Source organism: Leucoraja erinacea, chromosome 43 (assembly GCF_028641065.1).
Source record: "Leucoraja erinacea ecotype New England chromosome 43, Leri_hhj_1, whole genome shotgun sequence".
In the NCBI taxonomy this organism is placed as follows: domain Eukaryota; kingdom Metazoa; phylum Chordata; class Chondrichthyes; order Rajiformes; family Rajidae; genus Leucoraja; species Leucoraja erinaceus.
Genome location: NC_073419.1, coordinates 1,621,109 through 1,872,918, shown reverse-complemented (window position 1 = coordinate 1,872,918; position 251,810 = coordinate 1,621,109). Strand labels below are relative to the sequence as shown.

General features: G+C 47.4%; 5 protein-coding genes across 18 annotated transcripts in view; 2 read left to right on the top strand and 3 right to left on the bottom strand.

The window, feature by feature from the left end:
• Positions 1-8,843: 8,843 nt before the first annotated feature.
• On the top strand, positions 8,844-120,636 carry LOC129714858 (ALS2 C-terminal-like protein). Its single transcript, XM_055664685.1, has 27 exons — positions 8,844-8,998; positions 23,634-23,866; positions 27,276-27,381; positions 29,985-30,171; positions 31,986-32,051; positions 35,471-35,627; positions 41,939-42,067; positions 55,867-55,977; positions 58,014-58,084; positions 60,577-60,643; positions 65,974-66,176; positions 69,058-69,123; positions 70,247-70,342; positions 79,008-79,169; positions 83,278-83,389; positions 87,347-87,424; positions 90,761-90,891; positions 91,184-91,411; positions 95,632-95,716; positions 98,053-98,210; positions 102,181-102,237; positions 103,409-103,585; positions 106,739-106,781; positions 112,835-112,896; positions 114,790-114,939; positions 116,478-116,574; positions 119,491-120,636. Exons 2-27 carry the CDS (start codon positions 23,720-23,722, stop codon positions 119,545-119,547), a joined length of 3,003 nt encoding a protein of 1,000 aa, XP_055520660.1. The 5' UTR covers positions 8,844-8,998; positions 23,634-23,719; the 3' UTR covers positions 119,548-120,636.
• LOC129714860 (uncharacterized) lies at positions 58,095-70,731 on the bottom strand. The gene is made up of 2 exons (XM_055664694.1): positions 70,599-70,731; positions 58,095-59,587 (listed from the first exon to the last, which is right to left on the bottom strand). The coding sequence occupies exon 2, from the start codon at positions 59,083-59,085 to the stop codon at positions 58,177-58,179; it is 909 nt and encodes a 302-aa protein (XP_055520669.1). The 5' UTR covers positions 59,086-59,587; positions 70,599-70,731; the 3' UTR covers positions 58,095-58,176.
• On the bottom strand, positions 113,679-151,404 carry jmjd4 (jumonji domain containing 4). 9 transcript variants are annotated; one of them, XR_008726428.1, is made up of 9 exons: positions 149,940-150,202; positions 148,888-149,045; positions 143,642-143,988; positions 138,589-138,754; positions 135,884-136,009; positions 132,492-132,759; positions 129,765-129,911; positions 127,359-127,781; positions 113,679-114,194 (listed from the first exon to the last, which is right to left on the bottom strand). XR_008726428.1 is itself a non-coding variant. In XM_055664688.1 (8 exons), exons 3-8 carry the CDS (start codon positions 143,895-143,897, stop codon positions 127,482-127,484), a joined length of 1,263 nt encoding a protein of 420 aa, XP_055520663.1. In that variant the 5' UTR covers positions 143,898-143,988; positions 148,888-149,045; positions 151,335-151,368; the 3' UTR covers positions 127,347-127,481. The 9 variants fall into 9 exon arrangements, 7 of the variants coding, with proteins under 7 accessions (XP_055520663.1, XP_055520665.1, XP_055520661.1 ...); XR_008726427.1 differs by lacking the exon at positions 113,679-114,194 and adding an exon at positions 120,615-121,701; XM_055664688.1 differs by lacking the exons at positions 113,679-114,194; positions 149,940-150,202 and adding an exon at positions 151,335-151,368 and having other exon boundaries at positions 127,347-127,781.
• A 2,473-nt stretch (positions 151,405-153,877) lies between these two features.
• The window catches only part of LOC129714873 (transmembrane protein 241), a 116,819-nt gene continuing 18,886 nt past the window's right edge, over positions 153,878-251,810 (top strand). The window contains exons 1-14 of one of the 5 annotated variants that reach the window (XM_055664718.1): positions 153,927-154,098; positions 158,451-158,497; positions 158,975-159,055; positions 161,192-161,273; positions 166,441-166,518; positions 172,909-172,934; positions 174,774-174,825; positions 189,222-189,270; positions 206,078-206,120; positions 208,896-208,931; positions 213,266-213,300; positions 214,284-214,353; positions 226,098-226,191; positions 251,066-251,130. In XM_055664718.1, coding sequence (XP_055520693.1) covers positions 154,051-154,098; positions 158,451-158,497; positions 158,975-159,055; positions 161,192-161,273; positions 166,441-166,518; positions 172,909-172,934; positions 174,774-174,825; positions 189,222-189,270; positions 206,078-206,120; positions 208,896-208,931; positions 213,266-213,300; positions 214,284-214,353; positions 226,098-226,191; positions 251,066-251,130 — 806 coding nt within the window. In that variant the 5' untranslated portion in view covers positions 153,927-154,050. Of the gene's footprint in view, positions 154,099-154,163; positions 154,275-158,450; positions 158,498-158,974; positions 159,056-161,191; positions 161,274-166,440; positions 166,519-172,908; positions 172,935-174,773; positions 174,826-189,221; positions 189,271-206,077; positions 206,121-208,895; positions 208,932-213,265; positions 213,301-214,283; positions 214,354-226,097; positions 226,192-251,065; positions 251,131-251,810 lie in introns of those variants that run through there. The other 4 variants (XM_055664717.1, XM_055664715.1, XM_055664720.1 and 1 more) reach the window with 4 other exon arrangements.
• cables1 (Cdk5 and Abl enzyme substrate 1) overlaps positions 165,396-251,810 on the bottom strand; it is a 234,206-nt gene continuing 147,791 nt past the window's right edge. For both annotated transcript variants that reach the window (XR_008726430.1, XR_008726431.1), the window contains one exon: positions 165,396-165,407. The gene's annotated coding sequence lies outside the window, so the exon portion shown is untranslated. The remainder of the gene's footprint in view (positions 165,408-251,810) is intronic.

The window sequence follows — 251,810 nt, the reverse complement described above, 5'->3', positions numbered from 1 at the left end:
CTTTCTTAAACAAAAAGTATTCACTTGTACTTTAGCAAGTGAGCAGCATGGTGGCGCAGCGGTAGAGTTGCCGCCTCACAGCGCCGGAGACCCGGGTTTGATCCAGACTACGGCTGCTGTCTGTACGGAGTTTGCATGTTCTTCCTGTGACATGCGTGGGTTTCCTCCCACATTCTAAAGGCGTACAGGTTTGTAGGTTAATTTGCTTGATATGAATGTAAAATTGTCCCCAGTGTGCGTAGGATAGTGTTCATGGTGTGAGTAGGATATTGAGGGGGGATCTTATAGAAATGTACAAAATTCTTAACGGGTTGGACAGGCTAGATGCAGGAAGATTGTTCCCGATGTTGGGGAAGTCCAGAACAAGGGGTCACAGTTTATGGATAAGAGGGAAATCTTTTAGGACCAAGATGATAAAATCATTTTTCACACAGAGAATGGTGAATCTCTGGAATTCTCTGCCACAGAAGGTAGTTGAGGTCAGTTCATTGGCTATATTTAAGATGTGGCCCTTGTGACTAAAGGGATCAGGGGGGATGGAGAGAAGGCAGGGATGGGATACTGAGTTGGATGATCAGCCATGATCATATTGAATGGCGGTGCAGGCTCGAAGGGCCGAATGGCCTACTCCTGCACCTATTGTCTATTGTCTATGTTTCTAATGTGCGGGGATCGCTGGATGTCGCGGACCCGGTGGGCCGAAGGGCCTGATTCCGTGCTGTATCTCTAAACTAAACTAAACTAAACAAGTCCCCATTGATGGCCCAACTAACCAAAATCCACGGGATCAAAGAAGAGTGACAAATTAGATTCAGACACTGAAGAAGGGTCTCGACCCGAAACGTCACCTATCCATGTTCTCCACAGATGCTGCCTGACCCGCTAAGTTACTCCAGCACTCTGTGAAACGTCACCTATCCATGTTCTCCACAGATGCTGCCTGACCCGCTGAGTTACTCCAGCACTCTGTGAAACGTCACCTATCCATGTTCTCCACAGAAGCTGCCTCACGCGCTTAGTTACTCCAGCACTCTGTGAAACGTCACCTATCCATGTTCTCCACAGATGCTGCCTGACCCGCTGAGTTACTCCAGCACTCTGTGCCACGTCACCTATCCCTGTTCTCCACAGATGCTGCCTGACCCGCTGACTTACTCCAGCACTGTGTGTCCGTCTTCGGTTCTAACTATGATCCTACACCGCCATCTAGAGGGTATGTAATACGTGAAATACAGTTTACAGTCAGGGACAATTTCTTCCCAAAGATAGACACAACATGCTGGAGTAACTCAGCGGGACAGGCAGCATCTCTGGAGGCATGGATTAGGTGATGATTCGAGTCTGAAGAAGGGTCTTGACCCAAACATCACCCATTGCTTCTGTCTAGAGTTGCTGCCAGACCTGCTGAGTTACTCCAGCTTTTTGTGTCTATCTTCGGTGTAAACCGGCATCTGCAGTTCCTTCCTGCACAATTTCTTCCCAGCTGTTATCAGGCAACTGAACTGTCTTACCAGCAATAGGAGAGCAGTCCTGAACTACTATCTACCTCATTGGTGACCCTCGGACTATCTTTTATCAGACTATTCCCGGGATGGCGGGACTGTCATATGCTGAGAGAATGGAGCAGCTGGGCTTGTACACTCTGGAGTTCAGAAGGATGAGAGGGTATCTCATTGAAACATATAAGATTGTTCAGGGCTTGGACAAGGCAGGAAACATGTTCCTGATGTTGAGGGAGTCCAGAACCAGGGGCCACAGTTTAAGAATAAGGGGTAAGCCATTTAGAACGGAGACGAGGAAACACTTTTTCACACAGATAGTTGTGAGTCTGTAGAATTCTCTGCCTCAGAGGTCGGTGGAGGCCGGTTCTCTGGATGTTTTCAAGAGAGAGTTCGATAGGGCTCTTAAAGATAGCGGAGTCAGAGGAGTGGAGAGGAGAGGAGAGGAGAGGAGTGGAGTGGAGAGGAGAAGTGAGAGGGGAGGAGTGGAGAGGAGAGAGACCTGGGTTCACAGCGCCAGAGACCTGGGTTCCATCCCGACATCAGGTGCTGCCTGTGTGGAGTTTGCATGTTCTCCCTGTGACCGGGTGGGTTTCATCCAGGTGCTCTGGTTTACAAAGGCTTTGTAGGTTAATTGTCCCTCTGTAAATTGCCCCTTAGTGTGTAGGGAGTGGATGAGAAAGTGGGATAACATGGAACTAGTGTGAACGGGTGATCGATGGTTGGCGTGGACTTGTTGGGCTGAAGGGCCTGTACAGTATCTCTAAACACTAAACTATGGTCAATGGTGGGGAGTGTGGTGTGTGTGGGACTGGGCTACATCTACAATGGTGGGGAGTGTGGTGTGCGTGGGACTGGGCTACATCTACAATGGTGGGGAGTGTGGTGTGTGTGGGACTGGGCTACATCTACAATGGTGGGGAGTGTGGTGTGTGTGGGACTGGGCTACATCTACAATGGTGGGGAGTGTGGTGTGTGTGATGGACTGGGCTACATCTACAATGGTGGGGAGTGTGGTGTGTGTGGGACTGGGCTACATCTACAACACTGTGCAGTTTTGTGTGGTCTCTTGAGCAAGCTGTGATGCAACTAGACAGCAAGGCGATACAGGTTCTGAGAAAGGCCCGTGACTGGGTGAGACATCTGGCATTAGGCAAGCATAGGAGCGTGAAAACAGGCCCTTCGGCCCAACTTGCCCATGCCGACAACATGCCCCATTGGGCCAAAGGTACAGAAGTGTGAAAACCCACACCACTAGATTGTCTTCCCAGCTGTTATCAGGCAACTGAACCATCCTACCACAACCAGAGAGCAGTGCTGAACTACTATCTACCTCATTGGTGACCCTCGTACTATCCTTGATCGGACTTTGCTGGCTTTACCTTGCACTAAACGTTATTCCCTTATCGTGTATCTGTACACTGCTAACGGCTCGATTGTAATCATGTGTTGTATTTCCGCTGGCTGGTTAGCATGCAACAAAAGCTTTTCACTGTACCTCGGTACACGTGACAATAAACAAAACTGAATTGGACCCACCTGCCTGCGTTTGGCCTATATCCCTCTGTACATTTTCTATCTAACAAACTAAGCTCAAACTATCCAAAGATAGATACAAAAAGCTGGAGGAACTCAGCAGGTCAGGCTGCATCTCTGGAGGAAAGGAATAGATGACATTTTGGGTTGAGACCCTTCTTCAGACTATCCAAATGTTTTTTAAACGTTGCAATCAAAGATCCTATAGGGTGATTTCACGAAAGGTCACTGGAGCGTAGATCCGCACCCACGTGACCGAAAATCTCAAGTGGAGGACATGCTATACATCCGGTACATGTTAGTGGATGGGAAAACACGCACTTTCCCACCCGTTAAAAACATCGAAAACGGCCAGTTTTTGAGCTGCAGTTTATTGTGCCAGTCGGGGTGACCGTGAGGCACAGCTACCTAGATTTTCAGTCCAAAAAAAAAATAGAAACTAAGGTAAATTAAAGAGGGAGCTGAAGGTGCCAATCCAGCGGAAGTGAACAGCGGACATTTGCCGTGGAGATTTAAAGGTCCAAAATATCGGGAATTATCGCGTTTGCTCGCTGAATTTCATCAATAAAGATAAAAAAGTCAATAATGCCTTACTTTTGATGAAATGCAGCGAGCAAACGCGATAATTCCCGATATTTTGGATCTTTAAATCTGCACGGCAAATGACAGGCAGCATCTCTGGAGGCATGGATTGGGTGATGATTCGAGTCTGAAGAAGGGTCTTGACCAAAACATCACCCATTGCTTCTGTCTAGAGTTGCTGCCAGACCTGCTGAGTTACTCCAGCTTTTTGTGTCTATCTTCGGTGTAAACCGGCATCTGCAGTTCCTTCCTGCACAATTTCTTCCCAGCTGTTATCAGGCAACTGAACTGTCTTACCAGCAATAGGAGAGCAGTCCTGAACTACTATCTACCTCATTGGTGACCCTCGGACTATCTTTAATCAGACTATTCCCGGGATGGCGGGACTGTCATATGCTGAGAGAATGGAGCAGCTGGGCTTGCACACACTGGAGTTTAGAAGGATGAGAGGGCATCTCATTGAAACATATAAGATTGTTCAGGGCTTGGACAAGGCAGGACACATGTTCCCAATGTTGGGGGTAGTCCAGAACCAGGTGAGGAGTGGAGAGGAGAGAGACCTGGGTTCACAGCGCCAGAGACCTGGCTTCCATCCCGACATCAGGTGCTGCCTGTGTGGAGTTTGCATGTTCTCCCTGTGACCAGGTGGGTTTCATCCGGGTGCTCTGGTTTACAAAGACTTTGTAGGTTAATTGTCCCTCTGTAAATTGCCCCCCTAGTGTGTAGGGAGTGGATGAGAAAGTGGGATAACGTTGAACTAGTGTGAACGGGTGATCGATGGTTGGCGTGGACTTGGTGGGCTGAAGGGCCTGTACAGTATCTCTAAACACTAAACTATGGTCAATGGTGGGGAGTGTGGTGTGTGTGGGACTGGGCTACATCTACAATGGTGGGGAGTGTGGTGTGTGTGGGACTGGGCTACATCTACAATGGTGGGGAGTGTGGTGTGTGTGGGACTGGGCTACATCTACAATGGTGGGGAGTGTGGTGTGTGTGGGACTGGGCTACATCTACAATGGTGGGGAGTGTGGTGTGTGTGATGGACTGGGCTACATCTACAATGGTGGGGAGTGTGGTGTGTGTGGGACTGGGCTACATCTACAATGGTGGGGAGTGTGGTGTGTGTGGGACTGGGCTACATCTACAATGGTGGGGAGTGTGGTTTGTGTGATGGACTGGGCTACATCTACAATGGTGGGGAGTGTGGTGTGTGTGGGACTGGGCTACATCTACAATGATGGGGAGTGTGGTGTGTGTGGGACTGGGCTACATCTACAATGGTGGGGAGTGTGGTGTGTGTGATGGACTGGGCTACATCTACAATGGTGGGGAGTGTGGTGTGTGTGATGGACTGGGCTACATCTACAACACTGTGCAGTTTTGTGTGGTCTCTTGAGCAAGCTGTGATGCAACTAGACAGCAAGGCGATATAGGTTCTGAGAAAGGTCAGTGACTGGGTGAGACATCTGGCATTAGGCAAGCATAGGAGCGTGAAAACTGGCCCTTCGGCCCAACTTGCCCATGCCGACAACATGCCCCATTGGGCCAAAGGTACAGAAGTGTGAAAACCCACACCACTAGATTGTCTTCCCAGCTGTTATCAGGCAACTGAACCATCCTACCACAACCAGAGAGCAGTGTTGAACTACTATCTACCTCATTGGTGACCCTCGTACTATCCTTGATCGGACTTTGCTGGCTTTACCTTGCACTAAACGTTATTCCCTTATCGTGTATCTGTACACTGCTAACGGCTCGATTGTAATCATGTATTGTCTTTCCGCTGGCTGGTTAGCACGCAACAAAAGCTTTTCACTGTACCTCGGTACACGTGACAATAAACAAAACTGAATTGGACCCACCTGCCTGCGTTTGGCCTATATCCCTCTGTACATTTTCTATCTAACAAACTAAGCTCAAACTATCCAAAGATAGACACAAAAAGCTGGAGGAACTCAGCAGGTCAGGCTGCATCTCTGGAGGAAAGGAATAGATGACACTTTGGGTCGAGACCCTTCTTCAGACTATCCAAATGTTTTTTAAACGTTGCAATCAAAGATCCTATAGGGTGATTTCACGAAAGGTCACTGGAGCGTAGATCCGCACCCACGTGACCGAAAATCTCAAGTGGAGGACATGCTATACATCCGGTACATGTTAGTGAATGGGAAAACACGCACTTTCCCACCCGTTAAAAACATCGAAAACGGCCAGTTTTTGAGCTGCAATTTACTGTGCCAGTCGGGGTGACCGTGAGGCACAGCTACCTAGATTTTCAGTCCAAAAAAAAGATAGAAACTAAGGTAAATTAAAGAGGGAGCTGAAGGTGCCAATCCAGCGGAAGAGAACAGCGGACATTTGCCGTGGAGATTTAAAGGTCCAAAATATCGGGAATTATCGCGTTTGCTCGCTGCATTTCATCAATAAAGATAAAAAAGTCAATAATGCCTTACTTTTGATGAAATTCAACGAGCAAACGCGATAATTCCCGATATTTTGGATCTTTAAATCTCCACGGCAAATGTCCGATAAGCATTTCCGGTCACGTGGGTGCGGATCTACGTTCCAGTGACCTTTCGTGAAATCACCCTATAGCAGAGCAAGATAGTCCACTCCTGCTAAATGCAAGGGGCTGACATGACGTACGCAACAGAGCGGATCGTGAGCCTTTTTTTCATCCATTTCAGTAACCCGACCCGACCCGACCCGACCCGACCCGACCCGACCCGACCCGACCCGACCCGACCCGACCCACAGTGTAATCAACGTTACGGGGGAACAGTTTGTGTTAATAACTTAAAATTCTGAAAATGATGAGAAGATTTTTACCAAATAACTTTTATTTTTACGAGGATGTTTCCGTAACCGGCTTCCTAAGGGATCTTTGGTGCTGAAACAGAAGCCGGTTACGGAAATGGGGCCTTAAATTACCCATGAATCTGAATAAGGGACAAAAGGGCAAAATACGGGACAGGTTCCCGACGGCAATTCTTTGACCGACTCGGCCGTGGCTGGGCGAATGATGAGTTGGCCCCGGGTGCTGGACTGTACAGGAGAGGAGAGGAGAGTGGAGGAGAGTTGAGGAAAGTGGAGGAGAGGGGAGGAAGTGAGAGGAGAGGAGAGGAGGAGGAGAGGAGAGGAGGAGGAGAAGAGAGAAGACGGGTAGAGAGGACAGGAGAGAGGAGTGAGAGGAGAGGAGAGGAGAGGGGAGAGAAGAGGGGAGGGGAGAGAAGAGTGGAGAGGAGAGAAGAGTGAAGAGGAGGGGCAAGAGGAGAGGGGAGGAGGAGAGGAGAGGAGAGGGGAGGAGAGGAGAGGAGAGGAGAGGAAGAGAGGAGAGGGGAGGAGAGGAGAGGAGAGGAGAGAGGGGAGGAGGATAAGAGGGGAGGAGAGGAGAGGAGAGAGAGAGAAGAGAAGAGAAGAGAAGAGAGGGAGTTCACGGGCTGGGGGAGCGAGAGAGAGGAGAGGAGAGGAGAGGGGAGGGGAGGAGAGGGGAGAAGAGGGGAGGAGAGGAGAGGGGAGGGGAGGAGAGGAGAGGAGAGGAGAGGAGGGAGGAGAGAGAGGGGAGGAGGAGGAGAGGGACGTCGGTTCGCAGGAACTACTCTAGTACGTTGAGTGAGCGAGGGGGCCGACTGGACTTTGTGGACTTTGAATAATGGAGCCAAAACAAGTCGGTTCCCTGATGTGTAATATATGCAGTTGCACATTTGATAAATAAGCATCACTGGACCATTAGAGGCCTCCAGCACAAAACTGGCCATTCGGCCCATCTCATCCGCGCTGAACAAGATGCTCCATCTAAGCTAATTACATTTCCCCGTGTTAGTGCGGCACGGTGGTGCAGCGGTAGAGTTGCTGCCTCACAGCGCCGGAGACCTGGGTTCAATCCTGACCTCGGGTGCTGTCTGTACGGAGTTTGTACGTTCTCCCCGTGACCTGCGTGGGTTTTCTCCGGGTGCTCCGGTTTCCTCCCACACTCCAAAGACGTGCAGGTTTGTAGGTTGTGTAAGAAGGAACTGCAGGGGCTGGTTTAAACCGAAGATACACCCAAAACGCTGGAGCAACTCAATTTCACACAGAGAGTTGTGAGTCTGTGGTGAGTCTGTGGATTCTGAGAGAATGGAGCAGCTGGGCTTGTATACCCTGGAGTTTAGAAGGATGAGAGGGGATCTTATTGAAACAGATAAGATTATTAAGGATTTGGACCCGCTAGAGGCAGGAACCATGTTCCCGATGTTGGAGGAGTCCAGAACCAGGGGCCACAGTTTACAAATAAGGGATAGGCTATTTAGAACGGAGACGAGGAACAGTGGTGAGTCTGTGGAATTCTCTGCCTCAGAGGGCGGTGGAGACTGGTTATCTGGATACTTTCAAGAGAGGGTTCTTAAAGATAGCAGAGTCAGGGGGTATGGGGAGAAGGCAGGAATGGGGTACTGATTGGGGATGATCAGCCATGATCACATTGAATGGCCGTGCTGGCTCGAAGGGCCGAATGGCTTACTCCTGCACCTATTGTCTATTGTCTATTGTGTAATCCCGACCGGAAACACCACCCATTCCTCCTCTCCAGAGATGCTGCCTGTCCCGCTGAGTGACTCCGGCATTTTGTGTCTATCTGCGATTCCTATTAAATCTCTGGCCCCCTTCACCTTCATCCAAGTCAAGTCAAGCCAAGTTTATTTGTCACATACACATACGAGACTACAAACAAACTACACACAGAATGGAACATAGAAACATAGAAACATAGAAAATAGGTGCAGGAGTAGGCCATTCGGCCCTTCGAGCCTGCACCGCCATTCAATATGATCATAGCTGCTCATCCAACTCAGTATCCTGTACCTGCCTTCGCTCCATACCCCCTGATCCCTTTAGCTACAAGGGCCACATCTAACTCCCTCTTAAATATAGCCAATGAACTGTGGCCTCAACTACCTTCTGTGGCAGAGAATTCCAGAGATTCACCGCTCTCTGTGTGAAAAAAAAATGTTTTCCTCATCTCGGTCCTAAAAGATTTCCCCCTTATCCTTGTCACAGTTTCCCTTGTTGTGGAACAGAATCACATATTCACATATTACATATTTGTGGCAGGGAAGAGTCCCAGGTTTTATTAGCGCTGCTTATTCAACTTTCAAGGTTAACTGGCAAAGAGGGAGGTGGTGAATGTGGGAAGGTGTCCCGGCCATTGCTATGGCAACTTGGAATGTATGCAAAGCAATATGGGAGAGGAGGGGTTTGCCTGACGGAGTGTACTTCCTCATCGAGGCAGTCGACACCAAAGGGGAAGCAAGCATCTGTGTAATCCACACACACACACACACCCACACCCTCGCTGTGCCAAGCCTCGATCACCAATCCAGCCAGCATCACCACTTCAGCAGAAGGTAAGACAGCAGGACTCTAAAGCACGCTGCCTGCAAAATAAATCTCCTGGTCTCTCAAGAGCACGCTTCCTGCCAGAACTTTGTTTGTGCAGTTTTGGGAAAAAAAACCCAAAATGACTGGATTATTTCTTGTGGAAATGTAACTCCGTTTTGGCAGATGTTTGATTGAGGAAAATTCCACCTAGTGTTGAGGCAGCCTGGCGTGTATTGGCAAGTGCTGTTGTGTTCTCCAGAGCCCTGCCTTTCCAACTGCTCGGGTTGTCTATCAGTGGCAAACTCACCGTGAATCAGTTCTGCTGCTGAATCAGCCTCTTGGATTCTACTTCTGGTTCCCTCTCTAATCTGCCCCTGAAATAGTCAAGCCGAGATCGCCAAGGTTTTTTTAGCAAATTAAATCAGTGCTGTCTCCTCCACTTGGCGTACAGTCTTTCCACTGACTGGCTGGCAGGCAACAAAAAGCTTTTCACTGTACCTCCGTGGGTACACATGACATTAGCCTGAAGCTGAACTGAACTCCAGACACAAACATGCTGGAGTAGCTCAGCGGGCAGACAGGCAGCATCTCTGGAGAGAAGGCTTCGGCTGGAGTGACCTTTCTCGAGTCGAGACCCTTCTTCAGACTGAGAGTCGGCGGAGAGGGAGACACGGAGATAAGGAAGGGTGAGGTGTGAAAACAAAGAAAGAAAAAAAGGGGGATGGAGTTCAAGGGAAATATGGAATACTGAATGTGGAATTCTCTGCCTCAGAGGGCGGTGGAGGCCCGTTCTCTGGATATTTTCAAGAGAGAGCTAGATAAGGCTCTTAAAGATAGCGGAGTCAGGGGATATGGGGAGAAGGCAGGAACGGGGTACTGATTGGGGATGATCAGCCATGATCACATTGAATGGCGGTGCTGGCTCGAAGGGCCGAATGGCCTCCTCCTGTACCTATTGTCTATTGTCTACAGATTATTGTTAGCTGGGGGGAAGGTGCATACAAAGGTAAAATGTGACTACAGATGACCGTGGGTTTAAACTAGAGCAGGTGGGGGTTAAGATAAGTGCATCAGCGATAGGAGCAGAATTAGGCCATTCGGCCCATCAAGTCTACTCCGCCATTCAATCATGGCTGATCTATCTCTCCCTCCTAGCCCCATTCTCCTGCCTTTGTTCTCCCCATAACCCCTGACACCCGTACTAATCAAACATCTATCTATCTCAGCCTGTTGGGGGAGTCCAGAACCAGGGGCCACACACACAGTTTAAGAATAAGGGGTAAGCCATTTAGAACAGAGACGAGGAAACACTTTTTCTCACAGAGAGTGGAATTCTCTGCCTCAGAGGGCGGTGGAGGCCGGTTCTCTGGATACTTTCAAGAGAGAGCTAGATAGGGCTCTTGAAGATAGTGGAGTCGGGGATATGGGGAGAAGGCAGGAACAGGGTCTATTAAAAATATCCATTGAAGTATGGGCACTGTATCCACGTTAATCTTCATGTTATATTTAACTCTCTCTACAATCCGTGCAAACCAGCCTTCAGCTATTTGACCTTTTTTGTATGAAATATGCAGAGCTGTGATGCAGACATAATTCATCACGGAGGCAAGAATCTGAACTCAGCCCAACAGTAATAGAGTCGTGGGTGTGTGCGTTTTAAATAATCATACAAGATCATAAGTCGTAGGAGCAGAATTAGGCCATTCAGCCCATAGATACTGCCCCTCACCAGCTGAGTTTCTCTAGCATTTACGACAATAGACAATAGGTGCAGGAGTAGGCCATTCGGCCCCTTCGAGCCAGCACCGCTATTCAATGTGATCATGGCTGACCATCCACAATCAGTACCCCGTTCCTGCCTTCTCCCCATATCCCCTGACTCTGCTATCTTTAAGAGCCCTATCTAGCTCTCTCTTGAAAGTATCCAGAGAACTGGCCTCCACCTGAGGCAGAGAATTCCACAGACTCACCACTCTCTGTGTGAAAAAGTGTTTCCTCGTCTCCGTTCAAAATGGTTTATACCTTATTCTTAAACTGTGTGGCCCCTGGTTCTGGACCCCCCCAACATCGTGAACATGTTTCCTGCCTCTAGCGTGTCCAAACCTTTAATAATCTTAGATGTTTCAATAAGATGCCCTCTCATCCTTCTAAACTCCAGAGTGTACAAGCCCAGCCGCAATGAGGTTTCAATGAGGTCCAACATTATCTACTGACACAATGAACTTAGCGCATAAAACAGTACAGCACAGGAACAGGCCCTTCGGCCCACAATGTACGTGCTGAACATGGCGCCAAGTTAAACTAATCTCCTCTGCCTGTACGTGATCTATCCCCTTCCATTCCATGCATTTCCATGTAAAAGTCTCTTAAACCAGAGAGCCAGGTTCCATCCCGACTACGGGCGCTGTCTGTACGGAGTTTGTACCTTCTCCCCATGACCTGCGTGGGTTTTCTCCGAGGTCTTCGGTTTCCTCCCACACTCCAAAGACGTACAGGTTTGTAGGCGAATTGGCTTGGTGTGTGTGTAAATTGTCCCTAGTGCGTGTAGGATAGTGTTAACGTGCGGAGATCGCTGGCCGGCGCGGACTTGGTGGGCCGAAGGGCCTGTTTCTGTGCTGTATCTCTAAACAAAATTAAATTAAACTAAACCAGAAAAATATGTTCAGTGTGTGTGCATATACTGTGTATAAATATACATATGTACATATGTACACACCACATATTTATATATATATATATCCCTCCTCCACATACCCCCCCATCTCCCTCTACCACCCCACTCCCCACCCTATCTCCCTCCTCCTCATTCCCCTCATCCTCCTCCCCTCACTTCCATTCCCTGCCCCAGGATCTACCCAGGTTGTAGAGCAGCGCCAGGGCATGGAACTGGGCCTAGTTCTCCTACTGGGCCCGGCCCTGGCTGTAGACTCCAGCCGTCAGCTCGGCCGCTGACTGGGCTCCGGTGCAGGCCCCGACTTCATCTCCGAGCTCGCCCCTGACCACAGGCCGCAGGCTCGTCCTTGGTTCCAGCGATGACTTCTAATCTCGGCCCCGGTTACGGCCCCATCCCAAGCCCCGGGCTCGGCCCTCACTCCGGCTCCAGCACCACCCTCCCCACCAGGCCTCGAGAGTCGGCAGCCGCCGCCACTCCTCGTTCACCGCGAGCGCAGGAGTGCCCCCCTCCCTCGTGGAGTGTCCCGTCCTGCCTTGCGAGTGCATTGTGACGTCACTTGGGGTTTTTTTTTTAACGAAATGTGTCAGTTTTCAGGCTGTTTTTAAAACTTTAAACAATTAATAACTTCGGAAATATAGGCGGGAATGCGACGGGAAGATGTTTATTGCCGCGACGGGAAAAATGTGAGTAGGATGTGTGAAAATGGGAAGGCTGTGGCCTAGCGTTTGGAAGAAGATAGGATTTAACCAGATTGAGTGACACACACACACACGCACAAACAAGCCAAAGACTTTTAGTTATACAGAGATATATAAATTATGGTAGAATAAGGGGAAAGTTGGATTAGATTAGTGTAAAATAAGTAGTTGATAATCAGGGCGGACTTGATGGGCCAAAGGGCCAGTTTCCATGCTGAAGAAGGGTCTCGACCCGAAACATCACCCATTCCTTTTCCCCAGAGATGCTGCCTGTCCTGCTGAGTTACTCCAGTGCTTTGTGCTTGTCATTAGTTTAAAACAGCACCTGCAGTTCCTCACTGCACTCTCCATGCTGTATCTCTCTCTCTCTTTCTTTAAATCCACGTGGATCCACGTGTCGGAAGGAACTGCAGATGTTGGTTTAAACCGAAGATAGACACAAAAAGCTGGAGTAACACATCTCTGGAGAGAAGGAATGGGTGACGTTTGTGTGTGTCTCCGTTATTAGGATCGTTTCAATAAAAACCACGGCAAACGCCACAAATAAGCATATTACGCATTCATTTCCCACAGTCCAAGCAACCAGTATGCAATCACTCAGTACAACTTCTGATTTTTTTCACCAATTGCAAAAGACAGTGGCGCAGCGGTAGAGTTGCTGCCTTATAGCGCTTGCAGCGCCGGACACCCGGGTTCCATCCTGACTACGGGTGCTGTCTGTACGGAGTTTGTACGTTCTCCCCGTGACCTGCGTGGGTTTTTCTCCGAGATCTTCGGTTTCCTCCCACACTCCAAAGACGTACAGGTTTGTAAGTGAATCGGCTTGGTGTAAATATAAATTGTCCCTAGTGGGTGTAGGATAGTGTTAGTGTGCGGGGATCGCTGGTCGGCACGGACCCGCTGGGCCGAAGGGCCTGTTTCAGCGCTGTATCTCTAAACTAAACTAAACTAAATCCCTTTTTTCAGTTCAGGCTGAATCATGCAATTGACCTGGACTGGGTTCAGAGAATGTGCTTCAATACTCCACAGATTGTGTTTCATATCATTCATTGCCCAGATTCCCAATATTGCCTGTTCAACCTTTCTGGTTGTGAATAAGTAGAACATAAAGATTTCAGCAAGAGGGTGGCACGGTGGTGCAGCGGGTAGGGCTGCTGCCTCACAGCGCCAGAGACCCGGGTTCCATCCTGACTACGGGTGCTGTCTGTACGGAGTTTGTACCTTCTCCCCGTGACCTGCGTGGGTTTTCTCCGGGTGCTCCGGTTTCCTCCACACTCCAAAGATACACAGGGAGGCGGCGGAGGGCTCTACCCGGGCCAGCTGCCTGCCCCTTTTCCAGGGTTACGTCCGTGCCCGGGTGGGATTAGAAAGGGAATACGCCCTGTCTGTGGGCACCCTGAGGGAGTTCCGGGACCGCTGGGCTCCGCAGGGTGTTGAATGTATCCTCAATAAGGATTGTATCATAGTTGTATAGTGGTTTATTATGGATATATGTTTGTATTGTATTATGGTGGTGGGTTCTGGCTTGTTTTATTGTAGTGTATATATTATTTTTTAATAATTGAATACATTTTTTGATTTAAAAAAAAAAAAATACACAGATTTGTCGGTCAATTGGCTTGGGTAAAGATTGTAAATTGTCCCCAGTGTGTGTGTGTGTGTAGGATAGTGTTAATGTGCGGGGATCGCTGGTCGGTATAGACTCGGTGGGCCGAAGGGCCTGTTAATCCATTGTATCACTAAACTAAACTGAACTAAACTGCGTCCTTCTGCCCACAATGTCCATGCTGGACATGATGCCAAGACCCTCTGCCTGCACGTGATCCGTTTCCCTTCCTTCCCTGCATATCCACGTGCCTGTCTATAAGCCTCTTGAACACCACTATCGTATCTGCCTCCACCACCCACCCCTGGCAGCGCGTTCCTGGCACCCACCACCCTCTGTGTCTCAAAGTTGCTAGTAATATCTTTAAACTTTGTGATACAATAGTGGTGTTTAAGAGACCTTTAGATAGGCTCATGGATATGCAGGGAATAGAGGGATACCGATCACGGGGAGATTAGAGATCAGAGGAGATTAGTTTAACTTGGTGTCATGGTGGGCATGGACATTGTGGGCTGAAGGGCCTGTTCCTGTGCTGTACTGTTCTATGGTTTATACGTACACGGCTATCACAGCTAATTTCGGACTTTGCTGGCTTTACCTTGCACTAAACGTTATTCCCTTATCATGTATCTATACATTGTGAACGGCTCGATTGTAATCATGTATTACATAGAAACATAGAAATTAGGTGCAGGAGTGGCCATTCGGCCCTTCGAGCCTGCACCGCCATTCGATATGATCATGGCTGATCATCCAACTCAGTATCCCTGAACCTGCCTTCTCTCCATACCCCCTGATCCCTTTAGCCACAATGGCCACATCTAACTCCCTCTTAAATATAGCCAATGAACTGTGGCCTCAACTACCTTCTGTGGCAGATAATTCCAGAGATTCACCACTCTCTGTGTAAAAAATGATTTTCTCATCTCGGTCCTAAAAGATTTCCCTCTTATCCTTAAACTGTGACCCCTAGTTCTGGACTTCCCCAACATCGGGAACAATCTTCCTGCATCTGGCCTGTCCAACCTCCTTAAGAATTTTGTAAGTTTCTATAAGATCCCCCCTCAATCTTCTAAATTCTAGCAAGTACAAGCCGAGTGTTGTCTTTCTGCTGGCTGGTTAGCACGCAACAAAAGCTTTTCACTGTACCTCAGTACATGTAACAGTGGTTGACGGCACTGGGCCTGTACTCGCTGGAGTTTAGAAGGATGAGGGGGAACCTCATTGAAACATACAGAATAGTGAAAGGCCTGGATAGAGTGGATGTGGAGAGGATGCTTCCACTAGTGGGAGAGTCTAGGACTAGAGGTCACAGCCTCAGAATTAAAGGACATATAAAGGAGATGAGGAGGAATTTCTTCAGTCAGAGGGTGGTGAATCTGTGGAATTCGTTGCCACAGACGGCTGTGGAGGCCACAAGTCAATGGATATTTTTAAGGCAGAGATAGATAGAGTACGGGTGTCGGGGTTATGGGGAGAAGGCAGGAGATTGGGGTTAGGAGGGAGAGATAAAACAGCCATGATTAGATGATAGTAGATGATGGGCCGAATGGCCTAATTCTACCAATCACTTGTGAACTTATGACGTGAAAATAAACTAAACTGAAACTCAAAACTAATTTCCCAATTTGTCCTTTTTGAGCTCCTGATAAAAACTTAATGCCATGCCCCTGTAATAGTCGGACATGCTATAGGGAGGAAACATGTTCCCGATGTTGGGGGAGCCCAGAACCAGGGGCCACAGTTTAAGAATAAGGGGTAAGCCATTTAGAACGGAGACGAGGAAACACTTTTTCACACAGAGAGCTGTGAGTCTGTGGAATTCACTGCCTCAGAGGGCGGTGGAGGCCGGTTCTCTGGATGCTTTCAAGAGAGAGCTAGAAAGGGCTCTTAAAGATAGCGGAGTCAGGGGATGTGGGGAGAAGGCAGGAACGGGGTACTGATTGTGGATGATCAGCCATGATCACATTGAATGGCGGTGCTGGCTCGAAGGGCCGAATGGCCTACTACTGCACCTATTGTCTATAATCCACTATTTTGGAGAAACACAATATCTTTCTCTATCATCTGTTGTCACTATTGTTTCATGAAGTCAGATAGAATGTATTTCAATTTAACTTTTCACCATTTTTCCATGAATTCGATGTTGTTTCCTGATGAATGGCTCCCATCCCTTCCTGTCCCATTCTCGTTATCGTGAGCGAGGTTGTATTTAAGTCCCACTATTTCATTTTCAACTCAAGTTTGGTGTCGGCTTAATAATAATAATAATAATACATTTTATTTATGGGCGCCTTTCAAGAGTCTCAAGGACACCTTACAAAAATTTAGCAGGTAGAGGAAAAACATGTAAGAGGAGTGAAATAAATAGTAGAGACATGACTAGTACACAAAGTAAATACAGAATTCAATTCAAAACACAATATGAGGCAATTCAAGCACAGATGAAAAGGGAGGGGGACGTGGGGCTAAGGATAGGCAGAGGTGAAGAGATGGGTCTTGAGGCGGGACTGGAAGATGGTGAGGGACACGGAATTGCGGATCAGTTGGGGGAGGGAGTTCCAGAGCCTGGGAGCTGCCCTGGAGAAGGCTCTGTCCCCAAAACTGCGGAGGTTGGACTTGTGGATGGAGAGGAGACCGGCTGATGTGGATCTGAGGGACCGTGAGGGTTGGTAGGGGGAGAGGAGGTCAGTGAGATATGGGGGGGGGAAGATGGTGGAGGGCTTTGTAGGTGAGGACCAGGATTTTGTAAGTGATCCGTGGGGGAGATGGGAAGCCAGTGAAGTTGTTTGAAGACTGGAGTGATGTGATGCCAGGATTTGGTGTGGGTGATGAGTCGGGCGGCTGCGTTCTGGACCAGTTGGAGTCGGTTGATGTAGGTGGAGCTGATGCCAAGGAGAAGTGAGTTGCAATAGTCCAGTCGGGAGGAGATGAAGGCATGGATGAGTCTTTCAGCAGCGGGCGGTGTGAGAGAGGGTCTGAGTTTGGCGATGTTGCGGAGATGAAAGAAGGAGGTTTTAATGACATGGCGGATGTGAGGCTCAAGGGAGAGGGTGGAATCAAAGATCACGCCAAGGTTGCGGGCCTGGGGAGATGGGGAGACAGTGGTGCCGTCGATGGTGAGAGTGGTAATATTGACACTTGTACCGAAACACAGTGATAAAGTTTATTTCCGATCAAATCAGGTATTACCATAAATGGAAAAGATACGCACCATGTTAGAAACAGAAACATAGAAAATAGGTGTAGGAGTAGGCCATTCGGCCCTTCCAGCCAGCGCTAACCACTAGGGTTGCCAACTTTCTTACTCCCAAATAAGGGACAAAAGGTCAAAATACGGAACATATTCCCGACGGCAATTCGTTGACCGACTGGGCCGTGTCTGGGTGAATGATGAGTTGGCCCCGGGTGCTGGACTGCACACAAAGCCCAGCCGGCGGGCCAGCTGAGGAGTTTTGGCCCGGGGGGCGCGCAAAGTCCGGCGCCCCATCCAACTCATGAACCGATGATGTCCCGGCTAATACGGGACTGTTGGCATTCCTACCATTCAATATGATCATGGTTGATCATCCAAAATCAGTACCCCTTTCCAGCTTTCTCCCCATATCCCTTGATTCCATTAGCCCTAAGGGCTATTGGAACCGTTGGAAAGGGTGCAGCGATGTTGCCAGGACTCAAGGGACTGAGCTACAGGGAGAGGTTGAGCAGACTAGGACTCTATTCCTTGGAGCGCAGGAGGATGAGGGGCGATCTTATAGAGGTTTAGTTTAGTTTTGTTTAGAGATACAGTGCGGAAACAGGCCCTTCGGCCCATCGAGTCGATGCCGACCAACGATCCCCGCACACTAACACTGGGGGCAATTTAGCAATTTTACCAAGCCAATTAATCTACAAACCTGTGTGTCTTTGGAGTGTGGAAGGAAACCAGAGCACCCGGAGAAAACCCACGCAGGTCACGGAGAGAATGGGCAAACTGTATAAGGTGTACAAAAGTGTATGTTAATGAGGGGAATAGACTGGTTAAAGCACTTCTCTTACCCAGAGTAGGGGAATCAATAACCATGGGACAGAGGTTTAAGGTGAGAGGGGGAAGATTTAATAGGAACCTGAGGGGCAACTTTTTCACTCCGAGGGCAGTGGGTGTATGGAACAAGATGCCAGAGGAGGTAGTTGAGGCTGGGACTATTACAACATTTAAAATACATCTGGACAGGTGCATGTAGAGGGACATGGGCCAAACGCGGGCAGATGGGACTAGTTTAGATGGGGCATCTAGAACGGCATAGACAAGTTGGGCCGAATGGCCTGTTTCTTGCTGTATGAGTACAATCCAGCCAAACACAAGTACAATAGGTTGAAACATAGACAATAGACAACAGGTGCAGGAGTAGGCCATTCAGCCCTTCGAGCCAGCACCACCACTCAATATGATCATGGCTGATCATCCCCAATCAGTACCCCGATCCTGCCTTCTCCCCATATCCCCTGACTCCACTATCTTTAAGAGCTCGATCTAGTATCCAGAGAACCGGCCTCCATCGCCCTCTGAGGCAGAGAATTCCACAGACTCACAACTCTCTGTGAGAAAAAGTGTTTCCTCATCTCCGTTCTAAATGGCTTACTCCTTATTCTTAAACTACGACCCCTGTTTCTGGGCTCCCCCAACATCGGGAACATGTTTCCTGCCTCTAGCATGTCCAAACCCTTAATAATCTTACATGTTTCAATAAGATATCCTCTCATCCTTCTAAATTCCCGAGTGTACAAGCCCAGCCGCTCCATTCTCTCAGCATATGACAGTCTCGCCATCCCGGGAATTAAACTTGTGAACCTATGCTGCACTCCCTCAATAGCGAGAATATTCTTATTCAAATTTGCAGACCAAAACTGCACACAATAGTCCAGGTGTGGTCTCACTAGGGCCCTGTACAATTGCAGAAAGACCTCTTTGCTTCTATTGTTAACTCAACTCCTCTTGTTATGAAGGCCAACATGCCATTTGCTTTCTTCACTGCCTGCTGTACCTGCATGCTTACTTTTATTGACTGATGAACAAGGACCCCGTTGTACTTCCCCTTTTCCCCAATAGGTAGAATGATAGAAACATGGAAAATAGATGCAGTAGTAGGCCATTCGGCCCTTCGAACCATTCAATATGATCATGGCTGATCATCCAAAATCAGTACCCTGTTCCTGCTTTCTCCCCATATGCCTTGATTCCGTTAGCCCTAAGAGCTACATCGAACTCTCTCTAGAGAACATCGCAAAGCTGGAACAAAGGGGAAAATGCCAGAGTGATTGTTAGTGCAGATGGGAAGTTGCACTAGATGTATATGTGGTAAATCTAGTAACATCTAGTAAAAAGGTCAGAATCTTTCCTCTTTCTTTTAACCAGCATCTGCAGTTCCTTCCTACACTATAAAAAGCTCTCTCTTTCCTGTTTTTGAGAATCGGTTTTCCACCCAGATGCTGATGTGTTTACCCCACCCCACCGTAACAGTGGCTCCGCTTTCAAACCAGCGAGTTGAAGTTGGTGCTGGAAGGAACTGCAGATGTTGGTTTAAACCCAAGATAGACACACAATGCTGGAGTAACTCAGCGGGACAGGCAGCATCTCTGGAGAGAAGGAATGGGTGACGTTTCGGGTCGAGACCCTTCCTTCAGACTTCTTCACACAGTTAGTGTTCTGGAACATGTTATGAACTGAAAGAATGCCTCACCAGTGAAACTACATTTAGAAAATAGAATACGGAACCATGCAACTCAGGCCCTTCGGCCCACAATGACCATGATAGGAGTAGAATTAGACCATTCGGCCCATCTAGTCTACTCTGCCATTCAATCATGGCTAATCTATCTCTCCCTCCCAACCGCATTCTCCTGCCTTCTCCCCATAACCCCTGACGCCCGTACTGATCAAGAATCTATCTACTTCTGCCTTAAAAATATCCACTGACTTGACCTCCACAGCCTTCTGTGGGAATGAATTCCACAGATTCACCACCCTCTGACTAAAGACATTCCTCCTCATCTCCTTCCTAAAAGAACGTCCTTTAATTCTGAGGCCGTGACCTCTGGTCCTAGAATCTCCCACTAGTGGAAACATCCTCACCACATCCACTCTATCCAGGCCTTTCATTATTCTGTACGTTTCAATGAGGTTCCCCCCTCATTCCCAGCCATTCAATGGGATCATGGCTGATCATCCCCAATCAGTACCCCGTTCCTGCCTTCTCCCCATATCCCTTGACTCCACTATTTTTAAGAGCCCTATCTAACTCTCTCTTGAAAGCATCCAGAGAACCGGCCTCCACCGCCCTCTGAGGCGGAGAATTCCACAGACTCACAACTCCCTGTGAGGAAAAGTGTTTCCTCGTCTCCGTTCTAAATGGCTTACACCTTATTCTTAAACTGCGTGTGTGGCCCCTGGTTCTGGACCTGATTCTGACCCTGATTCACCACCCTCTGACTAAAGAAGTTCCTCCTCATCTCCTTCCTAAAATAACTTTTGTTGCGTGCTAACCAGTCAGCGGAAAGACTATACATGGTTACAATTGAGCCGTCCACAGTATGCAGTGGATACAGTGTGAAGGGAACAACATTTAATGCAAGATAAAGTCCAATTATAAATATCCTGCGGGTCTTCAATGAAGTAGATAGTAACAGGACCATTCTCTAGTTGGTTATACGATGGTTCAGTTGTTTGTGGTTTAGTTTAGTTGGGAGATGTAGCGTGGAAATAGGCCCTTCGGCCCATCAAACCCGCACTGTATATTGATCACCCATTCATCCTAGTTCTATCCCACGCACTAGGGACAACTTACCAAAGCCAATTAGCCTGCAAACCTGCACGTCTTTGGAGTGCGGGAGGATCTCGGAGAAAACCCACGCGGGTCACGGGGAGAAGGTACAAATTCCGTACAGACAGCGCCCATAGTCGGGATGGAACCCGGGTCTCTGGCGTTGTGAGGAGGCAACTCTACCGCTGCGCCACCGTGCCGCCCTATCCGAGCCACTTCTGCAGCAATGAATCACACGGATTCGCCGCCCTCTGACGCCAGTTAACGCACGACAATAGACTGGATATTAACACACGTTGCATTTTATTTTGACGGGGCAGTATAAAGGAGAAGTTGTGTTCCTCTTGGTGCAGCTGCATCACGCTCTGCACTGTGCAAGTCGGGTCTAAAGTCAGTCAATGTACAGGAATCACATAAAACTCAAACACTTCCAATTGCTGCATGCCTGAAACAACGGCAGAAAGTAGTGGAAACACTCAGTCGGTCCGGCGGCCTCTGTGGAAAGAAATGCAAAGTTAATATTCCGGGTTCAAAACTCTTACAACTGGGAAAAGGCACAGGGAAGATCTTTGATCGGACTCTGCTGGCTTTACCTTGAACTAAACGCTATTCCCACATCATGTATCTGTACTTTAAGAAGGAACTGCAGATGCTGGAAAATCGAAGGTAGACAAAAGTGCTGGAGAAACTCAGCGGGTGCAGCAGCATCTATGGAGCGAAGGCTGACCCCACCCTACATCAGTCTGAAGAAGGGTTTCGACCCGAAACGTTGCCTATTCCCTTCGCTCCATAGATGCTGCTGCGCCCGCTGAGTTTCTCCAGCACTTTTGTCAACCTTCATGTATCTGTACACTGTGGACGGCTGGATTGTAATCATATATTGTCTTTCCGCTGACTGGTTAGCACGCAACAAAAGCTTTTCACTGTACCTCAGTACACATGACAATAAACTAAACTGAACTAAACTGATACTGGAAAGTAGATAAAGGGTCTCGAAGAAGGGTCTCGACCCGAAACGTCACCTATCCCTTCGTTCCATAGATGCTGCCTCACCCGCTGAGTTTCCCCAGCATTTGTGTCTACCCTCGATTTTTCCAGCATCTGCAGTTCCTTCTTGAACTGAAACTGGTGTTTGTAGAGTCCAGGGTCATGAACTAACTATTGGTCTGGCTACGGTTTCTAAAACCTAGTGTTGCCCTCATTGTCAGCTGAGTGTGATTGGGATTTTATGCGTTGTCACTTCCCATATTTTTCAACAGAGAATGACCAGTTGAATCACGGTTCACCCATTGTATTTTTGTGCAATAAAAATAGAATGTCAGAAACTCATTTGTACCAAAGATAGACACATAATTCTTATCTAACGATTAAGTCATGGGCTGATGGAGTCTTAGAGCCATTGAAGCAGAGAGTTGTGGAGTTGCAGAAACATGGGGCACTGCTCGGTTTGGGAACAGCTCCATCCAGGATTGGTAGACATTGCAGCAAATTGTGGGCACAGCCCAGACCATCATACAAACCCCCCCCTTCTATTGAATCCTTTTGTATCTCTACGCTGCCTCAGCAATAATATTGCCGTCTGTCCTGAATTAGCCAGGACATTCCGTATGTTTTTCACCCAGAGAGCTGTGAGTCTGTGGAATTCTCTGCCCCAGAGGGCGGTGGAGGCCGGTTCTCTGGATATTTTCAAGAGAGAGAGGGCTCTTAAAGATAGCGGAGTCAGGGGATATGGGGAGAAGGCAGGAACTGATTGGGGATGATCAGCCATGATCGCATTGAATGGCGGTGCTGGCGTGAAGGGCCGAATGGCCTACTCCTGCACCTATTGTCCATTGTCTATTGAGCTACTCGGGAGAGTTTGGATAGGCTGGGGCTTATCTCTATGGAGCATAGGAGGCTGAGGGGTGATATTGAGATGACCATGAGGGGCGTGGATAAAGTGGATAACACCCACAGTCTTTGTCCCCAGAGTAGAGGATTCTAATACTAGAGGGCACAGGCAGAGGAGAGAGATTTAAGAGGGACCTCACGGGGCAACCTTTGCACTCCGAGTGAAGTCTGGATTTGGAACAACTTGCCAGAGGAAGCTGGAGAAGCAGTCATGGTGGCGCAGTGGTAGAGTTGCTGCCTTACAGCGAATGCAGCGCCGGAGACCCGGGTTCCATCCCGACAACGGGCGCCGTCTGCACGGACTTTGCACGTTCTCCCCGTGACCTGCGTGGGTTTTCTCTGAGATCTTCAGTTTCCACCCACACTCCAAAGACGTTCGGATTTGTAGGTTAATTGGTTTGGTTTAAATGTAGAAAATTGTCCCTAGTGGGTGCAGGATTCTTTAGACTGAAGAATCTGCAGAGTCTGAAGAAGGGTCTCGACCCGAAACGTCACCCATTCCTTCTCTCCAGAGACGCCGCCTGTCCTGCTGAGTTACTGTTTTGATATCTGTCTGCTTATAAAATAAGTAAACTAGTATACATAATATACAGAGAAAGATGGCTGCACACACACTCGTGTTGGAATCAAAAACAGGAATGATTTATTTCCAAGTCAAAGGTCACTGACTGATCTACTGAGCATTTACTGATGATCAGCCATGAAGGGCCAAATGGCCTACCCCTGCACCTATTTTTCTATGTTTCTATGTTTCTATTTGAAGTTAGAGAAGTCAATGTGCATACCGCTGGGGTGTAAACTGCCCAAGAGAAATATGAGGTGCTGTTTCTCCCAATTTGTGCTGGGCCTCACTCTGACATTGGAGGAGGCCCAGGACAGAAAGGTCAGTGTGGGAATGGGAGGGGGAGTTAAAGTGCTGAGCCACCGTTTGCTGTCCGGTTCTACGTTGCACGGCCATGATTCTGACCATTCACACCGTGTGTTCGTGTACAGAGCAGCAGCAGCAGCAGCAGCCGGCGGGAGGTGAGGCTGAGGGCGGCCTGCTGAACAAGATGGAGGAGCGGAAGGCGAGGTGAGGCATGATCATGGAGCCTGGTGGTCGCAGGCAGAGGGCAGAGTCCAACCTCCGGCCCCACCTCTCCAGGTTCACCGCCGGGAGGATGCCCCCTTGCTCCAAACCATTGTCCAGCTCCAGGCCAGCTGTGCGCCCAGGGCCAGATGTGAAGGTAAGACACAGAAACATCGAAAGTAGGTGTCAGTGTAGGCCATTCGGCCCTTCGAGCCACCACCACCACCATCCAATGTGACCAATGTGTTCCTGCCTACTTCCCTTATCCCCTGATTCCATTAGCCATAAGAGCTAAATCTAACTCTAACTCTTCCGCTGAGTTACTGCGGCCTTTTGTGTCTCACTATCTATGAGAGACATAGACAGGGTAACTGGAGTATTGTGCGCGGTTTTGGTCCCCTAATTTGAGGAAGGACATTCTTGCTATTGAGGGAGTGCAGCGTAGGTTTACAAGGTTAATTCCCGGGATGGCGGGACTGTCGTATGCTGAGAGAATGGAGCGGCTGGGCTTGTATACTCTGGAATTTAGAAGGATGAGAGGGCATCTCATTGAAACATATAAGATTATTAAGGGTTTGGACACGCTAGAGGCAGGAAACATGTTCCCGATGTTGGGGGAGTCCAGAACCAGGAGCCACAGTTTAAGAACAAGGGGTAAGCTATTTAGAACAGAGATGAGGAAATACTTTTTCACATAGAGAGTGGTGATTCTGTGGAATTCTCTGCCTCAGAGGGCGGTGGAGGCAGGTTCTCTGGATGCTTTCAAGAGAGAGCTAGATAGGGCTCTTAAAAATAGCGGAGTCAGGGGATATGGGGAGAAGGCAGGAATGGGGTACTGATTGGGGATGATCAGCCATGATCACATTGAATGGCGGTGCTGGCTCGAAGGGCCGAATGGCCTCCTCCTGCACCTATTGTCTATTGTCTATCAGTGTAGGCCATTCTATCCTTCGAGCACCATCACCATCCAATGTGATCATGGCTGATCATGCACAATCAGTACCCCGTTCCTGCCTTCTCCCCATATCCCCTGACTCCGTTAGCCCTAAGAGGTAAATCTAACTCTAACTCTTCCGCTGAGTTACTCCGACATTTTGTGTGTATCTATGAGAGACATAGACAGGGTAGACACTCAGCACCTTTTTCCCCCAGGGTGTAAATGTCAAGGATTAGAGGACATATCTTTCAGGTGAGAGGGGGAAAGTTTGAAGCTGTACCCTGGGGTAAAGGCACGTGGCCACAGGGGTATCTGATACACTCTAATCCCGGCATCGTTCTGGTAAACCTCCTCTGCACCGTCTCCAAAGCCCCCACAACCTCTCTGTAATGGAAGGGACCAGAACTGCCCGCAATACGCCAAATGCGTCCTGACCAAATCACGGCAAGCCGCATGATGACCTCCTGACCCTTGAACTCAATGCCCCGACTAATGACGGCACAGTAGTTATAAGGTCATAAGGTCATAGGTGACAGGAGTAGAATCAGGCCATTTGGCCCATCAAGTCTACTCCGCCATTCAATCATGGCCGATCTATCTCCCCCTCCTAACGCCATTCTCCTGCCTACTCCCCATAACCTCCGACAACAGTTCTTCCAACATCCGTCAGGCTCTTGAACACAACACAACACAACACAACACAACACAACACAACACAACACAACACAACACAACACAACACAAACACAACACAACACAACACAACACAACACAACACAACACAACACAACACAACACAACACAACACAACACAACACAACACAACACAACACAACACAACACAACACAACACAACACAACACAACACAACACAACACAACACAACACACCACAACACAACACAACACAACACAACACAACACAACACAACACAACACAACACAACACAACACAACACAACACAACACACAACACAACACAACACAACACAACACAACACAACACAACACAACACAACACAACACAACACAACAACACAACACAACACAACACAACACAACACAACACAACACAACACAACACAACACAACACAACACTGACCTCAGCTGCGAACTCTGGACTTTCTTTGTTTGCGCCTGGCAATTCCTTTTATTTTGCATTAGTATTGTGCCTATTAATTTATTGAAACATAGAAACATAGAAAATAGGTGCAGGAGTAGAGGCCATTCGGCCCTTCGAGCCTGCACCGCCATTCGATATGATCATGGCTGATCATACAACTCAGTATCCCATCCCTGCCTTCTCTCCATACCCCCTGATCCCTTTAGCCACAAAGGGCCACATCTAACTCCCTCATAAATATAGCCGATGAACTGGCCTCAACTACCTGCTGTGGCAGAGAATTCCAGAGATTCACCACTCTCTGTGCAAAAAATGTTTTCCCCATCTCGGTCCTAAACGATTTCCCCCTTATCCTTAAACTGTGACCCCTTGTTCTGGATTTCCCCAACATCGGGAACAATCTTCCTGCATCTAGCCTGTCCAACAACCCCTTAAGAATTATGTAAGTTTCTATAAGATCCCCCCTCAATCTTCTAAATTCTAGTGAGTACAAGCCGAGTCTATCCAGTCTTTCTTCATATTAAAGTCCTGACATCCCAGGAATCAGACTGGTGAACCTTCTCTGTACTCCCTCTATGGGAGGAATGTCCTTCCTCAGATTAGGAGACCAAAACTGTACGCAATACTCCAGGTGTGGTCTCACCAAGACCCTGTACAACTGCAGTAGAACTTCCCTGCTCCTATACTCAAATCTTTTGCTATGACATTTTTGTTTCTTATATATTTTATTATTTATTATCTTAGTTTAGTTTAGTTTGGAGGTACAGCGTAAAACAAGCCCATCGGCCCACCGAGTCCACACCGACCAGCGATCACCCATTCATACTGGCACTATCCTACACACTGGGAACAATATACAGAAGCCAATAAACTTACAAACCTGTACGTCTTTGGAGTGTGGGAGGAAACCGGAGCACCCGGAGAAAACCCACGCAGGTCACGGAGAGAACATACAAACTCCGTAAAGACAGCACCCGTAGTCAGGATCGAACCCGGGTCTCTGGCGCTGTGAGGCAGCAACTCTACCGCTGCGCCACCGTGCCGCCCCATGTACTGTACATTTATGTTCCCGATGTCGGGCTCACAGCTTAAGAACAAGGGGTCGGCCATTTAGGGCTGAGATGAGGAAAAACCTTTTCACCCAGAGAGTTGTGAATCTGTGGAATTCTCTGCAACAGAAGGCAGTGGAGGCCAATTCACTGGATGTTTTCAAGAGAGAGTTAGATTTAGCTCTTAGGGCTGAAGGAATCAAGGGATATGGGGAGAAGGCAGGAACGGGGTACTGATTGTGGATGATCAGCCATGATCATATTGAATGGCGGTGCTGGCTCGAAGGGCCGAATGGCCTACTCCTGCACCTATTGTCTGCGTTTCTATGTTTCCATGTAACATGTGTTGCGTCTACTTGCATGTTAAGATGCTGCAGCTTGGAGTTTATTGTTCCGTGGTCGGTACATAAGACAATTAAACACTCTCTTCTCTCTCCTCATCTTTGTCTCATCAAAGGAGAAATGCCAACGAGAAGCTGCCTACCTCTTCAAGTTGGAGCAGGCCTTCAAGAATCAGTTGTCAGACATTAAAGCCCAGATTCTGCAGCCACTGGTCAAAGCTGGTGAGTGAGTGACTGTTCGATATCACATTACCTTATAACCTCAGGGATGGTTCATAACTTCATGTTCATCGGTGATAGGAACAGAATTGGGCCATTCGGCCCATCGAGTCCACTCCCCCATGCAATCATGGCTGATCTATCCCTCACCCTCAACCCCATTCTCCTGCCTTCTCCCCATAACCCGACGCCCGCACTTAGGGTGGCCAACTTCCTCACTCCCAAATAAGGGACAAAAAGGTCAAAATATGGGACAAATTCCTGACGGCAATTCGTGGACCGACTCTGCCATGGCTGGGTGAATGATGAGATGGCCCCGGGTGCTGGACTGCATACAAAGTCCAGCCGGCGGGCGGGCCAGCTGAGGAGTTTTGGCCCGGGGGCCGTGCGATATTGCACGCAAAGTCCGGCGCCCCGTCCAACTCAAGAACCGATGATCGGCCGTGAGAAGAAGTGGTGGTCATGTCGGCGGTAAGCGAAGGTCCAAAGGTCGGACAACTGGCCGGGCTGACGGGGCCATGGGCGAGGCGCTGCCGCTGCTGCTGCACTCCACGGGCTGCACTACGTCGGGACGGGTGAGGCGGGCTCGACCCGACAGTCCCCTCGACATGAGTAGTAGCGGTCAAATACGGGACAAGGGCGGTCCCGCGCGGAACAAACCAATTTAGCCCAATATACGGGATGTCCCGGCTAATACGGGACAGTTGGCGACCCTACCCGTACGAGTCAAGAATCTATCTATCTCTGCCTTAAAATTACCCATTGACTTGGCCTCCACACCCTTCTGTGGCAAAGAATTCCACAGATTCACCACCCTCTGACTAAAGAGTTCGAGTAAAGGTTCAGTGGGGCAGGACTTGAGTTGAAGTTGATGTAGTCACGTTGGAAAGGGTGCAGAGAGATTTACGAGAATGTTGCCTGGACTCGAGGGCATGAGCTACAGGGAGAGGTTGAGCAGGCTAGGACTCCATTCCTTGGAGAAAAGGAGGATGAGGGGTGAACTTAATATAGAATGTATAAAATTATGAGAGGAATAGGTCGGGTGAAAGCATATTTTCCCAATTATTAGTGGTGAAATTAATATAAATAGTAGAGGATAACTCCCATTCTCCTGCCTTCTCCCCATAACCTCTGACACCCGCACTAATCACCAATCTGTGAATCTTCACTGACTGTTGTTCTGGTGCGAGCATCTTGTGTTAATGTCTGCTGATTTGATAATGTGGACTAACTACATCAGGATGCATCACAGCTCGGTTTGGGACCAGCGCCATCCAAGACCCGTAAGAAATCGCAGCGAATTGTGGACGCAGCCCAGACCATCGCACAAACCCACCTCCATTCCATCGCCTCCATCTACACCTCACGCTGCCTCGGCAAGGCCAGCAGCATCATCAAGGACCAGTCGCACCCCAGCCACTCCCTCTTCTCCCCGCTCCCATCGGGCAAGAGGTACAGAAGTGTGAAAACGCACACACCTCCAGATTCAGGGGCAGTTTCTTCCCAGCTGTTATCAGGCATCTGAATCATCCCACCACAACCAGAGAGCAGCCCTGAACTACTATCTACCTCAGTGGGATCCTCCTTGACCTTGCTGGCTTTACTTTGCACTAAACGTTATTCCCTTCATCATGTATCTGTACACTCGAATCATGGCTCGATTGTAATCATGCATTGTCTTTCCGCTGACTGGTTAGCGCGCAACAAAAGCTTTTCACTGTACCTCGGTACACGTGACAATAAACTCAACTGAACTGCCCTCCAGGTAGGAAGGTGTGAGGTTACCCAGAGAGTGTTGCCTCCCCCAGGGGTCACAGCTCCAGAGACAGTCAGATCATTGGACCATCATATACATGTTTACCTCCATCCCGAGAGGGTGACTGACTCTGGGATTCTCCCCCTCATCCCATCAGGACTTCCCAATGCTTGGATGAGTCCCAGAGCATAGTGGACACTGGGAGATATGTGACTAGGACACCATATCACTGGGGTAGCTGGGATAACTCAGCGGGTCAGGCAGCATGTGTGGAGAACATGGATAGGTGACGTTTCACAGAGTGCTGGAGTAACTCAGCGGGTCAGGCAGCATCTGTGGAGAACATGGATAGGTGACGTTTCACAGAGTGCTGGAGTAACTCAGTGGGTCAGGCAGCATCTGTGGAGAACATGGATAGGTGACGTTTCACAGAGTGCTGGAGTAACTCAGCGGGTCAGGCAGCATCTGTGGAGAACATGGATAGGTGACGTTTCACAGAGTGCTGGAGTAACTCAGCGGGTCAGGCAGCATCTGTGGAGAACATGGATAGGTGACGTTTCACAGAGTGCTGGAGTAACTCAGCGGGTCAGGCAGCATCTGTGGAGAACATGGATAGGTGACGTTTCACAGAGTGCTGGAGTAACTCAGCGGGTCAGGCAGCATGTCTGGAGAACATGGATAGGTGATGTTTCACAGAGTGCTGGAGTAATTCACAGCACCAGGGACCCGGGTTCGATCCGAACATTGGGTGCCGCAAGTGTGGAGTTTGCATGTTCTCCCTGTGACTGCGTGGGTTTCCTCTGGGTGCTCTGGTCTCTGACAACCTTCCACGTTGATTTCCTTTCCATAGACGCTGCTGATCTGAAGTCACGGGCTCACCTGAAGGAGCACCTGTCTGCATTGGAGACGACTTTAGATGTTCTGTGTGATCGGGCAGAGGACCACTGCTCGCACCTGAATGAAAGCCGCCGTTCTTCAACCCACAGAGATCTCTACCTGGTCAAAGACGCTCAACACCTGAAGGAGGTTTACATCACGTAAGTCAGCGTGGTTAGAAGAGAAGGTGGACAAAAATGCTGGGGAAACTCAGCGGGTGAGGCAGCATCTATGGAGCGAAGGAATAGGTGACGTTTCGGGTCGAGACCCTTCTTCAGACTGATGTGGGGGGGGGGGAGGGGCAGGGGAAGAAGAAAGGAAGAGGCGGAGACAGTGGGCTGTGGGAGATCTGGGAAGGGGAGGGGAAGGAGGGAGAAAGCAGGGACTACCTGAAATTGGAGAAGTCAATGTTCATACTGCTGGGGTGTAAACTACCCAAGCGAAATATGAGGTGCTGCTCCTCCAATTTGCGGTGGGACTCACTTTGGCCATGGAGGAGGCCCAGGACAGGAAGGTCGGATTGGGAATGGGAGGGGGAGTTGAAGTGCTGAGCCACCGGGAGATCAGGTTGGTTAATGCGAACTGAGCGGAGGTGTTGGGCGGGGAACTTTCCCCAGACGACAATGTCTTTATGTGTGGGGAAAATGGGGTCTAGAAAATGTAGTTTTTTTAGATTTTAATTTAGTTTTGTTTAGATTTACAGCGCAGAAACAGGCCCTTCGGCCCACTGAGTCTGTGCCGACCAGCGACCCCCTCACATTAACACTATCCTACACACACACACGCGCACACACACGTACGCACACACACGTACGCACACACACACACACACACGCACGCACACACGTACACACACACGCACACACACTCACACGCACACACACACACACACACACGCGCACACACACACGCACGCACGCACGCACACACACACACACACACACACACACACACACACACACACACACACACACACACACGTACACACACGCATGCACACACACACACACACACGCACACAAACACGTACACACGCACACACACGCACGCACACACACACGCGCACACACACGCACACACACACACGCACACACATACACACGCACACACACACACATAAACACGCACATACGCACACACACATACACACACACACACACACACACGCACACACACACACACACACACACACACACACACACACACACACACACACAGACACACGCACTCACACATACACACACACACACACAGCCACACACACACACACACACACACACACACACACACACACACACACACACACACACACACACACACACACACACACACACACACACACACACACACACACACACACACACACACACACACACACACACACACACACACACACACACACACGGGACAATTTACATTCACACCAAGCCTATAAACCTGTACGTTTTTGAAATGTGAGAGGAAACCAGAGATCCCGGAGAAAACCCACGCGGTTTTTAAGAGCCCTATCTAGCTCTCTCGTGAAAGTATCCAGAGAACCGGCCTCCACCGCCCTCTGAGGCAGAGAATTCCACAGACTCACCACTCTGTGTGAGAAAAAGTGTTTCCTCGTCTCCGTTCTAAATGGCTTACCCCTTATTCTTAAACTGTGTGGCCCCTGGTTCTGGACGCCCCCAACATCGGGAACATGTTTCCTGCCTCTAGCGTGTCCAAACCCTTAGTAATCTTACATGTTTCAATAAGATCAAGAATGAATGAATGAATAAGTTTATTGGCCAAGTATTCACATACAAGGAATTTGCCTTGGTGCTCCGCCCGCAGATGACAACATGACATACAGTGACAGTTAGGAATGACACATGATGTAAACTAAACTAGTGTAATTTTCCCACCAAGCCCTCTCTTCCCTCTGTTCTGTCCCAAATGACTGTATGTGTAGGCTGGCTCAGTGCATGTTTGTCTTTCTCTCTTCCAGATACTTCACGACGTTCACAAACTATGCTGTTCTCAGTGGCTTCGAGCACATTGCCAAACAAACCAGGTATGTCAGAGACGGGAGAGGGCCACGCCTCGCAACGACCTGTTTCTCTCGAACTAAAACTAAACACAGTAGAGAAAACTCAGTGGGTCAGGCAGCATCTGTGGAGAACATGGATAGGTGACGTTTCACAGAGTGCTGGAGTAACTCAGCGGGTCAGGCAGCATCTGTGGAGAACATGGATAGGTGACGTTTCACAGAGTGCTGGAGTAACTCAGCGGGTCAGGCAGCATCTGTGGAGAACATGGATAGGTGACGTTTCACAGAGTGCTGGAGTAACTCAGCGGGTCAGGCAGCATCTGTGGAGAACATGGATAGGTGACGTTTCACAGAGTAATTGTCCCTAGTGTGTGCAGGACAGTGTTAGTGTGCGGGGATCACTGGACTGTTTCTGCGCTGTGTCTCTAAACCAAATTAAGATGACAACATCAGCATGACAATTACGCAGCCTCACTCTGTGTCGCCATGTTGAGTTGCTCCATAATCGGACTGGGGTGAAGTTGATTTTCCTGTTTGGCCCAGTCTCCAGTGTAAGGTGAAGGGAGGGGCTCCACTCGTGGAGAATGTTCACAGCCCGTTTTGCCGGGACCTGCGAGCTGCAACAAGTGTGGACAGGAGCAGCGCCCTACATAGCCAGAGGGTGGTGAATCTGTGGAATTAACTCTCTGCCACTGCCACATCCCTCCAGAGATGCTGCCTGCCCTGCTGAGTTACTCCAGCATTGTGTGAAAAACAGTGTCCTATCCATGTCCTTGTCCAAGTGTCTATGATCACTGTACTGCAGTTGTACAGGGTCTTGGTGAGACCACACCTGGAGTATTGCGTACAGTTTTGGTCTCCTAATCTGAGGAAAGACATTCTTGCCCTAGAGGGAGTACAGAGAAGGTTCACCAGACTGATTCCTGGGATGTCTGGACTTTCATATGAAGAAAGACTGGATAGACTCGGCTTGTACTCACTAGAATTTAGAAGGTTGAGGGGGGATCTTATAGAAACGTACAAAATTCTTAAGGGGTTGGACAGGCTAGATGCAGGAAGATTGGTCCCGATGTTGGGGAAGTCCAGAACCAGGGGTCACAGTTTAAGGATAAGGGGAAAATCTTTTAGGACCGAGATGAGGAAAACTTTTTTCACACAGAGAGTGGTGAATCTGTGGAATTCTCTGCCACAGAAGGTAGTTGAGGCCACAGTTCATTGACTATATTTAAGAGGGAGTTAGATGTGGCCCTTGGGGCTAAAGGGATCAGGGGGTATGGAGAGAAGGCAGGTACAGGATACTGAGTTGGATGATCAGCCATGATCATATTGAATGGCGGTGCAGGCTCGAAGGGCCGAATGGCCTACTCCTGTACCTATTTTCTATGTTTCTATGTTTCTATCACCCGATCACACTAGTTATCCCACTATTTAATTACCCATTCGGGAACTCGCGACCCTCTGTGCGACAAAAAACTTGCCCCGCACGTCTCCATTTTAACGTTGACCCTCTCAACTTAAAGCTATTCTCTCTCGTCTTTGACACTTCCAGCCAGGTGGAAACTTTCAGACTGTCCGACCGACCTATGCCTCTCATAATTGTATGACTGGGCTTGGATGGACATGCAGGAGGATGGAGGGATATGGATCATTGCAGGAAGAGGAGATTAGTTTAGTTTGGCATCATGTTAGACAATAGACAACAGGTGCAGGAGTAGGCCATTCGGCCCTTCTAGCCAGCACCGTCATTCAATGTGATCGTGGCTGATCATCCACAATCAGTACCCCGTTCCTGCCTTCTCCCCCATATCCCCAGACTCCGCTATCTTTAAGAGCCCTATCTAGCTCTCTCTTGAAAGTATACAGAGAACCGGCCTCCACCGTCCTCTGAGGCAGAGAATTCCACAGACTCACAACTCTCTGTGTGAAAAAGTGTTTCCTCGTCTCTGCTCTAAATGGCTTACCCCTTATTCTTAAACTGTGGTGGCCCCTGGTTCTGTTCTATCAGGTCTCCACTCAACCTCCGGCACTCCAGAGAAAAAAAAGCCTGAAGAAGGGTCTCGACCCGAAAGGTTGCCCATTCCTTCTCTCCAGAGATGCTGCCTGTCCTGCTGAGCTACTCCAGCATTCTGTGTCTCAAATAGTCTGATTGTTATAGAGAAGGCAAAAAGAGAGTTCCTCATGATTTCCTGGAGAGGTACTTGGACATGGAAAGTCTATTGGAGCAATGTTGGCATGTGGGACTAGTGTAGATGGGCTACCTTGGTTGGCATGGACAGGTTGGGCTGAAGGGCCTGTTTCCATGCTGTTTGACTCTATGCCCCTACGAGCTGGACTCTGTTGTCAAGCTGGAAAGAGTACAGAGAAGATTTACAAGCATGTTGCCAGGGCTAGAGGGTCTGAGCTATAGGGGAGGGTGAGTATTCCTTGGAAAGCAGGAGGATGAGGGGGGATCTTATAGAGGTGTATAAAATCATGAGAGGAATAGATCGGGTAGATGCACAGAGTCTCTTGCCCAGAGTAGGGGAATCGAGGACCAGAGGACATAGGTTCAAGGTGAAGGGGAAAAGATTTAATAGGAATCTGAGGGGTAACTTTTTCACACAGAGGGTGGTGGGTGTATGGAACAAGCTGCCAGAGGTGGTAGTTGAGGCTGGGACTATCCCAATGTTTAAGAAACAGTGAATGGCTGTGCTGGCTCGAAGGGTCGAATGGCCTACTCCTGCACCTATTGCCTATTACGCAGGTACCTTTTCACCATTTAAGAAGCAGTTAGGCAGGTACATGGATTGGACAGGTTTAGAGGGATATGGACCAAGTCAAGTCAAGTCAAGTCAAGCCACTTTTATTTCTATAGCACATTTAAAAAACAACTCTCGTTGTCCAAAGTGCTTTACATTGGTGGAGGTACTAACGTTATACAACATTGGTTCATAGATGAAGTACATACATAAATACATACATGTAGCCCTCCCTCAGAGGACGTCAAGAAAGGCTTGAGAGTAAAGATGAGTTTTAAGTCTCGACTTATAGGAGTCGATGGAGGGGGAAGTTCTGGGGGAAGAGGGGGTGCTGTTCCACAGTCTAGGAGCTGCAACCGCAAAGCCTTGGTCGCCCCTAAAGCTTATGCCTAGACCGCGGGATGTTCGGCCGATCTGAGGGACCTGGAGGTGGTGCGGTGGGTGACTTTTGATGTGGGCGAGAGCAAGAGGCTTTGTAGACATAAAGAAGGATCTTGAAATTTATTCAGACCAAACGCAGGCAGGCGAGACCAGTGTGGCTGGGACATTGTTGGCTGGTGTGGACAGAAAGGGCCTGTTTCCACACTGTATCACTCTGTGACTAATGTAGAACCCTGAAATTGCTGCTAAACTTTGTACTGAAAACTCAGCGATTCGTGAAGATGCCAATGTCGTCGCATTCTAATGACGTAACGATATTTGCAGTGACCACTGGAAGAGGAACAAGAACACGCTGAAACATTACCACAAGGATTCATCTTCTATCTCTATGAGTTTGCACCGTATCCTCCACGAGCCCGTGCGTTTACAGGTGCAGAAGTACATCGATATCCTCAGGAAACTCAGCTGGGGCTTGGAAAAGGTCAGTCCACTGAGCGCCATTTCACTTCAGATCCGTTCTATTTGTCATAAGTGGGTTAACACAGGGTCAACGGTACAATGAAATATGTTTGACAAGACAACAGGCCACCTCAGCAATGATATTACAAGGATAAAAATAAGTAAGTAATTAAGTAAGTAAGTTTATTGGCCAAGTATTCACATACAAGGAATTTGCCTTGGTGCTCCGCCCGCAAGTAACAACATTCAGATTCAGATTCAGATTCAGATTCAATTTTAATTGTCATTGTCAGTGTACAGTACAGAGACAACAAAATGCATTTAGCATCTCCCCTGAAGAGCGACATAGCAAACGATTTGAATAAATAATAATAAGTGTCGGGGGGGGGGGGGGGTGGTGGTGATTGGCAGTCACCGAGGTACGTTGTTGAGTAGAGTGACAGCCGCCTTAAGAAGCTGTTCCTCGACCTGCTGGTTCGGCAACGGAGAGACCTGTAGCGCCTCCCGGATGGTAGGAGGGTAAACAGTCCATGGTTGGGGTGAGAGCAGTCCTTGGCGATGCTGAGCGCCCTCCGCAGACAGCGGCAGTTATCAATGACTCAGAAAACACTAAACATTACTAATAATAAAACATTAATGATAAAACACCATTGGTCAAGCATGTGAAACAACAAAATACCAGAGCACAAGGAGGCTACAGATTTTGGGTTATTGAGTAGAGCTACTACCCGTGGATAAAAACTGTTTTTATGTCTGGCTGTGGCAGCTTTGACAGTCCGGAGTCGCCTTCCAGAGGGAAGTGATTCAAAGAGTTTGGGGCCAGGGTGAGAGGGGTCAGAGGTGATCTTGCCCGCTCGCTTCCTGGCCTTTGCAGTGTACAGTTCATCAATGGAGGGAAGGTTGCAACCTTAAGATTAAAAAAAGATAAGATAAAAGTGGCATTGGTTGATAAAAGACAATAATAAATAAAAAATCAAATAATAAACATATATGAGTCCAATAGACAATACACAATAGGTGCAGGAGTAGGCCATTCGGCCCTTTGAGCCGGCACCGCCATTCAATGTGATCATGGCTGATCATCCACAATCAGTACCCCGTTCCTGCCTTCTCCCCATATCCCCTGACTCTGCTATTTTTAAGAGCCCTATCTAGCTCTCTCTTGAAAGCATCCAGAGAACCGGCCTCCACCGCCTACTGAGGCAGAGAATTCCTCACACTCACCACTCTCTGTGAGAAATGATGTGTTTATGAGTTTCAACTTACAAACTCGATGACCATGTAACACAACCAACTGCAGATGCTGGTCCATACCTAAGAGAGATACGTAAGCTCATAGGTTCATTAGTGATGTGAGCAGAATTAGGCCATTCGGCCCATCTTGTCTACCACGCCATTCAATCATGGCTGATCTATCTCTCCCTCCAAACCCCATTCTCCTGCCTTCTCCCCATAATCCCTGACACCCGCACTAATCAACAATCTATCTTCTTCTTCTTTCGTGTGGCGTGCACAGCCTAAAGTTGTTCTATTTGATCTTCCGTTTGTGCACGTCGAGTTGATTGCAATAGTCGAAACAGGGCAGACCATGTGAAGGTTGCAATGTTCCACCTCAAGAATCTGTCAATCTCTGCTTTAAAAATAGGTGACGTTTCACAGAGTGCTGGAGTAACTCAGCGGGTCAGGCAGCATAGAAACATAGAAACATAGGAAATAGGTGCAGGAGTAGGCCATTCGGCCCTTCGAGCCTGCACCGCCATTCGATATGATCATGGCTGATCATCCAACTCAGTATCCCATCCCTGCCTTCTCTCCATACCCCCTGATCCCTTTAGCCACAAGGGCCACATCTAACTCCCTCTTAAATATAGCCAATGAACTGGCCTCAACTACCTTCTGTGGCAGAGAATTCCACAGATTCACCACTCTCTGTGTGTGAAAAATGATTTTCTCATCTCGGGCCTAAAATTCTTCCCTCTTATCCTTAAACTGTGACCCCTTGTTCTGGACTTCCCCAACATCGGGAACAATCTTCCTGCATCTAGCCTGTCCAACCCCTTAAGTTTCTATAAGATACCCCCCCTCAATCTTCTGAATTCTAGCGTGTACAAACAGAGTCAATCCAGTCTTTCTTTATATGAAAGTCCTGCCATCCCAGGTATCAGACTGGTGAACCTTCTCTGTACTCCCTCTATGGCAAGATTGTCTTTCCTCAGATTAGGAGACCAAAACTGTACGCAATACTCCAGGTGTGGTCTCACCAAGACCCTGTACAACTGCAGTAGAGCCTCCCTGCTCTTATACTCAAATCCTTTTCCTATGAATGCTAACATACCATTTGCTTTCTTCACTGCCTGCTGCACCTGCATTCCTACTTTCAATGACTGGTGTACCATGATACCCAGGTCTCGTTGCATCTCCCCTTTTCCTAATTGGCCACCATTCAGATAATAGTCTAGTTTCCTGTTTTTGCCACCAAAGTGGATAACCTCACATTTATCCACATTATACTGCATCTGCCATGCATTTGCCCACTCACCAAGCCTATCCAAGTCACCTTGCAGCCTCCTAGCATCCTCCTCACAGCTAATACGGCCCCCCAGCTTCGTGTCATCCGCAAACTTGGAGATGTTGCATTCAATTCCCTCATCCAGATCATTAATATATATTGTAAATAGCTGGGGTCCCAGCACTGAGCCTTGCGGTACCCCACTAGTCACTGCCTGCCATTCTGAAAAGGACCCGTTTACTCTTTGCTTCCTGTCTGCCAGCCAGTTCTCTAATCCACCCCCATCAAAGTTTGTACTGAACCATATAACCATATAACCATATAAATTACAGCATGGAAACAGGCCATCTCGGCCCTACAAGTCCGTGCCGAACAACTTTTTTCCCTATCCCACTAATCCATAACCCTCCATTCCCTTCTCATCCATATGGATCCAATTTATTTTTAAATGAAAGCCTTCCTCCAAAGTCCAGAAGCTCATAACACACCGCTCCACCCTGGAGTAAAGAGGTTCCCCCTCATGTTACCCCCCTAAACACTGTTCCTACTAGTTACATCCCCTCGAAAAAAGCTTCTATATCAACTCTGATATCCCTCAGACATTTTAAAGACCTCTATCAAGTCCCCCCTTAACCTTCTGCGTCCAAAAATAAGCTGACTTTGTCCAATGATTCTGAAAGTCCACTTTTCAAATCCACTGCTGCTATCCCATCTTTAATAACCTACTCGTCAGAATTTTTACCTTTCATAAATCCATGCGACTTTGTCCAATGAATTCAGCACTTTCCAAATGTGCTGCTATCCCATCTTTAATAACTGACTCCAGAATTTTCCCCACTACCGATGTAAGACTAACTGGTCTGCAATTCCCCGTTTTCTCTCTCCCTTTTAAAAAGTGGGGTTGCATTAGCTACCGTCCAGTCCTCAGGAACTACTCCAGAATCTAAAGAGTTTTGAAAGATTATCACTAATTCATCCACTATTTCTGCGGCTACTTCCTTAAGTACTCTGGGATGCAACTTGGCCCTGGGGATTTATCGGCCTTTAATCCATTCAATTTACCTAACACCACTTCCCGGCTAACCTGGATTTCACTCAGTTCCTCCATCTCATTTAACCCCCGGTCCCTTGCTATTTCCAGCAGATTATTTATGTCTTCCTTAGTGAAGACAGAACCAAAGTAGTTATTCAATTGGTCTGCCATGTCCTTGTTCCCCAAGATCAATTCGCCTGTTTCTGACTGCAAGGGACCTACATTTGTTTTAACTAATCTTTTCCTCTTCACATATCTATAAAAACTTTTGCAGTCAGTTTTTATGTTCCTTGCCAGTTTTATTTCATAATCTATTTTCCCTTTCCTAATTAAGCCTTTTGTCCTCCTCTGCTGGACTCTGAATTTCTCCCAGTCCTCTGGTAGGCTGCTTGTTCTAGCTAATTTGTACGCTTCATCTTTTGTTTTGATACTATCCCTGATTTCCCTTGTTATCCACGGATGCACTACCTTCCCTGATTTATTCTTTTGCCAAACTGGGATGAACACTTGTTGTAGTTCATCCCTGCAGTTTTTAAATGCCTTCCATTGCATATCTACCGTCAACCCTTTAAGAATCATTTGCCAGTCTATCTTGGCCAATTCACGTCTCATACCCTCAAAGTCACCTTTCTTTAAGTTCAGGACCCTTGTTTCTGAATTAACAATGTCACTCTCCATCCTAATGAAGAACTCAACCATATTATGGTCACAAATAAGCTGGCCACGTTTTCTGCCCCTTAGTGTTCGCAGCTCAACCCATATCGATTCCACATCCTCCAAGCTAATGTCCTTCCTTTCTATTGCGTTAATCTGTGGAGAACATGGATAGGTGACGTTTCACAGTGTGCTGGAGTAACTCAGTGGGTCAGGCAGCATCTGTGGAGAACAACGATACGTGACGTTTCCCAGAGTGCTGGAGTAACTGGGTCAGGCAGCATCTGTGGAGAACATGGATAGGTGACGTTTCACAGAGTGCTGGAGTAACTCAGCGGGTCAGGCAGCATCTGTGGAGAACATGGATAGGTGACGTTTCACAGAGTGCTGGAGTAACTCAGTGGGTCAGGCAGCATCTGTGGAGAACATGGATAGGTGACGTTTTGAGTTTAAGATTCATAGAAACATAGAATAGTTCTATGTTTTCCTAAGACTCTTTAGACTCGAAATGTTGCCTAACCAAGTTCACAACCTAAATCATAAGAAGGGTCTTGACCTGAAACGTCTCCCATTCCATCTCTCCAGAGATGCTGCCTGACCCACTGAGTTAGTCCAGCATCTTGTATCGGCCATGATATATTAATATGCATGAACATTGGACAGTACACCACAGGAACTGGCCCTTCGGCCCACAATGTCAGTGCCAAACCTGTTGCCAAGATCTGCATTGAATTCATATCCCTGTCCAAACTCTCCCTGAAGCTAACATCCCCTGGTCCAGGCATCGTTCTGGTGAACCCCCTCTACACCCTCCCCAAAGCCTCCACATCCTTCCTGTAAACCAGGGGTCAGAAAGCTACGGCCCCCGGGCCGAAAGCAGCCCATCACCCAAAATAAACCGGCCCGCAGACTTCCGTCATCTCCGGTACCTCCCGGGCCCGAGGCGCGGTGACGCAAGGAGGCCTGCGCTCGCGGCCACCATGGCGGATCGGGGCCGAGCGGCGAGCTGTGGCTGTACCGCATCCTGCGCAAAGCCGCTAGCACGGCCATGCACCTCCCGTGTCTGGGCTTCACTGTCGGGATCGGGGTTGTCAATGGGCCGGGGACGAGTGAATGTGAGTATTTGAGCCACCGCCTTCAGGACAGAGCCAAGGCAATGGCCCGTCGATACACCATGTTGGTGAGCGCCCGTAACTAGGGACGCCATGTTGGTGAAGCGCCCGTAACTAGGGACGCCATGTTGGTGAAGGCCCGTGACTAGGGGCGCCATGTTGGTGAGCGCCCGTAACTAGGGACGCCATGTTGGTAAGCGCCCGTTCAATTTTCCAGCATCTGCAGTTTCTTCTTAAACTCCTTCTGTAATACTCGTACAGGCACTTTTAAGGAGTTACAGATTTGGACTCCAAGATTCCTCTAAACTTAGTCGAATAGTTATACAGCACGGATACAGGCCCTTCGGCCCAACTCATCCATGTCGACCATGTTAGCTACCAGAGAAATCTCCATTTGCCTGCTTTGGCAAACAGGCCCATCGGCCAACCGAGTCCACACTGACCAGTGATCACCCGTACACTAGTTCTATCCTGCACACACGAAGGGCAATAGACACAAACCAATTAACCTACAAACCTGCACGTCTTCGGAGTGTGGGAGGAAACCGGAGCACCCGGAGAAAACCCACACAGGTCCAGGGAGAACGTACAAACAGCACCCGTATTCAGGATGGAACATGTTCCCGATGTTGGGGGAGTCCAGAACCAGGGGCCACAGAGACGAGGAAACACTTTTTCTCACAGAGAGTGGTGAGTCTGTGGAATTCTCTGCCTCAGAGGGCGGTGGAGGCCGGTTCTCTGGATACTTTCAAGAGAGAGCTAGATATGGCTCTTAAAGATAGCGGAGTCAGGGGGTATGGGGAGAAGGCAGGAACGGGGTACTGATTGGGGATGATCAGCCATTATCACATTGAATGGCGGTGCTGGCTCGAAGGGCCGAATGGCCTACTCCTGCACCTATTATCTATTGTCTATTGGAACGCGGGTCTCTGGCAGAGTGAGGCAGCAACTCTATCGCTGCGCCACTGTGCCGCCCCAAACATTCAGTTCAAGTGTTTAGGATTCCTCGTCTCTATCATCTGCAGAGCCCGGAGGTCAAACCTATCGCAGAAGCACTGGTGACTTTCATCGATCTCGACAAGTGGATCCAGCAGTCTCTGGATGTGGCCACCTCCACCAAAACTCTCTGGAACTCACTCGGAAGTAAACTAACTGTGAGTAGCAAACACACTCTGTTCAACATTATCAATGTCGCTGTCAATTCTGCATTTGTTTAGCTCATCTTTGTCACGTGTACCGAGGTACGGTGAAAAGCGTTTTGTTGCGTGCTATCCAGTCAGCGGAAAGACAATCCACGATTACAATCGAGGCGTCCACAGTGTACAGATACATGATAAGGGAATAATGTTTAGACCAAGGTAAAGTCCGATTAAAGACATTACAATATGCTTTGCAGCCAATTACCGACATGTTTAAAATATTATGTGTAAGAAGGAACTATAAGGAAGATAGACCAAGTGCTGGAGTAACTCAGCGGGTCAGGCAGCATCTGTGGAGAACATGGATAGGTGACGTTTCATAGAGTGCTGGAGTAACTCAGCGGGTCAGGCAGCATCTGTGGAGAACATGGATAGGTGACGTTTCACAGAGTGCTGGAGTAACTCAGCGGGTCAGGCAGCATCTGTGGAGAACATGGATAGGTGACGTTTCACAGAGTGCTGGAGTAACTCAGCGGGTCAGGCAGCATCTGTGGAGAACATGGATAGGTGACGTTTCACACAGTGCTGGAGTAACTCAGCGGGTCAGGCAGCATCTGTGGAGAACATGGATAGGTGACGTTTCACACAGTGCTGGAGTAACTCAGCGGGTCAGGCAGCATCTGTGGAGAACATGGATAGGTGACGTTTCACAGAGTGCTGGAGTAACTCAGCGGGTCAGGCAGCATCTGTGGAGAACATGGATAGGTGACGTTTCACAGAGTGCTGGAGTAACTCAGCGGGTCAGGCAGCATCTGTGGAGAACATGGATAGGTGACGTTTCACAGAGTGCTGGAGTAACTCAGCGGGTCAGGCAGCATCTGTGGAGAACATGGATAGGTGACGTTTCACAGAGTGCTGGAGTAACTCAGCGGGTCAGGCAGCTGGTGGAAGTAAGGAATAGGGGTCTAGACACTTCCTCTGGACATCCATAGTAAAGATGAAGGAACGGGGACCTGACCCACTGAATAACTCCGGCTTTTTGTGTCTATCCTTTAAACTGTTAGTTTAGTTTATTGTCACATGTACCGAGGTACAGTGAAAAGCTTTTCGTCACTTGCTAACCAGTCAGTGTATAGACAATACACGATTACAATCGTGCCGTCCACAGTGTACAGATACATCATTAAGGGAATAATGTTTTGTGCAAGATAAAGTCCGATCAAGGATAGTCCGAGGGTCACCAATGAGGTAGATAGTAGTTCAGGACTGCTCTCTGGTTGTGATGGGATGGTTCAGTTGCCTGATAACAGCCGGGAAGAAACTGTCCCTGAATCTGGAGGTGTGTGTTTTCACACTTCTGTACCTCTTGCCCGATGGGAGAGGGGAGAAGAGGGAGTGGCCGGGGTGCGACTGGTCCTTGATGATGCTGCTGGCCTTGCCGAGGCAGCGTGACGTGTAGATGGAGTCAATGGAAGGGAGGTTGGTTTATGCGATGGTCTGGGCCATGTTTACAGGCAAAGGGTCCTGATCCGAAACGTCACACAGATAGTTGTGAGTCTGTGGAATTCTCTGCCTCAGAGGGCGGTGGAGGCCGGTTCTCTGGATACTTCCAAGAGAGAGCTAGATAGGGCTCTTAAAGATAGCGGAGTCAGGGAATATGGGGAGAAGGCAGGAACGGGGAACTGATTGGGGATGATCAGCCATGATCACATTGAATGGTGGTGCTGGCTCGAAGGGCTGAATGGCCTACTCCTGCACCTATTGTCTATTGTCTGTTGTCACCCAACCATATTCGTGTTCATAGGTTATCGGGGCAGAAGGAGGTCATTTGGCCCATGGAGTTCACTGTGTGTCTACATGATGTGTGAGGGGGGGGAGCTGTGGGCTACCTTAAATCAGGAACCAGAAGCGCCACATGATGACTTTAGCGTCGGAAAAAAACACCAGCCCGTCTTTCTCACTTCCCAATCTCTGTGCAGCCAGCTTACCCCATTGCTGTAACTTGCTAATAATGCAAATCATGCATCACAAAGTTATTTTCTCCCTCAGTCATAAGGTCATGCAATCTCAGGAGTCACAGAGTCATAGAGTGATTCAGCGTAGAAACGGGCCCTGCAGCCCAACTTGCCCACACCGGCCAACAATATCCCAGCTACACTAGGCCCACCTGCCCGCGTTTGGCCCCATATCCCTCCAAGTATCCCCGGCATCCCCGGGCGCGTGCTCAGGGCCTGTGCTGCGCAGCTGACAGACGTCTGGACTGACATCTTCAACCTGTCACTTGCCCAAGCAGTTGTCCCCACTTGCCTTAAAGCCACCTCCATCGTGCCAGTGCCAAAACACTCCACTGCGGCAAGCCTCAACGACTTCCGCCCAGTTGCACTTACCCCCATCATCACCAAGTGCTTCGAGAGGCTGGTCCTGGCACACCTCAAAAGCTGCCTACCCCCCACACTGGATCCCTATCAGTTTGCCTATCGCAAGAACAGGAGTACGGAGGATGCCATCTCAACGGCACTTCACTCCGCCCTCTCCCACCTTGACAACAGAGACACTTATGTAAGAATGCTGTTCATCGATTACAGCTCAGCATTCAACACCATTATTCCATCAAAACTGATCACCAAACTCGGTAACCTGGGCATCGACCCCTCCCTCTGCAACTGGATACTGGACTTTCTAACCAACAGACCCCAGTCTGTGAGGTTAGACAAGCACACCTCTTCAACCCTCACCCTGAACACCGGCGTTCCTCAGGGCTGTGTGCTGAGCCCCCTCCTCTACTCCCTCTTCACCTATGACTGCACACCTGTACATGGTACTAACACCATCATCAAGTATGCAGATGATACAACGGTGATTGGCCTCATCAGCAACAACGATGAACTGGCCTACAGGGAGGAGGTCCAGCACTTAGCAGCATGGTGCGCTGACAACAACCTGGCCCTTAACTCCAAGAAGACCAAGGAGCTCATTGTAGACTTCAGGAAGTCCAGAGGCGGCACGCACACCCCCATCCACATTAACGGGACGGAGGTGGAACGTGTTTCTAGCTTCAGGTTCCTGGGAGTCAACATCTCCGATGACCTCTCTTGGACCCACAATACCTCTACTCTGATCAAGAAGGCTCATCAGCGTCTCTTCTTCCTGAGGAGACTGAAGAAGGTCCATCCGTCTCCTCAGATCCTGGTGAACTTCTACCGCTGCACCATCGAGAGCATCCTTACCAACTGCATCACAGTATGGTATGGCAACTGCTCTGTCTCCGACCGGAAGGCACTGCAGAGGCTGGTGAAAATTGCCCAACGCATCACCGGTTCCACGCTCCCCTCCATTGAGTCTGTCCAAAGCAAGCGCTGTCTGCGGAGGGCGCTCAGCATCGCCAAGGACTGCTCTCACCCCAACCATGGACTGTTTACCCTCCTACCATCCGGGAGGCGCTACAGGTCTCTCCGTTGCCGAACCAGCAGGTCGAGGAACAGCTTCTTTCCGGCGGCTGTCACTCTACTAAACAACGTACCTCGGTGACTGCCAATCACCCCCCCCCCCCCGGACACTTATTATTTATTTTTTATTCAAATCGTTTGCTATGTCGCTCTTCAAGGGAGATGCTAAATGCATTTTGTTGTCTCTGTACTGTACACTGACAATGACAATTAAAATTGAATCTGAATCTGAATCTGAATCTGAATCGGTATAAGGAATAAAGTGGATGAGCTTGAGGCTCCGTTAGAAACTGGCAAGTATGATGTTGTGGGAATTACAGAGACATGGCTGCAAGAGGGCCAGGGCTGGGAACTGAATATTCAGGGGGTACACAGCCTATCGAAAAGACAGACAGGGGGGGGGGGCAGAGGGGGTGGGGTTACTCTGTTGGTGAGGAATGAAATTCAGTCCCTTGCGAGGGGTGACGTTGAAACAGGAGATGTGGAGTCAGTATGGATAAAACTAAGGAATTGCAAGGGTAAAAAGACCCTAATGGGACTAATCTACAGGCCCCCAAACAGTAGCCTGGATATAGGGCGCAAGTTGAATCAGGAGTTAAAATTGGCATGTAGCAAAAGTAATGCTGTGGTTGTTATGGGAGATTTCAACATGCAGGTAGACTGGGAAAATCAGGTTGGTACTGGACCCCAGGAAAGGGACTTTGTAGAGTGCCTTTGTGATGGATTCTTAGAACAGCTTGTATTGGAGCCTACCAGGGAGAAGGCAATTCTGGGTTTAGTGTTGTGTAATGAACCGGATTTGATAAAGGACCTCAAGGTTAATGAGCCATTAGGAGGTAGTGGCCATAACATGGTCAGGTTTAATCTACAATTGGAGAGGGAGAAGGGTAGATCGGAGGTGTCGGTGTGTTCAACTTTGTTCAAGGGGACTATGGGGCCATGAGGGAGGAGCTGGACAAAGTTGACTGGAAAGATACACTGGCAGGGATGACAGTGGACCAAAAATGGCAGGTGTTTCTAGGAATAATACATAGAAACATAGAAATTAGGTGCAGGAGTAGGCCATTCGGCCCTTCGAGCCTGCACCGCCATTCAATATGATCATGGCTGATCATCCAACTCAGTATCCTGTACCTGCCTTCTCTCCATACCACCTGATCCTTTTAGCCACAAGGGCCACATCTAACTCCCTCTTAAATATAGCCAATGAACTGGCCTCAACTACCTTCTGTGGCAGAGAATTCCACAGATTCACCACTCTCTGTGTGAAAAATGTTTTCCTCATCTCGGTCTTAAACGATTTCCCCCTTATCCTTAAACTGTGACCCCTTGTTCTGGACTTCCCCAACATCGGGAACAATCTTCCTGCATCTAGCCTGTCCAACCCCTTAAGAATTTTGTAAGTTTCTATAAGATCCCCCTCAATCTTCTAAATTCTACCGAGTACAAGCCGAGTCTATCCAGTCTTTCTTCATATGAAAGTCCTGACATCCCAGGAATCAGTCTGGTGAACCTTTTCTGTACTCGCTCTATGGCAAGAATGTCTTTCCTCAGATTAGGAGACCAAAACTGTACGCAATACGCCAGGTGTCGTCTAACCAAGACCCTGTACAACTGCAGTTGGACCTCCCTGCTCCTATACTCAAATCCTTTTGCTATGAATGCTAACATACCATTCGCTTTCTTCACTGCCTGCTGCACCTACATGCCTACTGAGGCCATGCGCCAACTCTCGGACACTGAGGCCACGCGCCAACTCTCGGACACCTCCTCCTACCTACCCCGGGACCATGACCCCACTGACAAGCACCAGGCCACCATCTCCAGCACCATCACCGACTTCATCAACTCCCAATGCCCTACCCTCATTGTTCCCCAGCCCTGCACGGCCCGATTTTACCTTCTCCCAAAAATCCACAAACCTGATTATCCTGATAGACCCATTGTCTCTGCCTGTTCGTGCCCCACCGAACTCATTTCCAAATACCTTGACTCCATCCTATCCCCCTTGGTCAAATCCCTCCCTACCTATGTTCTAGGCACCTCAGACACTCTCCGTCGTCTCCGCACATTCCATTCTCTAGGCCCTCACCCCCTCATCTTCACCATGGACGTCCAGTGACTCTTTACCTCCATCCCCCACCAGGATGGTCTCAAAGCCCTCTGGTTCTTCCCCGACCAGAGGGGCAACCTATACCCAGCCACTGACACTCTCCTCCGCCTAGCGGAGTTGGTCCTCACCCTCAACAACTTTACGTTTGACTCCTCCCATTTCCTCCAAACACAAGGCGTAGCTATGGGCACACGCATGGGCCCCAGCTACGCCTGCCTCTTTGTCGGGTACATTGAACAATCCTTGTTCAGTACGTACCAGGGCCCCATCCCCAACCTCTACCTCCGCTACATCGACGGCTGCTTTGGTGCCACCTCCTGCACCCGCACACAACTGACTGACTTCATCCACTTCACCACTAATTTCCATCCGGCACTGAAATACACCTGGACCATTTCCGACACTTCCCTACCATTCCTTGACCTCACTATCTCCATTGCAGGTGATAGACTTCTGACCGACATACACTATAAACCCACTGACTCCCATGGCTATCTGGACTACACTTCTTCCCAACCTGCTTCCTGTAAGGACTCCATCCCCTACTCCCAATTCCTCCGTCTACGCCACATCTGCTCCACGGATGAGGCGTTCCACACCAGGACATCTGAAATGTCCTCATTATTCAGGGAACAGGGGTCCCCCTCCTCCACCATAAATGAGGCTCGCACCAGGGTCTCTTCCATACCCCGCAACACTGCTCTCTCTCCCCATCCCCCCACTCGCAACAAGGGCAGAGTCCCCCTAGTCCTCACCTTTCACCGCACCAGCCGTCACATACAAAAAGTAATCCTACGTCAGTTTCGCCACCTCCAACGTGACCCCACCACTCGCCACATCTTCCCATCTCCCCCCATGTCTGCCTTCCGCAAAGACCGCTCCCTCCATAACTCCCTTGTCAATTCTTCCCTTCCCTCCCGTACCACCCCCTCCCCGGGCACTTTCCCTTGCAACCGCAAGAAATGCAACACCTGTCCCTTCACCTCCCCCCTCGACTCCATTCAAGGACCCAAGCAGTCGTTCCAGGTGCGACAGAGGTTTACCTGCATCTCCTCCAACCTCATCTATTGCATCCGCTGCTCTAGATGTCAGCTGATATACATCGGTGAGACCAAGCGGAGGTTGGGCGATCGTTTTGCCGAACACCTCCGCTCAGTCCGCAAGAACCTACCTGACCTCCCGGTGGCTCATCACTTCAACTCCCCCTCCCATTCCGAATCCGACCTCTCTGTCCTGGGCCTCCTCCATGGCCAGAGTGAGCAACACCGGAAATTGGAGAAACAAGCACCTCATATTCCGCTTGGAGAGTCTGCATCCTGCGGGCATGAACATTGAATTCTCCCAATTTTGTTAGTCCTTGCTGTCTCCTCCCTTTCCTCAGCCCTCGAGCTGTCTCCTCCCATCCCCCAGCCTCCGGGCTCCTCCTCCTTTTTCCTTTCTTCTCCCCCCCCCTCCCCCCGATCAGTCTGAAGAAGGGTTTCGGCCCGAAACTTTGCCTTTTTCCTTCGCTCCATAGATGCTGCTGCACCTGCTGAGTTTCTCCAGCTTTTTTGTGTATCTACCTACTTTCAATGACTGGTATACCATGATACCCAGGTCTCGTTGCATCTCCCCTTTTCCTAATCGGCCACCATTCAGATAATAGTCTACTTTCCTGTTTTTGCCACCAAAGTGGATAACCTCACATTTATACTGCATCTGCCATGCATTTGCCCACTCACCCAGCATATCCAAGTCACCTTGCAGCCTCCTAGCATCCTCCTCACAGCTAACACTGCCCCCCAGCTTCGTGTCATCCGCAAACTTGGAGATGTTGCATTCAATTCCCTCGTCCAAATCATTAATATATATTGTAAATAGCTGGGGTCCCAGCACTGAGCCTTACGATACCCCACTAGTAACTGCCTGCCATTGTGAAAAGGACCCGTTTACTCCTACTCTTTGCTTCCTGTCTGCCAGCCAGTTCTCTATCCACATCAATACTGAACCCCCAATACTGTGTGCTTTAAGTTCGTATACTAATGTATACTCTTATGTGGGACCTTGTCGAAAGCTTTCTGAAAGTCCAGATATAACACATCCACTGGTTCTCCCTTATCCACTCTACTAGTTACATCCTCGAAAAATTCTATAAGATTCGTCAGACATGATTTACCTTTCATAAATCCATGCTGACTTTGTCCAATGATTTCACCACTTTCCAAATGTGCTGCTATCCCATCTTTAATAACTGACTCTAGCAGTTTCCCCACTACTGATGTTAGACTAATTGGTCTGTAATTCCCCGTTTTCTCTCTCCCTCCCTTTTTAAAACGTGGGGTTACATTAGCTACCCTCCAATCCTCAGGAACTACTGCAGAATCGAAAGAGTTTTGAAAAATTATCACTAATGCATCCACTATTTCTGCGGCTACTTCTTTAAGTACTCTGGGATGCAGCCTATCTGGCCCTGGGGATTTATCGTCCTTTAATCCATTCAATTTACCTAACACCACTTCCCGGCTAACCTGGATTTCACTCAGTTCCTCAATCTCATTTGACCCCCGGTCCCCTGCTGTTCCTGGCAGATTATTTATGTCTTCCTTAGTGAATACAGAACCAAAGTAGTTATTCAATTGGTCTGCCATGTTCCCCATGATCAATTCACCTGTTTCTGACTGCAAGGGACCTACATTTGTTTTAAATAATCTTTTATTCTTCACATATCTATAAAAACTTTTGCAGTCAGTTTTTATGTTTCCTGCCAGTTTTCTTTCATAATCTATTTTCCCTTTCCTAATTAAGCTCTTTGTCCTCCTCTGCTGGACTCTGAATTTCTCCCAGTCCTCTGGTAGGCTGCTTTTTCTGGCTAATATGTATGCTTCATCTTTTGTTTTGACACTATCCCTGATTTCCCTTGTTATCCATGGATGCACTACCTTCCCTGATTTATTCTTTTGCCAAACTGGGATGAACAATTGTTGTAGTTCATCCATGCAGTCTTTAAATGCCTTCCATTGCATATCCACCGTCAATCCTTTAAGAATCAATCGCCAGTCTATCTTGGTCAATTCATGTCTCATACCCTCAAAGTTACCTTTCTTTAAGTTCAGGACCCTTGTTTCTGAAGTAACAATGTCACTCTCCATCCTAATGAAGAACTCAACCATATTATGGTCACTCTTGCCCAAGGGGCCACGCACAACAAGACTGCTAACTAACCCTTCCTCATTACTCAATACCCAATCTAGAATAGTCTGCTCTCTTGTTGGTTCCTCTACATGTTGGTTTAGAAAACTATCCCGCATACATTCCAAGAAATCCTCTTCCTCAGCACCCTTGCCAATTTGATTCACCCAATCTATATGTAGATTGAAGTCACCCATTATAACTGTTTTACCTTTGTTGCACGCATTTCTAATTTCCTGTTTGATGCCATCCCCATCTCCACTACTACTGTTAGGTGGCCTGTACACAACTCCAACTAGCGTTATCTGCCCCTTAGTGTTTTGCAGCTCTACCCATATCGATTCCACATCCTCCAAGCTAATGTCCTTCCTTTCTATTGCGTTAATCTCCTCTCTAACCAGCAACGCTACCCCACCTCCTTTTCCTTTCTGTCTATCCCGCCTAAATATTGAATATCCCTGGATGTTCAGCTCCCAGCCTAGAAGGTACAGTTCCTCCTCAGTTCATTCCTAGGAGGAAGAAAGATTCCGAGGGGAGTGAGGGGCGGCCGTGGCTGACAAGGGACCTCAGGGACAGTATTAAAAAAGTACAACGTAGCAAAGATGAGCGGGAAGCAAGAGGATTGGGTAACGTTTAAAGAGCAACAGAAGATAACTAAAAATACATTACGAGGTGAAAAGATGAGGTACGAAGGAAGGTAAGCTAGCCAAGAATATAAAGCAGGATAGTAAAAGCTTCTTTAGGTATGTGAAGAGGAAAAAATCAGTTAAGACCAAAGTTGGACCCTTGAGGACCGAAAAAGGTGAATTTATTATGGGGAACAAGGAAATGGCAGACGAGTTGAACAGGTACTTTGGATCTGTCTTCACTAAGGAGGACACAAACAATCTTCCTGATCTACTGGTGGCCAGAGGATCTGGGGTGATGGAGGAACTGAAGGAAATCCACATTAGGCAGGAAATGGTGTTGAGTAAACTGATGGGACTGAAGGCTGATAAATCCCCAGGGCCTGATGGTCTGTATCCCAGGGTACTTAAGGAAGTGCCTCTAGAAATCGTGGATGCATTGGTGATAATTTTCCAATGTTCTATAGATTCAGGATCAGTTCCTGTGGATTGGAGGGTAGCTAATGTTATCCCACTTTTTAAGAAAGGCGGGGGAGAGAAAACGGAATTATAGACCAGTTAGCCTGACATCGGTGGTGGGGAAGATGCTGGAGTCAATTATAAAAGATGAAATAGCCGCACATTTGGATAGCAGTAACAGGATCGGCCCGAGTCAGCATGGATTTACGAGGGGGAAATCATGCTTGACTAACCTTATGGAATTGTTTGAGGATGTAACTAGGAAAATGGACAAGGGAGAGCCAGTGGATGTAGTGTAACTGGACTTTCAGAAAGCATTTGATAAGGTCCCACATAGGAGATTAGTGGGCAAAATTAGGGCACATGGTATTGGGGGTAGAGTGCTGACATGGATAGAGAAGAGGTTGGTAGACCGCTACCACTCTCTGAGTAAAGAAGTTCCCCCTCATGTTACCCCTAAACTTCTGTCCCTTAATTCTCAAGTCATGTCCTCTTGTTTGAATCTTCCCTATTCTCAAAGGGAAAAGCTTATCCACGTCAACTCTGTCTATCCCTCTCATCATTTTAAAGACCTCTATCAAGTCCCCCCTTAACCTTATGCGCTCCAGAGAATAAAGACCTAACTTATTCAACCTATCTCTGTAACTTAGTTGTTAAAACCCAGGCAAAATTCTAGTAAATCTCCTCTGTACTCTCTCTATTTTGTTGACATCCTTCCTATAATTGGGCGACCAAAATTGTACACCATACTCCAGAATTGGTCTCACCAATGCCTTGTACAATATTAACATTACATCCCAACTTCTACATCAATTATTTGGATGAAGGGATGCAAAGTAACATTAGCAAATTTGCAGATGACACAAAGCTGGGTGGCAGTGTGAACTGTGAGGAGGATGCTATGAGAATGCAGGGTGACTTGGACAGGTTGGGGGAGTGGGCAGATGCATGGCAGATGAGGTTTAATGCGGATAAATGTGAGGTTATCCACTTTGGTATCAAAAACAGGAAGGCAGATTACTATGTAAATGGCATCAAGTTGGGAAAAGGGGAAGTACAACGGGATGTGGGGGTCCTTGTTCATCAGTCTATGAAAGTAAGCATGCAGGTACAGCAGGCAGTGAAGAAAGCGATTGCCTTGTTGGCCTTTATAACACGAGGAGTCGAGTATAGGAGCAAAGAGGTCCTTCTGCAGTTGTACAGGGCCCTAGTGAGACCACACCTGGAGTATTGTGTGCAGTTTTGGTCCCCTAATTTGAGGAAGGACATTCTTGCTATTGAGGGAGTGCAGCATAGGTTTACAAGGTTAATTGCTGGGAAGGCGGGACTGTCATATGCTGGGAGAATGGAGCGGCTGGGCTTGTACACTCTGGAGTTTAGAAGGATGAGAGGATATCTTATCGAAACATATAAGATTGTTAAAGGGTTTGGACACGCTAGAGGCAGGTAACATGTTCCTGATGTTGGGGGAGTCCAGAACCAGGGTCCACAGTTTAAGAATAAGGGGTAAGCTATTTAGAACGGAGATGAGGAAACACATTTTCTCACAGAGATTTGGTGAGTCTGTGGAATTCTCTGCCTCAGAGGGCGGTGGAGGCCGGTTCTCTGGATGCTTTCAAGAGAGAGCTAGATAGAGCTCTTAAAGAGAGCGGAACCAGGGGATATGGGGAGAAGGCAGGAACGGGGTACTGATTGGGGATGATCAGCTATGGCGGGCTGGCTTGAAGGGCTGAATGGCCTACTCCTGCACCTATTGTCTATTGTCCAATGTCAAACCTGTCCTATCCATGTACCTGTCTAGCTGTTGGTAAGATGGCGGATGTGCGGGAGTGGGCGCCGTCTGTGTATGGCAGCCTGCCCGCAGTCCGTCTGCACACCTTTTTTTAAATTAAATTTTATTTTAAGTCGTGTTAAAAAATGTTAGTGGAGGTTTTCTACGTGGGTGGTGGGGGTGGGGAAGGGGGAAACTTTATTTCTTAGTCCTCTACCTAGTCGGAGAGGCAGCATCCCTCCAAGCTGCTTCTTTGCCCCGTCCTCGCGGCCTACCATCGAGAGTGGAGCGGCGTTTCCTGTCGGGACCGGCCGGGACTACAGCTTCAGCGGCGGTGGCGCAGCGCTGGGCGCAGCGCTGGGATACCAACACGGAGCGGGCGATGCCTTACCGGGTCGCCGTGTGGTAAGCTCCGGAGCGCTTTGGCTGCCGACTCCCAACATCGCGGAGCTGGGGCTGCGGGCGTCCGGCCGCGGGCGGCGCTGGATTTGGAGCGCCGCGGAGCCAGGGATCGAGTTCGCCGGGGTCAGAGCTCCAACCGGCGCGGCCTGAGGTCTACGAGTGCCCCGGTCTCCGGTCTCCGGGGAGGAGGCAGCCGCTCCAGACTTTTCCAAGCCGCTGAGGAATGTTTCACCCGACGCCGATGTTCCATCTTCACGGCAAGAGGGCCCTGAAAATCATCGGACTGGCTGCACGGCCACAAATGGGCCCCGACCTCGGGTGTTTCACAGAGGAAGAGGACTTAACTTTCTGGTGCCTTTCCCCACAGTGGAAATGTTTTGATTCTGCTGTGGGGGGACGTTTGTGTTGAACTCTATAATGTGTTGTGTCCATTTTATTCTTTTTTGTTAACCTTTTTCTATGGTTTGTAATGGAACTTATTATTTAATTTATGTAAAGCACTTTGGTGTCAATGCGAGTTGACTTAAAACGTGCTATATAAATAACTTACTTACTTTCTTAAATGGTGAAATGGTACCTGCAGAATAGACAACAGGTGCAGGAGTAGGCCATTCGGCCCTTCGAGCCAGCATAACCATTCACTGTGATCATGGCTGATCATCCACAATCAATACTCTGTTCCTGCCTTCTCCCCATATCCCCTGACTCTGCTATTTTCAAGAGCTCTATCTAACTCCACTATCTTTAAGAGCTCTATTTGAAAATGGCAAAATTAATGTAATTAAGGCAAGTATAATGCCTTAGATCCTTAACTAACCTTAGATTAGGTTTCATCTGGAGATGATAGTGTAGATGGGGCATGTTGGTCGGCCTGGGCAAGTTGGGCCGAATGGCCTGTTTCCACACTGGAAATATGCACAAAATGCTGCAGTAACTCAGCGGGTCATGCAACAACTTTATCGAATAGGAAGAGGTGACATTTCGAGTCGAGACCCTTCAGACTGAGAGTCAGGGGAGAGGGAAACCTTTATGACTCTATGATGTTAGGGTTCTAAATGTTTCCTAATGCACCACTGCAAGATATTACGAGTAATGTTTTCCATTTGAACCCAATTTCAAGTTGGGGCGAAAGGCTTCTTTCTACACTCTATTGCTGATGTATCCCTGCAACATAACCCTGCTCCTGTTTCCATTTTGAAAGTGATTGCTATTGAGGGGGTTCAGAGTCGGTTCACCAGGTTAATTCCCGGGATGGCGGGACTGACATCTGATGAAAGAATGGGTCGACTGGGCTTGTATTCGCTGGAATTTAGAAGGTTGAGAGGGGATCTTACAGAAACATATAAAAGTCATAAGGGATTGGACACGCTAGAGGCAGGAAACATGTTCCCGATGTTAGGGGAGTCCAGAACCATGGGTCACACAGTTTAAGAATAAGGGGTAGGCCATTTAGGACTGAGACGAGAAAAAACTTTTCCACACAGTGTGTTGTGAATCCGTGGAATTCTCTGCCTCAGAAGGCAATGGAGGCAAATTCACTGTATGTTTTCAAGAGAGTGTTAGATTTAGCTCTTAGGGCTAACGGAATCAAGGGATATGGGGAGAAAGAAGGAACGGGGTACTGATTCTGGATGATCAGCCATGATCACATTGAATGGCGGTGCTAGCTCGAAGGGCCGGATGGCCTACTCCTGCGCCTATTGTCTACGTTTCTATTTCAAGTTGGGGTGAAGGGCCTATTCCCACGTTGCGTGACACTAAGACTGACGTATCACTGCAAGATAACGCCGCTCCTGTGTCCGTTTGAAACTTATTTCTTCTCTCTCCAGGACATCTTGTTTCTACCGGGCCGCCGGCTGTGGGAGGATAGCAACAACTTGCCAGCGACCTGCGGTGACTCAAGACTCCTGCTGTTCGAAGACAGCCTGGTGATCGTCCAGGTAAGACTGGATAGACTTGGTTTATACTCTCTAGAATTTAGAAGATTGAGAGGGGATCTTATAGAAACTTACAAAATTCTTAAGGGGTTGGACAGGCTAGATGCAGGAAGATTGTTCCCGATGTTAGGGAAGTCCAGGACAAGGGGTCACAGCTTAAGGATAAAGGGGAAATCCTTTAAAACCGAGATGAGAAGAACTTTTTTCACACAGAGAGTGGTGAATCTGTGGAAGTCTCTGCCACAGAGGGCAGTTGAGGCCAGTTCATTGGCTATATTTAAGAGGGAGTTAGATGTGGCCCTTGTGGCTAAGGGGATCAGGGGGTATGGAGAGAAGGCAGGTACGGGATACTGAGTTGGATGATCAGCCATGATCATATTGAATGGCGGTGCAGGCTCGAAGGGCCGAATGGCCTACTCCTGCACCTAATTTCTATGTTTCTATGTTTCTATGTAAACCTTGCTCAATGTGTACGAAGGAACTGCGGATGCTGGTTCAAACCGGAGATGGACACAAAAAACTCAACAGGCCAGGCAGCATCTGTGGAGAACATGGATAGGTGACGTTTCACAGAGTGCTGGAGTAACTCAGCGGGTCAGGCAGCATCTGTGGAGAACACGGATAGGTGACGTTTCATAGAGTGCTGGAGTAACTCAGCGGGTCAGGCAGCATCTGTGGAGAACATGGATAGGTGACGTTTCGGGTTGACCCGAAATGTCACCCATTCCTTCTCTCCATAGATCACTCAATGGTGGCCAATGGTTTTATTCAATTTTAGTCTAGTTTAATTTAGAGATTCTGCACGAAAACAGGCCCTTCGGCCCACCGAGTCCGTGCCGACCAGCGATACCCGCACAGTAACACTAACCGACACACACATGGGACAATTTTTACATTTACACCAGGACAATTAACCTACAAAACTGCACGTCTTTGGAGTGTGGGAGGACACCGAAAATCTCGGAGAAAACCCATGCCGGTCACGGGGAGAACGTGCAAACTCCGTACAGACAGCACCCGTAGTCGGTCCAACTGTCAAACTTCCAACGACTTGGCCTCCACAGCCGTCTCTAGCAATGAATCCCACAGATTCACCACCCTCTGACTAAAGAACTTACTCCTCACTTTCCGTGCTTCATGACTCTCTGAGACTCTATGAGTGGACGTGAGGTTCTGGAACGGATGGGTTGAGGCAAGGTTTACCTCGGGGAAGTTGCACAGGTGTGTACACCTGTTGGCAAGAAGGTACTTACACCGGTAAAGAACTCCAACCCTTTCTCGGCCTCAGATATCTCTCCTGCTATTACCTCTCTTTAGTTTAGTTTAGAGATACAGTGCGGAAACAGGCCCTTCGGCCCACCGGCTCCGTGCCGACCAGCGATCCCCGCACGCTAACACCATCCTACACCCACTCGGGACAATTTTTACATTTTTATACCCAAGCCAATTAAGCTACAAACCTGCACGTCTTTGGAGTGTGGGAGGAAACCGGAGCACCCGGAGAAAACCCATGCAGGTCAATGGGGGGGAGCGTACAAACTCCGTACAGACAGCACCTGTAGTCGGGATGGAACCCGGGTCCCCGGCGCGGCATTCGCTGTAAGGCGGCGACTCTACCGCTGCGCGCATGGTCTCCTTTCACTGAATTTCTTCAACAACAGAATGGTTGAACACAAATTTAAAACTGTGGTGGGTGAGTGGGGTGGGGGCGAAGGACAATGGGGCATATCTCCATTTTCTCTTTTTTTTCCTCGCACTTCTTTGGTAGTTCAGGGGTCTTTTCTCTCTCTCTCCCTTTTGCATTTTTCATCTTTTTCTTCGTTCTTTCCTTTTTTCTCTTTTTTTATGTTAATTTATAAAATGTTAAAAAATGCTGCACGAAAATTGTAGAACTCTCTCTCATGCCGATTGATTTATTCTTGTACAATTGCTTCTAATAAATTTATTTAAAAAATAAATTTTTAATAAATTTAAAAAACCCCCCCAAAAAAATTCTATCGCTGTGCCACCATGACCGCCCGAACTTTTCTTTCTGCCAGGGTTCAGAAGCGAAGAGCTACAAGCTGAACGTGGTCTGGATAGAACGACTAGTGGACACCAGCACTGAAAGGTGAGGAACAACTAACAGACGTGGACATATCTCAGTGTGACATTAGTCGGTACTTTGGAAAGGGTGCTGGCACAATTCACCTGGGACTTGAGTTACAGGGAGAGGTTGGGCTGGCTGGGGCTAATTTCTTTGGAGCGTAGGTGGCCGTGGGCGAGACGTATCACACCTTGGTTTGGGAGGAGCTCCAACCAAGTCCGCAAGAAATCGCAGAGAATTGTGGACATTCTTGCTATTGAGGGAGTACTGCGTAGGTTTACTAAGTTAATTCCCGGGATGGCGGGATTGTCAAATGCTGAGAGAATGGAGCAGCTGGGCTTATACACTCTGGAGTTTAGAAGGATGAGAGGCGATCTTATTGTTCGAAGGATGAGAGGGGATCTTATTGTTAGAAGGATGAGAGGCGATCTTATTGTTAGAAGGATGAGAGGGAATCTTATTGTTAGAAGGATGAGAGGGCATCTTATTGTTAGAAGGATGAGAGGGGATCTTATTGTTAGAAGGATGAGAGGGGATCTTATTGTTAGAAGGATGAGAGGCGATCTTATTGTTAGAAGGATGAGAGGGAATCTTATTGTTAGAAGGATGAGAGGGCATCTTATTGTTAGAAGGATGAGAGGTGATCTTATTGTTAGAAGGATGAGAGGGTATCTTATTGTTAGAAGGATGAGAGGGCATCTTATTGTTAGAAGGATGAGAGGGCATCTTATTGTTAGAAGGATGAGAGGTGATCTTATTGTTAGAAGGATGAGAGGGGATCTTATTGTTAGAAGGATGAGAGGCGATCTTATTGTTAGAAGGATGAGAGGAGATCTTATTGTTAGAAGGATGAGAGGGTATCTTACTGTTAGAAGGATGAGAGGGCATCTTATTGTTAGAAGGATGAGAGGTGATCTTATTGTTAGAAGGATGAGAGGATATCTTATTGTTAGAAGGATGAGAGGCGATCTTATTGAAACATATAAGATTATTAAGGGTTTGGACACGCTAGAGGCGGGAAACATGTTCCCGATGTTGGGGGAGTCCAGAACCAGGGGCCACAGTTTAAGAATAAGGGGTAAACCATTTATAACGGAGACAAGGAAACGCTTTTTCACACACAGAGTTGTGAGTCTGTGGAATTCTCTGCCTCAGAGGGCGGTGGAGGCCGGTTCTCTGGATGCTTTCAAGAGAGAGCTAGATAGGGCTCTTAAAGATAGCGGAGTCAGGGGATATGGGGAGAGGCAGGAACGGGGTACTGATTGGGGATGATCAGCCGTGATCACATTGAATGGCGGTGTTGGCTCGAAGGGCCGAATGGCCGACTCCTGCACCTATTGTCTATTGTCTATTGTCAGCCCAGACCATCACATACACAAACCAGCCTCCCTTCCATTGACTCCATCTACACCTCACGCTGCCTCGGCAAGGCCAGCAGCATCATCAAGGACCAGTCGCACCCCGGCCACTCCCTCTTCTCCCCTCTCCCATCGGGCAAGAGGTACAGAAGTGTGAAAACGCACACACCTCCAGATTCAGGGACAGTTTCTTCCCGACTGTTATCAGGCAACTGAATCATCCTACCACCATCTATAGACCGGTCCTGACCTCCCATCTACCTCATTTTGGAGACCTTGGACTCTATTTGTTCAGACTTTATTGGACATTATCTTGCACTAAACGTTAAAACCTTTATCCTTTTACCCAATGTATGGGAACCAAGAACCAGAGGAGAGGTTTAAAGGTGAGAGGGGAAAGGTTTATTTGAAACCTAAGGAGCAACCATTTCACCCAGATGGGTATATGGAACGAGCTGCCGGAGGATGTTGTTGAGGCAGGGACTATACCAACATTTAAAATATACTTGGACAGATATATGGATAGGACAGGTATGGAGGGGTATGGGCCAAATGCAGGCAGATGGGACTAGTGTGGATGGGCCATCTGTGCGGTGGATAGAAGGGTCTGTTTCCATACTGTATGATTCCACTACTCTAACTACTATCCACCTCATTGGTGACAATAGACAATAGGTGCAGGAGTAGGCCATTCGGCCCTTCCAGCCAGCACCGCCATTCAATGCGATCATGGCTGATCATCCCCAATCAGTGCCCCGTTCCTGCCTTCTCCCCATATCCCTCAACTCCGCTATCCCTAAGAGCCCTATCTAGCTCTCTCTTGAAAATATCCAGAGAACCGGCCTCCACCGCCCTCTAAGGCAGAGAATTCCACAGACTCACCACTCTCTGTGAGAAAATGTTTTCCCCTCATCTCCGTTGTAAATGGCTTACCCCTTATTCTTAAACTGTGGTTCTGGACCCTTGGACTATCCTTGATCGGACTTGGCCGGGTTTACCTTGCACTAAACGTTATTCCCTTATCATGTATCTGTACACTGTGGACGGCTCGATTGTAATCATGTATTGTCTTTCCGCTGACTGGTTAGCACGCAACAAAAAAGCTTTTCACTGTACCTCGGTACACGTTACACTAAAATGTGTTTGTGTTTCGTTCAGGAATCGGTTGAAGATCATTGTTCCAGACGAAAACTTTATTTACAACATGCGGGACTCCAAGAGTCTGGTAAGCATTCGGTTTAGAATCTGCAGCATATCGGGGTGAGATAGGGTCTTTCAATCTGAGATTGTACACTCTGGAGTTTAGAAGGATGAGAGAGGATCTTATTGAAACATGCAAGATTATTAAGGGTTTGGACACGCTAGAGGCAGGAAACATGTTCCCGATGTTGGGGGAGTCCAGAACCAGGGGCCATAGTTTAAGAATAAGGGGTAAGCCATTTAGAACGTAGATGAGGAAATACTTTTTCACACAGAGAGTTGTGAGTCTGTGGAATTCTCTGCCTCAGAGGGCGGTGGAGGCCGGCTCTCTGGATACTTTCACGAGAGAGCTAGATAGGGCTCTTAAAGATAGTGGAGTCGGGGGATATGGGGAGAAGGCAGGAACGGGGTACTGATTGGGGATGATCAGCCATGATCACATTGAATGGCGGTGCTGGCTCGAAGGGCCGAATGGCCTACTCCTGCACCTATTGTCTATTGTCTATTGAGATCAATCAAAATGCAATCCATCCATCAGAAGAATAAGGGGGGACCTCATTGAAACGTACAGAACAGTGAACGGCCTGGACAGAGTGGGTGTAGAGAGGATGTTTCCACTAGTGGGAGAGTCTAGAACTAGAGGGCACAGCCTCAGAATTAAAGGACGTTCTTTTAGAAAGGAGATGAGGAGGAATTTCTTTAGTCAGAGGGTGGTGGAATTCTTTGCCACAGACGGCTGTGGAAGCCAAATCAGTGGATATTTTTAAGGATAATTTTTAAGATAGATTCTTGATTAGTACGGGTGTCAGGGGTTATGGGGAGAAGGCAGGAGAATGGGGTTAGGAGGGAGAGATAGATCAGCCATGATTAAATGGCGGGGTAGACTTGATGGGCCGAATGGCCTAATTCTACTGCTATCACTTATGACCTTCATGGTCTGAATGGTTTTGAGTAATGTGTGATATGCATCCCCTATTCTGGCTGCAATCACAGTAGGATTTAAGAATAAGATCAATGTTTACATTTTACCCTTTTAAACTTTAGAAATACAGTGCGGATACAAGCTCTTCCGACCAACATGCCCCATCTACACTAGTCCCACCCCGACCAACATGCCCCATCTACACTAGTCCCACCCCGACCAACATGCCCCATCTACACTAGTCCCACCCCCCCGACCAACATGCCCCATCTACACTAGTCCCACCCCGACCAACATGCCCCATCTACAGTAGTCCCACCCTAGACCAACATGCCCCATCTACACTAGTCCCACCCCGACCAACATGCCCCATCTACACTAGTCCCACCCCGACCAACATGCCCCGTCTACACTAGTCGCACCCCGACCAACATGCCCCATCTACACTAGTCCCACCCCGACCAACATGTCCCATCTACACTAGTCCCACCCCGACCAACATGCCCCATCTACACTAGTCCCACCCCGACCAACATGCCCCATCTACACTAGTCCCACCCCGACCAACATGCCCCATCTACACTAGTCCCACCCCGACCAACATGCCCCATCTACACTAGTCCCACCCCGACCAACATGCCCCATCTACACTAGTCCCACCCCGACCAACATGCCCCATCTACACTAGTCCCACCCCGACCAACATGCCCCATCTACACTAGTCCCACCCCGACCAACATGTCCCATCTACACTAGTCCCACCCCGACCAACATGCCCCATCTACACTAGTCCCACCCCGACCAACATGCCCCATCTACACTAGTCCCACCCCCGACCACATCCCACCCCGACCAACCCCCATACACTAGTCCCACCCCGACCAACATGCCCCATCTACACTAGTCCCACCCCGACCAACATGCCCCATCTACACTAGTCCCACCCCGACCAACATGCCCCATCTACACTAGTCCCACCCCGACCTACATGCGCCATCAACACTAGTCCCACCCCGACCCACATGCCCCATCTACACTAGTCCCACCCCGACTAACATGTCCCATCTACACTAGTCCCACCCCGACCAACATGCCCCATCTACACTAGTCCCACCCCGACCAACATGCCCCATCTACACTAGTCCCACCCCGACCAACATGCCCCATCTACACTAGTCCCACCCCGACCAACATGCCCCATCTACACTAGTCCCACCCCGACCAACATGCCCCATCTACACTAGTCCCACCCCGACCAACATGTCCCCATCTACACTAGTCCCACCCCGACCAACATGCCCCATCTACACTAGTCCCACCCCGACCAACATGCCCCATCTACACTAGTCCCACCCCGACCAACATGCCCCATCTACACTAGTCCCACCCCGACCAACATGCCCCATCTACACTAGTCCCACCCCGACCAACATGCCCCATCTACACTAGTCCCACCCCGACCAACATGCCCCATCTACACTAGTCCCACCCCGACCAACATGCCCACACTAGTCCCACCCCGACCAACATGCCCCATCTACACTAGTCCCACCCCGACCAACATGCCCCATCTACACTAGTCCAACATGTCCCGACCAACATGCCCCATCTACACTAGTCCCACCCCGACCAACATGCCCCATCTACACTAGTCCCACCCCGACCAACATGCCCCATCTACACTAGTCCCACCGCGACCAACATGCCCCATCTTCACTAGTCCCTCACCGCCCAACAAGCCTCATCTACACTAGCCCCACACCGACCAACACGCCATCTACACTAGTCTCACCCCGACCAACATGCCCATCTACACTAGTCCACCCCGACCAACATGCCCCATCTACACTAGTCCCACCCCGACCAACATGCCCCATCTACACTAGTCCCACCCCGACCAACATGCCCCATCTACACTAGTCCCACCCCGACCAACATGCCCCATCTACACTAGTCCCACCCCGACCAACATGCCCCATCTACACTAGTCCCACCCCGACCAACATGCCCCATCTACACTAGTCCCACCCCCCGACCAACATGTCCCATCTACACTAGTCCCACCCCGACCAACATGCCCCATCTACACTAGTCCCACCCCGACCAACATGCCCCATCTACACTAGTCCCACCCCGACCAACATGCCCCATCTACACTAGTCCCACCCCCGACCAACATGCCCCCATCTACACTAGTCCCACCCCCGACCAACATGCCCCATCTACACTAGTCCCACCCCGACCAACATGCCCCATCTACACTAGTCCCACCCCGACCAACATGCCCCATCTACACTAGTCCCACCCCGACCAACATGCCCCATCTACACCAGTCCCACCCCGACCAACATGCCCCATCTACACTAGTCCCACCCCCCCGCCAAACATCTATCTACACTAGTCCCACCCCGACCCACCCCGACCAACATGCCCCATCTACACTAGTCCCACCCCGACCAACATGCCCCATCTACACTAGTCCCACCCCGACCAACATGCCCCATCTACACTAGTCCCACCCCGACCAACATGCCCCATCTACACTAGTCCCACCCCGACCAACATGCCCCATCTACACTAGTCCCACCCCGACCAACATGCCCCATCTACACTAGTCCCACCCCGACCAACATGCCCCATCTACACTAGTCCCACCCCGACCAACATGCCCCATCTACACTAGTCCCACCCCGACCAACATGCCCCATCTACACTAGTCCCACCCCGACCAACATGCCCCATCTACACTAGTCCCACACTAGTCCCATCTACACCCACCCGACCAACATGCCCCATCTACACTAGTCCCACCCCGACCAACATGCCCCATCTACACTAGTCCCACCTGCCCGACCAACATGCGTCATCTACACCAGTCCCACCTGCCCGACTAACATGCGCCATCTACAGCAGTCCCACCCCGACCAACATGCCCCATCTACACTAGTCCCACCCCGACCAACATGCCCCATCTACACTAGTCCCACCCCGACCAACATGCCCCATCTACACTAGTCCCACCCCGACCAACATGCCCCATCTACACTAGTCCCACCCCGACCAACATGCCCCATCTACACTAGTCCCACCCCGACCAACATGCCCCATCTACACTAGTCCCACCCCGACCAACATGCCCCATCTACCCCATAGTCCCACCCCCACCAACATTACCCAACTACACTAGTCCCACCCCGACCAACATGCCCCATCTACACTAGTCCCACCCCGACCAACATGCCCCATCTACACTAGTCCCACCCCGACCAACATGCCCCATCTACACTAGTAGTCCCACCCCCCCATCTACACTACCCACCTGCCGAACATGCCCCATCTACACTAGTCCCACCCCGACCAACATGCCCCATCTACACTAGTCCCACCCCGACCAACATGCCCCATCTACACTAGTCCCACCCCGACCAACATGTCCCATCTACACTAGTCCCACCCCGACCAACATGCCCCATCTACACTAGTCCCACCCCGACCAACATGCCCCATCTACACTAGTCCCACCCCGACCAACATGCCCCGTCTACACTAGTCCAACCCCGACCATCATGCCCCATCTACACTAGTCCCACCCCGACCAACATGCCCCATCTACACTAGTCCCACCCCGACCAACATGCCCCATCTACACTAGTCCCACCCCGACCACCATGCCCCATCTACACTAGTCCCACCCCGACCAACATGCCCCATCTACACTAGTCCCACCCCGACCAACATGCCCCATCTACACTAGTCCCACCCCGACCAACATGCCCCATCTACACTAGTCCCACCCCGACCAACATGCCCCATCTACACCAGTCCCACCCCGCCCAACATGCCCCATCTACACTAGTCCCACCCCGACCAACATGCCCCATCTACACTAGTCCCATCCGGACCAACATGCCCCATCTACACTAGTCCCATCCGCCTGCGTTTGGCCCATACCCCTCCAAACCCGTCCTATCCATGTACCTGTCTAAATGCTTTTTAAACATTGGGATAGTCCCAGCCTCAACTACCTCCTCCGGCTGCTCGTTCCATACACCCACCACACTCTGAAGACAAAAGTTGCCCCTCGTGTTTCTATTATAAACCAGCCCTGGTTTCCCTCTCCCCTGACTTTCAGTCTGAAGAAGGATCTCGACCCGAAACGTCACCTATCCATGTTCTCCACAGATGTTGCCTGACCCGCTGAGTTACTCCAGCACTCTGTGAAACGTCACCTATCCATGTTCTCCACAGATGCTGCCTGACCCGCTGAGTTACTCCAGCACTCTGTGAAACGTCACCTATCCATGTTCTCCCCCAGATGCTGCCTGACCCGCTGAGTTACTCCGGCACTCTGTGTCTATTTTTGGTTTAAACAGCATCTGCAGCTCCTTCCTACACGTTGACGTGGGGTCCTGTTCTGCTCTTCTGGTTGACAGATGGTGTGGCTTTGGAAGCTGAAGCAAGCGATCAGGCAGTGCTTGGGGGGCAAGCTGGACTACCCGCTGTGGGGCGAGGGCTGTACGGAGAAAACCTGCACGGTGCCAGCTCGACGCTTTGCCACCTACACCTTCGTCAGCCATCCTCGATTTACCGATGCCACCTACGAAGGGGACTGGCACACGGGCAAACCTCAGGGCAGGTACACCTCACGTCAGAACTTAACCTTCTTGCTCAAGGCCCGGCAGAAAAATACTGAGCAGCAAAATGGACTGAAAGATGAATGTTTAGCTTAGTTTTGTTTTATTTCATTTAGTTTAATCTTGTTTAGTCAAGTCTAGTCTGGTCTAGTCTAGCCCCAAGAACTAAATCTAACTCTCTCATGAAAGCATCCAGAGAACCTGCCTCCACCGCCCTCTGAGGCAGAGAATTCCACAGACTCACCACTCTCTGTGAGATAAAGTGTTTCCTGGTCTCCGTTGTAAATATTTAGTCTTGTTTAGTTTAGTTTAGTTTAGTCTGGTCTGGTCTGGTTTAGTTTAATCTTGTTTTAGTTTAGTTAAGAGTTTCAGTGGGGAAACATGCCCTTCGGCCCTCCGAGTCCGCGCCAACCAGCGATCCCCGCACACTAACACTATCCCACGCACACCGGGGACAGTTTTTACTTTTCTACCATTAACCTAAAAACCTGTACGTCTTTGGAGTGTGGGAGGAAACCGAAATTCTCAGAGAAAACTCACGCCAGTGGGTACAGACAGCGCCCGTAGCCGGGATCGAACCCGGGTCTCTGGCACGGTGAGGCAGCAACTCTACCGCTGCGCTGGGTAAAATTGACGCTTGTTACCGACTGGCACCCACCAATCTATGCCGTAACAAGGCGCAAGGGGTGGCAGGGTGACCAGAGAGAAGTCCTGAACTACTATCTACCTCATTGGAGACACTCGGACTATCCTTGATCGGACTTAATTCCCTTTGTCCTGTATCTGTACACTGTGGACGGCTCGATTGAAATCACGTATTGTCTTTCCGCTGAACGAATAGCACGCAACAAAAAAGCTTTTCACTGTACCCCGGGTACACGTGACAATACACTAAACTACTGTCTTTAACGTTATTAGATTTTGTTCAGTTACGGAGGCGAGGAGGAACTTCTTTAGTCACCAATGCCCTGTACAAATGGCCCGAGTGTAGACGTTGGGAGGTCATGTTGCAGTTGTATAAGACGTTGGTGGGACCTCATTTAGAATATTGTGTTCAGTTCTGGGCAACACGTTATAGGGATGATATTGTCAAACTTGAAAACATCCAGTGAATTGGCCTCCACTGCCTCCTGTTGCAGAGAATTCCACAGATTCACAACTCTCTGGGTGAAAATGTCCTAAATGGCCTACACCTTATTCTTAAACTGTTACACTTGTTTCTGGACTCCCCCAACATTGCGAACATTTTTCCTCTATGTAGTCTGTCCAATCCTTCAAGAATTTTATATGTTTCTATAAGATTCCCATTCATCCTAGATTCTGGTGAATACAAGCCCAGTCGACCCATTCTTTCATCATATGTCAGTCATAGAAACATAGAAAATAGGTTCAGGAGGAGGCCATTCGGCCCTTCGAGCCAGCACCGCCATTCATTGTGATCATGGCTGATCGTCCCCTGTCAATAACCCGTGCCTGCCTTCTCCCCATATCCCTTGACTCCACTAGCCCCTAGAGCTCTATCTAACTCTCTCTTAAATCCATCCAGTGATTTGGCCTCCACTCCCCTCTGTGTCAGGGAATTCCATAAATTCACAACTCTCTGGATGAAAAAGTCTTTCCTCACCTCAGTCTTAAATGGCCTCCCCTTTATTCTAAGACTGAGGCCCCTGGTTCTGGACTCACCCAACATTGGGAACATTTTTCCTGCATCTAGCTTGTCCAGTGATTTTATAATTTTATATGTTTCTATAAGACCCTCCCTCATCCTTCTAAACTCCAGTGAATACAAGCCTAGTCTTTTCAATATTTCCCCATATGACAGTCCCTCCATCCCAGGGATCAATCTCGTGAACCTACGCTGCACTGCCTCATATTCCTCGTATGTTGCAAAATAAAGTATTGGCTAATAAAGTATGATTATGGAGAAGCTTGTGTGGACCTGAGATCCTGAGAGCGATGCCGTCTGGAGCTATGCTCCTGGTAGGGCCACCCATGGCGGTAAAGTCGAGGGGGAGGTCTCTGACAAAGAGCCAATCCAACCAAGACCTCAATGGTGGAACAGGCGGAGGACGATGGCTGACCTTAGTGGAGCGTCACAACGGCTGGGAAGGCGGATGAAGGCTGCAGCAGAAAAGGGGTCTCCGGTCGTCTTGGACTCCATGCCACTGGATCCTGACCCAGATCTGTCAAGGACCGTGGGGTGGCTGTCTGTGCACCAGTCTCCCCACGTTAAACAAAGTCACGCACAGGCAGGCGTCCTCCAACCCTGGAGACACCCATGGTCAGCCATGACTGAAAGGGGGGGGGGCTAAGAAGATAAGAAGATATTGCAGGGGGAATTGTGGGGGAAGGAACAAAGGAGGACCTGGTGTGGGGGGGACGTCTACCATGAGGGAGGGGGAGGGGGAGGGAGGAAGAACAAAGGGGGACCTGGCGAGGGAGTACTTTGTAAATTTGTCAGCCCCCTTTATGTAGCGGCTATTCGCATACCTTGAGTATGCTAGTAAAGAATTTCACTTTGACTTGTATTCATTCATTCATTCATTCATTCATTCATTCATACATTCATTCATCTATTCATTCATTCACTCAGTCATTCATCCATCCATTCACTCAGTCATCCATTCATTCATTCAAATCATTCATTCTTCATCATTCAATCATTCATTCATTCATTCAAATCATTCATTCTTCATCATCATTCATTCATTCTTCATTCATCATTCATTCATTCTTCATTCATTCTTCATTCATTCATTCATTCTTCATTCATACATTCATTCATTCATTCAATCATTCAGTAATTCAATAATTCATTCATTCATTCATTCATTCATTCATTCATTCATCTTTCTTTTATTTACATATTTCTTCTTGTTCCAGTGGAATCATGAAGTGGCCAGATGGACGAAACTATGCCGGCCAATATGAAGGAGGTCAGGAGCATGGGTGAGCAATACCTAAACCACCTTCCCACACTCAGAGAAAGATCGATTCTTGATCAGTACGGGTGTCAGGGGTTGTGGGGAGAAGGCAGGAGAATGGGGTTAGGACGGAGAGATAGATCAGTCTTGACTGAATGGCGGAGTAGACTTGATGGGCTAATTCTGCTCCTATCACTTATGACCTTATGATCCTGGAGAGAAAGAATTCTTCAAAGGTCTCGACCCGAAACGTCGCCCATTCCTTCTCTCCAGAATTGCTGCCAGTCCTGCTCAGTTACTCCAGCACCTTGTGTCTATCTTCAGTGTAGACCAGCATCTGCAGTTCCTTTCTACACATCTACACCTCATATTGTCAAGCGGTCCATCCTCTGACTGCCTCTCGTCGCAGTGAGAAACTGTGCTGGAATTATATGCAGAAATTCTGCTCCTATCACTTAAGAACTTATATGTAGGAATAACTGCAGATGCTGGTTTAAATTGAAGGTAGACACAAAATGCTGGAGTAACTCAGCGGGACAGGCAGCATCTCTGGAGAGAAGGAACAGGTGACGTTTCGGGTCGAGACCCTTCTTCAGACTGATGTGGGGGTGGGGGGGGGGGGGGGGGGGAAGAAGAAAGGAAGAGGCGGAGACAGTGGGCTGTGGGGGAGCTGGGAAGGGGAGGGGAAGGAGGGAGAAAGCAGGGACTACCTGAAATTGGAGAAGTCAATGTTCATACCGCTGGGGTGTAAACTACCCAAGCGAAATATGAGGTGCTGCTCCTCCAATTTGAGGTGGGACTCACTCTGGCCATGGAGGAGGCCCAGGACAGAAAGGTTGGATTCGGATTCGGAATGGGAGGGGGAGTTGAAGTGCTGAGCCACCGGGAGATCAGGTTGGTTATTGCGAACTGTGCGGAGATGTTGGGCGAAACGATCGCCAAGCCTGCGCTTGGTCTCACCGATGTAGATCAGCTGACATCTAGAGCAGCGGATGCAATAGATGAGGTTGGAGGAGATGCAGGTGAACCTCTGCCTCACCTGGAAAGACTGCTTGGGTCCTTGGATGGAGTCGAGGGGGGAGGTAAAGCGACAAGTGTAGCATTTCAAGGGGAAGCTGTGAGACTGTCTAATTGTCTCTTTGCCCCAGGTTCGGTGTACACGTTGCGCCCGGAACTCCAGAGAGCTTCGACTGCTACAAATGCCACTGGAAAATGGGAAAGATGTGTGGATACGGCATCTGTGAGTAAGTACAACTGATAACCTCAGAAAATCATGTTGCCATGGACACACAGCTCCATCCAAGACCGCAAGAAACCGCAGCGAATTGTGGACGCAGCCCAGACCATCACACAAACCCACCTCCCTTCCATTGCCTCCATCTACACCTCACGCTGCCTCGGCAAGGCCAGCAGCATCATCAAGGACCAGTCGCACCCCGGCCATTCCCTCTTCTCCCCTCTCCCATCAGGCAAAAGGTACAGAAGTGTGAAAACGCACACCTCCAGATTCAGGGACAGTTTTTTCCCAGCTGTTATCAGGCAACTGAATCATCCTACCCCAACCAGAGAGCGGTCCTGAACTACTATCGACCTCATTGGTGACCCTCGGACTATCCTTGATCAGACTTTACTGGCTTTACTTTGCACTAAACGTTATTCCCTTATCATGTATCGATACACTGTAAACGGCTCATCATGTATTGTCTTTCCACTGACTGGTTAGCATGAAACAAAGGAACAAGAACGCACTTGAACCCCCCCCCCCCAGAAGTTCACCCGAAAATGTGTCCCCTAGGCCGGGTGGGGTGACCCATCTTGACTTCATTGGGGCTCCGTCAGCTGATGGGCGGGTGGGATCTGCTCACTGAGGCCGGGGCTTTGGATCCGTCCCCATCGCCGACTTCCGTGGCCGACTTTGCGGTGACGGTATCTCGGCCCCCCGGCAACGTTCTGGTACCGCTTGACTCCGACCTCTGCTGGTCCGGCAACACGGATAATCCGGCAAGGCTCAGGAACCACGGGGGCCGGGGAATCGGCAGTGGACATTCTCGCTATTGAGGGAGTGCAGCGTAGGTTTACAAGGTTAATTCCCGGGATGGCGGGACTGTCATATGCTGAGAGAATGGAGCGGCTGGGCTTGTACACTCTGGAGTTTAGAAGGATGAGAGGGAATCTCATTGAAACATATAAGATTATTAAGGGTTTGGACACGCTAGAGGCAGGAAACATGTTCCCGATGTTGGGGGAGTCCAGAACCAGGGGCCACAGTTTAAGAATAAGGGGTAAGCCGTTTAGAACGGAGATGAGGAAACACTTTTTCACACAGAGAGTTGTGAATCTGTGGAATTCTCTGCCTCAGAGGGCGGTGGAGGCTGGTTCTCTGGATGCTTTCAAGAGAGAGCTAGATAGGGCTCTTAAAGATAGTGGAGTCAGGGGATGTAGGGAGAAGGCAGGAACTGATTGGGGATGATCAGCCATGATCACATTGAATGGTGGTGCTGGCTCGAAGGGCCGAATGGCCTACTCCTGCACCCATTGTCTATTGTCTATTGACCTGTAGAGTTCAAGGGCATAGTACAGGACAGGTTTGGGTGGCAAGGTGGCGCAGCGGTAGAGTTGCTGCCTTACAGCGAAAGCAGCGCCGGAGACCCGGGTTCGATCCCGACTACGGGCGCTGTCTGTACGGAGTTTGCACGTTCTCCCCATGACCTGCGTGGGTTTTCTCCAAGTCCTTCGGTTTCCTCCCACACTCCAAAGACGTACAGGTTTGCAGGTTAATTGGCTGGGTGTAAATGTAAAAAGTGTCCCTGGTGTGTGTAGGATAGTGTTAATGTGCGGGGATCGCTGGTCGGCACGGACCTGGTGGGCTGAAGGGCCTGTTTCCGTGCTGTATCTCTAAGCTAAACTAAACTAAATATAAGAGTATAAAGGACTATCTGAAAGCTCACACTCCAGCAACTTGTATAAACTGCCTTTGTTAAATACACATTCTTAAATTCCGCACCAATTATATGCCCAAGTTTAGAAGCATAAATGTACTCTCAGCTGAATTAAATAAACTGTTCCATGGTTGCTTAGTTTTCCACCCCCATCTTCCTCTCTTATTCCGATACCCACGCCAGAGGCAGGAAAACTGTTCCTGATGTTGGGGGAGTCCAGAACCAGGGGCCACAGTTTAAGAATAACGAGTAAGCCATTTAGAACGGAGACGAGGAAACACTTTTTCACACAGAGAGTTGTGAGGCTGTGGAATTCTCTGCCTCAGAGGGCGGTGGAGGCCGGTTCTCTGGATACTTTCAAGAGAGAGCTAGATAGGGCTCTTAAAGATAGCGGAGTCAGGGGATATGAGGAGAAGGCAGGAACGGGGTACTGATTGGGGATGATCAGCCATGATCACATTGAATGGTGGTGCTGGCTCGAAGGGCCGAATGGCCTACTCCTGCACCTATTGTTTATTGTCTATCATTCAAATTCAGTACCCCGTTCCTGCTTTCTCCCCATATCCCTTGATTCCTTTTGCCCCAAGAGCTAAATCTAACTTTCTCTTGAAAACATCCAGTGAATTAGTCTCCACTGCCTTCTGTGGCAGCGAATTCCACAGATTCACAACTCTCTGGGTGAAAAAGTGCTTCCTCATCTCAGTCCTAAATGGCCTACCCCTTGTTCCTAAACCTGTGATTGTTGCTTAACTTCCTCCTTTATTGTGAAGAAATATCCCCCGTCGAGCTTTAATGAGCTTATTCCTAAATTTAGAACGTAGAACAGGAACACTCCTTTCAGTCCATAAAGTCTGTGAGGAACACAATGTCAAAACCACCCCCCTCTGCCTGCATGTGATCCGTATCCCTCCATTCCCTGTATATCCATGTGCCTGTCTAAAAGCCTCTAAAACACCACTATCACATCTGCCTCCACCCCCCACCCCCATCCCTGGCAGCGCGTTCCAGGCACCCACCACCCTCTGTGTAAAAAAACCTGCCCCGCACATCTCCTTTGAACTTTGCCCCTCTCACCTTAAAGCTGCGCCCTCTAGTATTTTAATTTTTCCATCCTGGGAAAAAGGTTCTGACTGTCTACCCTATCTACACCTCTCATAGTTTTATAAACTTCTATCAGGGCTAGGGTTGCCAACTTTCTCAGTCCCAAATAAGGGACAAAAGGTCAAAATAAAGGACAAATTCCCCATGGCAATTCGTCGACCGACTGGGCCGTGTCTGGGTGAATGATGAGTTGTCCCGGGTGCTGGACTGCACACAAAGCCCAGCCGGCGGGCCAGCTGAGGAGTTTTGTCCCGGGGGCCGCGCGACGTCGCGCGCAAAGTCAACTCATGAACCGATGATCGGCCGTGAGAAGGAACGGGCGGTTGGTGGTGTCGGCGGTAAGCGAAGGTCCGAAGGTCGGACAACTGGCCCACAACTGGGCCAGTTTAACATCCATTCGATGTTGTCATTAAATTTGCGTGACCTGATGTCTGCCACTGTATTTAGCTTACCTGGCAGGTAAGTTGCTGATAGCCAAATATGTCTTTCGACACACCATTGCCAAATTGTGTTGATCAATTTGTTGCATGATATCGATTTTTTGCCGCCCATATGGTTAATGTAGGCCACCACCGTAGTATTGTCTATTTGTAACCGTACATGCAAGTGATGCATATTCGATGCATATGCTTTTAAAACCATAAAAGGCACCCAACATCTCTAGATAGTTAATGCCCAGTGTATGTAGGAATGATGACTCTAGGTTAGTCCATCTACCACCTGTGCTGGATATGGAGTTAGTTGCTCCTCAGCCTTGAGTACTGGCATCTGTTTGGATAGCTAAAGTAGGGTTAATGATGATAGGGCTGAAACTATGCCAAATGTTTTCTGCCCACCACTGTAGTTCTGATATTGCTTCAGTGGGTTATTTCATGATCTGGTCATGACCTGTGTGTCATTTTAGTGCCTGTACCTTTGCTCTTTGTAAGTTTTGACAGTGCAAAGGTCCAAATTGTGTAGCCGGAAATGCTGCTACCATTTCCCCAATTACTCTTGCTACTTGTCGAATAGTTGGTCGCTCGTTGACCATTTAATTGTTGCATGATTGTGCCAATTCAACTGTTTTGTCTCTTGGCAAAGTCACAGACATGTGGGCTGAGTTAATTGTGAAGCCCAAGTAGTCCATGGTTGTGGATGGCTTCAACTTAGATTTATCTGGATGTAAGACAAATCCCAAGGTTTCGAACAACTGTGTGTAGCTCACACAGCTGACATGCCAATTCCATGGTCTTGCCTACTATTAAGATATCATCAAGATATGCCATGACCATATGTTTTTAGTGATTAGTCTCACCAGTTCAGCTTGTCCCTCTCGTTTCTCTTTAACTGAGAGGGAAAAGACCCTCTGGGGTGAATGTTGAACTGGTGGCAATTTTTCTAGAATAAATTGTATTTTGTATTCACTAATGCTATTGAGTATATACTTGTCACTCGTGATAGACTCCCATGCTTCCTTAAACAGGTGTAATCTGTTAGTGCCTTATGCACTGGCCATCGCTTCCTCCTTACCCGAGGGTAGCGTGTAATGACCCCCTGTTAGTATTGCGCCCCTACTTTCTATATGCTGGTAGGAACCAGACCCACCTACCTCCATGGTTATGGGTGTTTCTTGTCTGACGTGGCGGTGATGTTGGGGGGTGGCGCATTTTCCATGGGGTCCGCTCTGGGCCTTGGTCTAAAAAAGACTTTGGGTGATAAAATGCGGACCCCGAGCTTTCACCAGTCCCATATGGTAGACGTTGACTGGTGGACGCGATGGGGTGCTGCCGCTTGGGTATTGTTGTTTTGGGTTTGCTCGTCCCGGGGCCTGCCCTCATGAGACCGAACGTTTTAGAGGCCTCTTCCATATTTTTTACTTTTTTCGTGAGGTTTTTGCCAAAGAGCAGTGTGTCTGGTTCAGTGGCTGGGGTTTTGCACAACCCCGCAAATTTTGGATTTAGGGCAGGTCTTATGATTTATTTACGGAGGTTATTTATCTCGAACTGCGTGTTTGTACAACAGAGCGAGAGTGTCTTGTTGGTTTGTGGTCATCTCCGTATTGTCCTCAGAACGAGCAATGATGTGATGGCTGACGTCAGGAGCCTGAGGATCCGCTGCAGTTTCAGCTCCTGGTTCTGAATATTTGTCCCGACGTGCCCCCAGATTTGGCTGTTGACAGCCGGCACTTTGAGGGACTCACAATTTTCTGGAGCTGTGTACATTTTTAAGGCCTCATTAACCACCTGCTCCTGTAGGGGCCTGTTGGAGAGGTGGTTGATGCTGGCCGCTAGTTTAGGCTCTAATGGCCTTCCTGCACGTGGGGCTGCCACGTAGCGGTCCACCACACCCAGCAGCTCTTCCTGTTCCTGCACCCCTTGCATACTCCCGACATCTTCAGCCAGCGTACCCTCTTCTTGACCAGCCCAGTCCTGGTCACCAAAGCTACCCTCGGGTAAGGAGGAAGCAATGGACAGTGCACAAGACACTGTGGAGGGAGTGCCTGAACTCCCCCTGAGAGAGCGCCCCTCACGAAGCGCGTCTTGCTGGAGCTCCTGCTCCAGGAGCCGCTCCATGCGGCTCAAGCGGCTGTCTCCCCTCCCCGTGCGGGTGGAGAGACGTCCCCGTCCGACAAGTCGGAAGCCACCGGCCGGACGCTTCTTCGGTAGCTTTACATCCAGCCCGCTGCTCAGGCGCTAGCGGGCTGGGCTCGGCACGGTGTCGGGGATGGCGGAGCGCCCGGTAAGCGGTCCTACCGCTTTGTTGCTGCCCCCCCCCAGATGGAACGCTCCTCCGTGGAGTCGAGCGGGGGACAGGTTTGTCCAAGAGCCTTTGTTCTCTGCCTGTGAAACAAAGCAGAAGGCTCCCTGTGAAAGAAACTCCGACCTCAGGGTACTTACCTGACGGTCCGTTCTTTCACCCTGTAGCGGGAGCGCCTGACTCCCGATGCGGCCGCTGTTGCACTGCTGAACGCTATGACCGCGCATGCGTGCTGAGCGGGCTCTTCACGTAGTCACTCACGTGACTCCGAAGTAAAATTCTAAGACTGTGACCTCTAGTCCTAGATCCTCCCACTAGTGGAAACATCTTCTCCACATCCACTCTATCCAAGCCGTTCGCTATTCTGTACGTTTCAATCAGGTCCCCCCTCATTCTTCTAAACTCCAGCGAGTACAGGCCCAGTGCCGTCAAACGCTCATCATATGTTAACCCACTCATTGTTGTAAACCTCCTCTGGACCCTCTGCAAAGCCAGCACATCCTTCCTCAGATATAGTGCCTGATTCTTGCTCACAATGCTCCCGACCGATGGAGGTGAGCGGTCTATGTATGCCACACCATATGATCAGGGGCATCATGTTCACTATTCACCCTACCTCGATACTCTTGCCAATATAATAAACTGATCTGTGCACACAGGAGACACAGCCTGACCTCCGGAAAGTGAAATTGGAAAAGTACCCCCTGTTAACGCAGTGAAAACTTTCCATAACTGATCAACGCAGCGGGTAGAGCTGCTGCCTCTCAGCGCCAGAGACCCGGGTTCGATCCTGACTGCGGGTGCTGTCTGTAAGGAGTTTGCACGTTCTCCCCGTGACCTGCGTGGGTTTTCTCCGGGTGCTCCGGTTTTCTCCCACGCTCCAAAGACGTGCAGGTTTGTAGGTCAATTGGCTTCTGTAAATTGTCCCTAGTGTGTTGGATAGAGTGATACAGTGAGGAAACAGGCCCTTCGGCCCAACTTGCCCACACCAGCCAACAATGTCCCAGCTACATTAGTCCCACCTGCCCAGCGTTTGGTCCGTATCCCTCCAAACCTGTCCTATCCATGTACCTGTCTAACTGTTTCTTAATCGATGGGATAGTCCCAGCCTCAACTACCTCCTCTGGCAGCTTGTTCCATACACCCATCACCCTCTGTGTGGAAAGTGTATGGGTGATCATCGGTTGGCATGGACTGAGTGGGTCGAAGGGCCTGTTTCCACGGTGTATCTCTGAAGTCTAAAGAGCTTTCTATGTTCCCACTAATTGCTGACACCCAGAATACACACACCACCCATCTGACGTCTCATCCCAATGAGTCATGGTTGGACCAACGCCCACAACATTCCATGGTGTCTCTCTGAGAGGGAGGAACAACGAGCAAACTACAGCCTGTGCACATTCTTTGCGTAGCCTCGTTTGTTAGCACAGGCCCGAACTTTGTCAGGACAGGTTCATGGCTCATCGGGGATTTTTATTTTAGTCTAGTCTAGAGATACAGCACGAAAACAGGCCCTTCAGCCCATCGAGTCCCCGCCGACCAGCGATCCCCGCACACTAACACCATCCTACACACACTAAGGACAATTTACAATCTTCACTGAAGCCAATTAACTTGCAAATGTCTTTGGAGTGTGGGAGGAAACCGGAGCACCCGGAGAAAACCCACGCGGTCACGGGGAGAACGTGCAAACTCCGTACAGACAGCGCCCGTAGTCAGGATCAAACCCGGGGCTCTGGCGCTGTGAGGCAGCAACTCTACCGCTGCGCCACCTTTAAATGGTGTGTATATCGTAACATCTTGCACCTCAATGCGAAACAGCACTTTAAAGTTCTCCAGTTTCCTTCTCCTCTGACTCTCAGTCTGATGAAGGATCTCGACCCGAAACGTCACCGATTCCTTTTCTCCACAGGTGCTGCCTGACCCACTGAGTTACTCCAGCACTCTGTGAAACGTCACCTATCCATGTTCTCCACAGAAGCTGCATGAGCCGCTGAGTTACTCCAGCACTCTATGAAACGTCACCTATCCATGTTAATAATAATAATAATCCAGCACTCTGTGAAACGCCACCTATCCATGTTAATAATAATAATAATAAATTTTATTTGTGGGCGCCTTTCAAGTCTCAAGGACACCTTACAGAATTTAACAAGCGTAAAAAACATATAGTCGGAGTAAAATAAATAATAAAGACATCACCAATACACAAATTAAAGACAGAATTCGATCCAAAGACAAAAAAAATCAAAAACACAATGTGAAGAGAGAGCAGCGGCAGCTAAACCGCGCCAGCGCCCACTCTCCCTTCCGACAGCCATCTTGGACACAAACTAAAATAATCACTTACACACAAAAATCATCCCCCCACAATGGTTACCACTGTGGGGGAAGGCACAATGTCCAGTCCCCATCCCTAGTTCACCCAAAGTCGGGCCTATTGAGGCCACCGCTATTGCCTCTACGGAGGCCCGATGTTCCTGGCCGTTCTCACCGGGTGGTGTTGCCCCGGCGTCGGGAGAGTCCTCTCAGCGGCTGGGCCACCTGGAACGGCCACTTCCCTACTGGAGACCGTGGCTTCCGGAGCCGACAAGGCCGCGCCGTTTTGGAGCTCCCAGGCTCCCGATGTTAAAGTCGGCGCTGCCCGCTCCGTTCCGCAGACCCGCAGCCCGGAGGTGTTGAACTCGGCGGTCACAGCTCACCGGAGCTCCAACGCGTCGATCCAGCGCGGCGACCCAGGCAAGGCATCGCCCGCTCCGCTCCGCGATAGCGCTCCAGCGCTGTGCCGCCACCGAGGCCGAGGTGCTGGGCGGTCCCCGCCAGGAAACGGCGCTCCATGCCCGCTGGTAGGCCACGAGGACGGGTCGACGGGGCAGCCCGGAGAAAAAGCTGCCTCACCGACCAGGTAGGGACCTAGAAATATAGTTACCCCCTTCCCCCCACATTAAAAAGTCCATATCTCCCACAAACAAAACACAGGACTCACTAGAACTGGTTAGCAGCCGTTCCCCAAGATGGCTCCTCCTCCTCCACAGGTGTGTTCTCCACAGATGCTGCCTGACCCGTTGAGTTACTCCAGCACCCCGTGTCTACCTTCTTTAAAGTCACCCCCTCTCTCTCTCTTTCTCCGCAGGTATGGAAACGGCACGGTTTATAAAGGTTACTTCCAAGACAAACAAAGACATGGATTTGGAATTCTAAAAAACTCCGGGTTGAAAAATCTTCCCTTCATGTACGTGGGGCACTGGGAAAACGACAGGAAATCGGGATATGGAGTGTTGGATGATCCTGACCGGTAAGGATGCCATCTGGTCTACAGTGGCGCAGCAGTAGAGTTGCTGCCTCACAGGGCCAGGGACCCGGGTTCCATCCCGACTACGGGCGCTGTCTGTACGGAGTTTGCACGTTCTCCCCGTGACCCGCGTGGGTTTTCTCCGGGATCTTCGGTTTCCTCCCGCACTCCAAAGACGTGCAGGTTTGTAGGTGAATTGGCTTGGTGTAAATGTCAATTGTCCCCAGTGTGTGTAGGATAGTGTTCGTGTGCGGGGATCGCTGGTCGGTGATGACTGTAGGGCCTGTTTTTGCACTGTATCTCGAAACTAAACTGAATACTGAAATGAAGTAACAAACGTTTTGGGGGCAACATGAGGGGGAACTTCTTTACTCAGAGAGTGGTAGCTGTGTGGAGTGAGCTTCCAGAGGAAGTGGTGGAGGCAGGTTCGTTTTTATCATTTAAAAATAAATTGGATAGGTGTATGGACGGGAAAGGAATGGAGGGTTATGGTCTAGATGGGACTAAGTGTTCGGCACCGTCTAGAAGGGCCGAGATGGCCTGTTTCTGTGCTGTAATTGTTGTATGTTATATGGTTATATGGTTAAGTACTCTTTGGACCCTCAGAACCAATACAGACATTAGTTAAGTCATGTCAATGTTGGGTGGCATGGTGGTACAGCGGTAGAGTTGTGGCCTTACAGGCCCAAGACCCAGGTTCCATCCTGACTATGGCTTAATTGGCTTCTGTAAAATTGCCCTTATTAACTGGGGAGCGGACAGGAATGTGTGATAACAGGGAAGTCCAGAGAATGGGTGATTGATGGCCGGCGTGGACTCGGTGGGCCCAAGACGCTGTTCCATGCTGTATCTTTGAACTAAACTAAAATTGAAAGGCCAGTTCCTGTTTGTATGCGATAGGAGCAGAATTAGGCCATTCGGCCCATCAAGTCTACTCTGCCATTCAATCATGGCTGATCTATCTCTCCCTCCTAACCCCATTCCCCTGCCTTCTCCCCATAACTCCTGACATCCGTACTAATCAAGAATCTATCTATTTCTGCCTTAAAAGTATCCACTGACTTGGCCTCCACAGCCGTCTGTGGCAATGAATTCCACAGATTCATCACCCTCTGACTAAAGAAGTTCCTCCTCATCTCCTTCCGAAAATAACTTTTGTTGCGTGCTAACCAGTCAGCGGAAAGACTATACATGGTTACAATCGAGCCGTCCACAGTATGCAGCGGATACAGTGTAAAGGGAACAACATTTAATGCAAGATAAAGTCCAATAAAGTCCGATTATAGATAGCCTGCGGGTCTTCAATGAAGCAGATAGTATCACAGGACCATTCTCTAGTTGCTGATACGATGGTTCAGTTATTTGTGGTTTAGTTTAGTTTAGAGATGTAGCGTGGAAACAGGCCCTTCGGCCCATCAAACCCGCACTGTCTATCAATCACCCATATCCACTGACTTGGCCTCCACAGCCGTCTGTGGCAATGAATTCCACAGATTCACCACCCTCTGACAAAATAAATTCTTCCTCATCCTAAAATTATGTCCTTTAATTCTGAGGCTGTGCCCTCTGGTCTTAGACTCTCCCACTAGTGGAAACAGCCTCTCCACATCCACTCTATCCCGAGAGGGTTTAGGATCGGCCCTTTTCCAAGTGGCTGAGCATTAATTGTACTTCTTGTTTCGATTCCTTAACCAATGGATTTTTTTCCCCTGGTGAATTCCTTTATCTTTCCTTCATCAACCTTCTGCTTGAAAAAAAACGCAACTTAAAATGATACAATTTGGCCTTGTGACTAAATCTAGCAGCTGTAGTATCAATTGTGTATCTCGTTTGCTTCCTGTGATGGAATTGAGTTGTAGATTCGTAGAGCTGTACAGTACAGAACAGGCCCTTCGGCCCACCTTGTCCATGCTGACCAAGTTGGCATACTGGGCTAGTCCTAGTTGCCTGCATTCGGCCCACTCTGAGAGGTGTAGATAGGGTAGACAGTCAGAGTATTTTCTCCCCAGGATGGAAACGTCAATGACTACAGAGAATAATTTTAAGCATTGAGGGCGGTCACAGTGGTGCTGCGGTAGAGTTGCTGCCTCACAGCGAATGCAGCGCCGGAGACCCGGGTTCCATCCTGACTACGGGTGCTGTCTGTACGGAGTTTGTACGTTCTCCCCGTGACCTGCGTGGGTTTTCTCCGAGATCTTCGGTTTCCTCCACGCTCCAAAGCCGTACAGGTTTGCAGGTTAATTGGCTTGGTGTAAATGTAGAAAATTGTCCCTAGTGTGTGTAGGATAGTGTTAGTGTGCGGGGATCGCTGGTCGGCGCGGACTCAGTGGACCGAAGGTCCTTTTTCCGCGCTGTATCTCTAAACTATAAGGGTCAGGAAGTCATGTTGCAGCTTTAAAGGACATATTTAGCCCATATTTGGAGTATTATGTGCAGTTCTGGTCGTCCCATTCCAGGAAGGCTTTTGCACAGTGCTAGAGACCCAGGTTCGATCCTGACCTCGGGTGCTGTCTGTGTGTGGAGTTTGCACGTTCTCCCCGTGACCGCGTGGGTTTCCTCCGGGCGCTCCAGTTTCCCCCCACATCCCAAACACGTGCGGGTTTGTAGGTTAATCAGCCCCTCTGTAAATTGCCCCCCTAGTGTGTGGGGAGTGGATGAGAAAGTGGGATAACATAGAACTAGTGTGAACGGGCGATCGCTGGTCGGCGCGAACGCAGTGGGCCGAAGGGCCTGTTTCCGCGTTGTATCTCTAAGCTAAAAATAAATGCATCTACTTATTGCCACAGACGGCTGTGGAGGCCAAGTCATTGGGTAAAGCGGAGATTGACGGATTCTTGATTAGTACGGGTGTCAATGTTTATGGGGAGAAGGCAGGAGAATGGGGTTGAGATAGATCAGCTGTGATTGAATGGCAGGATGGGCATGATGGGCCGAATGGCCTAATTCTGTTCCTATCGCTTATGTACTTGAACTCTCCTCTCACGTTTAGTATTGTTCAAAGATACAACATTGAACAGACTCTACAGCCAAAACGTGTAAGACAAGTCCTGGTCTCCACGGATTGTGGTGAGAGTTCAATATAACATGGAGATTAACGTGGATACACCATCCATAGTTCAGTGGATATTTTTAAGGCAGAGATAGATAGATTCTAAATTAGTGCGGGTGTCATAGACAATAGGTGCAGGAGGAGGCCATTCGGCTCTTCGAGCCAGCACCGCCATTCATTGTGATCATGGCTGATCGTCCCCAATCAATAACCCGTGCCTGCCTTCTCCCCATATCCCTTGATTCCACTAGCCCCTAGAGCTCTATCTAACACTCTCTTAAATCCATCCAGTGACTTGGCCTCCACCTACCCTCTGTGGCAGGGAATTCCACAAATTCACAACTCTCTGGATGAAAACGTTTTTTTTTCTCACCTCAGTCTTAAATGGCCTCCCCTTTATTCTAAGACTGTGTGGCCCCTGGTTCTGGACTCGCCCAACATTGGGAACATTTTTCCTGCATCTAGCTTGTCCAGTCCTTTTATAATTTTATATGTTTCTTTAAGATCACCCATCATCCTTCTAAACTCCAGTGAATACAATACAGTGTCAGGGGAGAAGGCAGGAGAATGGGGTTACGAGGGAGAGATAGATCAGCCACGATTGAATGGCGGAATGGACATGATGGGCCGAATGGCCTAATTCTGCTCCTATTCCTTATGAACTGTTGAGATTGTTGTTAATCTTTGCACGATCCCCAATTCCTGAACCTTCCACTCCTCACTTTGATTTTGTGTTTCATGTAACTTGTTGTTCCACACTTTCAAGAGAGAGCTAGATAGGGCTCTTAAAGATAGCGGAGTCAGGGGATATGGGGAGAAGGCAGGAACGGGGTACTGATTGGGGATGATCAGCCATGATCACATTGAATGGCGGTGCTGGCTCGAAGGGCCGAATGGCCTACTCCTGCACCTATTGTCTATTGTCTATTGTGTTTTACATATCACTGTTGGCCAATCAATATCCCTCCTGGGATAAATAGAGTTCTATCGTATCGCATGGTATTAGTTGAAATTGCTATACTTTTCAGCCGAAAATTAATTGACTTCTCCGATTCAATGCAGGGGAGAGAGGTACATTGGGTCCTGGTTGGAAGACTGCAGACATGGAGATGGTATTGTTATCACTCAGTCAGGACTCTGTTATGAAGGAACCTTCCACAACAACAAGATGATGGTGAGTAACACTGGCCCCACATGGCTGGGCCCAACACCCTACCCGCTGTTAGACACAAAAAGCCGGGGTAACTCAGCTGGGACAGGCAGCATCTCCGGAGAGAAGCAGTGGGTGACGTTTCCTGGTCCAGACCCTTCTTCGGACTGAGAGTCGGGGGAGAGGGGAACAAGATTCAAGATTCAATGTCATTGGGGATGATCAGCCATGATCACATTGAATGGCGGTGCTGGCTCGAAGGGCCGAATGGCCTAATCCTGCACCTATTGTCTATTGTCTATTTTGGGCAGTGGGCTGGTGCTATAGACCTGCACGGGAAGGTAGACGCTCCCGCCCCCACGAGTCTCGGGCAGACAGGGCTTGTCAGCCTGGGAAGGCTGGAGAGGGAGAACTCTGATTTAAAACCTCCACTGCCTTGTGGCCATATCCAGTCATGGAAAAGTCTCCAGGAGTAAACCTCTAGAAAAATCCGGAGTCGGAGCCCCTAAGGCAGTTTGTCGTTGTCCACAACTTCGCTCTGGCAGATCCTGCAACAGCGCTTGTGCCAAACTGTAACGGCCCGGCTGTTCCTTTGGATCGATCAGCGATGTAAAGAGCGGGGGATGTGCTGCATGGGCAACAGCCTGTCCTCCATATGACATCGCCCAGGCTTGCATCCGACCACACATCACCTACAAACTAGGATGCATCACCCCATGGTCAGTCATGACCGAGAGGGGGCCTACTATTGCAACTAGTACGAGTTGGGTGGGGGAGGGATGGAGGGCGAGGGAATGTCACGCTGAGTTACTCCAGCATTTTGCGTCTATGTTTGATTTAAACCAGCATCTGCAGTTCCTTTCCCCCTGTGTTGCTGCATCTCTCTCTGCTGCATCTGTCGGTGGAATCTTGTGCCCCTTGGGAGAGGGCTGGACGATGTATCCCTGGAGATACGACGAACTGCAGGCGCTGGAGTCTTGGGCAAAACACAAAGTGCTGGAGGAACTCAGCGGGTCAGGCAGCATCAGTGGAGGGAAGCCACAAAATGCTGGGGTTTTCCATCCCGACTACGGGTGCTGTCTGTACGGAGTTTGCACGTGCTCCCCGTGGCCTGCGAGGGTTTTGTCCGAGATCTTCGGTTTCCCCCCACACTCCAAAGACGTGCAGGTTTGTGGGTTAATTGGCTTTGTATACGTAAAAATTGTCCCTGGTGTGTGTAGGATAGTGTTAATGTGCGGGGATCGCTGGTCGGCATGGACCCGGTGGGCCGAAGGGCCTGTTTCCGCGCTGTATGTCTAAACTAAACTAAACTAAATATAAGAGTATAAAGGACTATCTTTGAAAACTCACACTCCAGTAAGTTGTATAAACTGCGTTTGTTAAATACACATTCTTGAAATTCTGCACCAAATTTATGCCCAAGTTTAGAAGCATAAATGTACTCTCAGCTGAATTAAATAAACTGTTCCATGGTTGCTTAGATTTCCAGCCCCATCTTCCTCTCTCGCTGTATCTCTAAACTAAACTAAACCTTAACTCAGCGGGCCAGGCCGTATGTCTGGAGGGAAGGAATGGGTGACGTTTCGGGCCGAGACCCTTCTTCAGACTGACAGGCCATGTTTTGACCAACTGATCATTTCTTAATGAAGTCGTTTCAACGTGATGGAATGTTTTTCGCAAGTTGACCTTTGCCCCACAGCGCCAGAGACCCGGGTTCGATCCTGACCGCGGGCGCTGTCTGTACAGAGTTTGTGCGTTCTCCCCGTGACCTTGTGGGTTTTCTCCGGGTGCTCCGGTCATCTCCCACGTCCCCAAGATGTGCGGGCGTGCTGGTTAAATGAAGTCTGTAACTTGTCCCTGGTGTCTGGGTGATCGTTGATCGACGAGGACTCTGTGGGGTGAAGGCCAAGTTTCCACACTGCATCTCCAAAACTTAAACTAAAATTACAACAAGATACAGAGGGTGGTGGGTGTATGGAACAATAGACAACAGACAATAGGTGCAGGAGTAGGCCATTCGGCCCTTCGAGCCACCACCGCCATTCAATGTGATCATGGCTGATCATCCCCAATCAGTACCCCGTTCCTGCCTTCTCCCCATATCCCCTGACTCCGCTATATTTAAGAGCCCTATCTAGCTCTCTCTTGAAAGTATCCAGAGAACCGGCCTCCACCGCCCTCTGAGGCAGAGAATTCCACAGACTCACAATTCTCTGTGTGAAAAAGTGCTTCCTCATCTCCGTTCTAAATAGCTTACCCCTTATTCTTAAACTGTGGCCCCTGGTTCTGGACACCCCCAACATCGGGAACAAGCTTCCAGAGGAGGTAATTGAGGCAAGGACCATGATAGCAGTTAAAATACATTTGAACAGGTACGTGGATTGGAAAGGGTTAGAAGGATATGGGGCTAACTAATAGCTGTGCATAAATTATGAGAGGTATGGAGAGAATTGTGGATGATCAGCCATGATCACATTGAATGGCGGTGCTGGCTCGAAGGGACGAATGGCCTACTCCTGCACCTATTCTCTATTGTCTATTGAATAGACAGAACCTATTTCTCATATTGGAAATACCAAATACTAGTCATAAGGTCATAATTGATAGTGGAATTAGTCCATTCGGCCCATCAAGTCTACCCCGCCATTCAATCATGGCTGATCTATCTCTCCCTCCTAACCCCATTCTCCTTCCTTCTCCCCATAACCCCTGACACCCGCACAAATCAAGAATCTATCTATCTCTGCCTTAAACATATCCATTGACTTGGCCTCCACAGTCTTCTGTGACAAAGAAATCCACAGATTCACCACCCTCTGACTAAAGAAATTTCTCCTCATCTCCTTCGTAAAAGAACGTCCTTTAATTCTGAGGCTGTGACCTCTGGTCCTAGACTCTCCCACTGTATGTTTTTAAGATGAGAGGGGCAAAGTTTAAAGGAGATGTGCGGGGCAGGTTTTTTTTACACAGAGGGTGGTGGGTGCCTGGAACGCGCTGCCAGGGGTGGGGGTGGAGGCAGATACGATAGTGGTGTTTAAGAGGCTTTTAGACAGGCTCATGGATATGCAGGGAATGGAGGGATACGGATCACGTGCAGGGAGAGGAGAGTTGGTCTCAGCACTGTGTACGACACGGACATTGTGGGCCGAAGGGCCTGTTGCTGTACTGTTCCATGTTCTATTTCCCTTCCTCTCTACTCCTCCGTCATTCACACCTCTGCCACATTCACCTCCGTTAATTCTGTCAAGTCAAATGTGCTTTCTAGTCCCGACCCGAAAAGTCACCTATCCATGTTCTCCACAGATGCTGCCTGACCCGCTGAGTTACTCCAGCACTCTGTGAAACGTCACCTATCCATGTTCTCCACAGATGCTGCCTGACCCGCTGAGTTACTCCAGCACTCTGTGAAACGTCACCTATCCACGTTCTCCACAGATGCTGCCTGACCCGCTGAGTTACTCCAGCACTCTGTGAAACGTCACCTATCCATGTTCTCCACAGATGCTGCCTGACTCGCTGAGTTACTCCAGCACTCTGTGAAACGTCACCTATCCACGTTCTCCACAGATGCTGCCTGACCCGCTGAGTTACTCCAGCACTCTGTGAAACGTCACCTATCCATGTTCTCCACAGATGCTGCCTGACCCGCTGAGTTACTCCAGCACTCTGTGAAACGTCACCTATCCATGTTCTCCACAGATGCTGCCTGACCCGCTGAGTTACTCCAGCACTCTGTGAAACGTCACCTATCCATGTTCTCCACAGATGCTGCCTGACCCGCTGAGTTACTCCAGCACTCTGTGAAACGTCACCTATCCATGTTCTCCACAGATGCTGCCTGACCCGCTGAGTTACTCCAGCACTCTGTGTCTTTATTCAGTGATTCGATGATTCGGCGATACTTTATTGAATGTAATTTTTGAATGAGTGAGACGTTCTAAACTGTTTCCGTGTTCTATTGACTCTTTGTGTACTCGGCAGGGTCCTGGGACAATTATGTCGGAGGATGACTCTGCTTACGAAGGGGAGTTCACAGAGGATCTAATGCTGACTGGAAAGGTACAAGTTCTGACCTGCGTGCGGTTACCAGCAGTTAACTGTGGTTTGAATAAAGAAACGCCGGCTGTTTAATATTTGCAAATATCAAGTGACTTACAAATACGGAAGGTTTCACAATCCAGCTTGAACTGGGAACTTAGTCGCAGGTAACACAGAGCTCAGTGCAGTGCTTAATTTAAAGATACAGCATTGAAACAGGCCCTTCGGCCCACCGAGTCCATGCCGACCAGCGATCACCCTGTACACTAGTTCTATCCTACACACACTAGGGACAATTTACAGAAGCTATTTAACCTACAAACCCGCACGTCTTTGGAGTGTGGGAGGAAGTCTTGGTCAAAACCCACGCAGGTCACGGGGAGAATGTACAAACTCCGTACAGACAGCGCCCGTAGTCAGGATGGAACCCGGGTCTCTGGCGCTGTGAGGCAGCAACTCTACCGCTGTGCCACCGTGCCACCCTTTGCAGTGTTCGCAAGCCTAGATGCTAGGAAGAAGCTGTTATAGAGTCATAGAGTGATACAGTGTGGAAATAGGCCCTTCGGCCCAACTTGCCCACACTGGTCAACATGTAAGTGTATCGCTGCTGGCAAATTCATTTCACTGCATGTCTTTTAACTTTGACTTTGACATGTCCCAGCTACTCTAGTCCCACTTGGTCCATATCCCTCCAAACCTGTCCTATCCATGTACCTGTCTAACTATTTCTTAAATGATGGGATAGTCCCAGCCTCAAACACCTCCTCTGGCAGCTTGTTCCATACACCCGCCACCCTTTGTGTGAAAAGGTTTCCCCTCAGATGCAAACCTGCGTGGGTTTTCACCAAGATCTTCGGTTTCCTCCCTCACTCCAAAGAGGTAAGCATGGCTTGGTAAATGTAAAAATTGTCCCTAGTGTGTGTAGGATAGTGTTAGTGTGCGGGGATCGCTGGTCGGCACAGACCCGGCGAGCCGAAAGGGTCTGTTTCCACGCTGTATCTCTAAACTAAAAACTGTGTCCTCTGGTCCTCGATTCCTCTACTCTGGGCAAGAGACTCTGTACCTCCCCCCTTGACTCCATCCAAGGACCCAAGCAGTCTTTCCAGGTGCGGCAGAGGTTCACCTGCACCTCCTCCAACCTCGTCTATTGCATCCGCTGCTCTAGGTGTCAGCTGCTCTACATCGGTGAGACCAAGTGTAGGCTTGGCGATCGTTTCGCCCAACACCTCCGCTCGGTCCGCAATAACCAACCTGATCTCCCGGTGGCTCAACACTTCAACTCCCCATCCCATTCCGAATCCGACCTTTCTGTCCTGGGCCTCCTCCATGGCCAGAGTGAGTCCCTCCGTAAAATCAGCACCTCATATTCCGCTTGGGTAGTTTACACCCCAGCGGTATGATCATTGACTTCTCCAATTTCAGGTAGTCCTTGCTTTCTCCCTCTTTCCCCTTCCCAGCTTTCCCACAGCCCATTGTCTCCGCTTCTTCCTTTCTTCGCGCGCTCTCCCCCCCCCCCCCCCCGCCGCACCCCCCCCCACATCAGTCTGAAGAAGGGTCTCGACCCGAAACGTCACCTATTCCTTCGCTTCATAGTTACTGCCTGTGCGTCTGCCCGATCTGTTCCTCTCAAGCTGTTCTTGAACCTCGAGCAATTCCCCATTTTGCGGCGAGCTTCCTTACACCTGCACCGTGCCCAAGGGCATCACACGCCTCAGCACTCATGAGTAAGGCAAGGCAGCGCCTTTACCACCTCAGGCAATTGAGGAAATTCAGAGTGTCTCCGAGGATCCTCCAGTGCTTCTACGCAGCGGCGGTGGAAAGCATCTTGTCCGGGAACATTACCATCTGGTTTGGGAATTGCTCTGCCAAGGACAAGAAGGCTCTGCAGAGAGTAGTGCGTTCGGCTGAACGCACTATGGGAACTTCACTTGCCCCCCTGCAGGAACTATACATCAGGAGGTGCAACTCCAGAGCCAACAAAATCATGAGAGACCCCTTCCACCCCTGCAACGGACTGTTCCAGCTGCTACAGTCAGGCAAACGCCTCCGTTGCCATGCGGTGAGAACGGAGAGGTTGAGAAGGAGTTTCTTCCCAGAGGCCATTCGGACTGTAAACGCCCATCTCACCAGGGACTAACTCTACTGAAAGTATTTCCTTCCATTATTTATTATGTAAAAGAATATGTGTGTTATGATTGTGTTTATAGTTTGTTTGGTTGTTTTGTTGTTTGTCTTTTGCACAAAAGTCCGCGAGCATTGCCACTTTCATTTCACTGCACATCTCGTATGTGTATGTGACAAATAAACTTGACTTGACTTGACTTGACACAGGTCACCGCCTTCCTCTCCAACACCGTATATCCGCACCACGTTATTTATACTCTTCCGTTCTAGAGGTAAAACTGGAAGTTTGTAGATCCTGTTTTTTTTTACACGATTGGAGAAGTGCTTTACTCTGCCCAAGATGGGGACAATGTTTCTGTAAAAACAGACACAGAGGACACCGACTGCTCACTCCTTCCACACCATCAACCGTCCCACCTCCACAAAGCACTGTAGTCCTCACACACAGCCGGCATTCTTGCTATTGAGGGAGTGCAGCGTAGGTTTACCAGGTTAATTCCCAGGATGGCGGGACTGTCATATGCTGAGAGAATGGAGCGGCTGGGCTTGTACACTCTGGAGTTTAGAAGGATGAGAGGGCATCTCATTGAAACATATAAGATTGTTAAGGGTTTGGACACGCTAGAGGCAGGAAACATGTTCCCGATTTCTCCCAATTTTGTTAGTCCTTGCTGTCTCCTCCCACCCCCCAGCCTTCGGGCTCCTCCTCCTTTTTCCTTTCTTGTCCCCGCCCCCCCCCCCCGCCCCTGATCAGTCTGAAGAAGGGTTTCGGCCCGAAACGTTGCCTATTTCCTTCGCTCCATGGATGCTGCTGCACCCGCTGAGTTTCTCCAGCTTTTTTGTGTACCTTCGATTCTCCAGCATCTGCAGTTCCTTCTTAAAAAACATGTTCCCGATGTTGGGGGGGTCCAGAACCAGGGGCTACAGTTTAAGAATAAGGGGTAGGCCATTTAGAACGGAGATGAGGAAACACTTTTTCTCACAGAGAGTTGTGAGTCTGTGGAATCCTCTGCCTCAGGGGGCGGTGGAGGCCGGTTCTCTGGATACTTTCAAGAGAGAGCTAGATACGGCTCTTAAAAATAGCGGAGTCAGGGGATATGGGGAGAAGGCAGGAACGGGGTACTGATTGGGGATGATCAGCCATGATCACATTGAATGGCGGCGCTGGCTCGAATGGCTGTATGGCCGACTCCTGCACCTATTGTCTGTGTTTCTATGTTTCTTGTGACGCAGGGAAAGCTGACCTTCAGCAGCGGTTACGTCATTGAGGGGCAGTTCAGCAACAAGTGGGGGAGCGGGCTGAAGACAAGCGGGATGTTCTCCAAACCGCCCAGTGAGACGAACCCCGTCATCACCAGCAAGCTGTGAGTATGACCATCACACTCCAACACGAGGTCCTGAGGAACAGTCCCCACCCCAAACGTCACCTATCCATGTTCTCCACAGATGCTGCCTGACCCGCTGAGTTACTCCAGCACTCTGTGAAACGTCACCTATCCATGTTCTCCACAGATGCTGCCTGACCCGCTGAGTTACTCCGGCACTCTGTGTCTATCTTCATAAACGAATCTAACTTTGTTGGTTGGTTGGGCGGGCGGTGATGAATCGATCCATGACGGAGCCAATTAGATGGTGGACTCCACTTTTCTATTCCAGGCAGCTAGGCAGCCGCCTCACGCCGGCCAGAGACCGCTGGAAAGGAATCTTCGATCAGTTCTGGGAGTTCATCAAATCCGGGTCGGATGAAAGCTCCTTGGAATCATTCCTTGGGTTTCACTCCGAGAACGTGAAGGAACGTCGGAAGAACGTCGAGCCCCGGGTGCCCGCTGCACAGGTGGACTCACTCTCCCCGAATGCCTCTCTGCGATTTAACCCTTGTGACGGGTAAGGCTTTTCCAGCTCCCCTGTTGGTACCTTTCAATCAACAATAGACAATAGGTGCTGGAGTAGAACATTCGGCCCTTCGAGCCAGCACCGCCATTCAATGCGATCATGGCTGATCGTCCCCTATCAATAACCCGTGCCTGCCTTCTCCCCATATCCCTTGACTCCACTAGCCCCCAGAGCTCTATCTAACTCTCTCTTCAATCCATCCAGTGATTTGGCCTCCACTGCCCTCTGTGGCAGGGAATTCCATAAATTCACAACTCTCTGGGTGAAAACGTTTTTTTCTCACCTCAGTCTTAAATGACCTCCCCTTTATTCTAAGACTGTGGCCCCTGGTTCTGGACTCGCCCCATTTTGGGAACATTTTTCCTGCATCTAGCTTGTCCAGTCCTGTTATAATTTTATATGTTTCTATAACCCCCCCCTCCCCCTCATCCTTCTAAACTCCAGTGAATAGAAGCCTAGTCTTTTCAATCTTTCTTCATATGACAGTCCCGCCATCCCAGGGATCAATCTCGTGAACCTACACTGCACTGCCTGAATCACAAGGATGTCCTCCCTCAAATTAGGAGACCAAAACTGTACATAATACTCCAGATGTGGCCTCTCTAGAGCCCTATACAGCTGCAGAAGAACTATTGGTACCTTTCTCACTGGGAATTGACTTTGAATGGGGTTAAGAAGGAAAGGATTTACAGGGTTAACTGGGCCCTTACTCGGAGGAGTTTCGATGGGTGAGGGGGGAAGAAAGGGTTAAGAGGAACTCTCTGGAGTTTAGAAGGATGAGGGGGCACCTCATTGAAACTTCACCGAATAGTGAAAGGCCTGGATAGAGTGGATGCGGAGAGGATGTTTCCACTAGTGGGAGAGTCTAGGACCAGAGGACACAGCCTCAGAATTAAAGGACGTTCCTTTAGGAAGATAAGGAGAAATTTCTTAATCAGAGGGTCGTGAATCTGTGGAATTCATTGCCACAGACGGCTGTGGAGGCCACGTCAGTGGATATTTTTAAGGCAGAGGTGGATAGATTCTTGATTAATACGGGTGTCAGAGGTTATGGGGAGAAGGCAAGAGAATTGGGGTAGGAGGGAGAGGTAGATCATTGAATGGCAGAGTAGACTTGATGGGCCGAATGGCCTAATTCTACTCCTAACACTTATGAACATGAACGTTAGACTTTAGAATTTAGAGAAACAGCGCGGAAACAGGCCCTTCAGCCCACTGAGCCCGTGCCGACCAGCGACCACCCCCCGTACACTAGCACTATCCTACACACTAGGGACAATTTACAATTTTCACTGAAGCCAGTTAACCTGTAAACCTGGAGTGTGGAAGGAAACCGGAACACCCGGAGAAAGCCCACGCAGTCACGGGGAGAACATGCAAACTCCGTACAGACAGCAGCCGAGGTCAGGATGGAACCCGGGTCTCTGGTGCTGTGAGGCAGCAACTCTACTGCTGCACCACTGTGCCGCCTCATAGAAGAGTCATACAGCATGGAAACTGGCCCATCAACCCACGCAACTCTATAACACTTAAGGGCAGGCCACATGCGGAGTATTGCGTGCAGTTCTGGTCATCTCATTACAGGAAAGATGTGGAGGCTTTGGAAAATGAGAGAATGGAGCGGCTGGGCTTGTATACTCTGGAGTTTAGAAGGATGAGAGGGTATCTCATTGAAACATAGAAGATTATTAAGGGTTTGGACACACGCTAGAGGCAGGAAACATGTTCCCGATGTTGGGGGAGTCCAAAACCAGGGGACACACACAATTTAGGAATAAGGGGTAAGCCATTTAGAACAGAGACGAGGAAACACTTTTTCACACAGAGAGTGGTGAGTCTGTGGAATTCTCTGCCTTCCATAACCGCTGATCATCCCCAATCAGTACCCCATTCCTGCCTTCTCCCCATATCCCCTGACTCCGCTATCTGTGGAAGTCTGTGGAATTCTCTGCCTCAGAGGGTGGTGGAGGCCGGTTCTCTGGATACTTTCAAGAGAGAGCTAGATAGGGCTCTTAAAGATAGCGGAGTCAGGTGATATGGGGAGAAGGCAGGAACGAGGTATTGATTGAGGATGATCAGCCACGATCACATTGAATGGTGGTGCTGGCTCGAAGGGCCGAATGGCCTACTCCTGCACCTATTGACTATTGTCTATTATCACACGCAAGTCAAAACTTGTATCTTTCCAGTCAGCACCTATTGCCTATTGTCTATTGGTGCACTATAATGTGTATTTAAAATGATGAGAGGAATAGAATTACTATTGAGTAACTGCTGAGCAATTTGTGTTTACCAGAATGATGCTTGGATTAGAGGGCATTAGCTTTGGACAGAATAGATTGTTTTCTATGGAACTGGTCAAAAGTTGCAGGAAAACATGATAGAAGTATGTAAAATTATGAGAGGAATAGATAAGGTCAGAACACTTTTCCCATATTGGGAATTTCAAAGATTACAGAGCATAGCTTTAAGGTGAGAGGGGAAACGCTTAAGGGGGGGATGTGTGGGGCAAGATTCAACACAGAGGGTGATGGGTGCCTGGAACGCGCTGCCAGGGGTGGTGGTGGAGGCAGATAGGATAGGGGTGTTTAAGAGGCTTTTAGACAGGAACATGGATATGCAGGGAATGGCGGGATATGGATCTTCTCAGAATTCTGGAGAAACTCAGCGGGTGAGGCAGCATCTATGGGGTGAAGGAATAGGTGATGTTTTGGGTCTCGACCCTGAAACGTCACCTATTCCTTCGCTCCATAGATGCTGCCTCACTCGCTGAGTTTCTCCAGCATTTTTGTCTACTTTCGATTTTTCCAGCATCTGCAGTTCTTTCTTACACATGGATCTTCTCAGAGGTTAGTTATACTTGGCATCATGTTTGGCACGAAGGGCCAAATGGCCCACTCCTGCACCTACTGTACAATCACCTCAAAAACGTAGCAAGATTAAGAGGACTCATGTCAGCTCAAGACTTAGAAAAACTTGTACATGCCTTTTTTACTAGCAGGCTAGATTATTGTAACGGTCTCCTTGCAGGTCTTCCGAAAAAAACTGTCAGGCAGCTACAGCTTGTTCAGAACGCTGTTGCTAGAGTTCTAACAAAGACCAAAAAATTTGAACACATTACACCAATTCTTAAATCCTTACATTGGCTCCCTGTATGTCAGAGAATTGATTTCAAAATCCTGCTGCTCACCTATAAATCACTACATGGTTTAGGACCAAAGTATATCACTGACATGCTTCCACTATATAAGCCTTCTAGACTGCTAAGATCTTCTGATACCAATCTGTTAGTGATTCCCAGAGTAAATACAAAACATGGGAAAACAGGATTGAGTTACTATGCAACAAATAGCTGGAATAAACTTCCTGAAGATTTAAGACTTGCCTCAACTTTGACCACTTTTAAAACAAGACTGAAAACTTTTATGTTTACTTTAGCTTTCAGCTAAATCTTAACTACATTGCACTTTTAACTTTTGCACTTTTTATAATGCATTTTTAATTTTGCTTTTCTTTTCTTTTAGTTCTATTTTATTTCATTTTATTATTTCATTTTATTGTATGACATGTTTTTATGTGAAGCACTTTGAGTCTGCCTCGTGTATGAAATGTGCTATATAAATAAAGTTGCCTTGCCTTGCCTTGCCTTGCCATGCCTATTGTCTATAGGCACAGACATTGTGGGCTGAAGGGCCTGTCTCCGCGCTGTTTAGTTTAGAGATACAGCGCAGAAACAGGCCCTTCGGCCCACCGGGTCCATGCCGACCGTCGATACATCCTACAGGGACATTTTTTACATGCTAATGAGCATAGGGCCTGTGCAGGAGTAGAGCCATTCGTTTTCGAGTTTAGAGATACCTGCGCCCCCTGAATAGCCAATGAACTGGCCTCAACTACCTCTGTGGCAGAGAGTTCCAGAGATTCACCACTCTGCGTGAAAAAAGTTCTTCTCATCTCGGTTTTAAAGGATTTCCCCCTTATCCTTAAGCTGTGACCCCTTGTCCTGGACTTCCCCAACATCGGGAGCAATCTTCCTGCATCTAGCCTGTCCAACCCCTTAAGAATGTTGTAAGTTTCTATAAGATCCCCTTTCTTCTAAATTCTAGAGAGTATAAACCAAGTCTATCCAGTCTTTCTTCATAAGACAGTCCTGCTCTTCTGCTCTAACCTGCTCTTCTATGTTCTATGTGATTATTTTCCATTTATTCCAGGACAAATGATGCCAACTCTGGTACAGTCATGCAGAATCAGGGCTACTTGGCTGAGACACAATGGATGAAGCAGTACTTGAAAAAGGTAAAAGAGAGAATGGAGCGGCTGGGCTTGTCCTCTGGAGTTTAGAAGGATGAGAGGGCATCTCATTGAAACATACAAGATTATTAAGGGTTTGGACACGCTAGAGGCAGGAAACATGTTCCCGATGTTAGGGGAGTCCAGAACCAGGGGCCACAGTTTAAGAATAAGGAGTAAGCCATTTAGAACGGAGACTTTTTCACACAGAGAGTGGTGAGTCTGTGGAATTCTCTGCCTCAGAGGGCGGTGGAGGCCGGTTCTCTGGATACTTTCAAGAGAGAGCTAGATAGGGCTCTTAAAGATAGCGGAGTCAGGGGATATGGGGAGAAGGCAGGAACGGAGTACTGATTGGGGATGATCAGCCATGATCACATTGGATGGCGGCGCTGGCTCGAAGGGCCGAATGGCCTACTCCTGCACCTGTTGTCTACTGTCTATCCAAGTGTCACCCTGCATTCTCATAGCATTTAGACTGGTACATGGATAGGACATGTTTAGAGGGATATGGGCCAAATGCAAGTATGTGGGTCTAGTGTAGCTGGGGATAGATTGGCCGTTGTGGGCAGGTTTCCACGCTATGACCATGACTATGTAAAGTTGAAGTAGATCTCTGATGCAGCAGTCTAAAGTGCCGTATTTATAATGGGGCAAACCTCCAGATGAAACCTCATCTGTCATTTATAAAGATTCACCAAAACTTTTCCCTGGAATTTGGGAATCTGGAAAATCAGGGTTTGAGTTTTAGTTTTAGAGATACAGCATGGACACAGGCCCTTCGGCCCCACTGAGTCAATGCCGACCATCCATCACCCTTTCACAGTGGTTCTATGCTATCCCACTTGCTCATCCACTCCCTACACACTAGGGGCGATTGCGCCTCTACATTCGCATGCCATTGGGATGTGGGAGGAAACCAGAGCACCTGGAGAAAACCCACGCAGTCCGGGGGGAGAATGTGCAAACTCCACACACACAGACAGCACCCGTGGTCGGGATCGAACCGGGGTCTCTGGCGCTGTGAGGCAGCAGCTCTACCCGCTGCACCACTGGAGCCACCCTCTATGCTTCATTATCATTGCCTGGAGCGTCGGTCCGATTATATAACATATAACCATATAACAACTACAGCACGGAAACAGGCCATCTCGGCCCTACAAGTCCGTGCCGAACAACTTTTTTTCCCCTTAGTCCCACCTGCCTGCACTCATACCATAACCCTCCATTCCCTTCTCATCCATATTCCTATCCAATTTATTTTTAAATGATACCAACGAACCTGCCTCCACCACTTCCACTGGAAGCTCATTCCACACCGCTACCACTCTCTGAGTAAAGAAGTTCCCCCTCATGTTACCCCTAAACTTCTGTCCCTTAATTCTGAAGTCATGTCCTCTTGTTTGAATCTTCCCTATTCTCAAAGGGAAAAGCTGATCCACATCAACTCTGTCTATCCCTCTCATCATTTTAAAGACCTCCATCAAGTCCCCCCTTAACCTTCTGCGCTCCAGAAAATAAAGACCTAACTTATTCAACCTTTCTCTGTAACTTAGTTGTTGAAACCCAGGCAACATTCTAGTAAATCTCCTCTGTACTCTTTCTATTTTGTTGACATCCTTCCTATAATTTGGCGACCAAAATTGTACACCATACTCCAGAATTGGTCTCACCAATGCCTTGTACAATTTTAACATTACATCCCAGCTTCTATACTCAATGCTCTGATTTATAAAGGCTAGCATTCCAAAAGCTTTCTTTACCACCCTATCTATATGAGATTCCACCTTCAAGGAACTATGCATGGTTATTCCCAGATCCCAGATCCCTCTGTTCAACTGTATTCTTCAATTCCCTACCATTTACCATGTACGTCCTATTTTGATTTGTCCTGCCAAGGTGTAGCACCTCACATTTATCAGCATTAAACTCCATCTGCCATCTTTCAGCCCATTCTTCCAAATTGCCTAAATCACTCTGTGGACTTTGGAAATCCTCTTCATTATCCACAACACCCCCTAGATGATGTTGAATATTTGTCCCGAGACATTGTGGAATTCCCTGCCACAGAGGGCAGTGGAGGCCAAGTCACTGGATGGATTTAAGAGAGAGCTAGATCGAGCTCTAGGGGCTAGTGGAGTCAAATGGGGATGTGGGGAGAAGGCAGGAACGGGGTACTGATTGGGGCCGATTAGCCATGATTGCATTGAATGGCGGTGCTGGCTGGAAGGGCCGAATGCCCTACTCCTGCGCCTATTTTCTATGTCTCTATGTTTCTAAAACTTGAATGAGGTAAATAAGATTTTAACAAAAGGCTTTTATCGTTTCTCGCCTTTGTTCTCTAGGCGTTTGAGTCGACCAGCCACCCGCTGGGAACGTTGCTGCGGAAACTGGTCCAGGTGTTCCAGTATACCTACTCCGGTATTTGTATGTACAAACGACTGCTCACCATCGCACAGCAAGAGGTGGTGTCACACGCAGTTCAGCTCTTTGAGTTGGCCAGGTCTGTACTAAACCCCCTACACCAGACGGAGGAAGGGTCTCGACCCGAAACGTCACCCAGCTCTCTGGATACTTTCAAGAGAGAGCTAGATAGGGCTCTTAAAGATAGCGGAGTCAGGGGATATGGGGAGAAGGCAGGAACGGGGTACTGATTGGGGATGATCAGCCATGATCACATTGAATGGCGGTGCTGGCTCGAAGGGCCGAATGGCCTACTCCCGCACCTATTGTGTATTGTTTATTGGGTCCAATGGTACCCGAACGTTCCGCCGCCGGGGGAACTGAGATACCGGCACCGCAAAGTCGGGCGTGGAAGTCGGCGATGGGGATGGACCGGAGTTCCACAGCCTCGAATTCCACCAGGGGGCAGATTCCACCCGCTGGTCGGACGTGGAAGGCCTGATGAGCCAGTGGAGATCGGTCGGCTCACCCAACCCTCGTCTTCTTAGGACCCCCTTCAGTCATGGATGACCATGGGAGTCTCCAGGGTTGGAGGACGCCTGCCTGTGCGTGACTTTGTTTAACGTGGGGAGACTGGTGCACAGACAGCCACCCCACGGTCCTTGACAGATCTGAGTCAGGATCCAGTGGCATGGAGTCCAAGACGACCGGAGACCCTTTTCTGCCGCAGCCTTCATCCGCCTTCCCAGCCGTTGTGACGCTCCACTAAGGTCAGCCATCGTCCTCCGCCTGTTCCACCGTTGAGGTCTTGGTTGGATTGGCTCTTTGTCAGAGACCTCCCCCTCGACCTTACTGCCATGGGTGGCCCTACCAGGAGCATAGCTCCAGACGGCATCGCTCTCAGGATCTCAGGTCCACGCAAGCTTCTCCACCACAACAAGGGGACAGTCCACGGAGAAGGATTGCCTCGGCTCCACATTTTGGGGGGGACTTCTGGAGGGGAGGTTTCAAGTGCACACTTGTCATTTTCTTAAGTTCATAAGTGATAGGAGCAGAATAAGGTCATTCGGCCCATCAAGTCTACTCCGCCATTCAATCATGGCTGATCTATCTCTCCCTCCTAACCCCATTCTCCTGCCTTCTCCCCATAACCCCTGACACCCGTACTAATCAACAATCTATCTATCTCTGCCTTAAAAATATCCACTGACTTGTGGCCTCCACAGCCGTCTGTGGCAAAGAATTCCACAGATTCACCACCCTCTGACTAAAGAAATTCCTCCTCATCTCCTTCCTAAAGGAACGTCCTTTAATTCTGAGGCTGTGTCCTCTAGTCCTAGACTCTCCCACTAGTGGAAACATCCTCTCCACATCCACTCTATCCAGGAGTAATATAATCCGGATTAAAGAAGGTGCTGGATCACCAGTTGCCGGATTATCGGTGGCGAACCTGAAGATATAATTATGAAAGACAAAGATGGAGTAGACAGTCAGAACCTTTCTCCCAGGGTGCTTTCTGAAGGGAAACCATTGTTTAGTTCATCAGGAGTTTACCAGCGATTTCTCCTGGTTTGTAACTGCAGGAACATGTTTTCAGTGATGTTAATGAGGCACAGCTACTGCAAGGGGGTGGTTGAGAGGAATAGTCTAGATGGATGATCAGCCATGATCACATTGAATGCCCGTGCTATCTCGAAGGGCCAAATGGCCTACTCCTGCACCTATTGTCTATTGTCTATGCACTTTAAGAATAAGGGGTAAGCTATTCTTTGAGGGAGTGCAGCGTAGGTTTACAAGTTTAATTCCTGGGATGGCGGGACTGTCATATGCTGAGAGAATGGAGCGGCTGGGCTTGTACACTCTGGAGTTTAGAAGGATGAGAGGAAATCTCATTGAAACATATAGGATAGTTAAGGGTTTGGACACGCTAGAGGCAGGAAACATGTTCCCGATGTTGGGGGATTCCAGAACCAGGGGCCACAGTTCAAGAATAAGGGGTAAGCCATTTAAAACGGAGATGAGGAAACACTTTTTCTCACAGAGTTGTGAGTCTATGGAATTCTCTGCCTCAGAGGTCGGTGGAGGCCGGTTCTCTGGATACTTTCAAGAGAGAGCTAGATAGGGCTCTTAAAGATGTGGTTAAAGTGCATATTGTCAGATTTTATTAAAGGCCATTTTTATACATTTGGTTTCACCATGTAGAAATTACAGCTGTGTTTGTACAGCTTAAAGATAGCGGAGTCAGGGGACAGCTTAACAGAGTCAGGGGATATGGGGAGAAGGCAGGAACGGGGTACTGATTGGGGATGATCAGCCACGATCACATTGAATGGCGGTGCTGGCTCGTAGGGTCGAATGGCCTACTCCTGCACCTATTGTCAATTGTCTATTGGCTATTGAGATGAGAAGATGAAGGCACGAAGAAGAAAGGATGTTCTTCACAAGCCTAGGGGGTGTATGTAGGAGTTGAAACCTCATTGGGATCACCAGCGTTGATAATAGAACATAGGACACAGGACAGTACAGCACAAGAACAGACTTTTCGGCCCACAATGTCCATGCCAAACATTGAGACAAGAGTCCTGCCCTGAAACGTCGCCCATTGCTTCTCTCCAGAGATGCCGCCTGTCCCGCTGAGCTACTTCAGCTTTTTGTGTCTACCTTTGGTTTAAACCAGCATCTGCAGTTCCTTCAGACACATTCTGTCCATCCGTGAGGTAATTGCACATTTTTAGTTTAGTTTAGTTCATTAATGTCACGTGTACCGAGGTACCTTGAAAAGCTTTTTTGTTGCACGCTGTCCAGGCAGCGGCAAAGCTACACATCATTACAATCGAGCCGTCCACAGTGTACAGATACAGGATGAAGGGAATACTGTTTAGTGCAAGGTAAAGGCCAGTAAAATTTGCTTGGAGAGAATCAGATTAGAGATGAGGTTGATAGTTGCTCTCTGATTGTTGATAGGATGATACATCTATGCATCTAACATATTCAATAGCAAACTGATAATTTCGGGGATAGACACAAAGTGCTGGAGTGACTCAATGTTTAAGAAAGAACTGCAGATGCTGGAAAAATCGAAGGTAGACAAAAAAGCTGGATAAACTCAGCAGGTGAGGCAGCATCTATGGAGCGAAGGAATAGGTGATAGAAACATAGAAACATAGAAATTAGGTGCAGGAGTAGGCCATTCGACCCTTCGAGCCTGCACCGCCATTCAATATGATCATGGCTGATCATCCAACTCAGTATCCCATACCTGCCTTCTCTCCATACCCTCTGATCCCCTTAGCCACAAGGGCCTCATCTATCTCCCTCTTAAATATAGCCAATGAACTGGCCTCAACTACCCTCTGTGGCAGAGAGTTCCAGAGATTCACCACTCTCTGTGTGAAAAAAGTTCTTCTCATCTCGGTTTTAAAGGATTTCTCCCTTATCCTTAAGCTGTGACCCCTTGTCCTGGACTTCCCCAACATCGGGAGCAATCTTCCTGCATCTAGCCTGCCAACCCCTTAAGAATTTTGTAAGTTTCTATAAGATCCCATCTCAATCTCCTAAATTCTAGAGAGTATAAACCAAGTCTATCCAGTCTTTCTTCATAAGACAGTCCTGACATCCCAGGAATCAGTCTGGTGAACCTTCTCTGTACCCCCTCTATGGCAATAATGTCTTTCCTCAGATTAGGAGACCAAAACTGTACGCAATACTCCAGGTGTGGCCTCACCAAGACCCTGTACAACTGCAGTATACTCAAATCCTTTTGCTATGAAAGCTAACATACCATTCGCTTTCTTCACTGCCTGCTGCACCTGCATGCCTACTTTCAATGACTGGTGTACCATGACACCCAGGTCTCGCTGCATCTCCCCTTTTCCTAGTCGGCCACCATTGTGTTTCGGGTCGAGACCCTTGAGTGATGTTTCGGGTGGAGACCCTTCTTCAGACTCAGTAACTCAGTGGGTCAGGCAGTATCTCTGGAGAGAAAGGATAGGTGACGTTTCGGGTCGGGACCCTTCTTCAGACTGTTTTGAATTCACGGGACTTGTATCTCACGATTCATTGTTTTTCAGGCATTTCATGCCCACGGCACTGGAAAAAGAATATTATTCCGACGTAGGTGACATCAGGTAAACACACTTTGATCTTCTGCCATGACTTAGTGCTAACCGTAAAGTAAATGCCATTTCATTTGTAAACCTGAATTGAAAGATACAGCGTGGAAACAGGCCATTCGTCCCACCGAATCCCTGCCGACCATTGATCACCATTGGCCGTTCAGCCAAACTCCAGATTCTATCTGACCTACAGTGTCTATTTCCTGCATGTTATTTTGATCAAAGAATAGAAATTAAGCTGATAAATTCATGCTGATACGGTGGTATACTTAGTGTTTAAGAAGGAACTGCAGATGCTGGAAAATCGAAGGTAGACAGAAATGCTGGAGAAACTCAGCGGGTGCAGCAGCATCTATGGAGCGAAGGAAATAGGCAATGTTTCGGGCCAAAACCCTTCTTCAGACTGATGGGGGGGTGGGTAGAAGAAAGGTAAAAGGAGGAGGAGGAGCCTGAGGGCTGAGGGAGACATAGGAAGGGGAGGAGACAGCAAGGGCTAACAAAATTGGGAGAATTCAATGTTCATGCCCCCAGGATGCAGACTTTCCAAGCGGAATATGAGGTGCTGCTCCTCCAATTTACGGTGTTGCTCACTCTGGCCATGGAGGAGGCCCAGGACAGAAAGGTCGGATTCGGAATGGGAGGGAGAGTTGAAGTGCTGAGCCACCGGGAGATCAGGTTGGCTATTGCGAACCGAGTGGAGGTGTTCGGCGAAACGATCGCCAAGCCTACGCTTGGTCTCACCGATGTAGATCAGCTGACACCTAGAGCAGCGGATGCAGTAGATGAGGTTGGAGGAGGTGCAGGTGAACCTCTGCCTCACCTGGAAAGACTGTTTGGGTGCTTGAATCTCCATTGGAGAATTCAATGTTTATGCCGCTAGGGTGCAGACTGCCCAAGCGAAATATGAGGTGCTGCTCCTCCAATTTCCGGTGTTGCTCACTCTGGCCATGGAGGAGGCCCAGGACAGAGAGGTCGGATTCGGAATGGGAGGGGGAGTTGAAGTGCATATGGGCCAAACGCAGGCAGTTGGGGGTAGTGTAGCTGGGGCATGTTGGCCGGTGTGGGCAAGTTGGGCCGAAGGGCCTGTTTCCACGCTGGATCACTCTGTGACTATAAACGGCATTGCACTTTGTTTATGGAAATGACTTTGATTGCTTCCACGTGTGTGTTTCTGTTGCCGTAGCGATGAGCTGAACGCTTACACGGTGATTATTCCCATCATCCTACCACGGTTCTACCCAGACCTCTTCATGCTTTACATGCTGTACCATGAGGCTGACGACTCCAGCTACTGGAGGGGCATCCTACACCTGGAAAATCTCTCCGACACTAAGCTACTGGAGTTGCTGGAGGTACAAAAGTAAGTGTGGACACCTCCCGGACATCTTCACCTCACATGCTTTACTCAGAAGGTGGGGAATCTAGAAACATAGAAAATAGGTGCAGGAGGAGGCCATTCGGCCCTTCGAGACAGCACCGCCATTCATTGTGATCATGGCTGATCGTCCCCAATCAATAACCCGTGCCTGCCTTCTCCCCGTACCCCTTGATTCCACTAGCCCCTAGAGCTCTATCTAGCTCTCTCTTAAATCCATCCAGTGAATTGGCCTCCACTGCCCTCTGTGGCAGGGAATTCCACAAACTCACAACCATCTGGGTGAAAAAGTTTTTTCTCACCTCAGTCTTAAATGGCCTCCCCTTTATTCTAAGACTGTGTGGCCCCTGGTTCTGGACTCGCCCAACATTGGGACCATTTTTCCTGCATCTAGCTGGTTCAGTCCTTTTATAATGTTATATTATGTTTCTATAAGATATCCCCTCATCCTTCTAAACTCCAGTGAATACAAGCCTAGTCTTTTCAATCTTTCCTCGTATGACAGTCCCGCCATCCCAGGGATCAATCTCGTGAAACTACGCTGCACTGCCTCAATCACAAGGATTTGTGGAATTCGCTGCCACAGAAGGCTGTGGAGGCCAAACCAGTGGATATTTTTATGTCATAGATACTGTAGATAGATTCTTAGGTAGACAAAAATGCTGGGGAAACTCAGCGGGTGAGGCAGCATCTATGGAGCGAAGGGATGGGTGACGTTTCGGGTCGAGACCCTTCTTCAGACTGATGTGGGGGGGGGGGGGGAAGAAGAAAGGAAGAGGCGGAGACAGTGGGCTGTGGGAGAGCAGGGAAGGGGAGGGGAAGGAGGGAGAAAGCAGGGACTACCTGAAATTGGAGAAGTCAATGTTCATACCGCTGGGGTGTAAACTACCCAAGCAAAATATGAGGTGCTGCTCCTCCAATTTGCGGTGGCACTCACTCTGGCCATGGAGGAGGCCCAGGACAGGAAGGTTCTTGATTAGTACAGGTGTCAGAGGTTCTGGGAAGAAGGCAGTGGAATGGGATTAGCGGGGAGAGATTGATCAGCCATGATTGAATGGGCTTGACGGGCCGAATGGCCTAATTCTACCCCGATTCCACATGACCTTACGCTGAGCGAAGTTATTGTCGAGAGGAATCTGCTTTGCGAGGCTGCGACATCTTGTATAAGGGTCAGGAGGTCAGGATCGGACTTTGGTTAGGCTGCATTTGGAGTATTGCTTACAGTTCTGGTCGCCCCATTAGAGGAAAGAAGTGGAGGCTTTGGAGAGGGTGCAGGGCAGGTTTGGCAGAATAATAATAGAAAGGAATTGCAGATGCTGGTTTATACAAAAATGAATGAATGAATAATGAATGAATGATTGAATGGATGAATGATTGAATGATTGAATGATTGAATGAATGAATGATTGAATGATTGAATGATTGAATGATTGAATGATTGAATGAATGAATGAATGATTGAATGCATGAATGGTTGACTTTATTGTCCCATGTGATGTCACAGTGAAATGCTTTCCTTGCATATACACAAGGTATGCGAATACTCGCTACATAAAGGGCATAAAAGATAAAGGATCCAAAGATAGGCACGAAGTGCTGGAGTTGGCTAGACAACACGTTGGCTTGTCCTGAACTCTCGAAAGAAGGACTTTCCAAGTAGACAGGACACAAAACAGGATTGCGCAAGAACAGACCCTTCAGCTCACAATATCTGTGTGAGCATGCCCGACCCACCGAGTTACTCCAGCATTTTGTGTTTCTCATAAGGACACAATTGATAGGAGCACAATTAGGCCATTCGGCCCATCAAGTCTACTCCGCCATTCAATCATGGCTGATCTATCTCTCCCTCCTAACCCCATTCTCCTGCCTTCTCCCCATAACCTCTGACACCTGTACTAATCAAGAATCTATCCATCCCTGCCTTAAAAATATCCACTGACTTGGCCTCCACAGCCGTCTGTGGCAAAGAATTCCACAGATTCACCACCCTCTGACTGAAGGAATTTCTCATCTGCTTCCTAAAAGAACGTCCTTTAATTCTGAGGCTGTGACCTCTTGTCCTAGACTCTACATCCTCTCCACATCCACATCCAGGCCTTTCACTATTCTGTGCGTTTCAATGAGGTCCCCTCTCATTCTTCTAAACTCCAGCGAGTACAGGCCCAGTACAGGCCGACAAACACCCATCATAGGTTAACCCACTCATTCCTGGGATCATTATTATGTCACTCTATGACTCTACCAAACTGATCGTCCCTCTGTACATCAGTCCTGCTATCCCACAGGTTCAGCCTTCATCTGGGAATAATTTATGTCTGTGCTAGTGAGTAGCATGGTGGCACAGCGTTAGAGTTGCAACCTCACAGCGCCAGAGACACAGGTTCGATCCTGACTACGGGTGCTGACTGTACGGAGTTTGTCCGTTCTCCCCGTGACCTGCGTGGGTTTTCCCCGGGTGCTCCGGTTTCCTCCTCCAAAGACGTGCGGGTTTGTAGGTACACTGTGGAGTTTAGAAGGATGAGAGGGTATCTCATTGAAACATGTAAGATTGTTAAGGGTTTGTACATGCTAGAGGCAGGAAACATGTTCCCGATGTTGGGGGAGTCCAGAACCAGGGGCCACAGTTTAAGAATAAGGAGTAAGCCATTTAGAACGGAGACAAGGAAACACTTTTTTACACAGAGAGTTGTGAGTGTGTGGAATTCTCTGCCTCAGAGGGCAGTGGAGGCAGGTTCTCTGGATGCTTTCTAGAGAGAGCTAAATAGGGCTCTTAAAGATAGCGGAGTCGGGGGATATGGGGAGAAGGCAGGAACGGGTTACTGATTGGGGATGATCAGCCATGATCACATTGAATGGCGGTGCTGGCTCGAAGGGCTGAATGGCCTCCTCCTGCACCTATTGTCTATTGTTACTGACTTCTGGTTAACTGGTAAATTGTTAATTGTCCCTCGTGTGTGTGTGTGTGTAGGATAGTGGTAGTGTACGGGGATCGCTGGTCGGCGCGGACTCGGTGGGCCGAAGGGCCTATTTCCGCGCTGTATCTCTAAACTACACTAAACAATAACAATAATGACTAAGACTCATGCAGAATGACTCTGGACATCTCAAAGAACGTTCTCCTATTGTGCCTCACAGGATCCTGTGGCCACTTCAAGACCTGCATCTGACGAATAACCAGGTAAGCTGGCAACATTTTCCTTTTGTTTCTGAGATCAGGAATAGAGAAAATATGCATCAAAGTTTACAAACAAGAGAAGAGGTGAAGTGAAGAACCACTGAATTGAGAACACAAGGAACTGCAGAGGCTGGTTTAGAATAAAGGACCCAAATCTTTCCTGGTCCGAGAACACTGATGCAATTATTAAGAAAGCTCATCAGCGCCTCTACTTCCTGAGAAGATTACGGAGAGTCGGTTTGTCAAGGAAGACTCTCTCTAACTTCTACAGGTGCACAGTAGAGAGCATGCTGACTGGTTGCATCGTGGCTTGGTTCGGCAACTTGAGCGCCCTGGAGCCGAAAAGACAACAAAAAGTAGTAAACACTGCCCAGTCCTTCATCGGCTCTGACCTCCCTTCCATCGAGGGGATCTATCGCAGTTGCTGCCTTAAAAAGGCTGGCAGTATCATCAAGGACCCACACCATCCTGGCCACACACTCATCTCCCCGCTACCTTCAGGTAGAAGGTACAGGAGCCTGAAGACTGCAACGTCCAGGTTCAGGAATAGCTACTGCCCCACAGCCATCAGGCCATTAAACTCGGCTCGGACAAAACTCTGAACATTAATAGCCCATTATCTGTTATTTGCACTTTTATCAGTTTATTTATTCATGTGTGTCTATATTTATATAATAGAAACATAGAAACATAGAAATTAGGTGCAGGATTAGGCCATTCGGCCCTTCGAGCCTGCACCGCCATTCAGTATGATCATGGCTGATCATCCAACTCAGTATCCCGTACCTGCCTTCTCTCCATACCCTCTGATCCCCTTAGCCACAAGGGCCACATCTAACTCCCCCTTAAATATAGCCAATGAACTGGCCTCGACTACCCTCTGTGGCAGAGAGTTCCAGAGATTCACCACTCTCTGTGTGAAAAAAGTTCTTCTCATCTCGGTTTTAAAGGATTTCCCCCTTATCCTTAAGCTGTGACCTCTTGTCCTGGACTTCCCCAACATCGGGAACAATCTTCCTGCATCTAGCCTGTCCAGCCCCTTAAGAATTTTGTAAGTTTCTATAAGATCCCCTCTCAATCTCCTAAATTCTAGAGAGTATAAACCAAGTCTATCCAGTCTTTCTTCATAAGACAGTCCTGACATCCCAGGAATCAGTCTGGTGAACCTTCTCTGCACTCCCTCTATGGCAATGATGTCCTTCCTCAGATTTGGAGACCAATACTGCACGCAATACTCCAGGTGTGGTCTCACCAAGACCCTGTACAACTGCAGTAGAACCTCCCTGCTCCTATACTCAAATCCTTTTGCTATGAAAGCTAACATACCATTCGCTTTCTTTACTGCCTGCTGCACCTGCATGCCTACCTTCAATGACTGGTGTACCATGACACCCAGGTCACGCTGCATCCTAGTCGGCCACCATTTAGATAATAGTCTGCTTTCCTGTTTTTGCCACCAAAATGGATAACCTCACATTTATCCACATTATACTGCATCTGACAAACATTTGCCCACTCACCCAGCCTATCCAAGTCACCTTGCAGTATCCTAGCATCCTCCTCACAGCTAACACTGCCCCCCAGCTTAGTGTCATCCGCAAACTTGGAGATATTGCCTTCAATTCCCTCATCCAGATCATTAATATATATTGTAAATAGCTGGGGTCCCAGCACTGAGCCTTGCGGTACCCCACTAGTCAGTGCCTGCTATTGTGAAAAGGAGCCGTTTACTCCTACTCTTTGCTTCCTGTTTGCCAGCCAGTTCTCTATCCACATCAATACTGAACCCCCAATGCCTTGTGCTTTAAGTTTGTATACTAATCTCTTATGTGGGACCTTGTCGAAAGCCTTCTGGAAGTCCAGATACACCACATCCACTGGTTCTCCCCTATCCACGCTACTAGTTACATCCTCGAAAAATTCTATAAGATTCGTCAGACTTGATTTACCTTTTGTAAATCCATGCTGACTTTGTCCAATGATTTCACCACTTTCCAAATGTGCTGCTATCCCATCTTTAATAACTGACTCAAGCAGTTTCCCCATTACCGATGTTAGACTAACTGGTCTGTAATTCCCCGTTTTCTCTCTCCCTCCCTTCTTAAAAAGTGGGGTTACGTTTGCTACCCGCCAATCCTCAGGAACTACTCCAGAATCTAAAGAGTTTTGAAAGATTATTACTAATGCATCCACTATTTATGGAGCTACTTCCTTAAGTACTCTGGGATGCAGCCTATCTGGCCCTGGGGATTTATCGGCCTTTAATCCCTTCAATTTACCCAACACCACTTCCCGGCTAACCTGGATTTCACTCAATTCCTCCAACTCCTTTGACCCGCGATCCCCTGCTATTTCCCGCAGATTATTTATGTGTCACTCTGAAGACGAATGAAAGTAGTTATTCATATTGGTCCGCCATATCCTTGTTCCCCATGATCAACTCGCCTGGTTTCTGACTGCAAGGGACCTACATTTGTTTTAACTAATCTCTTTCCTTTCACATATCTATAAAACCCAGTTTGCAGTCAGTTTTTATGTTCCCTCGTTGGTTTTCTTTCACAATATATTTTTTTTTCCTAATTATCCCCTTATCCTCCTCTGCTGGTCTCTCTTCTCCCAGTCCCTGCCATGCTGATTTTTTCTGGCTATATTAGTACGCATCACCCTTCGCTTTGTTTACCTATCCCTTTTTCCATGCATTTCCAATTTCCTGTTTGATACTACCTTCCCTGATTTATTCTTTTACCAAACTGTGGATGTACACAACACCTAATGGTTCATGGACCAACAGTCCTTAAATGTAGTCAATTGCTTATCTATGTCAACCCTTTTGGTGAATTAATTGCCAGTCATTCTTGGCCAATCAGGGACACACCCTCAAAGTAACCTCTCTTGAAGTTCAGAATCAAATTTCTGACTTAGAATGTCACTCTCCAGCTAATGAGGAACAACCATATGTGGTGACTCTGGATTGGGGCGGTGTGTCTAGACTGCTAACTCTCCTTCAGCATTATTCAATACCCACCCTAAAATACCTGCATCCATCAATGTGGTTCCTGTTGATGCTAGATGACCCCCGACCTTCATGTACAGGACAGGTTCCTCAGTGACCCCTGCCAATTTGAGTGCACCCAATCTGGGTACTAGTGAAGCTGGGACATTGTTGTTTTGCCTGTCGGCATGCACTTAGCCGATACACCTCTCCCACTGTATGTCTTTAAGATGAGAGCAGAAAACTTAAAGGAGATGTGCGGGGCACCTAATGGTTTTTGGACACAGAGGGTGATGAATGCCTGTAGTCGCGCTTACTATGGGGGTGTTGTGGTGGAGGCAGATACGATAGTGGTGTTTCAAGAGGCTTTTATACAGGCTCTTGGATATTGAATCAAATTACTAGGTATACGGATCGTGTCAGGGAGCAGGTGGTGAACATGGATGGTCTCATGCACTGTGTACCTCTCCTTCAGCGGACATTGAGGGACCGAAACGTCTGTCCATGTACTGTTCTCCTGAGATATTTCCTGACCCTGACTACATGGACCGTCAGGTTTGGTGACCTCTGCCACCATTCAGGCAAGTTTAACTAGTGTCAAGGGACATGTGTCTGATGTAGGGAACACTCTGTGAAACGTCTCCCTATCCATGTTCTCCACATGAGAGGGCTGGTTTAAAGGAGATGTGCGGGGCACTCCACACAGAGGGTGTGAAACGGAACGCGCTCCATGTGGTGAGGGTGGAGGCAGATACCCAGTGAGTTAGAGGCTTTTAGACAGGCTGTGAAACGTCACCTATCCATGTTCTCCACAGATGCTGGGAGACCCGGAGAGTTAGTCTCAGCACTGTGTAAACGGCACCTACATTGTTCTCCGAAGGGCCTGTTGCCTGTACTGTTCCATGTTCTATTCCCTTCACTCTACTGAAACGTCATTCAGACCTATGCCACATTCTCCTCAGAATTCTGCCAAGACCCGCTGAATTCTGGGAAGCACTCTGTGAAACGTCACCTATCCATGTTCTCCACAGATGCTGCCTGACCCGCTGAGTTACTCCAGCACTCTGTGAAACGTCACCTATCCATGTTCTCCACAGGAGCTGCCTGACCCGCTGAGTTACTCCAGCACTCATTGAAACGTCACCTATCCATGTTCTCCAGAGATGCTGCCTGACCTGCTGAGTTACTCCAGCACTCTGTGAAACGTCACCTATCCATGTTCTCCACAGATGCTGCCTGACCCGCTGAGTTACTCCAGCACTCTGTGTCTTTTCTTTTCATTGAGTGGTTCTGGGGATTTATTTTCAGCAAATAGTTGGTGGGCGGGAGGGGGTGGGGAGGGAATAATAGGTTTGTTTTAGTTTTGTTTCAGTTTATTTTATTTTATTGCCACGTGTACTGAGGTACAGTGAAAAGCTTTTAGTGTGTGCTAACCAGTCAGCGGAAAGACAATACAATGTAGCCATGCCCCGTGTACAGTGAGTATAGATGTTGGGAGGTCATGTTGCAGTTGTATAAGACGTAGGTGCATTGAGAATATTATGTTCAGTTATGGGCACCATGTTATAGGAAAGATATTGTCAAAGCTTGAAAGGGTTCAGAGAAGATTTACAGGTAGACAAAAATGCTGGAGAAACTCAGCGGGTGAGGCAGCATCTATGGAGCGAAGGAATAGGTGACGTTTCGGGTCGAGACCCTTCTTCAGATTGGTGTGGGTGTGGGTGCGGGAAGGAGAAAGGAAGAGGCTGGGACAGTGGGCTGTGGGAGAGGTGGAAAGGGGAGGGGAAGGAGAGAGAAAGCCTGAAATTGGAGAGGTCAATGTTCATACCGCTGGGGTGTAAACTACCCAAGCGGAATATGAGGTGCTGCTCCTCCAATTTGCGGTGGGACTCACTCTGGCCATGGAGGAGGCCCAGGACAGAAAGGTCGGATTCGGAATGGGAGGGGGAGTTGAAGTGCTGAGCCACCGGGAGATCAGGTTGGTTATTGCGTACCGAGCGGAGGTGTTGGGCGAAGCGATCGCCAAGCCTGCGCTTGGTCTCACCGATGTAGATCAGCTGACACCTAGAGCAGCGGATGTAATAGATGAGGTTGGAGGAGATGCAGGTGAACCTCTGCCGCACCTGGAAAGACTGCTTGGGTCCTTGGATGGAGTCGAGGGGGGAGAGAAGATTTACGAGGATGTTGCCAGGACTAGAGGGTGTGAGCTATAGGGAGAGGTTGACTAGGCTGGGCCTCTATACCTTGGAGCACAGGAGGATGAGGGATGATCTTATAGAGGTGTATAAAATCATGAGAGGAATAAATCGGGTAGACGCACAGAGTCTCTTGCCCAGCATAGGGGAATCGAGGACCAGAGGACATAGGTTCAAGGTGAAGGGGAAAAGATTTAATAGGTATCTGAGAGGTAACTTTTTGTATGGAACAAGCTGCCAGAGGAGGTAGTTGAGGCTGGGACTATCCAAACGTTTAAGAAACAGCTACACAGGTACATGGATAGGACAAGTTTGGAGGGATACGGACCAAACACAGGCAGGTGGGACTAGTGTAGCTGGGACATGGTGGTCGGTGTGGGAAAGTTGGGCCAAAGATGCCTGTTTCCACATTGTATCATTCTATGACTCCATAACTCTATGACATAATAAAAGGAATAACATTTAGCACAAGATAAAGTCCAGTAAAGTCTGGTTAAAGATAGTCTGAGGGTCTCCAAGTGAGATTGATGATAGCTCAGAACTGCTCTCTAGTTGGTGAGAGGATGGTTCAGTTGCCTGATAACAGCTGGGAAGAAACTGTCCCTGAATCTGGAGGTGTGTGCGTTTTCACACTTCTGTACCTTTTGCCCGATGGGAGAGGGGAGAAGAGGGAGTGGCCGGGGTGCGACTGGTCCTTGATGATGCTGCTGGCCTTGCCGAGGCAGTAGATGGAGTCAATGGAAGGGAGGTTGGTTTGTGCGATGGTCTGGGCTGCATCCACATGGTTTGTGATTCGACAGGTGAGGACTGACAAGGTTCAGTGTCGGGACCCCAACCACTAACGCTCGACTATCCTTGTTTTTCTGCAGAGGGTTTCCATCGTGAAGGATGTTTGTTTCACCTCCGCCATCCTGTGTTTCCAGAAAATAAGGTGAGCAATCTCACGCGAAATAATCGGTTAATCCACTGAACAAGTTGGTTAATTAAGAGTATTAAATGAATAACGTTATAGACAATAGACAATAGGTGCAGGAGTAGGCCATTTGGCCCTTCGAACCAGCACCGCCATTCAATATGATCATGGCTGATCATCCCCAATCAGTACCCCGTTCCTGCCTTCTCCCCATATCCCCTGACTCCGCTATCTTTAAGAGCCCTATCTAGCTTTCTCTTGAAAGCATCCAGAGAACCGGCCTCCACTGCCCTCTGAGGCAGAGAATTCCACAGACTCACCACTCTCTGTGAGAAAAAGAGTTTCCTTGTCTCCGTTCGAAATGGCTTACCCCTTATTCTTAAACTGTGGCCCCTGGTTCTGGACTCCCCCAACATCGTGACCATGTTTCCTGCCTCTAGCGTGTCCAAGCCCTTAACAATCTTATATGTTTCAATGAGATATCCTCTCTTCCTTCAAAACTCCAGGGTGTACAAGCCTCATGTTATGCAAAGCACCAATCATTCATTTAATTTATTCAAGAAGGAACTGCAGATGCTGGAAGATCGAAGGTACACAAAATTGCTGAAGAAACTCAGCGGGTGCAGCAGCATCAATGGAGCGAAGGAAATAGGCGACGTTTCGGGCCAAAACCCTTCTTCAGACTCATTTAAACTGTGGCATTTAATTTAGTTTGGAGATACAGCACGGAAACAGGCCCTTCAGCATAACTGTCAATGCTGGGTGTCTAACTGAAATGAATGAATAAATAAATAAATAAGTTTATTGGCCAAGTATTCACATACAAGGAATTTGCCTTGGTGCTCCGCCCGCAAGTGACAACATGACACACAGTGACAGTTAGGAATGATACATAAAACATTAATAATAAAACATTATCGATTAAACATGTGAATTAAATAAAATACCAGAGCACAAGGAGGCTACAGATTTTGGGTTATTGAGTAGAGCTACTACCCGTTGATAAAAACTGTTTTTATGTCTGGCTGTGGCAGCTTTGACAGAACGGAGTCGCCTTCCAGAGGGAAGTGATTCAAAGAGTTTGTGGCCAGGGTGAGAGGGGTCAGAGATGATCTTACCCACTCGCTTCCTGGCCCTTGCAGTGTACAGTTTGCCAATGGAGGGAAGGTTGCAGCCAATAACCTTCTCAGCTGATCAGACGATTCGCTGAGAGTTGTCCCGTCATGCCATCTCTCTGTCTCCACCCAATTCCACAGTTTTGATTTATTTCTTCAACGCTCAAGATCTAACCGCTGATAAATTTGATCTTGTTGAAACTGAAACCGGGGAGAGCACAGTTTAAAAAAAATGTAATCAAAAATATTAATTTAAATATTAAAATAATATGTACAGTAAGAAGCAAGACAGAACCCACTGCCATAATACACGACCAACGATAAACTACTGTACAACTATGTTACACGCCTTGTCAACATCGTTAAGGGTTTGGACACGCTAGAGGCAGGAAACATGTTCCCGATGTTGGGGGAGTCCAGAACCAGGGGCCAGGGTTTAAGAATAAGGGGTAAGCCATTTAGAACGGAGATGTGGAAACACTTTTTCTCACAGAGAGTTGTGAGTCTGTGGAATTCTCTGCCTCAGGGGGCGGTGGAGGCCGGTTCTCTGGATGCTATCAAGAGAGAGCTAGATAGGGCTCTTAAAGATAGCGGAGTCAGGGGGTATGGGGAGAAGGCAGGAACGGGGTACTGATTGGGGATGATCAGCCATGATCACATTGAATGGCAGTGCTGGCTCGATGGGTCAAATGGCCTACTCCTGCACCTATTGTGTATTGTCTATTTTGGTACGCATGGCAATGAAAGACTCTTGACCAATGTCAGGCACGTGGTGAATGTAAACCTCTCTCTGCAGTACCACGGCGGACCCTCAGCTGAAACTGGAGACCTTGATGAAAACCTACCATGAAATCGAGAGGACCGTGTCTCGAGTGTTGAACAGGGAGTATAATCTCCCCATGGACGACTTACTGCCACTGCTGGTTTATGTGGTGTCCAGAGCAAAGTAAGTGGACGTTACCTGGCCATACCGGCCTGAAGAAGGGTCTCGACCCAAAACCTCACCCATTCCTTTTCTCCACAGATGCTGCCTGACCCGCTGAGTTACTCCAGCACTCTGTGAAACGTCACCTATCCATGTTCTCCACAGATGCTGCCTGACCCGCTGAGTTACTCCAGCACTCTGTGTCTATTTGCGTATCTGTAATTGGGCTGAGCACGTAAAACATGAGACACAAGGAACTGCAGATCTGTGGAGTACATGGATAGGTGACGTTTCACAGAGTGTTGGAGTAACTCAGCAGGTCAGGCAGCATCTGTGGAGAACATGGATAGGTGACGTTTCACAGAGTGCTGGAGTAACTCAGCGGGTCAGGCAGCATCTGTGGAGAACATGGATAGGTGACGTTTCACAGAGTGCTGGAGTAACTCAGCGGGTCAGGCAGCATCTGTGGAGAACATGGATAGGTGACGTTTCACAGAGTGCTGGAGTAACTCAGCGGGTCAGGCAGCATCTGTGGAGAACATGGATAGGTGACGTTCGGGGTTGGGACCCTTCTTCAGATTGATCGTAGGCTGGGGAAAGCTGGCAGAGAGGTGGGGGTGGGACAAAGCCAGGCAGGTAATAGGTTGGTACAGGTGAGGAGGGTTTTTGAAAGGCAGGTGGCTAGACAAAGGCCAGAGATGACAAGACAGAAGGTGTTAACTGGGCACCATGAACAGCATGGGAGATTGTGGGCCGAAGGGCCTGCTGATTTGCTGTACTGTTCTTTGAGGTATTTCAATTTGAGTAATACTTTTGCAGAGAGACTGTTCTTATAGAAACTTACAAAATTCTTAAGGGGTTGGACAGGCTAGATGCAAGAAGATTGTTCCCGATGTTGGGGAAGTCCAGAACAAGGGGTCACAGTTTAAGGATAAGGGGGAAATCTTTTAGGACCGAGATGAGAAAAACATTTTTCACACAGAGAGTGGTGAATCTGTGGAATTCTCTGCCACAGAAGGTAGTTGAGGCCACAGTTCATTGGCTATATTTAAGAGGGAGTTAGATGTGGCCCTTGTGGCTAAAGGGATCAGGGGGTATGGAGAGAAGGCAGGTATGGGATACTGAGTTGGATGATCAGTCATGATCATATTGAATGGCGGTGCAGGCTCGAAGGGCCGAATGGCCTACTCCTGCACCTGTTTTCTATGCTTCCATGTCCATAAACATGCAGTTTTGAATTATGTTGGCTCAGGATAATTATGAAAAATAATATCCACTTTATGAGCGATGATGAGAACCAAGTTTTAAAGATTAATTTGTGAGAATTCTCTGCCTCAGTGGAGGCAGGCTCTCTGGATACTTTCAACAGAGAGCTAGATAGGGCTCTGAAAGATAGTGGAGTCAAGGGATATGGGGAGAAGGCAGGAATGGGGTACTGATTGGGGATGATCAGCCATGATCACATTGAATGGTTCGAAGGGATTGTCCATTGTCAATGCATTGCCATCATGAAAATAAAGCAGAAATAACGTGGATTTGATGTTTTCTCTTTGTGATAGAATCCAACATCTTGGAGCTGAACTGCACCTAATTCGAGACATGATGGATCCTACCACTGTGGGTGGAATGAACGACTTCCTGCTGACTGCTCTAGATGTGAGTTGCTGTACAAGGCACAGCCTACCCAACACCTGTCCTTAACCAAGCTCAAAGCAATGTGGAAGAAGGAACTGCAGATGCTGGTTTAAACTGGAGATAGACACAAAACGCTGGAGTAACTCAGCGGGACAGGCAGCAGCTCGGGAGAGAAGGAATGGGTGACGTTTCGGATCGAGACTCTTCTTGAAACCGTTACCAATTCCTTCTCTCCAGAGATGCTGCCTGTCCCGCTAAGTTGCTCCAGCTTTTTGTGTCAATCTTCAACGTAATGTAGAACTGGAATTCTCTGCCACAGCAGGAAGTGGAGGCCAATTCACTGGATGTTTTCAAGAGAGAGGTAGATTTAGCTCTTAGGGCTAAAAGAATCAAGGGATATGGGAAGAAAGCAGGAACGGGGCACTGATTTTGGATGATCAGCAATGATCATTTTGAATGGCGGTGCTAGCTCGAAGGGCTGAATGGCCTCCTCCTGCACCTATTTTCCATGTTTAAGTTTATTATTGTCACATGTTCCGAGGTGCAGTGAAAAGCTAATGGCCCTATCCCACGGTACGAGTTCATTCCAAGAGCTCTCCCGAGTTTGCCCTGATTCGAACTCGGAGATTTACGGTAATGGCCACTCGTCGGTACTCGGGGCTCTCGTGGACATTTTTCATCATGTTGAAAAATCTTCACGAGTCTTCCCGAGCTTACCTGCCGTTAGCGAGTCTTCCCGAGTACCTGCCGTTAGCGTTACGAGCCGCTAAGAGACGTCCCCGAGCTCCGACGTACCCGCTACGTTGATTCTCCGTGCTTACCACGAGTTTGATTTTTTTAAACTCGGGAGAGCTCTTGGAATGAACTCGTACCGTGGGACAGGGCCGTAAGTTTTGAAAGCTATCCAATCTGATCAGATCAGGGCAGCATGGTGGTACAGCAGTAGAGTTGCTGCCTCACAGCGCTGGAGACCCGGGTTCGATCATGACTGCGGGTGCTGTCTGTACGGAGTTGGTACGTGCTCCCCGTGAGATTTCTCCGAATGCTCCAGTTTCCTCTCACGTTCCAAAGACGTGCAGGTTTGTAGTTTAATTGTCCTCTGTAAATTGTCCCCAGTGTTGGTGTACGGAATGATCAGTGGACTCGGTTGGCCGAAGGGCCTATTTCCACGCTGGGCATCTCTAAAGGCTAAGGCAGGGGTCGGCAACCTACGGCCCTAGGGCCGAATGCGGCCCGTAACCCAAAATCATCCGGCCTGCAGGCAGATTTTTTTTTCCCCCATAAACAACTGGCTCGCCGAGCGCATTGAGCGCGGCCGAGCCACGAGCTCTGTCTGTACCGCAAAGCCGCCGGCACGGGAGCGCACCTTCTGTGAACAAGTTTACGAAAGAACTGCAGATGCTGGAAAAATGGAAGGTAGACAAAAAATGCTGGAGAAACTCAGCGGGTGAGACATGCGAGGATCGCACGTGGCTGCCTCAACCCGCTGAGTTTCTTCAGCATTTTTGTCTACCTTCTGTGAACACGTCGTGCCTGCTATCCGGAGCGGGATGGAGGCGGGATCCATGTGGACACGTGATAGATGTGGCCCGCCATCCACTCACAGACATGCGTCCCGGCCCCTATGCAGAACAAGGTTGCCCATCCCTGGCCTAAAGACTAAACACAAATATCATCAAGTCAAACTCAAGTACAATAGATTATTGGATGAATTTCTATCCTTTAATGGAATAGATCGGCCACGCAGAATCTGAGGAGACAGGAACAAAGTTAAAGCCCTGTCCCACTGTACGAGTTCATTCAAGAGCTCTCCCGAGTTAAAAAAAAATCAAACTCGTGGTAAGCACGGAGAATGTACGTAGCGGGTACGTCGGAGCTCGGGGACGTCTCTTTGCGGCTCGTAACGCTAACGGCAGGTACTCGGGAAAAGCGGTAAGCTCGGGAAGGCTCGTGAAGATTTTTCAACATGTTGAACAATGTCCACAAGAGCCCCGAGTCCCCACGAGCGGCCATTACCGTAATTCTCCGAGTTCGAATCAGGGCAAACTCGGGAGAGCTCTTGAAAGAACCCGTACAGTGGGACATGGCTTTTAATGTTTCAGCTCAGTGACTAATTAGGGGCACGGTAATTTAGTAATTATTTGGTAGGTAGACAAAAATGCTGGAGAAACTCAGCAGGTGAGACAGCATCTATGTAGCGAAGGAATAGGTGACGTTTCGGCTTGAGACCCTTCTTCAGACTGACGTGGGGGTGGGGGCAGGAAGTGGAAAGGAAGAGGCGGAGACAGTGGGCTGTGGGAGAGCTGGGAAGGGGAGGGGAAGGAGGGAGAAAGCAGGGACTACCTGAAATTGGAGAAGTCAATGTTCATACCGCTGGGGTGTAAACTACCCAAGCGAAATATAAGGTGCTGCTCCTCCAATTTGCGGTGGGACTCACTCTGGGCGTGGATGGAGGCCCAGGACAGAAAGGTCGGATACGGAATGGGAGGGGGAGTTGAAGTGCTGAGCCACCGGGAGATCAGGTTGGTTATTGCGAACTGTGCGGAGGTGTTGGGCGAAGCGATCGCCAAGCAGTTGACACCTGGAACAGCGGATGCAATAGATGAGGTTGGAGGAGGTGCAGGTGAACCTCTGCCTCACCTGGAAAGACTGCTTGGGTCCTTGGATGGAGTCAAGGGGGGAGGTAAATCGACAAGTGTAGCATTTCCTGCGGTTGCAAGGGAAATACCCCGGGGGGGGGTAGTTTGGGTGGGAAGGGACAAATTGACCAGGGAGTTACGGTGGGAGTGGTCTCTGCGGAAAGTCGAAAGGGGAGGAGATGGGAAGAGGTGGCCAGTGGTGGGATCCCGTTGGAGGTGGCGAAAAATGTCGGAGGATTATCTGTTGTAATTTGGGATAACACAAGCAGCTTTGTAATTGCGACTTGTTTCATTACAGTCTTGCTACCAGCACATTCAGAGAGAGGAAATCCGACCCAGCAGTTTGCCCAAATGATGGACCATGAGGAGAGGGAACTGAGGGAGACTTGTGACGGGAACGCTGATCATGGGGAACGTGGAACGCAGATCGAGCAGGGAGGTGCGGGCGAACAGACGCTCCTCCAGCACCTCGTTTGACGTATAAACAGTATCAGGCAGAAACTGAACCAAGCTGAAAATCACTTCAAATGGGCAGCACGGTGGTACAGCGCCAGAGTCTGGTTCAATCCTGACTATACGGAGTTTGCACGTTCTCCCCGTGACCTGCGTGGGTTTTCTCCAGGAGCTCCAGTTTCCTCCCACACTCCAATGACGTGCAGGTTTGTAAGTTAATTGGCTATGGTAAAAGTGTAAATTGTCCCTCGTGCATAGGGTAGCGCTGGTGTGATCGCGGGTCAGCATGGACTCGGTGGGCCTAACTGTTTCTTAAACGTTGGGATAATCCCAGCCTCAACTACCTCCTCTGGCAGCTTGTTCCATACACCCACTGTGTGAAAACGTCACCACTCAGATTCCTATTAAATCTTTTCCCCTTCACCTTAAACCTATGTCATCTGGTCCTCGATTCCCCTACTCTGGGCAAGAGACTGTGTGCATCTACCCGATCTATTCCTCTCATGATTTTATACACCTCTATAAGATCACCCCTCATCCTCCTGCACTCCAAGGAACAGAGTCCCAGCCTGCTCAACCTCTCCCTATAGCTCAGACTCTCGAGTCCTGGCAATATCCTCATAAATCTTCTCTGTCCCCTTTCCAGCTTGACACCATTTTTCCTATAGCATGGTGCCCAGAACGGAACATAATACTCTAAATGCGGCCTCACCAACGTCTTATACACTGCAACATGATCTCCCAACGTCTATACTATGACCGGGAAACAGGCTCAGAAAGCAAACCGCGAAGGTTTAATGAGAAATGAATGTGGGAAGACCAGATGCTTTAAAAAATCTGACAACATTGTTGTTCAGCTGGAGTCGACTTGATGTCTTTGACTTCTTCTTTCTACAACTGCAGTTAAAGGACAGGCTAGGACTCTCCCTTCTGGCCCCACCATGTTGTAAAAATAAGACAGCAATCGAATTCAACCTTAAAGTCTTTTATTTTGTCTTTGGACTCAGTGCAAATTCAAGTATATGCTCCTAAGTTCCTCTTCTGGAAAAGGAGTGCCGTTTCAGTTGAAGAATCAATCAATCAAAGTGGCGGCCATTGCTGTGAAGGATTTTAGAACGGAGAACGGCACAGCACAGGAACAGGCCCTTCGGCCCACAATGTCTGTGCCCAACATGATGCCGAGAACAATTCTGCCAGCACGCGATCCAAATCCCTCCATTCCCCGCATATCCATGTGCCTGTCTAAAAGCCTCTTAAACACCACTATCGTATCTGCCTCCACCACCCACCCCTGGCAGCGCGTTCCAGGCACCCACCACCCTCTGTGTGTAAAACCTGCCCCACACATGTCCTTTAAATTTTGCACCTTTCACCTTAAGGCTATGCAAGCTAATATTTGACATTTCCACCCTGGGGGTGGGGAAGGTAACTGACTATCTATCCTATATTTGCCTCATAATTTTGGATACATTTGGAGGGTGGCAAATGTTGTGCCTCTTTTAAAGAAGGGCTGCAGGGAAAATGCTGGGAACTATAGGCCGGTGAGCTTAACATCTGTAGTTGGAAAGTCACTAGAGAGTATTCTGAGGGATAGGATGTACAGGCATTTGGATGGGCAAGGGCTGAGTCAGCATGGTTTTGTACGTGGGAGGTCGTGTCTCACAAATCTTATTAATTTTTATGAAGGCATGACCAAAAGGTCGATGAGGGCAGATGTAGGTGCTGTGTACATGGACTTCAGAAGGGCGTTCGGCAAGGTTCTGCATGGTAGGCTAGATAGCATGGGATCCAAGGAGAAACAGCCGAATGGATAGCAAATTGGCTCCATGGAAGGAAGCAGAGGGTGAAGGTGGAAGGTTGCTTCTCAGACTGGAGGCCTGTGACTCATGGTGTGCCTCAGGGTAAGGTGCAATAATCTAGAGAAAAACTGTCACAGGGATATCTCATTTTATAGCGTATAAAGACTGGAGTGAAAGTGGAGACACAAGGAACTGCAGATGCTGCAATCTTGATCAACACACAAAGTGCTGGAGGAACTCAGTGGGTCAGGCAGCATCTGTGGAGAGGACAGACAGACAATGTTTTAGGTCGGGATCCTTCTTCAGACTGATGTGTACTTGACATATTAATTTTAACATCTCCAGTCGTTAATGCATAGCTGGGTGACACAGTGGGAAGAGCAGTTGGAAGAGCTGCTGCCTCACAGCGCCAGAGACACGGCTTCCATCTTGACCTGTGTGGAGTTTGCACGTTCTCCCCGTGACCCGCATTGGTTTCCTCCGGCTGCTCCAGTCTCCTCCCAAAGACATGCGGGTTTGTAGGTTAATTGGCCCTCTGTCAGTTGCCCCTAGTGTGTAGGGAGCAGGATAACACAGAATACGTGTGAACGGGTGGCCGATAGCCAGCATTGACTCGGTGGGCCGAAGGGCCTGTTTCCATGCTGTATCTTTCAATCAATCAATCAATCAATCAATCAATCAATCAATCAATCAATCAATCAATCAATCAATCAATCAATCAATCAATCAATCAATGGCTGAAAAAAATGCTTTAAATTTATGAAAATGTATCTAGGGGGGAGTCTCAACTCAACATTCAGGTTACGGTGGGACCTTTGACTGGTTCACAGTGCAAAGAATAATGTTGACTGCCGGTTACAGTCTTTATCCATGCAATATTGGTGTGGAACGACAATCTAGTTTGCTTAAAATGCAAGGTGTATATATATATCATTGTGATACGGGTGGCTCAAATATAGTCGTTATTTTGTATAAACTGCTATCCCCTTTGCAACAGGTATGATTAAATTTGTAAATCTGTGTCGGGTATTATGTTTAATTACATAGGTGGGGTGAAACTGAAGTCTAGTTACAAGAATCTACGACCTTTCATTTCATGGGCCTTTCGCAGCGGCTCTGCCCATTTATGTTATAATTGGATTAGGGGGATGAATGTTGGAAGGGGTTTGTATATTTTGTTTTTTTTGTAAACTAATATTTTAACATTTATTTTGTATTTACCAATGATGTGATCCTGAAATTAATTGTTTAAGAAGGAACTGCAGATGCTGGAACAATCGGAGGTGGACAAAACTGCTGGAGAAACTCAGCGGGTGAGGCGGCATCTATGGATCGAAGGAATGGGTGACGTTTCGGGTCGAAATGTCACCCATTTCTTTGCTCCATAGATGCTGCCTCACCCGCTGAGTTTCTCCAGCATTTTTGTCTGCCTGAAATTAATTGTTGTTCTTTAGCGAGGTTTGTTTTCTGTATTTAAACAGTACGTACAGTACTTGAAAGGGTGGTGGAAAACGCTATGATTGTAAAACAATAAAATGAATTTGGGAAAATCTAGCTTGGTGCAGTTTAGTGACGGCTACAGCAAAACTCAGCACGATCTATTATCTATTATCTCACCCATTCATTTCAACAGACCGTATGTAGTCAATCGAAGGACCCTCTAATATCTTATCTTCAATCTCAACCCACATGGTACTTCCGGAGCACTAGTTCCCAACTCTGAGCTGCTCAATCAACAAAAATGTCTTGCCATACGTTATTTGTCAAGGATCTTGGCAGAGAACCAGATCAACTTCGGACGAAGGACCACAGTGTTCCTGGGCACTCTCAGGAGTTCAGACTTAAGGGGTCCGATAGTGCACTTTCTACTCTCTTTGAGACACCGGCCAAACTGTAGCCTCTTAGTCTTCAGAGAGAGTTTCCAGCAAGATCCTGCCGACTACGCCAATGTTACATAGAAACATAGAAAATAGGTGCAGGAGTAAGCCATTCGGCCCTCCGAGCCTGCACCGCCATTCAATATGATCATGGCTGATCATCCAACTCAGTACCCTGTAACTGCCTTCTCTCCATACCCCCTGATCCCTTTAGCCACAAGGGCCACATCCAACTCCCTCTTAAATATAGCCAATGAACTGGCCTCAACTACCTTCTGTGGCAGAGAATTCCAAAGGTTCATCACTCTCTGTGTGAAAAATGTTTTCCTCATCTTGGTCCTAACAGATTTCCCCTTTATACTTAAACTGTGATCCCTTGTTCTGGGCTTCCCCAACATCAGGAACAATCTTCCTGCATCATCATGTACCGCACTCAGTGTACCATCATGTACTGAACCCAAATACCACCAACGTGGCAAATAAAAATAAAGATTCTATCTATCATCTAGCCTGTCCAACACCCTAAGAATTTTGTAAGTTTCTATAAGATGCCCCCTCAATCTTCTAAATTCTAGCGAGTACAAGCCGATGTTATGTTATTCCAAGATGTTCTCCAATGACACCGTTCCCCAATTTTAAGATGAGAGGAAAAGATTTAATAGGAAGCTGAGGGGTAATGTTTTCACACAAATGGTGGTGGGTGTATGGAACGAGCTGCTGGAGGAGGTAGTTGAGGCTGGGACTATTGCAATGTTTAAGAAACATTTAGACAGGTATGTTGTTCAGATAGGTATAGAGCAGGGGTCGGCAACCTTGTTCTGCATAGGACCCACGTCTGAAGAAGGGTTTCGGCCCGAAACGTTGCCTATTTCCTTCGCTCCATAGATGCTGCTGCACCTGCTGAGTTTCTCCAGCACTTTTGTCTACCCATGTTTGTGAGCGGATGGTGGGCCACATCTATCGCCATAGTTAATAAATGATTAATGAGAGTTTTTTTTTAAATCGCAACAAAAATGTAACGAAATGACAATTACCACCCCCCCTCCCCCGGCGACAAACCCCAACTAAAGTGCAACACTGTGTCCAGAGCGGAATTCCTCACTGACCCTGATGATGCTTCGCTTTTCTCCAGCCCGCCCGCGGCTGGGCTCCCGAGGAAACCGCTCCAGCACCGCCTCACTGAGGTTGCTCTTAGCCCGCTTCAGTTTCACACATGCGCCGGCACCAGGGTGGGGGACGCTTTCATTGGAGGTGATCGGGAGGATGGAAGAGGGTAGGGACGGAGAGGGAGAGTGAGTCGACAGGTGTTGTGATATGGAATTGGCTGTGTGTGTGTGTGTGTGTGTGAACTACTCTTGGACAAGTGTTGTGTGTGTTTTGTGTTACACCTGCGGGCCGGATGATTTCGGGTTGTGGGCCGGATCCGGCCCGTGGGACGTAGGTTACCGAACCCTGGTATAGAGAGATATAGGTCGAACGCTGACAGGTGGCACTAGTGCAGCTGGGGTATCTTGGTCAGCATGTACAAGTTGGGCCGAAGGGCCTGTTTTTCACGATGGGTGACAATGACAATGTTAACAAAAAGCTTTTCACTGTACCACGGTACACATGACAATAATAACCAAAACTAAACTGATAGAATGGGGTTGGGAGGGAAAGATAGATCAGCCATCATTGAATGGCGGAGTATATTCAATGGGCTGAACGGCCTAATTCTGCTCCTGACATGAACAAACCCTCCTTCAGACTATTCGATGTTCTAAGTTATAACCCACACCGTATTTTTGCACTTTAGCGGGGTTTGTCTTCTGTATTTAAACGGTACGTACATTACTTGAAAGGTGATGGAAACAGCCACGAATGTAAAACAATAAAATCAATTGGAGAGAATCTATCTTGGTGCAGTTTAGTGACTACAGGAGAGACACTGGTCAAACTCAGCGTGATCTACAACTCAATCCCACAATGTCATCCAATGAAGTTCTCCAATTTTATGTTGAGCTGGAGAAAGATTTAATAGGAACCTGAGGGGTAACATTTTCACGTAAAAGATGGTGGGTGTATGGAACGAGCTGGACAAAAGTGCTGGGGAAACTCAGCGGGTGCAGCAGCATCTATGGAGCGAAGTAAATAGGCAACGTTTCGGGCCGAAACCCTTCTTCAGACTGATGGAACGAGCTGCCGGAGGAGGTAGTTGAGGCAGGTACTATTGCAAGGTTTAAGAGGCATTTAGATTGGTATATGGATAAGATCCCGCAGGCAGGCAGGACTAGCGTAGATGGGGCATGTTGGTCGGCGTGGGAAAGTTGGGCTATGCGCCTGTTTCCACGCTGTATAACTCTATGCTAAAGTTGATGGAGATGGAGATCCTGGCAGATTCTCTCTTCCCTTCGTAGAACACAGAACCATATAGCCCACAATATCAGTGATGAGCAGCACGCTGCCTCGGCAAGGCTACCAGCATATTGAATGACCAGTCTCACCTTGGCCATTGCTGCACCAAGCTGTTGCTCCTGCTCCGACCTGCAATTTAATTGTCATTATCCGGCAACTGAACCATCCTCTCATCAACTAGAGAGCGGTCCTGACCTCCCATCTACCTCGTTATCTTTAATCTGACTTTACTTGACTTTATCTTGCACTATGTGCAAGAAGGAACTGCATATGCTGGTTTAAATTAATTTTATTATTGATGCTTCATGTTTTATGTGTCATTCCTAACTGTCACTGTGTGTCATGTTGTCACTTGCGGGCTCAGCACCAAGGCAAATTCCTTGTATGTGAATACTTGGCAAATAAACGTATTCAAACGAATTTCTCAATTTTGTTAGTCCTTGCTGTCTCCTCCCCTTCTCAGCCCCCCTGCTGTCTCCTCCCATCCCCCAGCCTTCTGGCTACTCCTCCTTTTCCCTTTCTTGTCCCCACCCACCCCCGCCCCCGATCAGTCTGAAGAAGGGTTTCGGCCCGAAACGTTGCCTATTTCCTTCGCTCCATAGATGCTGCTGCACCCGCTGAGTTTCTCCAGCTTTTTTGTGTAACCTTCGATTCTCCAGCATCTGCAGTTCCCCTCTTAAACAAAACGTATTCATTCATTTCATTAAGCCGAAGATAGACACAAAATGCTGGAGTGACTCAGCAGGACAGGCAGCATCTCGGGAGAGAAGGAATGGGTGACCTTTCGGATCGAGACCCTTCTTCAGACTGGAGAAGAGTCTCGACCCAAAACGTCACCCATTCCTTCTCTCTAGAGATGTTGCCTGTCCTGCTGAGTTACTCCAGCATATTGTGTCTATCTTGCACTGATACTCCTTATCTTGTACCTGTATACCGTGGACGGCTTGATTGTAATCATGTATAGTCTTTCCGCTGACTGGATAGCACGCAATAACAAAACTTTTCACTGTACCTCGGTACACGTAAGAATGAGGTTGAGAGGGAAAGATAGATCAGCCATGATTGAATGGCGGAGTGGACTTGATGGGCCAAATGGCCTAATTCTACTCCTATGAACATAACAATAGACATAGAAATTAGGTGCAGGAGCCTGCACCGCCATTCAATATGATCATGCCTGATCATCCAACTCAGTATCCCGTACCTGCCTTCTCTCCATACCCCCTGATCCCTTTAGCCACAACTAACTCCCTCTTAAATATAGCTAATGAACTGGCCTCAACTACCTTCTGTGGCAGCGAATTCCAGAGATTCACCACTCTCTGTGTGAAAAATGTTTTTCTCATCTCGGTCCTAAAATAATTCCCCCTTATCCTTAAACTGTGACAATAGACAACAGGTGCAGGAGTAGGCCATTCGGCCCTTTGAGCCAGCACCGCCATTCAATGTGATCATGGGTGATCATCCCCAATCAGTACCCCGTTCCTGCCTTCTCCTCATATATCCTGACTCCGCTATCTTTAAGAACCCTATCTAGCTCTCTCTTGAAAGCATAACCTCCTTCAGACTATTCTACGTTCAACATTTTAGCCCGTATTCTCACACCAGTTTGCAACAAGGTAAACAGCAAGTACAACACTGACCATTTTTTAATTCCCACATCCATCTTCTTCGTGGTGATGCCGTTTCGTATTTTCTTTCACTTCACAAGGTGCAATTTTGAACGCAACCTGGTTGACGAGAGCTAGCCACGTGCAGGCAGAATATTACAAGGAGGCAGCATCCAACAGCTCTCTGATATCCTGTAGCATCTGCTCAGGCCGAGGCTCCAGCAAGTCTGTGTCCAATTTGCCAAACTGCTCATCGGCGAGCAGTGCGGAGAGGACATCTTCGCTCCGGTGCAGGTCGAAGAGCGCGTGGCAAGGTCCGAGTGCAGACAGTTCTGCCGGGGACGCGGCCTGGAGAGGAACAGCAGCATCTAGCACGGCCATCCTGTTCTTAGAAATTATTTTCAAAAAGGTGTAGAACTCACAGTAGTTTATTCCAGAGCATGATTTCAACAGGAGCTACAACAAATGGAAACACAGCACAGTCACCGGTTATAATCATTAGACAATAGGTGCAGGAGTAGGCCATTCGGCCCTTCGAGCCAGCACCGCCATTCAATGTGATCATGGCTGATCATCCCCAATCAGTACCCCATTCCTGCCTTCTCTCCATATCCCCTGACTCTGCTATCTTTAAGTGCCCTATCTAGCTCTCTCTTGAAAGTATCCAGAGAAACGGCCTCCAACGCCCTCGAAATGTCACCTATCCGTGTTCTCCAGAGATGCTGCCTGACCCCGCTGAGTTACTCCAGCACTCTGTGAAACGTCACCTATCCATGTTCTCCACAGATGCTGCCTGACCCGCTGAGTTACTCCAGCACTCTGTGAAACGTCACCTATCCATGTTCTCCACAGATGCTGCCTGACCCGCTGAGTTACTCCAGCACTCTGTGAAACGTCACCTATCCATGTTCTCCACAGATGCTGCCTGACCCGCTGAGTTACTCCAGCACTCTGTGAAACGTCACCTATCCATGTTCTCCACAGATGCTGCCTGACCCACTGAGTTACTCCAGCACTCTGTGAAACGTCACCCATCCATGTTCTCCACAGATGCTGCCTGACCCGCTGAGTTACTCCAGCACTCTGTGAAACGTCACCTATCCATGTTCTCCACAGATGCTGTCTGACCCGCTGAGTTACTCCAGCACTCTGTGAAACGTCACCTATCCATGTTCTCCACAGATGCTGCCTGACCCGCTGAGTTACTCCAGCACTCTGTGAAACGTCACCTATCCATGTTCTCCACAGATGCTGCCTGACCCGCTGACTTACTCCAGCACTTTGTGTCGCTCCTTGGTAAACCAGCACAGTTTAAAAGTTGGGGAACTGCCAGCCAAGCTCATACCCAGAGAAGGACTAAGACAGGGCCCAGTGGTGCAGCAGTAGAGTTACCACCTTACAGCTCCAGGGACCCAGGTTCGATCCTGACCATGGGTGTTGTCTGTACAGAGTTTGTACATTCTCCCTGTGACTGCGTGGGTTTTCTCCAGGTGCTCCAGTTTCCTCGCACACTCCAAAGACATGCAGGTTTGTAGGTTAATTGGCTTGGTATAAATGTAAATTGTCCCTAGCGTGTGTAGGATAATGTAAAGGGCCTGTCCCACTGGGGCGATTCTTTGGGCGACTACAGGCGACTGCCACAAAATTTTCAATGGCCCCCCAGTGGCGACAATTTTTGCTGACGTAGGTTGTCGTCAGTTGTAGGTGAATTCCATTAAAACTAGTCCCTGGCAGTGGCCTAAAGAGTCGCCTAAGTGGTGCAGGCCCTTTAGTGTGTTGGTCGGCGCAGACTCGGTGGGTCGAAGGGCTTGCCTCCACGCTGTATCTCGAAACTAAACGTGTAATAATGTGTGTAAAAAAGAACTGCAGATGCTGGTAAAATCGAAGCTAGACCACAAAATGCTGCAGTAACTCAGCGGGTGAGGCAGCATCTATGGAGAGAATGAACCAACAGTCTGAGGAAGGGTCTCGACCCGAAACGTTGCCCATTCCTTCTCTCCATAGATGCTGCTTCACCCGCTGAGTTACTCCAGCATTTTGTGTCCACCTTGTAATGATATGTGATGTTTAACTTCAGTAGCAGCCTGTGTTTTTAATTATAGACAATAGACAATAGTGCAGGAGTAGGCCATTCGGCTCTTCGAGCCAGCACCGCCATTCAATGTGATCATGGCTGATCATCCCCAATCAGTACCCTGTTCCTGACTTCTCCCCATATCCCCTGACTCCGCTATCTTTAAGAGCCCTATCTAGCTCTCTCTTGAAAGTATCCAGAGAACCTGCCTCCACTGCCCTCTGAGGCAGAGAATTCCACAGACTCACCACTTTCTGTATGAAAATGTGTTTCCTTATCTCCGTTCTAAATGGCTTACCCCTTATTCTTAACTTTGAAATGCAATCACTTGGGAATGTCGAGGTGAGTGAGCCTCTCCACGTTACCTGACAGTGCTGGTGCCAATCGTCCATGTGGTCCTTCCACTCTCCAATCTCCGTCTGGACCGCAGCGAGCTCACCTTGCAGGAAGCTCCACATCACATCTACGTTGCAGCCATTCAGCCAGTTGTGGTTGATCGAGATGGTGTCCTCCTGAAGGAGATAAACGCAGCAAGAAGGAAAAAGTCACAGAGCGAGTCACAGAGTGTACAGTGTGGAAACAGGCCATTCAGCCCAACTCGCCCACATCGGCCAACAATGTCCCAGCTACACTAGTCCCCACCTGCCTGCGCTTGGTCCATATCCCTCCAAACCTGTCCTATCCATGTACATGTCTGTTTCTTAAATGGTGAAATGGGACCCGCATAATACAATACAATATTTGTTGTCATTTGCACCTCAGTGAGGCTCGAACAAAACTCTGTTTCTACAGCCATACAAACAAAAGCGATTCCTACTCGACATACAAACAATTTAATTCACACAAACAGAAAAATGGAGAGCAGGGGAGAGAAAAGACTTTGCCTTCCATCACAGTGAGGAGGAGCTTCACTGTGATGGAAGGCAAAGTCTTTTCTCTCCCCTGCTCTCCATTTTTCTCCCGATGTTGAAGCCCCAGGCGGGCGATGATAAGTCCCACGGCCATTATAGACCGCGCCGGGCGATGTACAGCCCCGCTCCAGGTCTAAATGTCACAAAGTTGGAGCCACCGGCGGGTGTTCGAATATCCCGCGGCCATAAAAGCCGCGCCGCGCGATGTACGGCCCCGCTTCGTGTCGTTCCAACCCCGCGACACGGGCTGGAGAAGTTGCGTTGCGGGAGTTCCGGAAAGCGGTCTCCCACCCGGCCCCGCGAGCTCGCGATGTCCCAGTCCACCGGACCTGCGGCTGCAGCTGGAGCCTCCGAGCTCCGGGGTCGGGCCGCAGCAGCGAGCCACCACCGCTCCCCACGCTCCGAGGCCAGCCAGCCCCACAATGGTAAGTCTGCAGCTCCGCAGCGACTGGAGCCCCCTGGTCGTTCTGGCTGGAGGCCACTCCTCGGAGCTAGGCCCCAACGACAACGGAGACCCGACAGGGAAAAGGTCGGGTCTCCCGTGCAGGGAATAGATATCTTTTTAAATAGACAATGGACAATAGGAGCAGAAGTAGGCCATGCGACCCTTCGAGCCAACACAGCCATTCACTGTTTCTTAAACTTTGTGATAGTCCCAGCCTCAACTACCTCCTCTGGCAGCTTGTTCCATACACCCACCACCCTCTGTGTGAAAAAGTTACCCCTCTGATTCCTATTAAATCTTTTACCCTTCACCTAGAACCCATGTCCTCTGGTCCTCGATTCCCCTACTCTGGGTAAAAGACTCTGTGTGTCTACCCGATCAATTCCTCTCATGATTTTGTACACCTCTACAAGATCACCCTCATCCTCCTGCCCTCCGTGGAATAGAGTCTCAGCCTACTCAACCTGTAGCTCACACCCTCTAGTCCTGACAACATCCTCGTAAATCTTTTCTACAGATGCTGAAAACTAGAGCAAAGCGCAAAGTGGTGGAGGAACTCACCACCCTCTGGGCAAAAAAGAAAAAAAATGCCATGCGCATCTCCTTTAACTTCTCGCATTTTTAAGCCCTACAAATCATTAGCAAGACTACTGAAAGGCCTGTAGAGTGGAGGTGGAGAGGATGTTTCCACTAGTGGGAGAGTCTAAGACCTGTGGTCATTGGATTAAAGGAAGTTCCTTTAGGAAGGAGGAATTTCTTTAGTCAGAGGGTGGTGAATCTGTGGAATTCATTGACACAGAAGGCTGTGGAGGCCAAGTCATTGGATATTATTAAGGCAGAGATAGATAGATTCTTGATTAGTGCGGGTGTCAGGGGTTATGGGGAGAAGGCACGAGAAGGAGATTAGAGAGGGAGAGATAGATCAGCCATCATTGAATGGCGGGGTAGACGATGGGCCGAATGGCCTAATTCTACTATCACTTATGAACTAGAGGGCATCGCTTTCAATTGATTTTAATGGAGCTGTGCGGGGCAGGTTTTTTACACAGTGGGTGCCTGGAACGCACAGCCAGGGGTGGTGGTGGAGCCAGATGCGATAGTGGTGTTTAAGAGGCTTTTAGACAGGCACATGGATATGCAGGGAATGGAGGGATACAGATCACGTGCGGGCAGAGGGGATTAGTTTAACTTGGTACCATGTTGGGCACGGACATTGTGGGCCGAAGGGCCTGTTCCAGTGCAGTACTGTTCTATTGTTTAATCCATGGGTAGTGACAATAGAGAATAGACAATAGGCCATTCGGCCCTTCGAGCCAGCACCGACATTCAATGTGATCATGGCTGATCATCCCCAATCAGTACCCCGTTCCTGCCTTCTCCCCATATCCCCTGACTACGCTGTTTTTAAAAGCCTTATCTAGCTCTCTCTTGAAAGTATCCAGAGAACCGGCCTCTGAGGCAGAGAGTTCCACAAACTCACCACTCTCTGTGAGAAAAAGTGTTTCCTCCTCTCCATTCTAACATGTTTCCTGCCTCCAGCGTGTCCAAGCCCTTAACAATCTTATGTGTTTCAATGAGATCTCCTCTCATCCATGTAAACTCCAGAGTGCACAAGCCCAGCTGCTCCATTCTCTCAGCATATGACAGTCCTGCCATCCCGGGAATTAACCTTGCTAGTGAAACCAATAGCAGCACCAACAACAAAGTGACATAAGAATAAGGTTTGTTTGATGTACCAGGTTGTAAACTTGATGGTGCCAACCACTAGGGATAAAGATGACCTCTCCAGCTTCTTGCACGACCTCAATGGGTTGGCAGCACTGACCATATCTTGGGTACAAATCCTCCTTCTGCAGGATGGGCGACTGCGCGTCGTAAACCAGATTGCCGCTGTTGTCTCGGAGATGCTCCTCCCGCCCAGGAGCAAACAGGAGCCACTTCTTCCGCCCACAGATGTTGGCAGACCAGCTGTAGGATCGGAAAACGTCCGCATGGAACGGGGTCCTGCAGCGAGGAGGGGGAAAAGGTCACGCACCAGATCAGGTTATCCACCGGGTGGCGCCAGCATTGGCTACCTCGCCAGCTCCTGTTAGTTCTTTCACCCTTTTTATTATTTTTAGTGTGTCCAATTGGATGATTTAAATGTTTCCTAGTATATCTTATGTGGAGGGTGGGTGGGGGGAATAGGGGGAAAGCGTTTTTCAGTCACTTACCTGGAGGAATCGAAAATAATAATAATAATAATAATAATAATAATCTTACTTATATAGCACATTTTTAGTCAACTTGCATTGACCCCAAAGTGCTACACATAATTACATTACATTACACACAGGCAAAGGTGGGTGAAGTGTCTTGCCCCAAGGACACAACGACAGTATGCACTCCAAGCGGCATTCGAACCGGCTACCTTCCGGTCGCCAGCTGAACACTTAGCCCATTGTGCCATAGGAGCAAAGAGGTCCTTCTGCAGTTGTACAGAGCCCTAGTGAGACCACACCTGGAGTATTGTCTACAGTTTTGGTCCCCTAATTTCAGGAAGGACATTCTTGCTATTGAGGGAGTGCAGCGTAGGTTCACCATGTTAATGGCGGGACTGTCATATGCTGAGAGAATGGAGCAGCTGGACTTGTATACTTTAGAGTTTAGAAGGATGAGAGGGCATCTCATTGAACCATATAAGATTGTTAAGGGTTTGGACACGCTAGAGGCAGGAAACATGTTCCCGATGTTGGGGGAGTCCAGAACCAGGGGCCACAGTTTAAAAATAAGGAGTAGGCCATTTAGAACGGAGACGAGGAAACACGTTTTCTCACAGAGAGTGGTGAGTCTGTGGAATTCTCTGCCTCAGAGGGTGGTGGAGGCCGGTTCTCTGGATGCTTTCAAGAGAGAGCTAGATAGGGCTCTTAAAGATAGCGGAGTCAGGGAATATGGGGAGAAGGCAGGAACGGGGTACTGATTGGGGATGATCAGCCATGATCACATTGAATGGCGGTGCTGGCTCGAAGGGCCGAATGGTCTACTCGTGCACCTATCGTCTGTTGGACAGAGATGCGTCTTTTCTCTGTGTCGCTTCTTCAGATCCCCCCCCCCCGTCTCGTGGCCTACCAACTGGATTGGCGTGGCCTTTCCTGCCGGAGACCGGCCAGAGCTTCAGCGGCGGCGCAGCATTGAATTATCATCGCGGAGCGGTGCGATGCCTCGCCGGAGATCGCCTGTGTTGGAGCTCCAGAGTGTTGAGCCTGCCGACTTTAACACCGTGGAGCTGTGGTCTGCGGAGCTTCCAGCCGCGGGCGTGACGCTGACTTTAACATCGCGGAGGCCTGGGATCTTTTGCCGGGGATCACCAGTGTTGGTGCTCCGCCCTGTGGACTTTGGAAGCCGCAGTCTCCGGTAAGAAGCGGCCGATTCGGAAGCTCCAAGTCGCGAGTGTGTTCTTCCGTTCCGGCGTCGGAGTTCCGATCATCCCGGCGAGAGGGCCTGTACATCGCGCCGTCTGTAGTGGCGACTGCGGAGGGTTCAAAGGGCCCAACCACTGGTCGGACAAAGAGGAAGGTGACTGAACTTTATTGCCTTCCCTCACAGTGGGGGACGTTGATTCCGATGTGGTGGATGTTTATGTTAAATTCTATCGTGTATTGTGTTCTTTTTATTCGTATGGCTGTACGGTAACTCAAATCTCACTGTACCAATTGGTGCATGTGACAATAAATGTAACGTGAACTTGAATTTGAACTTGAGGTCAGCCAGCGTTACAACCTCAGAGGTGGCGCAGCGGTAAAGCTACTGCCTCACAGCGCCAGAGACCCGGGTTCGATTGCGTCTACGGGTGCTGTCTGTAAGAGTTTGTACATTCTCCCCGAGACCGCGCGGGTTTTCTACGGGAGCTCCGGTTTCCTCCCACAATCGAAGGATAAATAGGTTTGTAGGTTAGTTGGCTTTGGTGAAAATTGTAAATTGTTGCTATTGTGTAGGAGAGTGCTAGTGTACAGGGATCGCTGGTCGATGCGGACTCGGTGGGCCGAAGGGTCTGTTTCCGCACTTACATCCCTAATGTCTCTCCTTACAGCTTAGTTTAGTTTATTATGGACACGTGCACCGAGGTACAATGAAAAGCGTTGTTGTTGCGTGCTATCCAGTCAGTGGAAAGACTATACATGATGACAATCGAGCCGTCCGCAGTGGGCAGATACATGACAGAGGGAATAATGTTGCGTGCAATAGTGCAGGTGACAATAAACTAAACCAAAGCTGACTTCAGTATGAAGCATTTGCAACATTCCCAACTTGCCTTTCATTCTATCAGTTTCTTCCTTCATCCAAATGATCGGCTAATTTGAATAGAGAACCAACCAACCAAATTGTAAAAGAAAACACAAAGTGTTTCAGCGGGTCAGGCAGGATCTGTGAAGGGAAATGAACAGGCGATGTTTTGGGCCTGGACCCTGTCACAAACCTCTTCTCCCCTCTCCCATCGGGCAAAAGGTACAGAAGTGTGAAAATGCACACCTCCAGATTCAAGGACAGTTTCTTCCCAGCTGTTATCAGGCAACTGAACCATCCTACCTCAACCAGAGAGCAGTCCTGAACTACTATCTACCTCATTAATGACCCTTGGACTATCCTTGATCGGACTTTGCTGGCTTTACCTTGCACTGAAGGTTACTCCCTTATCATGTATCTGTACACTGCAAACGGCTCGATTGTAATCATGTATTGTCTTTCCCCCAACTGGTTAGCACGCAACAAAAGCTTTTCACTGTAGCTCGGAACACGTGACAAAAACCTAAATTAATTCCACTAATTGTTTTGTGTCATAAGGATAAGACTATGTAACTCCATCTAAGATCATTTAGACAATAGACAATAGATGCAGGAGTAGGCCATTCGGCCCTTCGAGCCAGCACCGCCATTCAATGTGATCATGGCTGATCATCCCCAATCAGTACCCCGTTCCTGCCTTCTCCTCATATCCCCCGACTCTGCTATCTTTAAGAGCCCTATCTAGCTCTCTCTTGAAAGTATCCAGAGAACCGGCCTCCGCCGCCCTCTGAGGCAGAGAATTTCATACCATTTGATGTCTCCCTTGTTCCTGGGGTAAATATTTCCTGACACAAGATATACCTACCACGATCCTTTGGGACCCATGTAAACAAAACGATAATCATCCACTTTGATGGTGTCCCAATATTCATTCAGCCAGTCGGATTGGAAGAAGTCTGGAGTTGTGTATTCTCCATGCTCGGGGAAAGCCCTGCAACCCACACAACCGAGATAGATTCAGGATCATTGTGACCATGTACAACACACCCCTCAGCCACACCCACACCCTGCCTCACCCCTGCACAAATCTAGAAACCAGAGGCTTGGTTTATCATGCCGCAGACGACCATATTATGGTTATTCATTTATTACTGCCTCAATAGATTGTTATATATTGGTGTTTTATTGCGTGTTTTGGCCTGTTAAGATGCAGCAGGTAGGAATTTCATTGTTCAGGAAGGAACTGCAGATGCTGGCAGATCGAAGGTACACAAAAATGCTGGAGAAACTCAGCGGGTGCAGCAGCATCTATGGTTGGTGGCACATCCGACAATTAAACAATCTTGCTGATCTTATCGGGGTATGCAGAGAACGAAGGGGGGGGGGGACCTGGCGGGGCCCGCAAGAACGTAGGTGGGCCCGGCAGTGGGGGGAACCACTGAGAACTGAGGGGGACCCGGTGGGTGCGGCCCTCAAGAATGTTGGGGTACCTAGCGGTGGGCTGCGCCGAGAATTAAGGTGGACCTGGCGTCGGGGGAGGGGTCAGGCAGGACACAGGATTGTTTGGTGAACCAGAAACGTGGCAATCCTTGTGTACTGCCGAGGTGAGGCCTAGCTACATGGTTTTTCCGGGTTGCGCGCAATTCATAGCATCTGAACTGTACTTACGTACATGTGACCATTAAATGTTTAAGAAGGAACTGCAGATGCTGGAAAAATCGAAGGTAGACAAAAATGCTGGAGAAACTCAGCGGGTGAGGCAGCATCGATGGAGCGAAGGAATAGGTGACGTTTCGGGTCGATGGGGCGAATGGCCTAATTCTACTCCTATAACTTGTGAACTTGTCTGTATCTCTCTTTCTCCTCCCCTGACTCTCAGTCTGAAGAAGGGTCTCGACCCGAATCGTCACCTTTCCCTTCGCTCCATAGATGCTGCCTGTCCCGCTGAGTTTCTCCTTTATTTTTTGTCTACCTTTGACAATTAAAGGGCCTGTCCCACTTGGCCGTCTCTTGCGCGTAATTTACGCGACACGACGCACGCGTCGCAGGATTTTGTGATGTACAAAATCTTCGCGCGCCATCTGCATGGCGTGCAATTGACGATCAAGTGGGACAGGCCCTTAAATCATTAGGGGGCGCCGTCCAGCTGGGTATGGCTGCCCAGCTTCTTTCACTTCTTTCTTTTATTTTTACTGTGTTAAAAAGTGTTTTGTTTGGAGGTCTATTATTTTTTAAGTGGTAGGTGGGGGGGGGGGGGGGGGGGGGAAGCTGCTTTTCCTGGTCCCTACCTTGTCGGAGAGGTGGCTTTTCTGCGGGCAGCATCTTCGACCCGTCCCCGCGGCCTACCAACGGGTCTGGAGCGGCGTTTCCTGAGGGGACCGGCCAGAACCACGGCTTCATTGGAGCGCTGTCGCCGAGCGGAGCAGGAGATACTGTAGTGGCCATTTGGCCTATTTTGCATGTCATTGTGGATGGCATGTTCCTTTAAATTTTAGCCAGCCCGTTATAATGTGGGTGGGATTTTATGACGTGTCTTGGGGCGTGTTTATGCAGCTTAACTGCTTGCGTGTTAGTTTAGTTGAGGATTCGTTTTGGACAGGAGAGGGAGAAGGTTTATCCTTCGAGCAGGTCAAGCATGTCAAGCCATGTCAAGCAGGTCAAGCATGTCTAGCCTCATGTGAAGAAGGAGACACGAGGAGTTTTCTAGTATCTGAAGCAATGCGTTGGAGTTCGAAGAAGATTGCTGGAACAAGTCGGAAAACCTTGGATGTATCTTACTTTTATATCTACAATAAAGAAAATATTCATTAAAAGACTGTGCTGCTGAAGCTTTATGAAAGTAGAAGCTCTGAAAGTCTCTGAGGCAGCTTGCATGCGTACCGAAAATATTCCCCTTATCCCCTCTCGCCCAATTAGTGGCTAGGGAGTTAATTTCCTGAAAGATCTGAAAAATCTGCCGCTACAGATACCTCGCCTCGGGTCGCGGCGCTGGAGCTCCGGAATGCTCAGAGCGTAGGTGAACATCGCGGAGCTGTGGGGTCTGTTCAGCGGCGCTGACTTTAACATCGGGAGCCTGGGATCTCGCGCCGAGATCGCCAGCGGTGGAGCTCCGTCCAGCGCGGCCTGTTGGCTTCGGAAGCCGCGGTCTCCTGTAAGGGAAGCAGCTGTTCCAGGCGTCCCAACCCGCTGAGAGGATTCTCCCGACGCCGGAGCACCATCACCCGGCAAGAGGGCCTGAAACATCGGGCCCCCTAGCGGCGACTGTGGAGGCCTCAATAGGCCCGACTATGGGTGGACAAGGGAATGGGGGCTGGACTTTGTGCCTTCCCTCACAGTGGGAACCATTGTGGGGGGATATTTTTATGTTTATTGTTAAATTCTTTAATGTTGTGTCTTATCTTTATTTGTGTGCTGCATGGCAAGTCAAATTTCACTGCACCAATTGGTGTACGTGATAATAAATGTCCTTTGTATCCTTGTATCATTTGGCAACATTGCAGTGCTCAAAAATAGCGATTTCTTTCTTTAAAATAAAATGTAGAGCGTACTCTGCATGCATTTGTCACCAACCTGTGCATGTGCCAGTCTTTCATATACAGACAACCCCGTGGAGATGAATATCTGCTCCCCCTGTGCTCTCTCCAGTAACTGAGATAATCCCGTAACGGCATGTTATGCTTTGGGTTTGCATTGTATTCCTTAACATCACAGTTGGCCACTGGTACCACGCAATCTCCTGCAGGGCCAAGGGGAATGGTATGGACGGCAATAGAAGAAGAGTGTTCAATTATTAATCATTGAATAATTCCAAAACAACAGTGTTTGAAGTTTCAAAGATGAGACACAAAGTAACTCAGTGGGTCAGGTAGCATCTCTGGAGAAAATGGACAGGTGATGTTTTGGGACGGAACCTTTCTTCAGAGTTTCAGCTGGTACAGAAGACTTATTACTAGAAAGTGTGTAACATTTAAACAAACAAAATTTGAGGGGTCAGTCTGAAGAACGATACCGACCTGAAACGTCACCTCCTGAAACGTCACCTATCCACGTTCGTTAGAGATAATAGACAATACACAATAGGTGCAGAAGTGCCAGCACCGCCATTCAATGCGATCATGGATGATCATCCCCAATCAGTACCCCGTTCCTGCCTTCTCCCCACATCCTCTGACTCCGCTATCTTTAAGAGCCCTATTTAGCTCATCGGGAACATGTTTCCTGCCTTCTACCGTGTCCAAACCCTTAACAATCTTATGTTTCAATAAGTTCCCCTCTCATTCTTCTAAACTCCAGAGTGTACAAGCCCAGCCGCTCCATTCTCTCAGCATGTGACAATCCCACCATCCTGGGAATTAACCTTGTAAACCTACGCTGCACTCCCTCAATAGCAAGAAGGTCCTTCCTCAAATTCGGGGACCAAAACTGCACACAATACTCCAGGTGTGGTCTCACTAGGGCCCTGCAGATGGACCTCTTTGTTCCTATACTGCCTGACCCGCTGAGTTACTCCAGCACTCTGTGTAAACGTCACCTATCCATGTTCTCCACAGATGCTGCCTGACCCGCTGAGTTACTCCAGCACTCTGTGTAAACGTCACCTATCCATGTTCTCCACAGATGCTGCCTGACCCGCTGAGTTACCTCCAGCACTCTGTGAAACATCACCTATCCATGTTCTCCACAGATGCTGCCTGACCCGCTGAGTTACTCCAGCACTCTGTGAAATATCACCTATCCATGTTCTCCACAGATGCTGCCTGACCCGCTGAGTTACTCCAGCACTTTATGTCTTGTTTTGGAGAATTCAACGCTCACCCCATTAGGTTAAGAGCGCAACCATTGGGAAGCTCACAACCCAACAGTATGAACATTGAATGCCCCACTGCATCAGTCTGAAGAAAAGTCCCAACCTGAAACATTGACCAGGGATGCTGCCTGACCTGCTGAGTTACTCCAGTACTTTAGTGTTTTGTTTTAATTTATTTTCTTAAATGTCTGAAAAAAGGATTCTGTCAAATTTCTACAGATGGAAAGTATTCTGACCGGATGTATCTCAGCCTGGAGTCACAAATGCTCTGCTTGACTGCCTGAACTACAGAGTAGTGAACACAGCCCAGTCCATCACAGGTAGACACAAAATGTTGGAGTAAAGGGGCTGTCCCACTGCGGCAACCTAATTCGCGAGTTTAGAAGAGTTTGAAAAAATGAAGACCTCCTTCAACTATGTAGACGACCTACCTTCGACCATGTTGAAGACTATCTACAACTACCTTCGATTATGCTTGATTACCTACGAATAACATGCTGACCTACTACGACCTACTTCGATTACGCCTACGAGTAAAAAATATAGATTTTTTCCATGGCAACCATTTTTTTTAGCTTGTGGGCAATTTTCAACATGTTGAAAAATACGCCACGACCTAGCTGAGGCCTCGAGTACACGGGGACTACCCTCGAGCATGAAGGTGAGTAAAGGGCCTGTCCCACTTTCACAACCTAATTCACAACCTCTGCCGAGTTTGCCCTTGACTCATACTCGCAACATGGTCGTCACGAGGTCGTAGGTAGGTCGTAGCAGGCCGTGATGCTAGTCGTAAGTACCCGTGGCATCAAGTAGGTCGGGGCGTTTTTCTAGCCTGATGAAAAATGTCCACGAGTAAAAAAGGTTGTGAATTAGGTGGTGAAAGTGGGACAGGCCCTTAACTCAGCGGGTGAGGCAGCGTCTCTGGAGAGAAGGAATGGGCAACATTTCGGATCGAGACCCTTCTTCAAAAGACTGGATAGACTTGGTTTATACTCTCTAGAATTTAGGAGATTGAGAGGGGATCTTATAGAAACTTACAAAATTCTTAAGGGGTTGGACAGGCTAGATGCAGGAAGATTGTTCCCGATGTTGGGGAAGTCCAGGACAAGGGGTCACAGCTTAAGGATGAGGGGGAAATCCTTTAGAACCGAGATGAGGAGAACTTTTTTCACACAGAGAGTGGGAATCTCTGGAACTCTCTGCCACAGAGGGGGCTCTAGTTGAGGCCCAGTTCATTGGCTATATTTACGAGGGAGGGACAATGGGTGCCAGTGGCCCTTGTGGCCAAGGGGATCTGAGGGTAGGGGGGGGGAGAAGGCAGTGCAGTGGAGGGATAAGTTTTTTTGAGTTTCCATGATCAGCCATGATGTTTATATTGAAATTGGCGGTGTGTCTGGGGGCTCGATTTGTTTGTAATGGCCTACTGGCTGCACCTAATTTCTATTTCCTTTGGACCTCATGGTTTGACAGACTCTATGTTTTGGGTCGAGACCCTTCTTCAGACAGTCCATCAAAGGCTCCTCACTTCCTTCCATCCAGTCCATATTAACTGTGCGTTGCATCAGGAACGACAGAGGTGTCATCAAGGATGCTGCCACCCTGGCCATTCCATTTTTTCTCCCTTCTACATTCTGGGAGAAGATGCAGGACCTTGAGCAAACCACAAAGTGCTGGAGGAACGCAGCAGCTCAGATTGAATATGTAGAGGGAAATAGACAGGCGATGTTTCAGCCTGGGATCCTTCTTCAGACTAAAAGCTTGGATAGTCAGACTGAAGAACATCTTTGTTTCAACTGCTTTCCCACTCCAGCACTAATCATCCCTTTCATATTCCATTCTTACCTCCAGCTCATTTGGTTATTCCATAATTGCACTTCAGTTCAGTTTAGTTTAGAGATACAGCGTGGAAACAGGCTCTTCAGCCCATCAAGTCCGCGCCGACCAGCGATCACCCCGTACACTGGTTCTATCCTACTCACTAGGGACAATTTGCAGAAGCCAATTAACCTACAAACCTGTACGTCTTTGGAGTGTGGGCGGAATCTGGAGCACCCGGAGAAAACCCACGCAAGTCACGGGGAGAGCGTACAAACTCCGTACAGACAGCACCAGTAGTCAGGATCGAACCCGGGTCTCTGTAAAGCAGCAACTGTACCGCTGCACCTCTATGCTGTACTTTTTTTTACACCACTTCAATTTGCATCCCAATCTTTGCATTTTCAAGAGTCAAGATTGTTTTGTTGTCATGTGTCCCAGATAGGACAATAAAATTCTTGCTTACTGCAGCACAACAGAATATGTAAACATAATACAGAAGAGATAAAATTGCATTTGACATTGGATTTATGGTTTAATCTATTATTACTGTATTATTAGTATCTTCGTTCTCTTTGATCTCTCGTTTTCACACCTTACCCTTCCATATCTCTATGTCTCCCTCTCCCCCTACTCATATATCTCGGTTCTCGACCCGAAACGTCACCCATTCCTTCTCTCCAGGCATGGAGACAATACCTGTCATCAATGCACAGCACCTCATATTTCGCTTGAGCAGCTTACAACCCAGTGATATGAAAATTATTTCTCTACCTTCAAGGAACCCTTGCATCCCCCCTCTCTCTGTCCCTCCCCCATCCCAGTTCTCCAACTAGTTCTCCTGATTAAATATTACTGTTTGGATGCCTCTGTGATACTTTCCCCTTAGCAAACAATGATCCACTCTACATTTTGTTTAAGAAGGAACTGTAGATGCTGGAAAATCGAAGGTAGACAAAAATGCTGGAGAAACTCAGCAGGTGAGGCAGCATACACACCGATGAAGGTAAATGGGGATACTGTGGATAGGGTGAGCTGCTTTAAATACCTGGGAGTCCACATCACAGAGGATCTGACATGGACATCACACACTGCCACACTGGTGAGTAAGGCAAGGCAGCGCCTTTACCACCTCAGGCAATTGAGGAAATTCAGAATGTCTCTGAGGATCCTCCAGTGCTTCTACTCAGCGGCTGTGGAATGCATCTTGTCTGGAAACATGCTGATTTGGTTTGGGAACTGCTCTGCCCAGGAAAAGAAGGCTCTGCAGAGTAGTGCGTTCGGCCGAACGTAATATGGGAACTACACTCGCCCCCTGCAGGAACTATACATCAGAAGGTGCAACTCCAGAGCCAACAAGATCATGGGGGACCCCTTCCACCCCAGCAACGGACTGTGCCAGCTGCTACGGTCAGGCAAACGCCTCCGTTGCCATGCTGTGAAAACGGAGAGGATGAGAAGGAGTTTCTTCCCGGAGGCCATTAGGACTGTAAACTCCTATCTCTCCAGGGACTAACTTTACTGAACCAATTTACTGTTGTGTGGTGTCTTTTTAAAATTGCTGTTTTTTCTTTTTTTTCTCCCACAAATATGTAATTACTTTATTCTGTTCCATTCTGTTTTGTAGTTTTTTGCACAATCCGCGAGCATTGCCACTTTCATTTCACCGCACATCTCGTATGTGTATGTGACGAATAAACTCGATCTATGTGGTTTTGACCCCGAAACGTCACCTATTCCTTCGCTCCATAGACGCTGCCTCACCCGCTGAGTTTCTCCAGCATTTTTGTCTACCTCCACTCGACATTTTCTTGTCACCCTCCGTCACCCATTCCTTCTCTCCAGACCTGCTGCCCGTCCCGTTGAGTTTTATTCCAGCATTTTGTGTCTATTACTGTATGAATGTTGTCCGTGCCAAGTTTCATGAGGACAGGGAATGTTATTACACCCTGCAGTACATCACCAATGAACTAATGTGAATCAGGACAAAAGGACACTGACCAAAGTGTTTCAGCAGGTGCTCAAAGTCAGGGCTCCCGTCGGCTCGCACCCACGTTTGCCGGCTTCTCCAGTCTGCGGTGAACTCGGGCGACAGAATGCACGGGTAGTTAGGGAGCAGAAAGTCTCGGAAAAAATCAGAGTAACTCAGATCAGCTTTGCGTAGGTAATCAAGTTTCCGACCGTTGTGAAACTGGTCGCAAGAAGGTCGATCGGTTTGGTAAAAACTCAGTGCTGTGCTCAAGGTCTCCTTGTTCATGTTCGGTATTCTCTGTGCTTTACGGGATGTAAACGAACTTCAATGATTCTTCAATCCCTCTCGACTTTCCTTCCTTCACTCCTGAAGAATCCTACCCTCCAAAGTAGAAACAGCATAATCAATGGTCATTAGATTTAGTCATCAAGTCGTCAAGTCACTTTTATTTATATAACTATATAACAATTACAGCACGGAAACAGGCCATCTCGGCCCTACAAGTCCGTGCCGAACAACTTTTTTTCCCCTTAGTCCCACCTGCCTGCACTCATACCATAACCCTCCATTCCCTTCTCATCCATATGCCTATCCAATTTATTTTTAAATGATACCAATGAACCTGCCTCCACCACTTCCACTGGAAGCTCATTCCACACAGCTACCACTCTCTGAGTAAAGAAGTTCCCCCTCATATTACCCCTAAACTTCTGTCCCTTAATTCTGAAGTCATGTCCTCTTGTTTGAATCTTCCCTATTCTCAAAGGGAAAAGCTTGTCCACATCAACTCTGTCTATCCCTCTCATCATTTTAAAGACCTCTATCAAGTCCCCCCTTAACCTTCTGCGCTCCAGAGAATAAAGACCTAACTTATTCAACCTATCTCTGTAACTTAGTTGTTGAAACCCAGGCAACATTCTAGTAAATCTCCTCTGTACTCTCTCTATTTTGTTGACATAGCACATTTACAAAGCAACTCACGTTGGCCAAAGTGTTTTACATTGGTATACGAATAGTATAACAAACAACAGTGGTTCATAGATTAAATACAAACATCACTACATACATATTGCCCTCGCTCAGAGGATATCAAGCAAGGCTTGGGAGTAGAGATGAATTGTAAGTCTCGACATAAAGGAGTCGATGGAGGGGGCAGTTCTGATGGGAAGAGGGATGTTGTTCCACAGTCTAGGAGCTGCAACCGTAAAGGCTCGGTCGCCCCTGAGCTTATGCCTAGACTGCGGGATGTTCAGCAACCCCAAGTTGGCCGATCTGAGGGACCTGGAGGTGGTGTGGAGGGTAAGCAGACAAGTCAAGTCAAGTCAAGTTCATTCGTCACATACACATACGAGATGTGCAATGAAATTAAAAGAGGCAATGTTCGCGGACTTTGTGCAAAAAGACAAACAAACAAACAACCAAACAAACTACAAACTTTAGTCATAGTGCCGTTTAGTCATGAGAGTAGTATGCCTTACTCAGAGAGAACCCAGTATCTGGAAGAATACTAAACCCTCTCATACATGTTTTGTTTAAGAAAGAACTGCAGATGCTGGAAAAATCCAAGGTGGACAAAAATGCTGGAGAAACTCAGCAGGTGAGGCAGCATCTATGGAGCGAAGGAACAGGTGACGTTTCGAGTCAGGACCCTTCTTCAGACTGATGTGGGGGTGGGGGGGGGGGAAGGGAGGAAGAAGAAAGGAAGGGGCAGAGACAGTGGGCTGTGGGAGAGCTGGGAAGGGGAGGAGAAAGCAGGGACTACCTGAAATTGGTGAAGTCAATGTTCATACCGCTGGGGTGTAAACTACCCAAGCAAAATACGAGATGCTGCTCCTCAATTTGCAGTGTGACTCACTCTGGTTATGGAGGAGGCCCAGGATAGAAAGGTCAGATTCGGAATGGGAGGGGCAGTTGAAGTGCTGAGCCACCGGGAGATCAGTGTTAAAGAAGGAACTGCAGATGCTGGAAGATCGAAGGTACACAAAAATGCTGGAGAAACTCAGCGGGTGCAGCAGCATCTATGGAGCAAAAGAAATAGGCGACGTTTCGGGTCGAAACCCTTCTCAGACTGATGGCGGTTGGGGGGTGAGAAGGAAGGAAAAAGGGAGGAGGAGGAGCCCGAGGGCGGGGGTTGGGAGGAGACAGCTCGAGGGTTAAGGAAGGGGAGGAGACAGCAAGGGCTAGCAAAATTGAGAGAATTCAATGTTCATGCCATCCGGACGCAAGCAACCCAGGCGGAATATGAGGGGCTGTTCCTCCAATTTCCAGTGTTGCTCACTCTAGCAATGGAGGAGACCCAGGACAGAGAGGTCGGATTGGGAATGGGAGGGGGAGTTGAAGTGCTGAGCCACCGGGAGTTCAGGTAGGTTATTGCGGACTGAGCGGAGGTGTTCGGCGAAACGATCGCCCAACCTCCGCTTAGTCTCACCGATGTAAATCAGCTGACATCTAGAGCAGCGGATGCAGTAGATGAGGTTGGAGGAGATACAGGTGAACCTTTGTCGCACCTGGAACGACTGTTTGGGTCCTTGAATGGAGTCGAGGGGGGAGGTGAAGGGACAGGTGTTGCATTTCTTGCGATTGCAACGGAAAGTGCCTGGGGAGGGGGTGGTGCGGGAGGGAAGGGAAGAATTGACAAGGGAGTTGCAGAGGGAGCGGTCTTTGCGGAAGGCAGACATGGGGGGAGATGGGAAGATGCGGCGAGTGGTGGGGTCACGTTGGAGGTGGCGGAAATGGCGGAGGATTATTTGTTGCATTTGCCGGCTGGTGGGGTGAAAGGTGAGGACTAGGGGGACTCTGCCCTTGTTGCGAGTGCGGGGATGGGTAGAGAGAGCAGTGTTGCGGGGTATCGATGAGACCCTGGTGCGAGCCTCATCTATGGTGGCGGAGGGGAATCCCCGTTCCCTGAAGAACGAGGACATTTCCAATGCCCTGGTGTGGAACGTCTTATCCTGGGAACAGATGCGGCGTAGGCGGAGGAATTGGGAGTAGGGGATGGAGTCTTTACAGGGGGCAGGGTGGGAAGACGTGTAGTCCAGATAGCCATGTGAGTCAGTGGGTTTGTAATGTATGTCGGTCAGAAGTCTGTCCCCTGCGATGGAGTATCAGGTTGGTTAATGTGAACTGAGCGGAGGTGTTGGGCGAGGCGATCGCCCTTGGTCTCACCGATGTCGAGTGGTTGGAGTTGCAGTAAAGTTCTGCCAAGACTCACACAAAAACATTGAACAGGCCCACCACCAATTTTCCAGCACCCTTGGTTCCAGAGCCTTTTTGGATTATCTGTGTTGCTGGGCCGACAGGGGTCGGGGCCTCCGAGAGGAGTCCAACGGTACCGGAAAGTTCCGCCTAGGCCGCCGGTGGGGGGGGGGGGGGGGGGGGGGGGGGGAAAACCAGTACCGCAAGGTCGGCCGTGGATATCGGTGATGGGGACGGATCTGCCGGAGTTCCAGAGCCCCGGCCGCAGAGGGCAGATTCCACCCGCCGATCAGCCGTGGTAGTCCCGATGAGGTCAGGATCGGTCGCCTCACCCGGCCTAGGCACCACATTTTCTGGGGGACTTCAAGTGCGCACTCATGATTTTGGTCTGGATTAAAGGAAGCGTTGGCGTCGGCACATCAGAATACTATATTCCGTTATGCTGATGCAAAGTAAGAATTTTATTGTCCTATCTGGGACACGTGACAATAAACTCGCTTGACTTGATTGACTTGACTTGACAATGCCATTTACCACCAGATAAGCACAAACTTATTGGATGAATTTCCATCCTTTCATAGAAACATAGAAAATAGGTACAGGAGTAGGCCATTCGGCCCTTCGAGATTGCACCACCATTCAATATGATCATGGCTGATCATCCAACTCAGTATCCTGTACCTGCCTTCTCTCCATACCCCCGATCCCTTTAGCCACAAGGGCCACATCTAACTCACTCTTAAATATAGCCAATGAACTGGCCTAAACTTCTGTGGCAGAGAATTCCAGAGATTCACCACTCTCTGTGTGAAAAATGTTTTCCTCATCTCGGTCCTAAATGATTTCACCCTTATCCTTAAATTGTGACCCCTGGTTCTGGACTTCACCAACATCAGGAACAATCTTCCTGCAACTAGCCTGTCCAACCCCTTAAGAATTTTGTAAGTTTCATGAAAAGAAAATGCTGGAAATAGATTGGTCAGGCAGAATCTGAAGAGACGGGAACAAAGTGAGTGTTTCAGCTCAATGTACAATTAGGGGCACAGTATTATTTGCATTGTAGTGGGCAGTTCTGGTCGCCCATTACAAGGATGTCGAGGCTTCAGATATGCTGCAGAGGAGCTTTATCCGAATGATCCGTGGATTAGATGGAGAGAGTTGGAGAGACTTGGATTGTTTTCTCAGGTACGGCAGAGGTTGCATGGAGACCTGATAGAAGTGTATAAGAAGACCACACCTGGAGTATTGTGTGCAGTTTTGGTCCCCTAATTTGAGGAAGGACATTCTTGCTATTGAGGGAGTGCAGCGTAGGTTTACAAGGTTAATTCCCGGGATGGTGGGACTGTCTAGGCTGAGAGAATGGAGCGGCTGGGCTTGTAGACTCTGGAGTTTAGAAGGATTAGAGGGTATCTTATTGAAACTTATAAGATTATTAAGGGTTTGGACACGCTAGAGGCAGGAACCATGTTCCCCATGTTGGAGGAGTCCAGAACCAGGGGCCACAGTTTAAGAATAAGGAGTAAGCCATTTAGAATGGAGATGAGGAAACACTTTTTCTCACAGTTGTGAGTCTGTGGAATTCTCTGCCTCAGAGGGTGGTGGAGGCCGGTTCTCTGGATACTTTCATGAGAGAACTAGATAGGGCTTTTAAAGATAGCGCAGTCAGGGGATATGGTGAGAAGGCAGGAACGGGGTACTGATTGGGGATGTCAGCCATGATCACATTGAATGGCGGTGCGTGTTCGAAGGGCCGTATGGCCTACTCCTGCAACTATTGTCTATTGTCTATTATGTGAGGCGTAGGTGGTTGAATGGTTCCTTTGTTATCACATGTACCAAGGTATAGTGAGGTTCTTTTTTTGCATACAGATCAATGAGAATATTGCCATACATAAGTACAATAGACAGAATATTTTTTCCCAGTATGGAAAAATCAAACACTAGAGGGCAGAGTTTAGTTTAGTTTAGAGATACAGCGCGGAAACAGGCCCTTCGGCCCACCCAGTCTGCACCAATCAGCGACCCCCGCACACTAACACTATCCTAAATTTACATGTACCAAGTCAATTAGCCTACAAACCTGTATGTCTTTGAAGTGTGGTGAAAACTGGGGCACCTGGAGAAAACCCACGCAGGTCACGGGGAGAACGTACAAACTCCATACAGGCAGCACCCGCAGATCCAACTCGGGTCTCTGGCGCTGTGAGGCCGCCCATACTCCAGTCACTTTGGGTCTATCTAAAGATAAGAGTTGGTCTTGGTATCGTGTTCAGTAGACATTGTGGGCCGAAGGGCCTGATCCTGTGCTGTTATATGTTCTGGCACTAAAGCCTGCTGATACCATGTGTAGGAAAGAACTGCAGATGCTGGTTTAAATCGAAGGTAGACACAAAAATGTTGGAGTAACTCAGCGAGACAGGCAGCATCTCAGGAGAGAAGGACTCAAATCTGAAGAAGGGTCTCATCCCGAATCGTCACCCATCCCTTCTCTCCAGAGATGCTGCCTGTCCCACTGAGTTACTCCAGCATTTTGTGTCTACCTGCTTATACCATGCTGGATCTTTCCATCCATCACCCATCCTTGCCTCTGCAGCACCTCTGAGCAGACACAGACCCAGCTACACATGGTCCCTGACTCACCGCTGCCATCAACCAAGCAGGAAGACTGCAGCCATTCAGTTGATAAGTTCGAGGAGCAGATTAGTCTATTCGGCCCATCGAGTCTACTCCACCATTCAATCAATGCTGATCTATCTCTCCCTCCTAACCCCATTCTCCTGCCTTCTCCCCATAACCCCTGACACCAGTACTCATCAAGATCTTGTCAATCCCAGCTTTAAAAATCATTAAATCTTAAAAATCTGTCAATGTCCGCCTTAAAAATATTTACATTATAAATCGTTATTTGATATTAACCCTGTGCTGTATTGTTCTTATACTAATATGATTCATATGGATATGATTACTATTAATATTATATATTATTATTATTGATAATCACAAAATCTTAAACATCTTTAAAAATCTCAAAAATCTGTCAATCTCCACCTTTAAAAATCTTCATGTTATAAATCGTTATTATTTGATATTAATATAAACCGTCCTGTGCTATACAGTTTTTACATTATTAACCTTCTGTGCTGTACTTATATTTATATTATTAATATCGTGGAGCTCATGGTCCCTGGTTCGGGACCGACTTCGGGAGATCCAACCGCAGGAGCCCCGATCGCGGGAGTTTCAACCGCCGGCTGCAGCTTCGATCACCCCGACTGCGGATGGTTCGATTCCCCCGACCGCGGGAGAATAACAAGGGAAGATTAGATTTTATTGCCTTCCATCACAGTGAGGAACGTGGGGAATCCGCTGCGGTGGATGTTTATGTTAACTTTTATGTATATGTGTGTCCGTTTGCTTTTTTTTAGCATGGCTGTATGGCAATCGAGTTTCACTGTACCTTAATTGGTACATGTGACAATAAACAGACTTATGAAGCCTTTGAAATCTTAAAAATCTTTAAAAACCTCAAAAGTCTATCTCCGCCTTTAAAAATCACGTTATAAATTATTATTATTTGATGTTAACCTTCCTGAACTTATATTGTTAATATTAATGATAAATATTATTGATAATAAAATCATTAAATCTTTAAAAATTCCAAAAAAATCTAACAATTTCTGCCTTTAAAAATTACAAATCAAGTTACTATCTGATAATACTAATAGAAACATAGAAATTAGGTGCAGGAGTAGGCCATTCGGCCCTTCGAGCCTGCACCGCCATTTAATATGATCATGGCTGATCATCCAACTCAGTATCCCGTACCTGCCTTCTCTCCATACCCTCTGATCCCCTTGGCCACAAGGGCCACATCTAACTCCCTCTTAAATATAGTCAATGAACTGGCCTCAACTACCCTCTGTGGCAGAGAGTTCCAGAGATTCACCACTCTCTGTGTGAAAAAAGTTCTCCTCATCTCGGTTTTAAAGGATTTCCCCTTTATCCTTAAGCTGTGACCCCTTGTCCTGGACTTCCCCAACATCGGAAACAATCTTCCTGCATCTAGCCTGTCCAACCCCTTAAGAATTTTGTAAGTTTCTATAAGATACCCCCTCAATCTTCTAAATTCTAGCGAGTACAAGCCGAGTCTATCCAGTCTTTCTTCATAAGACAGTCCTGACATCCCAGGCATCAGTCTGGTAATATTTATTTACTGTACATATTATTAATATTAAATGATAAATATTGATAATAATCTTTGATAATAATAGATAATGTCATAATTACCTCAAATAATAAGCTTTAAATCTTAAAAATAATTTAATTATTACATCTTAAAAATCTTATATTTCATAAAATCTGTGAATCAGCTTTTAAATAGGGTTATTGGTAATAATCTATAGATTATTGAGATGTATTGATGGTAGTATGATCGGGCTGAGGGCTGGGCCTGTCAGCGAGGCGCGGCCAACATTGAGCAGCCGGGCCGAGTGGCCTCACCACACACATGCAAACACACACCTTTACCTGCCCGGCCTCCCGTCAACCGCCATCGTCAGCCCGCCGCCATCTTCAGCGCGGGGCGCAGCGGCTTGGGGATGAGATAACGTGATGACGATTAGGGGGCGTAGATGGGGGTTGGGGATGAGATGACGTGATGACGGTGAGGTGGGTGGGGGGGGGGGGGGGGAGGTTGGGGAATGGGATGACGTGCTGACGTCATGACGGTGAGGGGGGCTTGGAGATGAGGCGTAGTTGGGGGGCAAATAGGATCTTTGGTTGGGGGTTTGGGATGAGATGACGTGATGACGGTGAGGTGGGGGGTGTTGGGGGATGAGGTGACGTGCTGACGTCACGACGGTGAGTGGGGCTTGGAGTTGAGACCAAAGATCTTAGAGCGAAGCAAGATAGGTTACTCTCACGCAAACGTGAGGTACGCTCATGGGCGGTTTCATGGGTGATTACAGGACACATTTTAGCAAGCTGACTCCGCCATCTTGTTCCGCCATCTTGCACCGCTTTCTTGCTCCCGCCTTCTTGCTTCCGGCCAAAGATTGGATCCGCAGCGTGGAGAAGGAGTGCAAGGCCCGGGGCAGCGGGGAGAAGGAGTGCGGGGCCCGGGGCAGCGGGGAGAAGGAGTGCGGGGCCCGGGGCAGCGGGGGAGAAGGAGTGCGGGGCCCGGGGCAGCGGGGAGAGAGAGTGCGGGGCCCGGGGCAGCGGGGAGAGAGAGTGCCCCAAGACAATGTTTCTTATTTACAATGTTTCTTATTTAATGTCCCTTGTCTAGTCTGAAATAAAGTTCATTATTGGTTTAGAAGAAATATAATTGTGTGTGTTATATACATTTATATAATTTTCATGTATGTGTGTTTATAAACATTTTATTCCTTAACAAGAATCAACAGAATTATGAACTAATTGAATTATGAATCTAACCCTATAATCACGCACAAAAAGTCCCCCCCCTGTCAATCACCCTGCGAGTCGGTCGGTTCCGGTTACTACAAAATCAACTCAAACACTGCTTGTGAGCCATTTAAAAAGAAATGATTTAAAAAACATTAAAAAAGACAATTACCAGAATCAAATTTTATTCTTGACAAGAAGTTTGAACTGACAGATTTATGAATCTGACCCACACAAACTGTTGCCCCGCAACATTGATTACAGTGCGAGTCGGGTCGGGTTAGGTAGGCTCAGGTTGCTAAAATGGGCGTGGAAAATGCCCATGATCCCCCTCCATAGCGTACTACACGTCAGTCCATTGCATTTAGCAGGAGTAGCCTATCTTGCTCCGCTATAAGATCTTTGGTTGAGACGACGTGATAACGATGAGGGGGCGGAAAACGATGGGATGACGTTTTGACGGCGCGGTGGGGTTGGGGATGAGATGACGTGCTGACGTCACGACGGTGAGTGTGACTTGGCGATGAGACGACGTGATGATGATGAGGGGCGGAAACCAATGGGATGACGTTATGACGTCGAGATGGCGATGGGAGGGTTGGTGAATAACATTGCGTGATGACATCATGAAGGCGCGGGGGGAGTGTTGATGAAATGACGTGTGACTCGATGTGCTGAATAGCCTATTTCTGCTACTACAACTCATGAATTCATGAAATTAACAGACGATAAATAGTCTACAAAAACTGATTAGTATTTTTTCTCCAATGGTAAAAAAAGTTTCCACTATTGTAATTTGTACCACGATAAAGGGATTTAAGATTTAACTCCCTAACTCCCTCTTAAATATAGCCAATGAACTGGCCTCAACTACCTTCTGTGGCAGAGAATTCCACAGATTCACCACTCTGTGTAAAAAATGATTTTCTCATCGTTTGGATTTAGTTTGGAGGTAGAGTGGGAACAGGCCGTTCGGCACACCGAGTCCATACTGGCCTACGGTCATCTGTACACTAGTTCCATCCTACACACTTCGGACAATTTAAAGGAGCTAATTAACCTACAAACCTCTTTGGAGTGTGGGATGAAACGAGAGTACACGGAGAAAACCCATATGGTTACAGGGAAACCAAGCAAACGCCACACAGGCAGCACCCGAGGTCAGGATCGAACCGGGTGTCTGGTGCTGCCGGGTTCGATCATGACCCGATTCTCTGTGTATCTCTGTCCGTGTCTCTGTTTCTGTTGCTGCATGTCTCTCTGGGTCTGTCTCTGTCTCTCACTCTCTGTGTTTCTGTGGCCCTGTCTCTTACTCTCTCTGTGTCCCTGTGTTTCTCTCTGTCTCTCTGTGTGGGATTCATTCTTCAATCTCTCTCCTCCCCCTCTCCCCTCTCCCCCGTCCCCTTCTCCCCCTCTCTCTCACTCCCTTACTTCTCTCTCCCCTCCCCTCCTTTCCTACCTCAAGTCACGAGTTGTATTGTCATGTGTCCCAGATAGGACAATGACAATCTTGCTTGCTCCCATACTCTCTCCCCTCTCACCCTCCACTCTCTCTCCCTTCCCCTCTAACCCTCCGCTCCCCTCACACCCTCCCCTCCCCCTCTCCCTCTCCTCTCCCCCAGGGCTGGGTGGTTGACAGCCGCAGTCAGGGGACTGCGCCTTTAAGGGGGCGGGCCGCTGCGAGGAAGATGACGGCGTGGGCGGGGTCGAGGCCCTTAGCAACGTGTCGCCGCCACAGCCTCACCTCCACCTCCATCCCCGCCATCGCCCACAACTCCTCTCACCGCCGCCGACTCGGCCACTCTCCCTCTCCTCAACCCCGGCAGATGTGGCACGAATGGCTGCAACTCTGCTTCTCTTTATCGCTTCTTATTTCACCAGCAAGGTGCGGGGGGGGCGGCCCTTAGCAACGTGTCGCCGCCGCAGCCTCCTCCCCCCCCCCCCCCCCCCCCTGTAACTCCCTCCCTCCCTCTCACCGCCCGCCACCGCCTGCAGATGTGGCACAAACGGCTGCAACTCTGCTTCTCGCTGCTCTACACCGCCTCTTATTTCACCAACAAGGTGAGGGTCACAAGTGATAGGAGCAGAATTAGGCCATTCGGCCCATCCAGTCTGCCATTCAATCATGGCTGATCTATCTCTCCCTCCTAACCCCATTCTCCTGCCTTCTCCCCATAACCCCTGACACCCGCACTAATCAACAATCTATCTATCTCTGCTTTAAATATATCCACTGACTTGTGGCCTCCACAGCCGTCTGTGTCAACGTATTCCACAGATTCACCACCCTCTGACTAAAGACATTCCTCCTCATCTCCTTCCTAAAGGAATGTCCTTTAATTCTGAGGCTGTGTCCTCTAGTCCTAGACTCTCCCACTAGTGGAAACATCCTCTCCACATCTACTCTATCCAGGCCGAGTAATATAGTCAGGATTAAAGGAAGTGCCGGATCACCAGTTGCCGGATAATCAGTGGCGAACCTGAAGATACAGTTATGAAAGGCATAGATGGAGTAGACAGTCAGATTCACAACACTCTGACTGAAGAAGTTTCTCCTTGTCTCCTTCCTAAAGGAACATCCTTTAATTCTGAGGCTGCGACCTCTGGTCCTAGACTCTCCCACTAGTGGGAACATCCTCTCCACATCCACTCTACCCAAGCCTTTCACTATTCTGTAATGTTTCATTGAGGTTCCCCCCTCATTCTTCTAAACTCCAGCGAGTACAGGCCCAGTGCCGACAGACGCTCATCACATGTTAACCTACTCATTCCAGGCCGATGGGACGGAACTGCAGGACATTCAGCCCCTCCAGCCTGTGCTGCCCCTCAGCAACTTCACTGGTGATCTTTATCTCAGCATTATGTCCCTGTCCCATCCCCATTCCTCTCCCCTACTCCACACCTCAACCCCTGGATGTTTCTGATCCACCAATCCATTAATCTCAGTTATGAGTAAATATAGCTATACTGGTCTTTGGTTAGGCAGCATTTGGATATAAGAGTCAAGAAGTGATGATGTAACTTCATAAGTGTTTGATAGAAGCTGGAGTAACTCAGCAGGTCAGACAGCATCTCTGGCGGAAAGCAATATCTTCATAGGCGTTTGGTTAGGCAGCATTTTTGGTGCATTTAGTCATGATGCAGCGTCCTAGGTCTTTGGTTAGGTTGCATTTAAGAGTCAGGAAGCCCTGAAACATTTGAATATAAGAGTATATATTTGTGTGTAAGAGTAACACAGTCATGATGCAGCTTCATAGGTTTTAGGTCAGGTTGCATTTGTATATCAGAGTCAATAGACAATAGGTGCAGTTGTAGGCCATCTGGCCCTTCGAGCCAGCACCGCCATTCAATGTGATCATGGCTGATCATCCCAAATCAATACCCCGTTCCTGCCTTCTCCCCATATCCCCTGACTCCGCTATTTTTAAGAGCCCTATCTAGCTCTCTCTTGAAAGCATCCAGAGAACCGGCCTCCACCGCCCTCTGAGGCAGAGAATTCCACAGACTCACCACTCTCTGTGAGAAAAAGTGTTTCCTCGTCTCCGTTCTAAATGGCTTACTCCTTATTCTTAAACTGTGGCCCCTGGTTCTGGACTCCCCCAACATCAGGAATATATTTCCTGCCTCCAGTGTGTCCAAACCTTTAACAATCTTATATGTTTCAATGAGATACCCTTTCATCCTAAGTCAGGAAGTCAAGATGCATTTAAGGTCTTTGGTTAGGCTGCAGTTGGATATACAAGTCAAGAAGTCCTGATTCAACTTCATAGACTATTATTTTTATTATTGCTCTATTATTGTTTTTTTTTAATGTGTACGTATGCGTGTGTATGTAGACACACAATGAACTTTTTTCTCATTTATTGTTTACAGTGTACTATGTTTGCATATTCTGTTGTGCTACTGCAAGTAAGATTTTCATTGTTCTATCTGGGACATGTGGCAATAAAACACTCTTGACTAGGTCTTTGGTTAGATTAGATTAGATGGAAGTTAGATTGGGTTTGTATGTAAGAGTCAGGAAGTCCTAATATGTATACAAGATTCAGGAAGTCACGATGCCCCAGGTTACATTGCATTTGGAGTTTTGTGTGATGTTCTGCTTGCCCCATCACAGGAAGGAGGACGTGAAGGCTTTGGAGGAGAGGAGGTTTAGCGGAATGCTGCCTGGATTTGAGGGCAGGAGACAGTCGTTGAGTTGAATGAAGTTTAGTTTATTGTCACGTGTACTGAGGTACAGTGAAAAGCTTTTGTTGCCTGTTAACCAATCAGTGGAAAGGCAACACATGATTACAATTGAGCCCATTTCACATCAAATGTGAAAATCAAATGCTGTATTGTTAACTCTTGAGGTTAATTTCTAAAAGCAGAATACGACAGATGTTGGAAATGTCACGTGAGCTGAATTAGGAGAACGTGTCATTGTTTCAATTGACAAAACTCCCCCATTGGGATGGCAGACCTAAATTATAGTCACGCAACAAAAGCTTTTCACTGCACCACAGTACATGTGATAATAAACTAAAACTGAAACTGTATAGGAGGGAGATCGATTGTTTTTTTGAATGGAGCCCGAACAACAAACTTGCTCTGAAGTCTCGACCCAAAACCCTTCTATCACGAGATGCGGCCTGTCCCGCTGAGTTTTACTTCAGCATTTTGTGTTAAACTTGCTCTCAATGTCAGTAAAACCAAGGAACTGATTGTTGACTTTGGAAGAATAAAGGCCAAAGATCCAAGTGCCTCTCTTCATCGATATGTCAGTTCGGCAGCGGAAAGAGTCAACAACTTCAGGTTCCTGGGCGTGCATATCTCTGTAGATGTGTTCTGGACCCAGCACATTTATGCAATCATAAAGAAAGCCCCTCAATGCCTCCACATAAAAGATTGAGGAGATTGGGTATGTCGAGGAATATTGCCTTGAACTTCTACAGGTGTATGATGGAGAGCACATTAACTGGTTGCATCGCAGCCTGGTTCGGCAATTCGAATGCTCTGGAACGAAGCAGATTACAAATCATGGTGGATGCTGCCCGGTCCATCATGGGTACTGACTTCCCCACCATCACAGTAATCTATGGGAGGCGCTGTCTCAAAGGCTGCCAGCATCATCAGAGACCCACACCACCCTCTCATTTCACGGGCATAGGAGTTTGGAAGCCTCAACATCCAGATTCAGGAATAACATTTCCCTACAACCATCAGGCTATTGAACGCTACAAACTCCCAAACTCCAAACTGCCTTGTTTGTACTAGGGTCATTACGTCTTGTTTTTGCACTATATTGCGTTTAAAAAAAAAAAAAAAAAAAATTCTTGAACATCTTGCTTATTATGGTGTCTGCTGAGTTTAGGGTTGCCAACTGTCCCGTATTAGCTGGGACATCCTGTATTTTGGGCTAAATTGTTTTGTCCCATACGGGACTGCCCTTGTCCCGCATTTGACTGCTACTACTTGGGTCGAGGGGACTGTCAGGTCAGCTGTCCGACCTTCGGACCTTCGCTTACTGCTGCCACACCACCACCCCTCCTTCTCTTGACCGATCATCAGTTCATGAATTGGAAGGGGCACCGGACTTTGCGCGCGACGTCGCCTGTGCCAAAACTCCTCGAGGGCCTGTCCCACTGTACGAGTCATCCCGACTAGTTTTTTTACTCGTGGACATTTTTCATCAGTATGAAAAAACGTCCCGACTTTCCTGATGCCCCGAGTACCGACGGTTAGCATAACGAGCCGCTACGAAACATCCACAAACTCCTACGGACTCGCTACGAACATTCTGCGAGTTCGAATCAGGGGAAAACTCGTGAGAATTCGTGAATTACCTCGTACAGTGGGACAGGTCCTTCAGCTGGCACGCCGGCTGGGCTTTGTGTGCAGTTCAGCACCCGGGCCAACTCATCATACACCCAGCCACGGCTGAGTCGGTCAACGAATTGCCGTCGGGAATTTGCCCCGTATTTTAACCTTTTGTCATTTATTTGCGAGTGGGATATTTGGCAACCCTAACCGAGTACAATGTTTATATCTGACCCGTCTGAAGAAGGGTCTCGACCCGAAACGTCGCCCATTCCTTCTCTCCAGAGATGCTGCCTGACCCGCTTTTTGTGTCTGCCTTCGATTTAAACCAGCATCTGCAGAACCGTGACACTCTAATTCCTGACATGCCGCCCTTTGAATGCTTGCGGTTGGTCTTGCTGTAAATCTCAAATGTCTAATCATTTCTTTCTTTTTCAGTATGTCCTTTCAGTGTTGAAGTTTACCTATCCAACACTTTTTCAAGGGTACGTATTATTCATGGGTAATATTATCGGAGCTTTAGAATGGATCATGATTTTTCTATTAAATGTGATTTCTCTTCCGGCTGCTCCAGTTGATTTTTTTCAACTACCTCTAGTTCAACTACCTCTACCTCAACTACCTTTGGTAACCCTCGGACTATCCTTGATCACTGTCTTCACCTTGCATTATACATTATTCAGTCTAAAGGGTCTCGACACCAAACTTCACCCATTTTTTCTCTCCAGAGATGCTACCTGTCCCACTGAGTTACTCCACCATTTTGTATCTTATCGGTGGTTTAAACCAGCATCTGCATTTCTTTCCTGCACATTCCCTTATTATAAAATATAAATGGCTTAATTGTAATCATGTATTGTCTTTCTGCTGACTGGTTAGCATGCAACAAAAGCTTTTCACTGTACCTCGATACACGTGACAATAAACTGAACTACTACTGCTTGTTTTTTTTCTTTTTGCAGTTGGCAAACAATTGTGGGAACTGTCTTACTTCAGGTAGCCTGGAAACTAGGATGGGTGGAGCTGAGAAGCAGCTTTCTCTGGTAAGGAACCTGTGGTAACATCATTCACTCGAACTAAAGCGTGTCGAAGGTTTGATTTATTTGCTTAGAATTACCAATTTAAATGTAATCACAATTCAGATTTAAACAGAAATTTTATTCCTGTCAAACCACATGGTTGCATCAAACTATTTTCAGGAAGTGGTACAAGATCACCTTGACAAAACTAGAGACACTATTTTGCAGGTACGAGCGTGGAGTTTTAGAGGCTCTGAGATATGCACATGGAAGTGTGCGGAACAGAGTGATATGGATGTGTGAGAAAGAACTGCAGATGCAGGATAAAATCGAAGGTAGACACAAAATGCTGGAGTAACTCAGCGGGTCAGCCAGCATCTATGGAGAGTAAGAATTAAATCTTCTGAAGAAGGGTCTCGACGCGAAACGGCGCCCATTCTTTCTCTCCATAAATGCTGCCTGACCCGCTGTGTTACTCCAGCATTTTGTGTCTACCTTAGAGCAATGTGGATCATGTACAAGCAGATGAGATCAGTTTAACTAGGCATCACTGGGCACAAACATTGTTTCAGTGGTGTTTTATTGTCACATGTGCAAAGTGCGAATGCACAGTGAAATTAGTTTCTTCCAAACAGTCCAGTAGAATATCACCATACCACCCCTGGTTACCAAGTGTACAGAAATAGTCAACTGAGCCCGCAAAAAAGAGGCACCATGTTTCGGCGCCATATTCCAAGCCCAATCTAGTCCCCGATTCAGGCAAGCCCGAGGCTGCTCGGGCCTCCAGCCATCGCCTTCCTTGGTCAACCAGCAACCAACATTTTGGCTGAAGGACCTATTCAAGTCCTAGTTCACATTTACTGTCACGTGCACCAATTGGGACAGTGACATTTGAGTTACCATACAGACATACGAATAAAAACACAATTCACAGTAGAATTTAACATAAACATCCACCACAGTGGAACCAACGTTTCTCACTGTGATGGAAGGCAATAAACTTCAGTCATCTTCCTCCTTTCTTCACCCGAGGTTGGGACCTTTGAACCCTCCGCAGTCGCTGCTACAGACGGCCCGATGTACAGGCCCTCTCGCCGGGATGATCGGAACACACTCTGCGGCTTGGAGTTTCCGAATCAGCCGCTTCGAGTGCTGCCCTGTTTTATGTTCACTCTCAGACAGCTGCCCCGAGCAATAACTTTACTGGAGGTGTCCACATTCTGTAAACAAATTAAAAATAAATCCTGTAATTCAAATATCGTTAGCTACCCACCCCGTAGAACGCAAAGCGCTAGAGTAACTCAGTGGGTCAGTCAGCATCTCTGAAGGACATCAATAGGCAATGTTTTGAGTTGGACCCCTCTTCAGATTGTTTGAATGGTGCCAGAACAGACTGCCTATCCATAGAAGGTACACAAAAAAGCTGGAGAAACTCAGCGGGTGCAGCAGCATCTATGGAGCGAAGGAAATAGGCAACGTTTCGGGCCGAAACCCTTCTTCAGACTGATCGGGGGCGGGGGTGGGCGGGGACAAGAAAGGAAAGAGGAGGAGGAGCCCGAAGGCTGGGGGATGGGAGGAGACAGCAGGGGGGCCGAGGAAGGGGAGGAGACAGCAAGGACTAACAAAATTGGGAGAATTCGATGTTCATGCCCCCAGGATGCAGACTCCCCAAACGGAATATGAGGTGCTGTTCCTCCAATTTCTGGTGCTGCTCGCTGTGGCCATGGAGGAGACCCAGGACAGAGAGGTCGGAGATGGAGTGGGAGGGGGAATTGAAGTGCTGAGCTACTGGGAGGTCAGCTTGGTTATTGCGGACCGAGCGGAGGTGTTCGGCGAAACGATCGCCCAACCTCCGCTTGGTCTCACCGATATCCATAGATGCTGCCTAACCAACTGAGTTACTCCAGCACTTTGTGTTTCACTCAAGATGTCAGCATCTGCAGTTCCCATAATCATACGAAGATGCATTTCTGTTTATTTGGAGAGACAATAAAGAAATTTGCCATAACTATGATCTGGTGAATATAGAAACTGAAACAATATGATTCATAAACATTTAGATTGATTGGGTAATATTTGATTTAAAAAGTTAAAGTCTAAATGCATTACAGCAGGAACATTTGACTTTATGTATTAATAATGTAATTTACACTTTGGTAGGTCCGCCAAGATTTCCTGGTTGCCTGGTGTCTTGTTATTTGTTGGCAGTATTTATGCTGGTTCCCGGGCATTATCTAAACTGGTAAGGATGTTTCTTCGTTTTGGGAACTGTAGACGTGTATATCACATTGAAGCAATTTACAAAATGTTGAAAACTATTGTAACATTGAAAATAGGTGCAGGAGGAGGCCATTCGGCCCTTCGAGCAAGCACCGCCATTCATTGTGATCATGGCTGATCGTCCCCAATCAATAACCCGTGCCTGCCTTCTCCCCATATCCGTTGATTCCACTAGCCCCTAGAGCTCTATCTAACTCTATCTTAAATCCATCCAGTGATTTGGCCTCCACTGCCCTCTGTGGCAGGGAATTCCACAATTCACAACTCTCTGGGTGAAAACGTTTTTTCTCACCTCAGTCTTAAATGGCCTCCCCTTTATTTTAAGTGTGACCTCCTGGTTCTGGGCTCGCCCAACATTGGGAACAGAACTAGGCCCATTCGACCTATCGAGTCTGCTCTGCCATTCAGTCACGGCTGATCTAAGCATCTCAACTGCATTCTACTGTCTTGATCCAATAATAACCCCTGACTCCCTTCCTAATCAATAACCTGTCAATCTCCATTGTAAAAATGCCCAATGTTGGCCTCCACCGCCATCTGTGGCAATGAATTCCACAGATTCCAGCGAGAGTGGTGGAAGTAGTGTCACTAACAGCTTTTAAGAGGCGTCTGTAAAGCATAGAAGGCCTAGAAGATGTGATTAATATGGATGTTGCCCAATGTTCAGCATGGACATGGTGGGCCGAATGGCCTGTTTCTATGCTTTATGTTCTGAAAACTATACAGTCTATTGGACCGCTTACAACCCAGCAGTATGAATATTGATGTCTCTATCTTCAAGTAACCCCTGCGTCCCCTCTCCATCCCACCCTCACCCTGGTCTATGCACTCGTTTCACTGTCGTCCTGGCAAGTTTCATTTTCTGTACAACTCGTTATCACCTAGCCTGCAGCTAGCAATAGCCCGTTTCATTTATCATTGTTAATTTTTGCATATCTTTAATTCATTTGTTCTATATCTCTCAAATCACCATCTATATCTCTCGTTTCCCTTTCCCCTGCCTCTCAGTCTGAAGAAGGGTCTTGACCTGTTCCTTTTTTCCAGAGATAGTGTCTGACCTGCTGAGTTTAGTTTTTAGTTTCAGTTTATAGATACAGCGCGATAACAGGCCCTTTTGGCCCACCGGTTCCGTGCCGACCAGCGATCCCCGCACATTAACACTATCCTATACCCACTAGGGGCAATTTTTACATTTACCAAGCCAATTAACCTACAAATTTGTACATCTTTGGAGTGTGGGAGAAAACCGAAGATCTCGGAGAACGTACGAGAACGTACAAACCCCGTACAGACAGCACCCGTAGTCGGGATGGACCACGGGTCCTCAGCGCTGCATTCAATAGACAATAGACAACAAGTGCAGGAGTAGGCCATTTGGCCCTTCAAGCCAGCACCGCCATTCAATGTGATCATGGCTGATCATCCCCAATCAGTACCCTGTTCCTGCCTTCTCCCCATATCCCCCGACTCCGCTATCTTTAAGTGCCCTATCTAGCTCTCTCTTGAAAGTATCCAGAGAACTGGCCTCCACCTCTGAGGCAGAGAATTCTACAGACTCACCACTCTCTGTGAGAAAAAGTGTTTCCTCGTCTCCATTCTAAATGGCTTACTCCTTATTCTTAAAATTCTGTTGCTGCCTTACATTCGCTGTAAGGCAGGAACTCTAGCGCTGCGCCACCGTGCTGCCCTTTTTGTTACCCCAGCTTTTTGCGCCTCTTCGGTTCCAGCATCTCTGGAAAAGATCAACTTTATTTTCCTATTGTAAAGTGTATATTGATTAAACACAGTGTGTCTCCTGACATTCTCTGCATTATTTCAACATGGTGAGTTTTGCCAGCAATATTAGATATAATCTGTTTTTACCTTAGATATTCTTCTTTTCATTTTTTCCATTATCATTCCACAGCTCTGGAATATTTTAAGTAAAATCATTTATCTTGTTGCATCTGTATTTGCTTTCTGTTTTTCCAGCTGTTTTGCATCTGGCCGTGCTCCCCCATTTGTTGGCTGCTGACAAAACTGACAGATCTTTGCATCCTCCTTTGGTTGATTTATCATCTGGGTTTTAAATTAAAATGCGACTAAAATTGTCAGCACTGTAAAAATGTAGTGGTTAGCCAAGGGGCTGCAGAACTCCCTTGGTCCAGATCCTATCGCTATCCTTCATAAATTCCTATTTCAATCCTTCAATTCATAAAAATACCAATAGGTGGAGTTCCAAGTCAAGAGTCCACAGTGTTTTATCGGCATGTGTCCCAGATAGAACAATGAAATTCTTACTTGCTGTGGCACAACAGAACGTGTAAACATAGTACACTGTAAACAATATGATAAATGAGAGAGAACGAATAGTACAGCATGTGTAAACACACATGATAACCACACCACGAGAGAAAGAAAAAGTTCAGCACACACATACACACACACACACACACACACACACACACACACACACACACACACACACACACACACACACACACACACACACACACACACACACACACACACACACACACACACACACACACACACACACACACACACACACACACACGTCTTCCAGTCTCTGCAAGTTTTAGTTTAGATTAGTTCATATTCAGTTTACAGACACAGCAAGGAAATAGCCCGAGTCCTCACCGACCAGCGATCCCGTATGCTAGCACCAACTTCAACAGGGAGTTAGATTTACCTCTTGGGTCTAAAGGAATCAAGGGATATGGGGAAAAAGCAGGAACGGGGTACTGATTTAAGATGATCAGCCATGATTATATTGAATGGCGGTGCTGGCTCGAAGGGCCGATTGGCCTACTCCTGCACCTATTTTTCTATGTTTCTATCCTACACACACACTAGGGGCAATTTACAATTTTTACCAAAGCCAAATCGACCCACAAACCTGTACGTCTTTGGAGTGTGGGTGGAAACCAGTGCACCTGGAGTCCATACAGGGTGACCATACAAACTCCTCACAGACAGTACCCATAGTCAGGATGGAACCCGGGTCTCAGGCACTGTAAGGCAGCAACTCTACTGCTGCGCCATTGTGCTGCCCTAAAATAACAATAGCATGGACTTACTTAAGGTAACTTAATAGTATGTGAAACTATATGAACTATTATGAACTTGCGAAACTATCCAAATAAATTTAAAGTCCTTTTCAAACTGGATAGTGATGAAGGGGTGATGGTGTGAACAATTGTATGATTAATTATAATCACTGGATAAAAGTTATTTATCCTGAAGAAATGTTTGGGAATGGCTTGGTTAAAAGTCACATCTCTCTGAAATGAAGCACAACTAAAAATTATTCTCATACTTGTCTGTTCCACACTTTTTTTCTCACTATTTAAAATCCAAATGTAATATCACCTGCGGTTTGTTCCGGACCAGCCACATCAAACCTCTGGCCAAGAAAATGCGCCAACGCCTCTACTTCCTTAAGGGCCTGTCCCACTTTCAGGAGTTATTCACAAAATCTCCCGAGTTTTCCCCTTGATTCAAACTCGCAGAATGTTAGTACGTAGGAGTCCGTGGACATATCGTAGAAGTTCGTTATGCCAGCCGCAACTACTCGGGGCATCAGGTAAGTCGGGACTTTTTTTCCCAGCCTGATTAAAAAATGTCCACGAGTGAAAAAATAGCCCCGAGTACCTACGGCTGGCAGAACGAGCCGTTACGACATATCCACGGACTCCTACAGACCCGTTACGAACATTCTGCGAGTTTGAATCAAGGGGGAAACTCGGAAGAATTTGTGAATAACTCGGGAAAGTGGGACAGGCCCTTTAGAAGGTTTAGGAGGTTCGGCATGTCCCCAACAATCCTCACCAACTTGGGCACAGTCACATCACAGCTTGGTTTGGTCACACAAACCGACCTCCCTTCAATTAACTTAATCTATACCTCACGCTGCCTTGGCAAGGCCACCAGCACCATTAAGGACTGGTTTAACTCCAGCCACTCCCTCTTGTCCCCCTCCCATCAGGCAAGAGGTACAGAAGTTTGAAAACGCACACCTCCAGATTTCCAGCAGTTAGCAGGCCACTGAACTGTCCTCTCTCCAGCTAGAGAGCAATCCTGACCTCCCATCTACCTCACTGGAGACCTGTGAACTATGTTTGATCAGACTTTATCTTGCACTAAATGTTGTGCCTTTTGTCCTGTATCTGTGCCCTGTGGACGGCTTGATTGGAATCATGTACGGCCTTTTGTTTGATTGTGTACTAATCAAACAAAACCTTTCCCTGTACATGGGACACGTGACAATAATAAACTAAACTAAATATAGAAGCTAGACAAAAATGCTGGGGAACCTCAGCGGGTGAGGCAGCATTTATGGAGAGAAGGAGTAGGTGACGTTTCGGGTTACAATACAATACAATCCGGTTTTATTCGTCACATTGCACATAAAGTGCAAGTGAAATGAATTTGTCAGCAGCGGTACAATGATAAAGAACACACAAACACAATAAAAAATTTAACACAAACATCCACCACAGCATTCATCACTATGGTGGAAGGTACAAAAATTGGCCAGTCCTCCTCCATTTTTCCCCCGTGTTGGGGACCTCAACCCTCTGCAGCCATCGCTGTGGGCGTCCAGATGGTAAAAGGACAAGGTAAAAGTCAAGGTAAGTCCAGATTCAGCTCTTCCCCACCGGAGACCGCGGCTTCAGGCTGGTGTAGGCCGCAGGCCGACGGTCGAGATTTAGAGCCGCAGCCAGAAGCACTGCAGAGGCCGGCAGTCGAAGGGCTGGCAGTCGAAGCTCCCTTCTTCAGAATAGGTGACATTTCGGGTCGAGACCCTTCTTCAGACTGATGTGGGGGTTTGAGGGGGGGGGGGGCTTCCCCCCCTCCCACATCAGTCTGAAGAAGGGTCTCGACCCGAAGCATCACCTATTATGAAGTTGCCTCACCCACTGAGTTTCTCCAGCATTTTTGTCTACCTTCGATTTTTCCAGCATCTGCAGTTCTTTCCTAAACTAAATATAGAGCTGACTTTATATTTGTTTAGACATTTTTATTTATTCACTAGCTGTTTGAGACTTGCTGGTAGTGGCAGTAGTAGAATTCTGGCAGTGATGACTTTGAGCGTTTCATTAATTGCTGTTACTTGTGTCTCCCAGCCGATTCCATTCTTCCTCCTGCTGCAGACTGCATCTGATGTTGCTGGTAACATTACCCTGAAAATCGTCACAAAAGAGGTACTGATTAAAAATGGTAGCATTGGGAGGGTGTAATTTGTAACCTTTCAAATGGACAGCAAATACCAAGAAAAAGTCAACTCCATTTTACAATGGATTATAACTTTTTCTTTTATCCACCACCCTCCCCTAATATATTAGATTGTTTTGTAATGTTGAACTTTCAATTCCTGACTGAGAGCTCTTTTGTATTTCAAGAGTGTGCTGATTAAAGATAAATAAACTGTTATGGACAATAGACAAATAGGTGCAGGAGTAGACAAGGGACAAGAGACATTTTTTTGCCACATGTATGAATTGGTACAGAGAAATGTGTGGTCATAGAGCCATACGAATAGAAAAGAGCACAGAACACGATTGTCTATAACATAGACATCCCCACACAGCGGAATCAAAGTTTCCCACTGTGAGGGAAGGCACCAAAGTTCAGTCATCCTCCTCTGTTGTCCATTCGGCCCTTCGAGCCAGCACCGCCATTCAATGTGATCATGGCTGATCTTCCACAATCAGTACCCCGTTCCTGCCTTCTCCCCATATCCCCTGACTCCGCTATTTTTAAAAGCCCTATCTAGCTCAACTCCTGTTATCGAGATTTAATGGAAGCATAAGCAACATTTTCACTCAGAGGACGGTGGGTATATGTGGGTAACTCAAAGTCAATGTCCCCAGTATCGAGGCTCTTATTACGCACACATCAGTTCCGTTCAGTGGACAAGCCATGTAGCTTATATTCCTGACAATAGACTTTCGAAATTCAACTCCACCACAGCAAGAGATGACCAGATGGTCATAATAAATCATGCAAAGTTATTTGTAAAGTCTCCCATAAAAAAAATTGTGAAGTGCCCACGACCATGTTGGAGTCTGTGCCCCGGTGAGTTTAGTTTAGAAGGATGAGAGGAGATCTAATTGAAATATATAAGATTATTAAGGGTTTGGTTACGCTAGAGGCGGGAAACATGTTCCCGATGTTGGGGGAGTCCAGAACCGGGGTCACAGTTTAAGAATAAGGAGTAAGCCATTTAGAATGGAGACGAGGTAACTTTTTCACACAGAGAGTGGTGAGTCTGTGGAATTCTCTGCCTCAGAGGGCGGTGGAGGCCGGTTCTCTGGATGCTTTCAAGAGAGAGCTAGATAGGGCTCTTAAAGATAGCGGAGTCAGGGGATATGGGGAGAAGGCAGGAACGGGGTACTGATTGGGGATGATCAGCCATGATCACATTGAATGGCGGTGCTGGCTCAAAGGGCCAAATGGCCTACTCCTGCACCTATTGTCTATTGTCACTCATGATAATGAAGCACATGCCCAGTATCTGGAAGAAATAAACTAATCTCCAATACAGTCCGAGCATACTTGCCTTATCAGGTAGCTCGTATCCACCGATCTAGAATCTAGCATTATCGGCCATAAAATGTTGAAGGGTCTGAGCTACTCCAGCATTTTGTGTTTATCTTCGATTTAAACCAGCATCTGCAGTTCCTTCCTACACATCATACACATCCAACAGCCATCTCGGAAGCCACACAATCACAATAGAGCTGAGGCTCTATAAGGCGCTGGTCAGGCCGCATTTGGAGCATTGTGGAGAATTCTGGGACCCACATCCGAGGAAGGATGACACAAAAAGCTGGAGTCACTCAGCGGGACAGGCAGCATCTCTGGAGAGAAGGAATGGATGACATTTCGGGACGAGACCCTTCTTCAGACTGTGCTAAGGATGTGCTGGCTCTGGAGAGGGTCCAGAAGAGAATGATCCCAGGAATGAGTGGGTTAACATATGATGAGCATTTAACGGCACTGACCCTGTACTCGCTGGAGTTTAGAAGGATGAGGAGGAACCTTATTGAAACTCCACCGAATAGTGAAAGGCCTGGATAGAGTGGATGTAAAGAGGATATTTCCACTAGTCGGAGAGTCTGGGACCAGACATCATAGCCTCAGAATTAAAGGATGTTCCTTTAGGAAGGAGGTGAGGAGGAATTTCTTTAGCTGGATTTATTGCCACAAAAAGCTGTGGAAGCCAAGTCAATGGATATTTGTAAGGCAGAAATAGATAGATTTTTGATTAATGGGGTGTCAGGGGTTATGGGGTGAAGGCAGGAGAATGGGGTAAGGAGGGAGAGATGGATCAGCCATGATTGAATGGTGTAGTAGACTTGATGGGCAGAATGGCCTAACTCTGCTCCTATCACTGATGAACATGAATTAATTCAGCCTCTGATCCAAGAAACTGTCTACAAATGTTTTACCTTCCCTATATCTAAAGATGTGTTGCAATGAGCAAAAAAATGTCCCTTGTATGGAGTTGCTTCATTGTGACATTTAAATGTAAGATGTGGTACCTGGAATTTAATCCTCTTGTACCGATGAATATGAATTGCCCTGATCTTGAGGACTCGTGCCTAGATTGGATTTGAACCAGGATCTTTCCTCTGGTGGGAGAATCTAAAACTTGGGGTGAGTGGTTTAAAAGAAGGGGTCACCCATATTAGAGGGTTTAGAGAGAGATACAGCATGGAAACATCCCTTCAGCCCATCGAGTAAACGCCGATCATCATTCACACTGCGATGGTGCATGCCAACCATCATTCACACTAGTTCTATGTTATCTCACTTTCTCATCCCTTCCCTGCACACCAGGGGCAACTTGCAGAGGACAATTAACGTCTTTGCGATGTGAGAGGAGAACAGGGGCACCCACGCAGTCACTGGCAGAATGTGCACACACGTGCACGCATACACACGCACACACGCGCGTGCGAACACCCAAGCACACGCGCACACACACGTACACGCGCACACACACACGTACACGCGCACACATACGTACACGCACAAGTACACGCACACACACACGTACATGCGCACAAACATACACACACAAGTACTACACACGCACACGTGCACGTACACACACAAGCGTACACACGCACACACACACGCACACACACACACAAGCACACACACACACACACGAGCATGCACACACACACACACACACGTACACACACACACACACACACACACACACACACACACACACACACACACACACACACACACACACACACACACACACACACACACACACACACACACACACACACACACACACACACACACACTTCTAGAGTCAAGAGTGTTTTATTGTTATACATCTTGCAGCTTAGTTTAGAGACACAGTGCAGAATTAAGCCCTTCGGCCCACTGAGTCCGTGCCGACCAGCGATCTACGTAACCTAACACTCCTACAGTTTCTTCCCAGCTGTTATCAGGCAACTGAACCATCCTACCGCAATCACAGGGCAGTCCTGACCTACTATCTACCACATTCTGTGACCCTCGGACTATCTTTAAGAAGGAAATGCAGATGCTGGAAAAATCGAAGGTAGACAAAAATGCTGGAGAAACTCAGCGGGTGAGGCAGCATCTATGGAGCGAAGGAATAGGTGAGGATTCGGGTGGAGACTCTTCTTCAGACTCATTAGATGAGATAGTACTGTAGCATCAGCATCAATTTTTACCAAGCCAAATAACCTACAGACCTGCATGTCTTTGTAGTGTGGGAGGAAATCGGAGCTCCACGCAGGTCACGGGGAGAAGGTACACCGTGCCGCTGTGTCCTGAAATGAAACAACGATATTCTTAATTAGTTTATGTAGATTGACTATAGCATGTTAGCCAATTAGAATGCTTAGTAATTAGAACCCCGCCTAATTATAACATTCATAGTGTAAGATCCTTCCCACTGTCTGGCAGTTAGAGTAGCAGTGTGAACGTGTGATGACCTGCTTAGTAGTTAATGACCTGAACAGTAAAGATGTTTGTGTTTCAACCTGTGTCAGTTTGAGCTCTTTACATGGTGTCAGAAGTGGGATGACAACTATATGTATACTGAGATACAGAGAAAAGATTTTTGTTGCGTGCTATCCAGTCAGCAAAAATACTACATGATTACAATCAAGCCGTCCACATTGTACAGATATTGGATAAAGGGAATAACGTTTAGTGCAAGGTAAAGTCCAATTAGATAGATGGTGGTCAGAACCTGAAATCAAATATAAAGCAGTAGCTGGAAACTGTGAGGGAATGGGTTTAGATTAGATAGCTACAAAATGCTGCAGTGACTCTGGAGGCAGCATCTCTGTAGAGAAGGATTAGGTGACGTTTCATAGAAACATAGAAAATGGGTGCATCAGCAGGCCATTTGGCCCTTCGAGCTAGCACCACCATTCAATATGATCATCGCTGATCATCCAAAATCAGTACCTTGTTCCTCCTTTTTCCCCATATCTCTTGATTCCGTTAGCCCGAAGAGCTGAATCTAACTCTCTTGTGAAAACATCCAGTGAATTGGCCTCCACTGCTTTCTGTGGCAGAGAATTCCACAGATTCACAACTCTCTGGGTGAATGTTTTTCCTCATCTCAGTCCTAAATGACCTACCCCTTATTCTTAAACTGTGGTCCCTGGTTCTGGACTCCCACAACATGGGGAACATGTTTCCTGCATCTGTCCTGTCCAATCCCTTAAGAATTTTATATGTCAGATTCAGATTCAGATTCAGATTCAATTTTAATTGTCATTGTCAGTGTACAGTACAGAGACAACGAAATGCATTTAGCATCACCCTGAGAGCGACATAGCAAACGTCGCACACTCGTGGTGATTGTCAGTCACCGAGGTACGTTGTTGAGTAGAGTGACAGCCGCCGGGAAGAAGCTGTTCCTCGACCTGCTGATTCGGCAACGGAGAGACCTGTAGCGCCTCCCGGATGGTAGGAAGGTAAACAGTCCATGGTTGGTCCTTGGCGATGCTGAGCGCCCTCCGCAGACAGCGCTTGCTTTGGACAGACTCAATGGAGGGGAGCGTGGAACCGGTGATGCGTTGGGCAATTTTCACCACCCTCTGCAATGCCTTCCAGTCGGAGACAGAGCAGTTGCCATACCATACTGTGATGCAGTTGGTAAGGATGCTCTCGATGGTGCAGCAGTAGAAGTTCACCAGGATCTGATGAGACAGATGGACCTTCTTCAGTCTCCTCAGGAAGAAGAGACGCTGATGAGCCTTCTTGATCAGAGTAGAGGCATTGTGGGTCCAAGAGAGGTCATCGGAGATGTTGACTCCCAGGAACCTGAAGCTAGAAACACGTTCCACCTCCGTCCCGTTAATGTGGATGGGGGTGTGCGTGCCGCCTCTGGACTTCCTGAAGTCTACAATGAGCTCCTTGGTCTTCTTGGGGTTAAGGGCCAGGTTGTTGTCAGCGCACCATGCTGCTAAGTGCTGGACCTCCTCCCTGTAGGCCAGCTCATCGTTGTTGCTGATGAGGCCAATCACCGTTGTATCATCTGCATACTTGATGATGGTGTTAGTACCATGTACAGGTGTGCAGTCATAGGTGAAGAGGGAGTAGAGGAGGGGGCTCAGCACACAGCCCTGAGGAACGCCAGTGTTCAGGGTGAGGGTTGAAGAGGTGTGCTTGTCTAACCTCACAGACTGGGGTCTGTTGGTTAGAAAGTCCAGTATCCAGTTGCAGAGGGAGGGGTCGATGCCCAGGTTACCGAGTTTGGTGATCAGTTTTGATGGAATAATGGTGTTGAATGCTGAGCTGTAATCGATGAACAGCATTCTTACGTAAGTGTCTCTGTTGTCGAGGTGGGAGAGGGCGGAGTGAAGTGCCGTTGAGATGGCATCCTCCGTACTCCTGTTCTTGCGGTAGGCAAACTGATAGGGATCCAGTGTGGGGGGTAGGCAGCTTTTGAGGTGTGCCAGGACCAGCCTCTCGAAGCACTTGGTGATGATGGGGGTAAGTGCAACTGGGCGGAAGTCGTTGAGGCTTGCCGCAGTGGAGTGTTTTATGTGTCTATAAGATGCATTTTATATGTTTCTACAAGTTTCAGGTTGAGACCCTTCTTCAGACACATTAGATGAGATAGTACTGTAGCATCAACATCACCATTGGCATAGTGTTAAGGCCCTATCCCACTTTCCCGAATTACTCACGAACTCTCCCGAGTTTTCCCCTTGATTCGAACTAGGGGAATGTCGGGGAATGTCGGTAGCGAGCTCGTAGGAGTCCGTAGATGTTTCGTAGAGGCTTGTAATGCCAGCCGTAGGAACTCGGGGCATCAGGTAAGTCAGGACATTTTTTCAACGTTGAAAAATGTCCACGAGTTTAATAAAATAGCCCCGAGTACCTATGAACGGCTATTACCGTAATTCTCCGAGTTCGAATCAAGGGGAAAACTCGAGAGAGTTCGTGAGTTACTCGGGAAAGTGGGACAGGGCCTTTAGTTTTCCTCCTGAGCCTGAAGTTCTATGTTTTTCATTTCTGCATGTGCGGTTTTATTTACATTGTTGTAATTACAAATTGTCTCTTCTTTTACACAGAAGCTGTCCTGCACTAAAATCAGCAGGTAATTATGTTTCTGTTCCATTGTTTATATATTGCCTTTCAATTGATTTGAAATTGGGCGTCACAGCGGTAGAGTTGCTGCCTCAGAGCACCAGAGACCTGGGTTTGATCTTGACTACAGGTGCTGTCTGTATGGAGTTTGTACGTTCTCCCTGGGATCTGCTGTTAGCGTTATGAGCCGCTAAGAGACGTGGGTTTTCTCCAGGAGCTCTGGTTTCCTCTCACATCTCAAAGTTGTGCAGGTTTAAAGGTTAATTGGCCTCTGTAAATTGTCCCTAGTGTGTAGGATAAAACTAGTGTACGGGGGATTGTTGGTCGACGCAGACTTGGTAGGCCGAAGGGCTTGTTTCCGCACGGTATCTCTAAACTAAAACTAAATTTACCAGATGCTAAGTTTGCAGACAGCACTAAGGAATGGTGTAGAAATTTGAACTTATTTTCGCCTTCCATCACAGTGAGGAATGTGGAGGAGTCACTGTGGTGGTTGTTTATGTTAAAATGTATTTTGTGTGTTCCATTGCTTTTTATTTGGATGACTGACTTGGCAAATGAAACTCCTCGTATGTTGCAAAACATACCTGCCTAATAAAGTATTAGTGTGAGTGTGACTGAGATGGCTGTCAAAAATTGCAGCAATATCGTAATCGGTTGGGCTGGCGGGCTGAGGAATGGTTCATGGGGATTTGATACAGAGAAGTGCGAGGTGTTGCAATTTGTGCAGGCATAGCATGGCAGGTTTGACCAACACAGTGAATGGTAGGGCTCGAGGGCACACCTTGTGCTTTGGGTTAAGGACAGAAAATGATCATTGTAAGGACTTCCATCACAAACACTGGCAGACCAGGTGGGGGAGACTAAATCTACTGCTTGTATTGAGAGTCTAACAAAGCTCAAATATATTTAATGATGCCATCAAAGATTGTCCAGAAGTCTACACCAAGAAACTTCCTAAGTTGCTTGTCTGTTAGCAAAGTAAGGTTCACAAGGTTAATTCCCGGGATGGCGGGACTGTCATATGCTGAGAGAATGGAGCGGCTGGGCTTGTACACTCTGGAGTTTAGAAGGATGAGGGGGAATCTTATAGAAACATATAAGATTATTAAGGGTTTGGACACGCTAGAGGCAGGAAACATATTCCCGATGTTGGGGGAGTTCAGAACCAGGGGCCACAATTTAAGAATAAGGGGTAAGCCATTAAGAACGGAGAGGAGGAAACACTTTTTCACACAGAGAGTTGTTTTACTCTCATTATATTTTTGCCTTCTATCAACAACCTCAGATTCAGATTCAGATTCAATTTTAATTGTCATTGTCATTGTACAGTACAGAGACAACGAAATGCATGAAACCTGTTGTGAGTGTGGAATTCTTTGCCTCAGAGGATGGTGGAGGCCGGTTCTCTGGATACCTTCAAGAGAGAGCTAGATAGGGCTCTGAAAGTTAGCGGAGTCAGGGGATATGGGGAGAAGGCAGGAAACGGGGTACTGATTGGGGATGATCAGCCATGATCACATTGAATGGCAGTGCTGCCTCGAAGGGCCGAATAACCGACTCGTGCACCTATTGTCTATTGTCTATAGGCTAGCATCTTTGGATAGGGTAGATAGAACCTGTTTTCTCGAAGTGGAAATATCAAAGAGCAAAGGTAGATTTAAGGGGCAGTGTTTAAAGGAGATGTGTGGGAGCAACCTTGTTTAGAGGGTGGTAGTGGCCTTGAACGCACTGCCAGCTGAACCTATTCATTCATACATTCATATATCACTATGTTTGATGTTCTTTCGATTAGATGTAACCGCAATTGAAATTTGCTAATTTATTCTTTTGGTTCCTTTCCTTTTAGCACGCTGATGATTTTCGCGGCTTCTGCTACGTTGATGTTGACCATCATTGAGGTCAGTGATTGTGTCGGTTCTCGGCACATATTTTACCTAGTCGGCATATTTTGATTTTGTATTAAAATATTCAAATGTGTTCCCATCAGATAATGTATCATTAAACTTTTTCTGCTGCGTTTTGAGCCGTGTGATAATGCTCTGATTTTCATAAGTTCATAAGTGATAGGAGCAGAATTAGGCCATTCGGCCCATCAAGTCTACTCCGCCATTCAATCATGGCGGTTCTATCTCTTCCTCCTAACCTCATTCTCCTGCCTTCTCCCCATAACCCCTGACACCGGTACTAATCAGGAATCTATCTATCTCTACCCCTCGTCCTTCTAAACTCCAGCGAGTACAGGCCTAGTGCCATCAAAGAGAGAGTTAGATTTAGTTCTTAGGGCTAAGAAAATCAAGGGATATGGGAAAATAGCAGGAACCAGGTACTGATAAAAATAGTGGTCATGGGATATGGGGAGAATGCAGGAACGGGGTACTGATTGGGGATGATCAGCCATGATCATATTGAATGGCAGCGCTGGCTCGAAGGGCCGAATGGCCTACTCCTGCACCTATTTTCTATGTTTCTATCGTACGTTAACTCACTCATTCTTGGGATCATTCTTGTAAACCTCCTCTGGACCCTCTCCAGAACCAGCACATCCTTCCTCAGACATGGGGCCCAAAAACTGTCAATATTCCAAATGCGGCCTGACCAGCGCCTTATAGAGCCTCATCATTACATCCCTGTTGTTGTATTCTAGACCTCTCAAAATAACTGCTACCATTGCATTTGCCTTACTACTGATTCGACTTGCAAATTAATAGCCCAGTCCCACGGTACGAGTTCATTCCAAGAGCTCTCCCGAGTTTGCCCTGATTCGAACTTGGAGATTTACGGTAATGGCCACTCGTAGGTACTCGGGGCTCTCGTGGACATTTTTCAACATGTTGAAAAATCTTCACAAGTCTTCCCGAGCTTACCTGCCGTTAGCGCTAAGAGACGTCCCCGAGCTCCGACGTACCAGCTACGTGCATTCCCCGTGCTTACCACAAGTTTGATTTTTATTAAACTCTGGAGAGCTCTTGGAATGAACTCGTATCGTGGGACAGGGCTTTAACTTTTTAGGAATCCTGCACTGGATCCCAACTCCCTTTGCACCTCCGATTTCTAGATTCTCTCCCCATTTAGAAAATAGTCTACTATTCCTAAAATTCCAATTTTAAAAGGAAATGGCACGTTTGTATTTATTACAGAAGTGTTGGAGTGTGGGAGATAGGTCTTCATGCAGATATATTGGTGTGCAATACTTTCAGTGGCAATCTGTGTACATTTTCAGACCGAAGAAGAGTCTCGACCTGAAACGTCATCCCTCCATAGATGCTGCCTCACCCGCTGAGTTTCTCCAGCATTTTGTGTCTACCTCCGATTTTACCAGCATCTGCAGTTCTTTCTTAAATGTTGACAAAAGTGCTGGAGAAGCTCAGCGGGTGCGGCAGCATAGAAACATTGAAAATAAGTGCAGGAGTAGGCCATTCGGCCCTTCGAGCCTGCACCACCATTCAATATGATCATGGCTGATCATCCAACTCAGTATCCCATCCCTGCCTTCTCTCCATACCCCCTGATCCCTTTAGCCACAAGGGCCACATCTAACCATCTTAAATATAGCAAATGAACAGGCCTCAACTACCTTCTGTGGCAGAGAATTCCACAGATTCACCACTCTCTGTGTGAAAAATGATTTTCTCATCTCGGTCCTAAAAGACTTCCCTCTTATCCTTAAACTGTGACCCCTAGTTCTGGACTTGCCCAACATCGGGAATAATCTTCATGCATCTAGCCTGTCCAACCCCTTAAGAATTTTGTAAGTTTCTATAAGATCCCCCCTCAATCTTCTAAATTCTAGCGTGTACAAGCCGAGTCTATCCAGTCTTTCTTCATATGAAAGTCCTGCCATCCCAGGAATCAGTCTGGTGAACCTTCTCTGTGCTCCCTCTATGGCAAGAATGTATTTCCTCAGATTAGGGGACCAAAACTGTACGCAATACTCCAGGTGTGGTCTCACCAAGACCCTGTACAACTGCAGTAGAACCTCCCTGCTCTTATACTCAAATCCTTTTGCTATGAATGCTAACATACCATTTGCTTTCTTCACTGCCTGCTGCACCTGCATGCCTACTTTCAATGACTGGTGTACCATGACACCCAGGTCTCGTTGAATCTCCCCTTTTCCTAATCGGCCACCATTCAGATAATAGTCTACTTTCCTGTTTTTGCCACCAAAGTTGATAACCTCACATTTATCCACATTATACTGCATCTGCAATGCATTTGCCCACTCACCCAACCTATCCAAGTCACCTTGCAGCCTCCTAGCATCCTCCTCTCAGCTAACACTGCCCCCCAGCTTCGTGTGATCCGCAAACTTGGAGATATTGCATTCAATTCCCTCATCCAGATCATTAATTCAATTCCATCATCCAGATCATTAAACAGCATCTATGGAGCGAAGGAAGGAAAGGAAGAAAGGAAGAGGAGGAGCCAGAGGGTTGGGGGAGATCTGAGGAGACAATAAGGGCTACCGGAAATTGGAGAAGTCAATGTTCATGCTGCTGGGGTGTAAACTGCCCGAGCGGAATATGAGGTGCTGCTCCTCCAATTTCTGGTGGTGTTCTTAAAGATCAGATTCAAACTTTATTGTCATTGTGCAGTGTAACAGTACAGAGACAACGAAATGCAGTAGACCACTAAAAGGTTTGTAGGTTAATTTGGCTTGGATAAAAATTGTCCCTCATGTGTAGGATAGTGCTGGTGTACGGGGTGATCGCTGGTCGGCCTGGACTCGGTGGGCCGAAGTGCCTGTTTCCGCGTTGTATCTTGAAACTGAACAAAACCTATTAGCAATGTTATCCCGATGCAATACAGGATCTTGGTGAGACCACACCTGGAGCATTGCGTACAGTTTTGGCCTCCCAATCTGAGGAAAGACATTGTTGCCATAGAGGGAGTACAGAGAAGGTTCACCAGACTGATTCCTGGGATGGCAGGACTTTCATATGAAGAAAGACTGGATAGACTCGGCTTGTACTCGCTAGAATTTAGAAGATTGAAAGGGGATCTTATAGAAACTTACAAAATTCTTAAGGGGTTGGACAGGCTAGTTGCAGGAAGATTATTCCCGATGATGGGGAAGTCCAGAACAAGGGGTCACAGTTTAAGGATAAGAGGGAAGTCTTTTAGGACTGAGATGAGAAAATCATTTTTTACACAGAGAGTAGTGAATCTGTGGAATTCTCTGCCACAGAAGGTAGTTGAGGCCAGTTCATTGGCTATATTTAAGAGGGAGTTAGATGTGGCCTTTGTGGCTCAAGGGATCAGGGGGTATGGAGAGAAGGCAGGGATGGGATACTGAGTTGGATGATCAGCCATGATCATATCGAATGGTAGTGCAGGCTCGAAGGGCCGAATGGCCTACTCCTGCACCTATTTTCTATGTTTCTTGCTTTCTATGCAATACAATTCCCTTGATTGATGACTTAAATTGTATTTGGTAATCTGAGGTGAGAACGGTTGAGCTTAATTGGCAATATATTAATATTAATAGCTGTGCGGTCTGAAGTAATTGCTTTGTGGTTTTGCACTGGTAAATGTCATGTATCTTTAATCTGCTCTCTCCATGTGACTAGAGAACAGTGTGTGGGCAATTACACAAGAGAAGCTGTATCTTGTTACATTGGACAGCCGCAAGCCTGTACACGTAGGTGCTAATTACAGACTATTTAAAGCCAAAATGTTTGTAATCAGGCCTCAAAACCATGGCTCATAATTATAACCATATAACCATATACCAATTACAGCACGGAAACAGGCCATCTCGGCCCTTCTAGTCCGTGCCGAACACTTACTCTCACCTAGTCCCATCTACCTGCACTCAGACCATAACCCTCCATTCCTTTCCCATCCATATACCTATCCAATTTATTTTTAAAAGATAAAATCGAACCTGCCTCCACCACTTCCACTGGAAGCTCATTCCACACAGCTACCACTCTCTGAGTAAAGATGTTCCCCCTCATGTTACCCCTAAACTTCTGTCCCTTAATTCTGAAGTCATGTCCTCTTGTTTGAATCTTCCCTACTCTCAATAATAATAATAATAATAATAAATTTTATTTATGGGCGCCTTTCAAGAGTCACAAGGACACCTTACAAAAATTTAGCAAGTAGACGAAAAACATGTAAGCGGAATGAAATAAATAGTAGGGACATGACTAGTACACAAAGTAAAGACAGAATTCAATTCAAAACACAATATGAGGCAATTCAAGCACAGATGAAAAGGGAGGGGGATGTGGGGCTAAGGATAGGCAGAGGTGAAGAGATGGGTCTTGAGGCGGGACTGGAAGATGGTGAGGGACACGGAATTGCGGATCAGTTGGGGGAGGGAGTTCCAGAGCCTGGGAGCTGCCCTGGAGAAGGCTCTGTCCCCAAAACTGCAGAGGTTGGACTTGTGGATGGAGAGGAGACCGGCTGATGTGGATCTGAGGGACCGTGAGGGTTGGTAGGGGGAGAGGAGGTCAGTGAGATATGGGGGGGCCAGATGGTGGAGGGCTTTGTAGGTGAGGATCAGGATTTTGTAGGTGATCCGGTGGGAGATGGGAAGCCAGTGAAGTTGTTTGAGGACTGGAGTGATGTGATGCCGGGATTTGGTATGGGTGATGAGTCGGGCGGCTGCGTTCTGGACCAGTTGGAGTCGGTTGATGTAGGTGGAGCTGATGCCAAGGAGAAGTGAGTTGCAATAGTCCAGTCGGGAGGAGATGAAGGCATGGATGAGTCTTTCAGCAGTGGGAGGTGTGAGAGAGGGTCTGAGTTTGGCGTGGTTGCGGAGGTGAAAGAAGGAGGTTTTAATGACATGGCGGATGTGAGGCTCAAGGGAGAGGGTGGAATCAAAGATCACGCCAAGGTTGCGGGCCTGGGGAGATGGGGCGTGATGACATATTGACGTTGGTGTTTTTTCAAGTGTCGCAACATATTTTTGTCACCGCTGCATTTTGGATGTTCAAAATCTTTTGGCGACACTGATATGGCGCCGGCAGTCGCCGAATAAATCACCAAGTGGGACAGGCCCTGTAGGATGATTAAGTACAACCGGGGGTCCTTGTTCATCAGTCACTGAAAGGAATCATGCAGGTACAGCAGGCAGTGAAGAATGCGAATGGCATGTTGGCCTTTATAACACGAGGAGTTGAGTATAGGAGCAAAGAGGTCCTTCTGCAGTTGTACAGGGCCCTAGTGAGACCACACCTGGAGTATTTTTATTTTTTTTATTTTTTTTTATTTTTTTTATCAGAAGTACAGTAAATTACATTAATACACGTCACATATATCTTATTACATTTAGTTGTACCACTTCATTTTTTGAGCTTTAAAAAAAGTAGAAATAAAAGAAGTAAGGAAAGTGAGCAAGAGTCGTGAAGGTGCAGGAAAGTGTTGGGAAAAGAAAGCCCCTTAGAGAAGGAAGTAAAGAAAGGAAATAAGACCCTAGAAAGAACAGAAAAAAGGAAAAACAATCGCTCTATTGTAACACAAAACTCCGCAAAAAAGGATATACCAACCGTGTTTTTATTAAAAAATTATTTTATACCCCCCGTTACCAGATCCTGGTACCATTTATATTTTAAATTACTATTGCACCTTATGCTTGTAATAGTTCCGTAAATGCAGACCACGTCTTTTGGAAGTGGTCTGCTTTGCCTGCTAGGAGGAGTCTCATCTCTTCCAAGTGTAGTGTTTCGAACATGTTTGAAATCCACATTTTTATTGTTGGTATTGGAGCATTTTTCCAAAATTTGAGTATAAGCTTTTTTCCCATTATTAGCCCGTAATTAAGTAAGTTCTTTTGAAACACATTTAATTCGGGGTTACCTTCCGATATTCCAAAAATGATCCATTCTGCTTTTGGTACAAGTTTTATTTTAAATAATTTTGTGAAGATTTCAAATATTTCGTTCCAGAATTTTTGAATTTTTATACAGAAAACAAAAGAGTGCGCTATGGTAGCTTCTTGTGACTGACATTTATCACAAATGGGTGAAACATTGGGGAAAAGTTTATTTATTTTAGTTTTTGAATAATATAGCCTATGTAATGTTTTATATTGGATTAGAGTATGTCGTACGTTGGATCGAGCATTTATGCACATATAGTAAGTGTTTATCCCAGCTCTCTTTTGAAATTTTTATAGCTAGTTCTTGTTCCCAGTCTCTTCTAATACCATCGGTTGTAGGTATTTCTATATTCAAAATAATGTTATATAAGTATGATATTAGATTTGCTGATTCAGCCTTTGTCTTCATGGCTTCATCCAATAAGTCTGGGGGCATGTTATGATAGTCTTTTGTGTATTTTTTCAGATGGTCGCGGATTTGAAGATATTTAAAATATTGATTATTTTTCAAATTATATTTCAGTTGTAATTGTTGAAATGATAATAATTTTCCTAATTCATACAAGTCTCCGAGCGTTTTGATTCCCGTTCTTTCCCATTGTGTAAATGATTTATCTATAATTGAGGGTTTAAACGACGAGTTATTGACTATTGGCATTAAAAGAGATAGATTTCTTAATTTTAAGCTGTTTTATTTGTTTCCAAGTTCTTATTGTACTATGTATCATTGGATTTTTATTATAATTTTTGTTATTCGGATTCGTTGGTGAGAGGAGAGTCGCTCCTGTATTACACGGAGCGCAGTCCTCTCTCTCCATTACAATCCAATCCACCTGCTGGGCAGAGTTGTCCAGCAGGTGAATCATATTTTTAATATTTACTGCCCAATTATAGTACATAAAGTTAGGGAGCGCTAGACCACCCATCTCTTTTGGTTTACTAAGGTGTGCTCTTTGTATTCTGTGGGATTTGTAATCCCATATAAAATTTGTAATGTCTGAGTCTAGTTTTTTGAAAAACTTTTTTGGAAGATATATTGGAATTGATTGAAATAAATATAGGATTTGTGGTAAAAAGATCATTTTTATAGCATTTATTCGACCTATTAAAGACATCGGAAGCGTTTACCAGAATTTAATTAGATTATTTAGTTTCTTAAATAAGGGGCTATAATTGGCATTAAACATACCGTGATAATTTCTAGTGATTTCAATTCCTAAATATTTAAATTTTTCTGTGGCTATTTTAAAGGGGAATTTCAAGAGATGTGTTGAGCCTTTCGGTTTTATCGGCATAATTTCACTTTTGTTCCAGTTTATTCTGTATCAATGTTCTATGTTTAACTAACGTGTTCTTGTGTTGTAAACACAAAATGTGATTTTACTTGTTCATCAGTCACTGAAAGTAAGCATGCAGGTACAGCAGGCAGTGTAGAAAGCAAATAGTATGTTGGCCTTCATAGAGAGAGGATTTAAGTATAGGAGCAAGGAGGTCCTACTGCAGTTGTACAGGGCCCTGGTGAGACCACACCTGGAGTATTATGTGCAGTTTTTGTCTCCAAATTTGAGGAAGGGCATTCTTGCTATTGAGGGAGTGCAGCGTAGGTTCACAAGGTTAATTCCTGGGATGACTGGACTGCCATATGTTGAAAGAATGCAGCAACTGGGCTTGTATACCCTGTAATTCGGATGGATGGTGACACCGGGAGCTCGCGGATCCCCGGTGGGAGGCTGCTTTGCAGGGCACCGGCAGCGGCGACTTCTCCCGCCCGAATTGCGGGGTTGAGAGTGACCTGGAGGGGGGCCCTACAACGCCCGGCGCGGCCTTAATTTGCCGCGGACTAGCGCCCGCCGGGGGCTTTGACTTCGCCCCGACTTCGGGAGGGAAATGGAATGCAGGGGAGAGACAAGAACTTTGCCTTCCATCACAGTGAGGAGGAGAGCCACTGTGATGGATGTTTATGTGAATAGTGTTGGTGTGTGTTTTGGTTCTTTTATTGTATGGCTGCAGAAACTAAATTTCGTTTGAACCTCATGTGAGGTTCAAATGACAAATAAAGGTATTGTATTGTATTGTAATTTAGAAGGATGAGGGGGATCTTATTGAAACATATAAGATTATTAAGGGATTGGAAACGCTAGAGGCAGGAAACATGTTCCCGATGTTGGGAGAGTTTAGAACCAAAGGCCACAGTTTAAGAATAAGGGGTAAGTCATTTAGAACGGAGATGGGGAAAAACGTTTTCATCCAGAGAGTTGTGATGAACTCCAGAGTGTACAAGCCCAGCCGCTCCATTCTCTCAGCATATGACAGTCCTGCCATCCCGGGAATTAACCTTTCATTAGTCATTGAGATCCCCCAGCGCTTCAATCTGGCTTAAAATTAATCTGGCAAAACGCTTATCACATTATGGCAATAGTGACAGACACCATCTGCCTACTTTAGTGCCACTAACTCTATCTTTAGGTACATATAATCCCTAGGAACTAGTACAAATCTGCAAGTGCATATAATGTAATCGACATTCAATTACAGTCTCTGAGACATCCACTTCAGGACATGTTTTTTTTCCCTCTCTTTGCAGCCTTAACATTATCAATTGATTCCAGATTTGTCAGCCATTATTGTTGACATGCTAAATTGAAGCCTAAACAATGTATTTTGGATTTAGCATGGAAGTTTTTGCACTTAAAAAAAAAAAACGATATAATTTTTGTTCAAAGTAACAAATAAATCATTTATGTTTAAGAAAGAACTGCAGATGCTATAAAATCGAAGGTAGACAAAAATGCTGGAGAAACTCAGCGGGTGAGGCTGCATCTATGGAGGGTTTCGGTCCGAAACGTTGCCTATTTCCTTCGCTCCATAGATGCTGCCTCACCCGCTGAGTTTCTCCAGCACTTTTGTCTACCAACAAATAGATCATGTTTTGTTTTCTCTCCATAAATTACCAAGTGGCGCTGCGGCATTTTGGCCGAAAGGCCTGTTTCCGCCCTGTATCTCTAAACTAAGCTAAACTAAAATGGGGCTATGAGGGTGAGATAGCTCAGCCATGATTGAATGGTGGAATAGGCTTGATCGGCCGAATGGCCTAATTTTGCTCCTATCACTTATCACCTTATGATCTTATGAAGATCCGTACACAGGTTGAGTGTCTCTGTCTGCTCAGTTGTGTGTGATGGAACGATGGGCATTTATTTCCAAGGAAAGAAAGAGGGAATTGTAATGTGCAGAGTGTTTCCTCATCCACTGAAGTGTGTGCAGAAGCACCATTATATCATAAAAAGACACAATGTGCTGGAGTAACTCAGCAGGTCAAGCAGCTCCTCTGGAGAATGTGGATAGGTGACGTTTCAGAATGGAGGAGTAACTCTGGGTCAGGCAGCATCTGTGGAGAACATGGATAGATGACGTTTCACAGAGTGCTGGAATAACTCAGTGGGTCAGGCAGCATCTGTGGAGAACATGGATAGGTGACGTTTCACAGAGTGCTGGAGTAACTCAACGGGTCAGGCAGCATCTGTGGAGAACATGGATGTAAAGGAGTGGAGTCTGACACACTGTAACCTTTACTGAGTCTTTAGCTTACTGATGACCATTTCGGAGGTGATGGCAGGGAGAAGGTCCACCTTGAACCAGTTCGAGTAGGAGTCGACCAACACTAGGTATTGCTTTCCACGCCATTCTAATATGTCGGCAGCCAGCGATGACCAGGGCATGGCAGGGGCAGGCTGCTGCAGAAGTGGCTGGTGCTGCTGATGCGGGGCAAGAGTGTTACAATCAGGACAGGAGGCCACTCGGGCCGTAATGTACTTTGCCATGCCGGGCCAATAGTACTGTGCTTGGGAATGTGAGACAGTGGCATCGGCTCCGGGATGCCCCATGTGGGCAGCGTTGTAGTACAAGTCATACAGGGAGGCAGGGACGATCACCTTGTGACCCTTGATGATGATCCCGTCCCGGAGCACCAGTTCATCACGAACCAGAAAGAAAGGGTGGACACCAGCCGGCAGTGAGGTGCGTTTGCTTGGCCAACCCCGTTGGATGACAGCTGCGAGCTGTTGCAGGTCTGGGTCATTGGCGGTGTGCTCAACCAGGCACTGCAGCTGCTCAGAGGGAACAAAGTTAACATTCAGCACCTGCAAATCTTCCTGTTCGTAGGGATGTCTGTCGCAGAAGGACCGGGGGGCCCGGGACAGCGCGTCGGCCACATGCATCTCAGTGCCCCTCTTGTACACGATCTGAAAGTCGAACCGCTGGAGCTGTAGCATCATTCGCTGGAGTCTGGCTGGAGCGATGTGGATAGGCTTATTGAGGATGGTTACCAAGGGTTGATGATCCGTCTCGACGGTGAATCTGGTACCGAAAAGGAAGTCCTTGAACTTGGAGCAGGCAAATACAACTGCAAGAAGGTCCTTCTCGATTTGTGCATAGCGCTGCTCAGTGTCTGTCATGGTGCGCGAGGCATAGGAAATGGGCTGTAGCGAGCCATCACCATGCAGTTGCAGGCAGGCGGCACTGAGTCCAAAACGGGAAGCATCACACATAACTACAATCGGACGCTGCAGATCAAAAAACTTTAGAGTTGGCGTGCTGATCAGCTTCGCTTTGAGGAAGTCGAAAGCCTGCTGGTGTTGGGGAAACCAGGACCAGGCAATGTCTTATTTCGTCAATTGCCTCAGGGGTGCGCTTAATTCGCTGAGGTCAGGGATAAACTTCCCCAAGTAGTTGACCATGCCCAGGAAACGCTGAAGGCTGGTAACATCTGTCGGGGCAGGCAGCTCGGAGATAGCGTTGGTCTTCTGCGGATCAGGTTTCAGCCCGTGGGCTGTGAAGATGTGGCCAACATAGGGTACTTCAGCAACACGGAACCTGCACTTAGACAGGTTGAGTTTTAAGTTGATCTGGCGAGCATGGTCTAGAATTTGTCGGAGATGGCGATCATGTTCAGCAGCATCTTTCCCATAGACCAGGATATCATCCACAATTATGGCACACGGCAGACCAGCAAACAGTTGCTCCACGGAGCGCTGAAACACTTCGCTAGCGGAGTTGATGCCGAACGGCATCCGCAAAAATTTAAACCTTCCGAAGGGGGTGCCAAAAGTGGTTAAGTCCGAGGATCGTTTGTCTAGGGGTATTTGCCAGAACGAGCTCCTGGAATCGAGGACGGAAAACATCGTGGCCTGACCGACCTGAGCAGCAACATCTTCTACAGTCCTCATAGGGTAGTGGGGACGTTTTATTGCCAGATTCAAATCCTTGGGGTTTAAGCACACCTGTATCTCATTCTTACCCTTCTTCATGGTGGCGACCATGGTGGAGACCCACTCGGTGGGATCGCTGACGGCTGCAAGCACTCCCATGTCAACCATGTTCTTCAGCATGGCTTCGACCTTGCCCTTCATGGCAAACGACACCCTGTGTGGGGCACGGATCACAGGCACTGCCGACGGGTCAGTTGCGATCTTGTATACAAGTGGCAGCTTCCCCAGCTTATCATCGAAGAGGTCAGGGTGATCGGAGAGTGGATTCAGCATCGCCCGCACTTCGTGGACCGTACGGTCGAAAGACACTAGACTGAGATCCTGACACGCCTGATTGCTCAACAGAGTCACACAGTCACAGTCAAGAATAAAAAACGACAGGTCACGGGATGATTTCTGCAGCACACAGTGGAAGGTGGCCCTCCCCACTGGCGTTAGCTCCTCTCCCCCGTAAGCATGCAATATGGAGCGATCAGCAGTCAGCGGCTCATTATTTCTTATCTGTTTGAATAGGGATGTTGACATAACATTCACCTTGGCCCCCGTGTCGGGTTTAGCACTGAAGGACTTGTTGTTGACAGTAATGAGCACAGAAGGATCGTGGAGGCGAGATCGGCTATGAAGGAGAGTGTAAACACTGGCATCTCCCATGGAACAGGTGGGCTCACAGTCGAGGGCAGTGTCAACAGAAGACTGGGAGTCGAAATCGCTATCAGCTTGCTGAAGGTTGTTTAGAACTTGTCTAGGAGCTGAGGGAACGTTCCCATGGGAACGACAGGCAGCTGCAAAATGGTTCATCTTCCTACAGAAATTGCAAGCTTTGCCAAGTGCTGGGCACTGCAACTGCATGGAGTGGATATAATTGCAGTTGGGACACTTCTTGATGAGCGGGACCTGAGGGGCATAAGTCGGCCGCGGCGTAGGGCAAAAGTTGCCTTGTTTTCGACGGGGCATCGCAACACCAGTCAGATTAATAGCCCGATTGTCAGATCCCCTCTGCCCATGTGGCGGGGCGACTACTTCAGCTATAATAATAATAATAATAATAATAATATTTATTTATATAGCACTTTTCAACAAAACCAGTATTTGAACCAAAGTGCTTTACAGGGATTGATTAAATTAATTGAACAGATCAATGCAATAAATCCATACAAATCAAAAAAAGAGAAAAAAGAGAAAAAGAAAAAAGACACAGAAACAGTACACTATAGAAATCAACATGAAACGTCCCCCCACAGCAGAATTCACTGTGAGGAAAGGCACTAAAAATATCCAGTTCTCCCCCTCATAGTCCACCCGAGGTCGGGGCCTATATCTGGCCTCCTCAGCCAGCCCGGTGTCTTCAGGCCCTCTTGCCGTGAAGCTGGATCATCAGCATGCATGCATTGCCTGAGTCAGGGTGAGGTCTGGTCTTTGCAGTAGATCAGCACGTAGCTTCTGATCGAGCATGCCGGTGACAAGGATATCTCTGGTGAGCTGATCACGCATGGTCTCGAAACGGCACCGCTGAGCATGGTAGCGCAGGTTAGCGATAAAACATTCGACAGGCTCATCAGGCTGCTCTTTCCGTGTAAAAAATCTAGCCCACTCCAATATGTGGTTGGAGGGCAAGTCACAAATCTCCGCAAACCTGCGTAAGAGACATACCGGGTCATTTGGCAGATTCCGCCGGCTCGACGACCTGGTCGTTGTCATCCAGGACCGCTGGATTGTAGTTGAAAGCCTGAGCTCGTTTCATAGCATCGGGACCGGCCAAGGCTCAGCAGGAGCGAGGCTTTGACCGCATCTGGGTCATTTTGGTGCACGATGTTGACGAAGTGGTTGTAGTCCATCACGAAAAGAGCCCATCGCTCCACAATGTCAGCGTTAAAGACAAGGGGAGAGGACTTTCGGCATGAGGATGCCATGATGAATAGGGAATAAAAACACTAGTTGGACTAGGGACAAATAAAACCCGATAAACAGGAGGCGCGCGTTTAACTTGCTGACACCATGTAAAGGAGTGGAGTCTGACGCACTGTAACCTTTACTGAGTCTTTAATTAAGGCACATGTTACACACGTCCCAGTACTGACTGCATCTAGTCTTCAGGCGTACTGGAACCAAGGGGGGGACAAGGGGAGGATATCACAGTTATACTGAGATGACTGGGCGTGGTTAGTGGTAATGAGGTAGCTACATTATAGGTTGCATGCATAAACCATCTACACTGGATAGGTGACGTTTCAGGACCCTTCTTCAGACCTTGACATCACAACCCAAAATCACTCATCCTTTAACTCCAGAGATGCTTCTTGACCCCTCTAAGTTACTCCAACACTTTGTGTCTTTCCTTGGTAATCCAGCATCCGCAGTTCCTCGTTTCTAAATATTTCTATGATGTTATCATATAGTTTGCATCAACTTCAGATTTATCACCAACGAGAGAGTGGTCCTGAGCTACTGTCTATCTCATTGAGATCCTCGCACTATCTTTAATCGGACTTTCCTGGACTTTATCGTACACTAAACGTTATTCCCTTTATCATGTATCTGCATGCTGTGGGTGGCTTGATTGTAATCATGAATGAATAAGTTTATTGGCCAAGTATTCACACACAAGGAATTTGCCTTGGTGCTCCGCCCGCAAGTGACAACATGACAAACAGTGACAGATAGGAATGACACATAAAACATTAAGCATTAATAATAAAACATTATGATTTATCATGTATAGTCTAGCCACTGACTATTAGCACACAACCTCGGTACACGTGACAATTAACTAAACTAATAGCCCTGTCCCACGGAACGAGTTCATTCCAAGAGCTCTCCCGAGTTTAAAAAAATCAAACTCGTGGTAAGCACGGAGAATCAACGTAGCGGGTACGTCAGAGCTCGGGGACGTCTCTTGGCGGCTCGTAACGCTAACGGCAGGTACTCGGGAAGACTCGTTAACGGCAGGTAAGCTCGGGAAGACTCGTGAAGATTTTTCAACATGATACAAAATGTCCACGAGAGCCCCGAGTACCGACAAATGGCCATTACCGTAAATCTCCGAGTTCGAATCAGGGCAAACTCGGGAGAGCTCTTGGAATGAACTCGTACCGTGGGACAGGGCTTTAACTGAACTAAACTTAGATCCCCATGAGGGGGAGCTACAGAGCAAGGAATGTGCGTCTTTATACATTAAAAATTGTTTTCTCTGTTGCAGTCTGAATCAGACGGCGTCTACTGGGGAGTGTTACACGTTGCATGTGCGGGTAAGTTAAATGAATATGCAACATTTAATCAGTATGGTTTGAAGAGATTGATATCCCTGCCAGTGTCCACAGATGTCCTCAGCTCACTAGATATTTATTTGTTAAAAATCTCGCTACACTTTTTGTTTTATACCCAATTTTGAATCTAAATATTATTTTGGCTGATTTCCTCCTCTCATAAAGCCACTATTCTTACTGTATTACAATCCCACACTTTGGACGTCATGGTGGCGCAACGGTAGAGTTGCTGCCGCACAGCGCCAGTGACCCGTGTTCGCTCCTGACTTCAGGTGCTGTCTGTACGGAGTTTGGACGATCTCCCTGTGACCGCGTGGGTTTTCTCCGGGTGCTCCGGTTTCCTTCCACACTCCAAAGACGTGCAGGTTTGTCGGTTAATTGGCTTCTGTTAATTGTCCCTAGTGTGTAGTCCAGTGCTAGTGTACGGGGTGATCGATGGTCGGTGCAGACTGGTTGGGCCGAAGGGCTTGTTTCCACGCTGTATCTCTGAAGTCTAAAGGTGATTTGGTTTAGTTTGAGAGATGGCAATGGAGGGAGGAGGCCCAGGACAGAAACGTCAGTGTGGGAATGGGAAGGGGAGTTAAAATGATTAGCGACCAACACTTGGTCTCGGCGATGTACAGGGGGCTGCATCAGGAACACTGTATGCTGGAGGTGAGGTTCGAGGAGGTGGATGTGAACCTCTGTCTCACCGGGAAGGACTACTGGGGCCGTGGAGGGAGGGCTGTAGAGACAGGTCATGTCAAGTCACTTTTATTTCTACAGCACACTTAAAAAACAACTCTCGTTGACCAAAGTGCTTTACATTGGTGGAGGTACTAACGTTATACAACAGTGGTTCATAGATGAAGTACATACATTAATACATACATGTAACCATATAACCATATAACCATATAACAATTACAGCACGGAAACAGGCCATCTCGGCCCTACAAGTCCATGCCGAACAAATTTTTTTTCCCCTTAGTCCCACCTGCCTGCACTCATACCATAACCCTCCATTCCCTTCTCATCCATTTACCTATCCAATTTATTTTTAAATGATACCAATGAACCTGCCTCCACCACTTCCACTGGGAGATCATTCCACACCGCCACCACTCTCTGCGTAAAGAAGTTCCCCCTCATATTACCCCTAAACTTCTGTCCCTTAATTCTGAAGTCATGTCCTCTTGTTTGAATCTTCCCTATTCTCAAAGGGAAAAGCTTGTCCACATCAACTCTGTCTATCCCTCTCATCATTTTAAAGACCTCTATCAGGTCCCCCCTTAACCTTCTGCGCTCCAGAGAATAAAGACCTAACTTATTCAACCTATCTCTGTAACTTAGTTGTTGAAACCCAGGCAACATTCTAGTAAATCTCCTCTGTACTCTCTCTATTTTGTTGACATCCTTCCTATAATTTGGCGACCAAAATTGTACCCCATACTCCAGATTTGGTCTCACCAATGCCTTGTACAATTTTAACATTACATCCCAGCTTCTATACTCAATGCTCTGATTTATAAAGGCTAGCATACCAAAAGCTTTCTTTACCACCCTATCTATATGAGATTCCACCTTCAAGGAACTATGCACGGTTATACCCAGATCCCTCTGTTCAACTGTATTCTTCAATTCCCTACCATTTACCATGTACGTCCTATTTTGATTTGTCCTGCCAAGGTGTATCACCTCACATTTATCAGCATTAAACTCCATCTGCCATCTTTCAGCCCATTTTTCCAAATGGCCTAAATCACTCTGTAGACTTTGGAAATCCTCTTCATTATCCACAACACCCCCTATCTTGGTATCATCTGCATACTTACTAATCCAATTTACCACACCTTCATCCAGATCATTGATGTACATGACAAACAACAAAGGACCCAACACAGATCCCTGAGGCACCCCACTAGTCACCTGCCTCCAACCCGATAAACAGCCATCCACCATTACCCTCTGGCTTCTCCCATTCAGCCACTGTTGAATCCATCTTGCTATTCCTGCATTTATACCCAACAGTTGAACCTTCTTAACCAACCTTCCATGAGGAACCTTGTCAAAGGCCTTACTAAAGTCCATATAGACAACATCCACTGCTTTACCCTCGTCAATTTACCTAGTAACCTCTTCAAAAAATTCAAGAAGATTAGTCAAACATGACCTTCCAGGCACAAATCCATGTTGACTGTTCCTAATCAGACCCTGTTTATCTAGATGCTTATATATATTATCTCTAAGTATCTTTTCCATTAATGTGCCCACCACTGAAGTCAAACTAACAGGTCTATAATTGCTAGGTTTACTCTTAGAACCCTTTTTAAACAATGGAACAACATGCGCAGTACGCCAATCCTCGGGGACTATTCCCGTTTCTAATGACATTTGAAATATTTCTGTCATAGCCCCTGCTATTTCTACACTAACTTCCCTCAATGTCCTAGGGAATATCCTGTCAGGACCTAGAGACTTATCCACTTTTATATTTTTCAAAAGTGTCAGTACTTCTTTTACTTTGAACCTCATAGTATCCATAGCTACTCTACTAGTTTCCCTTACCTCACATAATTCAATATCCTTCTCCTTGGTGAATACCGAAGAAAAAAAATTGTTCAATTTTTTGTTCAATTGTTCCATGTAGCCCTCCCTCAGAGGACGTCAAGAAAGGCTTGAGAGTAAAGATGAGTTTTTAGTCTCGACTTAAAGGAGTCGATGGGGGGGGGGCAGTTCTGATGGGAAGAGGGGATGCTGTTCCACAGTCTAGGAGCTGCAACCGCAAAGGCGCGGGCGGTCACCCCTGATCTTATGCTTAGACCGCGGGATGTTCAGCAACCCCAAGTCGGCCGATCTGAGGGAGCTGGAGGTGGTGTGGTGAGTAAGCAGACTTTTAATGTGGGTGGGGGCAAGCCCGTTAAGGTCTTTGTAGACATAATGGAGGATCTTGAAATTTATTCGGAACCGCACAGGGAGCCAGTGGAGAGAGGCCAGGATCGGGGTGATGTGGTCCCTTTTTCTGGGTGTTACATCTCCTGCCATTGCAGGGGAACGGTTTGATTTGGGATCAATCTGAATGGATGATTTGCAGTATTATTGTCACAGGATTGGTTCTCAGGTCAGGTCTGGTGGGGGGGGGGGGGGGGGGGGAGTTCCCTCCTGCCACGGGTACCATGTAATCCCACGCTACCTGCTCCATGGTCGGATAGTCGGCGACTAAACCGTCTCCCCCACCTGGTTTGCCAGGTAAGGAGGGGGGCTGTGGACCTGCAGCAGGACCAAAAACAAGACCTGTCAAAGGGCGGATAAGCTCCTAGCGAGCCAACGGCCATCCATACTTCAGTAGAGGTTGCGATCACTGTCGTACACAGCATTGTAATGATGATGAAGCACACACACACACACACACACACACACACACACACACACACACACACACACACACACACACACACACACACACACACACACACACACACACACACACACACACACACACACACACACACACACACACACACACACACACACACACACACACACACACACACACACACACACACACACACACACACACACACACACACACACACACACACACACACCAAAATCCTATGCTTCCAGCGGCGGAAGTCGGCAGGAACTGGAGGACAGAGATGTGTGGTGCATCCGTCAACGTTCCCGTCGGAAACCGGCACCACTGTGTCGCTAATGTTTTCAGCGATGATGAATGCATGAATTGGTGAGGTGAAGATGCTATTTCTGTGCTCCCCCTCCCTCTACTCCAACCACTGGCCATACCATGATAATGGTTGATATTACAGTGTACCATACCATAGTATTACTCAAACATATGATCATGTAACATGGGGATGCTTCATGCTTTTTTTTAAATAATTCTGCCCATGGACAGCAATAGATGATGTTGTTCTGTGCTATAATTATTTTTTAAAAGGAAGCTACTTTGATACTTCTGTCAGTAGGTCATATTGACATTTGAGATTGGAACATTCTCTACCATTCTTAAATGAATGCCTCTATCTGCTTGCGTGGCCTGCGAGAGGAAGCGTGATCGAAGCCCGCAATCTCCATTGGTCTTTTAAGGGCAGAGACCAAAGTGGCGGCACAGTGATAGAGTTGCTGACTTACAGCGCCGGAGACCTGGGTTTGATCCTGACTATGGGGGCTGTCTGCATGGAGTTTGTATCTTTTCCATGTGACCACTTGGGTTTTCACCGGGATCTCCAGTTTCCGCCACTATTCCAAACACGTGCATGTTCGTAGGTTAATTGGCTTTTGTAAATTGTCCCTAATGCGCAGGATAGAACTACTGATTGCTGGGCGGCACAGACGTTATGGGCTCAATGACCTGTTTCTGCACTGTATCTCTAAACTAAACTAAACTAAACTAAACAAATCTAAATCTGGGTTCAATCCTGACCTCGGGTGTGGAGTTTACACCATCTCCCTGTGACTGCGTTGATTTTCTCCAGGTGTTCGGGTTTCCTTCTACATCTCGAAGACGTGTAGGTTTGTAGATAGAAACATAGAAACATAGAAAATAGGTGCAGGAGGAGGCTATTCGACCCTTCGAGCCAGCACCGCCATTCATTGCGATCATAGCTGATCGTCCCCAATCAATAACCCGTGCCTGCCTTCTCCCCATGTCCCTTGATTCCACTAGCCCCTAGAGCTCTATCTAACTCTCTCTTAAATCCATCCAGTGACTTGGCCTCCACTGCCCTCTATGGCAGGGAATTCCACAAATTCATCACCTCTCTGGGTGAAAATTTGTTTTTCTCACCTCAGTCTTAAATGGCCTCCCCTTTATTCTAACTGTGGCCCCTGGTTCTGGACACGCCCAACATTGGGAACATTTTTCCTGCATCTAGCTTGTCCAGTCCTTTTATAATTTTATAACAATAATCGACCTCTGTAAATGTCCCCAAGTGTGTGTAGAGAGTGGATTAGTAAGTGGGATAAAGTGGACCACGGGGGAAAATGGAGGAGGGCTGACCAAACTTTGTGCCTTCCACCACACTGATGAATGTTTGCATTAAATTTTTATTGTGTATTGTGTGTTTTTTTTTTATTGTACCGCTGCTGGCAAATTCATTTCACTGCACTTTATGTGCACGTGGCGAATAAATCTGACTTGACTTGGACGGGTGATAGATGGTTAGCGTGGACTCAGTGGGCCAAAGGGCCTGTTTCCATGCTGTATCTCGAAACTAAGCTAAGTGTACAATTCTAAAACATGGCAGGCTTCTTGCAGACTTACTCCTGTCACCATCATGTCTCCCCGGGACCCTCCTGCCGACCCGAACTGTCGCTTGTCCTCTGTCATTGCGCAGCTTTGCATTTGTATAGACTGAAGGAGAAACTTCACTGTAAAAAAACACTGTGAAATAAAATGACTTACAATTTTATGAAACTGGAAAGCACTGCCTGAAAATGGGTCGTAGCACATTCATCGCTAAGTGTCAGAAGAGGAATTTGATACATATACGATGAGGAAATATTCATGGGGCCCGAGCTAAAGAGTTAAAAGCTCATTCTAAAATCCACCACTGATATGGCAGGCTTAATGACCTTATTTAATAGACACAGAATGCTGGAGTAACTCAGCTGCACAGGCAGCATCTCTGGAGAGAAGGAATGGGTGAAGGGCCTGTCTCACTGTACGAGTTAATTCTAGAGTTCTCCCGAGTTTCGACAGATTCGAACTCGGAGAATTACGGTAACAGCCGCTCGGAGGTACTCGGGGCTCTCGTGGACATTTTTCAACGTTGAAAAATCTTCACGAGTCTTCACGAGCTTACCGCGTTTCCCCGAGTACCTGCCGTTGGTGTTACTAGCCGCTAAGAGACGTCCTGAGCTCCGATGTACCCGCTACAAACATTCTACGTGCTTACCACGAGTTTGATTTTTTTTTTTTAAACTCGGGAGAGCTCTTGAATTAGCTCGTACAGTGGGACAGGCCCTTAATATTGCAGTCGAGACCCATCATCAGCTGCTTACCACGTGAATCCATGAATACTCTGCCAAGCCATTTCAGAGTGCGTTACAGAGCCAGAATAGGGTGCCAAAATATGAATATAGTATAAAGGCATCAAGCATTTGTGCTTTTGACATCAAGCTGGTCATTGTTAACGTCGTATGTGCAACTTCATGTGGATGCCTCCATGGCTCCCTGCCATGGATGCCCTCCACCGAAAACGGTGTCTGAGACGGGCTGGGAAGATCATCAAAGACCCCTCACACCCCAACCATGGACTGTTTGCCCTCCTCCCATCAGGGAGGCGTTACAGGAGCCTCAGGCCACGTACTAGTAGGATGAGGAACAGCTTCTACAACAACACAATCACATTGCTGAACTCGGAGTCCCGCCAATAGATTTCTCCAGTCTCTCCGTCCCCATTGTTTAATTATTCTGTATTTCCTGATTATTCTGTATCTTCCCTCTTTCTATTTTTTTTGTTTTCTTTATGTACAACTACTACGGACTGACGCAAAACTGCATTTCGTTGTACTCATACTTGTATTTGTGCGATGACATTAAAGTTAAATTGAATTGAATTGAATTGAATGGCTCAGCTGGTAGAGCTGCTGCCTCACAGCGCCATAGACACGGGTTCATTTCTGAATTACCTACAGGTGCTCTGGCTTCCTCCCACATCCAAAGACGAGCGTGTTTATGGGTTAATCGGCCCTCTGTAAACTGCCCCCTCGTGTGTAGGGAGTGGATGTGAAAGTGGGATAGCATAGAACTAGTGTGGACGAGCGATCGTTGTCTGGCCTGGACTAGATGGGCTGAAAGGCCTGTTTCCATATTGTATCTTTCAATCAACTCGGTTAATTAATCACCAGTCTGAAGAAGGGTTCCGACCCGAAACAGAACAATCTGACGATGATCTCTGGAGAACATGGATGGGTGATGTTTCAGGTCGGGACCCTTCTTCACTTACTCCAGCACTGTGTGTTCCACTGAGTTACTCCAGCACTTTCCTTTTTGTTCTATGAAATCTATCACGACAAAATGTGAAATGGACCAGAGGTTTCAAAATTCTTCCAGAAGCAGTGTTCTCATTGTTCTCTTGCACCCGATATGCTCTCTAATGTCAAGACTTTAGCGGTTGTATATTTCCAAAGTAATATGGTGAAGAGATTTGGGGAAGACTGAAGAGAAAAGCCAGGGCTAAAGATAGTTGCAGTAAATAAAGAAAGTCACGAATGGACAGAGTATAAAATCAGTCATCACAACATCAGTAATTGCAAATATAGACCTGGGAAAAATGGTAGTGTTAAAATTGAATTCAGTTACAGTGTAGTTTATTGTCACATGTACCGAGGTACAGTGAAAAGCTTTTGTTGTGTGCTAACCAGTCAGCGGAAAGACAATACATGATTACAATCGAGCCGTCCACAGTGTACAGATACAGGAAAAGGGAATAACGTTCAGTGCAAGGTAAAGTCCGATCAAAGATAGACTGATGGTCACCAATGAGGTAGATAGTAGTTCAGGATTGCTCTCTGGTTGTGGTAGGATGGTTCAGTTGCCCGATAACAGCCGGGAAGAAACGGTCCCTGAATCTGGAGGTGTGCGTTTTTACGCTTCTGTACCTTTTCCCTGAACGGAGAGCGGAGAAGAGGGAGTGGCCGGGGTGCGACTGGTCCTTGATGATGCTGCTGGTCTTGCCGAGGCAGCGTGAGGTGTAGATGGAGTCCATAGAAGGGAGGTAGATACAAAATGCTGGAGTAACTCAGCGGGACAGGCAACATCTCTGGAGAGAAGGAATGGGTGATGTTTTGGGTCGAGACCCTTCTTCAGACTGATCTGGATAATAGAAGGGAGGTTGGTTTGGGTGATGGTCTGGGCTGCATTATATATTACCAAAGTAACATGGTGAGGGAGTTTTGGGGGAGTTTTCATAAGTTTGAAGTGAAAAGCCAGGACTAAACATAATTGCATTCAATATAGAAAGTCATTCAAGTATAAAATCAGTCATCCCAGCATCAGTAATTGAGAATATAGCTGGGGTAAATGGTAAAGGGTTAAAATTGAATGCACTATCTGTGAATGCGGAGGACATTTATAACAGTCAATGAATCCCTGATACAAATAAGGATAAATGGTTTGATTCCTTGGCAATTAGTGTAACGTGGTTGCAAGGTGTCCAAGATTGAAAATGGTTAATTCGGAATGTATGGCATGTATGGATGGTGGAGAGGGTCAATAACTTCAAATTCCTGGGCGTGCATATATCAGAAGATCTTTCCTGGACCCAGCACACCGATGCAATTGTAAAGAAGGCACATCAGCGACTCTACTTCATGAGAAGATTACGGAGATTTGGCATGTCGAACAGGATTCTCCTAAACTTCTACAGGTGCATGGTAGAGAGCATTCTGACTGGTTGCATCGTGGCCTGGTTCGGCAACTTGAACGTCCAGGAGCGAAAAAGACTACAAAAGGTTGTGACCACTGCCCAGTCCATCACCGGCTCTGACCGCCCCACCGTCGAAGGGATCTACCGTAGTTGCTGCCTCAAAAAGGCAGCCAAAATCATCAAGGACCCACACCATCCTGGCCACACACTCATCTCACCACTGCCATCAGGAAGAAGGTACAAGAGCCTGAAAACTGTAACGTCCAGGTTCAGGAACAGCTACTTCCCCACAGCCATCAGGCTATTAAACACAACAGCGAATAAGCTCTGAGCTCTGAACTGCAAAAGACTATATTATTATTTGTTATTTGCACTATATTTGTTATTTATTGAACTTTTTCTTTACTTTCCTGTTATGTACAATGTTTCCATATTCACATATTCTGTTGTGCTGCAGCAAGTAAGAATTCCATTGTCCCACCCGGGACATATGACAATAAAACACTCTTGTCTCATGACTTGACTCTTGATGCAAAGAAAATAATTGCAATGTAAAAATGATGGAGGTGGGCAAACAATGGTCACAGTGGCTGCAGAACACAAATGGATGATACTGTGGCCATAAAATTACAAAGACCTCGACCCGAAACGTCACCTATTCCTCCACTCCATAGATGCTGCCTCACCCGCTGAGTTTCTCCAGCATTTTTGTCTACCATCGATTTTTCCAGCATCTGCAGTTCTTTCTTAAACTTGGGGCGTCAGCTGATACACGGACCACTTATGGTCAAACCCTCGTCAGTAGCTACGAGGGCTGGCACGTGACGTCACGGGCTAGAGGGAGTGTCCTGCTCCTTAAGCTTATCTCACCTTGAGACTGAGGGAGTCAACAGGTAGCTGAGCCCGAGAGAACAACCTCGCTCAGCTACAGCAGCATTGACAATTACGTTAGAGGACCAACTTAACATGTAACACCTGAATAAAACTACTGTTTGAACCAGCCTGACGTCTGGCCTTATTCACCACGATTGGTGCCGCTACAAACTAAACATTTGTGGGTATAGTTTCTGAATTATGTCGACAGAACATACATCAAGGTATCCGGGCTTGCAACTAGGATAGAGGTTACTTATGGAGGACATTAGTCCCTCGTATAGTTGGTGCAAACAAATGAGCACAAGTGGTTTGTGAGCCGAGTTCATAAAATGCATTTGAAACCGTTTTTGTCAGGTTGACGGTGTCAAGGGACCACAAGGAAAATATGTTCCCGATGTTGGGGGAGTCCAGAACCAGGGGCCACAGTTTAAGAATAAGGGGTAAGCCATTTAGAACGGAGACGAGGAAACACTTTTTCACACAGAGTGGTGAGTCTGTGGAATTCTCTGGATGCTTTCAAGAGAGAGCTAAAAATAGCGGAGTCAGGGGATATGGGGAGAAGGCAGGAACGGGGTACTGATTGGAGATGATCAGCTATGATCACATTGAATGGCGGTGCTGGCTCAAACGGCCGAATGGCCTACTCCTGCACCTATTGTCAATTGTCTGAAGAAGTGTCGCCACCCGAAACGTCACCTGTTCCTTTTCTCCAGAGATTCTGCCTGACCTGCTGAGTTACTCCAGCATTTTAGAAACATAGAAAATTGGGGCATGAGTAGGCCATTCGGCCCTTCAAGTCAGAACTGCCGTTCAATATGATCGTGGCTAATCATGCAAAATCAGTAGGAAACAACTGCAGATGCTGGTTAAATCGAAGGTAGACACAAGGTGCTGGAGTAACTCAGCGGGGCAGGCAGCATCTATGCCTTCTCTCCAGAGATGCTGCCTGTCCTGCTGAGTTACTCCAGCATTTTGTGTCTACATCCAAAATCAGTACCCCGTTCCTGCTTTCTCACCATATCCCTTGATCCTGTTAACCCTAAGAGTTATATCTAACTCTCTTGAAAAGATCCAGTGAATTGGCCTCCACTGGCTTTTATGGCAGATAATTCCACAGATTCACAACTCCCTGGGTGAAAAAAATGTCCACATCTCAGTCCTAAATGGCCTACCCCTTATTTTTAAACTGTGACCCTTGGTTCTGGATTCCCCCAACATCAGGTACATGTTTCCTGCCTCTAGCGTCCAAACCGTTAATAACCTTATATGTTTCAATAAGATCTCATCCTTCTAAATTCCAGAGTATACAAGCCCAGCTGCTCCATTCTATCATTATATATCAGACCCATTATCCCGGGAATTAACCTTGTAAACCTACACTGCACTCCCTCAATAGCAAGAATGCCCTTCCTCAAATTAGATGACCAAAATTGCACACAATACCCCAGGTGTGGTCTCACCAGGGCCCTGTACAACTGCAGTAGGACCTCCTTGCTCCTATACTTAAATCCTCTCTCTATGAAGGCCAACATACTATTTGCTTTCTACACTGCCTGCTGTACCTGCATGCTAACTTTCAGTGACTGATGAACAAGTAAAATCACATTTTGTGTTTACAACACAAGAACACGTTAGTTAAACATAGAACATTGAGCAATGCTGCAGACGAACTTGCCCTTCAGCAAAAGGTAGTTTAGTTTAGTTTAGTGATACAGCGTGGAAACGGGTCCCTCAGCCCACCCAGTCCGCACCGACCTGCGATCCCCGCACAATAACACTATCCTGCACACATTCAGGACAATTTACACACATACTGAGCCAATTAACCAACATACCTGTATGTCGTTGGAGTGTGGGAGGAAACCGCACATCTCAGAGAAAACACACGCGGTCACGGGGAGAATAGACTAACTCCATACCGGCAGCACCCGTAGTCGGAATAGAACCCAGGTCTCCGGCGCTGCAAACACTAGGGCAGCAAATCTACCGCTACCCCAGTAATGTAGAAACAAGGAACTGCAGAAACTGGTCTACACAAACTCCGTACAGACCGCACCCGTAGTCAGGATCGAAGGTCCCTGGCGCTGTGAGGCGGCAATTACCACTGCGCCACCGTACCGCCACATTATGCCTCTAATTATGCATAGGATTATGCCCAGGAATGAGTAGGTTAACCCATGATCAGCGCCTGTCGGCACTGGGCCTGTACTCGCTGGAGTTTAGAAGAAAGAGGGGGGACCTCATTGAAACGTATAGAATAGTAAAAGGCTTGGATAGAGTGGATGTGGAGAGGATATTTCCACTAGTGGGAGAGTCTAGGGCTAGAGGTCACAGCCTCAGAATTAGAGGACGTTCTTTTAGGAAGGAGATGAGGAGAAATTCCTTTAGTCAGAGGGTGGTGAATCTGTGGAATTCTTTGCCACAGGAGACAATGTTAGTGGATATATTTATGGTAGAGTTAAAGTATAAAGTATAAAGTATCCTTTATTGTCATATAAACTTTTAGTTTGAACGAAATTGCATACCTTGCAGTCATGACAGAGAATAAAATAACAGAACACACAATGAACACAGTTTAACATCCACCACAGTGAGTCTACCAGGCACCTCCTCACTGTGATGGAAGGCAAAAGTCTTAAAGTCCTTGTCTCTTCCCTCCTTGTTCTCCCTCTGCGTTGAGGCGATCCAGGATTTCGATGTTGGGACTCCGCCGGGTGGTGGTGGTGGTAAGTCCCGCGGCTTAACCTGAGCTCCGCGAACGGGCCGGTTCAAATTCCGCGTCCCGGGGCGGACGAAGCTGCCACCCTCCATTCCAGCGGACAAAGCTGTTGTTGCGGGAGCTCTGGAGAATCGGTCACCAACCTGGGACCTGCGAGCTCCCGATGTTGCCGTCCACTGGGCCCGCGGCCGAAGCCTCCGAGGCTCCGAAGCCCCGAAGTCGGCCAGCTTCGCGATGGCGAGTCGGAGCCTCGAGCCTCCAGGCCCTCGAGGTCAGTTCCAGTTGGAGGCCGCCAGCGCCGCGATTAGGCCTCAGCGCAGACGGAGACTGAGACGAAGATACGACAAAGAAAAGGTCGCATCCCCCCGAAGGACGAGACTAAAACAAGTTTTCCCCGCCCCCCCCCACACATACAACTAAAAATAAACTAAAACATACGTCCAACAAAACAAAATAAAACACAATAAAAAGACAGACGGACTGCAGATGAGCCGCCACTGCTTGGGCAGCGCCGCTACAGGGCCAGGAGATAGATAGATTGTTGATTAGTACGGGTGTCAGGGTTATGGGGAGAAGGCAGGAGAATGGGGTTTGGAGAGATCGATCGATCAGCCATGATTGAATGGCGGAGTAGACTTGATGGGCCGAATGGCCTAATTCTGCCGCTGTCACATGAACTTACGAGCTCCCACAATTTTATATACTTCTGATTAATATCCACGGTGTACTGAAATAAGGTTAATTTGTAATATTAAAAATGATCCTCTGTGGAAGGATCACAATTTTATATTCAACCTGCGATATGATTAGCCTCAAAGTTAGGAGCCTAAATTTAACCAAAGTTAATTGCTCTAAAATTCAAAATGATCAACCTTGTTTCCAAATCCCGCAATGGTTTTCACCTCCCTGCTCTGTGACAAGATGCCTAAGATATCAGTGTCTGATTTGGTTGCTTGAACCTCCCTGAATTTAATCACTTTGTCAAGACGAAGAACTTCTTGTGAATGGAACATAAACCAAAGGAATAGTTAGATCTCAAGCCGGGTGTTGAGATGCTCTAGATGTCAGCTGATTTACATCGGGGAGATGAAACAGAGGTTGGGCGATCGTTTCGCCGAACACCTCCGCTCAGTCCGCAATAACCTACCTGAACTCCCGGTGGCTCAGCACTCAACTCCCCCTCCCATTCCCAGTCTGTCCTGTCCTCTCTGTCCTGGGTCTCCTCCATTGCCAGAATGAGCAACACCGGAAATTGGAGGAACAGCACCTCATATTCCGCCTGGGTAGCTTGCGTCCTGATGGCATGAACGTTGAATTCTCCCAATTTTGCTAGTCCTTGCTGTCTCCTCCCCTTCCTTAACCCTCGAGCTGTCTCCTCCCATCCCCCAGCCCTTGGGCTCCTCCTCCTCCCTTTTTCCTTCCTTCTCCCCCCCACCCCACATCAGTCTGAAGAAGGGTTTCGACCCGAAACGTTGCCTATTTCCTTCGCTCCATAGATGCTGCTGCACCCGCTGAGTTTCTCCAGCATTTTTGTGTACCTCCGGGTGTTGAGCAGCCAGGTTGTTGGCTCTGTTGGCGTCAATGTCTGCCAGGCCCTGACAGAGCTCCATTTGGTGGTAGAGATGACATGGTTGGCTGTCTGTTATTCTGCTCCACATTCACAGGCCCCATCTCCACATGCTCTACTGCCATTGACCATAGTGGGGCCATGCTCCAGAGTTCTTCTTCTAAACCTAAGTGAAGGCTCTACAAGGCGCTGGTCAGGCCGCATTTGCAATATTGTGAGCAGTTTTGGGCACCGTATCTGAGGAAGGATGTGCTGGCTCTGGAGAAGGTCCAGAGGAGGTTTACAAGAATGATCCCAGGAATGAGTAGGATAACCTATGATGAGCGGTAGACAAAATTGCTGGAGAAACCCAGTGGGTGCGGCAGCATCTATAGAGCAAAGGGAATAGGCAACATTTTGGGCCGAAACTCTTCTTCAAACTGCTGAGTTTCTCCAGCAATTTTCGATTTTCCAGCATCTGCAGTTCCATCTTGAACATAAGCTATGATGAGCGTTTGACGGCACTGGGCCTGCACTCGCTGAAGTTTAGAAGAATGAGGGGCGACCTCATTGAAACATTACAGAATAGTGAAAGGCTTGGCTCGTGTGGAAGTGGAGAGGATGTTTCCACTGGTGGGAGAGTCTTGGACTAGAGATCATAGCTTCAGAATTATAGGGCGTTTCTTTAGGAAGGAGATGAAGAGGTATTTCTTTAGTCAGAGGGTGGTGAATGTGTGGAATTCATTGCCACAGAAGGCTGTGGAGGCCAAGTCAGTAGATATTTTTAAGGCAGTGCTAGATAGATTCTTGATTAGTACGGGTCTCAGGGGTTATGGGGAGAAGGCAGGAGAATGGGGTTAGGAGAGAGAGATAGATCAGCCATGATTGAATGGCGGAGTAGACTTGATGGCTTAATTCTGCTCCTATCACATATGACCTTAGTGAGGTAGACAATAGATAATAGACAATAGGTGCAGGAGTAGGTACAGTAGGTCAAATCTGTGTGCCTCATACCTCTTTTATTTGTAGGGTGCTGCTTAAAACCTGTCCCAATATCTGCTTGTGTAGAATAAAAAGACACACAGTGCTGGAGTAACTCAGTCGGTCAAGCAGCACCGATGGAGAATGTGTAGGAAGGTGTACTACAGATGCTGGTTTAAACCGAGTACAGATACAAAATGCTTGAGTAACTCAGCGGGTCATGCAGCATCTCTGGAGAGAATGAATAGGTGACATTTCGGGTCGAAACCCTCCCCGACTTTCTTTTCTCCAGAGCTGCTGCCTGACCCACTGAGGTACCACAGCATTTTGTGTCTAACGATACGATAAGATACAATAGAGCTTTATTTGGAGGAAGGACATTCTTACTATTGAGGGAGTGCAGCGTAGGTTGATTCCCGGGATGGCGGGACTGTCATATGCTGAGAGAATGGAGCGGCTGGGCTTGTACACTCTGGATTTTAGAAGGATGAGAGGCGATCTTATTGAAACATATAAGATTATTAAGGGTTTGGACACGCTGGAGGCAGGAAACATGTTCCCGATGTTGGGGGAGTCCTGAACCAGGGGCCACAGTTTAAGAATATGGGGTAAGCCATTTAGAATGGAGACGAGAAAACACTTTTTCTCACAGAGAGTTGTGAGTCTGTGGAATTCTCTGCCTCAAGAGGGCGGTGGAGGCAGGTTCTCTGGATGCTTTCAAGAGAGAGCTAGGTAGGGCTCTTAAAGATAGCGGAGTCAGGGGATATGGGGAGAAGGCAGGAACGTGGTACTGATTGGGGATGATCAGCCATGATCACATTGAATGGCGGTGCTGAGCTCTCTCTTGAAAGCATCCAGAGAACCTGCCTCCACCGCCCTCTGAGGCAGAGAATTTCACAGACTCGCCACTCTCTCTGAGAAAAAGTGTTTCCTCGTCTCCGTTCTAAATGGCTTCCTCCTTATTCTTAGCCTTAGCCAACGCGGAGACACGCCCTTCGGCCCACCGAGTACGCACCAACCAACAATCCCCGTACACACCCACACTGAACACTAGGGGCAATTTGTTTAAGAAAGAACTGCAGATGCTGGAAAAATCGAAGGTAGACAAAAATGCTGGAGAAACTCTCCGGGTGAGGCAGCATCGATGGAGCGAAGGAATAGGTGACGTTTCGGGTCGACATCTTTCTTCAGCCACTGAACGTTTGGGACAATTTACAATTTTTACCAACGCCAATTGCCTACAAACTTGTACGTCGATGTAGTGTGGGAGAAAACTGGAGCACCCGGGGAATGTCCACGCAGGTCACAGGGAGAAGGTAAAAATCCTGTACAGACAACATCCGTAGTAAGGATCGAACTTGGGTCCCTTACACTGTGAGGCAGCAACTCTACCGCTGTGCCACCGTGCCGCCCATTGTTACATTCTGTTACATAGAAACATAGAAACATCGAAACATAGAAAATAGGTGCAGGAGGAGGCCATTCGGCCCTTCGAGCCAGCACCGCCATTCATTGTGATCATGGCTGATCGTCCCCAATCAGTGCCTGCCTTCTCCCCATATCCCTTGATTCCACCAGCCCCAAGAGCTCTATCTAACTCTCTCTTAAATCCATCCAGTGACTTGGCCTCCACTCCCCTCTGTGGCAGAGAATTCCACAAATTCACAACTCTGGGTGAAAAGGTTTTTTCTCACCTCAGTCTTAAATGGCCTCCCCTTTATTCTAAGACTGTGGCCCCTGGTTCTGGACTCGCCCAACATTGGGAACATTTTACCTGCATCTAGGTTGTCCAGTCCTTTTATAATTTTATATGTTTCTATAAGATATCCCCTCACCCTTCTAAACTCCAGTGAATACAAGCCTAGTCTTTTCTATCTTTCCTCATATGACAGTCCCGCCATCCCAGGGATCAATCTCGTGAACCTACGCTGCACTGCCTCAATCACAAGGATGTCCTTCCTCAAATTAGGAGACCAAAACTGCGCACAATACTCCAGATGTGGTCTCACCAGAGCCCTATACATCTAGTTCTGTGTTATCCCACATTTGCATCCGCTCCTTAGACGAGAGGGGGCGATTTACAGAGGCCAATTAACCCACAAACATGCATGTCTTTGGGATGTGGGAGGAAGCCAGAGAAAACCCATGCCAATGGGAAAATGTGCAAACTCCCTACAAACAGCAGCTGAGGTCAGGATTGAACCTGGATCTCTGGCGCTGTGAGGCAGCAGCTCTACCAGCTGTGCCACTTTGCCATCCTAAAGTTAACTGATGATGTTTTGTTTTTTTTTGCAGGTGGATACAAAGTATTTCAGAAGTTAAAACCCTGTTCACTCAGGTAAAACTGTTCAGATTTTTATTCTAACACAGGAGCTCAACAGTTCAACTTTTGGCATTGTTGCAGGACCATTCGGGTTTCTAATAGACACAGAGACACAAATAACAGTTGCATTGCTTCAGCTATTGGATCAAAATAATGTGCTTTAGACAATAGACAATAGACAATAGGTGCAGGAGTAGGCCATTCGGCCCTTCGAGCCAGCACTGCCATTCAATGTGATCATCCCCTATCAGTACCCCGTTCCTGCCTTCTCCCCATATCCCCTGACTCCGCTATATTAAAGAGCCCTATCTAGCTCTCTCTTGAAAGCATCCAGAGAACCTGCCTCCACCGCCCTCTGAGGCAGAGAATTCCACAGACTCACCACTCTCTGTGAGAAAAAGTGTTTCCTCGTCTCAGTTCTAAATGGCTTACCCGTTATTCTTAAACTGTGTGTGGCCCCTGGTTCTGGACTCCCCCAACATCGCGAACATGTTTCCTGCCTCAAGCGTGTCCAAACCCTTAACAATCTTATATGTTTCATCCTTCTAAACTCCAGAGTGTACAAGCCCAGCTGCTCCATTCTCTCAGCATACGACAGTCCCGCCATCCCGGGAATTAACCTTGTAAACCACGTTGCACTCCCTCAATAGCTCTTTCTCACACAAGTATTTATTCTTTTTTTTTTTGTTGTACAAAATACTGTCATCTACAATGAATTAGAGATGTGGCAAATGTCCAGACCACTATGCCAAATGTATTAGCAATGAAGTTCCTTCACCCTGCCTTTCAAAGTATCTACGGCACCAAATAATATCATTGACCTCAAAGATCATCTCCTGCATGGATGCTTACACAAGTATCTCCAATCTCTTTATCTTCGCACAAAGGGTGGTGGGTGCATAGAACAAGTTGCCAGAGGAGGTAGTTGAGACTATCCCAACATTTCAGAAACAGTTACATGGATAGAAGATATACCTGAAAAACTGGAGTAACTCTGTGTCTATCTTCGGAATAAACCAGCATTTGCAGTTCTTTCCTACTCATGTTATTTAACTTGTAGGAAGGAACTGCAGATGCTGGTTTCAACCGTAGACACAAAATGCTGGAGTAACTCAGCGGGACAGGCAGCATCTCTGGAGAGAAAGAATGGGTGACTTTTTGGGTCAAGACCCAGTCTCGACCTGAAGCGTCACCCATTCCTACTCTTCAGAGATGCTGCCTATCCCGCTGAGTTACTCCAGCTTTTTGTGTCATCGGTTTAAACCAGCATCTGTAATTCCATCCTACAAAGGTACATGGATAGGACAGGTTTAGAGGGATATGGACCAAATGGAGGCAGGTGGGACTAGTGTAGCTGGAACATATTGGCCGGTGTTTCCACTCTGTAAGACCCTAATCTCATCAAATTCTTCTTCTGTTCTCTCTTCCATCAAATGCTCATCTGGCTTTTGCCCTCAATGACTATGGTATTATGTTCCACATTGTAATCTCCAAATGTAAAACATTCTTTGCTCTTAAAATAGTCAGACTCGGAACTAATGTTTTAAGTTTTAAAATATATTGTTTATAGTCCGTGGAATTCTCTGCCTGAGAGGGCGATGGAGGCCGGTTCTCTGGATACTTTCAAGGGAGAGCTAGAGAGGGCTCTTAAAGATAGGGGATATGGGGAGAAGGCAGGAACGGGGCACTGATTGTGGATGATCAGCCATGATCATATTGAATGGCGGTGCTGGCTCGAAGGGCCGAAGGCAGGAACGGGGCACTGATTGTGGATGATCAGCCATGATCATATTGAATGGCGGTGCTGGCTCGAAGGGCCGAATGGCCTTCTCCTGCACCTATTGTCTATTGTCTATTGTCAAAGTTCATGAGAAGGATGTAATTATTGGTCACAGTGCCTATGTTATTCCCTTTATCTTATATCTGTACAATTTGGATGGCATGATTGTAATTCATGTATAGTTTTTTCGCTGACTGGATAACTCGGTACATGAGACAATAATAAACCAAGCACTCAAGCACTGCTATGCTGAAAACTACTAATGTGAAGAGGGTTTGAGTCAGCACAATAGAACAGCTGGTCAGCTTTCAGTGGAAATCTGTGTGAATTTTGAAAGGGCAGTTTCACATTTTTGTATTTATAATTTAAATTGGTTTCTGATGACATGCTTGTAATGGAAGGTAGACAAAAATGCTGGAGAAACTCAGCGGGTGAGGCAGCATCTATGGAACGAAGGAATAGGTGACGTTTTGGGTCGAGACCCTTCTTCAGACGGATATGTAATGGAGGTTACACAAAAAAGCTGGAGAAACTCAGCGGGTGCAGCAGCATCTATGGAGCGAAGGAAATAGGCAACGTTTCGGGCCGAAACCCTTCTTCAGATATGTAATGGATATCAGTTGAATCAGTTTAGTATATCGTCATGTGTACCGAGGTACAGTGAAAAGCTTTTGTTGCGTGCTAACCAGTCAGCGGGAAGACAATACATGATTACAATCGAGCCGTCCACAGTGTACAGATACATGATAAGGGAATAACATTTAGTGCAAGGTAAAGCCAGCAAAGTCCAATCAAGGCTATTCCGAGGGTGATCAAAGAGGTAGATAGTAGTTCAGCACTGCTTGTGGTAGGATGATTCAGCTGATCCTCATAACATGCTTCCTATGGTGCATCTGTAGAAGTTGGTGAGAGTTGTAAGGAGACAAGCAAAAACTTCCTAAGCCTTTGAAGGAAGTTGAGGTGTAAATCGCTAACATGGAAGGATATTGAAGCCTTTTTTTCTCTTTCAGTGATCTTGAGCAACAGTATTTAAGCTACCTGTGCAGGTAAATATCATTGACTCAACCTCGTTGATGAAGAAAGGTTTGTTGCTTCTCTACTAACCATATAACAATTACAGCACGGAAACAGGCCATCTCGACCCTTCTAGTCTGTGCCGAACACGTATTCTCCCCTAGTCCCATCTACCTGCGCTCAGACCATAACCCTCCATTCCTTTCCCGTCCATATAACTATCCAATTTATTTTTAAATGATAAAAACGAACCTGCCTCCACCACCTTCACCTCATTCCACACAGCCACCACTCTCTGAGTAAAGAAGATCCCCCTCATGTTAACCCTAAACTTCAGTCCCTTAATTCTCAAATCATGTCCTCTTGTTTGAAGGTACACAAAAACTGGAGAAACTCAGCGCGTGCAGCAGCATCTATGGAGCGAAGGAAATAGGCAACGTTTCGGGCCGAAACCCTTCTTCTAGCGTTATCTCCTCTTGTTTGAATCTTCCCTACTTTCAGTGGGAAAAGCTTATCCACGTCAACTCTGTCTATCCCTCTCATCATTTTAAAGACCTCTATCAAGCCCCCCCTTAACCTTCTGCGCTCCAGAGAATAAAGCCCTAACTTGTTCAACCTTTCTCTGTAACTTAGTTGCAGAAACCCAGGCAACATTCTAGTAAATCCCCTCTGTACTCTCTCTATTTTGTTGACATCCTTCCTATAATGAGGCAACCAAAATTGTACACCATACTCCAGAATTGGCCTCACCAATGCCAATACTCTCTGTGTGGAGTTTGCATGTTCTCCCTGTGATTGCATAGATTTCCTTTGGGTGCTCCAGTTTTCTCCCACATCCCGACGACATGCGAGGTTTGATTCTGTGCCTGTTTTGCTGTTTGCTGATGATGCAGGTACTTCAGCTTCATTGCGACCTGAGAGCTTCTCAAGCCACAGCACATCAGCTGTTCCCAGCAGGCAGTAAGGTGATGGGGAGAAGTTAAGTCAAGTCAAGATAGTTTATTGTTAAGTGCCCCAGATAGACAATGATATTCTTGCTTTGCTTCCGCACAACAGAACATAGTAGGCATGAATACAGAACATATCAGTGTGTCCATATACTATTATATAAATATACACACACATGAATCAATAAGCAGATATAGTGGAAATAAACAAATAATGGGCTATTAATGTTCAAAGATTTGTTTCAGTTGAGTTTAATAGCCTGATGGCTGTGGGGAAGTAGCTATTTCTGAACCTGGACGTTGCAGTCTTCAGGCTCCTGTACCTTCTACCTGAAGGTAGCGGGGAGATGAGTGTGTGGCCAGGATGGTGTGGGTCCTTGATGATACTGCCAGCCTTTTTGAGGCAGCGACTGCGATAGATCCCCTCGATGGAAGGGAGGTCAGAGCCGATGATGGACTGGACAGTGTTTACTACTTTTTGTAGTCTTTTCCGCTCCAGGGCGCTCAAGTTGCCGAACCAAGCCACGATGCAACCGGTCAGCATGCTCTCTACTGTGCACCTGTAGAAGGCAGGAGAATGGGGTTAGGAGGCAGAGATAGATCAGCCATGATCGAATGGCAGAGTAGACTTGATGGGCCAAATGGCCTAATTCTGCTCCTATCACTTATGACCTTATGAACTTTTTCGTGTTTGTCCTTCACAGAATCTAGGGACAGGATTTTGTCGGTGGCTTGTAATGATTTCTTTAGATGACACTATTTCATTTCCTGCTTTTTAAGTTTAAAATAAAATGAAAGTATAGGTCTACAATCTACAATTAGCAGTCCTTTACTTAAACTAAATTGGATCATCGTTTCAGTCTTGCTTTGAAATCATTTCGATCTTTCTTCAATTATGTTATATAAAATTTGTCCTGGGTCAACAACCCCCACGCTGTCGTTCCACCCACTGTCATAGGTTACCAAGCTGAAAATGATCTTGTTCGAACAATAGAGTGCTGGAGTAACTCAGCGGGTCAGGCAGCATCTGTGGAGAACATGGATAGGTGACGTTTCACAGAGTGCTGGAGTAACTCAGCGGGTCAGGCAGCATCTGTGGAGAACATGGATAGGTGACGTTTCACAGAGTACTGGAGTAACTCAGCGGGTCAGGCAGCATCTGTGGAGAACATGGATAGGTGACGTTTCACACAGTGCTGGAGTAACTCAGCGGGTCAGGCAGCATCTGTGGGGAACATGGATAGGTGACGTTTCACAGAGTGCTGGAGTAACTCAGCGGGTCAGGCAGCATCTGTGGGGAACATGGATAGGTGACGTTTCACAGAGTGCTGGAGTAACTCAGTGGGTCAGGCAGCATCTGTGGGGAACATGGATAGGTGACGTTTCACAGAGTGCTGGAGTAACTCAGCGGGTCAGGCAGCATCTTGGAGAACATGGATAGGTGACATTCCACAGAGTGCTGGAGTAACTCAGCGGGTCAGGCAGCATCTGTGGAGAACATGAATAGGCAACGTTTCGGCTCAGGACCCCTCTTCAGTCTGCATCTGCGATTTCTTGTGTCTACATTTTGACCGCCACAATAAGGTGGCGCAGCTGATAGAGCCACTGCCTCACAGCGCCAGAGACCCGAGTACCATCCAGACCTCGGGCCTGTCTGTGCGGAGTTTACTCGTTGTCCTTGTGACTGCGTGGGTTTCCTCCGGATTTTCCGGTTTCCTCCCACATCCCAAAGACGTGCGGGTTTGTAGGTTAATTGGTCTCTGTAAATTTCCCTGTAGTGTGCAGGGAGTGAATGACAAAATAACTTAGAACTAGTGTGAACGATGGCATGGACTGGCTAGAACAACATGCCTATATCTTTCAAATCAATTCACTTCTTTTGGGGCTGAACAACCTGCTCCTACCTATGGTTATACAGAGCCCCAGTGAGACCACACCTGGAGTATTGTGTGCAGTTTTGGTCCCCTAATTTGAGGAAGGACATTCTTGCTATTGAGGGAATGCAGCGTAGGTTTACACGGTTAGTTCCCGGGATGGTGGGACTGTCATATGCTGAGAGAATGGAGCAGCTGGGCTTGTGCACACTCTGGAGTTTAGAAGGCTGAGAGGGTATCTTATTGAAACATATAAGGTTATTAAGGGTTTGGACACGCTAGTGGCAGGAAACATGTTCCTGATGTTGGGGGAGTCCTGAACCAGGGGCCACAGTTTAAGAATAAGGGGTAAACCATTTAGAACGGAGACAAGGAAACACTTTTTCTCACAAAGAGTTGTGAGTCTGTGGAATTCTCTGCCTCAGAGGGCAGTGGAGGCTGGTTCTCTGGATGCTTTCAAGAGAGAGCTAGATAGGGTTCTTAAAGATAGCGGAGTCAGGGGATATGGGGAGAAGGCAGGAATGGGGTACTGATTGGGGATGATCAGCCAGGATCACATTGAATGACGGTGCTGGCTCGAAGGGCTGAATGGCCTACTCCTGCACCCATTGTCTGTTGTCTATTGTTTTTCTCTTAACTCTGCATTTGCAGATCAATTCAACTATGATATTTGGCTACATCTCAAAACCTTTGGGCGATAGACGTATAATTGTACATTGATTTGCTTTGCATTTTTGTCACATTTTGTCTATACTTTGTGAACCTTTTTCCGTTACTCATCCCTTTATCTACTTGCATTGTGGAAAATGTCTATCCTCCCCAGCTAACTCAACTCTGCTTCCCAGAGCTCTCGTAGCATTCAGTTAAAACAAGGTTAATGATTTGGATGTATAAAGAACTTGGTCTTACTCTTGAATGAATGAATGAATCAGTTTATTGGCCAAGTATGTACACATACAAGGAATTTGCCTTGGTGCTCCGCCCGCAAGCAACAACACCCCATACAGTAAACAATTAAGAATAAAACAATTAAAGAATAAAGCAGCACCTCATATTTCGCTTGGGTAGTTTACACCCCAGCGGTATGAACATTGACTTCTCCGATTTCAGGTAGTCCCTGCTTTCTCCCTCTTTCCCCTCCCCTTCCCAGCTCTCCCACAGCCCACTGTCTCTGCCTCTTCCTTTCTTCTTCTCCCCCCCCCCCACCCCCACATCAGTCTGAGGAAGGGTCTCGACCCTAAACGTCACCGATTCCTTCGCTCCATAGACGCTGCCTCACCCGCTGAGTTTCTCCAGCATTTTTGTCCACCTTGGATTTTTCCAGCATCTGCAGTTTCTTCTTAAACAGGCTTATTGGCCAAGTATGTACACATACAAGGAATTTGCCTTGGTGCTCCGCTCGCAAGCAACAACACGACATACAGTAAACAATTAAGAATATAACTTAAAACGTTAAAACATTAAGATCAAAACACCGTAGTTCAAACTATGAAAAGTATTGGGCAATTGTACAACTTATTATTTTATATTTCCTTTGATTTTCAGCGTGGTGATATTGATATGTGCTGCTTATCCCTCAGGTACATGATCTATTTTGTTTGAAGCAAGCATCCTTTTTTTGCACGTCACTCAATGTTTAATGCTTTTCAAATTATCTAACCTGTATGATTTTCTTCTGTAAGTATTCTATTTACCAAGTTTGTTTTGTGTTTTTATTTCAATGTATGGTTCAGTCTGAAGAAGGGTATGAACCCGATATGTCACCCACACCTTCCCTCCAGTCTTGCTGGCTGTCCCGCTGAGTTACTCCAGCTTTTTGTGTCTATCTTCGGTGTAAACCAGCATCTGCAGTTCCTTCTTACACACGTAGCCAGGGGAAGCCCTTTGGTCAACTCTGAATGAACACTCAAAGGAAAAGTATTCAAATGTATCTCAAACAATTACGGCACATCAGATTTATTCTCTTGAGTTTGGGAACATTTCTCACCTTATCAGGTTTACAATTTTCCCCTGGCACGATGTCCTGATCTGGGTCTTTGGCCACACTGCCATGAGGGCTGCACCTGAAGCAACCGGGCTCCCTCCCTGTGTTGTGGCTTAGTCAAGGGGAATCCACACCCCATCACACACAAACCTTGAGGCAATTCAAATTTACTTTCCTAAGTTCACAAGTGATAGGAGCAGAATTAGGCCATTCGTCTACTCTGCCATTCAAACGTGGCTGATCTATCTTTCCATCTTAACTCCATTTCCTGCCGGCCATGGTTTGTTCTGGCCTTTTCTCGCCTCTAGGCCCCCCCCCCCCCCCCCGGCTCTCCCACCCCCATTCCCTATTTAATAAGAATCTGCGAATGACTCTTCGACCCCAAACATCACCTATCCTTTTCCACCCGAGATGCTGCTGACACGCTGAGTTACTCCAGCACTTTGTGTCTATCTTAGGAAAAATAAGATCTTAATATGTCTATTAACTTAATTCAGTTTTGCATCTCATGCTGTAAGTACATTGTTAACAAGTGAATTTCAATGCCCTTTGATAAAATGTCTTTGTTTTTGCTCTCAGGTGACGCATTTGATGTCTTGGCGTTTCCATTCCTCTATTCTTACCACTTCCACTGGGGCTGTTGTGCAAGGTAATAAAATGGTGTTATCATCTTCAGTCAACATTGACATATTGGTTCTTCCACGTGCTCATATAAGATGGCTCCACGGATGTCTAAAGGCCCTGTTCCCTTGGGAGGCAGCCCTGACCATCTCACAAAGCAACCTCCCTTCCATTGACTCCAGCTACACCTCACGCTGCCTCGGCAAAGCTAGCAGCATCATCAAGGACGAGTCACACCCTGGCCACTCCCTCTTCTCCCCTCTCCCATCGGGCAAAAGGTATATGATTGTGAAAACATACACCTCAAGTTCAAGTTTAAGTTCAAGTGAGTTTATTGTCATGTGTCCCTGTATAGGACAATGACATTCTTGCTTTGCTTCAGCACACAGAACATAGTAGGCATTGACTACAAAACAGATCAGTGTGTCCATATACCATGATATAAATATATACACACATGAATAAATAAACTGATAAAGTGCAATTAACAGAAAATGGGTTATTAATAATCAGAGTTTTGTCCACCAGGTTTAATAGCCTGATGGCTATTTTCAGAGGTAGACAAAATGCTGGAGAAACTCAGCGGGTGAGGCAGCATCTATGGAGCGAAGGAATCGGCGATGTTTTTGGTCGAGACGCTTCTTCAGACTGATGTTCGGGGGGGGTGCGGGAAAAAGAAAGGAGAGGAAGAAGAAAGGAAGGGGTGCAGACAGTGGGCTATGTGGGAGCTGGGAAGGGGAGGGGAAGGAGGGAGAAAGCAGGGACTACCTGAAATTGGATACCTGAAATTCAGAGACAGTTTATTCCCATCTGTCATCAGCCAACTGAATCATCCTATCACAACCAGAGAGCAGTACTGTCTACTTTGTTAATGACCCTCGGACTCTGCTGGATTAACCTTACCCTAAACGTTATCCCTATGCAGAGGGGTTTTCACACCTTATCCTTAACGTTTAGGGACGTTTCACACCTTAACCTTAACGTTTAGGGACGTTAAATGACTCGATTGTAATTATGTATTGTCTTTCCGCTGGCTGGTTAGCACGCAACAAAAGCTTTTCACTGTACCTCGGTACACGGGACAATAAACTAAACTGTAACTTAATTCAATTTATAGAAACATCTAAAATGATGATGCAGGAAAAATGGTCCTGATGTTGGGGGAGTCCAGAACCAGGGGTCACAGTTTAAGAATAAGGGGTAGGCCATTTAGGACTGAGATGAGGATAAATAAATTCACCCAGAGTTGTGAATCTGTGGCATTCTCTGCCTCAGAAGACAGTGGAGGCCAATTCACTGGATATATTCAAGAGAGTCAGATTTAGCTCTTAGGGCTAACTGAATCAAGGGATATGGGGAGAAGGCAGGAACGGGATACTGATTGTGGATGATGAGCCATGATCATATTAAATGGCGGTGCTGGCTCGAAGGACCGAATGGCCTACTCCTGCACTTATTTTCTATGTTTCTATGATTGGTATTTTGTTTTGCCAGTACTCACTAAGGTGTGGTTCTTGTATGACGCAGCACAAAAGGCAACTATGCGGCCCTTTGTATCTGTATCAGCTGTTTGTTATAACTGTCCAAATAGTCCCACTCCTTGGCACATTCTTCTTGGCCCGATGATTCTTTATTCTTTCAAGGGTTTATTCCATACCCTTTTGAAATGTTCGGTAGAATCTGCTTTCAACGGCCTGTCAGCAAGTGCGTTCTAAAACAAAACAAAATTGTGTGTTCACAGCACTTTATATCACGGACTGTTTTTATTAATCACCTTTAATCCGTGCCCTCTTCTTATTGAATAATGCTTAGTGCAAGATTAAGTCCAATTATAGATTGTCCGAGGGTCTCCAATGTGGTCGACGGTAAGCCAGGAACACGCTAGTTCAGGGGTGGGGAACCTGCGGCCTTCTAGGCCATTTAGTGCGACCTTTTGAATGAATCCAAATTTTGTAGAACAAATCCTTTTATTTTTATTTAAGAAGGAACTGCAGATGCTAGAAAATCGAAGGTAGACAACTCAGCGGGCGAGGCAGCATCTATGGAGCGAAGGAAGTAGGCGACGTTTCGGGTCGAGACCCTTCTTCAGGTCAGAAAAATTGGCTGGAATGCCTGGGTTTATTGGGAGGAGTCTGACAAGCTTCAGACCTGAAGAAGGGTCTCGAACCGAAACGTCGCCTATTTCCTTTGCACACAGATGCTGCCTCACCCGCTGAGTTTCTCCAGCATTTTTGTCTACCTTTTATGTTTATTAATAATATGTTTTTGTTCGTCTTTTATGATTTTTATTTTAATCTTAAAATGAACGTATTTAAAATACCAAAGAGTAAAAGAAGATTCAACGAAATTATCCTCCCCGACTGACGGCCACAATGAAAACATTAGTAAGTCAGGAGAGCTATAACAAAAGAATGTACATTTTGAAGTATATCTAATTGAAGTTTCTTGGATGCGGCCTTATTAGATTACAGCTAACTTAATGCAGCATTCGTACTGAAAAGGTTCCCCACCCCTGCTCTAGTTATTCGAAGGATGGTTCAGTTCAGGCACGTGCCGTGAGTAATTACTCAGGGTAGGCAGTCAGTCGGCTTTGAGAGAATCTTAAAAACCGCGCTGGCGCAGATTGTTCTCCTCTCCAGTAGACAGTCAGTCGACTTTTATAAAGTCATTTATCTTTAAAAGCCTTATCTCTTAATAAAGTATTTAGAAGCATAAAGCCCAAAGGAATTTACTGCCACGTCATTTGTACACGAACTCCATTCGTCTCTCTTTGTTTCTTAAGATACTCTTAAGATAATGACAATCCATGTTTTGAAAAACCCGCCAAAAAACAAGAACGCTGCTGCATATGCACGGTACGCTGCTGCACATGCACAGTACGATGCTGCACATGCACAGTACGCTGCTGCACATGCACTGTACGATGCTGCACATGCACAGTACGATGCTGCACATGCACAGTACGATGCTGCACATGCACGGTACGCTGCTGCACATGCACAGTACGATGCTGCACATGCACGGTACGCTGCTGCACATACACGGTACGATGGTGCACATGCACGGTACGCTGCTGCACATGCACGGTACGATGCTGCACATTCACGGTACGATGCTGCACGGTACGCTGCTGCACATGCACGGTACGCTGCTGCACATGCACGGTACGCTGCTGCACATGCACGGTACGATGCTGCAGATGCACGGTACGATGCTGCAGATGCACGGTACGATGCTGCACATACACGGTACGCTGCTGCACATGCACGGTACGATGCTGCACATGCACGGTACGCTGCTGTGCACATGCACAGTACAATGCTGCACATGCACGGTACGCTGCTGCACATGCACGGTACGATGCTGCACATTCACGGTACGATGCTGCACGGTACGCTGCTGCACATGCACGGTACGATGGTGCACATTCACGGTACGATGCTGCACGGTACGCTGCTGCACATGCACGGTACGCTGCTGCACATACACGGTACGCTGCTGCACATACACGGTACGATGCTGCACATGCACGGTACGCTGCTGCACATGCACGGTACGATGCTGCACATTCACGGTACGATGCTGCACGGTACGCTGCTGCACATGCACGGTACGATGGTGCACATTCACGGTACGATGCTGCACGGTACGCTGCTGCACATGCACGGTACGATGGTGCACATTCACGGTACGATGCTGCACATGTACGCTGCTGCACATGCACGGTACGCTGCTGCACATGCACGGTACGCTGCTGCACATGCACGGTACGATGCTGCAGATGCACGGTACGATGCTGCACATGCACGGTACGATGCTGCACATGCACGGTACGCTGCTGCACATGCACGGTACGATGCTGCAGATGCATGGTACGATGCTGCAGATGCACGGTACGATGCTGCACATGCACCGTACGATGCTGCACATGCACGGTACGATGCTGCACGTGCACGGTACGATGCTGCACTTGCACGGTACGATGCTGCACATGCACGGTACGATGCTGCACATGCACGGTACGATGGTGCACATGCACGGTACGATGGTGCACATGCACGGTACGATGGTGCACATGCACAGTACGATGCTGCACGGTACGATGGTGCACATGCACAGTACGATGGTGCACATGCACGGTACGATGCTGCACATGCACGGTACGATGCTGCACATGCACGGTACGATGCTGCACATGCACGGTACGATGGTGCACATGCACGGTACGATGGTGCACATGCACGGTACGATGGTGCACATGCACAGTACGATGCGCATGCACGGTACGATGGTGCACATGCACAGTACGATGGTGCACATGCACGGTACGATGCTGCACATGCACAGTACGATGGTGCACATGCACGGTACGATGCTGCACATGCACAGTACGCTGCTGCACATGCACAGTACAATGGTGCACATGCACGGTACGATGCTGCACATGCACAGTACGATGGTGCACATGCACAGTACGATGGTGCACATGCACGGTACGCTGCTGCACATGCACAGTACGATGGTGCACATGCACAGTACGATGGTGCACATGCACAGTACGATGGTGCACATGCACAGTACGATGGTGCACATGCACAGTACAATGCTGCATATGCACAGTACAATGGTGCACATGCACGGTACGATGCTGCACATGCACAGTACAATGCTGCACATGCACAGTATGATGGTGCACACGCGCGGTACGATGCTGCACATGCACAGTACAATGCTGCACATATGAATAACATCATACGACAGTCCTGCCATCCCGGGAATTAACCTGGGGAACCTACGCTGCACTCCCTCAATAGCAAGAATGTCCTTCCTAATTTCTGAAGAAGGGTCTCGACCCAAAACGTCACCTATTCGCTCCATAGATGCTACCTCACCCGCTGAGTTTCTCCAGCATTTTAGTCTACCTTCAAAACACAATACAATGCCTCAAATTCATCATTTCTGATGTTTCAATCCAATTGTATGAAAACAACTATTCTTACAGTATTCATTCACTGAGTAATTCAGCTTTCTTCTGAAATCATGCTTCTTAAAATGTTAATGTTCTCACATTTGACCTCCCAAAGTACAACACATCATACTGGTCTGGATTAAACTCCATCTTCCATTTCTCTGCCCATATTTCTGTATCCTGCTGAATCCTTTAACAGGATCTGAAGGCCCGAAACGTCATCCATTTCTTCTCTCCAGAGATGCTGCCTGGCCCACTGAGTTACTCCAGCTTTTTGTGTCAATCTTTGGTTTAAACCAGCCTCTGCAGTTCCTTGTTTAAGAAGGAAGTGCAGATGCTGAAAAAATCGAAAGTAGTCACGTCAAGTCAAGTCACTTTTATTTCTACAGCACATTTAAAAAACAATTCTCGTTGGCCAAAGTGCTTTACATTGGTGGAGGTACTAACGTTATACAACATTGGTTCATAGATTAAGTACATACATTAATACATACATGTAGCCCTCCCTCAGAGGACGTCAAGAAAGGATTGAGAGTAAAGATGAGTTTTAAGTCTCGACTTAAAGGAGTCGATGGAGGGGGCAGTTCTGATGGGAAGAGGGATGCTGTTCCACAGTCTAGGAGCTGCAACCGCAAAGGCTTGGTCGCCCCTAGAGCTTATGATTAGATGTTCAGTAACTCTGTCGGCCAATCTGAGGGAGCTGGAGGTGGTGTGGTGGGTGAGAAGACTTTTGATGTGGGTGGGGGCAAGCCCGTTAAGGGCTTTGTGGACATGGAGGAGGATCTTGAAATGTATTCGGAACCGCACAGGGAGCCAGTGGAGAGAGGCCAGGATCGGGGTGATGTGGGGAAAGTAGACAAAAAATGCTGGAGTAACTCAGCCAGTGAGGCAGCATCTATGGAGATAAGGAAATAGGCAACGTTTCGGGTTGAGACCCTTCTTCAGACTGATGTCGGTGGGGAGGGGGGGTGGGTAAAAGAAAGGAAGTAGGAGGAGATAGTAGGACTGTGGTAGAGCTGAGAAGGGGGTGGGGAAGGAGGGAGAAAGCAAGGGCTATCTGAAGTTAGAGAGGTCAATGTTCATACCGCTGGGGTGTAAGCTGCCCAAGCAAAATATGAGGGGCTGCTTCTCCAATTTGCGCTGGGCCTCACTCTGGCAATGGAAGAGGCCCAGGACAGAACGGTCAAAGATGTTTCTACACATGAATCATTTAACACCATTCCTCAGGCTTGATAGCCTTTTTCCCAGAGAGGAAGTGTCAATTATGTGTGGGCACAGCTTTATGGTGAGAGGGTGGCAATTTAAAGATTTGCAAGGCAATATTTTTTTTGCACTGACAGTAGGTGCCTGGAACACACCTCCAGGGGAAATGGTGGAGGCAAATACAATAGCAAAGTATAAGAGGCATTTAGACAAACACAAGTGCAGGCAGATATACACTTTAATTTGGCCTCATCGTGGTTGGCTCAGACTAGTTTACTGTTTCAGACTGCAGCTTACACCCCAGCCGGATGAATATTGACTTCTCTAACCTCAAGTAACCCTTGGTTTCTCTCTCTCTCCATCCCTTGCCCCTTCCTAGTTCTCCTACCAGTTCTCCTACTGTCCCCCTCATTACATTTTATCTCTGTATATTTCGTTGTCAGCTTCTCCTAGATAACAATGATCTCTTCTACATTTTCTTTGAACCTAATAGACAATAGGTGCCCATTCGGCCCTTCGAGCCAGCACCGCCATTCACTGTGATCATGGCTGATCATCCCCAATCAGTACCCTGTTCCTGCCTTCGCCCCATATCTGGAACTCTCTCTGGAACTCTCTGCCACAGAGGGTAGTTGAGGCCAGTTCATTGGCTATATTTAAGAGGGAGTTAGATGTGGCCCTTGTGGCTAAGGGGATCAGGGGGTATGGAGAGAAGGCAGGTACGGGATACTGAGTTGGATGATCAGCCATGATCTATTGAATGGCGGTGCAGGCTCGAAGGGCCGAATGGCCTACTCCTGCACCTAATTTCTATGTTTCTATGTTTCTATGTTTCTATATCCCTTGAAATGGCTGTTTGATCCAAGGCATTATTCAGTGCTGGTCTACATCATCAGCAGCTCTCCACATTGTTGGTCTCTATATCTATGTGCCTCTGTCTAGACAATTATTGATGATGATGAACCAGACATTTCCCCAAAGGAAAACAAACCTACACACTTGCTAGACAATTGCTGGGCCGTATTTCCAGGCAATGAAGGCGCTGTTTTTTACCCAAAAATAGGGCACGAAAATGTATTTCTCATTGCTGGCGGCTGATGGGAATCTCTCTCTCTCTCTCTCTCTCTCTTGGTTTCTTGGTCCTCCAAAATATTCCAAATGGAATTTAAACTGGAGGTGGTACCTCATGGTGGTACCCCATCTCCCCCCTCCTCCACACCTCTCTCCCCCTCCTCTCTCTCCTCCGCCTCTTGGGGGTGCGTCTTCATTGCTGGGAAATACGGTACTTCTTAATAACCTTCCAGCACTGAGCAAAAGCTATTATTTATGGAGTAATTTTAATAATGAATGATATTTTTAAGACAGACAGTAATGCTAAGCAGCATTAGAAGGGTTAGGACAGATGATCAAAAGAAAATCCGTCAATAAGGTGTTTAAAGTCATCAAAAATAAAGAAATGCCTATTTGCTGGAGCTTCAACACAGATCATTCTTAGTTTAGAGATACAGCATGGAAACAGGCCCTTCGGCCCACTAAATCCGCACCGACCAGGAATATATTTTATATTCCAAACATCAATCACGTCTGAGTGTAGGATTGATCATTTTCTTCCAAAGAGTGCAGAGGTGTAGTTTACACCGCAGCGGTATGAACATTGACTTCTCTAACTTCAGATAGCCCTTGCTTTCCCTCTCTCTCCATCCCCTCCCCCTTCCCAGTTCTCTCACCAGTCCTATCGTCTCCGCCTACATTCTATCTCTGTCCCGCCCCCACTCGACATCAGTGTGCAGAAGGGTCTCGACCCGAAACGTCGCCCATTCCTTCTCTCTGGAAATGCTGCCTCGCCCGCTGAGTTACTCCAGCATTTTGTGTTTACCAGAACGCTGCCTGGATTAGAGGGTTTCAGCTATAGGGAGAGGTCGGATAAGCTTGGATTGTTTTCCCTGGAACATCGGAGGTTGATAGAAGTACATAAAATTATGAGAGACATAGACAAGGTAGATAGTCAGAACCTTTTCCCAGGGTGAAATTGTCCAACACTAGAGGCGACGGGAAAAGTTTAAGTGTAGGGCAAGTTTATTTAACACATAGAGTGGTGGAGGCCTGGAACGCACTGCCAGGGGTGGTGGTGGAGGCATATACGATCAAAGATCCTACAGCGAGCAAGACAGTCCACTCGACGAAAAAGACTTAGTACAGTCATGGGCAGATTCATGGGTAATTTTCGGCCCCATGTCCGTAACCAAAGATCCCGTAGCGGAGCAAAGATACTAGTGCGGAGACGGAAGCCGGCTATGGAAACCAACTCGTAAAAAAAAAAGTTATTTGGTAAAAATTTTCTCCTCATTTTCAGAATAATAATTTATTAACACAAACTGTTCCCCCGCAACGTTGGGTCGGGTCGGGTTACTGAAATGGATGAAAAAAAGGCCCACGTTCCGCTCCGTTGCGTACTACACGTCAGCCCCTTGCATTTAGCAGGAGTGATCCATCTTGCTTGCAAAAGGATCTTTGGATACGATAGTGACTTAAGAGGTTTTTAGACAGGCATGCGGAAATGCAAGGAATAGAGTAAAATGGGCCTTGCATCATGGACGGCACAAGGATGGTGGGCTGAAGGGTCTGTTCCTATGGTGTTCTATGTTCAAAATAGGCATTTTTTTGCCAGTCATTGTGTTCTGTTAGTGAAAGATAGATCATTGTCAGTATTTTTTATATCTATCTAACTTAACTTACCATTGAGGCGATTTTATTGAAAGATTTACAACTGTTGTTAAATCTATTTATTATTAACTCTGCATATCAGGACCCAATGAATTTAACATTCTTATTCCATAGTGGTTTGTACTCCAATATAAATTAATCCCTTTCAATGAGTCATAGAGTGAAACAGTGTAGAAACAGGCCCTTCGACCCAACTTGCCCACATGTCCCAGCTACACTAGTCCCACCTGCCTGCGTTTGGTCCATATCCCTCCAAACCTGTCCTATCCATGTACATGTCTAACTGCTTCTTAAACGTTGGGATAGTCCCAGCCTCAACTACCTCCTCTGGCAGCTTGTTCCATACACACACCACCCTTTGTGTGAAAAAGTTACCCCTCAGATTCCTATTAAATCTTTTCTCCTTCACTTTAAACCTATGTCCTCTGGTCCTCGATTCACCTACTCTGTGCATCTACCCGATCTATTCCTCTCATGATTTAGTACACCGCTATAAGATTACCTCTTTATCTCCTGTGCTCCATGGAATAGAGACCCAGCCTGCTCAACCTCTCCCTATAGCTCACACCCTCTAGTCCTGGCAACATCCTCGTAAAACGTTTTCCTTAATGACCAATCAAAATTGTTATACATTATTTTTGCGTAACCATATTCTATAAATATAGATTCTTCCATTACTATTTTTATCAACTGAAAACACTACTCTGGTGGGCAAACTGGAGTCTGAAATGGTTTGGGGGAGACACATTCTAGGCTCTGCAAAAGGTCCAGCAGTTTAGTTTAGTAGCAATGTTACAACATTTTGAGATTTTAAAAATCAAGTCTTTAATTTATCCCATCAGATAAACCATAAAAAGAAGTCTAATTTGACACCTAGTTCACTTTCATATCTTCAGTATTAAAAAAGTTATGGCAATTTTCATACTTGGAAATTGGCATCTTGTTCCCTATTGCTTTTTCATTGACTTAACACAAAAGCTGTGATCGAGAACATTTAAAAGCCCATAACTTTCTTAAAATTTAAGAGAACTGAAAGAAATGTTCAGTGAAAGAAATGTTCTTAGATGACTTTATTAAGCATATAATTAGAAGCCTAATTGTGCTAATTACAAATATGATTGGACCAAACATCTTACTTAAGAAAAGATTAACTTTTTTAAATTGAAGCAAATATACATTCACAATATTAGTTACCTAATTGTAGCTTTATAGGCCAAAAGGAAATTGATTCAATACCTGTATTAATGGATCTAAATCAGCTATCAATTTTCTTAAGAAAAGAACGTTGAGGGTGCGGTGATTTTTAAATACACTGCCTAAAAAAAAATCACCGTTTTGTCCAAATAACATTCACACAAGAAACACTTTTCACATATAAATAAACTACTAATTTTACATAAATCTCCCCGTTGTCATGGGTTTTCAGAAGCTGATAGGCCAAAGCGATTAAAAAAAAAATTTACACACAGAATGCGCCAAAATTCGCAGCAAAATTTTACACTCCCAAAATATAATCCAGGACCAGAATTTTTTTTAACCCCCCCCCCCCCCCCCCCCCGCCGCTGAAGGTAAGTATTGTAACGTACCTAAGTTTAGACCCACCAGGTCCGCGCCGACCAGCGATCCCCGCACATTAAGCCTATCCTACACCCACTAGGGACAAATTTTACATTTACCAAGCCAATTAACCGACAAACAGGCACGTCTTTGGAGTGTGGTAGGAAACAAAGATCTCGGAGAAAACCCACGCAGGTCACGGGGAGAACATACAAGCTCCGTACGGACAGCAGCCGTAGTCGAATCGGGATCGAACGCGGAGTCTCCGGTGCTGCATTCGCCGTAAGGCAGCAACTCTACCGCTGCGCCACCGTGACCGCCCCAGTAGAAATATTGTATGGTCCGAGTGGGAGGATGTAATGTCCATGTATTTCAGATGTAGTGAGGAATGTGGAATCAGTGTACAACTAGCCAATGAAGCCAACAACCAGATTCTCTGTTTTCACAATTACAGCTACATGCACAGAACCTCAGTGAGCCAAGTCGATATTTTTCATGACCTAAGGTTTAATGTTTAGTGTTCATGTTTGGCCACAAAATATATTCACAACACTTGACCGCGTGTTGGAATTCAACATGTGACTGAGCTCATGGCTGATCTTAGCTAAGGTTTAACGTGCTGTGTTACTTATTCAATCATTTCTTTCTATAATAACAAACCGATATTGTGACACAATCTATATTTAGTTTAGGTTAGAGAGACAGCATGGAATGAGGCCCTTTGGTTCCACACCGACCGGTGATCCCCGCACATTACCACTACCCAGCACACACGAGGGACAATTTACAATTATACCAAGCCGATAAACCTACAAACCTGTACGTCTTTGGAGTAGACAATAGACAATAGGTGCAGGAGTAGGTCATTTGGCCCTTCGAGCCAGCACCGCCATTCAATGTGATCATGGCTGATCATCCCCAATCAGTACCCCGTTCCTGCCTTCTCCCCCATATCCCCTGACTCCGCTATTTTTAAGAGCCCTATCTAGCTCTCTCTTGAAAGCATCCAGAGAACCGGCCTCCACACTCACCACTCTCTGTGAGAAAGAGTGTTTCCTCGTCTCCGTTCTAAACGGCTTACTCCTTATTCTTAGCAGTGTGGGAGGAAACCGAAGAAACTGGAGAAAGCCCACGCAGGTCACGGGGAGAACGTACAACCTTTGTACAGACAGCACCCATAGTCAGGATCGAACCCGGGTCTCTGGCGCTGTGCGGCAGCAATATTACCGCTGCGCCATTGTACCGCCCCCATAACCTATATTTCATGGCAAGTTAAAAGATTTCTGTGGCAGTAAGTTGTTTTTTTCCCCTTTCTGCAGTGGAATTTTGGGGATAATCCTACATTTGGTTTCTGTAAAGTTGAAGACGTGTGTGTCGACAGTGCGTTATGGGGCATGGACACTGGTGACAAAGGTATGGATGTGAAACACTTTTGGTTGCTGTTTAGCACAATATACTGTAGCTATAACAAAAGAGCGTTATTTTGTTATAGGAAAGATGCTTGTTGGTTTAAGGCCCTGTCCCACTTATGTGTCCTTGCATGCAAATTACATGACCTCGTGGTTGCGTTGAGGCACACGGGCATCGTGTGGCTGCGCGGGGCCGGTCCCACTGAGAAGCGCAAAGGGGTATGGAGATGTCAGCGGTATCGCGCGGGGCTCCGGGATTTTGTACTGAACAAAATCTTCGCACGCCAACGGCCTGTCGCGTAACTGACGGCCAAAGTGGGACAGGCCCAAGACCCTGGCGCGACGCAACGTCTCACCTCCAACAGCAGCAGAAACAGGCAAACGATCGGCGAGCTCGGCCTGGGGATCACGGCCGTTGCAGTCCGGATCCGCCCCCAATTCTACTCCCAGGGCGGGGCCCAAGAAAATTGAAGATGGACACAAAATGCAGGAGTAACTCAGCGGGACCGGCAGCATCTCTGGAGAGAAGCAACGGATGACGTTTGCGGGTTAAGACCCTTCTTTCAGACTGAAGACGAGTCTCGACCCGAAACATCACCCATTGGTTCTCCCCAGAGATGCTACCGGTCCCGCTAAGTTACTCCTGCATTTTGTGTACATCTTCAAATGACGTCACGATCCAGACGGCTGTTTGGGAGCATGAAGACGCACACGACTCTTGCGGGAGGTTGCGTAATTAGCGTGCGAATGACACGTAAATGGGACAGGGGCTTTAGTTTATTGGCACGTGTACCGAGGTACAGTGAAACGCTTTTGTTGCATGCTATCCAGTCAGCGGAAAGACAACACATGATTACAATCGATCCATTCACAGTGTACAGATACATGATAAGGGAATAACGTTTAGTGCAAGGTAAAGCCAGCAAAGTCCGATCAAGGATAGTCCGAAGGTCACCAAAGAGGTAGAATTGTCGAGCTGGAAAGGGTGCAGAGAATATTTACGAGCCCTCTTTGCTCTGGTAGTTTATTTCATTCACATGTTTAAACCATAATGTTTTATTCTTGATGTTTTAATGTTTTATGCTTCATTCTTAATTGTTTACTGTATGTTGCTACTTGCGAGTGGAGCACCAAGGCAAATTCCTTGTATGTGTACATACTTGGCCAATGAACTTATTCAGTCATGTTGCCAGGTCTCAAGCGCCTGAGCTATAGGGAGAGGTTGAGCAGGCTGGGACTTTATTCCTTGGAACGCATGAGGATAAGAGATGGTCTTATAGAGGTGTATAAAATCACGAGAGGAATATGTCAGGTAAACGCACGAGAGTCTTTTGCTCAGAGTTGGGGAATTGAGGACAAGAGGGCAGAGGTTTAAGGTGAAAGCTTTAATAGTAACCTGCGGGGTGACATTTTTACACAGAGGGTGGTGGGTGTATGGAACGAGCTGCTGGAGGAGATAGTTGATGCTGGGATGAAGGGCCTGCTCTGTTCTCTCATGGGAGTCTGCAAAATGACATTTTATGTTAAAGCTACTATATAAATCTCAGTTAAGATTGTCATTTGGGGGGGGGAATATATGCAGAATCTAGCAAAAGGCCAACAAGCCACAGATGGCCCCTAAAGTATTGAAAAGTAAACGGCCTGTCCCACTTTCACAACCTAATTCACGACCTTTTTTACTCGTGGACATTTTTCATCAGACTAGAAAACGCCCCGACCTACTTGATGCCACGGCCTACCTACGACCTCATGACGGCCATGCTGCGAGTATGAGTCATGGGCAAACTCTGCGGAGGTCGTGAATTAGGTTGTGAAAGTGGGACAGGCCCTTACTGATGCGGCAGCCTCATCACTTTGCAAGGCCTCCCCAGATTCCATTCGCAGTGACTTTGATTCACATCTATTCATTTGGCCAGTTCCCTGGGATTTCCAGCCTAATGCAGTTGGAGGTGTGCTTTTGCCAAAGAAATTCATTTGCGTCAAAAATGTTTCAATGGCTTCTTTATTATCATGTGTACCCAGGTACAGTGAGATTTTTGCATTCAGTTCAGCAAGACTATCGCTGTACATGAGCGCAAATGTTCAGAGCAGAGTTCCATATGCAAGAGGTGTCATTTTGGCGCACTTGTACACTCCCGGTTGCAGCTGCCCGCAGTGGCCCATTGCAGTTGTCTCCTGCATTCTCGTCATCCCGCAAACAGTGGTCCCTCTCCTTCAGCCCTTGTTGCCCGGGGAGCGAGTCCCGCAGCCGGCGCGGAAGATAAGACCGCCCCAGTTCTTGGTACCGGGCCATTAGTCCACCGTCCGTCGCCAACTCCCTCCAACTTCCTCTCCCGTCATCGGTCATCAGGGGACGAGGAGGGGGGCCCCGGCTCGGTGGGCTTCCCCCTCCGGGCGGGGTCCCGGTCCTGCGGCAGGCGACCGGGCATGCCCATGGGATACGGCCACGACTCATAGCGAGTCCTTCCCGCCGAGTGCCCCATTTATATCTACATGGAGCAAACTACACATGGGCTGTAAATGGTGCAAACAATGTTGAATGAACTAATGTTTGACAAGGCAGTTACTCCGAGCTATTTTTACATCAACTTTTCATCAATAGTTCAGTTTAGAGATACATGGACAATAGGCGCAGGAGGAGGCCATTCGGCCCTTCGAGCCAGCACCGCCATTCATCGCGATCATGGCTGATCATCCCCAATCATTAACCCGTGCCTGCCTTCTCCCCATATCCCCTGACTCCACTAGCCCCTAGAGCTCTATCTAACTCTCTCTTAAATCCATCCAGTGATTTGGCCTCCACTGCCCTCTGTGGCAGGGAATTCCACAAATTCACAACTCTCTGGGTGAAAACGTTTTTTTTCACCTCAGTCTTAAATGGCCTCCCCTTTATTCTAAGACTGTGGCCCCTGGTTCTGGACTCGCCTAACATTGGGAACATTTTTCCTGCTTCTAGCTTGTCCAGTCCTTTTATAATTTTATATGTTTCTATAAGATGACCCCTCATCCTTCTAAACTCCAGTGAATACAAGCTTCTCCAGTTCCCCAACAGGTCCATTCAGGAGCTGCACCTGGACACAATTTCTGCAGGTGTAGTTGTCAGAAGCACCAGCACCTTGACTTCCCACATCCTGCAGGAAACACACTGCACCAACTTGCCTGCCATTTCTTCAGTGGACAAAAAAACCCCACATATTTTGAATCATCCTTACCTCAGCCTCCTCGCCAAAGACTCTTGAGCCAAGATACAGTGCGGAAACAGGCCCTTCGGCCCACCGAGTCCGTGCCGACCTTCAATCACCCGTACCCTAGCACTAACCACATACTGGGCACAATTTACAATTTTATCGGGTCAATTAGCCTACAAACCTGTACATCTTTGGAGTGTGGGAGGAAACCAGAGCAACGGGTCGATGGTTGAAAGGGTCAAGAGCTTCAAATTCCTGGGCGTGCACATCTCTGAAGATCTTTCCTGGTCCGAGAACACTGATGCAATTATTAAGAAAGCACATCAGCGCCTCTACTTCCTGAGAAAATTACGGAGAGTCGGTTTGTCAAGGAGGACTCTCTCTAACTTCTACAGGTGCACAGTAGAGAGCATGCTGACCGGTTGCATCGTGGCTTGGTTCGGCAACTTGAGCGCCCTGGAGAGGAAAATACTACAAAAAGCAGTAAACACTGCCCAGTCCATCATCGGCTCTGACCTCCCTTCCATCGAGGGGATCTATCGCAGTCGCTGCCTCAAAAAGGCTGGCAGCATCATCAAGGACCCACACCATCCTGGCCACACACTCATCTCCCTGCTACCTTCAGGTAGGTACAGGAGCCTGAAGACTGCAACAACCAGGTTCAGGAATAACTACTTCCCCACAGCCATCAGGTTATTAAACTCGGCTCGGACAAAACTCTGAACATTTATAGCCCATTATCTATTTATTTGCACTTTATCAGTTTATTTATTCATGTGTATATATATTTATATAATGGTATATGGACACACTGATCTGTTCTATAGTCAATGCCCACTATGTTCTGTTGTGGTGAAGCAAAGCAAGAATTTCATTGTCCTATCAGGAACACATAACAGTAAACTCTCTTGAATCTTGAATCACCCGGAGAAAACCCACGCAGGTCACAGATAGAACCCGCAGAGTCGGCACCCATAGACAGGATGGAACCCGGATCTCTGGTGCGGTATGGCAGGTCTGCCGCTGTGCCACCGTGCTGCTAAGGGCCTAATTACCTTTGCTAGTTTAAGAATGAAATGCAGCAGCATCCGAGTTCCTACTTATTTTGTTGAAACACATTTATTACTCTGCCTTCATATTATTAAAGAACGTGGAGCCTATTTTGTAACCTGTGGGTATTGGCGGCAGAGGCCAAGTTATTTTTCGTGTGGCTGTCAAGTTGAGAACTCCTGATTTCATTATCTACGAACTACAGCAAGCCATTTCCTGCCACTGATCCTCATGGCTGGCGTTTGTTGCCTTCCTGTAGATTATTATTTTACAATCTGTGCATTTTACAATAGGTTTCAGATTTTTTTTTTTACTAATAGTCAATCAGTAACTGCTGCCACTGGAAATAGCCTTGCATTTACTTACTTTTCATTCACATCTGACGTGTGTGGGGAACGTTGTCAGGAGCTAACAAGGAGCTTTAAGGCAGAGAATGTTTCCACTTGTGGGAGAGTCCAGGACCAGAGGCTACAAAAGACTAGGCTTGTATTCCCTGGAGTTTAGAAGGATGAGGTGGGGGGGGGATCTTATAGAAACACATAAAATTATAAAAGGACTGGACAAGCAAGATGCAGGAAAAATGTTCCCCATGTTGGGGGAGTCCAGAACCAGGGACCACAGTCCTAGAATAAAGGGGAGGCTATTTATGACTGAGGTGAGAAAAAATGTTTTCACCCAGAGAGTTGTGAATTTGTGGAATTCCCTGCCACAGAGGGCAGTGGAAGCCAAACCACTGGATGAATTTAAGAGAGTTAGATAGAGCTCTAGGGGCTAGTGGAGTCAAGGGATATGGGGAGAAGGCAGGCACGGGTTATTGATTGGGGATGATCAGCCATGATCACAATGAACAAGGAGATAGTTGAAACAGGTACTATCACAAGACTAGTTAAAATACATTTGGACAGGTACATGGATAGGATAGGATTAGAAGGATGTGGGCCAAATGCAGCAGGTGGAGCTTGTGTGGGCCAAAGGGCCTGTTTCCATGCTGTATGACTCTGAACAAGAACCTGGCATTCTGAAAAGAACAATAGACAATAGGTGTAGGAGTAGGCCATTCGGCCCTTCGAGCCAGCACCGCCATTCAATGTGATCATGGCTGATCATCCACAATCAGTACCCCGTTCCTGCCTTCTCCCCATATCCCCTGACTCCACACTATCTTTAAGAGCCCTATCTAGCTAGCTCGTGAAAGTATCCAGAGAACCGACCTTCGATTTTTCCAGCATCTGCAGTTCTTTCTTAAACGTGTTCCCAGAAGGTGCGCGGCCGTGCTGGCGGCTTTGCGCAGGATGCGGTACAGCCAGAGCTCGGCCGCGATCGGTGGGCCGGATGATTTTGGGTTACAGGCCGCATTCGGCCCGGGGGCCGTAGGTTGCCGACCTCTGCCTTAGGCAGACACTGGTGTCCAACATTGGAAGGGCATGGCTATAAGGTGAGGGAGGGAAAGTTGAATGTAGGTTTATTTAATGCAGACAGTAGTGGGGGCCTGCAACGCAGAGCCAGTAGTGCTGGTGAAGGGAGGCAGATACGATAGTGGTGTTTAGGAAGCTTTTAGATAGGCACATGCAAACGCATGGAATAGAGGGATAGGGATCATGTGCAGGCAGATAAGATCAATTCAACTTGGCATCATGTTCCACACAAACATTGTGGTTTGAAGGACTCCATCCTGTGCTGTGCTGTGCTGCTTTATCAATAGCCGCCAACATTTAAAGTATTTTGCTTTTAATTATAAATCTACCTCTCCCGCACTTGAAGGCAGACAAAAAAGCTGGAGAGACTCAGCGGGTGAGGCAGCATCTATGGAGCGAAGGAATAGGTGACGTTTCGGGTCGAGACCCTTCTTCAGATTGATGTCGCGGGGGGGGGCAGGAAAATGTACAATTTTATCAAGTCAATTAGCCTGCAAACCTGTGCGTCTTTGGAGTGCGGGAGGAAACCGAAGCACCCGGAGAAAACCCATGCAGGTCACAGGTAGAACGTGCAAAGTCGGCATCCAGAGACAGTAGCGAACCCGGATCTCTGGCATTGTAAGGCAGCTTTACCGCTGCGCCACCGTGCTGCTAACGGCCTAATTACCTTTGCTAGAAAAACCTTATCTTCAATGGAAAATATGAGGCATCAAATGTAATATTTTGTAGTAATCCTTGGAATGTCTTCTTTCCATGACATGATTGAAAGGAGATAAACATGCATGTTGTGGGCTGGTGTGGAATGCATTCCCAACGAGGTGGAGCATGAGGGAGTCCAGAAGTACATACTATTTAGGCTGAGAAAGGTTTATTATAAATATTTTATTTTCGACATTTCCCAGAGGACTGTATGAAATGGACAAGACTCTTAAACCCCAGAGCCCCAACCTAATGTTCCTATAACTGCATTCTCAGCAACAACTCTACTGCAGAAACAATGCTGTCTGAATACATTTTAATCTTTTTTTTAGAAACATACTCGTTTACTGACTCAAAAGTTAATGAGACATTAGTCTGGTGATAAATCTGAATCAAACTTTTTGTTTTCATTTTTTTTTTCATTTTATTTATTAGAAGAAGTGTACATTACAATAATATAAGCCAAAGATAATATCATGCATTTCTTGTATCACTTCATTTTTTAAGCTTTAAAAAGAAAAGACAAAAATGCTGGAGAAACTCTGGGTGATGGTATTTCTATATTTAGAATGATGTTATACGTATCCATACATACTTGTACTTGAATCAAACTGTTGTCGACATTTTAGACATATTTGGACAGATGCATGGATCGGAAAGTTTTAGAGGGACATGGGCCAAACGTGGGCAAGTGGGATGAGTGTGGATGGAACATCTTGGTCAGCGTTGGACCAAAGGCCCAGATTCCGTGCTATATAGCTCTGACTCTTAAGACTAAGGGGTAATGGCTTACCCCAGTTTAAGAATAAGGGGTAAGCCATTTGGAACGGAGACGAGGAAACACTTTTTCTCACGGAGAGTGGTGAGTCTGTGGAATTCTCTGCCTCGGAGGGCGGAGGAGGCCGGTTCTCTGGATACTTTCAAGAGAGAGCTGGTTAGGGCTCTTAAAGATAGCGGAGTCTGGGGATATGGGACAATCCGCAGGCCTTGTCACTTTAATTTCACTGCACATCTCATATGTGTATGTGATAAAAAACTTGACTTCACTTGAGAAGGCAGGAACGGGGTACTGATTGGGGATGATCAGCCATGATCACATTGAATGGCCGTGCTGGCTCGAAGGGCCGAATGGCCTACTCCTGCACCTATTGTCTATCGTCTGTTGACTCTATTGCTGCGTTTGATTCTTGTACACTAAACCATGCAACTTTCAACATTGTCATTTTGATTATAACCCTTTTGTTTTGGTATGTTTTCATCCTGCTAAGTTGTTCCATGGCCAATATTTTTGCTAATGAGTCATACAGAAACAAGTGGAAGTCAGAAACTTCCCATTGATTAAAAATGATATCCGAGGGCTCGTGTGGTAGACACAAACTGCTGGAGTAACTCAGCGGGACAGGCAGCATCTCGTAGTCTGCATGCAATGTATCTCATCAGTGCTGTATTAACGGCTCATGGTTTGCTGATGATAAATAAGCCGAGGCGATGGTTGGATGAATGGAGCATTACTGCGTGGAGCACAACATGTTATTCTGCAACTCGAGTGAAGCTTTGTCTTTTGAAAGCCATAAATCCTGGGTGAGGTCATTGGTTTTTAGTTTGCAGGTCAGAAGACTGGCTTTCTTTTTAAGTATATAATTGGCAGTGTCATGCCCGGGTTATAGCCATTCTGGTGCATCCTGTACCACAAACATGTGAAGACAAGTTGTTGTACTTAGTTTAGTTTAGTTTAGAGATACAGCGCAGAAACAGGCCCTTTCGGCCCACCGGGTCCGCGCTGACCAGCGATCCCCGCACACTAACACTATCCTACACCCACTAGGGACAATTTTTTTATTTACATTTACTAAGCCAATTAACCTACAAACCCGCACTTCTTTGGAGCGTGGGAGGAAAACGAAGATCTCGGAGAAAACCCACGGGGAGAACGTACAAACTCCGTACAGACGGCAGCCGTAGTCGGGATGGAACCGGGGTCTCTTGCACTGCGTTCGCTGGAAGGCAGCAACTCAACTGCTGCGCCACCGTGCTGTGCAGAAACCTTTACATATTTCAATGAACTATTTCCACTTCTTAACACACTTATATCTGAAAGCATAGCACTGAAAGCTAGAGTTATAGAGTTATACAGTGTGGAAACAGGCCCTTCAGCCCAACATGCCCATGCCGACCAACATGTCCCATCTACACTTGTCCCACCTGCCTGCGCTTGGTCCATATCCCTCTAAACCTGTCCTATCCCTGTACCAGTCCAAATGTTTCTTAAACTTTGTGATAGTCCCAGCCTCAACCACCTCCTCCAGCAGCTCGATCCCTACACCCACCACCATTTGTGTGGAAAACGTTACCCCTCAGTTTCAATAGACAACAGACAATAGGTGCAGGAGTAGGCCATTTGGCCCTTCGAGCCAGCACCGCCATTCAATGTGATCAAGGCTGATCATCCACAATCAGTGCCCCGTTCCTGCCTTCTCCCCATATCCCCTGACTCCGCTATCTTTAAGGGCCCTATCTAACTCTCTCTTGAAAGCATCCAGAGAACCGGCCTCCACCGCCCTCTGAGGCAGAGAATTCCACAGACTCACAACTCTCTGTGAGAAAAGCTGTTCCCTTGTCTCCGTTCTAAATGGCTTACCCCTTATTCCCTGGTTCTGGACTCCCCCAACATCGGGAACATCATTTCCTATAACATTTTAAAAGGGAAAGAGAAATGAAATGCAAAGCCAGAGGGAGAGATATGGGTGGAAGGGGAGGGTGAGGTGGGGCGGGATAGTGGGAGAAATTGGTGCCCAGCAGAGTGGGGGTGGGATTATACTGATTATGGTTCACTGACATCACTCAGATTAATCAACGTGATTATGCTGACATCAATGATGAGGGAAGCAGAGGATGATTTAATAACAGTTTGTTTTCCACCGTAGTGAAATTCAGAAGCTCTGCCCTTTAAGGGCCTGTCGCACTTGGCGATTTTTTCGGCAACTGCCGGCATCATTGACTGACGTATCAGGTCACCGTAAAAGTCACGGCGTGACGGCGTATTGACGCGCGGTGTGTCCTCAAGTGTCGCAGCTGGATCTTTCGCCAACCCTGACATGTCAGTCAATGACATAGAAACATAGAAAACAGGTGCAGGAGTAGAGGCCATTCAGCCCTTCGAGCCTGCACCGCCATTCAATATGATCATAGCTGATCATCCAACTCAGTATCCCAACCCTGCCTTCTCTCCATACCCCCTGATCCCTTTAGCCACAAGGGCCACATCTAACTCCCTCTTAAATATAGCCAATGAACTGTGGCCTCAACTACTTTCTGTAGAATTCCAGAGATTCACCACTCTCTGTGTGAAACAAAAAATTCTCATCTCGGTCTTAAAAGATTTCCCCCTTATCCTTAAACTGTGACCCCTTGTTCTGGACTCCCCCAACATCGGGAACAATCTTCCTGCATCTAGCCTGTCCAACCCCATAAGAATTTTGTAAGTTTCTATAAGATCCCCACTCAATCTTCTAAATTCTAGCAATTACAAGCCGAGTCTATCCAGTGGGACAGGCCCTTTAGTTTAGTTTAGAGATACAGCGAGGAAACAGGCCCTTCAGCCCACTGAGTCCACACCGACCAGCGATCCCCACACACTAACACTACCCTACACACGCTATGGACAATTTACAATGACGCCAAGCTAATTAGCCTACAAGCCTGCGTGCCTTTGGAATGTGGGAGGACACCAGAGCTCCCGGAGAAAACCCACGCAGGTCACGGGGAGAACATACAAACTCCGTACATAAATAATAATAATAATAAATACACTTTATTGTCATTGTAAATACATACAACGAAATTTCAGGTGCACTGCCCGAGCGGACCTCCAAAGTAACAGATAAATAATAACGACAATAGGAAAAACGTCAAGTCAGACTGTGCAATATTTCACAGTGTAGTGTTATAGCAGCATTCAATAAGATTGTTAAGGGCTTGGACACGCTAGAGGCAGGAAACATGTTCCCGATGTTGGGGAAGTCCAGAACCAGGGGCCACAGTTTAAGAATAAGGGGTAAGCCATTTAGAACGGAGACGAGGAAACACTTTTTCACACAGAGAGTTGTGAGTCTGTGGAATTCTCTGCCTCAGAGGGCAGTGGAGGCAGGTTCTCTGGATGCTTTCAAGAGAGAGCTAGATAGGGCTCTTAAAGATAGCGGAGTCCGGGGATATGGGGAGAAGGCAGGAACGGGGTACTGATTGGGGATGATCAGCCATGATCACATTGAATGGCGGCGCTGGCTCGAATGGCCTACTGCACCTATTGTCTATTGTCTAATATTGGCTACAGCACCCGTGGTCAGGATCGAACCCGGGTTCCTGGTGCTGTGAGGCAGCAACTCTACCCACTGTGCCACCGTGACGCCCTATCGAGTGCGAGCAAAACAAACAAGAGATTTCTCTTCCAGAGGAAAGAGAATTGTGCTTTGGGACTCTCAGGCTGGGATCTCGTATGTGTTGGCAGCTGATGCAATGGCCTCTGCAGCGGCAGATTCATTTGTGCAGCACTCTGTACAGCATAGTAAAATGAGCCGAAGCGCTTCACAGGAACACCGTGGACCCAAGCCACACAGGCACTGCGCCTTGCCTATACTTGCAGTAATAATAAGATCATGCAGTCTTCACTACAGCAAGACTAGAAATAACACACCCTCATGTAACATGGATGTTTATTCAGCATAGCGGACGAAGATTTCAGCAGACATTACAGGCCTGAGATTAACTGCTTCTGATTCTTTATGTTTTAACAGCTGGCTGTGTTTTTCTTTCCTTTCAAAAACTCAATAAATGGAAACTTGTGTTCTCTGTGTTTAAAAGCCCTGCTTCTCATTTTGTTTATGGCCATTAGTAACTTTATTTGGCTTGGCTACAACTGTGAGCTTGTTTTCTCCAGTGTAACTGAACACTTGTCGGTGATTTATAGATGGCAGGTCCGTGCCATTAAATATCGCATATTTATGACTTTGTTATAGATCATTTCTTCATCCCCACATGATGCCTTTGTGTATCATTCGGCACAATTACCTGACCTCAGAAGGTTTCTTGTCTGCGGATTCATAAGCTGCTTGTTTTATCTCTAGACACAGGGTTGAAATAGGGAAACAAACTGATCATAAATGGAAACCCTGTTTACTTTGAAAATGTATCACCACTTTGTGGATATAAGGTATTGCAGATGGTGGTTTACATAAAAAGGCTTACATAAAAAGGTTTACTAAAGTAACTTAGCCGCCAGAACTACTTAGAGTCTTACAGAGTGGAAACAGGCCCTTCAGCCCAACTCGCCCGCCGACCAACCTGTCCCACCTACACTAGTCATTCCTGCCTGTGCTTGGTCCATATCCCTCCAAACCTGTCCTATCCATGTACCGGTGTGATTATTTCTCAAACGTTGCAATAGTCCCAGCCTCAATTACCTCCTCTGGCAGTTTGTTCCCTACACCCACCCTACACCCACTACACCCTACACCCTACACCCACTGTGTTGCTTTATAACAAGAGGATTCAAATATAGGAGCAAAGAGGTCCTTCTGCAGTTGTACAGAGCCCTAGTGAGACCACACCTGGAGTATTGTGTGCAGTTTTGGTCCCCTGATTTGAGGAAGGACATTCTTGCTATTGAGGGAGTGCAGCGTAGGTTTACAAGGTTAATTCCCGGGATGGCGGGACTGTCATATGCTGAGAGAATGGAGCAGCTGGGCTTGTACATTCTGGAGTTTAGAAGGATGAGAGGGCATCTCATTGAAACATATACGATTGTTAAGGGCTTGGACACACTAGAGGCAGGAAACATGTTCCCGATGTTGGGGGAGTCCAGAAGCAGGGGCCACAGTTTAAGAATAAGGAGTAAGCCTTTTAGAACGGAGACGAGGAAACACTTTTTCACACAGAGAGTTGTGAGTCTGTGGAATTCTCTGCCTCAGAGGGCGGTGGAGGCAGGTTCTCTGGATGCGTTCAAGAGAGAGCTAGATAGAGCTCTTAAAAATAGTGGAGTCAGGGGATATGGGGAGAAGGCAGGAATGGGGTACTAACCATATAAACATATAACAATTACAGCACGGAAACAGGCCATCTCGGCCCTACAAGCCCGTGCCGAACAATTATTTTCCCTTAGTCCCACCTGCCTGCACTCATACCATAACCCTCCATTCCCTTCTCATCCATATGGCTATCCAATTTATTTTTAAATGATACCAACGAACCTGCCTCCACCACTTCCACTGGAAGCTCATTCCACACCGCTACCACTCTCTGAGTAAAGAAGTTCCCCCTCATGTTACCCCTAAACTTCTGTCCCTTAATTCTGAAGTCATGTCCTCTTCTTTGAATCTTCCCTACTCTCAGTTGGAAAAGCTTATCCACGTCAACTCTGCCTAACCCTCTCATCATTTTAAAGACCTCTATCGTCCCCCCTTAACCTTATGCGCTCCAGAGAATAAAGACCTAACTTATTCAACCTTTCTCTGTAACTTAGTTGTTGAAACCCAGGCAACATTCTAGTAAATCTCCTCTGTACTCTCTCTATTTTGTTGACATCCTTCCTATAATTGGGCGACCAAAATTGTACACCATACTCCAGATTTGGTCTCACCAATGCCTTGTACAATATTAACATTACATCCCAGCTTCTATACTCAATGCTCTGATTTATGAAGGCTAGCATACCAAAAGCTTTCTTTACCACCCTATCTATATGAGATTCCACCTTCAAGGAACTATGCACGGTTATTCCCAGATCCCTCTGTTCAACTGCATTCTTCAATTCCCTACCATTTACCATGTACATCCTATTTTGATTTGTCCTGCCAAGGTGTAGCACCTCACATTTATCAGCATTAAACTCCATCTGCCATCTTTCAGCCCATTCATCCAAATGGCCTAAATCACTCTGTAGACTTTGGAAATCCTCTTCATTATCCACAACAACCCCTATCTTGGTATCATCTGCATACTTACTAATCCAATTTACCACACCTTCATCCAGATCATTGATGTACATGACAAACAACAAAGGACCCAACACAGATCCCTGAGGCACCCCACTAGTCACCTGCCTCCAACCCGACAAACAGCCATCCACCATTACCCTCTGGCATCTCCCATTCAGCCACTGTTGAATCCATCTTGCTACTCCTGCATTTATACCCAACAGTTGAACCTTCTTAACCAACCTTCCATGAGGAACCTTGTCAAAGGCCTTACTAAAGTCCATATAGACAACATCCACTGTTTTACCCTCGTCAATTTCCCTAGTAACCTCTTCAAAAAATTCAAGAAGATTAGTCAAGCATGACCTTCCAGGCACAAATCCATGCTGAATGTCCCTAATCAGACCCTGTTTATCCAGATGCTTATATATATTATCTCTAAGTATCTTTTCCATTAATTTGCCCACCACTGAAGTCAAATTAACAGGCCTATAATTGCTAGGTTTACTCTTAGAACTATTTTTAAACAATGGAACAACATGTGCAGTACGCCAATCCTCGGGGACTATTCCCGTTTCTAATGACTTTTGAAATATTTCTGTCATAGCCCCGGCTATTTCTACACTAACTTCCCTAAATGTCCTAGGGAATATTCTGTCAGGACCTGGAGATTTATCCACTTTTATATTTTTCAAAAGTGTCAGTACTTCTTTTACTTTGAAACTCATAGTATCCATAGCTACTCTACTAGTTTCCCTTACCTCACATAATTCAATATCCTTCTCCTTGGTGAATACCGAAGAAAATAAATTGTTCAATAATTCCCCATCTCTTTTGGCTCCGCAGATAGCTGTCCACTCTGTCTCTCCAATGGACCAATTTTATCCCTTGTTATCCTTTTGCTATTAATATAGCTGTAGAAACCCTTTGGATTTACTTTCACCTTACTTGCCAAAGCAACCTCATATCTTCTTTTAGCTTTTCTAATTTCTTTCTTAAGATTCTTTTTACATTCCTTATACTCCTCTAGTACTGATTGGGGATGATCATCCATGATCACATTGAATGGCGGTGCTGGTTCGAAGGGCCAAAAGGCCTACTCTTGCACCTATTGTCTATTGTCTAAAAGGTTTCCCCTCAGATTCCTATTAAATCTTTCTCCCTTCACCATCAACCTATGTCCTTTGGTCCTCGATTCCCCTACTCTGGTCATGAGATTTTGTGCATCTACCCGATCTATTCTTCTCATGATTTTATGCACCTCTATACGATCACCCCTCATCATCCTGCGCTCCAAGCCTACTTAACCTCTCCCTGTAGCTCACACCCTCGAGTCCTGGCAACATCCACGTAAAATATCTCTGTACCCTTTCCAGCTTGACAACATCTTTCCTACTACATGGTGCCCAGAACTGAACGCAATACCCTACATGCAACCTCACCAACGTCTTATGCAACTGCAATATGACCCCCCAACTTCTACTCTCAATACTCTGACTGATGAAGGCCAATGTGCCAAAAGCTTTTTTGACCACCCGATCTATCTGTAACTCCACCTTCAAGGAACTCAGCGGGTCAGGCAGCATCTGTGGAGAACATGGATAGGTGACGTTTCACAGAGTGCTGGAGTACCTCAGCGGGTCAGGCAGCATCTTTGGAGAACACGGATAGGTGACGTTTCACAGTGTGCTGGAGTCTCAGCGGGTCAGGCAGAATCCCGAAACGTCACCCATTCCTTCTCTCCAGAGATACTGCCTGCTTTTTTGTGTCTACGGTTTAAACCAGCATCTGCAGTTCCTTCTTGCACAAGCTTGAAATGAAACCCTTCACTCTCCCCGTAACTCTGACTGAAGAAAAAAAAGTCTAAAAACAGAAAATTATTGTGCTGGAGTTGTGTAATTAAAAAAATGTAATTTTCCTCATTTGAGATTTTAAACAGACATGATTTGTGCTGGCCAGGGTAGTTAAGTATCAGGTATGAATGGATGGAGTCATCGGCTTATGGTAGCTTGATATCTAAAGGAGTACTGTTTAAGAAGGAACTGCAGATGCTGGTAAATCGAAGGTATCCCTATCAAGCTCTCCCTTGAAAGTATCAGAGAACTGGCCTCCACCGCCCTCTGAGGCAGAGAATTCCACAGACTCACCACTCTCTGTGAGAAAAAGTGTTTCCTCGTCTCCGTTTCGTTCAGACTTCGGTCTGAATGACAATAAAGGCTATCTATCTATCTATCTATCTATCTATCTATCTATCTATCTATCTATCTATCTATCTATCTATCTATCTATCTATCTATCTATCAATCAATCAATCAATCAATCAATCAATCTATCTATCTATCTATCTATCTATCTATCTATCTATCTATCTATCTATCTATCTATATCTATCTATCTATCTCTGTTTGAAAAAGTGTTTCCTCATCTCCATTCTAAATGGCTTACCCTTATTTTTAAACTGTGGCCCCTGTTTCTGGACTCCCCGAACATCGGGAACATGTTTCCTGCCTCTAGCGTGTCCAAGCCCTTAACAATCTTATATGTTTCAATGAGAAACATCCTACCAAACTCCAGAGTGTACAAGCCCAGCCGCTCCATTCTCTCAGCATATGACAGTCCCGCCATCCCGGGAATTAACCTTGCAAACCTACGCTGCACTCCCTCAATAGCAAGAATGTCCTTCCTCAAATTAGGGGACCAAAACTGCACACAATACTCCAGGTGTGGTCTCACCAGGGCCCTGTACAACTGCAGAAGGACCTCTTTACTCCTATACTCAACTCCTCTTGTTATGAAGGCCAACATGCCATCGATAGATAGGGTGAATAATCATTCGTGGCAACTGAACCACCCTACCGCAACCAGAGAGAAGTCCTGAACTACTCTCTACCTCATTGGTGACCCTTGGACTATCGTTTATCGGGCTTTGCTGGCTTTACCTTGCACTAAACGTTCCCTTATCATGTATATGTACGATGTGAAATCAATGGTAATCGTGTATTGTCTTTCCGCTGACTGGTTAGCATGCAACTAAAGCTTTTCACTGTACCTCGGTACACGTGACAATAAACTAAACTAAAACGTGGGCAGGTGGGACTAGTTTTGTTGGGGTATCTTGGGCATACATTAAACGATTGGGCTGAAGGACATGTTTCCGTGCTGTTTGACTCTAAGCCACAATATTTGAAAGTTATGATTGTAAAAACACTGATGTCAGTAAAATTAATTTGATTGCCATCCTTCTAATTTTAGACCCATGACCCAAATACAAGGGAACTGCGAATGAAAGTTTCCATTCTCCAGTGTTATAAAATGAGTTATAAGCATGTGGTGGAGTTGCTGCCTCACAGCACCGGAGACAACGCTTCGATCCTGACCTGGGCCACTGTCTGTGTGAAGTTTGTGCGTTCTCCCGCAAACCACGTGGGATTGCTCCGGGTGCTCCGGTTTCCTCCCACATCCCAAAGACGTGCGGGTTTGTACGTTAATCGGCCCCTCTGTAAATTGCCCCCCTAGTGTGTAGGGAGTGGATGAGAAAGTGGGGTAACATCGAACTGGTGTGAACGGGTGATCGCTGGTCGGCATAGACTTGGTGGGCCGAAGGGCCTGTTTCCACGCTGTATCTCTAAACTATAAAGGAATGCATCTACTTGTTGCCACAGACGGCTGAAGGGGTGATCGATGGGCGAGGTGGACTCAGTGGGCCGAAGGGCCTGTTTCCCTTGCAAATCAATTCAATTCAATACATGGTTGCCATTGTGGTTTGACTGGGATTATAACTAATATCACACACATCACGATTCTGTTTGGCATGATTCCACATATTGTACAAGCTGATTCTTTGATGTTGCCGTCCTTGATATTGCTTTCACCATCAGTTGCTTTTAAGATTTAACACTGTGATTATACTTTCTCAGATTTTTGTTTCCAAGTGCGGCACAAGGGTCTGGTGCAGCGGTAGAGTTTCCGCCTTACAGCGCTTTCAGCGCCAGAGATACCCCGGCTACGGGCACTGTCTGTACAGAGTTTGTACGTTCTCCCCGTGACCTGCGTGGGTTTTTTCCCCGAGGTCTTCGGTTTCCTCCCACACTCCAAAGATGTACACGATGTTTGTCGGTTAATTGGCTTGGCGTAAGTGTAAATTGTCCCTAATATGTGAGAAAGAACTGCAGGTGCTGGTTTAAATCGAAGGTAGACACAAAATGCTGGAGTAACTCAGCGGGTGAGGCAGCGTCTCTGGAGAGAATGAATGGGCAATGTTTCTAGTCGAGTCTCGACCCGAAACGTCGCCCATTCCTTCTCTCCAAAGATGCTGCCTCACCCGCTGTGTTACTCCAGCATTTTGTGTCTACCTGTAAATTGTCCCTAGTGTGTGTAGGATAGACAACAGACAATAGGTGCAGGAGTAGGCCATTCGGCCCTTCGAGCCAGCACTGCCATTCAATGTGATCATGACTGGTCATCCCCAATCAGTACCCCGTCCTGCCTTCTCCCCATATCTCCTGACTCCGCAATTTTTAAGAGCCCTATCTAGCTCTCTCTTGAAAGCATCCAGAGAACCGGCCTCCACTGCCCTCTGAGGCAGAGAATTCCACAGACTCACCACTTTCTGTGAGAAAAATTGTTTCCTCGTCTCCATTCTAAATGACTTACTCCTTATTCTTAAACTGTGGCCCCTGGTTCTGGACTCCCTCAACATAGGGAACATGTTTCCTGCCTCTAGCGTGTCCAAGCCCTTAACAATCTTATTTGTTTCAATGAGATCCCATCTCATCCTTCTAAACTCCAGAGTGTACAAGCCCAGCTGCTCCATTCACTCAGCATATGACAGTCCCACCATCTCGGGAATTAACCTTGTAAACCTACGCTGCACTCCCTCAATAGCAAGAATGTCCTTCCTCAAATGAGGGGACCAAAACTGCACACAATACTCCAGGTGTGGTCTCACTGGGGCTCTGTACAACTGCAGAAGGTAGACACAAAATGCTGGATTAAATCAGCGGATGAGGCAGCATCTCTGGAGAGAAGGAATGGTGTTAGTGTGAGGTGATCGCTGGTGGGTCCGGACTTGGGACAAAGGGCCTGTTTCCTGTATCTCTAAACTAAACATATATCTTGGATATAATATTATGTTCGATTTGCCAAAAATATGTTTTCTTTTGAAAAATGAACAAAATGAAATTTTGGGGAATAAGTATGCTGAACACCACATCCACAGCAACGGAGTAACAGAATGTAGCAAATAACTAGCGGAAACCACAAGCCATAATAATAGGCCGCACACTACTGATTCTGTCGCCATCATCTCTGAACAAAACCACCAAGGACATGTTGCATTACTAAACCAGTCTTTATTTTCCCTCAAAATACAAAGTGAGTATTGTTTGCACAAGGCCGGTTCTCTGGATACTTTCAAGAGAGAGCTAGATAGGGCTCTTAAACCAAATTTCGTTTGAACTTCAATGAGGTTCAAATGACAACAAATAAATTGTATTGTATTGCAAAGATAGCGGAGTCAGAGGATATGGGGAGAAGGCAGGAACGGGGTACTGATTGTGGATGATCAGCCATGATCACATTGAATGGTGGTGCTGGCTTGAAGGGCCGAATGGCCGACTCCTGCACCTATTGTCTATTGTCACCCAGAACATCCAGGGGGAGTCCAGAACCAGGGGGCATAGTTTAAGAATAAGAGGTAAGCCATTTAGAATGGAGACGAGGAAACGCTTTTTCACACAGAGAGTGGTGAGTGTGGAATTCTCTGCCTCAGCAGGTTCTCTGAATGCTTTCAAGAGAGAGCTAGATAGGGCACGATACAGATTGCATAGTTAAGGGATATGGGGAGAAGGCAGGAACGGGGGTACTGATTGGGGATGATCAGCCATGATCACATTGAATGGTGGTGCTGGCTCGAAGGCCTGAATGGCCTACTCCTGCACTTATTGTCTATTGTCTATCTGGTATAAAGATCCATGGACATGTACAACATCAGTACACAACCGACTGTCGCCACATCAGAAAATCAAGGTTAATACGTGCCCTTTTGGTTTGGTTTAGAGATACAGTCCATTCGGCCCACGGATTTCATGCCGACCAGCCATCACCCAAACATTAGTTCTGTCCAACACAAGATGGGCAATTTACTGAATCTTAAAACCCACATGAATTTGGGATGTGGGAGGAAACTACATCCAGTCATCAACTAAACTAAAATGGTGCCCCTCAGGATGTAACTTTAGGAAGTAGATGAGGAGAAATTTACTTAGTCAGAGGGTGGTGAATCTGTGGAATTCTTTGCCACAGACGGATGTGGAGGCCAAGTCAATGATTCATTTTAAGGCGGAGACTGACAGATTCTCGATTAGTTTAGTTTAGTTTAGAGATACAGCGCGGAAACAGGCCCTTCGGTCCACCTGGTCCGTGCCGACCAGCGATCCCCGCACACTAACACTATCCTACACCCCACTAGGGACAATTGTTACATTTACCAAGCCAATTTTTACAACACTGTGGTTGCAAGTGTTGTTTTCTACGCTGTTGTCTGCTGGGGCAACAGCATTAGTGCAAAAAACAACAAGAAGCTGGTCAAACTGGTTAAACGAGCTAGCTCAGTGCTGGAGGGGAGAGTAGACTCTGGGATGGATGTGCTTGAGAGGCGTATGAGGCACAAGGTGCAGGTCATCCTGAAAAACCCCGGGCATCCCCTCCATGTAATTCTGGAGAGTCAAAAGAGCACTCGGAACAACAACCGGTTCCTCTCCCTGCCCTGTAGAACGGAGCGGTTCAGGAGATCCTTCACCCCTGCAGCCATTAGATTTTATAATTCGGACCGCTAGGCTGTAGGGGGATGCATTCTTGCAATTTTTAATTTTTAATTGTTAATTATTGGTCTTTTTAAGTATTTATTGCTCTCAGGTAGTGTCCACAGTGTATTCTATGTATTTTCTGTCTGCGTTAGTTTTGAATCTGTGGGTTTGTTGGTTGGGGGCTTCTGGACATCTGAATTTCCCTGAGGGGATCAATAAAGTATTTATTATTATTATTATTAATTAACCTACAAACCTGTACGTCTTTGGAGTTTGGGAGGAAACCGAAGATCTGGGAAAAAACCCACACAGGTCATGGGGAGAACGTACAGACAGCACCCGTAGTCGGGATCGAACTCAGGTCTCCGGCGCTGCATTCGCTGTGAGGCAGCAACTCTACCGCTGCGCAACCGTGTGGGTGTCAGGGGTTATGGGGAGAAGGCAGGAGAATGGGGTTCGGAAGGAGAGATAGATCAGCCATGATTGAATGGCGGAGTGGACATGACGGGCTGAATGCCCTAATTCTGCTCATAGAAACATAGAAAATAGGTGCAGGAGGAGGCCATTCAGCCCTTCGAGACAGCACCGCATTCATTCATTGTGATCATGGCTGATCGTCTCCAATCAATAACCCGTGCCTGCCTTCTCCCCATATCCCTTCATTGCACCAGCCCCTACAGCTCTATCTAACTCTCTCTTAAATCCATCCACTGCCCTCTGTGGCAGGGAATTCCACAAATTCACAACTCTCTGGGTTAAAATGTTTTTTCTCACCTCAACCTAAATGGCCTCCCCTTTATTCTAAGACTGTGTGGCCCCTGGTTCTGTACTCGCCCAACATTGGGAACATTTTTCCTGCATCTAGCGTGTCCAGTCCTTTTATAATTGTATATGTTTCAATAAGATACCCCATCATCCTTCTAAACTCCAGTGAATCACTTATGAAACCAGCGTGCCCGGAGAAAACCCATGCGGTCACAGGGAGAATGTACCAACTGGTACAGATAGCACCCGTAGTCAGGATGAAACTGGGGTCTCTGGTGTTTGTAAGGCAGCAACTCTACGCTATGCCACCGTCCTGCCTATCTTTGTGGTTTAAAGTATCCGGCTGCTTTATGGCTTTGGAATTGCTGGGTGTTTGTATTCCTAATCAATGAGAAATCAATTCCTACTGTGGGTTTTCTTATTTTAAATCAATAAAGGGGAGGTATATCATCCATGATCATCATTTCTGTTAACCACTTCATTTTCTCCAGTGTAAAAGCAGGTCTCCTAGTATGCTGCTTGGACATAGAACAGTACAGTACAAGAACAGGCCCTTCAGAACATCAGTCTGAAGAAGATCCCAGCCCAAAACGTCAGCTATCCATGTTTTCCACAGATGCTGCCTGACCCGCTGAGTTACTCCAGCACTCTGTGAAACGTCACCTATCCATGTTCTCCACAGATGCTGCCAGACCCGCTGAGTTACTCCAGCACTGAGTTACTCCAGCACTCTGTGAAACGTCACCTATCCATGTTCTCCACAGATGCTGCCTGACCCGCTGAGTTACTCCAGCACTCTGTATTTTTTCCATCGACGCTCTCACCTTTAAGCTATGCCCTCTAGTCTTTGACATTTCCACCTTTGGAATGAAATTCTGACTGTTTACCCTATCAATGTTTCTCATCATTTTATACACTTCAATGAGGTCTACCCTCAGTTTTCAATGTTGTTTTCTATGTTGTAGTGTGGCCTGGCTTTGGAGTACCTGGCAGAATAAAAGGATGTACCTTTGGAAAGGAAATGAGGAGGAATTTCTTTAGCCAGATGATGGTGAATCTGTGGAATTCATTGCCACAGGCGGCTGTGGAGGCCACAAGTCATTGGGTATTTTTAAGACTGAGATTGACAGATTCTTGAATAGTACGGGTGTCAGGGGTTATGGGGAGAAGACAGGAGAATGGGGTTGAGAGGGAAAGATAGATCAGCCACGATTGAATAGTGGAATAGACTTGATGGGCCGAATGGCCTAATTCTGTTCCTATCAGTTATGACCTTATGAAAGGCCTGTTCTGTGCTGTACAGTTTTAAGTGAGAATTTATCTAGTGGTTGAGATATGAATCTATGAAACCAGTTTCCACTCAGGTGACTTTATTATTAGAACTGATACGAAAGTGTTGGGGCACAAGTGTGGACTGCACCAAATTTGATGAGTTAGGAGAAAGAACAAAATTAATTAAGACATCATAGGCATATTTCCCTGGCTACGGGCACTGTCTGTACAGAGTTTGTACGTTCTCCCCGTGACCTGCGTGGGTTTTCCCCGGGTGCTCCAGTTTCCTCCCACACTTCAAAGACATACGGGTTTGTAGGTTAAATGCCGTTGGTAAAATTTGCAAAATGTCCCTGGAGCTAGTGTGCGTGGATCGCTGGTCGGCGTGGACTCGGCGGGCCTGTTTCCACGCTGCATCTCTAAACTAAACTAAAGTAATTTGATTGCCTCAGGGACCATAGGATTTGCAGATGCCGGCATCTTGAGTCTGCAGTCACTTAGCAGGTCAGGCAGCATCTGTGGGGGAATGGGTAGGCAACGTTCTAGATCAGGACCCTTCTTCAGACCACTCAGGTATTATCTATTAAATATTTTCTCTCTCACATTAAACCTATGTTGTCTGGTTCTTCATTCCCCTACTCTGGGAAGAAGACTCTGCGATTTCTATTAATTCCTAGCATTATAGTTGGTTTGTTCAGTTCTTGAAGCCTTTCTCTGAATTGTAATAAGCTTTAACAAAGTAGGATTTTATGACAATAGACAATAGGTGAAGGTGTAGGCCATTCGGCCCTTCGAGCCAGCACCGCCATTCAATGTGATCATGTCTGATCATCCACAATCAGTACCCCATTCCTGCCTTCTCCCCATATCCCTTGACTCCGCTATCTTTAAGAGTCCTATCTAGCTCTCTCTTTTAAAGTATCCAGAGAACCAGCCTCCACCGCCCTCTGAGGCAGAGAATTCTACAGACTCACAACTCTCTGTGTGAAAAAGTGTTTCTGCATCTCTGTTCTAAATGGCCAACCCCTTATTCTTAAACTGTGGCCACTGGTTCTGGACTCCCCCAACATCGGGAACATGTTTCCTGCCTCTAGCGTGTCCAAGCCCTTAATGATCTTATATGTTTCAATACTGGTTCTAGCCAGTGATAGTCAGCTCCTCGCTTCTTGTGGGAATAAAACACTGTTGACTCTTGACTAGGATTCATTCCCAGATAGCCAGCCCCCTTTGTTATAAATCTTCACAGTCTTTATAATTTATCTTTCAAATGAAATAGATCTCTCTACAACTCTCTGGAATCCCCTTCAACTCTCACCAACTTCGACAGATGCGCCGTAGAAAGTATTTTATCGGGATGCATCAGAGCACGGTTTGGGAACAGCTCCATCCAAGACCGCAAGAAATTGAAGCGAATTGTGGACGCAGCCCAGACCATCGCACAAACCAACCTCCCTTCCATTGACTCCAACTACACCTCACGCTGCCTCGGCAAGGCCAGAATCAAGGACGAGTCGCACCCTGGCCACTCCCTCTTCTTCTTATCGAGTCCACACACAAGATTAGTTGATCAGCCAGAGCTGAACACACTTCTCGGCATCTGCAAACAATGGTGTCTGTCTTGTCGCTGCTGGTGCATGGTGGTCGAAAGATTGGTGGAGACAGGCCCGCGACGTGAATGCTCTTTCCTTGACCCCGGCCATTCCCTCTTCTCCCCTCTCCCATCGGGCAAAAGGTACAGAAGTGTGTTAACGCACACCTCCAGATACCAGGACAGTTTCTCCCCAGCTCTTATCAGGCAACTGAACCATCCTACCACAACCAGAGAGCAGTCCTGAACTACTATCTACTTCATTGATGACCCTCGAACCATCATTGAGCTGACTTTGCTGGCTTTACCTTGCACTAAACGTTATTCCTTTATCTTGGTCCTCCAAAATATTCCAAATGGAATTTAAACTGGAGGTGATGAAGGGAGGACTTAAGCCAGAAAGGGTTATTGGGAAGAAAGAGCTACTTTAAATGTAGTTGCATCTGGTTGGGTAACTATAGTAGGGTGGAGATTATTCCATGCTTTAATTGTGCGGGGGAAGAACGAATTGCTGTACACATCTGTCTTTGTAGCTGGGATTACAAATTGGATCGAATGCCCTCGTCTGCTGCTAATTGGTTTGGGTTTGGTGTAGGTCTTGTAATCTATGTCGAGCTGACCATTTAACATTTTGTAAAAACAGGACAAACGGTGAGCTTCACGTCTGTCTGTCTTGGAGAGGGTTCCACCCCAGAGAATTCAGAAGTTTGGTGACACTCGCTTCTCTCTCATAGGTGTTAGTAACAAATCGAGCTGCCTGTCTTTGGACACGTTCGATGGAAGAAATGTTTTTATTTGTGTATGGGTCCCATGCTGCAACTGCGTAGTCCAAATGAGATCTAACGAGGGTGAAGTATAGCTTCTCCTTGACGGAAGTTGAGCATTGATGAAAGTTGCGCCTCAGACAGTTTAGGACACCTGTTGCTTTCACCGTTATCATGTAACTGTACACTGTAAACGGCTCGATTGTAATCACGTATTGTCTTTCCGCTGACTGGTTAGCACGCAACAAGAGCTTTCCGCTGTACCTCGGTACACGTGACAATAAACTAAACTGAACTGAACAGACAATGATAGATGATGAGTAAACCCCCAATCATGTAATTTTCTTTTGGTTGTCCACTCAGGTTTTGGCCGCGTGTTTGTCACTTGCCGTCTTTGAGACTCTATTGAACACACGTACAAGTTGCTGGTAAGGAGACAATTTATTATCTAAATGCATTGAAGATGTTAACAGTTGCGTATCAGGCTTAACTGATGGCCACATAACACCGATGATGGAGAGCGTTCCTTTACCTCGACAGTGAAGCAGTAACCATCAATTGTTGCAATCACATTCTCCATCATCCACTTCTGCCACAAGTACTTGCAATAATGTATTGCCCCTCTGTAGTCCCACTGCACTGCACTTTATCAGCCAGATCTTGTACTGCGCCAATGTCATTGAAGAAATTAAAGCTGTGTGCAGACACTGGCATCATCCCTCTGTTTTAAAGATCATGCAGTCATGTGCTCCATATTTCGTTTGTGCAGCCAACATAATTCCTGCGGTATGAATATCGCCTTCTCTAACTTCAAGTAACCCTTGCTTTCCCTCTCTCTCCATCCCCCCCCACTTCCTAGTTCTCCAACAACTCTGACTGTCCCCCTGATTACATTTTATCTCTGTTTGCTTCGTTGTCACCTTCTCAATAGACAATAGGTGCAGGAGGAGGCCATTCGGCCCTTCGAGCCAGCACCGCCATTCAATGTGATCGTGGCTGATCATCCCCAATCAGTACCCCGTTCCTGCCTTCTCCCCTGACTCCACTATCTTTAAGAGCCCTATTTAGCTCTCTCTTGAAGGTATCCAGAGAACCGGCCTCCACCACC

Coding starts and splice junctions, on each gene's coding strand:
- LOC129714860 (XM_055664694.1), bottom strand. CDS start 59,085: ATGTTTCCCGCCTCTAGCGTGTCCAAACCCTTAATAATCTTATATGTT.
- LOC129714858 (XM_055664685.1), top strand. CDS start 23,720: ATGATCATGGAGCCTGGTGGTCGCAGGCAGAGGGCAGAGTCCAACCTC. Junction 66,177..69,057: donor ACGGGCAAACCTCAGGGCAG/GTACACCTCACG, acceptor TTCTTGTTCCAG/TGGAATCATGAAGTGGCCAG. Junction 83,390..87,346: donor TCCACAACAACAAGATGATG/GTGAGTAACACT, acceptor TGTACTCGGCAG/GGTCCTGGGACAATTATGTC.
- jmjd4 (XM_055664687.1), bottom strand. CDS start 143,897: ATGAACAAGGAGACCTTGAGCACAGCACTGAGTTTTTACCAAACCGAT. Junction 138,755..143,641: donor GCACCTGCTGAAACACTTTG/GTCAGTGTCCTT, acceptor TTGGCCCTGCAG/GAGATTGCGTGGTACCAGTG. Junction 132,760..135,883: donor ATGGGTCCCAAAGGATCGTG/GTAGGTATATCT, acceptor TCCTCGCTGCAG/GACCCCGTTCCATGCGGACG.